Source organism: Acomys russatus, chromosome 15 (assembly GCF_903995435.1).
Source record: "Acomys russatus chromosome 15, mAcoRus1.1, whole genome shotgun sequence".
Classification (NCBI taxonomy): Eukaryota; Metazoa; Chordata; class Mammalia; order Rodentia; family Muridae; genus Acomys; species Acomys russatus.
Window position 1 is genome coordinate 45,965,848 of NC_067151.1, and position 288,358 is coordinate 46,254,205.

Sequence of the window (288,358 nt, forward strand, 5' to 3'; positions counted from 1 at the left end):
TCCCCTATTCAGATTTAGCCAATGGGCATCAGCTTGTTTTATAGGCTCTGTCTGGTTCCACCCCACTGCTGCTGCTGATGTTCTTGGTGATCACACCATAGTACTGGCAATGAGAGCGGGGACTACAATCTGGGATGTAAAGTGAACCTATTAAAACCAAACCAAACCAAACAACCCTGTTCCAATTCCCAGCTTCCACATCAGGTGCCTCACAACTGCCTCTAACATCAATTTCAAGGGATCCAATGTCTTCTGCATACATAGGGTGCACATAAAGTCACAAGGTACATTTGAATAAAATATGTTTGAATTAAAGTAAATAAACATTAAAAATAAATCAGATAATGTAATATATTCAAAGTGCAAAATGAATCCCTTAAATTGTTGTTAATAACCAGCTATAATATGATTTAATGTTTTAATGATAAAGCTAAGCACATATGTTCCAAGAAAAAAACAAAAGCTTGATAGAGTTTTTGGTAATAAGATTAAAATGTATGTCATCAGCTTTGCCTCATCTACTTGTGCAGAGTCGAACATAATGAAGGATATTTAACCAGATAGAAAATACATATAAAATAAGATCATTCAGTTGTATCGTGTTTGTGTATTTAAGAGTTTTAGTTAACTATCTTCTCTCAAAAGTGGTATCCAATTGTGAACACTGATATAGCTAAGGCTTTTAGTTCTTAATAAACAGTTCAATCTGTGTAATATTATGCAACTGATTTGCATAAGTTTATCATTTTCTGTTGAGAGGGCTCAGCCTCATTTTCTAATGTTTGAACAAGTTTATATTATAATGAGTAAACATTAAAAAATTTAATCCACTGGCAATAGATTTCCCAAAGAAACACATTTCAGCTCTAATCACAGGATATTATAGATATCCTGCCATTTCTATTGTCTGAATTTGAGTCTAATTTTGTAAAGCTTATTACTGAAATGTGGATGGTTTACTAATTTGCACTATCAAGAGTTTTCTTAATTAGAGAGATATCTTATCTCACAGTCAGGGTATATAATTTTCAGTAATAAACTAATCAAAGAAGGGTGACATTTTAATTACTACAAATAAACTTTTAGTCATTCTAAAACATGAGAATTATTATGGTATCATTCTAATAACTAGCAGATACGGATAATTTAAAGAGTTATTTGGATAATTTGCTAAGCAATAAGCTGAGTAAAAGTAAATCAAAAATTTTGGAATAATTTCAATGACTAAATTTGAATTTGTCAAGATAATGAAGACAGAGTGAAACCATCTATCCATCTCCCTCTCTCCCTACCTTCCCTCTTTTCTCCTTCCTTAACCCTCTCATGTTTCGTTTCTCCTTCCTTCTTTTGCTCATTAATTCTCTGCATATACACATATATTTGTACATTCTAGATTCTTCAAATAATAAAATACCCGATTCCATATAAGTTAGCTTGCCTTGTTTCCCTTGACAGGAACGTAAGCAGCCCGACCTTCACACTGCACATCACGTAAATGGGGTTGGGCAGCTAACTAAACCTTCACCTTATAAATATTCTATATCTTTTCTTGACTACTTGTTTTTTAATGGACATCTAAACTGATTTCATATCTTATTTTTGGTAAATGTGATTTCGTAGTAAAGGTTAGAAATTACTTTTCTTCAACGATGCATTGTTTACTTCATTGGCTTTATTATGGCCTTTCACTAATTTGTGTCATATAACTCCCCCTCTCAGTGCTAGCTACTACTGTAAGCCTTTACTAAATAGGAAAAATATAGAATGTATCATCTGAGAAAGTTTTGAAAGTGTATTGCCATGATTTCTAGACATAATAATCGGGAATACTATCACTCATTTCAAAAATTCCAAGTATGACAAGAACTACAATGTAAACTCATGACAGAAGCGAAACCTCCATGAGAATTAGATTATTAAAAATTAGAGATGGTATTTCACTAGCCTTTGTTCATTGCTCATAGATTTTAACTATCATGCATACTCCTTGCCGTCATGTGCACTTGTATTGTTTATGGTAGGAATCTGATATAGGGGCATCATGTGGTTAAGGGTAGCTTTAGTTACACGAAAAATTCTGATTCACAAAAAAAAAAAAAAAAAAAAAAAAAAAAAAAAAAAATCTGAGAAGGAATAACAGCAACAAGGAGAATTTTTAAAGTATATATTTTTGTTTAAAATAATGTCCCTGCACTGCTGTTAGATGTTTTTCATAAGCTTCAAGTTCTTGAGATTAAAATACATTGATAAACTACACAATAACGTTGAGTTCTATATAATTCTGTTTCAACTTTTAAATTTATCAACTCAAAGTGAGGCCTAAGTAAATATTATCAATTACTTATATTATGCATATCACAGGGATGATTAACTCTCCTGATTAAAAATGACAGTGAAGTACAGGGGAAACAATGCAAGAAAGACACTTGAGACCATAATGCAGTGAGACTCCTGTGTGTTACTAACATCAGCTGGTGCACATGTTCCTCCAATCACCGTCCTCAAACACAAAGAAAATCTTAAGTAATAAGTGTCCTTTGACGTTACTAAACATTGTTTGTTTCATAAATTTGTTCATCAGAAGAGGGCAGTAGAATCTCATGATCTCACAAGGCTGTGTACTTTTTCCAGTAATAGTGCCAAACTGTTTAGAATATTTATAAAAGTCTATTTTTATTTTATGTAAGCTGCTAATCTGTTGGATGTTGCCTGGTAGGAATGCTGTAGTGTTATCACACTGATCTGTAAAGGCAGTAGGGAGAGAAACACATTATAACTTGACAACTCCCCATCACAATACAAGGTTTAGTTGATCCTTAATTTGGTGGAAGTGCTTGCCTAACACAACTTGATATTTTTCAAAAGAAATACTTGAAAAATTACTACAATGAAGTTTACAAGAGATTCTTTCAAAGACAAGTTCAGTTGGAATATACGTAAACATGTTTCCACACAAAATTTTACCCTGAAATTACTAAAAGTTTTGTAGAATTACTAAGAAAATAATACATACTTGATTTCTTGAATTAAAGTAATATTAAAACAATCCTTCTCTGGAAAATACAAATTTAAATGTCTAAGCTATTTGAAGGAGCTATTATGTACAATATAAACTATATTATCAAATTATTAAAGAAATAATATACATATTTCTATTTTGTAATACACGTATATATAATGAAGAAAACATTACAAATCCTATATGGGGGATCAGAGGATATGGATCAGTGGTTAAAACTGCTTGCTCTTCAAGCATTAGGGCCTGAGTTTGACGGGACCGTTGCCAAGGACCACAGACTCCGGAAAGACCCCAGTTTGCTTGAACAGACCAACTCCAAGACAGGCTTCTGGTTTTCACTCAGCAATTCCTGAAAAACCCACAACTCATGGACAGCTCATGGGAAGCCAATCAGCTTACAGGTCAAAATGAACAGATATTAAATTTTTGTTAATACATGACCTTGGTAAAAACAAAACAAAACAAAACAAAACAAAGAGCTGATCCTATCCAATAAAATTAAAGGCCAACTTCTGAGTAAGAGCCAAATCTTAATGACTCAAAAGTCTTAAGTATCAGTAACCAAACAAACAGCCTATCCTGAATCCCCTCTTATACGCTGACTCAGTTCTGACCAATCAATTAAAGTTTCTGACAAATCGCTCCAACTCTCTATAAACTGAGCCTGTGTGCTCATTTCAAGGTCACCATCTGGAAGAGAGAGACAATTTTTGTTTTTGCATACTGCTTTAGAGTTCTTCTCCAGCAGATCACCTGGACCTTAACAAGTTCAAATCCTCCTCACACACGTCAAAAAATAAATATGGCTTTAAATGAATGAGCAGTTCTAATATTGAGTGCCGTAAAAGTGAGATCCTGAAAACTTCCTGCTTAGCCAACTTACTGGGAAGAAATTAATTTTGGTTCCATATGACATTCTGTCTCAAAGCAGTGCATCAGACAGTATTGGAGGATAATACTCAATGTCCTTCCTTGGCTTCTACATACATGTCCCTGGGTGTGCACACCATCAACTTGTATATGTACACAATATCACACACACACACACACACACGCACACACACGCACGCACACGCCCACACGTTCACGCAAGCACCACAAACCTCAGAACCGGCACTCTGTATCGCTTAGCGATACTTAATTGAAGATGTCTAACCTTGGGAAGCAAGACATTTCTTCTATTAGTTGCTTCTATTGCTGAAAACTGTTTCAGCCAAACCAGAAAGCATACCTTCACAAGACAAGCTAAAGTAGTCTTTACGAAAGGCATAGCTTAAGTAAATACACGCCAAACACGGGAAGAATAGCCCTCCACATAGTACGCAAATTCGCTGGCCTAGTCATTTATTTGGTTTTCCTGACAGTAACGAGCCCATGCCACCAGGCAACCTTTGCTGGCTGTTTAAGATTGCTGGCAGATTAAACCATTAAATATTTGATGGTGTCTGAAATTCTTCCTTCTTGCAAACTAGACCAAAGGGAAAGTATCTCGGACACAGCACACATGCTCCTTAGCATTTTCCCAGCTCCAGGGATTCAAGCTGTCTTCTTATATTATCAATCTGGAGCTCAGTCCACTTAACTTGTCAGTTCTTTGATCTACTACTATCTATGTAATTAATTCTTCCTATTAAATTCTGTTTTAGAAATATATAGTGTATTTTGGGGTACAAAGCTATTACCTGATAGGAAATATAATTAAAATACATCAAATCTTTATTTTGAAAATATAAAGAAATTTTCTCAATTTTATTGTCTTGTTTAATTGATATTTGGTTGATAGTTATAAAAAATATTCGATTTAGTTTATACTGAAAGGAGAAGTGGATTGGAGAAGGGAAAGTAGCATTACAAAGGAAATGATCAGCTATTGGAATTTTGACTTGTATAATGAGCTCACAATAAATGCACTAAATTTACAAGACTACATGATATATAATTTCAGCTGTTTAGAATCTTAGTTTTGAAGAGAACAAGTCATTTTTCTTTATATTCTTTGAATTTCATATATGTGTATGCGTAGTTCAGGGATCAGCATATCTTGAGATCTGAATTGACTTTGTTCAATTATTTTCTCAAGATAAAATCAAAATGCATTTGGCTGAGAGTTCAAATATTATAATTTATGTTCTCAAAAAAAAAAAAAAAAAAAAAAAAAAAAAAAGAAAAGAAAAGAAAAGAAAGAAAGAAACATGTCCTGCCAGAAAATCCATGAAATTAAGTAGGATTTACAACTATGGAAAATGTTAAAAACTAAGAGATGGTTTTGTTTGTTTTTTATTGTATATGTGCAATTATTAGGTAAAATTAGGAGATGATGCTTGTGTCTCAAAGACTGTTTCAGTATTTAAAACATCAATAGACTCTTACTTTACAAGCCAGGATGTTTAGAACTCAGATAGCAAGGAATTTGCAGAAAGGGAACATGTACAGTGGCATCAAAACTTTGAATACAGGGTTGATATCCAATAACAAGTTGCAAATTTTCCTAAGAAGAACTTCAGAACAAGTAGCCAACTCTAGAAAAAAAATGACAGCCTGTTTCTCTTGCAGCTGTGAAAAGCTGCTGCTGACAAACATAAATGAATGAGCAAAATAAGGTGAAGGTGCGTATAACAGTTGCTCCTAAAAAGATTGAGAGACATGGTTTCCCAGAGTACACCTAGAGACTTCATGTTAAGAAACTCAGGAATGAAAAGACTTATTTGTCCAACCTTTCAGAAGAATGAAACATTTATGTCTTTAAAAAAACCAAACTAAATGGTAAGGAAACCCTGAGAAAATTTTAAGATATAGGATAACTTTTAAAATTCTTTATTTCTTTCAGTTTTTGTGCACACATGTGGTGATGACTTCATCCTAATCCTCTATAGTGCCATGTTTCCTTACTACTCCTACTGACATCCTTTTTACTCCCAACCTCCAGCCTCTGACTTTTCTACCTTTATTTCATGCACATCCTAAGCGGATATCTTTTCTGTGAGATGATTATTGTCACAGCCATGTCACAGGCAGCAACTGCAGCATTTCAGACAAGACCTTCCTCTTCCCACTTTTAAAATCTTTGTATTCCCCTTTCTGTGGGGTTTTCTAGGAGAGGGACAAGGGCTATAGTTGTGATGAATTCTCATCACTACTCTTTATTCAATTCATAAACCTAAGAAATAAGCTTTCTTTTTTGAATTTCCATTAAACTAAGTCTTGTAATAATAGTTCATTGGTTGAAGTATCCTTATGAATATTTGCCTATTTTAAAGTATGGCTGATTGCTTCTTTTTAGAGTAGATAACAAAAAAATTAATATTTGGTATAATTTAATATTTGCTCAACTTCAAAATCATTTAAATTACTGTTAAATAAGCATCATATCAGTAGAATTTTCCTTCTCTTTTCTGGTAGCATTTGAAGTTTTATTTTAATACACATTAAATCAAAAGGAATAACTTTGGCCCATATATTGGAGTGAATCAAACAACTTGTAGAACATGAGTGATTAAAATGCTAATTATATTTTGACAGCTTTATGCTTTTTAAAACTTCATATATGAGAGTTAGATTTGGCCATAACAAATTGAATATTGTTTACTCATTTTATGCGTACCATACCTGATATTTGTCTTGGCCTAAACAGCTCTCACTATATTTTTAAAAGTGTATATAATCTCTAATGTGAAAAAAACACCACAACCTTTTCAAGAGATAAGACTGCAATATTTTCAGAATTAATAAATTATTTAATATAAAATTATTTAACTGCTATTTTAAGTGTGCATGCTATTTCAATCCCCATAGACATAGAAAATGTACAAAAAAATTTAAGTAAATCATTATTTGACATATATATTACCTGACATAAAAACAACACTTTAAGTCATTTTAACTGCTTTGTTGGGGAGGTCAGTGGGGCAGAGATGAGTTCGAAAAACGGTTTCATTCTTTTTATCGTTCGTTTGCCACAGCACCGTGCTTGACGTCACAGATGGCAGAGTCTGAATCTCAGTGTACACATCCCTGAGAAACTGACAATGCATTCCTGTGGCTAACATAGAACCCCCAGCACTGGAGAGGCTGAGGCAGACCTGCAGCATCCACAGCAAACCTGAACTACAAAGTGAGTCAGACAACCTGGGTTACTGAGAGAGATTCTGTCTCAAAACCAATTACTACCAATAAAGAAGCTAAGTTAAAGAAGCTACTCAGATGGCCTTACTGTTTACAAAGAGGTAGTTTAGAACAACATGCAGGTATGACGAAAGATGCCAGGGAGCCTCATCTAAAATCATGCTTCCTATAAACAAGAGGGTGGCTGGAGTGAAAAGAAGCACTGTGTACTTGCATTACTCTTTCTTAGCCTCAATCACTCCAAAAAACCATATATATATAAATATATATGTGTGTGTGTATATATATATATATATATATATATATATATATATATATATATATATATAAATTTTTTTAAATGATACTATACTTTGAAAATATTTTTGGATCAACATCTGAACCCTTTATCATCAAGCATTGTTAATGAGGAAAATCTTCTGCTCATAGGTCGTATCTTAGCAAAGCCACAGGGATCTATTAAGCAACAAAAATGATGGATCACATCTTAGGTGAGAATGGGCAAAGGAGAGCTGAGGGACCATGTGGGACAGGTTACATACTGAGGTAGCCTAGTGAGGCTTGAGGCCTCTGAACTCCTGCTCTTCAACAAGGCACAGCTGTCACAGGGAGCTTCTTTACTTCACATTCTTGCATCCATGCCATGGTGTTGCTTTTTCTTAGCATAGATTGATTGATTGACTGATTGATTTCTTTTTCTATCTTTTTTTTGTGGAATGAACACTGCATTAAAAACAATTTGGTGTTTTAGAAAATATATATGCAATTAGTATGTTTCATTAATTAAACTTGGATACGCATAAAATTCTGTGTTCAGAAGTTTTTTTTTTTTTTTTTTATGTCATCTCATGTCCTTAACCAAACTTAGCCGACATTCTCTTGAGAGGTAAATGCATTTTGCTTTCCTATAGCATCCTCAGATCGTTACCATGGGCTTGTTTATTTAATTCTCCCATTGAGCATGTTCTTGGTCCTCAAGGTAAAATGCATCAGCATGGCCAGGTTGCTTTGAACCCAAGTTAGTAATAATATAAATAATCATTATACATGCATAACTAACTGTAATTTTCTTTGTTATGCAAAATCTTTTATTTGTTACTCTATTCCTATGTATTTTGTACGCTTCAAAACCTTGTTCAGACAGTGAGAGAGAAGCACCCCTCATCAGAGGTCTAGGGGAGGGGGAAAGAGCCAGAGAGAGAGAGAGGGAGGGTGGGAATGGGAAGATAGGAGCAAGAGGATAACAACCAGGATGTAATATGAATAAATTATGAAACAAAACCTTATGCAGCCAGGCACAATGGCACATCCTTGTAATCCCATCACTTAGGCAGGCAGATCTCTGTGAGTTCATGGCCAGCCTAGTCTACAAAGTGAGTTCAGGACCCAAGGCTACACAGAGAAACCCTCTCTCAAAAAAACCAAAGCAGATAAACAAGCAACCCCCTCAAAACAAAACAAAACAAAGAAGCCCCTATGCTTTTTCTTTTGTAACTGTGGTAGATGATGGGATAGAGTTCTGTGTTTTGAATTAGGCTTACATTTGGCCGGAGCATTTGGCTTGTAGTTGTACTATTTTAAACACTATGCCCAGCCTTTGCCTCTTCTCTTCCCCTCTTTTCTGGATTCATTGCTCTAGAGAAGCTTTCTATGTGTAGAATATGAGGCCAAGGAGCTCGCCATGCATGTGTTTTTGTTTTCTCATCTTTCCCTTTCTCTTGAATATGTCCTTCACAATCCATCAGTGGTCTGCCCGTTTGCTGCATTTTAATGCTTTCATTAACTAGGAAATTATCTGCACAAATATTTGTGGAAAGGATAAATTAATCAATGGTTATTAATTGAGAATCATTCATCCTGCAGGAATACATGGGTCTGTGAAGTAAAAACACCCAGAGCAAGCCTCTGCTATCTAGAAGTATATTGTGTTACAATTGAGAAGATCAGACAAAGCAAATGATTTTTGCCTGGAAGTAAATTCCATGCATGGGTAGACAGGATGTCAGGCGGCAAAGCTAATCTGTAGACATTCCCCAGAGGAGGACCTTAGCAGTTTCTTGTCCCACATTCTTAAAAGACCAAATGTACTTGCTGAGCTCTGATTTGTAGTCACTTCGGCTCTCTGCAGAAAGATCAGTTCTCTTGAGTGCTTCGTGTGTCCTCTGAGCCTGTGTGTGTATCTGTTTGTTACTGTAGTCAAAACCTACCAGCTTCTCAGTTTTGCCCATCCCTTTCCTCATATTTTTCTTTCTTTTTTTTTTTTTTTTTTTGTTTTTTTGTTTTTTTGTTTTGTTTTGTTTTTCGAGACAGGGTTTCTCTGTGTAGCCTTGGCCATCCTGGACTCACTTTGTAGACCTGGCTGGCCTCGAACTCACAGCGATCCACCTGCCTTTTGCTCATATTTTTCAAGTTGATTTATTTTTCTCCTTAGTTCTTAAAGGTGGATGAAACTGAACAATAGCTGTGTATGCAGTTTAAGCTTGAAGCCCTCAGCCTGTTTGCTCATACATGTTGGAGTTTCAGTCATTCAAAGTAGCCTAAGGTAGAAAATTATACACACAAGCATAAAGCATTACTTCTTTAGTATGCTAATACAGATTAAGAAAGAATAAAAGGTCTTGCCAAATCATTAAGAGATTTTTCTATCAACATGTGCTTTTCCTGACATTAGTTGGCTAGAGCATTTCAATACTAGAGGGTATGTATAGCTCCTTGGCTACATTCAAAAGCAGATAATCCAGAAATTAATATTTCTAATTTATAGGCATCACACAACTTTGTAAAAGAGAATACCACAAGGCTGAGAAATGGAGGGCTGGGTGTTGTAACCTAGATCCCAGGAGATTTACATTAGTATGGAATAACAAACTCTGTATGAGAGTAATGCAAAGCACTATTTTACAAATACCAGCCTGGTTTCAAAATACCTGAGATAATTTTAAATTCTGTTCAATTAGAAGTAAAAATGTGTAGAAAAAGAAACCTTTATTCTAACATTTATTCTCAGGTTTTAAGTTCACCACATGGACTGTTTAATGAAAAAGAAAACCAAGGTGTGGTTTTCATATCCTCCAGATACTGCTCAGAGGATAACATAAAGCAAATCATTATTCAAGTTAAAAAACGTCAGGCCTACTGATTTGACTCTTTCAAGTTGAGACCTCTAAAGGACACATTTCTCTTTAAATAACACCCTGATTTTTTTTCTGGGGATATTCTAACAAGGAAGTTTAAAGGCAATAGTGTTGTCTAGTGATGGGTCTTGTTCTCTAGTGTTTAATATTTTTCTTATTCGGTGGTTGCAATTTTCACTCTGCAGGAGGCACGGGTCATCCCAGGACTGGATCTAGGCTACTCTCTCAGCTTTCTTATCGATACCAAGGAGAAACGTTGAAATTGATGCTGGTTAAAATCAAGAGAGACTTTTTTGTAGCAATTTTAATTTTTATTAATCATGGTAATTGCTACATTCTCCTAATTATAAATGCTAGTGACTGTTGTACATACAGAAGCAAGGAGGGCACGAGTGTTGGAACATTGCATCATTTTGAAGTGCTACATAGTTTAGAGGATGAGAACCTGTAACTCAAAAGCTTCTACCTCAGATACTAGCTAGAGCACTCCACACCATGAATGCTCAGTACTTCACTAGACTTGTCACCAATTCAGTGTATAAGAAGTTGTTTTTCAACATCTGAAAGATTTCTCCAGAGATAGATAGAATAATACTATATGAGAAAGAATCCAACCCTTCCATTGTATCTCTTGATAGTAGGCATAAGTATGATACTGAAGAAAAGGTCTTTTTACATGCTGCTATTCTATCAGCATTGAGAGAATGTCTGTGTGAAAAAATAATTTTATTCATATTACTATATTGACTAATCATTTTGCTGATTATTATCCACAGCTCTTGCAATGGATCTCTTAACTAAAATAGAAGTCCTGGCATTTCATATTCAGACCTTTACATAATGGTTCATAATTTTCATGTATAATATTATGTTGATTGGTTATTGATCAGTCAACAGCATTTTCATTATTAAAGGGTATTTGTGGCACATCAGAGTTTTAGAAAACAAAAAGAAATAGAAAGCTCAAGAGGAAAGCCTGATATCTAAGGCTAGATTCAGACACTTTTTAGTAAACTATTTAAAATTTTGTCAAAATTAGTGTTGGCCTAATATGGAGAAAACATCATATACATGATGCTTTTCTATTGATTAAATGTGCCTAATATCAGCCATTCCAAGTGTTTTATATGCTTATCAGATAACAAAAAACAAAAAATATTTCCCTTAAGTCTAGACCAGGACTTAACATGTAGAAAGAATTATTTAATGTAAATTATAATCTGCTAATTTCTTACATCCAGTTCCATTCCAATTCAGCTTCTGTTTACAATGCAGCACTAAAACTAAAACTAATTAAGACTTTACTACTGCCTTAGAGCTTCTAAAATCCAATTATAATTTTGTATAACACCCAACACTTGAACAATCTTCTGTAATTCTTCTTGTGCCCTGGATTTCATTCTACAATGAAGCATATGCATATTACATATGCACTTACCCCTTAACAACAAGTGTTACGGTTATTAGAGAAGGAACTTTAGTTGGGTAATAATTATTACACAACATCATGACTATGGGCTCACCTGATGGGATTATGGGCTTTATAGGAAAAAGATACCATATTTCCAACTATTTCAACACTATGGTGTGACACATGAAGAAGAGAGTACTTTGAGATGTCAGGAAGAGAGTTTTCACTAGTGTGACAATCTGTCGACAAATTCCTGGATATTCAGAATGGTTAGAAAATTGATTTATAACATTCAAGTCATATAACTTATGACACTTGTTTCAGAATCTCATGACTAATATGTACCTTGAGAGACAATATCTGAATTATAGTTAAGAAAGCAAAATAGATACCAAAACTTGCCTTCTTAAGGATAAGCTCTTTAGATGGTCTTGACCACCCTTGACTCTCCCACTCTGCTTGTAGTGCTTGCTATAAATATTGATAATGAGACAACCTTAGTAAGTAGGACATGTTCAGAATGACTTGACTTGATTCCTCATTCCTCTAAAAACAGTGTGCCATAACTCTCAGTCTCAGCAAGCTTGATGGTTTGTTGGGTGTATAAATATAAGAAAAAGACTTTAGGGTCTTCCCTTTGGTTATAAGTGATGCATATGTAGATAAAACTCTGATATGTATCTGACATGGTCAGTAAGATAATATCCTAGGTTTCTGATCTTTCTTAATATTTGTGAGTGGGAAACTTGACTTTCTTGATGTGTGTGATGATTTCTTCTCTATGGACTCATATAAGTGGTATTCTTAGCACATGCAATACCAAGAACCTTCTCTGGGCTGTGTTCTTGTCAGTATTGTTTTTTCAGCAAGAAACTTGGAAGGAAGGGATATTTTTTCCTAGAAATAAAATATTGATGTAATGGAGGTACATTGGTACCCTTGCTGTCAGCTGAAATGGAAAAAAGCTGTCTGTCTGGCGTCCTTCTAAGCTTGATGACATTAATACTGTGCACTTGGTGCCATAGGGCACATTTAAATAGCTTTGTGATGCATTAGTGCTTTGTGTTACAATACCTGTAAGAGATTCACTTCCCATATACTTTTAATTACAAACTGCACATTCTATTTCTCAATGATAAAAGTACCCAGGATCTAATTCTCTTGGTGATCTTCAGGCAACTGTTGAAATGTTTGTAAGGTCTATCACCTATTCTCAATACGTAACCCGGTTTTTATCCCCACAAGAGTAACATAATATCTAAAAATTCTATAGAACCACTACAAAAAGTAATTAGAGAAGTTGAAAATATAATGGATGCCTTAGTAAAGCTGTTGTTGCTATAATAAAATGCCATGACCAAATGCAACTTGGAAAAAAGGACTTATTTCAGCTTACAACTCCACATCACAGTCCCTCATTAAGGGTGTTCAATATGGGACCTAAGTCAGGACAGAAACCTGGATGCAGTATCTGAAGTCAAAGCCAAGTAGGAGGGCCCTGTTATTCATATCGTGCTCATCCGGCTTTCCATTCATAGCATCCAGGACCATCAGGCCTGGCATGGTACTACACACACTCATAGCAATTATAAGTCATGAATACATGTATACACTTATATATAATATACTGTTATATCCACAGATACACATATGCACACAATATATTGACATATATTGTGCAACTTGTGGACTTTCAGTGTACTTTATAATGTATAAATAATCTCTTTAATATGAAATTATTAAATACCAAGATCATTCCTTCTTCATATCTACTAGACATTTTTACTTGACCCCATATATTTTATCAGGTATTTTCAACTATTTCCATTTTATATTTACTATTTTCCTACATACATTAATTTGCTATATAATTTACATATTGTAATTCTATTTTCTGTTCTTAATATCATATCATGGGTTTGTATTCTGTGTATTTATAAATTTCCCTCTACATTTTTTCCTTATTATTTAGTCATCTAGATTGTTCTGGCCTGTTCCCTTTATTTACCTTCTCTACAATAATGAGATATCTTGTGACACAACATGCTGGTGAGGATGTGGAGAGAGAGGAACACTCCTTCATTGCTGGTGGGAATGCAAACTTGTACAACCACTTTGGAAATCTATCTGGCACTTTCTCAGAAAACTGGGACTAGGGATTCCTCAAAACCCAGCTATTCCACTCCTTGTAATATACCCAGAGAGTGTTTCACCACATAACAAGGACATATGCTCAACCATGTTGTTATGAGCCTTATTCATAATAGCCAGAACCTGGAAACAGCCCAAATGTCCCTCCACTGAAGAACGGATAAAGAAACTATGGTATATTTACACCATGGAATACTACTCAACTATTAAAAACAAGGAAATCCCAAAATTTGTTGACAAAAGGATAGAACTAGAAATGATCATACCGAGTGAGTTAACCCAGAAGCAGAACGACTCACATGGTATATGCTCACTTATAACTGGACACTAACCCAAAAGGCATGTCCCATGAAAGTCTTCACTTACAAGGAGATTGGGATAGATGTGAGGACATCCTCCTGGGATGGGGAAATAGAAGGATCTAGAGGGTCTTAGAAACCTACAAGAAGAACATCTTGATGTGTGGATCAGGGTACAGGGGGGTCTGCTCAAACTGTCACACTGACCAAGACAATACATGTAGTAAACATAGAACCCCTACTCTGATCTACCCAATGGACAGGACACTTTCCACAATTATAGTGGGGAATGATTCTGACATTAACTCTGGTGCCTCATATTTGACCACCTCCTAAGAGGAGGTGTCCAAGATGAGACTTGATAGCCTATGCCCATATCGTGGGGGAGGAGGTCCCCCTCCATCTTAGACCTAAGGGAGGAGAATAGGGTGAAAGTGGAAGGGAGGAAGGAATGGGAGGATACAAGTGATAGGATAATAGTTGAGTTGTAACCTGAATAAATTAATTAAATAAGAAAGAAATATCTTGGAGCAATTATTTTTAAAGGAGAGTTAATTATAATTTTATATATGTTCTGATTTTCACCAGTTTTTATTGAAAATATTTTTTATAACATTTTTTCCTGATTATCGTTTCCCGTCCCTCTACTCATCCCAGGATATTTCCATGCCCCCTCCATCTGGATTAACCATCTGTTTCTCATTAGAAATAAACAGGCTTCTAAGTGGTAATATATTTAATACAAAATAAAAAACCCAAAATTTAACACATTATAATTGGACAAAATAAATATAATGAAAGAAAAGAAGCTAAGACTAGGCACACACACACACACACACACACATTTATATATTAGTTTTTTGTAAATTTAAGAAATAAAGTCATTGTTAAAATGCACGTGCTATCACTGTAGTGGTTACAACACTTGATGTGTTCCAGATTTCAAATAGTTTTTAGTTCAGAAATCTTCTTTTATCTGCTCCAGTCTAAAGACCTAAGGTTGTATTTATATGTCCTCTGAAATGTTATCTGCCCTTTGTGAGTGCACCAGTGTGCTACACACTCATTTCTCAGTGTCATCGCTGAATGAAGCAGATGTTTAATTACCAGGAAAAAGATGTAATGTCTTTCTTTATGTGAAGAACTAGTCTCTGATTTAATATAGTAAAATGAGGTTCATATCAATAAACATAAATATGGCAAAATGGTTATTTTAACTGCATTGTATTGATGAAAAATGAAATAGATTACATATTTTTTAATTCAACTTTTAATTTGAAAAATTTGAGATTACCATACAGGTGTAAGAAATAAAAATTTTTAAGAAAGAAAAGAAAAACACCATGCCTACTATCTGTTTCAGCCAACATCAATGATTTCCCCAGGATATAGTATGGCTAATGTAAAGTGACATTGATTCAGTCTGCCAAATGTATTCGTTTTCTTTTCTCCTATTAATCAATTATGTGTGAACTTAGTCAATTTTCTCAGATGTGTTGGTACCCATATGCACCACGCAGATGTACTATAGAATAGGGCCTCCATTGTGAACTTCAGTGTTGCTCTTACTGACTACACCTGCCTCTTTCAGCCCAGATGGGCAATACTGTCTTCTTTATTTCTGCTTCTCTCATCTTAATTATAAATTATAATATATTTTGATGGTGTGTTCTGTGATTTTTGTGAAACTTTGTATTGAGAAATTGGCAAGCTTTGCTGTTGTTTTAGTTTTGTTTGTCTGTCTGATTGATTTGTTGTTGTTTTGGATTGTTCGTTTTGGTTTTGGTTTTTTCTTCTACCTATGGTGTGTACTATAATTTATTACACTTCTTTCTTAGTGGTTTATGGTGTGTGTAGAACACTAACTATTTAAGCATTTGGACTAGCATGCATGTTTGAACTTTTTCTAGAGTTAGAAAGCCATAAACAATGTTCTATGAACATTCAGATGGAGAATTTTTGGTTAAATATGAATTTGTATTTTTCTGAGACAAATGACAAAAATATAGTTCTGTGTAGTGTGGCATCACTTATAGTTTTTAAATATGAAACAAAACTATTGTGTCCTATGTATTTGTATCAATATAAATGCTGATCCCCAGTAAATTACAGATTTATTTGTTCTTTATGCCACTCATCATTTTATTGTTTGCATTCTTATAGCCCTGTTTTGTATGTAGTACTATGTGGAGGAATGCTGTGTGAATGTATCAACCATTACTAAAGCGCTGTTTAACCAATCAGCTGGGCAGAAGGACAGGAAGTGGAAGGGGGGACTTCCTGGAAGAGGGAGAAGGTTTGATGTTTGGGAGAGGATGGAGGAACATCTAGGACAGGGAGAGAAATGACCCTAGGATTACCATAGCGGCAAGCACTTGGGGTATAAGTATGTTATGGGGTTTAGAGTAGTTTGTTTAGTATATGAGTGATTTGCATCAGTTTAGATTTCTGCCCAGTTTAGAGCTGACAGACTAAATATACGCTTCAGTCTCACGGTGTCAGTTATTGTGTAGACCAAATGATAAAAAATTAATGTAGCTACTATTTTATTATAGTTTTGTTTTAATGATGTTCAATGATGTCAGATATCTTTTCATGCAGTTTTTTGTCACATTTGAATACTCTTAGAGGAAATATTAGGCTTTGCTATCTGTCTGTTCTTAATGAGAATTTTCCTTTTAATGGTGAATTTTAAGTGCTTACATCTGTTTTTTATCTCACCTTTTGTCATGTCTATAGTTTACAGATATTCTCTCCCAGGCCACAATTATTTTTCATACCCACTAATTAGATAGCATTTTTATATCTCTGTAGACTCTGCCTAAATATAAGTCTTCATCATATTTCTGTTCTTTTAGTTTTGCATTCAATCTTTAAACTTATAGTCCAATGTTTGAATTAATTTTTGAAAACATGTTAGTTAGGCTTTGTTTGTATTCCACTTCTGTGGCATTTACTCATTTTTTAAGTGTTGAAATGACTCTCCTTCCTCGAAGTAATTGATTCTCTCCTTTAGAACAGTTCAATTGGATATACAGTCATCATTACACAGACACATCTGTAATCTGTTTAACTGACATATGCATTAATCGCAATGTCCATATGTGTTATATTGGTTACTATGGCTAGATGATAAGCTTTTGCCTTTCACAGAATTATCCCTTCCTTTTACTGAATAATTGTTTTAGAAAGTTATAACCTATGCTTTTATTTTTTAATCTAAATTAGAGTTGGTTTCTAACTTGCAAACACTTTCTAAGCCTTTGGTAAGACTTGCATTAACTATGAAAGTTAGACTATGGCTTAGCATTATTTTAATACATGAAACATATCTTTATATCCATTTAAATATTTTATTTCTTTGAAAGGAACTTAATATTAGTACACATAACCTACACAGTTTGTTAAAATTTACTCACCTTTTCTTCGGAATACTTACAAGCATTATTACACCCACTTTTAAATTTCTCTCTCTCTCTCTCTCTCTCTCTCTCTCTCTCTCTCTCTCTCTCTCTCTCTCTCTCTCTCTCTCTCTCTCTTTGTGACCTGTATACCAATATCAAGAAGATAACTGATGAGGCTTAATTATCTTCTTCTACCATGTGGGACCCAGGGATGGAAGTCAGATGTTCAAGCTTGGTAATAGATATCTTTGTCCACTGAGCTAGCTCTCTGGCCCTGAGTTTATATGGTCATTTGTATCTTCATATGTTAAATGTTCGCTACTTCCAAAAGCAATGATTATTTTCAATATATTATAGAATAAAATTTAATACTGTGGAGATTATTAAATTGCACTAAAGCTTCTAGTTTTTCTTTTAATGATATATAAGCCAACAAATGATAATATAGTCAATATTAGGTAAGCCAAATATTAAAATAAACTCACACAATATTCTGAAATGAAATTAAGTACATGCTGTAATACACTTTAAATACAATGTGTATTTGAACTTGAGAGCAGCTTCCAATAATAAGAATTGCTGGTTAAACCTGGCCAATGAGGTAAGAAATCATATGATTTAATTTAAACTGTATTTAATATGAGTAATGCAAATAGAGTAAACCAATTTTAATATGAGCACTGCAAATATAGCTGTTTTTGTAAAAAGATTAAATAATTTTCTTTGATTACTTGGCTAATTGAATTATTTAGAGAAACTAAGGCATTACTTCATCACTATTGGAAGCCTGCAGCTATATACCATGCTGAAGTGGGTACTTTGGGCCATCTGACACTAATTTGTTGAAGGCTGATCATTTTTCAGAAAAGAGTCCTCTTTATATGTGTTCAGAATGAAAAGTGAACTTTATAAGGCTGCTGTGTTCTTTCTTCCTGCCATCACTCACTGCATGAAAACATATATGCAGTAAAATGTATCTTTTAGATCAGTTCCTCACCAGGCAAAATATTTATATATGTGTATATGCTGTTGCGATACATCTCAGATTACTAGGTATCAGAAATAACGTATTTCTTTAGTAATAGCTGCAATAATCTCTGTAATTTCTGTCATATAGCTGATGATGTGAACTTTCAAATATATAGCCAGATTTAACTCTGGACTCCAATCTAAACAATATTTATTTTTGAAAACCTTACTAACACAAATAATTAAATTCTCCTCTCCTTTTTGAACTGTAACTTTATGTAGAATTGATTGAAGAATGTTTGCAGTAACATACTAAAGATATTTAATTGCTGTTTTTTAATTTATACTTCCTTCCAGACATATGTGGCCTTACATCGACCCTTAAAGGCATACCTTTAATTGATCTTGCTTTTTATTTGCCAGCTGAAATAATTTGGATTGTCCATAGCATGTATGGTTGCATTCTATTATGTATATAATATTCTGTCTGCATGGGTGACTGCCCACCAGATCTCATTATAGGTGGTTCCTGGGAATTGAACTCAGGACCACTGGAAAAGTGGACAAGTGCTCTTAACCTCTGAGCCATCTCTCCAGCCCCCATACGGTTGCATTCTAAACTGAACTCCTTAGAGATGACCGTCTCTAAGAAACCAGTGCACCCCAGAATTACTTTCATTACCTGGATCTCCAAAGAAGTGCTGTATATCAAAGCCTTCAGGTTTGAGACACACTGGGAGGTTCTTTATCTTGGGTAATGAAGCATGTTTTTTTTTTTTTTTTTTTTTTTTTTTTTTGAACACTGCACATTCATGAATAGGAGTCTAGGGGAAATTAAAGTGTTGATGGTTTTAATATCTAATCTAGAAAGAAGTGAGTCACCTAAGTAAGCTTAAGTGAATAAAAACATAGTCCAGATATTTAAGAAGAGGGTGGAGTCGATTTTATGAGATAAAATGTCAAACAATATAATTAACAAAAGTAGGGTCAGATGATCTCATTTCACCGAATAATAGCTTGTTGGCCAAAGGCTATTTCTTAAATTGTTTTCTTAGTGCAATCAACACCAAGCTTATTAAGCACTGGAGAGGTAACTGAAGATGAGGAAGATTATATATTAGAGTTGATATTTACTTTACTTCTCTCTAAAACCTTTTCTGGCAGTAATATATGCAAATATGCCTAGAGTTTCATTTGTCTCTAGAATGTGGACTAGGAAAGCAAACAGAGATTCTTATTTAAAACACCCCAGTGCTTCTGTGCACAGTTACTAATAGCTTTGTTGTCTTAATATAATTCTCTGGGTGCTCCTCTTTCCCTTTGTAATCTACCTTTCATTAATTGAAACACGTAGTTTTATTATTTGAATTCAGAGGTATATGAGGTGTGAAAATAGATTCACATATATTTGTTAATGAGACCGTTTTCATAGCAAACACATCAGGGCTTATATGTTTATTTTTGTATGTGTTTATGTCAGAACAGTCATTTCAGTGGACTTATGCAAAATATATTCAGTCTTTTTTTTTTTCGTGATTATATTATCCCCTTAACATTTTGATTTGGAGTTTGTGGACAAGGTTTTAAAACATGAATACAGTGTTTTTTTTTTTTTTTAAAATTAGCAATTATCTTTTATAAATAGTTGGACAGTATTAAAAGTAGGAGCTAGCATATAATGTAGATAGAATAGTGAATGAGGGACATTCCTTTCCCGAACTTACTGGTTTCTAACTCTCTTTCTCAGAACAAGAGAGGCTGGATTGGATAACAAATGTCATAACTACCTGAATTCTAGTGGGCCCTAAGAATACTAACAGTAACTCACACCTCAGCAATTCCACAGGTTGTTTTCTGTTATTTGGTTGCTTTTCTGTTGTTTTATTTCATGCAGTGATCCCAGCAGGTAGGCCAATCATGGCTTAGTATTGCTCTTCTACACTGTGACAGCAAAACAACCACCTTAGTGTTTACATGGTTCGTGAGCCTTTTACATAGCATGCAAATGTCCCTGCTCAATGTTACCACATTTTGTTCAATTTTCCCCTTCTTTCTTTGGTTTCAGGATGTCAAAATAATGCTCTGCCGTTATCAGTATGTCTGTGAATTTTACTCACCAAAATGTTATTCTTGCTTTCTAGATTATGTTCAAATATTGACATCAGTCTTACATTCTTTAAGAAAGTCCAAAACTTTCATAACTCACTGTTATATAAATCTCTAAGTCCTTCTTAAGTATTTATTAATGAGTTTAGTAATGGTGTGTTATTACAATATATTCTGTTCTTGAAGCAATGCATCCTATTATCTTACAGGTCATAAAATCATAAGGATATATAATGAATTATTATCACCGACCCAGTGCCTGCTGAGCTAGACCAGATTGCAGTGTGCAGCTGAATACATAAAACTAACACATTAAAACCACCCACTTCTCTTCTTAGCAACACTTAAAATGAAGGGATATACATGGAATACCATGATATTACCATTTTCACCTAGTTTCACTGCTGGTTACGCTCATAGCATGTGAAGGCAAATAAGTTCATTTTCTCTAGCATCTTTCTTAACATGCATAGCATCAAAGTGCTAGGGTGTTTGTATAACCAATTCCTCTAATTCTTCCATTTTAATTTCTTATCCATTTTACAATTATTCATGTTTAAGGCTCCGGTGTTTCTATAACATTTTAAAAAACCATATGTTAACATGAAAATTTTTACAGTTACAGAAAATCCTTATAGTTCACCTAAAGCTTTTGTTCGTAACATTCATGAAATTGGAACATCACCTACCCATCCAAATACACTGTTTGAAAACTAGTTAAGAATCACTTTTTATGATGAAGAAATGTTTGTTTATATCACCCTAGAAGAATTCTTTCTTCTGTCACTCTATTATTTTGGCACAAATTTACATTTTATGCTGGATATTCAGATAAAAACAAAAACTGTGGGGATTTAAATGAGAATTGGCCCCATAAGACTCAGGAATTTGAAGACTTGGTTCCAAATTGGTTTTTGAGATATTTTAGGAGATGTGGCCTACCTTGAGGAAGTATGCCATTTGGGACGGACTTTGAGAGCTTAAGGCTTCTCTTTACTTGCAATTGATCTGCTTTCTCTGTGCTTGTAGTTCACGCTGCCAACACCATAGCTTCTGACCCACCTCTGGAACCATAATGCCGTATAAACTCCCTCTTCCATTTCTTGCCTTGTTCATGGTGTTTGATTATTGCTACAGAAAATTAACTTAAAAATGTAGCTTGCTTTTATCTTATGTATAATTTTTCATGTATTCTCAAGTCTACTTTTTTTTTTCAGTAGTGGAAAAATACACCAAATCCACCAAAGAACAAATACATGACCAAAATTCCAATTACAGGTAAAGTTTTGTAGGATTACCTGTAACTTGCCTCCTTCAGCTTAACGTAGCTCATATCACCGTGACTTACAAGCAGCATCTTTTTCTCACTTCTTGTTTTCTTCCTTTGAGAACTGAAAATAACAAACATTTCAAAATAAATAAAAATAAAATCTGTGTCATAAGAACTTACACCCTGAATCTGATGGAGGACAAAGCTGGAGATACAGCTGACCTCACTGGTACAGATAAAGATTTTCTGAACAGGACTCTGGTAGCTCAGGAACTAAGACCAACAATTAATAAATGGGACCCCATTACACTGAAAAGCTTTTGTATAGCAAAGAGAGGTGGGGAAAATATCTACCAATTATATATCTGAAAAAGAGTTGTTTTGCAGAATACACAAAAAAAAAATTAAAAACCAATACATCAAGAAAACAAACAACCTAATTTTAAAAAAATAGAAAACATAACTAAATGGATACTTCTGAAAAGTTGAAAAACAAATTGGAGATTTTTAAAAAAAAAGTTTAGCAAATTTTCTTGTTGTGTGCTGGAGCATCTTCTGGGTATATTCCAAGGAGTGGAACATAGGGGAGGGGAATAAGGGGAAAATGGGAAGGAGGGAAGAATGGGAGGATACAAGGGATGGGATAACCATTGAGATGTAACAAGAATAAATTCAAAAAAAAATAAATTAAAAAAATTCATTTTCATTCAAAAAAAAAGTTTAGCTTCCTTAGCTTTTTGGAAAGTGCAAATTAAATTTATTATGATATTAATCTTACCCCAGGCTGAATGGCTAAGATTAGGAAAAACAACCAATAACAACAACAAAAGCAAAACAAACAAACAAAACAAAAACTGCCAAGAAGTGCTGGCGTGAGTGTGTGGAAAAAAATACATTTATTCATTGGTGGTAGGAAAACAAAATAATTTGACTATTAAGAAATACACTTTGTTGAGCTGGAGAGATAGCTCAGAGGATAAGAGCACTGACTCTTCATCCAAAGGTTCTGAGTTCAATTCCCAGCCACCACATGGTGGTTCACAGCCTTCTATAATGAAATCTGGTGCCCACTTTTGTCATTCAGGCAAACATGTGTGCAGAATACTGTATAAATAATAAATAAATCTTCAAAATTAAAGATTCATTATTTTAAAAATGAGGAGCAGGGTGTGGTGGCACATCTCTTTAATCCCAGCACTCAGTAGGCAGAGGCACGAGGATTGATGTGAGTTCAAGTCCAGCCTGATCTACAAAGAGACTCCAGGACAGCCAAGGCTGCACAGAGAAACCCTGTCTTGAAAACAAAACAAAGCAAAGCAAAGCAAAACAAAACAAAACAAAACAAAAGAAGAAATACATTTTGCTGTCCATCAGCTCCACAAGTGTAGCGGACTTAAGTCCCGTCCATGCATGCACTCAGGTGGGAGGTTCAGTCTTTGTGAACCCCCATGAATCTAGGTTAGTTGACTCTGTTGGTCTTCTTGTGGAGTGCTTGTCCGCTTCAGGTCCCTCTATCCTTGCCCCAGCTCTTCCATATGATTCCCAGATCTCCATTTAATGATTGGGTGTGGGTCTCAGCGTCTGTTTTGATCAGCTGCTAGGTGGAGTTTCTCAGAGGACTGACAGTTCGGCCTTCACATGAGTCCCTTAGCAAGCTCTTCAAAGAGCTGGGAATAAATCTATTAAGTGATCCAGTTATGCCAATCTTGGGAATATACCCTAAATTGTGTATATCCTATTAAAAAGATACCTATTTATCCATGTTTGCTGCTGCTGAATTTATAGTGGTCAGGAAATGAAAACAGATTAGATGTCCATCAACTGATAAAAGAAGGGGGAATTTCCCTGGGACCCAGCAACAGATAAAGAGCTAAGCTACATACAAGTCAACAAAGGAATGCTGAGAAATGGAGAAAACCCCAGCTTCTTCCAGGTTATTTAATACCTCATGGTGATACGTCCTTAAATCACACACACACACACACACACACACACACACACATACACACTAAACTGAATGAGCAGGCTTTATATATGTAAGTGTGTGTATGCTTGTGTGTATGTAACAATTATACTTAAAGAAAAGGAGACAATAATTCCAAGAAGAGTAAGTGTGGGTACTTGGGAGAAGTTGGGGAAGCAAGAAATTTTGTAGTTTTACTTTAATTTTAAAAGGTATTTTTTAAACAGCTTGAAAGGAATCACCTTATAACAAGGCAACAAGGCCCTTACTAGATCCCAGAGCTTAAAATATAAGGATTACAATGTCAGGAACCTATGTCTCTCGGAGAAGTTGGCCAGTGAGATTCATAAGAGTCCTCCAAAATACAGGGTATTACCAATGCTTTTGTCTGCCCTCTCCAACTTGACTTCCCTATTGCTGGAAACAGGATATACTTAAGTTTTAGAAAAGGGAGAAATTAAACGTGTAATATTCTGGATGCTTCAACCCTACCAGCTACCTTTCATTCTCTTTATTTTTATTGTATTATTTTTCTTTTATTCAAAATAGGGTTTTTAATACAATATATTCTAATTATGGTTCTGCTTCCCTCTATTCCCAGTACTACTCCCATCTATATTCACACCCTTTCTTTTTCTTCTAAGAATGCAAACAAGCATTTATGGAATAAAGTTAATAATAATAATATTATAAAATAATATAACACAAAAATTAAAAAATCACAATAGAATACAATATCTAAGACAAGAAAAGGAGCCAAAGAAGCACAAAGAATACACATAGATGCAGAGACACACATGTTCAAGCAAACAGAATTCCATAGAAATATAAAACCAGAAACTATATATACATACACACAATATTTATTCATATGTGTGTGTTTTCTAAGGACCTGTAAGATTAGAAAACATCACCTCAATTGACTATTATGAGACGAAGAATCTCCAAAGATCAAAGATACTGAATTTTTTGTGTTTGTCATTAGTTTCTGGGCATGATTTGTTTCCCCAGAGACTCTGTTGGAGAATATTCATTTTTTTATTTGCATGTAGATATCAATTGCAGATGGATTCTAAGAGAGGGTTGGAAGCATTTGTCCACTTTGTTTTTTCAACTCTAGGACCCCATCTGGTGAAGACCCATGTAGGTCCTATGTATATTGCCACAGTTTCTCTGTGAATATCATATGTGGGCCAGCCTACTTTGTTCTAGAAGGTTTTGATTCTTTAGAGTCCTCCAATCTCTCTGGCTCTCACATTCTTTCTTCCTCCTGTTTCAAATTGCTGGAAGGTGCTATGCATGCTATCAGAGGCATCGGTCTTCCACAGTTATTACTATGACCCCACAACATAACCAGTCACTTACTGATTTGCAGTAAGGCCTGCTCCACAAGATGAAACACATACTTGGCATGTATATTATGCCAAGAACCTATGGTTAGACAATTCATAGGCCACAGATCTACTACTATGATTTTGTTAAGTGAGAATAGACTTAAACCAACTCCTAATACATTATTATCATCTGCAAGTTAATGCATCTCTGAGCCTTAATCAGAGAATCTGCTTTTTACAATAGATGGAGAATAACCCAGAAAACTACAAAATGTCAAGGTTGAGAGAACAAGAGACAATGTGTGAGATCTCTAACCTCTTTCTCCTCTTCTTCCTCCCTCCTCCTCCTTTTCCTCCTCCTCTTTCTCCTCTTTTTCCTCCTTTTTCCAACGATTAAAGGATCATTGTGAAACAGGAACAGAAAAATTGTGACAGCCAGCGGAAGTAGAAGACTATAAAAAACTGCACTTTCCGGTACCACAGGGTGCTTACACATATAAACACACAACAATTATGAGAATATGCTCAAATTTTGTGCAAGCTCAAACCAGAAAAACCTCTAATATAGAGATGAGGGACAGGAATAAACCAAAAGGAGAACAGCAAAATCTAACTAACCACAAATTTTCTCTGTGACCAAAGATGTAATAGCAAATATTTGTAATACATATTTTTTAGCCAGTTGTATATGTATGTGTGTGTGTATGTGTTACATTTTCTCTTATATTTCAGACCCTATATATTTTAGTCCTCAATACCTAACTCTTTTTGTGCTTTCTCAATTTCACCTTCTTTTCCACCTTTTCTCATTGGGAAAAGAGGAGCTTATAGGGCTGTCAGAAATAGGATTTTCATTACCAATAGTATAGAATGTCATTTCTAAAATGAATATGTGTTTGTCTTATTTGATCAAAACTATTGTCAGGCATGGAGCTGGTATCCATTCTTCTGGAGTAAGCCTTCCCATCTTCTCAAGGCTAGATTTGGGTTCCATGAGGTTATATTTAGGAGTTAAGTGGGCAGAGGTGAAAAAGATGTAATTTCTGATGGAGTGAGTGACAATGCACATATAATGCATCCATCTATCTCTGTTTCTCCAAATAGACAGAGACAATCAGGAGAAATCTAGAATTTAACGATAACCAAAATACTAACCATCAAAAATATTGTCCAAGTTATATGGACCATAATATGCATGTGGTCCACGTTATTTAGCTGTCTTGCTGTGCCTGACACTTTGTATATGACCTGGATCAGTGAAGTCAAATATTTCAGACCATTCTAATTTGGGGTGAGAATAAAAACAAAGACTGGCTCACACTATTTCCTGTCATCATAGACTGATCTCTGCACTTTGTAGAGGAAAAGTAAATAGCTAGGTTGGTCAAAAACATTTGAAAATTTCTCCTCATTTCAAAAAATGAATTTAGTTCATTTGAGGACCTTTGATTCTCAAGGTATAAAAAACATGATATATTGATCCTTAATTTCAATCCTTATATCACATTTATTTCCTGATGACTTAGTATGAACTTAAATTTTGCTGATGCCTGAGTATTTTATCAAATGAGAATGTACCTTTTTAGGAAGCAAAACTTGGAAGAGACCAGAATAAGGAGAACTACATGATGAAGTTGTCAGGAAATAAAAATCATTGTGATTTTATTGCCAAAATATTATTTAAGGGTCTTATATGACATTGGTATGTGCTCTGCATGATCCTGGGAACCATGAGGCTGTGAATTACACTATTAACATCAGTATTGTGACAAAAATAACACCACAGCATGATATGTTTGTCACTGTTGATATAAATAAGAATCTATGAGAAGCACATTTCACATTTCTGTTGTGCCTGCTTCCAGGAGTGAACATGAGATGTGGAAATTCCAAGGCTTCAGGAGTGCAGCAATGCAGTTTATCAGAGTGGGACATGGGAGTGTGTTCTTTTCACACTCACCCACCGAATGAAAATGGGACTACTACAGTGGCACAGGCCTTTGTACTTTCTAGGTAACTTATATCCCATCTAAATTCAACTCAGTATGGTGTGTACAAATCTCAAGTAGAACATCCTAGTCTATCTCAAGAGTACACACTCAGAAAGTATGACCATCCAAGGTAACACTAATTGTCACCAAGTAGAAACAGTGACTATAGAGGTCTTCCTTACTTCAGATAAGTGGAATCTAATCACTGACAAGTTGGGTAGCTGTGCTGTCACCATTCTTTTACCTGAGAGCCACACAGACATCTTATAAATCCAAGTCCAACATTCTAGCATACCATGTTGCACCCCAATTACTTAACATTCATCATATTCTCATAAGAGCATTTTAGCCTGGAAAAGGGCAACAGTATTTAGTAATGATTTGAGCACATTGTGGGACAAAGAACAAGATGTCCAGTGAATGTCTGTGTAAGATAGTTGTAAACAATACCATGTTATGCAAGAAGCAGTGACTGAGTGTAAGCTAGGAAACATTGAATCAATCATTAAACTTTTAGTTTAGACTTACACTAGGCCATAGTTAAACAATCCTGCCTATGATGCCAATCATCTAAAGTGCCTGCATTTATCAAATCAGTTAAGGAAATATCCTTGCCCTTGGATGAGAGGAATGACATAGAAGACCAGAAGGCATAGTCACAAATATTCACAGTCTGAGAGAATAAAGAGTTCCCCTTCAGGGTCATATTCAGAACACAATGAAAATCCACAGAGAATATAAAACCCTTCTGATAGTGTCAAGAGGATAATGTGTACCTCTGGTTTTCACTTAAAGATTGGCTATTCGAACAAAAACTCATGGCTCAGAGATAATTAAGAGCAACACTTAGTCCCCTGGTGAGGAGGGTTATCTGGCTAAGGGAACAAATCCAGGTGAGTCAAGTGGGAAGAGAAATTTGTACTTTCTCCTGAGCTTCTACATGTCAGTTGACCAGAGGTGTAACAGCAGATATTATTTACCTTTAGGCCTTCTCTTTCTTTCTCCATCCTTTCCTATGCCGTTATTCTCTTCCTCTACCCTTCTATTTCTTCTGCCCTTTTTTCTTTCCTTATTCTTCTCTCCCTTCATTCATCTCCCTCTCTTTGATTTACTTTTCTACCATTAATTTATTTGTAACAAACACAAATAAATGTGTTCCATATTTATCAATATGCACTACTGTTCAAAGATCTCATCTATTCTATTCAGTTCACACTCATCATTACCTCATGTATCTGCATGGTCCATATCAGTAACAAAGATGAATGAGGAAATGTATGTGTAGAACACACTTCTTGACGCTCTATTTCTTATAGGTTGTGCTATTCTATTTCAATTTTTATGTTCAAGTTCTAAGTTCCATTACCTTAGAATGTGAGCTGATCCAATTTGATAAATGAGTCAAATGAAGTTCTTAGGGTGAGTGTCTGCCAAATATGACCATTTTGCTACTTTGCTAATTAGTTTTTATTGTATGTGTGGGTGTGGGCTCAATTATTATCTGTGGAGGTCATAGGTTAACCTTCAGGAATTTTTTTTTCTAATATGTGAGCTTCAGTCTCTAAGATCAGCAGTGATTGCCTTTACTCTCTACTCTCTAAACTATCTCACTGGCTGGTGTAATTTTAAGGACAGAAGGTGATCTCACAGAGGTGTTGTGCCTAACACCATCATCACCAATCAAGTTTACCATGGTTCAACATTGTACAACTTGAGCAAGTCTGTTTTGGATCATTAGGAATCCCATTGAATCCTTTGCTTCTTCACTAACAGAGATCATCCTTATACATATCAGGCCATGTCTATTCTATATGCTACCTAAAGGACTGAATTCAGCCAGCAATCTCAAAATTATCTTGAGCAATAATCTGGTTACACATGGGGATGAACGGCACATGCTATTGCTAAGGTACAGGAACAATATCCAATGTAATACCTTCAAGGGTAAGGCAGGTCAGATTTGGAGGGCCATAGATGTGTCCCTTAGAATTCACATCTTGCCCATTCATGAGTTACATTGAAGATTTTCTTCAGCTTTCAAGTCTATTCAGGCATAAAAGCCACAGTACTGTATACATGTAATTTAAAAATTTATGGTCTCTAAGAGCATATATAGGGGGAGGAGATCTCCCTCAATCACAGACATAGGGGAGGGAAGAAGGGGGAAGTGGGAGGGAGAAAAGAATGGGAGGAAACAGGGGAAGGGCTAACAATCGAGATGTAATATGAATAAATTAATAAAAAAAAAAGGAAAAAAAATTTTGGTCTCTTAGGACCCCAATTATTCTTCTTGAGGCATTTCCAAAACCAATGCACTCCCATTAAAACCTAAACTATGAGCTCATTTCATGTAACCTAGAAGAGAGAATAAAGAGAAATGGGTACATAATCTAGCCCCAGGGTTATGAAAGACAGGTTTGATCTGTACAGAAACAGAGGTATGCCCATATGTTCTGACAGGCCAGAAAGTAAAACTTATTACAGGGAGGTAAACCTTAAATGATGAAGTCCAAAAAGACACACACAGTAATGTTGGATGTGAAGGGCTGAGAAGGGGAACTTGGAGTGCCACATTGCTAACCATAATTCACAAGGTTACCTGGTTCCTGAATAGGGATCAATGTTCTATAATTTGTGAAAGTCATCTGAATATCTTCTCCAAAACTTGATAGTTGCGTGATAGCTACCTGCTCCTTTCTGCTTGGGGATCTAGACAATTCATTTGCATTTATTATGTAGTAATATTTTAAGCAGCTTATGATTTAATCTTATTTTTTTTTTATTTTTATAAATCTATTGTAAAAAGTGCTAACTCTCAAGGATGTCGGCATGTCTATAAGAATCTGAACTTTTTACTGGAACAAAGTAAATACGAACAGAGTTACAGAAAGGTGAGGACAATAAGAAGACATGGAGGAATGTCATGGAAAGGTGATAGAGATCCTGCCCAGACCCATGCCTACTAAAAATGTCAAAATAATACCTTAGTTGGAGACTTCCAGTCTTCAAATAGGTGAAATAAAGAACCCACCAAGTTTATGTAACCCTGTGATAGGAGCCCTAGAAATGAGTACAATAGATTGGAAACATAAATGTAGAGAGAGTTACTAATAGCTAAGCAAGTGTGAATTAAGTATTATGTATCCAAATTTCGTAGAGGCTTTTAGAAGTTTAGTGCTATTTGTGCATTACTCCTAAAATTATAAATAAATGAGCTTGGGATGATCTTGTACATGCTGTCACAACCTCAATCAGCTCCTTGCTAACATCCTGTTTGGCCATAAACACCTCCCTCGTCGTCATCCACCACGAATGCTTCTTATAATCTTTATCACTCTATTCCAATGATTCCCGGAGACTTGAGAGGACAGGGTGCATTACAGATACCTCATTCATCTCTCCGTACTTTATTCTGTACATCTTAAGGGCTGTGGGTCTCTGATAATCATCAATTACTGTGAAGAATATCTCCTCTTTGGAGGTTAAAGAGTTGCACACATCTAGAGGTAGAGAACATAAGCCAAGAAGAGCAAGCAGATTGTTTAGCAACTCCCATCTAACTGAGGAGTTATTGGTAATTGATAGATGCCTGAGTCAGCAGAGTTTTATTTAGTGTGGTAGGTGGAACATATTTTATAAATGGTCACAACACAAGGGCACATGACAAAAACTAGTTGAAGTTGATGGGTTGAAAAAAAAAGAGTACCCAAATTTGAGTGGGTATGGGATATAGGGTAGACCTGAGAGGAATTGATAGAAAGAAGAACATGATCAAAGTACAATGTATTCCATAGTGTATATGTACCACAGTTTCTTTATCCATTCTTCTACTGAGGGACAATTAGGCTGTTTTCATGTTCTGGCTATTATTAATAAGGCTGCTATGAACATGGTTGAGCAAATTTTCTTGTTGTGTGCTGGAGCATCTTCTGGGTATGTTCCAAGGAGTGGAATACCTGGGTCTTAAGGAAGCCCTATTCCCAGTTTTCTGAGATAGCACCAGATAGATTTCCAAAGTGGCTGGACTAGTTTGCATTCCCACCAGCAATGAAGGAGTGTTTCTCTCTCCCCACATCCTCGCCAGCATGTGGTGCCTCACATTTGACCATGCCCCGGAGGGGGAGACCTGGTGGCACTCAGAGGAAGGATAGCAGGTTACCAAGAAGAGACTTGATACCCTATGAGCATATACAGGGGGAGGTAATCCCCCTCAGGAACAGTCATAGGAGAGGGGAATAAGGGGAAATGGGGAGGGAGGGAAGAATGGGAGGACACATGGAATGGGATAACCATTGAGATGTAACAAGAATAAATTAATAATAATAAAAAACAAAGTACAATGTATAAAGTTATCAATTAATTAAAAAACATACATTAAACTTATAAATAATCACTGGAAGTTGGAAGCATTACTGGAAGTGTCTATTTTCAGTTTGTCACATTACATGTTTTCAGAACTTAAAGATGATCTTGTCTTTATATTTGGTGGAAGTGACATATAACTGTCCCTATAGTTTTACATACTTATAGAGAATTTTTTGGAACTTTCTACATATCCTGTCATAAATACTCCTAACACAAAATATGACAGCCAAAATATGTAAAAAGCTTCCCCTGAGTCATTTTTTTCATCTATAACAATCAAATTTGGTAAGTTGCTAGAAATTCTTACAAATGTGGTTTTCTTTATGGTGCTATGCAAAAAACAGGGCTTTTGGGATGTCACTTATTGGCTAGAAGCTCTGCCAATTAGAAAGCATCTCAAAAGTCTCTTATGCATCCCGTTTAGAATTGGAAATTGGAACTGTATCCCCACATTCAAGTTACCCCAGTGCAGGCATTTCTAGTGAAGTCTGCCATGTGAGATGCTCATTGCCAAAGAATCACTCTCAGCTAAGAGAGGTCACCATTGCCTTTTGTGAGGAGTGACTGGGAGGGACTTGATTTTTTCTGTCTTCCTAGGATCTCCCCTGAATAATCTCTGAATGTCCAAACTTTTTAAAAATTCATTGTCAGAAGTACTTCAAAAAGAACATTCTCCACAGTTGAGTGGAGAGTGGGGTATGACTTTCACACAGACTCTGGTGCCTCATATTTGACCATGTCCCCTGGAGGGGGAGACCTGGTGGCACTCAGAGGAAGGACAGCAGGTTACCAAGAAGAGATTTGATACCCTATAAGCATATACAGGGGGAGGTAATCCCCCTCAGTCACAGTTAGGGGAGGGGAATAAGGGGAATATGGGAGGGAGGGAAGAATGGAAAGATACAAGGGATGGGATAACCATTGAGATGTAACAAGAATAAATTAGTAAAAAAAAAAAAACACAAGTTTTATCACTCTGATGTCATTCTTTTCTCAAAGGCCTTATATTTGCGTAAATCATTTTAACTGAGCAAATCATCTTCTAGGTATAAAAACAAAGCTAAAACAAATACAACCACAGAAAAAGTTATGGGTGAAGTTTGCCTAACATATTCTCAAGTAATAAATTGTCAAATGTCTCTATATATAGCACACCCAAGTAACTGTTCAATTCAGCACCCTTTACATTCTTTTAAATCGAATCAATTTCTGTAAACAGCTACTATTTGCTATGGATGTTTTCTGCTTTGTGATGGCAAGTTGTGTAAGGGACTTATTTTATTTATTGGACAAAGACTCACCTTAGTGTCCAATCTGGAAGATTCTTCCTTTCTGACATTCTATTTTATTATTGTGGAACATCTTATAGACACAGGATATAGGTTTCCTCCACTCTCTGTTTCCTAATCTCTATTCAGGTTTCCTTGCAATTGCTCAATGTGGGAGCTGCCAAATAATTGTATTTGTTTTAAAATTTCATCTTCACATTCATTATATACAAGAAACCTTACTGTTATATTGATTCAGTTAAGGTGTATGCACGTACAACATGTAGAACTTCTATGAAAATCAACTTTTCGCCAGGTGTGGTGGCGCACGCCTTTAATCCCAGCACTTGGGAGGTAGAGGCAGGAGGATCGCTGTGAGTTCGAGGCCAGCCTGGTCTACAAAGCGAGTCCAGGACAGCCTAGGCTAGACAGAGAAATCTTGTCTGAAAAGAAAAAAAAGAAAGAAAGAAAAGCAACTTTTCACGGAGAAAACAATCTGTGCACATGTCACAGGCTTCCCACCCACCTTGTTCTTTTCTGTGTGCCCTCCTTATAGGCGCAAGATAATCTTATTTCTGACATTCACATTTGTTATTTGTACAGCTTCTGGAAATGTGTTCAATAGATTTCTGATTTCTGTTATTTAACATACAGGTTTACATATGTAATTATTTTCAGGGAACCAACTCATTTTTATCAAGAAATGGTTTCATCATACACTTTATATTCATGATATATATGAATGTTATCTATTTTTACTGCTAAGCATTTGCAATCATTTCACTTTATGAACTTTACAGAGAATTCTGCTGTGAATATTCTTTTTGGTGATTGTTTGGTTTTTGATACAGATTTCACAAACTTAGCCTTGGCTTGTCTGGAACCACTTTGTAGATGAGACTAGCTTGGAATTCACAGAGATTCCTGCCTCTGCCTCCAGAATTATGGGAATACGGGTGTGGGCTAATACTGCTTTGATAAGCATTCTGTATTTTCAGGACAACAAAAACAAAATAAACAAATAAACTTATGGTGATTTAGTATTTTCTTAATTAGATACCCAGGAGTCACTTTTCAGAATGTTTTTGTCCATATAGTCTTAGCAAAAAGTTCATCTCAAGAGATGTATACATAACATTAAGAAGAACATAAGAAATACATATTTCAGTATACTGTTGGGAATAGTTGAAGCTGATTTTCAGCTTCTGCTATTTGGAATTCTAGACTGTGTTTGTGAATATTGGGGGACTGGCAATGAGCTCTTCCTCCACTCCACACTTAGTACTGAGATTGCTTTGATTAACATTACACACTTAAAATTTTATGTATACTTGATGTTCTCTGTGTTTGCTTTTAAGGCTTGGGGACTTTTGTTTTTGCTTTTGGCAATTTCATTTTTCACTCTAACACAAAAATACTTATTGTTGATGGCTGGCAGTCTAACCCCAGGCCTAACAGCAGCCACATTAAGAAAGACAGAATTATTCATTTTATATTTTTATGCTTACTTTTTTATATACGTATGCATTCATTCTTGTGTGTATGTGTGCATGTGTGTGTGTTGCATGTATGTGTGTGTGTCTTTTTGCACTTGAGAAGGCTTGGATGTGACAGTCAATCCTATAATTTGTAGAATTTGGTTATCTCTTTATAGAGTGTGGATCCTGACAATCAAGATCAGGCTGTCAGACTTGGCAGCAGGTAGCTTCACTACTGAGAGATTGTGCCAGCCCTACATAGATTTTTTTATGAGGCCTCCTAAGGGAAAATGGACAATCTTAACAATTAATGATTCCTTTAGAACAGCCGTACATTACCTCTTCTTTCATCAAATTCAGAAGGGTACATCTATATACCTAGAGTTAGAAAAATAAATAAGTAAAACTCATGTTTAAAGTTATCAGGTAATGCCGAATCTCAAAGAACCATTTCTTAATTATCTTCCTTTTCCTTTTTCAGGTGGCCTAATTGTGCTACTTTTCTTTATTAGTTTTTTTTTTTAAGCTCAAAAGACAAGAGTCCTTTATTAGTTATATTTGGTAAATAATATTAACCAGGAAGTGATATATATTTTATATTTACTGTCAAATATTATTAATAAGAAAAGCAGAAATCATTGAAAATTTTAGTTATTTAAAATTAATAAACTCTATGCTAAATTTTATATATACAGTTTTGAAAATAGTATTCACTATAACTCTCACAAAGATGTTTGTTCATTTGGAATTGTGTCTGATTTTGACTTTTTTCTCTCTGTATTGCATAGGTGTGATGCAGAGAGAAGACTGAGTTTTTTGAATAAATGTATTACTTAGGAGCTGTTCCCTTTTTACCATCTGTGATGACGTTTCATTATAATCTGAGTTACACAATATTATTGTTTGCTTATGGAATGTGTATTCTGTTATACTTCATCTAGTCTTTTCATAACACACAGTATAATTGCTGTGGCTTCATACCTATTATTAATATATCATATTTTCAGTGTTATTCTGCTGTTATTGGCAAACATGAGTAATTGTCAGCTGACTCTTTGCTAGTAATTTCAACCTCATTTCCACTGGCGACAGGGAGCACATTCTATGATAATTCAGACTCCTGTCATTTGTCATTTGTCACAGCTTAATTTACGCTCTGAGAAATTTCAAATTTGGTTAAATATTGAGCGTGATCATCCATGTGTATTTTGTATCTTGAGTATATGTTAGCAACTTTGCTGAGCTTTTGAGCCATCTAATTCAAATCTTCAAACTTGTGGTAGTGTGCATACGTTTTGGATTGTAAGAAGTGGTTAATTTATCTATGATCATGGATTACTTTCTTCTTCTTCTTCTTCTTTTCTCTCTCTCTCTCTCTCTCTCTCTCTCTCTCTCTCTCTCTCTCTCTCTCTCTCTCTCTCTCCCTCTGCTTCTCCCTCCCTTCCTCCCTCCCTCCCTCCATCGCTCCATCCATCCCACCCTCTCTTACTTTAGCAGGTAACACACAGCATTGCCTTTCCCAGTCATGTACATCAGACACTGTGTATGAGGCTGGAAAACAGGATTAAATGACTGACATGGCCTACATCTAATTTCTCTTCACATGCCACTTCGCTCTGAGCTGACTACCTGAAAACAGTTGCTTCAGCTGACATGTAGTGGATACTAACTCGTAAAATCAACAAACCAACAAGGGCCAGATCTGATTAAACTTTGTTCATTTTCTCAAAATCTCAGCAGATTTTGAGATTTTGTCTCAAAATCTCATTGAGATTGTCTATGAATCATATAGTTACTCTCTTGTTTTTATGATTGAGATGTTATAATTGCAAGTAAATTGTTTTATTTTAAAAAATACAGGGTGTTTCATGATGATCTACATGGATTTTTAGGTAATTTCACAGGTGCTCCTTTAACTGAAGATGAGATTCTAATTTTGCCTTTTTCTTTGTGTTCAATTTGTTGGTGTATCCTATCCCTTAGTGTTGAAGTTAATTCACCCAAACATGTTTTAGTTTGTTTTCATATTGAGTATTTCTGAAATAAGCTTTTCTAGTTTCCATTGTTTGCTAATCAGTTAAAAATGTGAACATGTGTATTTTATAATTTTATATAATTGTTTTTATTTTTATATTTGTGGAAGAATTGACTCACTTATCTTCAATTTTTTAACTTCGTTTAAAAGTGTTTTATCTTTGGACATGTTTTGTTGTATTTTAACTTTGTCCTTTTCAAGTTAATCTTTTGTTTGTTTTCTTTCTTCTGATGCAGTTCATGTACCTCCTACTGTGACTGCATCTGGAAGTGGCATGTACCTTTGGCCTTTATTAGAAACCATTTTGGGGGAGAACAGGTGTCTGAAATTTGTGCACTTTACATTATATTAGTATATTATGTCTCGGAAAGGAATTTCTGTGTTCTTACATTGACTTATTGCAGTACTTTTGCTTGATATACAATAACTCTAGGTTCAGATTCAAGACACTAAAAATATGTTTTGTGATAAACTCTGGTTTTAATTTATTCAATATCCAGTTTTCGGTTCTGAGTAAGGAGTTGGAGATGAGGAAACTTTCACTGTGAGAGTACAGATTCTCTCTAGTACTCTTAAGAAGAAAAAAATAAAGGCTTGGATTTATTTTAAATTTGATTGGCAGAAGCATAATCTCTTGGCGTTACCCTGATTTTAAAATATTCTATACCAACTAGATGATCTCATCACTTCTCCCTGATCTGATTTATTTGGATTAACTCCAGGCTGGTTGAACAGATCATATATATTTTGGAAGATTCATTTTATTAGAGTCACATGTCCCTTAGTCTACACATCTCTCCCTCTGTTTTTGCACATGCACACAGGTGTCTTAGTGTTTTTTGACAAATGCGTGTGTATGTGTGAAAATATGTGTGTTTACATGAGTGCAGAGGTGTGAGGTTGTCATGGTGTGTCTAACTATGTTACTCTCTACGTTGCGCTTTGAATACAGTCACTTCTAAGCCTGGAACTCAATGTTCAGGCTGTTCCTGCTAGTCAGTGTGCTCCAGAAAACCCGTCTCTGCCTTCTGTGGGCTGTAATTTCACATGGGCTTTTACATATACCAGGCTTTTCCCATGTGTTCTAATGATTTAAACTCTGGTCCTCACACTTGCTGGCCAATGTTTTTCTCACTGATACATCCTATTAGCCACCCATTCCTTAATGTATTATGTTTCCTTATTTATTCCTTTTCTTCGATAAACTATCACCTCTTAAGTTACTCTTGGTAACACAAATTGTGATTTTTACCTTTCTCACAACACTTCATAAAATTTATTTGAAGACAAAAACAATCATTTGAAGACAATATTTACAGAACTTTTGGAAACTATGCATTTACCTAGGTGTAGTAATTACAGACATGAGCAAAGTTATCCACACTAAAAATATTCAATCTGTTGAAATAAACAGAAATATTTGCAACTAAGGATCAAGCATGTAACAGATGGAAATGTGCAATGTGCTCTTGAGGCTAAGGGAACGAAGCAATTCACTCTGATGTGGGAAGCTCAGAAATGCTTCAGTGAACAGGAGATAGCAGGGCTCTGTAATTATTGTCTTGAAGATCTTTTTTTCAGTGCTTGAAATTCCCAGACTGCTGCCGTCGTGAAGGTTTCAAGGAACCTTCCAGTCCCAACTCTAAACTTTCGTCATCTCAGCGTGTTCAAGCACTTCTGTTGGGGCATATTACCAATGAATCTGCAGCCTCCGGGTAATTGACAAACACTGAGAAGCGTGTCACCTCAGTGCAGAGACCTATAAACTCTAAAATGAACCTGGAAAGCATACGGAGCATCGCCTTCAATCAGGATCGCCCCAGCTCTCTCTCCCACCTCCGTGGGAAGGTAAGAACAGATTTCAGAAGGCTGAAATAATCCTCAAAGCTTCTTAACAATAACACGCAGCCAGCAATTCTGAGTTACCACAGTCTCAATATGAGACAAATTTATATCATATGTCAAACCTCTAGAACTAATTCTGTAGCACAAATAAATCTAGTGCAAAGTCTGGCTGTTGTCTGAAATCCGCTGTCTTTCCCTTCATGTCCACTGTGTCGTACCATCCTTCAGCCTGCTTCCCTTCTCCTTAGGATGTTCTTCTGCAGTTTAAAAACATACACAGGTTTTTTTAATAAGTAAAACATTCTGTTGTGATATTGAGCAATAAAATTCATAGGTAATTTTACTTTTTTGATTGATAAAAGGTTGCAGCTAGGTTTTTATCCAAATTTTGATTAACACAAAAGTCATAAAATGTATTTATTATTAAGTTAATCGTCTATCCTCTCTAATGTTTATTATGTCTTTATAGTTAAATATTTCTACAACATTCTTCCAGCATTTTAAACGCATAATATGCCGTTGTTATTTTAGTCAAACGAAACTAGAAAGCACACATTATTTAAAGATTTCAATCCCTTACCTTTATTTATTGTAAATAAGAGTATTTCTATGATAATGCATAGCTTGTTTTTCATTCTGAAAAGGTCGAAACTCTGCTCTCCTCTTCTAGGTGTATGATTTTTTAATTTTTATTGAAATTACTTTTCTTTTTTCTCCTTCATTAATTTTATTAATTTATTCAGATTAAAACTCAATTGTTATCCCATCACTTGTATCCTCCAGTTCCTCCCTCCCTCCTATTTTCAACCTATTCCCCTCCCCTAGGTCTATGACTGAGGGGGACCTCCTCCTCCTCTATATTCCATGAAAATCTTCACTTACCAGGAGATTGGGACAGATGTGAGGATATCCCACTGGGACTCTAGGTAGGACAAATGAAGGAGATGGGGAAATAGAAGGACCCAGAGGGTCCTACAAGAAGAACATCATGATGCGTGGATCAGGGCCCAGGAGGGTCTGCTCAAACTATTGCACTAACCAAGGACAATACAAGTAGTAAACATCGAACCCCTACTCTGATCTAGCCAATGGTCAGGACATTTTCCACAGTAATGTGGAGAGAGTGGACTCACTCTGACATGAACTCTTGTGTCCCACATTTCACCATGTCCTCTGGGTGAGGAGGCCTGAGGACACTCAAAGAAAGAATAAGCAAGCTACCAGGATGAGACTTGAAATTATTTTTCATACAGAGTAATACGGTAATTTAATTTCTCCCTCCCCACCTCAGTCCTTTTTCCATACCATTCTCTGGCACCTGAGATTTGATCACTGCATCTTGGCAGAGAGGCCCTGTTGGAACACAGAAGAAGTGGATGCAGGCTATCCAGATGAGACCTATTAGGCTGTGGTCAGACGGAGGAGGAGGACCCCACCTGTCAGAGGTCTACGGGAAGGTGGTAAAAGGAAGATAAAATGAGGGGATTATAATCTGGATGTAATGTGAATAAATTACAATAAAACATTGAAAAAAAGGAAAAGAAATGGCAGAATTGCTGGGCAGTGGTGGTGTATGCTTTAAATCCCAGCACACAAGAGGTGCAGGAAGGTGGATCTCTGTTAACTCAAGGCCAGCAACTCAAGGTCTATGGAGCTAGATGGATAGCCAGGGTTACACAAAGAAAACCCCATCTCAAAATAGAGCAAAACAACAACAACAACAACAACAAAACCATTAAAGAAACGAAAGAAAGAAAATAAAAAATCTGTACTAATTTTTTGAACTTATTTTCTAAAGATTCTCTTACAGAAAATATTTTTAAAATTTTTAAAAATATATTTATTGATGTCTTCTACCATTTTATAAACAATTATTTAATTTGATTTCCAGGGTTGAATACTTGTAAATATTATATATAAATATTTCCCATATCACATGCTGAATTATTTATTTGTTGCAAATATCATTTATAATATTTTGTCCCACCTTTAGTTACAAGAATAATATTTTTATCATAAAAATTATACATATGTCTAGTACTAAAAATATGGAAGTACCCTTCCTCGTAGTTCACAATAAGATATTATGGTAATTTTAACAGCTTTTTTTTTTCTAATAATCTCTGTCAATATACAGGGACTGCATTTACCCTCCCAGTAGAAAAATAATAATCAAACCTAAAATGTTATCTATCAATTAAAATGTATTTGTTCGTTGATACAATTCTTCATATACTTTTATATTAAGAAAAACATATAAAAACATATTTATTATTCATCAGGCATAAAGTGAGATAAAAAAGAATGCTTAGTATTAATCACACTGGTCTCTGTGGTCTCTAGTTCAGCTGAAACTCCATCTAGCTATATCAGTGTCCAAGGTCTCCACTCAGTCTCTTCCTGAAAACATTAAAGACAAGAAGAACAAAAACAAAGACAGACGGGTTGTAGATAAAATGGCTTCCAGAGAATGTGTGGGATGGGAAATTTTGGGCAGAAAGGGGGGCATTTGAGAAATAGAGGTCTGTAGAAGAGTCCTGGCTGTGCTGGGAAGATCTGAGACAGAAAGGGAAGGAAAGCAGGGACAGGCACAAGAAATGAGAGGATATGGTATTAGGGGAAAGTCTGGGTGGAGCTCTGCCAATCTTCTGTTGCTTCTCGGTAATTAGCAGCCAAGGACAGCAGAAGTCTTTGCAGTTGTAATTCATACAGGTTCCCACTCATCCATACTGTCTGCTGTTTTCTCCATTTTTCTAATGGAGAAATCTTAGTTTTTATCTTGGTATTTAATCATTCTGTGACTCTAAAATGTATTAATAAAATTTCAATTTTACCTAGAGTGATTATACTAAATAGACTTTAAAGTAATTGTATTGTATTTATTAGATGAAAAAATATCATTGCCCACATCATCGCTATTAAGTACAATAAATGATGAGCAAACTGAAGAATTATTACTGCACAAAATATGACTGTTAAACCTGAAAGAAAAGTGTGAAAAATTTTAAGAGGATTTGAACATGGTTAAGTGTGTCCAATAGTCCCAAATCCATGGAAGCCTTTGGAGAATTGCATAAGCCTTTGGAGGGATGCTGATCTCTCCTAGCTTTTTCTAGTGGGAGTGAAAACAGTTTATCCTTTGATGTTTGAACTCTGAATGTTAATGGCTTTTGATATAATGGATAAGTAAATGCTCTGGGTGATGACATTTTATAAATGATTTTGAACTTCAATATTTCAACTTGGGTTCACTCCTCTCATCTATTAACATTAAGAACCAAAATACTGTTTAAGCATACCACTAGATTGAACATGATTTAAGGGTCTGAGCCTGCTGGGGAGTATTCTCTGAGGGCTCTAAGAGATGATTTAGAGGGTTTCACAAGAAGATTGTGACCTAATACATAAAAAGAGAATTAGGTGCTTGCTTTAAAATTGCCATGCTTACAATTAAATTCAATTACTTATGGCTATCATGCTTTGTTTTGAAGACTATGAATTTAAATAGTTGTTACAATTCCATTGAATTTCAAGAATAAAACACCTGGTAAGAAACACATTTTTTTTTCCTTTTTTAAATTATAATTTATTCAGATTACATCTAGATTGTTATTCCATCACTTGTATGTCCTGCCTTCTCACTCTTTCATCCTGTTCTCCTCCCCTAGACCTCTGACAGAAGGGGACCTCCTATCCTACCATGCGACTACAGCCTATCATCATATTTTCTCTTCCTCTGTATGTTGTCAGGCCATCCACCAAGGGGAAGTGATGAAGTCAGGGTCACCAGAGTTTATGTCAGAGGCAGTCCATGCTCTCCCTACAACTGTGGAACATGAGCTGTCTATTGGCTAGATCTGAACAGGGCGGAGGGCGGTCTAGGTTTACTGCATGCATTGTCCTTGGTAGGTACATCAGTTCATGGAGGTCCATCTTGGGCACAGGAACTGCCAGTCTTTACGGTCCTACTTATGTGGCTCTTGGACCCTCTGGTCCTTCTATTCCTCCATTCTTCCATACCACTCTTACCTGGAGGCCAGCAGCTAGTTCCAGAATCTGTCCTCATGCTCTTCTGAGTGGAGTCTCTCAGAGGACATCTATGTTGGGATATCCACTAAGAAACACAATTTAAAAAGTTTAACTTTGAATTGTTAACTATGAGCATTATTACGACTCATGCTTCCTAACTAACAATTAAAGGGCAATGATTATGGCATATGTGACTTTGTTAGGAAAACAATGATCAAGACATTCATACATCAGCATATATTATGAAAATACCAATGTTTATGTTTAGAACTCTAATTTATTAAAACTGGTTTCTTATATCACCCATATCTCCCCCTTTAAAAATTTGTTGAATATTTAACATATAATTGACTTTTTTTGGACTTCTGCTTCATTAAAAATAGAATAGTGAGGGCCCTATTTTGTCCAGAACATGCTGGTATCAGCATTTCACATGACTATAAATAGAAGGAAATCCAGACTTTTTGGTTCAACATGATTGAAAACATTGAAGCAAGTGAATCTTGTGTGTGTATGAAACTGAAGTAAGAGAGACATTTGATGGCCAAGATAAATGCAAACACCCCTGTGAGCTCTCTAGTGGATAAGCTGTTGAAACTGTGTTCACCAGGGTAAATGTGGTTTTACTCTCAATGCAGTAAAATTATCAAAGCTATAAGTGCTGAAAAGTGCTACTGATTTAAAATTCATTATATAGTTTTACTTTAGTTGTGTTTGTTCTCTGGGTCTTGCTGACCAGAGTGGCCTCAGTTTCCTGAATGTTGTATTTTCAGTTACTTACCACAAACCTGGCTTGGATTTGTTTTTGATATCACAATTTAGGCAACATCATTCAAAGATACTATAGAAATTCATTTATTTTTGATAAACTAAAGCTATGCCTATATTATGATTTCAGTTATGTAAACTATTTCTCATAGAAAAAAGATTTTGTACAGGAGATAAGTAAGCGATTGGAAAATCATTGTAAAGCAACATTTTGTGACAAGGTAATGTGTCAAAGTGTTATTTGCCATTGATAACTGTTAGGAGAGAAGAAAATCAGGGTTTTGTTTGTTTTTGTTTGCTGCCCATTGTAATGGCACAGAATGGGTCAGCCACATGCAAGTGCAGGTCTTAAGCCCAGGAATAATCACTAGCACAAACTGGACTCCATAGTTTTTGTTTTGTTTTTGATGCTATGTGTGTGTGTCTTTTTCTACTTAAGAGAGAAGGGAGAACATAAAAGTGGGTAACAGAGAGGCAGGAGAGGATCCAGGAGGAGTGGAAGATGGAAAAAGAGTCAGTGGAATTTTTTTTTAAAAATTAATCACTTATTTTTAAAATTCACTGTACAAGTTGATATCAGCCGCACTTACCCCTTACCTCCTGGTCTCATCCTCTCACCCCTCTCCTCATTCTGCAGTTCCTTTATCTCAGAGAAGGGGAGATCCCCCGAGGTGTACCAACCCACCCTCTTATATCAAATCTCAGGACAACTATGCTTATCTATCCCACTGAGGCCAGACAAGGCAGCCCAGCTAGGGGAAAACAATACAAAGGCAGGCAACAGAGTCAGAGACAGTCACCACTCTGCTTAGGGGACCTACATGAGGAACATGTTGCACATTTTCCTACATATGTGTGGGAGGCCTAGGCCTAGCCCATGCATGCTCTTTGATTGGTGGATCAGTCTCTGTGAGCCCCTATGGGCCCAGGTTAGTTTACTATCTTGTGTTCTTGACCACTTTGGCTCCCTCAGTCCTTCCTCCGCATTCTCCACAGTTTTGTGGAGAGCAGGGACTGCCTCTGATATGAACTCAGGTGCTCCCACCACTTCCTCTTGGTGGGGAGGCCTGGTGGCACTCAGAGGAAGGGGAAGCAGGCTATCTAGATGAAACCTGATAGGGTGTGATCATAACGTGGAGGAGAAGGTCCCTTTCAGTCCCAGGTCTAGTAGAGGGGAATAGGCTGAAGAAGGGAGGGAGAGGGTGATGAGAAGATACAAGTAAGGGGATAAAAGTCTGGATGTAATCTAAATAAATTTTTTTAAAAAAAGATTCCCTGAGTTCCATTTATTGTTTGGCTCTCTGCATCTGTTTCCATCAGCTGCTGGATGAAGCCTCTCAGAAGACAATAATGCTAATATCCTCTGCAATCACAGCAGAGTAACATTAATAGTGTCAAGGATCGACACTGTCTTCGTTGGGGTAAGACAATTATTTATTGGCCACTCAGTCAATCTCTGCTCCATCTTTATCTATTCACTACTTGTAGGCAGAACAAATTTTGGTTCGAAGGTTTTGTGCATGAGTTGATGTCCCCCTCCTTCCTCTGGAAGTCCTGCCTGGCTACAGGAGGTGGCCTCATCAGTCCTTATATCTCCTACTGGTAGAAGTCTTAGCTAGGATCACACTCCATAGACTTCAGTAAGCCTTCCCTGTCCCAGAGATGCCACCACTGATTTCCATTCTCTTTTCGAGCACACCCCATCTTGATTCTCACCTGTGTTCCCCTCCCTTCCTATTCCTCTCCCAAACATGTCCTTCCCTCCTTCTATTTCAGATGTCTGTTTTATTTCCCCTTCTGAGTGAGAGTCAAGAAACCTCCCTTGGGGCTTCTTTGCTTAGCGTACTTGATTCTGTAGATTGTAGCCTGGTTATTTTGAAATTTATGAGTAATATCCACTTATAAGTGAATACATACCATGTGTATCTTTCTGGGTCTCAGTTTTCTCACTCAGGATGACATTTTTTAGTTCAATCCATCAGCCTGCCAATTTCATGATAGACCAACAAACCAAATAACCCAATTAAAAATGGAGTACAAAGCTAAACAGAGAATTTTCAACAGAGGAATCGTAAATGGCCGAAAGCACTTAAAGAAACGTCCTAGGTCTTTAGTTATCAGAGAAATGCAAATCAAAATGATTCTAGGATTCCATTTTACACCTGTTAGAATGGCTAAGATTAAAAAAAGCCTCAAGAGACAGCACATGCTGGCAGAGATGTGGAGCAAGACACTGCTCCATTGCTGGTGGGAGTGCAAAGTTGTATAACCCCTGTGGAAATCATTCTGGCAGGTTCTCTGAAAATTGGGCATAGTTCTATCTCAAGACCCAGACTCATCATTCTTGGGCATAAACCCAAAAGATGCTCCAAAATATCACAAGGACACTAGTTCAACTATGTTCATAGCAGCTTTATTTGTCATACCCAGAAACTGGAAACACCTGGATATACCTGAAACAAAGAATATATCAATAAAACGTGGTAAATTTACACAATGGAAGAGTCAGTGATATTATATGATTTTTATGAGATCAGTAAATCTCATATCTCTTAAAATTAGTTTGCTACATTTATACCCTACTTTATAATGCATGAAAATCTTTCCTTAAATTATAAATGATATCAACAGTGAGTGGAAGGTGAAAATTTTGTGCTGACTCCCTTAGTCTCTTATTTTATACACAACTTCTTGTATCACTACGGTATCAGTCATGATAACCTCTGTGTTTGGCTGCGGAGCAAAATGTGGAGGATCAGCTACCTGTGCAATCTACCCCAACCAGAGATGAAAGCTATTACGTCCAGGTCTGTGCTGAGGAATAAAGATATTTCTAACCAAAGCAGTTCTTGAACTCTCATCCTTAACGAATCAGGGGACCAACGGCCCCAGAAGACTAATGCTAAAGGGTATGCAAACAGTGGAAAATAGGTTTTGAGATAAATTGACTCAATACCACAGTTTGGGTCTGGTAATTACTCTCATGATTTATTGTTAGGCCTCAGTTAATAAGTGTCTAGAGACCTCCAGGCACAGAGACATATTAATCTGACAAAGATTGACTTTTCATAATATAATTTCTTATTCATTGCATAATCCTCATTCATCGAAAAGATGTAAGGCATTAACATGACTATTTTACCAAATTTTATGTTTTGCAGTTAAACTAAAATGTCTGCAGCCTTTTAAATATATTAATTCCATTTCTGAAACCAAAGAATTAATAATTATTAAATGCAGCAAAAATGATTCTATTGGATTAATATATCTAGGAAACATTTTTAGTACATACTAATTTTATAACTTAGGTACTGGTAGATGTCCAAATAATATTATGATACCTTATTCTACAATATTTATACTGCTTTTTTTTGTCCCTTTGCCTGTAATTTGGGAACTTTTAATTATCTTGGTATATATTTTAGTATCTGACATGAAGATGATTCTGAAAAATTATTATGAGAAGAAGGTTGATATCATTGCATGACCTAGTTACCTAATTAGTATTGGCCACCTATTATTTAGGAAATAGAGTGAAATCAAGTTAAATTTCCTTCAGGGTCATAAGTTATATGTCATAAAATGGAGACACTATTATGGTAGGTTCACCATATAAGTAAATTTTATAAATGAGAAAGGAAACCAAACACAAAGACGCAAGGAAGAATTAAGGCACATCTAATATGAATTGTTTAGCATTTGCATAATTTAGTTTCCAAACTATTAGTATCCAAGGTGACACCTTTCCCCCTCTGCTCTTTTGAGTAATAATTATGTTGTTTTAAAAAAGATTTGGAACTTTTAAAGATGTAATTACAAAATTCGCCATAAAATTTTTTTAAATTTTATTTTATTAATTTATTCATATTACATCTCAATGGTTATCCCCTCCCTTGTATCCTCCCATTCCTCCCTCCCTCCTATTTTCTCCTTACTCCTCTTCCCTATGACTGTGACTGAGGGGGACTTCCTCCCCCTGTATATGCTCATAGGGTATCAAGTCTCTTCTTGGTAGCCTGCTATCCTTCCTCTGAGTGCCATAAAATTTTTTATCAGTGACTTAGGAGAGTTAGCTGATATATGTTTTATTATAAGGGAAAAATGAAGTCCAAATGTCTCAGGTGCATTATTGGTAATTGAGAAATCGAGTTACCTGATTATAATACCATTCTCAAGATTTTGTTTCTTTTTATCATTTTACTTTTCAAAGAAATTCTTCTTATATGTGCCTGTGTGTTTGCTTGTGAGTCTCTGAACATGTGAGCTGGTGTTAATGGAACCCTGAGGAAAGAATCTATGCCCTGGAGCTAGATTTACACGTAACTGTGAGCTACCCATGCATGCTAGGAACAGAACCCTGGATTTTTGGGAAGAGGTACATGAGCTTGTACCTGATGAATCATTTCTCCATCAAAAAGATTACTATTTTTAATTATTGTAAATAATTTAAATAATGGGATATCCACATTATCACCAGCAGATATAGTTTTTTTAATAATTTGCTTTAGGTTATCTCTTTGTCACACACATAAAGTATAATTTATTTGAACAAGCATTATATTTTTCCTTGAGCAATGATATTATCATGCAAAAGAAATGATCTTGATGAAAAATAATTGCAAGAGCTTTCTGGAATTGTTTTGACTTGAATGTCTTTCCCGAACTTCATTTTGAAATGTAATGAATATTAGAATGGGAGACTTTTCAGATATGATAAGGTCATAATAACACTGCCCTCATTACTATCTTAATGCTCTTATTGTAAGGTATGTGTTAGAAATGAAAAAGGGAGTTCAACTCCCACCCTTTCGCCATCTTGTCACTCACTCACCTTTCAATACTTATGCACTATGGAGGTCCTCGGTGGATTTGGCCCCTTTGGTATGAGATGTCGCAGATTTCAGAGTCATGAAGCATATCAACATCTCTTCTTCACCCTTGCTCTCTTTGTGTTATCATAACAATAGAAGTAGACTAGAATGATAAGTTGGTACCAAAACATGTAACTATTACTGTACACATAATGGTATGAGATGGGGGACTGACTATGGATCTAAATAATGGTAGAACTCACATCAGTTTGGAAGTGATTACTGAATTAATTGTGCTTCCGTTTGTTATTAAAGGGATGCTACAGGCAATTCAGTTGATGGCACTGAAGATAATAAGGCTAGAGAGTTCATATCTTCAAGATTTTATAAGTGTTCATGACCAGAGTGCCAGTTAAGGTCATTTTAATGAGAGCTCAGACATATCTCAAGGATGGGAACAGAGTAGTGAGTGAAGGCCATCCTTGTCTTGTAATTATAAAGATTATATATTCACACATGCCCCAGGATTTTGGAAATTAAGTTTCCTCAATTAGAGTAACTGAAAGAATAAATATCATATGAGTCCTGTATCTGCCTGTTGCCTGAATACTTTTTACCAAATAGAACCAGACACAAGAGCAAAGAAATGACTTAAAGGGATGAAACACAGAAGAGATCAAATGGAGAGTTCAGCCTTGCTATATAACCAGAAAAAAAACGTTCTTAGTGAAGAATATTAATGGTGTAGCCCTGTGAGTAAATCAGTGTATGAGGATTGAATGGACCCAGGTGTGACTTTCTTAATTAGACAGCATGAGACTGTGTCTTAATGTATTTCAGAGTTATTTGTTTGTTTGTTTGTTTTTTCATTGTGATACTTGAATCATTGTACAGAGTCATTTTAACACAACATGAGATTTTCGTTTGTTAGTTTGTGTTCTAATATCATGGGATCAGAAGTTTCACCCTCTCATGAAAGAGAACAACACAGAGCACTTAATAGCATTGCCAAGAGAGTGATGAATGAGACAGGAAGTATCAGAGATCATGTATGCTTAAGAACCTGTTCATGAGAAAATACTGACTTACATTCTAACTTTAATTCTAAAGCCTAAGGTTTCACTGCCACCCCAGTATCTACTCCTCACTTTTGGGTACAATGCATTCTACCATCCCAAACAAAGCTCAGGCATGCCTAGGTGTGTCTTTCCCTGTGCCTCTGAATGTGCAATTTCAGGATACGGTGGTGTCCATAAGCTTCTAATGCTTTATCATAAAAGTTCAATATCTAAGAGCCATGGCCAGTCTCCACCTAAATTTCAAGAAATGATAGACTAGTTTCATAGAGGAATACTCAGAAATTTGTTTCAGTGACCCGGCCTTACAGAGAGATGTTATTGAATAAAAAAAAAATGCCAAGTAGGATTGTAAGTACAGACACAGATTTGCCATAGACTTTCCATTAGAGCCAGTCCACAGTTACAGCTCTGAAAATAGGCAAATCTACAAGATTTCCAGTGGGCATACATGAGATGAAGTTCCCAAAAATAAGGTGCAAAATGTATCTGATATTTGACAAAGAAGCCAAAAATTCCCATTGGAGAAAATACAGTGGCTTCCAAATGTGTTGCTACTCAGACTGTACAGCTTCATGCAAAAGAATGAAAATAGATCTCTACCTATTGCCCTGGACACACCTCAACTTGGAGTTTATCATAAACCTCAGCATAAGACTTGATACCCTGAATCTGAAAGCATAGAACACCCTTGAACTAATTGACATAGGGAATACATATAGGATTATGACCCAGTTTCACAGAAATTATATTCAGCAATTACTATGAAAGAGATAATATAATTTCTGCATATGATTTTGTATTAGAGTTATGTAAAACAACTGCCTTGTTTTCAGATTGATAGATCATAAATTATTTTGAGGTAAACTGATATGTTATCAGAAAATAATTGGATAATTGATTTTGAGGTATAGTTTTACTTTTTAAATATTTTTTAAATTATTTCATTTATTTTTGAGATTATAATATATTTGCATTGTTTTCCCCTTCCCTATTTTCCCTCTAAGCCCTCCCATATAGGCCTCCTGGCTCTGTTTCACCTTTATAGTCTCTTTTTTCATTTTGTGTGTGTGTGTGTGTGTGTGTGTGTGTGTGTGTGTGTGTGTGTGTGTGCGCGCATATGTTCAATCTTCTCAGACTGTATAATGCTATTTGTATGTATGATTTTATGGCTGGCCTATGATGTTATATAAACAATTGGAAGACTATTTTTCTTACTCTCCATATTCCTTGGGTTCTGGTGGGTAGAGTTCACGGTGTATGGTTGCTTTCAAGGTCCAAACCTATGTGTCTGTTTTTGTCCTTGTATACTCATGTTTAAGCTGTCAAGATAGTGGTGCTTTATGGATTTAGCTTCTAACATCTTTAGGAGATACAATCTCATAACAAACTCAGGTATGTAATAATTGATATGACAGTGCGTGGGTTAACTAACAATTAACTTGTATCACCTGCTTATCCTAAACAACCTGCAATAGCACCTTCAAAGTATTGGAAGTAAACCTTGTGCTATAATTGAGTTTTTTGGGTACCAAAATATATTTAATGTGTGTGTAGAACAGTCTTGAATTTGAATTCTATACCAATTACTAGTCTATTTTCATCACAAGAATATACATCCTGAGTTTAACAGATAGATATGATTCTATAGATAAATAAGGTAAAATAGTTACATAAGGTTTACAAAATCCTCAGATACCTACAGAATATGGCATTTAAAGATGTTTGTATGATCTTAAGGATCCTTTGACAATAAGAGAGCTTAACTCCTGGCAACACCCAGCCTACCTCAAAGAAGAAGATGAGCATCAATGAACCTCCTTATAGAGATGGCTACAAATGTGGCAAACAGGCCACTGGTAAAAATGTCCTCATTTCAGCCACAGACAGAATTGGGTCTAAAAGTGGGCAAGCTTGGATACAGGCTGAGTTGATGGACAAAGTCTGCCAAGACAGGGTAAGTAAGACCTCAATAGTTCATGCTTCCCAAATATGTCTGTGAGGTATATTGAGCCAGAAAGCTGGAGATGATGTTCCAAAGTTATAGAGAGTTTTGGGTGACTGTTCAGGCAGCAAACTGTCTCTGTCATTTTCTTATTTTGCTAACTTGTACTCCTTGTTTACTCAAATAATCGATTTTATTCCTCTTTAAGTCTCTGATGGGATTGAAGACCAGATAGTTTAATTTTACAATTCAAAGCTTAGTTTTTTAGGGGTTAAGAAGATTTTAGATCAAGATAGATATTTTAAATTAATAGATATGAGATATGGTAGATATTGATTTCCATTCAGAAATTTAGACCCAGCAAGATAGGAGAGATGTTTACTTCAAGTTTGCCAAAGAAATAGCCAAATCACTATCAACGTAACATTTATGTAACTCCTGATTGTCTCGTGTTTCCTCCTGTTGTATGTAGCTTATTTTATTAATGTGTAATAATATAAATGTATATGTTTAAAGAGAAACATAATTTACAAATGGGGAAAAAGCAACTGGATTACAGGGTTAGGAGAGATGCTCACTGTTTAGGTCAGTATCTCACTACAAAGAGAATCCAAGCCAGCATGGAAATCCATTGCAAACCCAGAAGCAATAATTAGCAACATCAAAATTGAGGTTCATCTCTGGGGGAAGATAATTTTCCTTTGCCAAGCAGCCTTGAGTTCCTTGTCTAGGGCTGGGGCCTTGCAAATTTTCCACATTCCACATTAATGTGCCCATTGATTTTGCCATTTTTCCTGTCTTGTTTGAGCAGCCATTTCTAGATGATGTTTTTATAGTATCAGTTCATGGCAACCAATCATTAGATTGATCTTCAGTAAACCTATGCTGGCAATCTCAGAAGTGTTCAAGCCCTGTAGTGTCAAATACACATCATGAAAAGAGATTACAGGGTTTGAAGTGAAATTAACGCAGGCTTGGTATTTGTTCTTACATGCTAAATTCCTAGTCTTCTACTTGTTGATACATTTTGTAATTATATAAACAAATAATATGATATTTATAATATGACATTTATAATAATTTGAGATGGTGTATGTTTAAGAACGTATTATTCATATTTTAAAATATGTTGTAGTTGAAATACAGTTATATTATTTCCTTCCTCCCTTCCTTCCCTGTAGCTTCTCATAGGCACTCTTTCTTAACCCTTTCTCTTGTTCAACCACACTCTCATGTTTCTAGACTCTTTGTTGATTATTATTACTATTGTAGCACTATGTGTTCACAAATAAATACAGCTTGTCGAGTCTAAGTTTATTTGTCTGTATGTACAATTTTAGGACTGACCACTGTAATTTGGACAACCATTAAGAGGGCTCATCTCTGGAGGGGTTAATTCCCCTTTTCCTAGTAGTAATTAGAGGCCTGTAATTCTTCGCCTAGTGACAGAACCTTGCAAAAATTTCACCTTTCATGTCAACATGTACAATGGATTTTGCCATTTTCCCTGTTTAGTTTATATAGCCACTTCTTTTTTTTTCACTTTTTTTTTTACTAATTCATTCATATTACATCTCAATAGTTATCCCATCGCTTGTATCCTCCCATTCCTCCGTCACTCTTGCTTTCCCCCTACTCCCCTCCTCTATGACTGTGACTGAGGGCGCCTCCTCCCCCTGTATATGCTCATAGGGTACCAAGAGTCTTGTTGGTAACCTGTTATCCTTCCTTTGAGTGCCACCGGGCCCCTCTTCAAGGGGATGTGGTCAAATATGGGGCACCAGAGTTCATGTGAAAGTCAGACCCCAGCTGTGGAGAATGTCCTGTTCATTGGCTAGATCATGGTCGAGGTTCAATGTTTACTACATGTATAGTCCTTGGCTGGTGCCATAGTTTGGGCAGGACCCCTGGGCCCAGAACTGCAAGCCATAATGTTCTTCTTGTAGGCGTCTATGACCCTCTGGATCCTTCTATTTCCCCATTCTCCCATGCTTCTCTCACCTAAAGTCCCAATAGGATGTTCTCCCCTCTGTTCCACTTTTCCTGATAAGTGAAGACTTTCATTGGACATGCCCCTTGGGCTAGTGTCCAGATATAAGTGAGTATATACCATGTGAGTCTTCCTGCTTCTGGGTTAACTCACTCATTATGATCATTTCAAGTTCAAACCATTTGTCCAAGAATTTCAGAAATTCCTTGTTTTTAATAGCTGAGTAGTATTCCATAGTATAAATGTATCACAGTTTCTTTATCCATTCTTGTACTGATGGACATTTAGGCTGTTTCCATGTTCTGGATATTATGAATAAGGCAGCTATGAACGTGGTTGAGCATATGTCCCTGTTGGGTGGTGGAGCATTTTCTGGGTATATTCCAAGGAGTGGAATACATTCCACCACAATTTACTATCCATCCACTCCTTCCATCTCCCTGACTTTTCTTCTAGATTTACTCCTTTTCTGTTTTGCTTTACAGACAAGCAGGTTTCCAAGAGACAACATCCAAATATGACAAATCAAGTTACAATAAAATAATGCAAAATACTCATATTGAGGCTGAAAAAGGCAGCCCAGTAGGAGGAAAAGAGTCCCATGAGCAGGAAAAAATAGTCAGAGGTATTTGTTTACAGTGATAGGATTCTCACAAAAACACCAAGCTAATAGCCATGACATATACAGGGGAACTTGTGCAGATCAATGCAGGGCCCATGCTTGCCACCTGAGTACCTGTAAGCCAAATGAGCCCAGTTTGTATGAGTCAAAGGGCCATATTCTCTTAGTTCCTATATCTATTTTGTCTCCTATGATTTAAAAATATGTTCTACTATTGAGAAAATCAAGGATAAAAATTAAATAATTTAAAATGTGAATATAAGAAGTAAAAATACCTCCTGTGTACACCATTCCTAGTTGAGCGCCCCATCAGTGGAGTCCACGGGTAGTCCCCTGAGAAAACAGTTGGGATCTCTAAGTGACAGCCCCTCCTTGCATAGGGTGCTGGGCAAAAAGCCCTCCATCTACTGGACCACAACCCCACATGCATTCCTCAAGGCCTACTGCTCTCACAGTCGGCCAGGCAATACTAAAGAAAATCAGATGGCTAAGGGTCAATACAAGAGCACAAATAACAAGAGCGTGGGCAATATCGCAATACCCGAACCCATGTATCGTACTACAGCAAGTCCTGGGTATCTTAACACAGCTGAGGAACAAGAAAATTACTTTAAATCCAGTCTCCTGAAGATGCTGGAGGCTTTAATTAAAGAATGAATAAATCCCATAAAGAATAAAGGAAAATACAACCAAGCAGGTAGAGGCCTTTAAAGAAGAAATCAATAAATCACTTAAAAATACAGAGTCAATTGGGCATAATAGTTATCTATAGATCATTGTATCCAAGCACAAAAGAATATACTTTCTTCTCAGCACCTCAGGAACATTCTCCGAATTTTACCATCTACATCCTCAACAAATACAAGAAAGTTGAAATTAACATCCTGTATCCTATCAGACCATCATGGATTAAGGCTGGATTTCAGCAACAACAGAAACAACAGAATGTCTAGAAACTCATGGAAACTGAACAACTCTGTACTCAAAGACCACTGAGTCTGGGAGGAAAAAAGAAAGAAATTAAAGGATTTCTAGAATTCAATGAAAATGAAAGGCAACATACACAAACTTATGAGACACAATGAAAGCAGTGCTAAGGGGAAAGTTCATAGCACTAATTGCCTTCATAAAGACATTGGAGAGATTTCATACTAACATTAAAAGCACATCTGAAATCCCAAGAAAAAAATAAGCAAAAAAAAAAAAAAAAAAAACCAGGAAGAGTAGATGGAAGGAAAGAGTCAAACTCAGGGCTGAAATGAATAAAGTAGAAATAAAAAAGAAAATACAAAGAAAGAACAAAACCAGAAGCTGGTTCTTTGAGAAAAGAAAAAAAAATCTGGAAAAACCATTAGCTATATCAACTAAAAGGCAGAGCAACAGTATCCAAATTAATAAAATTAGAAATGTAATGGGGGAGGGGCCTGTAGGCATAAGGTTACTGTGTAATTCAAATGCTGATTTCTATACCCACTCCCCATATCTGGTTGTGAGAGTCTCTTGTCTCAACGTTGTGTGTTGTGTAAACAATACTCCTCAATTGTCCCCTTGTATGCCAATAAAACAGCTTCAGGCAATCCCTGAGCAGGGAGAGAATAGAGACAGACTTCCTGTCTGCCAGGAGAGGAAGAGTTAGAGGAGTAAGTTGGAGATTCAGCCAGGACATTGAACTATGGAAGAGGTTAAAGAGACATCAGGAAGGAGCTAGAACAGGGAGAGCTACAAAATGAAAGTATATCTATGATGTATACTGGGAGGAAACCAGGTTAGTTTAGAGAGTTAAGAATAGAGTAAAAACTGCTCTGTTGTAGTGTTGTGTAGCTTATTATTACAGAGTCTCAATTGTTTGTGTGATAGCTGGATAAAGAGGGATATTGAGGGACAAACATGGTTTTATAAAACTAATCGTCACATTTTGGTGCCCTACTTGGGTGCACCTGTAGGCTTTGACATTTTTTAAATCTACTGTATTGGGGGTTCTTTAATGCATATCCATCCCTTCCAACCCACTGGCCCTAGGTAGGAGGAAAGAAGATTAATAGAGACAGGAGAGGTAGAATATTTTAGATTCAGTCCCTTGGAGGAAATTCCACTCTTCATCCTCAGAATTCCTGCAGACCCATCCATTTGTTAAACAGCAAACATGCATCCAGCAAAATCGAAAGCAACTACAGCAGCAGGAATCTCAGAGTGTTCTCTGAAGTGTTTCTCTCTAGGAGTGTCTTCAAGCAAATATATGTGAAGTGAAGAAGCCAAGAGATGAAAAGTGATGCAAAAAGTGATCTCTCATCAACTTTCTTGTGTTATTTATACCCCCATAGACTATATAGGATGTTTTCCAAATGGCAAAGCCCATGCCCCAACAAGTGGACAAACATCACTCTGAGAAGCAATTAAAATAATGCTCAATGTCATTAGCCACCAGGGAAATGCAAATTAAAATGACACTGATTCTATCTTACACCCACCAGAATGGCTAAGTTAAAAAACTGAAGTGGCAGTACATACTGCCAATGACGTGAAGGAAGGAGAGTACTCCTCCATTGCTGATGGGAGTGAGATCTTGTACAACATCTTTTGCAATCAATCTGGAGGTTTCTTAGAAAAAAATGGGAATAACTCTTGTACAAGACCCAGATATACCACTTCTAAGCATATACCCAAAAGATGCTTTACCATACAACAAGAACATTTGCTCAACTATATTCATGGCAGCTTTATTCATAATAGGTAGAAATTGGAAACAACCCAGATGTCGCTCAAGTGAAGAATGGATAAAGAAACTGTGGTCCTATTGCACAATGGAATAATACTCAGCTATTAAAAACAAAGGCATATTGAAATTTTTAGGAAAACAGAGATAGACATGATCATCCTGAGTGAGATAATCCAGACCCAGAAATACACACCTGGTCTGCAATCATTAATAAGCATACATTAGTCATATAGCACAAGATAACAATACTAGAATTCACAGACCAAAAGAAGCTAAGCAACAGGGATGGTCTAAGAGAGGACTCTTGGAACTCACTGAAAAAGGGAAATAGAATAGACAGAGGAAGTGCTCGAAGACAGAGAATAGGATAGGTGAGGCAGTGCTGAGGGAAATGAGGATGGGGATCAAATGTGGGGGTGGAGAGGAGGGCAGAAGAGAAATCCTAGGCAGTAGCATCTCTGAGACAAGTTTGAGATCTACTACTGGGTCAGATCCAGGGAAGATATGGGAGTTACTCTAGCTGAGACCTCTAGTATTTATGGGGACTGAAGAGGCCCCCTCTAATGAAACAAAATTCTTAGTGTAGGCAGGGGAACATCAACTCATCCATTAAAAACTACGACCCCAAATGTATCTTACCTAATAGATGTGCAGGGATAAAAATACAGCAGAGACTAAAGGAATGCCCAACTAATGTCCGACCACACCATGGGAGAGTGCCAACCACGACACTATTAATAATACTCTGCTATGCCTGCAGTCTGGAGCCTAGCATAGCTGTCTTCTGAGAGTCTGCAACCAGAAATGGATTGAAACAGATGCAGAGACTCAGAGACAAACATTGAGAGGGAGTTTTGTGGAAGAGTGGGTGGGGGTGGAATGTGGAGTGGGGTGGGATAGAAGGGCTTGGAGGGGATCGGAACGCCACAAGAAGACCAACAGAGCCAACTAATCTCGGCCCAGTGGAGCTGGCAGAGACTCACACATCAATGAGCATATATGGACTGGACCTAGCTACTCTATAGGCAGCTTGGCCTTCATGTAGGTCTCCTAGGAAGGAGAGTGTAGTCTGTCTCTGAATAGAACTTTGTTGCATCCTTTTCTATCATTTCCTCCTGGAGAGGCTGCCTCGCCTGGCCACTGTTGAAGAGGAAGCACTCAGTCCTGATCAAACTTGATGTTCTGGGATGGGTAGGTGGAGGAGTTCCCCTTTTCTGAGGTATAGATGACGGGGGATGGGGGAAATGGGAGGGCAGGACTGGTATGAGAGGAAGGAGTGACTATGTACAGTTGGGATGTAAAGCAAATAAATAAATTAATTTTAAAAAGAAATAAAATACATAAGCTTTTAAAATAATTAAGATAAATGCTCTGTGGTGCAACACACAGGGCATTGGACTTCTGAAAAAATTTTAAAAGTTGAAAAACTAATAGGGCAGTATAACAATAAAACAAGAGGAACAATGGCATTAAAATTAACTGCAGGAGAGAAAAGAAACATATTACTAAGTTATAAAATGCATAAAACTTCAAAATTATATTAAAAATTAAATTCATAAATGTTCTTTTTAAGTATAATTAAAATCTAACTTAAAGTATAGTATTAAGAATAAAATGGAAATACAAGAGTGAAACAAAAACATAGATAAAAATAATTTAAGTGCCATGGTGGCTTCTTCCTGGATTGGGACTGCTGACCACAGGCTTGGAGCTGTCTCGCTCTACACTACTACTCCTGTGAGGATCCAGGCTGTCTCTAAGCTATTACTCAGCAGATGACCTCTGCCTGTCTCTTGATTAAGAGCCATTAATCTGCTGAAGATCCAAGGTATCAAGGTTACCATAATCTTTCCAAAAAATCTTCACTGCCTACTGCCAAGACTCCCTCAGGCAGAACTATCAGGTCCACTTCCTCACGGGACTCTCTCACAGGACTCTCTGGCTCTCACTCCAGAGCAATTGTAGGTTGAAACAGGCCTCCTGCCTTGTGACTGTTTTGAGTTCTCAGTTTTCCAGGACCACAACTTATTTGAGTAGTTGATTTGGATCGTCTATTTTTAGCTTTGGACTGTTGCTAAGCTCTTTATTCCTAAGAAGTACATACTTGATTATATGTGTAAATAGTGCTCATATGTGCAGTTTCTTATCAAAAAATAATTCCACCACTGAGACCTATGCATGTGTATGACTATTCTACCCTACTTCACGACAGGCACACATACTCATGTTATTCTTTCAGGCAGGCAGGCAGGCAGGCGTACACACACACACACACACACACACACACACACACACACATACACACACACACACATACACACACACACACATACACACACACACACATACACACACACACATACACACACATACACACACGCACACATACACACACACACACACATACACACACACATACACACACACACACACACACACACACACACAGAGAGAGAGAGACACACACACACACACACACACAGAGAGAGAGAGAGAGAGAGAGAGAGAGAGAGAGAGAGATGAATGTACACACACATGCACACATGTGCTATATTTAAGTAATTTAAAAACTCTGTTTAAAAATTTCTCTATTGTAGGAAACTTAGTAGCTATGAAGTAAAAGTGAAAAAATAAATAAATCCATGAAGAGCAAAATATAGTTATATATATTATACACATACCCACTGAAGAAATAAAACATATAATTTGAAACACAGTAAGTATATCAATTCACTGAGATTAATAAAAAAATTCTCAGCACTTCCCATTCCAGTTTCCTTTAATGACATGCTTTGTACTTTTCGCTCCTGTCTCCTACCTGGATCATAAGAGAGAGAACTGTAATATCAATTCAATAAACCACTTGATATACATATATTCTGTGCTTTGAAAACTTATATGTGAGTATACAACTTACAAATCCACAAAAAGAACTTATTGTTGGAAAACTCAGGAAATATCAACAAAATGTTGCTGGGCAACATCCTATGTTCATAAATGGGTACTCTTGCCACACCGTGAAGAAATGTACAGTTTTCTTCAGTTTTTCCTACATTTAAGAATAAAATACAAATATGCTATCTTTTCCCTGGGAAAGTTTTGGCATAATCAGAGGATTGATGATAATTTATTTATTTTGTTGTTAGTATACTTTGCTATCACACATTATATACTTCAGGCACAGTAATGTGGTTTTATTCTAGCTTTGTGACAAGTGACAAACAGAAGAAGAGTCAGAAACTGATGTGTCAGCACCAGTGCTTTGTCTAGGACTAAACTTTTACAACAACGGCAGAATGCTGGGTATTAGGACCACATAAGCCATGCTTTTTCCGCCCTGTTTTGTGCTATTTCCCTGAGTTCATTTTGCTCTTTTATGTGTCTATGTATTTTTGCATTTTACTTTTACTTCCTAGATACTGACTTTCATACAGGAGAGATATTCTGATAGAGTTTTCAAATGACTTAAATAATGTCAGTGGTCTCTTATGTTTTCCAGTTTGTGCCTACTAGGTTTCAGTTTATCACTGTCTGAGCTTGAGCTGAGTGAACTTCATTTACGAGTAAAAAACTCAGTAATTCAGAAGGTTGTATTGCAGTTGGAAAAGAAAAGTGGGTAGAAAAGGCAGTCCCTATAGACTCAGTGATCTAGCAGAATGCTGAGGATGGAAATTAGGAAGGCTGCAAATCTACAGAGCCGTAGCCTTTCCAAGAAGTGAGATATGAAAGAGAAATAAAGGTTGGAGGAAAGAATGCAGGTTAAAGATACCCAGGAGAAATCACTGTGGAGTTTTGAGTGATGATTCTTTCAGAGATGACAGGTTGTTGAGTAATGAACCTCCCTTTCCTATCCTAACCATCATCACTAACCTACCTATATTTTATGTTCTAAAAATATTTCTTCCTCCCTCTCCTTCTCTCTCTCTCTCTCTCCCTCTCTCTCTCTCTCTCTCTCTCTCTCTCTCTCTCTCTCTCTCTCTCTCTCTCTCTCTCTCTCTCTGCCGTCCCTTTTTGGTAATGTTTTGTGACATTAAACTTCAGACCTCATGCATCAGATTCCTGTTGCAGGAACTGCACGGTTGTGCCCCAAAACTCAGTTTTTAATTTATTTTTTATTTTAGGTCTATTTTAAATTGTAAGGAAATCAAAGAGATTCTATACTAGTGATTCTTTCTGCACTCAGATAGGATAAATGCATTCAGTAGTGAGTGAATTACGTAAGATATGGGCATTTGATACATTTTATTATAATTAGCAAGAGACAGTGACATACCTCATCATGTGTGGGTAACATACAAACATTAAGAAAGACTAATTCTTCAGGTATTATGACTGATTTGTAGCAGATAAAATAAAAAGAACCATATTGCTTGAAGATTAAAAGGTTTTACCATTGTTAGTAGAAAGAAAAAGGAATGAGAGAGCAGAGAGAATGGGGGACATGTAGAACTAAGAAGATGAGGATCTGCAGAAACATCATGAAGCATAAAAGGATAAGGAGCTCATGAAACTGAGTTAAGCTATTTAACAGTATTCTATAATTATGTTTAAATTATTTTATGAAATGCTTTATTTATACATCTAGTGGTCACATACTTCTGAAACTTCTATGACATGCATAAATTTTGTGAAAAAATGATGACTATTAACATTTTTACAATTTTAATTTTATATGTAATTAAGTAATACACACATATGTATAATTAGAATGAGTAGCTTCATTAAACTTCTGGCATGAGATTAAGTATATAAATGGTTCCATTTTATATCAATTATAAAGAATGCATTTATATTAAATTAATAATCACAATTGTTGTGCTTCATCTTTATAGACCTCTTACTTACTGACTTATTGAAATGTTTGCTAATTCCATGATACATTTTTATTTAAAAAAGTGTATTTTCATGAATACAAGCCAACTTGAACTTATAAAGAATAATTTGAGAAAATGACACATGATTTTATCTTATTTTCACACAAAAGAATAATAGTAAATAGTTTAAAATAAAAAGTCATTGAGCGAGGTCAACGTGATGATGTTCCATATCCTTAGCCAACAGGGCAATGCAAATTAAGACTATTTTGAGACTCTACCTCACCCCCACCATAATGGCTATCATCAAGAAATCAAATGACAGCACTCACAGTAAGTGTTGGTGAGGATGTGGGAAAGAGGAGCCCTTATTCACCATCAGTTGGAGTGGGAGTTAATTAAATACTAAAATGCTATAATTTGAAATGCCATGTGAGCCAGGTATACCTTTCTTGGGCATATATTGAATGGACTTAATACCCCACTACAGACCTATTTGGTCACCCATGCTTACTATTCAGTTTCTACTATCCGTAGGAGGAAATATAAAGAGCTTGAACACATAGCAAATGAAAATTGAAATTTAAAATGCAGCTCATATACCCAATGGAATTTTATTTAGCTATAAAAATCTAATTGAGAAATCTGCCCACCAATGGCTGAAACTCATAGGAAATTAGCTGACTGAAGGTAACCAATAGAAGTAAAAATAAACATGTGTGTTTTCCTTCATCTGTACACCCTAATGTTGAATAACTCATCTTAATGTGTTCAGTTAGGAATTCTTGTGGGGGCCAGAAAATTAGACAGAGGCCATTGGGAGTGAGATGCTGTAAAGAAGGGAGAAGAGCAAAACATAATATAAAAATGAAGCTAGGTAATACCCAATTTCAAGAGGTCTAATCTGAAAAGGAGGTGTTGTGATAGGGAGAGATTAGTATGTTCAGAACTGCACTAGCAAAACCATACATAATATAAAAAGAAAATACAAATCTGGTCCAGAATAAGCCTATCTCAAAAACAAAACCAGCAAACAAACAAACAAACAAAAAACAAAAAACAAAAACAAAAACAAAAAACCCAAAATCCTTCTATCTGGTAAATAAATTAAAATTATATCTCACAAAGAAAAAGTTGGAAGGAAGGTAGCCTGAACGTAAGTTACTGGTAAATGGGAGGGCTTATTAGTCTACCAAACACTACAGGTTCTTGACACCAATCTTAGTTGCTCCTAAAACTCTGGTGATCAGACACTAGCAGTAGAAGAGAAATATACATAGAACTGGAAAATTCCTTCATGCCACCTAGCTTTCATAGAGCTATAAGGCTCTATGTCAGCTGCTGGGAGAATTAATGACCTCACTCTTAACAGTCTTGGGCTTTGTGATGATGCAGCTGCCTTTGAGTCATCAATGCTTCTGCAAGTAATCCAAATAAAATAATGTTTTCTTGAACTTTTTCAACACCTTAATCCTTTGATATTTTCATACATTAATACAATTCATTCTGATTATATTCAAACCGTGCTTCTATCTAAAGCTTTGCCAAGATCTAGGCCCTTGCTTTAAAAAAATAATAAACAAAAATTATTGTGATATAAAGTAATATAATAGTAGTAAATAATAGCCTATTTGATTTTTAGAATTATTTTTACTCTTATTTTTTAATTTTTATATTTTTGACATGATAATATAATTACATGATCTTCTATATTTTTCTTCCCTTCACACCCTCCCACATACTTCTTCTGAACATGTTTTAAATTCATGGTCTTTTTTATCATTTGTGTGTGTGTGTGTGTGTGTGTGTGTGTAGTTCTTTGTATAGGGTTTTAGTGTCCTGGGTTTGCTGGGTCAATGCTAACATGTATACTTCTGCTATCATTTTTCCTCTCATGTTTAGACAGTAACGTGATGAGCCCTTTAGGTAAGGAGACAAAAAAGATTCATAGCAAATTCACATATGTAGGTATGTATATAGGTATGTATGCATGTATCTGTCTATGTATTTATGTGTGTTTATATGTACGTGTACATGAATATGGATAGCCACTGGCAAAAAGATGATATCAAACCTCATGAAGTTGGAGGTAAAGATTGGAATGCCCTTGATGGAGGTGCTTAGAATCAAACTCCAGTCCTTTAATAGAACAATATTATTATAAATACTGAGCTGTCTATTTAGACACTGTAGATGCTTCCTGAAGGATGTACATGCAACAGATGTAGAAAAAGACAACTATACTTATGACAAGTGTTCTTTTAGTTTTTATACAATTGTCAAAAATATTAACAAAGTAAAAAGGTTGCTTTTGTAGATTCTATTGCATGCTTTCTTTCACAACTTCTATTTTGTGACATTTCAGAGAATGAGATTTAGTCCATTTTCTACACTGTCTTTTCATTGAAAATGCTTCCATAAGATAGATGCTTTTAATAATTTTATGAGTGCCTACTAAGTATCAGAATAAAATAATCATCACTTATTAAACCTCAACATGAAACTATAAACTATGTTGCCAACATGTGGGGAAAAATGTGACCACTGATACAATTGTGGCATGGGTTAACCAACTGAATTTTGTTGGACTTGAGGCCTATTCCACAATAGGAAATCTAGACCTGGTATCATAAAGTATTTAAAAACCCATTACGGATGAAGTCATGGTCACAAGAACAAAACTTAATTCTTTTGTTTTCCCAAATTGGAGTAGCACTGAACAGCCTTCTGAATACACCTATTTATGGATATGAGCAATTATGACTTCCAGCCCCCCAGCCCCAATCATGGGGTGGGGCTTATCTTTCCAGTGAACACTGTGAATGCAAAAGTGCATGCCCACACAATATTGTGAGAAATAGTACCAAATGAGTACTCGGTACTAAATATGACATGTACTTCTAGTGGCCAGGTGCCATTGCAGACTAGAAGAGAGAGAAGGAACAAAAACCATGAAGATATGGGAAACATCTTCAGAAATGCCAGTCTGTGAATTACAAATATTGTGATAATTAACTTTCAACAAGTAAAGATGAGTTAATTGTAGATAATTAGTCTCATAATTCTTCTCAGAATGAGAAGAATTGTGTCACAGTATTCATGAAAATAAGATCCTGAGGATGGATTGACCCAAAAATCAGATAATAAAGATTGCACTGACATTGATTATAATAGTATTACAGACAAACCCTGGTATAAAGAAGCATATCTTTTAATAAGAATTAGTTTCTTTTATTTTCTTAATGTTATATAAAAGCATAAATATATTCATTGATATTTCAGAGGGCAGGAGCCAAATGATATCAGAGTTCCTCTACTTGCTAGAGAGGGTCAGATCCACCTTTCTTTTAGTGTCTCGTATATTCCAAACTTTTTATCTGCCTGTCTTGTAGTTATCATCTTTCTTTGACATTCTTTTTTTATTCATACTTTCCTATATGTATCTTTGTTGTAAAGAACTTTGACCAGTGTCTTGTAAGAACCCATGTGACTGTTTTTAATTATTACCCAGATATTCCAGGTTAAAAATTTCAAAGTCCTTAACTCAATCACACCTGGTACAATACAAATAAATATTCCTTGTTGCATGGAATTGAAATAATGAAATATATTTCAGGAACATTTCAGCACACTTTATGGTAAAGGAAAAAAATACTGTGAACATTGAAAAAATTGCACTTGAATATTATGGGGCCAGTAGGAATTCTAAGGACTAGAGGTAAATGGCTTAATATTCATCTTAGAAGCATTGAAAAAAAAAAAACCCCGACAGGTTCATATTAGCAAGACCTCAGTGAAAACCACAGTATGGATGTCAGAATAATCTGTCTCACCAACAGCTGTTTGGTAACCTGGGCTGAATGTCAAGCAGAAATCTAAATAGAATACCTGCAGACTTACAAAGATATCAACCATGAATTTTTATCTTTATGCCAAATATAGATATGTAAAGGGTGGTAGGAAGGGTATCTAGGATAATTCATATAAACAGTACTTAATACTTTCAATTATCCAACATTACACAGGAAAGAGAAATAAGTGAATTCCTTTGATTGTAAAGTCACAACCTTTCTAGTATGGACACAATGGAAAGACCTAACAAAAGATGTTGATTGTCCACTGAGAATTTATGACTCTGATTCTACATTAATTTTTTCATATGAACAATATGTATGATTAAGTTGTTGTAACATTACTAACTTTTGGACACTGGACAATCTCTATGTTCCCAGAGGGAAAATAATATTAGCTATTTAATAAATGTGGTAATAAATTTACTTCTAAGAATGGGTAGCATTTTAAGGAACTCAACAACAGCAATCATATAAACCAATGAAAATAAAAACATCTATACCCAACAATTTTTGACAGTATTATTGAGAGTATACATCAAAAAAAGATACTTTTTTCAATAGATGGTAATTGGAAAACTGAAAGTTCACATGCAGAAAGCAAAAAGATGACCAAGTCAATTGCACATTAACTTAAAGTGAGCAACAAATACTGTTTTCTCCATGGCGATTTTCCTGATAGGGTATCTAATCCCAACCGGTTAGCTTATACCCAAATACATATGAACAACACCAAATGAACTTACCATGTTTTCTTTACATATACTCATATACACATACAAATATGTGTTATAGTCTCAAATACATTATCTATAGCTGCACAAGTATATAATAAACAAAGAAGAGCTGTTTCAATTTATTTGACCTCAATGTAATCCATGAGATTGTTAACTGTAGAAACCTGGCTTTGATCCCATAGTGATCCCTGAGATTGAACTGTAAATCCCTGTTTCTTCTGGTTGAGACCTAACACACCTTTAACCCAATAATTTTCTGTTTATTGTAAACAGGTGATTAGGGTGTGATTGAGCCAGCCCTAACACACACCTTTAATCCAAGAGCAATATGTACACAGGATTAATAAAGTTAACCCTAGGTCAACAGGCAAAGCAAGAAACCAGGTGATAGGGATAAAAGTGTAGGAGGGACTTTGAGTTGAGGAGTATTTAAGACAGCGTGTAGAAATAGTAGGACTCTTTAGTGCTTTAGTTCTTGGAATTTTAGCTTTAGCTATCTAGCTCTTGAGCTCCTCAGCTCCTTGAACTTTGGCTTTTTGGGCTTTGAGCTAGCAAGCCTTTGGTCATGGGATTTTTGGTCTTTTCTTTCTGGGCTAGTCAGCTGAACTAGTTGAGCCTTTTGGGGCTTTACCATTGGGAAGAATGCTGAGTAGGAAGGTCAGCTGGGTGCTTTCTCTGCCTCTCTGAGCTAGCAGGTTTTCCACCACAATATCTGGCTTGTAAGTCTTTATTGGTAAAATAGAAAGACCTGGTATTTTCGATTAAAACAACAAAGAGGTCACGTATTTGAATGGAAGAGCTGTAAAGGAGAGAGAGAGAGATGGAGAATCTATGCAAATACAGTACTCAATATTAATTTCTCGAAGAAATAAAACTTAAAAATGAAGAAGGTTAAATGAAACAAAAATACAGAATTATTTATTTAAACGTTGCCTTTGTCAGCGTTTATATTATTAAGGCCAATCTGATATTAAAGAATCACTTCCAATATTGAAATAAAAGGAGTGCTTGTGTGGAAGTTGACTGTAAAATTATAGTTACCAGAATTTGGAGATTGCAATGAAGAGAATGAGGGGTGATGTAAGTTTTACAAATAGATGTTATGTTATAGAACAGCAAGATGAATAGAGAACCTGGTAATATTCTGTATCTCTTTAAAGTTAGATGAAAGACTTTGAAACATTTTACAATGAAGAAATGTAATTATTTGAAAGATAAATATAATTAACCTAATATAAATATTAAGCTGGTATATATTTACAAACACAAGTGTTGAACATTGTATGGTTGCTACCTATGGGAATGCTCTTTGGTGTTTTATTTTCCTTTCTATTGAGACAGTGTTTGACTATATAGCATTGTATTGGTTAGTTTTTAATCATAATAATACAAACTAGAATCACCTGGAATGTAAGAACTTATATTTGGCAAATGGCTCCATCAATAAGGCCTGGGAACACTTCTATGGGCCCTTTTATTTGACTGAAAATTGATATGAGAGGTTCTGGTACATTGTAGGTGGTGTCATATCTGGCCAGATAGGTGTGGGTTTTATAAGAAAGTGAGTTAAACAGGCCACAGGGAGCAATTTTGTAAGCAGACTTCCTCCACTGTTTCTCCTTCAACTCCTGGCCCATTCTGCTGCCAGGTCCCTTACTTGAGCTTCTGCCCTGTAGAAGTATAAGCCAAAAAATCATTCAAAAAAAAAAAAAAGCAAAATGAAGAAACAGATAACAACAACAACAGTGAAAATGCCATTATCCCTCTATATTGCTTTTTGGTCATTTAACTTTATATTTTTAACCAAAGCAACAATAAATCCTCTTTATAATCATGGGTTTGCCTTTCCTGTGTTGGAATGAGAGACTATACCTTCATATTCAGCCATAAATACGACTTTTGAATTTGCCTAGGTTTAAAACTAAAATAAATGAACAAAAATAAATCAATGTACTGCTCTGTTATGCGAAACTCCAGTGAGTCCCTTATTTCAGTTGATGCACAATTAAAAATAAAATGAAGATAGTGTAAAAAAAAAAAAAGGAGATGGCAATTTGATATTACAGTTGAAACTCAATTACTGCCTTCAAGTATATTTTTCATTCTGAAGTGAAGAGGGATGAGAAAACTTTGCAGAGCTACTCCCACAGCCAAATAGGTAACGCTCTTCATGAGACTGTATGATTTAGATTTGGTTCAGTTGTGAAGACCAGACTGATTTACTCCCTATCTCTTCTGCAGAACCCCAAGGTGTGAGCTGACATCTAGAATGATGACTCTGTAAATCTTCCATGAATTTAGCTACTGACTGTTCGAGTAAAAAAATGCTGATAAAGGAATTTATTTTCCTAAAATTTGCAAGTAAAGAAGTGAAAGTGTCATGAAATGAGCCCAGGAAGTGGATAAGGCCACTGCTGTGGGGCAGTGGGCACTGTTGTGTCCTCTGGCAGCCCAGGAGCTTTACTAATAAGTCTCCTTGACAGATTTCCTCCACTGTGGGTGGCCTGGGCTCTGGACTTGTTCCAGTCTTCTTCATCTCACAAAGATGCCTCACCAGCTCTACAGCTATACATTTCCTTGACGTGCAGAAAATGCTCAGGATTAGTTTGGATCAGTGTTCTCAACCTGTGGGTCATGCCCCTTTGGGCTTGAATGACCCTTTCACAGTGGCTGCCTAAGACCATCAGAAAACATAGATAGTTACATTAAGATTCATAACAGTAGCAAAATTACAGTTATTAAGTATCAGTGAAATGATTTTGTGGTTGGGGGTGGGTGTCCCCACAACATGAGATACTAGATTAAAGGGTTGCAAAATTAGGGAGGTTGAGAGCCACTGCCCTTGATTTTCAGATGATATTCCAAAGTGCTGAACAGCCCTATAAGAATCCACCTCATTGCTGATGCCATACTTAAGAAAAAAATATGGATAAAATGTCCATGAGGAATTGGTCCCTCCTGGGCTAAAGGAGAATGAAAGATAGAGTGCGAAGATTTCAATGAAATTTTTTCTACAGTACAAAACAAGGAGGCTAATGGTGCCATCAAGCAATGGTGGTATAAGCTAATCAAAGAGAGAAAAGACCTTTTTTTAGCTCACTGTGAAGGCAAGAAGAAATTCAGTCCCTAAGCTGAGTATTAGAAGCTGCTTTTCAGGCCCTGTTTTCTAATGGAAAGGATCATTAGTGAAAGTTTCTTCATGCAGTCTGTAAAAAAAAAAAAAAAAACTACTACATTTTTCAAAAAACGAAACTTCCTTGCTTTTAATAGTTGAGTAGTATTCCATAGTGTATATGTACCACAGTTTCTTTATCCATTCTTCTACTGATGGACAGTTAGGCTGTTTCCATGATCTGGCTATTATGAATAAGGCTGCTATGAACATGGTTGAGCAAATTTTCTTATTGTGTGTTGGAGCATCTTCTGGGTATATTCCAAGGAGTGGAATAGCTGGGTCTTGAGGAAGCCCTATTCCCAGTTTTCATTCCCGAAATTTGTGGATAAATGGATTGAGCTAGAAATGATCATAATGAGTGAGTTAACCCAGAAGCAGAAAGACTTAAATGGCATATACTCACTTATATCTGCATACTAGCCCAAGGGGCATGTACCACGAAAGCCTTCACTTACCAGGAAACTGGGACAGAGGGGAGGACATCCTATTGGGACTCTAGATAAGAGAAGCATGGGAGAATAGCAAAGTAGAAGGATCCAGAGGGTCCTAGAAACCTACAAGTAGAACATTGTGATAGGCAGATTTGGGCCCAGGGGTCCCACTCAAACTAAGGCACCAGACAAGGACAAAACAGGCGGTAAACTTTAAACCCCTACAGAACTAGCCAATGGTCAGAACAGTCTCCACACTTGAGTGGAGAGTGGGATATGACTTTCTCACGTACTCTGGTGCCTCACATTTGACTATGTCCCCTGGAGGGGGAGACCTAGTGGCACTCAGAGGAAGGACAGCAGGTTACCAAGAAGAGACTTGATACCCTATGAGCATATACAGGGGAAGGTAATCCCCCTCAGGAACAGTCATAGGGGAGGGGAATAAGGGGAAAGGGGGAGGGAGGGAAGAATGGGAGGACACAAGGGATGGGATAACCACTGAGATGTAATAAGAATAAATTAATAATAAAAAATTAAAAAACAACAACGAAACTTCCTAGACTTTAACTTGATGACTTTATAGGATGATTATTGCTAGTAAATTTTTGTTTTCTTTTTCTAAGGTTATAAAGCACCTTAATCAAAATTCCTACTTTTCTTGAGAATCACCTTAAGTAAATTGAAATAAAGTTATAAGGAATCTAAGATTGTCATTAGGAAATTATCATCAAAAACTGTAATCATGCATATAAATAGAAATTACCTAGCGTTCCAGCAAGGACTGATATTTTCACATCTGAAAACAATCTATTTTACCCGGTATTTTAATTTCCAACATTAATGGGGGAACATTATGCTCTAATTTAAATTTGTAATTGAAGAAATGGCAGTTAAATGTCAAATAATCTAAAAATAAAAATGTAGATTCAAAATAGAATGTATGATTATAATGAGAATCATCTACATTAATATGAGTGAACATGGATTTTGTAATGGTTATTTAAAGTAAATATTTACTTTCTTTGATGGAAAACAATATCTTCCGATATGAAAACAAACTGATTCTGAAAAGTAAATGATCATAGCATCACACTTTGATGGGAACAGCAATAAATTCATGATTTTCACTCCTAGCCTCAGTAGGAAGATATGACTTTGTGGTGCAGCATTGAGAAAAAAATGAATATATGTAATTGTATATCTACAAATTCACACATATAGCAAGAATAACGTTAAATGTTTGTGTGAAAAAAAAGTTGTATATCTACAAATTCACACATATAGCAAGAATAACGTTAAATGTTTGTGTGAAAAAAAAAAGTTGTGACATTCTCTACAGTTGAGTGGAGAGTGGGACATGACTTTCTCACGTATTCTGGTGCCTCACATTTGACCATGTCCCCTGGAGGGGGAGACCTGGTGGCCTCGGAGGAAGGACAGCAGGTAGCCAAGAAGAGACTTGATACCCTATGAGCATATACAGGGGGAGGAAATCCCCCTCAGGAACAGTCATAGGGGAGGGGAATAATGGGAAAATGGGAGGGAGGGAAGAATGGGAGGATACAAGGGATGGGATAACCATTGAGATGTAACAAGAATAAATTAATTTAAAAAGAAACATGAAAAAAAAGGGTAAAGAAGTTGTGATTCTGCATTCTTTGTATTCTCCATTCTTTCAAAAGAATATTCCTTTATAGGGAAGAGTATCTCTGTCTTCACCTTTAGTGAGCACGGAAGACTCACTGGAAAGCTTATAGTATGTGTAGGGTATTTAGGTCTGCTTGCCCTCTCTTATACTCTTATGTGGGAACACAAATTTACTAAAGAAACAGACAATGCTTTTAGAGCTGTAAATGAAAGAGCCATCACTACTCTATTCTGAAATGCCACATCAGTCACTCTTCTTTCTTAATTGCAGTTTACTTTGAAAATCCTTGTATTATATAACTCTGTAAGAATTTCATAGGTTGTACTTTCATTAAATCCAACCCCTCCCTCGATTCCTGAATTCCTACCTCCATCTCTGTTCCCACCCTGATAGTCTTTCATCTTTTCTTTCTTTAATAACTTACTAAGTCCAATTTGTACTTATGGGCATGGGGTTAACCCATGGACCTTTTTTGAGCAGCCAGGGATCTAAACCCTCAAAGAAAACTGGCTGCTTCCCACAAGCTTAAAAGTCCCATAGCTTCTGTTATGTGTGGATGCCCCTAAGTCCATTCTGTTCCATGCTAAAATTTTGATTTGCTTGATTTTGGCCAGTGAGTTGATGAATATAGCTATCCTGTCATGTCCTGAAGACACCACTTTGTTTCTGGTCCTCACCAATGTCTGGATTCTCTTAAGGGAAATTGATCTCCTCTTTTGAAATGTTTTCTTAAACATCGGGGAGATGATATCTGTGGCTGAGTGCTCCATTGACAGTTTGCCTGCTAACTTTGCTGAGATGAGAGTTCCTATATTGACCACTCTCCACTTGAAAAAGACTCAGCTTTAAAGAGATATGAGAGGTTCACCAATCTATGGACTTACAGACACAGATATAAATGGCAGTTTGATATCGTATCCATTTGCTAGAATAATAAAAAGCAGGTATATCCCTGTGGCTTATTAGCTCCCCAACCATACATTCATGGCCTCTACCAGTATGAAAGTCAAACATCAGAGAGGAAGCTTCCTCTTAGTACCAACTTGTTTCTCTATGTCCTGGAGTATCTTTAGCAGTAGAATTTCAACATGTCCTGGTAAGCCATTTTACTTTAGAGTCTCTAGGGCTGATTCATATGTAGCGTTGGGGTTTTTATTTGGCAAAATATGCCTTCTTAAAGTAGAATTATATGCTGTGCAGGGTGAATCCAATCAAACTTTTTCATATGTATATACATACATAAACTGAGCTTATAAAATAATGTGTTTCTATGTGTCTCTTACAAATACAGTTAGAGTTTTTTCTCTCTTTACTTTTCTTTCCTTGACCTCCTACTCTTCTTCTAAATTTAGTATCTATTCTCCTTTCTTCTTAGTTCCTTCATATTATTTGTATTTGACCTTACCTTAAGACCTTTATTCTCCCTCATCAGCTATGGTATTTTTCTAGTTTATGATATTCTACAGTTATTAAAAGTCACATATGGAGTTTGTTGTTTAACTGTGAATTTTAAATATAATCCATCAGTTTTGCTTTTCATAATCAGGAAAAATAGAAAAAGCAAATTGTTAGATAAACAAAACAGATAGCCTTTTAATAGTTCATGTTTCATCTTATTTTAATGTAGCATGTCATATAAAATTATAATTAAAAGACCTTGATATCTATTTTAAGGATATGTTTTGCAATAGGACTCAGGATAGACAAAATACTTTGTTTTTAGGAAATTGTAAGCATAATTTAAAAAGTTTATTCCAATATATTAAAACCATAGTTATTAAAAATGGTGACATTAGAGGTGGTAGGACTCATTGAGTCAATGTGCTTGTTGTGGAAGCTGATAACCTGGGTTACATCTACAGAAGCCAATGTTGGCATGAGGGAACCAAGTCCCTGAGGCCTCCTCTGTCTTATACAGGTGTTCTGTGCCTCATAAATATCTTCCTTTATGCAAAAGAAAAATGTGAATAATTACTTAAATTCAGAATAATGATACAATGTTAAGAAATAGTGTTATAGTAACTTGAAACATGACTTCATGGATGTGTTTTTAAGAATTATTTATTCACGTATTGTATAGGTGTATTCTGTCTTTCGTGCACATCAAAAGAGGGCATCAGATCCCATTACAGATGTTTGGGATCCATCATATGGTAGCTGGTAATTAAACTCAGGACATCTGGAAGAGTAGTCAGGTGCTCTTAGCTGCTTAACAATCTCTTTAGCCCTGATTGTATGTATGCTTTTTTAGGTGTCTATATACAAAGAGAATAAAATGTAGGGTGAACACATGTTCATATGGTACTTTGGGTTTGAATCCTAAGTCATTTGAATTTCCTCATATAATTTCTAAGTGAAAAAAATTTGTTTAGAGTCCCAATAGGATGCCTTCCCCTCTGTCCCAGTTTCCTGGTAAGTGAAGGCTTTCGTGGTACATGCCCCTTGGGCTAGTATGCAGATATAAGTGAGTATATGCCATTTGATTCTTTCTGCTTCTGGGTTAACTCACTCATTATGAGAGGGGAAGGCATCCTATTGGGACTCTAAATGAGAGACGCATGGGAGAATAGCAAAATAAAAGGATACAGAGGGCCCTAGAAATCTACAGGTAGAACAATATGATAGGCAGATTTGGGCCCAGGGGTCCCGCTCAAACTAAGGCACCAGACAAGGACAATACAGGAGGTAAACTTTAAACCCCTTTCCAGATCTAGCCAATGGTCAGAATATTCTCCACAGTTGAGTGGAGAGTGGGATATGACTTTCTCACGTACTATGGTGCCTCACATTTGACCATGTCCCCTGGAGAGGGAGACCTGGTGGCACTCAGAGGAAGGACAGCAGGTAGCCAAGAAGAGACTTGATACCCTATGAGAATATATAGGGGGAGGTAATCCCCCTCAGGAACAGTCATAGGGGAGGGGAATAATGGGAAAATGGGGGGGGGAGGAATGAGAGGATACAAGGGATGGGATAAACATTGAGATGTAACAAGAATAAATTAATAATAATAATAATAAAAAAATTTGTTAAGAGAATTTTCTACACATTTCAGATATTAAGGCAAAACATGCAAAAATATCATATTTTTGGCATATAGGTAAAATATGGGGGAGCTATGAATGCTCATAAATGTATATATTCAAATTAACAGAAACAAGGAGCCTTTGAGTATAGACTATAATTTTTGTTAGTATAGCTAAATAAGGTCAGAATAGCATTGAATACTGATTTAGTTCTGTTTCTTTTTGTCCTTTATGATTTATTTTCTACATCTATGAGTGTTTTACTTACATTTATGTATGTGTATCACATGAGTAACTGGTGACATTGGGTGTCCAAAGAGAGCATTAGAACCTTGGAATTTTAGCTCCAAATGATTGTGAGTCATCATGTGGATGCTCCTACAGGAGCCACAAGGGCTCTTAACTACTAAGCTACCTTTTAATCCTTATAATTGTTTTTTTTACCTAGATAGATAGATAGACAGACAGACAGACAGACAGACAGACAGATAGTGATTGGAACTTGGCTCATGTAATCCTAGAGCCTATGATCTGGATGATATTCATTGGTATGCCTTATTTTAGTTTGATTTCAGTAGCCTCCAAACAAGGAAACACAGTGATATCACATAGATTAATGTTTAGCTTTGTCATCAAGTGAAAGAAAGAATTATTCCTACTGTCCTTTCTTCTATTTACCCTACCAAGTAAACTGATGAAAAAGAAATTCAGTTTGACTGAGTCTACCTGTTAAATGTTAATAATATCTAGAAAATCCTTGACAGTTACACTTGAAAATAATGTTTAATGTGGCCATCTAATAATAAACAAAACATGTAAAAGTAACTCTTAAAGATAGTATGTTTCAAAGAGACAGTTCATTTACATAGTACTGTCCATAGAATGACATTATTTTCTTTTGATTTCCTGGTATAAGAAGCAATACGCATCTTCCATTTTAGATATTAATTAGGTTTTTCATTACATGTTAGATATATTTTCTCTGTTAATTCTAGTAGAGATTTTATTGATTTTTGAAAGATTGGGTCTTCTTTTTTTCCTTTTGAATTTAGTATATACTTTACTTTCTTGGTTCTCATATGAATGAAACACATTGCTTTAAGAAAGTTTTTGGATTCTTTACCCTAACTGCTGTAAATTTTTCTAGCAGTGTAATTATTGACACACTCCCCACATTCTGATAAGTATTGTCATTTAAGTCTGAAATATTTTACTATATTTTGACACATAAGATCCATGATTTACAGTGAGCTGTTTTGATTTCATAATAAATATTTTAAATTTTTCTTGCTATCATTTTGTCATAGTATCCTTGTCTAATTATTTTGAGGACTGAAAACATACCGTCTATAGTTTTCATTATTTTATTTTGTGTTAAGCTTTGAGACCTACTAATTGTTCTATCTATGCTGCTCCTGGTCCTGATTTTTCACACACGATGGTATGACTACCCACAATCACACCTGTTGGATCCTGGGAAGGGGAGCAAGGCCGATTTGGCCAGGTGATGGAGATCGCAAGTGTTGAGTCATAGTGGAGAACAGACAGGCTACAGGGAGACTGTACATCATTGGCTGGCACGAGAGCACAGAGGATGCCTCATGTTCATACTGAGGAATTTCGGATACTGCTAGACATAACCCTATAAGGAAAGGAAGTACACCATGGTTGCCAGCCTTTGTGACCTACTCTGAGGGGCAAAGGTGGAGGCACAGGGCAACTCCTGTTGCTCCTTCTGAGATACCCAGGTCGAGGCCAACAAGCTGGAACATTCCTAACACAGACAGTAGCTGGGTAATGACTTCTGGACAAGCTTAACTGGGCCATGGCCTCCACCTCAGACAACTTCAATTCCTTCCAGTGGCAGATAATCTCCCCAGCAGGGGTTGCTTTACAAAATAGGAGAGCTCTCAACTTGCTGATAGGTAAACAGTGAGGGACTTGAATTGTTCTAAGGATTCTCTAAAAAAAGCAATCTTCAGTGATGAGTAACAGGAATGCTGGGCTTTAGGCAAATTAAAATGGAGAATAATAAAGGCAGTCATAAGAATTTAGGAGAGAGAAGCCTATGGGAGGGGGTACATGGCTTGCACACACAGTGCCACCAGGTCATGGATCAAGTAGGTCAGTTGCAAGAGAGTGCAGAAATATCTTTTACAGGTTTTATATGTGTCTTAGTTGTTTTTTTGTTGTGCAGAACAACTCATGGTTTATTTGGGATCAGGGTCCATGGTACAGTTCCTTTTGGTAGAGAAGCTAAGGCTGCCGGAGCTGTAAGCAGCTGGTCACAATCCATTTTGAACAGGAGGTGATGGATATGGTGCTCAGCTAGCCTTCTCCTTTTTAAACAGCGCAGGATCCTAGCCCTGAGACTGGTGCCATCCAATTTTAGAATGAGTCTTCAAACTAATCAATGTAATTCCTTTACACAGATCCCCAGAGGCTAAATAATATCTCACAGGTGTGGACTTGCATCCTAGGTGAGCCCAGATTTACTATCTATACACATTCTTCCCGCATGTCAGAAGATGGCACCAGAGATCATTGTAGATGGTTGTGAGCCACGATGTGGTTGCTAGAACTTGAACTCAGGACCTTTGGAAGAACAGACAGTGCTTTTAACATCTGAGTCATCTCTCCATCCCCATGCATGATTTTCTTAAATGTCCTTAAATATTATAGCAGTCTCCATCTGCTTGACCTCTTTTTTTTATAGTGAACAGAGTAGTGTTTCACGGACTGTGTGAAGGGCAAATATGCTCAAGTTCAAGTTCTTTTTTTTTTTTTTTTTTTGGTTGTTTTTTTGTTTTGGTTGTTTTTTTTGTTTTTCGAGACAGGGTTTCTCTGTGTAGCCTTGGCTGTCTTGCACTCGCTTTGTAGACCAGGCTGGCCTCGAACTCACAGCGATCCGCGTGCCTCTGCCTCCTGAGTGCTGGGATTAAAGGTGTGCGCCACCACGCCCGGCTCAAGTTTTTTTACTAATTGTGAGTGCTGTAAGATTCTCCCTTGATACAGGCCATTGTTCAACCCAGATATGTTCATTAGAGAGGTAGTCAAGGCATGAAGTGGTATATTTAACATTGGCCCTTAGAATTGGCAGTAACTTGGGGAAGGATTTGTAAGATTTTATGAGTATAAAATTATTAAGGGTATAATCATTTATTCTAAGGTAATTTTCTCCTCTCTCTCTCTCTCTCTCTCTCTCTCTGTCTCTCTCTCTCTCTTTCTTTCTTGGCTTTGTCTAGTTTGTTTTATTGACAACACAGAGGACAAATAGTGACATGTTTATACAAATTTGAAACTAGAAATACTAGAATAAATATTACAATGCAATGTCTAGATTGACACAGAGAGTAGGATGGAGAAATTAACATTAATACATTAATTTTCTTTTGGTTGACTAGTGAGTATCCTCAGAGGCTCCAGGATATTTCTTCATAGAAGATTGTTTGTGTTATTGGCCACAAAAGGGCTTTTAATAACAGTAAGCCTACCAGGTTCCTTCCATTTGTAGGCTTCTTTGGTTGTAAAAACATGGGAATAACCTCCTGTACCTAGATGATAGAACCTGGGAATTGATTTCTAGTCTTGTGAGACCTCTTGCTTTAAAATTGTTTTGTCTGCTTCAGTATCATTTAAGCATTTTGACACCTATATTTATGGTTATTTGGGGGTGAGACCCTTCTGAGATGCCATAAACCCATAATACCTCTATGGGAGCAATTTTCCTTCTCATTGCTGGTTCCGAAAGCTGTCCTGTTTTAAGTTTGAAGGCTCTAGTGAGTGGTCATCTTTGTTATAATGGGTGTGACAACTCTCTCCAGTGGAAGCACTTGCAGTGGAAGACAGTATTTTGGGGATGGTGACATTTTTGATGGAGAGGATCCCCTTATGGCATTCTTCTCTCCAGTGTCCCATTTCGCCATACTTAAAGCAAGCCCCTTCTGTCTTTATGGCAGCTGCAAAGACGTGAGCAAAGAAGGCAGCCCAATGTGGTGCTGTCCCAATAATGAGAGTAAACACAATCCATCTGCCATAGTGCTCATTTTTGAGGCCTTGGCAAGGGAGCCTGTATTCAGAAGTCATATCTCCCCAAATGATGTTTTTAAGGAGGTCTCTGGCTGACAAGGCAGGACTTTTTTCCTAAGCTCATTTTAGTTCGAAGACCAAAGTCAGAGAGAGCCTCTTTTGGATTTTGGCAGCGGATAAACAGGGAGTAAATGGGATCTTGTGATCTGGAGGGCAGGGTGAGTATATCCCAGGCTTAAAGCATGTAGAAGTATACCAGGTCATAAAACCCTGCTGCCTGGGATGCTTGTTGTCTTTGATGAATACATTTGTTTTCTTGTCTCCTCAGAAAAATTCATGCAACACAGTTGAATAAAATTTTAGATAAAGACCAGTATTTGCATGACTCCTGTGAGAAGACATTTGAGGAAAGAATGTTTGTTGGGTAGTCCAAATGTGATCATGTTTTTCTTTGTGCTACTGAGTACATACATGAGAAAAGACTTTTAAACACAAAATGATGGATTGTCTCGTCTCAAAACCTTGATCATGTGACTGTGTGGCACCAGGACGCAGGGACATACTGTGAATGTGGGGAAGCAATTAAACTGAACAATAGAAATCACGATTCTTGGTTCAGAGGTTGCATAACTTATGCATATGGGTGTATTAATTACCCTACGCCGTGCTATAACTAAATATGTCACAAAAAGCAACTCATGAAGGGTTTACTCAGGTTGATAGTTAATGAGGAAATGCTTTATCCAGTGGCTGGAAAGGCATAGGGCTAGATATGGAAGGCATTTTGTCATATTTCATGCATCTTAATTCAGGAAACAAAGAGTGTTTGGTCTTGGTGCTTAGCTTACTTTCTTTTATTTTGTTCAGTTTGAGACCTCAGCATTAGACAGCACTGTAGAGGGTGTTCCAACCTCAGTTAATTCCACTCAAACATTATCTTCTACACATGTCTACAAGTTTGGTATAGAAATGATTCTAGGTCCTCCTAAGTTGACAATCAAAACTAAACATTACCGTGAGTGAAATCAAGCCCTGAATGTCTAGCTCATATGATTCTTTAGTAAAGTTTCTTAAGCATTGCTTCGGTACAGATAACCATAAATTTTTGCAAGGCAGTGAGGGAAGAGAGACATTAGCTAAAGAATTGGGTTTGAAAAAAGTGTTATTTGTTGCTTAGTTTGTAGAGCCTAATGGGCCTGTTCACCGGAGAGTTTAACAGGGGCTTCGAGAGTGGTATGACTTTTTGTAGCTTGTAAGGTCTCAGGGTTGGGCACAATTTTTATAAAGTAAGAGAGCCCCTAACAAATCTGAATTACTTAAATAAACATGTAAGACAGGGTCCTAAAGTGTTAAAGAATCCAAGAAATGACAAATGAAGGCCAAAACAATACAGAGTCTGCCCACATTATCTGAGGCATACGTGACAAAAACATAAGTCAAGCAGAATTCCAAAGAATATTTTACAAGAATTAGAATGTGTCCAATGAGCTTCTGAAGAACTGACTGTTCACTGTAAGTATAAAACAGGGCAAATGATCTCCCTAAACTATGATTTGCACATTTCTCTCTTGCAAGCATGTATACTAACATCTGGCATTTCTTGTTCAGCCTGGGAACCTTTCATGAGACAGATGTAGCCATGTGAAAGACAATGACCACAGTTCTCACCCATAACCTGTTAGAATTAATAAGCCCACTGCTGTAGCAAGTGACAATATGTCCCAATCAGAGCAAAGCAGCAGAAGTGAGTCTCTTCAACTCTTTGAGCAGGTGAAGAGATGTGTGACAGTCTTACAGCATCCTCTCAGGGTGAAAAAAACTGGAGAGCTCATGGAAATGAAGAGGCATTTTCAAGAGCTGATAGGTGAGTGTCCCGATTCATGTTGCTGTACTGAACATAACTCCGCTATGAAGAAAAATGTTATAACTAATCTTACTTTCCCTTGTTATAGTGGATGACATTAGTATTTCTGTTTAGTTGCCTCTTAGGCATCCAAGATCAATTTATACTTGTTGGAACGTATGACAGTAGACCTGCAGAGATTCTAGCCACCATTCTTTATAGAATTCCAACTTTCACATATTTTCACATTCAAAAAAAAAACATCTAGAAACACAGTAAAAAGAACAGTCGTAAAGTCTGAATGAGGGCATCTTGCATAGATGGAAAGAAAATTTCTAGAATTCCAGAATACCCAGGGTGGCTACTGACTTCTGAGTTAGTTGTTAGCCAGCGTAACTGCTGAAAACCTAAAAATTATATGTTGTCACTACTATTGATTACATGCCAAATAGTAAGACCAATTTGTGAAGACCTATGGACATTGCAAACCGTGTAGAAACCATAGGGATACTGAGTAGAAACTACCCTCTTTACTGGGTAGAAGTTATATTGCTAGAATGCACTATGTGGGAAGTGGGCTGATACTTGTCATCAGTAGTTCTCCATTTTATAATCTAAAGTTTATGGCAAAATGTGCCCACTAGTACAGAAGTGTCGTGTCTATTATGGATGCAATCAGCTGCTTTATAGTTGAGTTTTAGGCCTGTTTTATAGGGTTCACAACAGGGAAATCTTGTTTGATATTGTAAGCCAAGGCAAAAGCCCCATGGATAGAAGATCATAGGCCAATATGGTTAAGCAGCTGGCACAGTTTTGCAAATTGGACATAATATGGATACCAAATCGCCTCTACCCACTTGTGTTTATGCCCACAGAATAAAACACTTGTCAGAGTCATTCATGGTGTGGGCAGTGGTGATATAATTGGTCACACAGGCAAAAGTAAGTACCATTCCTGACACACGATGGCCCAGTGCCCAGCTTTAACTGGAAGAAAACTATCAAATATTTCTATCATCCACTTGTAGGCTCATGTAAGATTATAGTAGAACTGGTAGAAATAATGCAAGAGCATGGATTGTGACATTTTTATTTCTTTTGAAGTAAGTGGCATTCCATTGAGAGGAGGAAATATATTTTGGAAGATTAGGAAATTTATAAACTTCAAAAACCCTGGAGGTTTATCAGATGCAGATACATATCCCCAAATGTAGGTGGATAGCAAACAGTTCGTAGCAGAGGACAGACTTTTCCTTAGTGGAGCTACGTTCAGTTTTGGCACTGAATTCCCAGGATGGGGCTTCCTGATAATGCAGCTGCCTTTGAGTCACCAGTGCTTCTGTGAGTAATCCCAAAAAGCCATGATTTCAACAAGCTAGATTTGGGTAGAACTATGTCCGTTTTTGCTCACTTGTTTGTGCCATGTACTGTTTGAATAGATATTTATGTCATGTAAATGATCTGTTGAAGATTGTTATATAATCTAGATTTAAGTTTTGTACATTATATAACTTTTTTTTGAGGATTTTTAGAACATGTTTCAAAATATTATTTAATGATGCTTAGCATTTCATTTGAGTCTGTTGTAACATCTTTCACATTGTCACCTCTTTATTTGAAATATTTAATTAAATTTATTAATACTTACTTATTTATTATTTGAGAGCTTTATATGATATATGTTCATCCCAATTCCTCCCTTGGTAATTTTTCAATTTTCACATTCTCTCTCTTTAAAAATATATACAAACATAATCCACTGAGTCCAGTTTATGTTAGCTTACTACTCTTCTGGCATTTTTGTCTAGCTTTAGCTTGTACAGGTCTTGTATATGCTGTGTTCAGACACATATGTACCATCAATGACACACAGCCTGCTTTATGGTTGTACAAAAAAGAAATGGATCAGGAAGATTACATCAATCTGAGTTTAGGAAGAACCAGAGTGAAACAAACAAACAATCAAACAGCATTGATGGGGTGGTTTTACTGACAATTTTACAATGTTTTTGTTTCTCTTGATTAATTTAGCTAGGAGTTGTCAGTTAGCTTATTTATTTATTTTTTTAAGACCCAACTCATTGATTGATCAATCATTATTTTATGTCGTTTGTGGCAATTTTCATTTGAATTGTAGTTGTTTTTTCCTTGTTGTTTACTTTAATTTACTTACTTTATATTTCAATTGTAGCCTCCTCCCTCATCACTTCCCAGTTTCAGTATCAACCTCCCTCCCTCATCCCCTTTCCCTGTCACTTAGTCTTCAGAAACAGGGATCCCTCCTCCTCTATCATCTGACCGTAGCTTATAAAGTCTCATCTAGACTGCCTGCCTCCTCTTCCTCTGTGGTCTGGCAAGGCCACCCTACCAGGAGGAAGCTGACAATGAGTGGGAAGTAGAGTACATGTCAGAGGTAGCCATTATTCCCCATATTATAGGACCCATACCCCTTGGACACTTGAATTTTGACAAATAAGCCAAATCCATAATATGTCAAAAAAGGTAGGATCTACAACAACTGGTACTAGTCTAACTGGATGTCTATATGTAGAAAAATGCAAATAAACCCTTATTTATCACCCTGTACAAAGCTAAAGTCCAAATGTATTAAAGACCTCAACTTAAAACCAGACACACTAAATTTATTAGAAGAAAAAGTAATAAAGAGCCTTGAACTCATTGGCACAGGAGACAACTTCCTGAACAGAGCACCAACAACTCAGGCTCTAAGCTGAACAATTAATAAATGGGACTTCATGAATCTGAGAAGCTTCTGTAAGGTAAAGGACACTTTTAACAGAAAAAAAAAAAAAAAAAAAAAAAAGACAACCTACAGACTGGGAAAATATCTTAATCAACCCTACATTCAACAACTGGGTAACATCCAAAAGATATTAGAAATTCAAGAAAGTACACACCAACAAACCAAATAATCCAATTAAGAAATGGGGTACAAACCTAAACAGAAAATTCTCAATAGAGAAATATCAAATGGCTGAGAAACACTTAAAGAAATGCTCAATGTCCTTGGTTATCTGGGAAGTGCAAATCAAAACAACTCCTAAATTCCATTTTGATTTTTTAAAAAGATTTTTAGGTACCTCATAAGGCATTGAGGAAACTCAGATTTCATTTAATTAAATGTTCATAAATGTTACACTTATTTACCTGTCTTTTCTGTATCTTGTAGGTTCTCATAAAATGCAACCACTGTTTCATTTAGTGTTAAAATTAGTTAATTTTTTTATTCATTGGTGTATTATCTATTCAAAAGTTATTTTTCTCAAATATTTATATAGCACTTACTTCTATTTTTATACTTTTATGATTGATGAAATATGAGCAAATGTATTGATTTTGCATATTTAAGGCTTTCTGTCTGGATTACAATGTTAGAGAAGCTTCCATCAGCTGATGAAAAGATGTACTTCACATTATTGGATATATTGGATATATTTTGCTTACAAAAAGGTATATATATATATATTTTCACAACTATTAAAGCTTTGTCACTGGGCCCCCGGCTTGCAACCCTTAGGGGCAGGAGTGATCTGGGACAGAGTCAATGACATAGACTCTAGGTGGGAGTCAGACATGAGGTGGAAGCAGACTAGTTTATTGTTGAAATAGAGCATGTTTTTATACACCCCTCTCAGTGTCCCATTGGCTCCCAAACTGAAGCCTGCTGCTGTGGCTCTTCCTCTTTGGTTCCCATTGTGACTTCAGCAGACTCTGGGCAGTCAATCTCTGGGCATGTTCAGGCATGTCCAGATAGTTCTCCTAGATTCTACATGAAGGCCCCGTTCTGGGCATGCCAGTTGCCAGGCTGGCCTTGTTTCTGCTCAAGGCAGGTCTCATATTATACAACGCTTCTCGGTGATTCATTCCTTTTCATTTACTTTATAAAATATGAGAATAACAACGTATTCCATAATAAATAATGAGTTATATGCTTTGTTAGAAAGTTTATGCAAGCTCCAATACATCCCTAATATAGCTACTAGTCAACTATTGATATTTGGGAGTCACATAATAATTTCACTGGAAATTAATTGGAGAGAAATAATATGTCCTTTGTTTGATCTCTGTAGAGAAATTTTAATTCAGAAACATTGCTATTCTGACAAGGGATCACATCCTAAAAATTAGGCCTGTGTGATCTGGCTGGAATACGGACATGCCCTTAGTACACACCTTTAATTCCTCTATCTCCAATGCAAACACACCTTTAGTAGACCCCTTTATTCCCCAAAAATGATGTGTAGTTGTGGGACAAAGTGATGAACCAGAGAAAGATCTGACAGGGTGAGTCACAAGAACAGACAAGAAAAAGAATTTACTTAAGAGCAGGACAGAGAGAGAGAGAGAGAGAGAGAGAGAGAGAGAGAGAGAGAGAGAGAGAGAGAGAGAGAGAGAGAGAGGGAAATTTGAGGAGAAAGTACAGTAGAGTTTGGGAGTAGTCTACAGTTCCCTGCACTTCAGTTGAGAGCAGTTGAGTTTGCACAGTTCAGTTCATGGAATTCAGAGGCAATTTTTCTAAGCAGAGCAATTCAGTGAGAAATGGAGAGAAGTCAGAATGATTCAGTCTGATAGGGGAAGAGTTTGTGTCAGAACAGCTGAGTCGAATGAGCCAGACAGTTCAGAAAGAACTAGAGAGGGTTAGTTTATTCAGCACTACGTCTTGGAGGCTGAATACATTCTAGGTCTTTGTTATCAGACAAAGGCTTGAAGCTGAGGCCTTCAAGGTCTTGGCTAGCAGAAGATTAAATTGTATGAAGGCTAGATGCTTTTGGGCCTAGGTCTAGGGATATTTAAATATAAATGCTCTGGTCTCAGCTCAAGCCATGTATTAGTAAAACTTGGGTACAGCTCTTATCCCCCCCCCCCCGCCCCATATGAGTAAATGAAAACACTTCTAGACCTCTATGCCTATGGCAATTCTACGCACTTTTCAACATAAACTTAAGTGGTGGTGAGTATGTCTGTAAATTAACTCATTTCTGTAGCTACTAAAAATATTTCCATGACCCTAAAATGAGATAGTAAAATATAGAACTATTGTAATATTAATATAACTATTTACTGAGTTACTAGTAGATTTAACATTTGAACAAATTCCCTTGTTCTTAAAAAAATATAAACAAAGAGACTTGAAACATATGCACGCTAATTAATTCCCTGTATTTTGTGTGTTACTGAAATCTGACACCTGACAAATTTTGGAAGGGCTTTAAAGTGATAAGTGATGATCAACTAAAACATTTGCCTCCAAATATCTCAGCTTTGAATATTGTAGACAAAAAGAGTCATAAGTTTTAGAATCATAGCCTCCAACTTCAGTTATGAAATAAAGTGTTTTACAATGAAACACATTGGAAATAGAAACTTATAAGAAATCTCTAGCAGTCTTTAAATGCCCGTGTAAGACTTTCCCTTCACCGAGTCAGAAAAGTATGTGGGCATGCTTGCAAGCAAAATTCAGCTGAATCGTAAGTTGTGAAAGTTGAAGTCATTGAAACGAGACAGCTCTATTGTTTTTTTTTTTTTTTTACAGAGACACTAATAAATTTAATAGCAGCTTCAAAGATTAGCCGCAATTAAGCCTTATGTATCTTCAGTATATAATAAACATATTACTTATTCAGTTGTTTTCCTGGAATAATGAAAGATCTAAGTTCAGCTTATATTTCATTGATTTTTAGGTTTGATAAATACTTTTTATTAAAATATTGAATCATTTTAAAAGAACTGAAATCATGGAAAGGGTTATTTATAAGTAAACTGATGAGATTCATTTGGAATACTATGGACTGCTATGAAGCAAATGCTGTAAATATTAAAAGCTTAGCTGTGGATGGATTTCACGGCACAGGTTTCTAGATAGCTACTCCAGAGAATGAGGCTAGATTGTCAAAACTTGAAGACCAATGTAGAAACTTAGTAAGGCCTTTTCTCAAAACAGAAAGAAAATCCAACATTTAGTTCAAAGGTATAATGCTTGTCTACCATGTTGAAACCCATGGATTCAAACCACAGGAACACTTTACTTGAAAAATAAAAGGATAAGAATAACTCCTAAAGAAAAAAATGAATGGCTTGACAGAAAATATCTATAAAAGTTTTCTTTTCTTTTTGCTCCCTTTACCATTTCTCTCCCATGATTTTTGGATGAAACCCAATGCCTTCTCGGTGTCATCACAGCCGGAATCAATATCCACAGTTACTCTACCATTACCCTGTGTGATCTGTAGTCTTCAAGTAGGAAGAGAATGTGAAGTAGTAAAGAGAGGACATTATTTTTGTCTAGGCACTATGTTCATTTAACAACATAAGCATACAGAAGGAAATTTCCTAAGGAGTTTATATTTTCTATGTATATTTTCTATGTATATTTTCTATGTATATTTACTTTTATACCAGAACAAATTTACTTCTGCTATCAAAAACTTTTACTTTTCTTGATATAACATAGTTTCATATCATGTTATTGAGTCAGCATTTGATTTAAAATTAAAAAACTAGAAGAAAAATAAGGAAATATACCTATACTAAAGGAAGATTCACCTACGTAAGACTATTGTTATTCCATATTGACCCCAGGGTTGACATCTGTGACAGAAATATATACTGGATTCAGGAAAACTCAATGTTACTGTGCACTTTAAAAGCAATAGCAAATTGACGAGGCAAAACAGCAATAAAAATAAGCAGGAATTGTGCTGAGAATAATCCTATTTGCTTTATCCTTAAACAAATTAGCCAGAATTTGAACACAACCTAGATGTCTATCAACCAAAGAATAGATAAAGAAAACTGTGGTATATTTTACACAATGGAATACTACTCAGCTACCCAAAACAAGGGAATCTTGAAATTTGCAGGCAAGTAGATGGGACCAGAAAAGATCGTCTTGAGTGAGGTACCCCAGACACAGAAACACGGGCATGGTATACATTCACTTATAAGTGGATATTAGCCCAACATAGAAATACTCTGAAAAACTCCACCCAGCAGGGGTTTGGGACAGATACTGGGACTTGCAGCTGGACTTGAGAGGAGATCAGAGACTTGTATGGAGTGGGCCAGGGCAAGGGAATGGAAAGATTCTGAGGGATAAGGAGCTCCACAGGGAGACCACCAAGGCCAGTGGATCTGGACCCAAGGGTCTTGCACAAACTGATGCACCAACCAACGACATTGTATGCAGAGTATTTAGACCCCCTGTTCAGATGTAGCTGATGGACAGCTCATTCTCCAATTGTATGGAGTTGGGGGCGGAGAAAAGGGACTGACTCTGACTGCAATTAGATCACAAGCCCTTGGTAGGGTGGCCATGGGGGCAAACAGAGGAAGGGGAGGCAAGCTCCCCTGATGAGACCTGATAGACTGTGATCAAACGGTGAGGGACAAGGCTCTTTCAAAAGACTCTAGGCGAGGGGAAGAGAATAGAATGGAAGAGGGAGGGAGAGTGAGAACTGGAAGACAAGAGGGAGGGGATAATAATCAGGAATGTGAATAAATTATAAGAAAAACATAGAAATATATACATAAAATTATTATGACTTAGAGATGCTCTTTGATGTATGGACTTGTACCCACAAATGGCTAATCTGTCTCTCAACTTTCATAATTATGAAACTGCATTTGATGTCAGCTGGGTATATACTCATGTCCATAGGACATGCCTGGCTTGACATTTATTTTTGACTTAAAAAAGAAGAATTAAAGTACTTCATTTCAAAATACAGAATCATATATTGTGCTTTAACTTTTAACATGTTTTTATAGTTTACTGAAATAGATATTCTTGCACTGTTTAAAGGAATAGAATATTAAGGCATGTTTTAAATTATATAGCTAATCACAATTACTTACAAAGAAGATAAAGATTGTTATTATATTTAATGAAAATTAACTTAAATTGTGGTACTATAACTACCTCAAGTATATATTTGACAGTATTCTAAAAAGACTGTGAATTCTAACAATGTGTATTGTTATCTGAGAATGTAAATGAAATCCACTCAGCAAGAAGCCATTATGAATTATTGAAAATGATTTAGTGAATAAAAATCAAACAAATAATTTAAAAGGAGGCTTAATGAGCCATTCAAAAGTATATAGGGTGCACTGCATATATAAATCTCACTAAAAAGTAGCTCCATACCTAGCAGCAAAAGACCAACTCAAGACAAATTAATCCTCTTTTTTGAGGAATTTTTTATCCAACAGTGCCTTTCTTTTGTTTTTATAGTATGTTTTCCAATTTTGTGCTCTTATGGATTTCAGTAGTGTGTGTGTGTGTTTGTGTGTGTGTGTGTGTGTGTGTGTGTGTGTGTGTGTGTGTGTGTGTGTGTGTGTGTGTGTTTGGATCTCATGATTTAAAAAAGTCTTTGATTTTTTTATTTTGATTTTTTTTTCCTACAAAGAGAGAGAAATAAAGTATGGAGTTGGGAGGGTGCAGATGTGAAAATGACATAGGAATGGATGAAGGAAGGGAAGCACAATATATTTTATGATGCTATGAATGGCATATATTATATGAATAATTATTTTCAGTAAAATTGAAACAAAGTAATTATATTGTTTATTTGACAGTTTATGACAACTTCAACTTCCAACAGAATTCACAGAATTCTATTTTCTTGATAACCCAAATAGCTAGGCTGTTCTACAACACAAAAAGCAAGTAACTTAAAATTACTCAGAACTGTTTACTTGTAGACTGCGATCTGGCCAGCATCAGTATGTTTTCTGGGAGTCATTTAGAAACCATGTTTTGAAGTAAATTGCGATAAAAAATTCAGTTTGTATGCAATTTTCTCATATACTTGTATTAAGATATATCAGGTACTACAAAATTATATGATGAATAATATGTAGCACTGAATTCTTTTACAGCCAATTAGTACTGCATTGTGGAGTTTAGAGAGATTTGTAATGACACATTTCAAACATCTCATTCAATGTTATATAGCAAGTAGGTGGTTTCATGTACTAATTTCAACATAAATACATTTTCATGTACTTTATTTAAAAATTTTCACTTTCCCAATTTTCTACTACCACTTATTTCAACTCATAGATAACTCCAGAAAATGAAAGAGTATGCTGTATATTTTATCTATGTAAACTCTGGCATGTTTTTTATGAACAGAATTAGATTATCTGAGAAGGCAGAATCTTCTGCAATCTCTGCATTGCAAATTATTACTATTCTAATCTCATAGAAGAAGAAACATGCATGTAAATTATCATTTTACTGGATGATTCAGAATGTAGATTAGTCTGTGGAAAGATTTTGTAACAACATATTTGAAATGGAGCAATTTATAGAGCGAAGAACATTATGACTCACCTAATAGAAGCTTAGAAGGCTACAAGCATTAAACTTCAGGATGCTACACATTTGTTAAAGTCTTGTTGGTATGTCATTACATGGTAGAATGTGTACATGATAAGATACTGCAGGTGTCCAAACACAAGGGTAGGCTCTTCTTCTTCTGAAAGCAATTAGTCTCTATTACTTTGACCTAATTAACTCCAATTATCATCCATGATCTTACCTTCAAATACCACTCTCCCTTAAATTGAGGATTAATTTCCCAAACATGAAATTTGGGGGTGCATTCAAATTCTAGAAGTGTGTTAATAAGGAAGCTATCCCAACAACTTCACTTCTTCTTTACATCATTTATCATATTGTCTATTGTTGAAGTGATGTCATGGTGGTTAAGTAGGGGGGGATGAAGATGGACATTGTCACAATGCTTTGCATGAGTTTTTCAGAGAATTAAAAATGATATTTTCAAAATACTGATACTTAAGTAATTTCAACTCGAACATTGAAAAATTTTAGTGTCTTTTCATTTGGATTACAAAGCAGAGTTACAGTTTAGTTAAAGGAGAGACAATGCTTAGTATCAAAGCAGATTTGGAAGAATTTTATCTAAATCAGAGAAAAACAGTGATGTATTAGCTGAGAGATTTGAAGTACTTAAGACATTAATTTTTAAATAATAGAATTTCCAGAAAGATGCTGTATTTTTTAAATAGGGTAAATAATTTTGGGTAGTAAATAAAGAGTAAGAAATATAGAGACTTTTCCAAATGAGTCTACTCACTAAAACATTAGTTGCCTGAAAATGACAGCACGTAATACAAAGTTAATCATGCTGGGAACACTAATAATGTTTTAAATATGGTTTCAGAGAATTTAGCATGTGCCTAAAACTGATCTACATATTTTGTTATAGTTATTCATGTAGCAATATGATTATTGGATTGAATAACCATTTTATGCTTGGAAAATCATTGATATAGACATAAATAATTTGTTCAGATGGCAGAATCATGGGTAATTTCATAAGATACTGGCACTTAGAAAAACTGCTGTTCATATTTGGGAAAGATACTTTAAACTTAAGAGTCTAAATTTGAGGCTGAAAGAGCATTCAAAAAGTAATTCAGGTGAACATCATGTTATAATTCAAAACTCTGTCAGGTAAAAGTTAGTACATGAAGTTCTGCTCATTCTGAGTAATTTCATAAAAATAGTTGAGGATGTACCAGCACTAACAATGGTTGATTATCTAAGGCATATGATAAAGAAAAGTTTATACATAGATGCAAGTAACCTTGCAGGGATCTAACAGGTGGACTTGGTGCTCAAGAAGGCCATTAGACTATGTACATTCACCTGGATATGGGGTAATAAAAGATTATGAATGGTTGTATGCGAGGTGATAACCTAATCTAGTTTTCTGATACAGCAGAATTTTCTCTTAACTTCTCCAATATCTCTCTAGTTATTGAGGATACTTATGCTTTGTGTGTGTGTGTGTGTGTGTGTGTGTGTGTGTGTGTGTGTATGTGTGTGTGTGTGTGTGTGTGCGTGCCTGCATGTGTGTTGATTAAAATGAATCTCTTTTCCCACATGAAGGAAATAATACATGATACATTTATCAAAAGCATAATAATGTCTATTAGTGAAATAGCAAGTATTTAAATGTATTAGAATTCTTATCACTGCCATGGTTAATAACTTTCTAATCATCAAAAGTAATAAAATGAGACAATATATGCATCATTGTTCTGAGGGCTGTTGTCATAGCTGAAGAGGAAAATCGGCTATATCAGATAGTAGAATAGCCTATGTAGACATAAGTATTAAGCACTAATGTGATAACTGATGATGAATTTAAGGGAAAAGAGTACTGCACAAGTATATCTTAGAGTATTGAAGATGATTATTCATAGCTACAAGGACAGATTAATTACTAATGTTGTAATTTTAACCAGCTGGACATACAAAAAAAATCAATGTGAGTAAATCAAATCTCTGGGTGAATTCAATATTTGAAATAATCAAATTTAGTGTGTCATTATTCAAGACTCTGCTCAAAAATGGAAACAACAAGATACGTATACATAAAGAGAGTGTTGTTCCATTTGAGTTTTCAAAGACTGTATTTGACCCATTCACAATATGATGGGCCATGATTCTGCTAAGATTTGACATAATTAAAAGTGATTTAATCCTGAAACACTCTCTAAGTAAGCACATTAAAACTAAATATCCTGGGTATGTATGTATATTAATAAAATATTAACAACAAAATATTTGAAGCATTAAGTTACAAGTCTTATCTTGCTATAAAGATAATATTGAGAAGATCTAAAAAACAAGTGACATCTTTGGCCAAGTTTAACTAACTAATTAATTAATTAATTAATTTTGCATGTCATGTGGTGAGTATATTCAAAGGCCAGAAAAAAATTTGGTGTCCTGTTCTATAGCTCTCTGCTTTATTTCTTAAAATAGTCTTTTACTAAATTGGGAGCTATACTGAGGACCAACAACTCCAGCAATCTTCCTGTCTCCTTTTACTTTCTCAACCTTTCTCTATAGATGATGAAGATATGAACTCAGGTATCAATGATAGCACAGTAAGTGCTTTTAACCACTGAGCTATCTTATATATATATTAGAATACATATATTCATGAAAAGGGGTTTGTACAGTTTATTTCCTTTCCTATGTCTAAAATTTCTTACATAAAGTTGACTTGGTTTCAATATTCATCAAACACAGCATAAAAATCATCTGAAATATCATATGTGTCCTTAATATATTTTTGTCATGTTTTATAGAGTAATAGATTCAAGGTTGGTCAACCAATAAATTTTAATTAACTAAATAATTGATAAGAAAGGCATTATATAAAAAATTAAAATAGAAATGGGAATATAGTCCTTCATAATTTTTAGGAGGCAAGACTACAATTTAAAATCCCTTCAAATTCCAAAATATTATTGGAGATAATAGTCATGCTACAATCCATATAACCACATTGTTTGGGTATAGATTATGGCACCAATGTGGGGGAGGCTTTCCCTTGAAAGAAGAAATAGGATATATAGTTATGGTAAGACTTGGTGGGGTGATATAATAGGAAAATTAAATAGAGGAGAGATTGTGGGTTGGGGGATAGCTAACACTAAGGGGCATTTGAAGGTTTGTATGGAAACCTACTGTAGAAAAGCTTATTAAAATACATATATGAGAGAAATCTAAATGAAATCACAAAATAACAGGAAGACAAAGCACAAACAAGCTATCTCTTGCCACTGAGTGATATTTCCCTTGCCAGAAATGGGTTACATCTAATTAAGTTGTTGTCCAAAGGATCTTTATAGAAAACCACAAACAACATGATTTTGTTCCCAGAATGTGGCTCCCCAAATTTATGGTAAGGACTTATGCTGAAGACAATACTCACATGTATTACTGAACATGAAGAAGTCGTGCTGGTACCTAAATTGATCTTTCAACCCTTACTTATTTGTGTTTCTGGTACTAGAAAATATTGTGCACACCGTGGAGAATGGTAACCACAAAATCAACTGGAAACCCTTCAATCTACATTGGTGATTGTAATGCAATAGTAGCACAAAAAATTTTAGGAGTGAATGAAGTACAGCCCATGCCTGACATTGCTCAAGTACTTAAGAACTAGATAAGTCATCTGTCAAGGGGAAACCAAATGTCATTGCTCTCCTAAAGGGATGTATAAATATGACAAAATTACTCTTAATGACATCCTGTTATACCCATAGGTCAGTGTCTCAGCCATCACGGGAGAATCTTCGTCTTGTAATTAATGTGGAAAACAAAGAGATTCACAACTGAACAATGTGCAGGCAGTGTGAGGTCTTGTGATATTAAGTCCTAAATATGATGTTTTTTATAAAAGCAACCCCACAGTATTCCGAGAAATAGACAGAGGAGGAAGCCGAAAGATTATAACAGCCAGAGGAGTAGAAAGAGTACCTTCCAGACACAATAGGACTGGCATACGTATGAAATCACAAAGACAATGGCTGCATGCACAGAGCCTTCACAGATCCAGGACAGATGGGTCTCAGCAGTGAGGTGGGGGATTGCACATTAGCCCCTATCCTTGGCCAAGAATATATATAAAATTACCAACAACTTGCAAAGGGAACATAGTTCTTTCCAAATCCCATGCTCAGCAGTAGGTGGCCATCACACACACATACACAAACTCAATGGTATTTTTTGAGGGTTTTTGTCTTATTTTTCTTTGAGGGGGATTTTTTTTTAATCTCATCAATCTTTGCTTATATATAATATATTCCAATTTTGTATCTGTGTGTGTACACATATGTGTAAATGAGTATATGCATGTGTTTGTGTTTTATCTGTGCTTTTTATATTTGTTTACTTTTATTCTAATCTATTATTATTTTGTCTTTTCCCCTTTATAGCTAATCAAATCTCAGACAACACATGCTTATTTGAACTGACACTGTATATTAACACCACATGTAATATGGCCTGATTGTTTCTTTGTTAAGTGGGTGAGAAGCCCAGCTTGCTGGCGTGGAGCTTGGCATGGAATGTGAATGCCTGCTTGTAGATGCCTAAAGATCTCATTGTACCTGGATGAGCAGAACTGGGGAATAACATTAGCTGATAGGCACTAGATGTTAGAAAAAAAAATACTGCAAAATTTTATCAACCTGTATTCTTTAAAGATCTTTTAACATCAGAATGGAAGTAAAGGAATGTGTTATACTTGGGAACAGGAGTTGCCTATATTTACAACTCTGAAGAAATAGTATGGGTTCCATAAAAAAAGATCTGGTCTGCTATATTTTTAAAATTTTTTTATTAATTTACTCATATTACATCTCAATAGTTATCCCATCCCTTGTATCCTCCCATTCCTCCCTCCCTCCCATTTCCACCTTACTCCCCTCCCCTATGACTGTGACTGAGGGGGACTTCCTCCCCCTGTATTGCTCATAGGGTATCAAGTCTCTTCTTGGTAACCTGCTGTCCTTCCTCTGAGTGCCACCAGGTCTCCCCATCCAGAGAACATGGTCAGATATGGGGCACCAGAGTTCATGTGAAAGTCAGTCCCCACTCTCCACTCAAGCGTAGAGAATGCCCTGTCCATTGGCTAGATCTGAGTCGGGGCTCAATGTTTGCTGCATGTATAGTCCTTGGCTGGTGCCATAGTTTGAGCAGGACCCCTGGGCCCAGATCCTCCCTTCATAGTGTTCTTCTTGTAGGTTTCTAGGGCCCTCTGGGAAAAATGTACGTACTGTGATATTAAAAATATATCAGATATCAGATCAGTCTGATATATTTTTAATATCACAGTACATACATTTTTCTAAAAGATAGCAAGTACCATTGATTAAAGCAGATTACTGTTACCAGAAATAATAACTAGCATTCTAGACTCATGTTTTTCTCTGAAGAGAAATATAATATGCAGATATACGAAGGCAAAAAGGACTTAAACATTATTAATGTTAAAATTTTGTGGATTACAATATAATATACCTGCTCCTTTACTCATACAGAGACTATGTTCTATCTATTAAAATGCTACCAGTCAGTTCTGCCAACAGCATATTAGCAAGATACAGTGGTAACATTCAATTTTCCTTACTCAGTATGCCCTGACTATAAAAGAAATATTCATAGCCCACCCATTTCAATTTCATCACACAACAGTGATACAGGGATATGCACACTTTGGAATGAATAAAATTACAGAGAAAAATAAAGCAAAACACAGAACATTTTTATTAATTAATGTTCTTAGATATGAGCAGAAGAAACTGTTACATGCTGGTAACAGAACAAAATGATCATAAGTAATTTGAAAAACACTTTGGCATATGAAACAAAGACATAATAATTTTCTAAACTCCCAATGGAAAATATGGATATGTACTTACCATTAACCTGTGGTAGAACACTCATAGTAGCATTGCTTATTGTAGCAAAGAAAAAAAATCTCAATACTTATAACTCAGATTTCAGCAACTAAAATAATATAACAATTTATTTGTGAATAATTAAACTTGTTATATAAAGGAAGGGCTCTAATGTAGAAGAAATCTTAAACCTTAGCCTTCCATAAATAGGCATATGGCTAATGGCAAATGGTTGACCAATTGATTAACCAAAGTTTTAAAACAAAGGACTATAATAGACTTAGTACAGCAGGTCTTGAGAAAAGGCATATGAAAACCATCAAGTATGAAGTCATTTCTATTTCCTATTGTTGCATAACTTTTCCTGGAGACACATGGACATATTTCTACTCACCCATTAGACTACCATGACAGTTTAGTGAACCAAGGAGTTTACTGGTTGTATTGAAAAGGTTTGAGTGAGAGGCTAGTTACATAAACATAGGTTACAGGGGCTTGTGAAGTGTTAAAAAGCCCAACACAGCATGGGTAAATCTCACAAAAGTGCTAAGCCTGGAGCTCCCTGTCCAACTTCCAGGTAACTTTGTTTTGTCATCTCTTGGAGTCTGGATCTTTTCTGAAGAGAAATATAGGTGGATTGGACATGGGAGAGAGGAGAGGTAGGGGAAGACGGGAAGACAGGCAGGAGAGGATACTGTGGTTGAGTAATATATGAGAGGAGACTCTATTTTCAATCTTTAAAAAAGGGGGAACATCTGATAAAATATAGAGACTTCTTGGCATTTGTATCATTTGTTTCAACCAAAGAACAATGTTAACATCGATGAGTCTAGCTCTTCCTACTCCACAGCTGTTCTCGTGAGTCATAGTACTTCCTTTTCTTGGGGGTATATAGTAGGGATTGTACTGATTCTGCAAAATACTAAATATTTTTCTAAACATTTACATTGTCAGAAGACTCCTTCATGGAAGCCACGGATTCCAGAAAATGATGGACAATTCCTTCTAAATGTTTGTGGACAGTGATGTTCACAGTGAAAAGCTTTGCTCTGACCATATTTTCTAAGAATATTGAAAAAAGTGAAAATGCTTTAGAAAGCAAGTATATTTATATACTCTAAGTAGGAAAGGATTTGGTATGCAGAAAGATAAAGGACCTTTTGTATATAATATATACATGTAGTATATGTACATATTTCATATATATATATATTTCATATATGTATAATGTTCTGGCAAGGTTTATGTCAACTTGACACAAGCTAGAGTCATCAGAAAGAAGGAAGCCTCACTTGATTAAATGCCTATATAAGACTGGACTATAGGCAAGTCTATAGAACATTTTCTTAATAGTGATTTCCTAGAGAGGGTTCAGCCCATTGTGGCAGTGACATCCTTGGGTTGGGGGTTCTGGGTTCTATAAGAAAACAGGTTGAAGAAGCTATAAGAAGGGAACCAGGAAGCAGCATTCCTCCCTGACTATTGAATCATCTCCTGCCTCTGTATTTGTTCTTGTCCTGAGTTCCTTCAATGATGGTCTACAACATGGAAGTGTAAGCCAATAAATCCTTTTCTCCCTAACTTGCTTTTGGTCATAGTGTTTCATCACAGTAATAGAAAATCTAACTAAGACAGAGGCATAGATCATTTTCCTATTTCTGATATGTTTGATGTGCCTTACTTGCAGCTTAACCTAAGGCCTGATGGATTCTAGGCCTGTGCACTAGCTACCTATAAGTATCATCATGCCTGCCTTACTGGTTATGGGGAGGCTCCAGGCCAGCACCCAAACCCTTGTCTTCCACTGCAGCATCCTGCTAGTGAAAAGGGTAAGGAAAAACAATCTTCAGTTCAAACTTACTTCATGTAGAGGAGGGGTTGTTGAGCTCCCTCTCTAGAATAACCTTAATATTTCTCTTTTGTCATGTTTTAATGGCCTCCCAAAACTTACTATCATGGCATTAGGCTTTTAGTTGAGTTTTCCAGCCCAGGAACACATGCTCATCAACGTTACCTTGACGTGACTTAGCCAGTCCTCTTTGCTTTCTTTTCTTCTGAATCATGAATTTTCTCTTCTTCTGTTTTAAGGGTCAGATTTAAGAAATAACTTCTATTATATGTACTTTATTCTTCCCTCCTCCCTGTTTGTTTATTTATATATATTTCATGTTTTGGGTTCTGAGTAACAATTGTACTATTATTAACTGACCCTGCCAGTTATAAGAAGTGGCAAAAAGAACCTTCATCTCATCCTGCACTATTACTGTGTTTGATGTTCAGTCAGAGGCTAACACAATGTGAACATCAAATCATTTTCACATTGTATTTAGCTCCTTACTTCCTTATAGTGTAAAAAGGAACACACCACTTCAGAATTCTTGCTAAAGATGCTCCACCTTCAGAAGGCTCAGTCTTGGTGCATCTTATCCCCCAGCACATGAGGTATGAAAATAAAAAAATAACAACTAGGCAGATTTTTCTCTACCAAAAGGAATGCATAGGCATGCCGGGATTATTATCCACAAGGCAGCTTCACAAGCTGAGCACATTTCATCACTCATCCCAGAAACCATGAACTCAGTCCTCCCCACTAACATTTCATTATTGGGTAGAATTCTTATTCACGATTTTCTAGGGAAAACATGAATAAAATTATCTTCACTTCAAGTAGGATATTGATGACAAGCCAATGAAATGAAACTATCTACATCTATTATGTTGAACAACTCAATGTTTTTTTTATTGCAATTACTTATGGAAACAGAACAGGTTCATATTATAAGAAGAAGAATAACAAGTGTATGCACTATAGTGATATTTTAACAGTTTTTGAGTTCTTCTTTGCTGAATACCAAAGTTGTTGGCTCAAAAGAAGTCTATTTACTAGGTATATTCTACCAGTCATATGTTTGTGCATTTGTAGCTAGTGTGTGTCTCATAGAAATGTGATCTGGTTAGATGTTGCTCTTGCTGTGTTTCTCATTTAAAGCTATAGATCTCCTCAAATCACTGTTAACTCCTTACCTATATGTGGTAACACTAATGTAAGATGTAGTATTTTTCTGCTTCTATGACACTCGTCCAGGGATAAAGTGAACACATATCTACTGACTACAAATGGGGAATGAGTAACAAGCGAAAGTAAAGACTTTTCTGACAATGTTTAACTTAATGAATCAAATATTTTATTCTCTGTCATATATTATATATAGGAAGTCTAAGTATGTATAAAATATGATTATACTTTATTTAAATTTGGTAGATTATTCATTAGGATAATGGATAAAGTTCACTTTCAAGAATATATATGATGCGTTACTTACAGAAACAGAAATAACCCAAAGATACAATATCGAAGTCTAAGCAGCATAGGTGACATCTCAAGGAATCTAGAAACTTGAGAGTTACTGTATTTCACATACCTTCGCAGTTTCCAGAGCATCTCTGCCAAGACGCTTTGTTGGTCTGAATGTTTTCTAGGAAACTCAGCTTGCCTAAAGATCCCCTAAGGATCCTGATGCTTTGAAAGCATCTTTTAATAGTTCTTGCTGTTTGGGTAAGTTGGTTGATGAAGCGGTGGCTAGTGAAACTGGCCCTACTCAGGGACTTCCTGAAGCTACAGATATGTTTACTTCTTGAGTTTTAGGTAGGCCACTTTAATTTAGAGCATCTCAAATCTCAAAGAACTTCCATGAAGATAGGAGAGTACATCACCCTTTCGAAAATTTTGTCTTAACAATCTGTCCTCTAATATGGAATGTGTTACATAGGAGGAAACTTCCCCACAGAACTGAATGAATTCATGAATGCTTTGTGAAAAGTTAGTTTCCTCCTATATTTTATTTAGCTCTTCAGTAAGTAATGGGAAAATGTCCCTCACATTAAATCTATCTCATGCTTAAAATCTCTTGTAGTCATCTCCCGGAAGAGATGAGGTACTTTTAACCTGGTTAAGTAGAGTTCAACAAGGGTAATATTCCAAACTTAAGGTCAACTAACTGGGAACTTTGATAAAATCTGAAAGTTTCCATCATGGGTGTTCCTAAAGTGCTGTTTAATGGAATAACTGTCAGTAGTTCCTGTGTGATGGAAATCAGAGGTGACATCTTAGAGTTTTGTCTAACATAAGCAGTGAACAAGTTGTTCACAGTCTTTTCTTGCTTAATATATGCAATTAAGTTTGGTGGAAAAATTAATGCCCAAACAATGACTTAGATGCATTTTGACAGTGTTAAATAGAAGTGCAGGTTGCTATCAGCACATTTAACCATGGTAATCTTAAGGGGAATCAAATTGACCTGACTAATACATTGTCACTGAGTATGTTATAGTGGAAGAGATGTCTCTAACAGACTTCCATGCTTTCTTTGGATACGACTGTGGGGTATCCATTCCTACTCTCCCCTCCAAGACACTTCTTCTTTTCTGTTTCTAGCCATCCACCCACCTTAATATTGTCTGTAGATATTCATATCATTGTATTGATGTGAGAGATAGGTTTGACTTTTTTATTGTTAATATATGTGATTGAATATGGTAGCAAAAGCGATGCCCAAATATTGGATTAATCAATGGTACACTGTGAAGAGTGATTGTAGGGCATCGATACTTCTTCTGTTGGTCTGCATGTTCTTAGGGCTTCTATTCAGAAGGCACTTTCTTCAGTTACTGTTCTGTTTCTCTGGAGAATAACTGTTTTTTGTTTTTTTGTTTTGTTTGTCTTATAATTTGCTAATGGAAACAATTCCTTTTCATTTTATGATATTTCTTCATTTTCCCTTGTCTAAATGATTATAAATGTTCCTTCCACAATTGTTTTATCTTTGTGTGGAGTTTGCTTCCTGATATAATGACTAGCAGAGTATTTTGCCACTACTTTGTGTTTTTCTTGCCCATAGACACTCAAATTTATATATAATCACAGGTGAATATAAAATATTTGATGCTATTAAATGAAACTATAAACAAAGGAATATAGTTTGAAAGGAATTTTAGTGATAGGAGCTTATTTTCATAGCATAGCCATTTTTTTATGATCCCATACTTTTTCTTTTCTTTTTTTTTTTTCTGTAGTTGGGAAGAATAGCCATATGGCACCAAGTCCCAAATAGTGTGGTAAGATATTAAACTCTGAAGGGTGAGTGAGCAAAAGGCAGAAATAGACTGATTTCCTGATGATAACTTTGAGCCACCATTCTATTTGTGAGCTTCATGTTATGAATACCTCCTGTTGTCTGTAGTATGTTTTATTTCCCCCAGGAAGAGGCATGTATTCTGAACCAATATATCCATCCCCATTCTCTTCCCATCATGCTCCTTCCCACAGGACAGTGTGTTTGGTGGGTTATTAAGGAAATATGTGTTCCTGGAGTTATAGTGCTTATTTCTTCTGAGGATAGCTGGAAGCAGAGGCAAACAAACCTTGTCTGTGGTTCCCCATGATGTTCTTCTTCTCAAGCTCAAGTAATTTTGACTAAACACACATCTCTCAAGTGCTTTACATCAATAGAAAACTATAAGAATTTATCTCCAGGTTTTCTAACACTTTGCAAGAGTTCATATTCCCCAGTCTCTAGTTTCTAATTCATTTTTATGTTCATTTTTATTCCTTAATCAGGAAGTGAAAAGTGCTTTCCGTGCATTTTATTAGGTAAGTATAACATTCTTTATTTATAGGATATAGTTTAATTTTCTTAACACTTTTCTTCTGGCCTGCCTCATGCTTCGAAATCTAATGGTAATAAAACAAAACCTCACATTTTCCTGTTTAGAATTCTCCTCATCAACTTGATGATCTAAATCAAGTTTGTTGCATAACACATTCTATTTCTACCAAATGTGCATTTCCCTGATACTTGATTGATACTCCCCCCAGAAGACTACTGCTCCCTTTACATTTTCTCTTCGTAAAATAATAGTTGTCTTCTTCAGTGACATGTAAAAATGGATGATCAGATGTCAACTTTTATTTCATGACAATTCTTATTTCTTTACAACATTTAGGACCCCAAGGCAGCCAGAGGTTCTGATTTGAAATCTCCTTGTACATAGGTTTGTGGACATTAAACCTGAGGAGAAATATAAACTGATAGGAGAAGACATAGGCTTGAGAACCAGCAAGAAAGTACACTCAGCTTGATAGAGAACTGCATATTATATAACATAGTAGGTAAGGAATTTCATGCTACTTGACTGTTGGTGTTAGGTCAGAGAAGAATTCATTATGATTAAGCAGATGTTAGCTTGAAATGAGAACATTAGGTAATCGATCTGACCTGAGGCTTTCTGTTGTACATATTCTTTCACATGAAACTCATACTTCTGATTTGAGAGGATGATTTTGCTGCACTCCATTAAGATTTGACAACATGTTACTAAGATGAGACACTGACAACATAAGACAACAGTGAACATATTCCGAGTGAGAAGTCAGAATGACCTGATTATTAAATCAGCTTACTTTTACTAACACAAAGGGAAATCTGACCAGTATCTGATGTGGAAAATCAATGGTAAGTGGTGTTTAATGTAATATTCATTTTTTGCTTCCTATTTACTGTAATCACTATTAAATTTGAGATTCCATTACCTAGAATTATTGTCATTACAGTTATGTTTCTTAGGGACTATTTAGTGCTTTGATTCCTAGACATTAGAGTGATAAAGTAAAGCAGTAGACATTTTCTTCTGTTTTATAGTAAAGGCATTTCATGCTGTTTTGTAAAATTTGAGATTATTCTCATTAACAGAATTAAATAAAAGAAATGACTTGGGGAATTCTTTGTGACTTCTCTTTCTGGTTTACTTGCAAATATTGAAATTTTTATGTTAATATAGTAATAAAGTACACAGCTTAATTTCCTTTTTCTTTCCAGTTGCTAGTAAATGTCCTTTGTCATGTTTCTAGGTTTGTTTTATTGGATTGAAAATAACATCTAAATGGCTTTCATTTGTGGCTGCTGATTTTTGCAGGGAAAATGCATTTAGAATTTCAAATACATAAATAAATTAAAATATACATAGAGATGATATGGAAGTGATGCCAGGGTGGCCCAAAAGAAATCAGGCAAGATTTGATATTAAGAATATGGAGTCCTATCCATAACTATGTCTTGACATCAAATCTAAACAAGACTTAAACAGGAACCGAGCTTCACAAACAAACTACAGCCTTCTCCCTGAAGGACCTGCAATATGTGGTACCCAGGTAGAGTATAGTTAATATTAAAATCCAAATGTATTGTAAAGAAACTATTGGGAGACTGGAACTCTTTACTTCTGCCTTTATAAATTTTATTGATAGTAAAAAAACTTACATAAGAGTTTAGGGCAGGTTCAGATAGCTTGTATGTCTCTTGAATCCTATCCTATTAAAACTCTTGTAACTAGTGTGTGATCTTGCATACCACTGAAATACATTATATACATGAATTAAAATATAATAGAATCTATCATTATGTATAATTATGACATGTCCGTAAAACATATTTAAAGTGAAATCAAAATCAAAGACACATAGATTTGCTTTACTCATAATCGTTTTACTAATAATGTTCTTTCCAGAGGACAATATTTTATTAGATTAATGGTAGTTCACATATCTAGGAGAAATCTTCTCCTAAATATTTAGCCCACTTATGGGAACATTTGTATACATATATACAAATGTATATTTCTATTTTTAATATATCAATGATTAATTGTTGTTGTAGTGTTATTTATTATATCATACTATATTTATCATATTGTATTATATTGTATTATATTATACTGTACTGTATTATAGTGTACCATATTTTTAATTGATCAGTGATGATTCTGTTAAGAATCATTATTTTGCATAGATACACTTTATTTCTCACTTCACATAAGCATAAGAAATCCATTCTCAAAAAATGGCAAATCTGGTTCTTGTATTTCAGAGAACTGAAAATCAACACCACATTTGATCGCCTTCATTCTAAGGCAAACTATGACCTCTGTTTTGAACTATTCACATTCTACTATTAATTTCCATACATCTCATATTTTATGTTAATATTGATGATGGTTTCATAAGTGTTTATTCTTATGTTTCGTCAAAGGGAGTTTATATATCAACAATAACACTGTCTAAATATATATTGTAATTTCCTGAGCACCCAATAAATATTACCTAATTCAAAATGGTGCCATAATGAGGAAATTAACCTTCATTCACATATTTGACATTTTTAATTGACCTCAACCTTTTAAAATGCATCATATATTTAATAATTATTATTAACCATAAAACAATGTTCTTTTTAGTCTTTTATTTATTTATGATACTCAGATATAGTCATACATTAAGAAGGTAACTTCACTAAACCTGAAGTTATACTGCTGTATACTAAATAAAATTTGAAAGATATGTTTCATTAAATAAGTTAGTGCACACTCAAGAAGTGAAAAATCTTTTTAATTGCTGATCCTGTTCTTAGTAAGAATATCTTCAGTTTACCCTTGCAAAAAATACCAATGACCCATGGACAAGTTAATAAATTTGATTCATACTCTGAATGTGTCCTGAATTTCCAATAACAATGTTGATATTCCAAGTGAATAACTTGAATATGGATATCTGAAATCAAATTTTAATCAATTTTTAAAATTTATTTTTATTTTTTTTTATTAATTTATTCTTGTTACATCTCAATGTTTATCCCATCCCTTGTATCCTCCCATTCCTCCCCCCCCCCCCATTTTCCCATTATTCCCCTCCCCTATGACTGTTCCTGAGGGGGATTACGTCCCCCTATATATTCTCATAGGGTATCAAGTCTCTTCTTGGCTACTTGCTGTCCTTCCTCTGAGTGCCACCAGGTCTCCCCCTCCAGGGGACATGGTCAAATGTGAGGCACCAGAGTACATGAGAAAGTCGTATCACACTCTCCACTCAACTGTGGAGAATATTAGCCAGAGCAATAAGACAACAAAAGGAGATCAAGGGTATCCAAATGGGAAAGGAGGAAGTCAAATTATCCCTCTTTGCAGATGATATGATAATGTACATAAGTGACCCTCAAAACTCCACCAGAGAACTCCTAAAGCTGATAAACACCTTCAGCAAATTGGCTGGATACAAAATTAACTCAAAAAAGTCTGTAGCCTTCCTATACACAAATGACAAGCTTGCAGAGGAAGAAATTAGGAAAACCACACCCTTCACATTAGCCACAAGCAATATAAAATATCTAGGAGTTACCCTAGCAAGTGAAGGACTTGTATGAAAAAAATTTCAAAACTTTGAAGAAAGAGATTGAAGATGACCTGAGAAGATGGCATGATCTTCCTTGCTCATGGATCGGGAGAATTAACATAGTAAAAATGGCCATCCTACCAAAAGCAATCTACAGATTCAATGCAATCCCTATCAAAATAATTTTTAAAAATTTTTAATTAATTTATTCTTGTTACATCTCAATGGTTATCCCATCCCTTGTATCCTCCCATTCTTCTTTCCCTCCCATTTTCCCCTTATTTCCCTTCCCTATGACTGTTCCTGAGGGGGATCTCCTCCCCCTGTATATGCTCATAGGGTATCAAGTCTCTTCTTGGTAACCTGCTATCCTTCCTCTGAGTGCCACCAGGTCTCCCCCTCCAGGGGACACAGTCAAATATGAAGCACCAGAATTAATGTGACCTACAAGTAGAACATTATGATAGGTAGGGTTGGGCCCAGGGGCCCCGCTTAAACTAAGGCACCAGCCAAGGGCAGTACAGGCGGTAAACTTTAAACCCCTACACAGATCTAGCCAATGGACAGAACATTCTCCACAGTTGAGTGGAGAGTGGGGGTATGACTATCAATTTTTTACCATGCTTATTTTGGTGTATCAATAGAGATTCAGCAGTTGAGATGTCAGCACTGTGCAAGCATTTTGTTGGTGGTTCTCCATGAGAGTCACTGGCTGCACCTGTTGAACAATCTCATTTGCTCTTGATTATTTCTTACTTTTAACTTTATCAATGAAGTGCTGAGGCAGCTGAGTAAGAAGAGAAGCAATTCTTGAGTACTAATCCTCAGCAGTCTCTGCCATATCTAATAAGTTCATATTGAAAAAGAAAATAGAAGCTTCCGAAACAAACTTAATTTAGATTCCACCCTATTTTCTTATGAGATGTAAATTCTGCTACATGACTAGGATAAATGTCATTTGATAGACTTCTGGGCTGCTATAGGGAAAAAAAGTACAAAAAAAAAACCCTTTTTCCTTTAAACATATACCACTACACTTTGAAGCTGAGCTGTGGAGTGGTTATTATATCTGACATTTATGATAGAACCTAGTGCAAACTAAGCCCAAAGATTGCTAACTTCCATGAATATATGACACAGAAGAAAGGAACAGTGACTGAAATATGTTTTAAGAATATTTTCAAGGAATCAAATTTTTGTTGAATAACCAAGAAAATAAATGTCTAAATTGAACTACATATATATGTATATATATATAATGTATAAAATATAAAACCACCAGCAAAAATGGCTGTTCATGTTACATTATTAGTAATTAATTACTAATTACATAATTAGTAATAATTAACTTTAACTTCTGCCTGATTTAAATATTTATCTCTACTGAAGCACAAGGAAAAACTTGAACTACCTTCTAAGTGGCAAAATAAAGTTATGATTTTATTCTGCAGTTTATTGAATCTAAGAACATATTACTGTAGTAAGTCCTAAAGAATTAAAATACCAATCTAATGTCCTGTTATAGTAATTAAAGGTGATTTCCTTATATGTAAATATAACAGTCTTTTGCCTACTGTTCAGATGTGTATGAATTTTCTTTTTTATTTAATTTTAATTAATTGTAATTTATTCAGATTACATTCCAATTGTTATTCTCTCATTTATGTCCTCCCATTCCCAGCCTTCATCCCTCTTTCACCCTATTCTTCTTCCCTGGAACTCTGACAGAAGGGGACCTCCTCCTCCACCATATGATCACAGCATATGAGGTCTCACCCAGATAGCCTGCTTCCACTTCCTCTGTCTGTCTGTCTTCCAAGCCTCCCCACCAAAGGGAAATGATCAAATTGGAAACACCAGAGTTCATATCAGCAGTACCCACTCCCTAACCACTGTGGAGATTGAGCTGTCCATTGGCTAGATCTGAATTCTGGGTCTAGGTTTACTGAATGCATTGACCTTGGTTGGTGTAAGATTTTGTGGAGCCCCTGCTCCCCTCATTCAGATCCACCAGTCTTGATGGTCCCTTTGTGGAGCTCCTGAACTTTTTGGGTCCTTCCATCCACCTGTTCTTCCATAACACTCTTAGTGCTCCCCAGAGGCCAGCATCTGTCTTGATCCCCTGCTGGGTGGAGTCTTTCAGAGGACATCTACGTTGGCCTAATATCCACTTATGCATGAGTATATACCATGTGTGTCTTTCTGGATCTGCTCTACCTCACTCAGGATGATCTTTCCTAGGTCCGTTCATTTGCCTACAATTTCCAAGATTTCCTGCTACATAATAGAATTCTGTTATGTAAATGTAATTCAGTTTCTTTATCCATTCTTCAGTTGAAAAACATTAGGCTGTTTCCAAGGTCCACTAAAATGCAGGATTCTCCAAGGATTAGAATATTGTTTGCTCAAATTGAATATATATACATATATTCATATATATATATAATTATATGATTCATATACATGAATATAATATATATTTAACATGTATAATATTATAACATATATAACATTCTGTACTCAAATAGATTCTCTCTCTCTACATATATATATATATATATGCACCCATATATATCATACATATCATATATAAACATATATATTATCTGGCCTGCAGCATACACACACACACACACACACACACACACACACAAATACACACACACAAATACACACACATGTATGCTGGTGTTGTCATAAGTTTCAGACATAAGAATTACTTTACAGGACAGCTAAAAACTGAAGTGGTATGTTTAAAAGAGCAGTTATTTGTTTTCATATATATATATATATACATATATATATGCTGCAGAGTAGCATAAAAGGTCATAGAGATCGTGCAAATTTAATTGTTTTTCTCAGTTTTACATATCATTGAAGGATAAATCTGTTATTAGGATAAGTAAATGATATAACTTCTGTCTGGCATGTTACTTGCCTTGCATAGTCAAACTTTGGGCTGTGTCATCTTTTCTTTCTCTTGCATATTCTTTTTCAGATAATTTCTTAAACGTATAATTTTTCCACTAGTAAAATGCCTTTTATTATATTAGTGCTTTTATTTTTTTTTTAAATTCTAGGTGTTATAACAAAGTGCTCACATGTTTTTACCACAAGTACAAAGCAGAGGAAGCCAACTAGAAAGGACACAACTTTAACTCTCAGAATTCATCCAGGAACAGACTTCTTCCTGCAAACCACACCTTCCCGTCTTTTCAAACAATGCAACCACCTGGAACCAAGTATTAAATGTTTATAAATGCAGATATAAAAATACCCGTCACACAGACACATATTCTTTGCTTATATATTTAAATATTTAAGCTTTCAAGTTTTATGAGTGAAGCCACATTATCTTTGTCTCAATGTTTATTTAATGTTACCCAACTAATACCATTAAGTTCATTAGTCTTAAAAATTCATTACCTTTAGAAAGCCAAAGCTACATGCTATTTAATAATTATAAGCATAAATTATTTGAGTGCTTATTGTCATGACATTTGTTGGTTTTGGTATTTATTATCTTGTTCATGATTCGGATGATATTCCCCTCCCCACAGCAGACAGAGATTACTAACTGTGGAGCTACACAGCGAAGAGACGTACGTCTAACTGTGTGCTGCTTGCTCTTTTGCGGTTTGATGCTTTATTTTAAAGTGATTGTAGAGTTAAAAGCATATTTCAACTCCAATGTGTCTTTCATCCAAGTTCATAATGTCTCAAAGTAGAATCTGTGTGTATCACTAGAGAGACTCACAGAGCAAGTCTCTGTCTCTAAACCAGCCATTCCCTGTGTTTCATCTCATAGCAAGGCCAATGCTGCAGAACTTAGCTGTGTTGTCTCATTTATAGTTTTGAAAAGAAATCCTTTGATAGAGTTAGCTTTGCTTAGCTCCCTTTGGGGTATCTTATATGAGTTAAATTATTACTTTTAAATATAAATATAAACAGTAAAGCTAAATGAATCTCTTGTTATATGTTATAATTTTGGTGACACTATTAATTATAGAATGACGGTAATTTCTTCCCCATCATTCACATTTTTGTTTAACTATTTGTACAGTTGTATTTAATAAACCTTGAGATATAGTTAACTTCGTTCATTAGATCATCTTTTCTATTTTTGTATATTTCTTTAGCATAAATTTGATATACTTTGGACATTTTTAATCACATAGAGAAGCAGGTTTACAAATAATTCAGTGGGCTCATAAGTATCATTTTGATTTATAAGAGTTTATTTAGATAATATTATACTCATTAAATCATGAATTCTAAAGTGGTTAATTTTATCCTTGTAACTCTCCTTTCTACACCACCTCTTTATCACAGAACACTTCATACAATATTTTACTTACACGTAACTCTTATCCCTCCTCAATTCTTTCTCATTTATAAGCTTGTGTTTTTTCCTTAGTTTGTATTGATTAATCCACTCTACAAAATACTTCTCACTTTACTATCAGTTAAAATATTCCCTATTCTGTTCTCTGACATTCCTTTGGACACATTGCACAAAGAGCATTTATCAAATTATAGTAAAGTTAGCCCAATTATATTCCTTTTTCTGTAGATAATTAACCAGAGAGAGTGAGAGGGAGGGAGATATTTAGGCATTTTCCTATTATTAGAGCATGACATTATTTTTGGAATAAGTCAAGACACTCTATATTTTGGGTGTTTTCACTTAAAACTGATTAAGTAGTGAATGGAAAATGCAAAAATGGTTGTTCATGTATAGCTTTTGGGCAATAGAACAGTTAAAACTTAAACATATTTAATGTTAGCTATGTGCATAAAAGATAATTAGACAGAATATTGTAAAATGTAGAGGTCACACAATGAAGGACAATAGTTTTCTTGTATTACTTAATATTGCTTTTGTTGAAGCATTAAGTAATGCTTCATAATTTATATAATACAAATGTAACAGTGGGCTTATTTGTCAATTTCTAACAAGAACAAACTATGGTTAATGTTGGCGAAAGGCTTACTGTAGACAGTTTTGAAGTTATTTAGCGTGAATGTGATTTATGTTGTTAATGCACAAATGTGGTATTATGTAAAATAACATGAATTTTATTCTCCAGTTCCATAATTTTCTCTCATTTGGAAATTAAGGACAACTAAACTGAGTTCAGCTTGGGGTTCTTTGAAGAAACACAAGGGACCTGTTATTTTGTGTGCATGCAGGAGTATCTTCTGATTGGTGACCAGAATGCTTTATTCTAGCTTCCAGTCAGTTATGTTTTTCTATGCACTAATTTAATGGCCAGCTTCTGATTTTTAAACTTAATTTCTTTGCTTAATGTTGGTATCCCTAGAAATCAGACCAATAAAGTTGAATTCATGTATATATACACTCTAAGGACAGTTGTGGACACTTTGAGGTCCTAATTGAGTTTGTATGCAGCATCCATATTCTATAATGTACACACAAGTTTAAATGGTAAAAGGCCGTGGCTGATTGAGATCCAGTAACTAGTCAAATGACTGCCTTGTAGGGGCCGATCACAGCCCGGGTCTTAGACTCCTTCTGTTCCTTCCACAAGTCCCTCTGGTGGAACCTATTTGGAGAAGAATTAGGTAAAGAAAATATTGCACCCGAAACACCCGTGCAATACTAATTATTGAGCTGTTAAGAAACTGATGTAATATTATACAGTTTTTAGAATATTCACTTTATCTTGAAATTTCTCAATATTTCACAATTGTGGCTCATTTTTTCCCTTGTCACTCTTACTATTGGCAAGATAATTCATTAGAAGTTAAATCAGTATCTCGCTGAGTTGAAGATTTCTGGCATCAGTGCTATGGATTTGGTGTTAAGAAAATGTGAGTTAGACAGTTATAAGTGACAGCAACATTTCACATTTGCTTTCTCATAGCTGACTATCACGCTGGGTCTTTTTTTCCCAATGACTGTAGGTTATTTCAGCTCTATGTAGATCTCCTGCAAAAAATGCTAATTTTCGTAGCATCTGAAGAACAGAACATCTGTTTTTAGTGATCTTGTAGTTAGAAAACAAGAAAACTTTTCCGTTCCTTTTTCTACTGATAATGTGATTGCAATGCCCTCCTGCATATTAATGAGTCTTGAGATACATGCTTGTGTGAATCTGTATGGTCAGAAATAAAATGAAGAAATATCTAGTTATAAAACAGAATCAACCATATTTGCCAAATACTTTTTTTCACTAAATGAAAACATATACATGTGGCATAAAAGTAAAATGAAGGAGACATTTTAAAGGGAAGTTCTTGTTTATAGTCTTCTCTCCCTAGTAACATGAAAGCTAATGAAGTATTCATGGTCAAATTTAACTTCTGAGAGCATCTGCTCTATCTGAGATATCATGGAAATAAAAGCTGTTTTGAAATGAAAAGAGAACAACATCTTATTCAGAGGACACCTCCCAGCTGTGTTAGAAGTTACTGGGTAATCATCTTTCATTATGCATGCTATGTGGGGGACAGAGTGTGATTAGGATGCAAACCTAATTCAGAATTTTCATATCAGCGAGGAATTCAGTTTTTAGATTTCAATTGAATTCTATAAAATGTTTTTCTCAGTCATTCAGTGTTAAAGTAGGTCTTTCTAATGATCCATATGGACCCATCAAGTCAGAATAAGTTCTTAAATTCGTAGAAAAGTGGGTACTAAGTGGTGTATGAGGTAGAGAGGTCAGGAGTATTCACTACTCACCTTTATTGTCTGTTTCCCTTCTCAGAGGTCTGATGTTACAGAATGTTCCGCGGGACATATGTAACATGTTTCCTGCAGGACATATGTAACATGTTTCCCACAGTACATATGTAATATGTTTCCCGCAGGACATATGTAACATGTTTCCCACAGTACATATGTAATATGTTTCCCGTAGTACATATGTAACGTTTCCCGTAGTACATATGTAACATGTTTCCCGCAGTACATATGTAATATGCTTCCCGCAGTACATATGTAATATGCTTCCCGCAGTACATATGTAACATGTTTCCCGCAGGACATATGTAATATGTTTCCCACCATAGCTGTTTAGGATGTCTCATCTCTTCCACCAGAAATTGAGATCTATAATCAGCTTTATTCAGGCTTTTCCTGGTGCTTTGTAACATAGCTCTCATATCTAGTTAGGTGATATATGTATTTAAATATTAAACGGGAACATGATATAGGTAAATTTTTGTACATCACTTTCTCCAAACCATTTAATAACAAAGATGAATAGTTATACCTCATTTATCTAAGATATATCCCAGTCTAGCTAGTGAATGCTGATTTAATGTAAAGGCATGTGACTCAGAGATAGTTTTTGCCCAACGTTAGGATGTGAGTTCCACCTCTAGAATGTAGAACTAAGATGACTCATTTTCATAGTTAAATTTTCTTGTAATATTAATACAGACACAGTCTTATCAGTTTACAGTATCGATATTATGATAGCCTATGCAGTAGTCTTGCTTATAATTCTTTCAGTGCAATTAGAAAAAGCTGGGTCTTTCACTTGAATTTCTTCATTTGATTTTTTCTTTTCAATATGTCCCATGTTGTATTCTAATTATTTTCCTTCCTTCTCCAGAAAAACTGTGTTTATATACTACCAAATATTCTCGCTGAACACAAGCAACAGCAGTTCCTTGCTGTATCTATCAATTTCAAATTAAAATGTATACTTTCACTTTTAGATTGATTGCAAGACACTTATACAAAGGAAAATGGAGCAAGTATTTTATAAGATATATGATTTTTAAAAATATAAAACCATATATTTGCTTGATAATTTCATACATGCATACAACATTTTTGGATCAAATCCACTCCCTAAGATCTCCACTCGAATCCCTTTGCTAAATGCTCCAGGACCCTTTCCCTCCTAAATTCAGTGCTTGTTTTGTAAACCAACTGTAGTCCACTTAATACAGTTTTCTGTGTGTCCAGGACTGTCGGATGTCTACTGTGATAGAGGTAGCCTCTCAGTGAACAAGTGTCTGAATAAAGCTAGTTATGTTATCCTTCTCCAATAGCCATCACTTGCCTATAGCACTTCCACTAGTGGTAGGACTTCCCGAGATCCTTCCTCATCCACGCTGGAGTTTTCCTAGCTTGGTATTGTGTGGCCCTTGTGAATTTAATCACAGCCTCTGCATGTTCACATATGCAAGATCTTGTTACAATGGTCGGGCCAATACTGTTTGGTATAGATATCCACCACTTATGGCTTTTACGCCATTCGAACCTTGCTTCCATAAACGAACATTATTAGTAAACTGCTTCCTAAGTTCTTTTCATTATATCCATAGATTGGGACAACTCTCAATCCTTACCAGAAAAGCCTCTTTTTAATAGGGAGATAAGCAACTGGCAAGTGTGCAGAGAATTGGAAAATGTGGAGTGTTAAGCTTGAAATGGGTTAACTATACCGTAGGCCTTCAGCAATCAACACTGACAGTGACAATGTGTTCACTGGTGATTCCTCAAAATCAGAGCTCATTGGCTGGACATTTTTTCATGGTTGTGAATGGAATTTTCAATTGCATTCTCCATTAAACTAGTTAGATATTTTTGTTTAAAAAGGATATAATACTAGATTAAAAATGACAGGATATATAGAATTTAAATGTCTTTATATAGAATATCTTTAGGACATAAGAAAATATATCTTCAATTATTTTCATTCAAGTCGGTTGATTGAGACCTAGACAAAGTAAGTGTCTTAATTATGTTAATTTATCTTCTGCAATGGAGGCAGAAACCTCCTTCTCTTTCACTCACTCAGCAAACTCTATCCTGTTTTGTGCTTTTGTGTTAGTACAAAGACTCTGTTTAGACAAAGGAAGGCTTTTTTTTTTTGGTGTAGGAAAAGTAAAATTTACATGAAAAGGATTATTAATGTTCAAGTGATAAAAATTGTAATCAGAATTAATAACATATATATTTTATGTCGATCTAGTGTGTGCTGAACAGAAAGCAGTAAGTTATAATTTTCACTAATTTATTCACTTCACATTTTTAATCTGATGCACAAAAACTGAATAGGACTTAATCTGATGTACAAAGCAGATTCACGGAAGATAGGAAACATAGGTTAGTGCCTAACGAATGATATCTTCATAGCAGAACAAGTCACATTTCATAAACTGAAACAAGGATTGTTGCCTGGTTCACAGACACACTGAAAGGGCTTGCTCATTTTCTTTCTTCTTCTCTTTCTCCTCTGCCTCTACCCCCTGTGCCCCCTTCTCTCTCCCCCTTCCTCTCTTCTCCCTCCAGTCCACTCTCCCCTTTCTTCCTTCTGCCCCCACCTCTCTGACTTTCTCCCCTCCCAACTGGCATTCTCCAGTAGATGTTCTGCTAGATCATGTACTTGAGTAATTTAGAGGGTAAATATAGTCATACAAACAGTTCCAGTACACAGTTTTGAATACAGATTAAAAATCTTTTCTATAATATCCACTCATAAGCACTGCTGGGTTTCGATGTGTGCGTTATCAGACAAATTGTAAAACCTACAATATACATTATCACAAGAAAAGTATCAACATAACTGATATTTTTGAAGGGGTTTTATTAGTGTATTTTGGACATAAACTTCCATATCTCTAAATTTTTGTCTATTATATAATGACTATCAATGTAATATAAAAGAGGTTTGCTACTATAAATGTTCTAAAAAGTGTATTATTACACGAATATGAATTGAAGTCACTCAATAAAACTGGTGATTAATTTAAAAATGATTAGAAGCTTATAAAGTACAGAGAAAACAAATTTTAATCTTTGATTACCTTCTCTTTAGAGTTAACAGATGCCAAAAATTATAATAACACACACACACACACACACATGAATAAAACTTATTCATATGAAAGTTGGAATGTTACAAGTCAGTGCTTTCAAATGAGTAAAATAATATGAAAAAATCCACAACTTGAAATGTTATAAATAAAGATTATTTCATAGCTTGAACATTAACACAAATTAAATATGATAAAAAGTTCAGAAGAAAACCAGAAAAATCACTAGACAGTTAAGAGCTAACTTGTTGATAGATGAACAGCCTATAAAAAAAAAACAATAAGAAAATTTCTGAAACTCTGTGGACTAAGCCGTGAATCTCCTGAACAGGCAATTTACAGTATGGTTGAATTTCAAGTGGATTAAAACCCAAAAAATCTCATGACCCTGAAATTCTTGCTCTGCTCATGGAACAGGGCAATTATTTAAATATACAAAAAACCAACCAAACAAACAAACAAAACAAAAACAAATTCTTCTACTCTTCTGTGTAGTAATTGCTTTTCATTCAACGGAAGTACTGTTGTGAGATTTTGTTTGTTTATAGCTCCTGTGTGGCCATGCCCATCATCTTGTTTGATCCAGCATCTGTGAGTGGATAAAGGCCCTTCTTATCAACCATGGCTGCTTCTTGATCACTGTCTTTCTCCTTTACAAAATCACATTTTACTGAGAGGAAGTCCATGTCATTATGCAGTCATCCCCGGGCTTCCTTCATGCCTGTGGTACCTGAGGACTGAGTGATGGCAATATACACAAAAGTCACCCATCCCTACTCATTCTTCTTTTATCCTTTCTTCCTCCATGATTATTTTTGGAGAAAGTTATTTTCTATTGCCTCTTAGATAGTAATGTCACCCTTAGCTGAAAGACTTCTGCAATCTATAGTTATCATGTCACACTGCAATCATTATTCTGGTATCCTAACTCTGAAATTTTTTAAACCAACCACATCAATACTCAATTATGTATATCTTCTTTCAACCTATTACAACCACATTCTTTATACATCAGACTTTATACATTTAGACTTGAAGCTAACTATTATATTCACATCTGCACACATCCTTCCCCTGAAGAAACCTTTATCGTTTCCTACTCCTGGCTAACTTCCTGATGACCCGAGTTCAATCCCCAGAGCTGACATAACAGAGAAAAACTGCATGTTGTCCTGGGGCTTCCATATGTAACATGTTCAAATAAGAACACATTTGAAATCACAGGTGTGTTTTGCATTAGCAAAGGAGCATGTGATAACCTTGGTCGGTTTGCTGGACAATGTGTTGTTGTGATTCACCAGCGGACCCATTTGCAATCATACAATATGGTACTCCTGTTCTGTTTCTATCATTTATCCAGGTACCCTGAACATGAATTATTGGGAATATCACGCAGTGACTTCCTTTTTTTAATCAATCAAATCCCTAAATCTCTAGGGTAAATCTTTCTTTTTCTAGGGATTTAACCTTGCTTATCTCTATTTAATTTATTTTATAAAAACAAATCTGTCTTCATTTATACAGAAAAAACTATATATATATATATATACATATACACACATATATATATATTTGTGTGCGTGTAAATTGAAAGTACGCAGTGTTTTAATATGAGTATACATTATGAAATTCTGTCTGTAGGCATATCATCATATATAAATAAATCTCATTTATTTATGGTGAAAAAAAACTTTACAAGTTTCTCATTTGTCTAGTGCTGAAACATTGTGCAGTAGAAATAGAGCAAATCTTGATCCCTAGAATAAGTGTCCATCAATCACCCTTCAGCATACTTGTCTCCTTCCAGCTTTTGAAAACCATATTATACCTTCAGCTTCCAAGAAATCAGCATTTTCTGTGATCCACATATTAGTAAGAATTTGAAACACATGTCTGTCTATTCCTAGCTGTATATAATCGTCCCTTAGCTAAGTCCCTGCCGTTGCAAGTGACTATAATTTACTCATTCTGTGTCCAAACAGTACTCTTTTGTATTCAGTCATACTGCTTACTTGATCATCAGTTAATGAACTTTTCAATTATTTCGATTTATTGAATGCCCTGAATAACATTGCACTTATGAGGAAGGGCAGGTGTTTCCCCAACATACTTATTTCCTTGTATATATATCCAGCAAAGAGGTTGCTAGATAATACAGAAGTTACACTTCTCATTTTTGAGAAACCTCCATATGGTTGTCTGTAATGAGTGTACTAAATAACCTTCTCTCTAACAGTACACAGGGGGTTCCCATATCCCCACTTCCTTATCTATACTTTTTTTCATTTTTCATTTCCTTTTGAAATTATTATTTTATGTGTATACGATGTCTCATTATGTGGCCACTACTGCCACACACACCTGATCCTTTATCTCAGTGCCTTAATCACTGAGAGAGCAGGTGTGCTGTGCTATGTGCAGATGCCTTTCCCTTTTGGTAATAGCATTCTTAGGTTATTTCTGAGAGAAAAGTGATATCTCATGGCTGTTACTTGATTCCTAGTTATCACTAGTAATACTGAATTACTTTCCATGTACCTGCTACATATGTGAATGCCATATGAAACAGCATTAAATAAAAATATATTTGAAAGAGAGCAAGAAGTGTATATGGGAGGATGTGGAAGGAAGAAAGGGAAGGGGAAAATTATGTGTTGATATTGTAATTTCAAAAATAAAATAATTTAAATATTTTAAAGGGTATATTATCAATAAATAGAAAAATATCTGTGTACATCTACTGTCAATTTAAAATTACGGTTCCTATTTTTAATTTTTATTTATCATTTAGAATTTCTTTTTAGTCCTGTATACAAACAAATCTCTTGTTTAAAGGAAGCATGCATCTGTATGGTCACATTCTATACGCTGTCTTTTTCCTTCTGTGCTCATCTCCTTTTGTGTACAGGGTATTTTATTTTTTTAGCCAGATATAATTCTATAACACCTTTTATTTTATTTTTTATGTTTATTGTTTTTGCTTTTAATTTGTTCACTTTACATACCAATTGTAGCCCCCTTCCTTTTTGCCTATTGGCCCCACCCTCTCTCCCCCATTTTCTCTCCTTCTCTTCCCATCAACTGACTCCAGCCTGTAAAGTCACATCTGGATTGCCTGTGTCCTCTTCCTCTGTGGTCTGGCAAGGCCACCCCACTAGGGGGAAGTGATCAATGAGTGGGCACCAGAGTCCATGTCGGAGGTAGCCCCTACTCCTACATTATGGGACCCACAGGAGACTGTGCTCCCTATGGACTTAATCTGAGCAGAGGATCTAGATTCTCCCCATGCATAGTCCTTGGTTGGTGCATCAATCACTGTTGTACCCCCTCTTCCTCCTGGATTCTCTGGTTCTTTTGGTCTCCGTGTGGAGCTGCTGTCCTCTCAGGTCTTTCTATACCCCAACTCCTCCATAATTCCCTGTGTTCCACCATGAAGATTGGATGTGGGTCACAGCATCTGATTCAATGTAACACTGGGTGGAGTCTTTCAGAGGACCTCAATGGTAGGTTCCAGTCTGTTCCTTCTCTTCAATAGATTCTGGTGTCTATTTTATTTGCCTTTCTGAATGAGAGAATTAAGCATTCTCCTTAGGATCCTCCTTGTTATGTAGATTCTTTATATCTGTGTATTGTAGCGTGTTACATTTACACAATGAAACGCTACTACAAGGAAATCTTGAAATATTCAGGCAAATGGTTAGATAATCATCATGAGTGAGGGAACCCAGACCCAGAAAGACAGGCATGATATATACTAATTTATGAGCAGATTTTTGCCACATAATACAGGATGACCACACTACATAGCACCTTTTAAAATTGGTTCCTCTGCTTTTGATTTTTTCTTCCCACTTCTTTTAAGTATTCCTTACAACAGATACAGATGATAAACCAGGCTTATTTCTCTTCCATCAAGTACCCATTTTTTTTTTACCAGAACATTTAATTGGAAAGGGTACCATATCTTTAATGCTTGTTCCTAGCAAAGTGTTGAAGTAATTTGACAAGAGATATTTGGCTTTCCTCTTAGTTTCCCCAGGCTCTTTTATTGTGTAAATACCTTGGTTTTTTAAAAAAATCTAAGTAGCATGCTGTTTGAATTAGTACAGCATATAATTATACTTTAAGATTGGGTATGATAGTGCATCTCCCTTTATATATTTTGCTTGCTTGTTTGATGATGTTTTTGCCTTATTTCTGTTGTTCCATATATGTGTGTTGTGATTTTGTCGATTTCTGTGAAGAAAGTCATTGACAAGGCACTGGTAAGTTTGTGTTGAATCTATAGACTACTTTGTAAATTATGACCATTTAATAATACTGGATATTCCATTCTATGACTACAGATACATTTCTATTTTTAGTGTTGACTTATCTCATCAACAGGTCAGTTTTCATTGTAGGTTTTTTTCAGTATTTTGGTCAGATCTGGTCCCTGCAACTTATAATTATGCCAATTGTTCATTAAATTCTTTTCTCATATAATAATTATTGGCATAAAACTGTGCTAACTTGTTTTTGTTGTTCACTTTTGATATCTTATGAGCCAAATATGTTTTAGTTTTTCTTCAATTTATTAGTTTTCTAGGGGAATCTTTGGGTAATATATAACATAAATCTGTGTATTATCATTGCTGTTATATGAACATATTTTTACTATTATTTATGACTATCATATATATAGTCATGTGCACCATCTGAAACAAATTATAATTCAATGTTCTTCATTCAATTTGCATGAATTCCTTTTTTCGTTTTTGGAATTTCATCATGGAATAACTAGAAATCTGATCAACTTAAGTTCTGAAAGTGAACAGCCTGCTTTCTTGTAGAAGTGAGAGTGAAAACTTTCACACTTGTTCACATGTTGATGTTGAACCATCTTTGTAGTCGTTGGTGGTATGTTGATTCATTGCAGTGAGGAATATTTTTTAAGGCACTGTTGTGTTTGGTGTCCTGATGTTTTTAAAGAGGTTACATTAGCTATTATCTACACGGACAAGAACATGTGTGTAATTGTCTCACTAGTTGCCCACTTACAAGAATTTTATATCAAATTAATTGCGACTTTGTAGAATATATTTGGTCATGGGTATATTTTTATAATTCTTCTTGAATATACAAGCATCTGGATGTTAATTACTATATAAATATATTATTATCATCATGAAACTGTGTCCTGGCATACTTTCCTAGGTCTATTAGTGGCAGCCATCACCTTTTACTGAAGCCATATTGTTAATGATTCACAAAGACCTGACCTATGAAATATTTCTACATTTTATTACCTTCAAGTAGCCATTCTATCCACTTAAGATTTTTACAGTGATATATCCGACATAATATTTTATTAATTATTTGAGAATTTCACATTATGTACTCTGAGCACAGTTGCTTCCCTGTCCTCCCAGATCTGCACTCCCACCTCAAATCTTTTTGATTTCCCTCCTAAGAATGAATGAAAGAAAGAACGAAAGGAAGGAAGGAAGAATCAACAAGTCCAATTTGTATTGCCCATATACTCACTAGGGCATGGTCAAACTCCCAGTGGCCAGTCCCTTAATGAAAAGGGAGTCTTTCTCTACTTGCCCCTTCCCAAAACAATCAATTGTGAGGAACTACATTTCAGCATCCTTATATACTTTTTTAATTTTTAAATTTCAATTTATTATAAATTATTCTGATTACATAAAGAATGTTATCCTCTGGCTTGTATAATCTCATTCCCACTGTCTCCCATTTCTGCTCTATTACCCTACCCTAGACCTCTGACAGAAGAGGACCTCCTCCCCCACAACATGACCATAGCCTATCAGGTCTCATCTAGATAGCTTGTTTATTACTCCTCCATGTGCCTGCCAGGCCTCCCTAACAAGGGGAAGTGGCCCCAGAGTTCATATCAGAAGCAGTCCCCACCCCCCCCCACAACTTTGGAGAATGAGCAGACCATTGGGTAGAGCTGAATAGGGAGTTTAGATTCATTGCGTGCATTTTCCTTGGTAGGTACAACAGTTTGTATGGATCCCTTGAGTCCAGATTGGCTGCCCTTGATGGTCTCCTTGTGGAGATGCTGAACCCTCTGGGTCCTTCCATCCACTTATTCTTCTATACCACTCTCAGTGCTCCACCAGGAGTCCAGCAGGAAGTCCCATCATCGGTCCTGATCCTTTGCTGGGTAGAGTCTCTCAGAGGACATTTATGTTGGACTAATATCTACTTCTAAGTAAGTATATACAATGTGTGTCTTTTTGGGTCTGGGTTACTTCACTCAGGGTGATTACTTCTAGTTCATCCATTTGCTTAAATTTTTTCAAGATTTCTTTGTCTTTAAAAGTTGAGTAGTATTCCATTGTGGAAATGTACCACAGTTTCTTTATCCATTTTTCAATTGAGGGCTATCTAGGTTGTTTCCAGACTCTGGCTATTAATAAAGCTGCTATGAATACAGTTGAGCAAATTTCCTTGTTGTATGGTAGAACATCTTTTGGGTATAGGTTCAGGAGTGTTATGGCTAAGTCTTGAGTTAGCACTATTCCAGATTTTCTGAGAAAGCTACAGATTGGTTTCCAAAGTGGTTGTGTGTATGTTCTTTTGGCGGGGAGGCTGGCTGAGGAAGGCTTTGTCCTGAGAATCAGTCATGCAGAGGGCTGAGAATCCAATGAAAGGGGGTGGGTGACCACCTGCACATGTGTTCTCAGGCAGGGCATAGGGAGCCCAGGATCTCACACTCTTCTAAAGGGATGGATTTCTTTGCTCTCCTTCTCTCATGGCTCCAAAACCCCAGGATTGAGAAAGTGAAGGGTAGCTGTCACTTAGCCAAAATAAAGCACTAGGAAACTCCTCTTCCAGAGGAGGAAGAAAGTCCTGGAAATCCAAATATCTGGGAATTTGTACTCAAAATAAAAACAGCTGGGACACAAGAGCTAGGTTTTAATTCACTACACTAAAGTTCAAGCCAAACTCCAAGGTAAATGAGGAGAAAGGACAATGGGCTAGGTTAAAAAAAAAAAATGGAAGAGCTTCACCCATGCTGATACCTCTGTGTTTTAAGCCAAGGTATGTAAATTGCAGGAGGCACACCAAGGACACCTCCGGGGGTTTTCTACCAAAATGGATTCAGGGCAGTTTTGAAATATAAGGAGCCAGCCTTTTGACACCTTTAGTCCCAAAGTCTTTGTGGTTTGCTTTGAAATGTGCCTCTGAAAGGAACCAGCCTTTTGACACATTTTCATTAAGACTTGTCAACCACTTCCAGGAAGGCACCCTCCTGCTTTGAGCTCAGGAATCTGACTTAAGGAAGGGGGTGAAAGCTTGCTAGCTATGGTCCACAATTGTACAAGTTTGCACTCCTACCAGCAATGAAGGAGTGTTCCCCTATCTCCACATCCTTGCCAGAATGTGCTGTCACTTGAGTTTTTGATCTTAGCCATTCTGGTGGGTGGTGTAAGATGGAACCTTAAAGTCTTTTCAATTTGCATTTCCCTGATGACTAAGGACTATAAGCATTTCTTTAACTGTTTCTAGGCCATTCCATATTCCTCTGTTGAGGATTCTCTGTTTAGCTCTGTATCCCATTTTTCATTGGGTTATTTGGTTTGGTGGTGTTTAGTTTCTTGAGTTCTTTATATATTTTGGATATTAGCTCATTGTCGAATGTAGGGTTAGTGAAGATCTTTTCCCAGTCTGTAGACTGACATTTTGTTCTGTTGACAGTGTTCTATGCCTTACAGAAGCTTTTCACTTTAATGAGGCCCCATTTTAATTGTTGCCATTAGAGCCTGAGCTATTCGTGTTCTGTCCAGGAAGTTAAGTTCTCCTGTGCCAATGAGCTCAAGGCTCTTCCCCACTTTTTCTTCAAACAAATTTAATGTGTCTGGTTATATGTTGAGGTTTTTAATCCACTTGGACTTTAGTTTTGTGCAGGGTGATAAATATGGATCTATTTGCATTTTCTACAATTAGACATCCAGTTATACCACCACCATTTGTTGAAGATGCTATCTTTTTTTTATAGTAAGGCTTTGGTTTCTTCGTCAAAATCAAATGTCTAAAGATGTATGGGTTGTTTTCTGAGTCTTCAATTCAATTCCATTGATCAACCAGCCTATTTCTATGCTAGTACCACGTATTTTTATTACTGTTGCTTTATAGTATAGCTTGAGATCAGGAATGGAGAGTCATCTGAAAGATATTTAATTGTACAGAATTGTTTTTAGCTATTCTGGCTTTTCTGTTTTCTATATGAAGCTGAGAATAGATCTTTCTAGGTCTGTAAAGAATTGTGTAGGTATTTTGATAGCGATTTCATTGAGTCTTTCAATTGCTTTTGGTAAGATGGCCATTTTTACTATGTTGATCTTCCCAATCCATGAGCATGGGAGATCTTCCCATTGTCTGTTATCTTCTTCAATTTTTTCCTTTAGAGACTTGATTTTTTTCATACAAATATTTCACTTGCTTAGAATTTGTAAGAATTCTCTTTGATGGTGTTCTGTTTAGGTTGTTACTTATTTTGTGGTTGAAGGGGGTAGGGATAGCTCTTGTCATAAAAGGAATTTATGTCCCTCTTCTCAACTTTGAGTTTTAATAAGTCTTCCATTATTCATTATTCAAAATCTACTTATATGTAACAACTTTTTGATAAGCATTATCATCTCAAAACCCTTTGGGGGATTCTATTCTCATTATGACATTAAGGTAAATAAACTTTCAAAGTCCTGAAAATCTCTACATGCCTGTCCTTAAAGAATTATCACTCTGTTTATTCTTGTTCCGCTATGCCTCCTACACTGTGCTGCTGTCTCTCCTTCAACAGGCTAAGCGCTCATGAAAGTTACATCTACTTTTATGCTATTGCTAAGTATGAAACATCAAGGAAATGGAAAAATGCATTTTTCTGATATATTATTTATATTCTTTTTAATGAAATGTAATTAACATAATGTTAACTGTTAGAGATGTATAATTCATTTTAACATATATACAAAGTTTGATTACTTTCACGGTCACTTGCCATTATAGAACACTTGCTTAATATCAAAGTTACACATGTTTCCATTAGTCATCATTATTTCTGTACCTGCAACAGTGTTTAACAAATATTAATTTATTCATTCCCTTGATAGATTAACAGGTTGTCTATATTTCATCATAAATTATGGCTATCATTTATCTTAATGTTGGCAAGCTTTTTATACATTCTTTATATAGCTGAATATTATTTTATGATATGGATTTGCTATATTTGTTCATCTATTGGTCAAGCAAGAGACATTAGAAATGTTCCTAATTTGTATTTAATGGAAAACAATATTTCTATAAATATTTGAGTCAAGAAATTTTGTAGACACATTTTTATTTTCTTTTATATGTACACAAGAGTAAAATTTGGAGGTCAGTTTTCACTCTCTATGTTTCTACTGAGGAAATACAAGGTTGTGGAATAATAGACATAGAATTTTACATTTCCACAAGTTCATTAGACACATATAAAGAACATTTGCAATACCAGTAATTTAAATATGGTTTATTTATCAAAGCAAAGTAAAACAAAGTACAATAAAATGAAATTGGATAGAGTTCTCACCAAGGCTTAGCAGCATAGTGTGTTCTATTTGTGTAATTTAAAGATGCTTATTTGGATATTTACTTGGTAAGTAGTATATTTATATGATAAGTTGATGCAGGTTTCCTCTCAGTTAATCACAGGTGAAATCACCCATCTTGTTTGATTTTTCCCATGACCCTTTAGAGATGCCCACAAGAAGTTTCAAAACTACAGTGTAAATAATGGCATATCTAACTTGTATCCTTGCTGTTTAAGACACATTTTTACCCTAGAGTTAAAAAGTTCTGGTATTTTTTTAACTGACGCTTTATCTGCAACGTTTTATTCTAGATTTTACAACAGTAGGTCAGGCTGTCCAACAGGTGAAACCTAGGCTGTTTGTAGACTTTCTTTTCCAGTTTACCTTCTCATACTTACCATCCTCCGGCAGACTCACTGACAAGGCCTTGACAAAACTCCGTGAAAAAGTTTAAGATTTCTCAAAGATATGGAGAATTGTGAATATTTTCTAACTTTTATTTATTTTTAGTGTATATGTTCTTTTGATGACGACAATGATGATGATATTGAAAGGTGTGTGTGTGTGATGCATATGTACATGTTTATTTGAGGTATTTGTGTGGTGTCCAGAGGACAATTCTATGGATCCAATTCTTTTCTTTTTTGAGTTGCAGGGACAGAATTAAAACTTTTATAGATTTACTCACTGAACCATCTCTAGCCCTTTCACCAAGCACAAAACTTGTTAGTTTCTTTTGTTAGCTTCATGTTATAGTTATTACTTTAATCTTAGCCCTATAAGCTAATTTGGCTTCCTCCCAGTGTGCATCCAAGCAATACTTGCATTTTGTAGTTCTCCTGCTCCAACTCCCTCTGATGTCTCTTGGACCTCCTCCAAGGCTGAATCCTCTACTTCCACTTCTAACTACTTTTCCTCTGCCTGGCAGGAAGTCCAGCCCTACTCTCTCCCCTGATTACCCATTGGCTGTAAACTGTTTTATTGGTATACCAGGGAATAATCGATGAGCAGTGCTAACACAACATTAAGACAGGAGAGTCCCCAAATAAGGACTGCAACCAGATATGGGGGTAGGGTATAGGAATCATGATTGAATTATGCAATAACCTTATATCTGCAGTTTCATTTTCTTCCTTTACTAAATAGCTACCAGTATTTTTATTAGTACTGGCTCTCCATTTGAAGACACAAGTGAAAATAGAATGAGAAAGAAAGAAAGAGAGTGAGAGTGTGTGTGAGAGAGAGACAGAGAGACAGAGACAGAGACAGAGAGAGAAAGAGAAAGAGAGAGAAATAGACAGAAGGTAGAGTGGACCTAGAGAGATCTAAGGTATGGCATGATATTATAGTAAATATAATATTATATTTCCTATTATTGTAGCTAAAACTGCACATGAGATTAACATTGACAACAGACTTTTCAGTCTTAATATATTGGTATTGCAACAAAAATGTTACCAAACACAGTTTGTACATGCTAGGCATTAAATATTTTAATGAAAAATTAGGTAAAATCAAATGATATTTTCCTCAGTTGAATTTAATAATTTATTATCTGATACTAGCTAAATAGGCAAGAAAACAATGATGTCAGTATGCTTCCGATACCAGAATGCTTTCAAACACACTCAAAAAATAATTTTAGACATATTGAATCAAGTTTTCCAATAATGATGTGATTTTTAATCTTCTAAAAGACGAGATGAATTATTATAAAATAATATTTGTTTCTATTTTGATCCAGGAAAGTGTGATGATGAAAACAAAACAAATTTTAAACAGATTATTACGATTTAATACTTATACCAGTATATGTTATTGCACTGAAATCACAGAGCGCTGATTTACTTTGGAAAGTGTAGACATGTAAGCATGTGCTGTGAAACACACCATATTGTCTGTCCTACATGGGAGAACAGACTGAGAACCCTGTAGGATGATTTAGTATCAGTGTTCATGACAAAGCACTGGCCACATATATTCATAGCATTATCCTCCCAGCAGGCAACTCATATCTGACTCAAACCAAACAGTATCTGGAAAACCTGAGGACTCGATGTCTATTCAAGGGACAGGTTAACAGCTCTCTGAGTGTTGAGAAAGCATCACTTGGCTTCACTGAAAAGTTAGAAGACAATGTTTTGTTATTGCTGTTGGAAATCATCCTACTTAGTCATATAGTCAAATGAAATGTAGTCCAGTTGAAGTTAATATTTAATGTTTGTCCTGTAACCACATTAGGTGTCGGGGTGGCCCCGTGGGGGGGAAACAGAGAGAAAAAGAGAGAGAGAGAGAGAGAGAGAAAGGGAGGGAGAGGGAGGGAGGGAGACAGAGAAAGAATAAGAAAGACAAAGAGAGGGAGGGAGGGAGACACACACACACCACACACACACACACACACACACACACAAAGAGAGAGAGAGGGAGGGAGGGAGGGAGGAGAGAGAGAGAGAGAGAGAGAGAGAGAGAGAGAGAGAGAGAGAGAGAGAATGAGAGAGTCATTTCCTTAATTGGAATTCAGAGCGGAAACAGCTGCTGGCTTCACCTGCATGTAGGAATCCTCCAGCTTGTACTTTATTGTTAACAAGGCTGAACACTTTGAAACATACTTCTCTAGTCACCCAAGCTGTAAATTAAATACATCAGCAATGCAATTACTGCTCTATGCTTCTGTCACAGGTGCAAGTCACATATAAAGGAGTTGCAATGTGGAGCACTGGAACACTGTATTTTATGTTTTACTGTTAGTGCCTGAAACTTCACAGTGTGAATGAACCCTGGCTGTTGAAAATGGAAATAGTTTCCAATGTTGCTGTGAGAAGAGTACAGGACAGGAAAGAGAATAATGCAAATAGTGATAGCACTTTGGGTGAACAGGCTTTTTCATAGTCTGTTTCTCACTTTGGGAATATAAACATCTTATTAGAATAGTCATACCATTCTGAATGACTTAATTTTTTCTTAATTTATAAAAAAGTAAAACAAAACAAAACAATAAAGGCTTATTACTAAAATGCTGATATAGTCACTTTTTCTGTACATAATGATACAATTTGTTGTATCACCTGATACATTCAAGTAAGTATGTAAAAGACAAAATATTGAAGTTAAATAACAAGCATCTCTCTAACAACTAATAAAGACTGAAATCCCAAGATTCATCACCAACTATCCTAAAGGGTTTCTGTGGAAGTCATTCTTTGTGAATTCATTAGAACTCATTAAGTAGCATGCTACTGAATAGAGGAGTATGGTGAATATATGCACATATATTTCATATATTCATATTTATATATTTTATATATACATGTATAAATATTTACACACATGGAGATATGTAGAAATATAAACTAAATGATAAGTCACAGGTGAATACATATTCAAATTTATATATCACTATATTTATATATCTGCAAACATATCCAGATACATAGGAATACAAACTAATAACAAGCATGTTCCCGAATTTAAGAGCATTTTGGAGACTGACTTGAAACTTCCACTATTTTGTGTGCTGCAACTTATCAGCAAGTCTCAATTGATCAGCAATAAATGACTTAATTCCCACTGGCTTGATACCATATATTGTGGACTAAACTGATGTTTTAGAAATAACATCTTATATTCTGTCACAAACAAAACAACAAATCACTCAGACACTTTTTATTTCCAGAGGAAACTACTCCTGATAGGCATATTCTAGGTCAAAGTGAGAGGGAAAAAAAGATACCTCATTCAGAACAGCAATATTAATTAAAAATTAACCATATAAATAAGAAGCTGCACAGAAAGTTAAGGAAACTGTTATTTTCTCAAACACCAGGCTAGTAACTGAATAGTTCCATTTGTCAAGTATGCTAAAGAGACTGAAGTGTGAAACCATTGTAGGCTAGTTTTTCTAGGAAGAAACTGCATGCTGTGACTTCAGGGAGCAACATCGGACTTGAAGAGCAGTGGCAGAGCTTGGAGACTATGCTCATAAACCTCAAATGAAAGAAAAGTCAGAAATGTTGTATTAAATTTGTGACATCTATTGCTAATTAAAGTTCTATATGAGAACCTTTATAGAAGAATAAAATACTTCATAGAATTGTCTCTCCCAGAATCTAGAAAGGGGACGTTTATTCACTAGTTTCTACCCTCCAACTTTTAAGACTTTCTTGTGTGAATGTGATTGTCCCGAAATAACCTTGTATCCTGTGAGATTCCCATGCACCAGTCATTAGAAACACACAAAGGAATAGAAGGGAAAGATGATTGACAGCTTGTAGAGAGGTGCCATTCTTAACTGTGAACTGCACCATGGCTATTTGTGATGATGTCACAAGGCAAAGTTCAGAATTTAAAGGCAGGGCACATCAAACATATATATACTGAAAAAACATTGTATGATTACATACAAAAATGAGTGATTTATAGAAAATTTATTAAAATTTTAGTAGAAATTGAATGATAATGACATGGAATAAGAAATATACTAATTTTCTTATGCCGCAGTGGTAAATAACGGAGGCATACTGGACCGCCAGGAATGACAGAAATATTTTGTCAGACTCCTACTTGACAAAAATGATGATGGTGATGATGATGATGATGCAGTGATGATGGTAATATATATTAAGGGTATCTTGCTCTCCAAATTATCCACTAACAATATTTAGCATACTTTGACTTCTGGCCTTGCAGTGTTAGTCTTGCCTTCAACATATTTTTTTTAATAACAGAAATTTATTATTCATATCTGGAGGGGTTTTTCCCATTTTTTCATTTTTATTTTTAAATGATTTATTCAGATTACATTCCTATTTTTATCCCCTCACTTGTATATTCATGTTACCCTTTCCCTCCTTTTTTGCCATATTCCCCTCTAGACCTGTGAAAGAAGGAGACCTCCTTCTCCACCATATGATCACAGCTTATCCGGTCTCACCCAGAAAGCCTATTCTCCTTCCTCTGAGTGCCACCAGCGCTACCCACCAAGGGGAAATGGTCAAGAGAAATCAGAAATCATGTCAGAGGCAGTCCCATCTCTCTATACAACTGTGGAGAATCAGCTGTCCATTGGCTAGATCTGAATAGTGGGTCTAAGTTTACTGCATGCAGTGTCCTTGGTTGGTACAGCAGTTTGTGCAGGCCTCTCTGGGTCCAGATCTGCCAGCCTTGATGGTCTTCTCGTAGGGTTTCTGTACATTCTGAGTCCTTCTATCTCCCCATTCACATGTACCACTCTCGCCTGGAATCCCACTAGCCAGTCCAGTTCCCCTGGTGAGTAAAGACTCTCAGAGGACATCCATGTCTTTGTGGGTCTGTGTTAGCTCACACAGGATGATCATTTCTAGTTCCACGCATTTCTTAAGAGTTCTATAATCCTATGAACATCACTCTCTGCAGCTCTATTCTCCTCAGGGTGCTCATGATATAGACAAAGGGCCTCTCCTCTGAAGGAAATCCTGCTTAGCTTAAATAAATAATGTCTGCACAGATGCTATTTCCTAATAATTTCACATTCTAAAGTAGGAAAGTATAGGACTTGTTTGTTTGTGTGTGTGTGTGTGTGTGTGTGTGTGTGTACACATACGTGTATCCCCCTCATGCAGGTCTACTTAAGAGTAAATCTTTAAGGGTAAATCTGTATTAGTGCATCTATAATAACAATTTTTAAATACTGTTTTTATTTTTCCCAGATGAGGGCATGAGATGAAAGTAATTCCTCAGTTTTGTAACTATTGTTAAACTCTTGCTGGCTCATTCAACTCAGCTGTTCTGGCCTAAACTCCACTGCAAGCTGACTTATTCAAACCGTCGTCTCTTAGCTTCTCAATGAATTGCTCTGCTTGGTCTCAAACTAATTCTGTCAATATGTTTTCATCATCTGGCTCCTTCTCATTCTCTGGCTCAGTCCGTCTTCACTTGTCTCTAGAATGTTCTCTCTACAATCTGTCTCGGTAAAACTGTTCCACTAAAAACCTTGCAGCAGAAAATCTTCTCTCTCCCTGTGCTGCTATTAAGTAATCTCCCTTTCTTGTCCTTTTCTTTTGAGAGTCAGGTGTATCCTATCTTTAAATTTTTTATTTTCATAGATTGTTTTTATTATATTTCTTTTTAAATGTATACATTTATATTACTACACATGAGTAAATTAAACTACATACAGCAGAAAGAACCACCAGTCAGGAATTACATAAATATTACATTCATAGTGAGTTGGCTATTTGTACTTGGAAAACTTAAACCATCTTTCCTATCTTGTTGGGTCTAAATTCCTGAATGAAGATCAATATCTATCATATCTCATATCTATTAACTTTAAACATCTATCTTGATCTAAAAACATCTTAACTCCTAACCTACTACACTTAATTGAAAGCCTAAACTATCTGGTCTTCAATCCCATCAGAGATTTGAGAAGGGATAAAACTTAAATACCTTAGTGAACCAGAAGTGCAGGTTAGCAGCTTCCAAAATGAAAATGTGACTGAGACAGTTTACTGCCTGAACAGTCACCCAAATCTCTCTATACTTTTGGAGCATCATCTTCAGCCTTCTGGACCAATATATCTGACAGACATATTTGCTAGTTAGGAAATGTTGAGGATTTGCTTACCCTGTCTTGGAGGAGTTCGTCTCTCAACTCTGCCTAAACTTGCCTATTGTTAGGCAGAATTCTGTTTGTGGCAGAAAGGAGGACATTTTCCCCAGTGGCCTGTTTGCCACATTTTAAGCCAACTCCATAAGGAGGTTCCTTGATGCTCATCATCTTCTTTGAGGCAAACAACATCTTTCTCTGATCTCTCTCTCTCTCTCTCTCTCTCTCTCTCTCTCTCTCTCTCTCTCTCTCTCTCTCTCTCCTCCTCTCTCTCTCTCTCTCTCTCTCTCTCTCTCTCTCTCTCTCTCTCTCTCTCTCTCTCTCTCTCCTGTATGCTTAAATGTTTAATTGAGAATAATAACAATATTTACAAATATTTACCAAAGGACGAGTGTATGGGTACTGATAACTTAATTATGAGAAATCTAATACTATGGATCCATGCATAAAAACACATACATATATAGTTTTCTACTAGTCACAGGGTCAGTCATATATGGAAGGTGCTAGAATCTATCTTCTGTTATTAACTGTAACCAGTCCGTATTTTCTTTGCTTCTGGGCATTGCCCTGTAACAGTCCAGTGTAATACATATAATTCTATTGTGCTGATAATTATTTTCTCTTCTTTTGATATTTAAGAGAAGACTATATTTATAAAAACAGGCAAATTTATTTTAAAATATTGTAAAAGCAACAATGTCTTTCCTTGCAGAAAGCAACATTAAGTCAGCTATATTATTCTCTAGTATCTTGGACTTCTCATTATATGTGAAATAAATGAGGCAACTTAAAAGTCATTGTTTGCATTTAATATTCTTTATAAATAGAATCATGCTTGAGGTATATGCATTCACAGTGAGTATTGTCATTTTAAAATATGTATTCTGTAACAAAAAAAGCCCATCTTCATTATAATGCAATGTGAAAATTGATAAAGCTTACTATCTTCTAGCTTAACATTGATACTGTTTATGCAATTAGAAATGCACCGACTAAATCTGAAAATTTGATGTTCAAAACAAAATTCAAAAAGTAAAGTTCTTTAAAATAAAAGGTATTTAATCGTTGCTGTACTTCCTAGACAGTAGTGGTTGCATTCTAACTTTTAATTTATTATTTTTTTTTTACCTTTTTAAAAATTAATTTATTCTTGTTACATCTCAATGTTTATCTAACTTTTAATTTAAATGCTACACATTGACTTGTGATTCTTTTGCTGCTGTTTGTTTTAAATATATAATGATTGAATGCCTAATTTAAATTTGTTTGAGATGCTATGTTTGATTTCATGATTCTGTGCCTTAAAGCTCTCACCCCATCACACAGTATTACTCAAAGCATACTGGAAATTGAAGAGTAATATGTGTAAGTTAAGCTTTGTTGTTGTATTTTAAAACATAAGTACTGTTCAAATGTTTGTTTTAAGGTACATTTGTGGCATTGATTTACAAAGAGCAACTGAGTGGTTCAATTTTCCTTTTATACCTTGAGGTTGATATACCTCCATGAGGCACATTGGCTAAACATTGCACTCACTGAACATCTGGACAAGTGTTAGGAACTTATTTTCTCTATACTAAACTAGCTGATACTTAGGAATATAAAAGTTCATGTTTTCTTTCATTATTGAAAAATACGTTAATGGAAATGTGAACAAACCTTAAATCAAGATTGAAATAATTTCAATATCTCCAAAAGAAATAAATTTTTCTTGAAGAAATAATGTTTATTTATCTTTTACAGATGCATTCATTCAATAAGTAAACAATTATTTATTTTGGAATTAGCCTACAGCTTAGTAAACTCATTCAGAAAATACTTCAAAATATGATAAGGTTTCCATAAATTAATTTGGTTACGTTATTTAATTTTATCTTAACTCATTCCTGTGTTACTCTCTTAGTTAATTTCAGCCTTTTACTCTTTTCACTTGATACATAGATAAATATAAAAACATTTATTATGAACAAAATTAATGTTTATGAACCCTGCTCTAGAAAGAGAACAATAATACCACAAAAATACAATTTTTCATAGCATATTTAATTGTATAATATTATTTTATATATTTTTAATTAAGATTGTTTTTATTAAAATTTTATTTTATATTATAGTGGATTGAGTTTTATGTTATTGAATATATTTGGAGATTTGTAAGATGAACTTTTCTTGTTGCTCATGGATAACTTCATATAAGAAGATTGACTGATGGTAACAGAAACAATAAATACTATGGTTAGCACATATGTTTAAGAGCTAAGCAGCCTATGGTTAGCACATATGTTTAAGAGCTAAGCAGCCTGTCAGATCTAATCTTTTTCAAACACACACTATGCATATCTGAAACTGTGAGCAGGATATTCTCTAAATTTTAAATCTTTGAAAAATCCCATCTTCTTTTGTAACTATGCCTTCTCATTGCTGATGTCCACTGTCATCAACTGCTGATATCTGCGTGCCTTCATCATTTAGCCACTGGAAGCTATTGGCGCCATGCTAGTATTAGATGTAACTAAGATGCTGCTGTTGTGAAAGTGCAGCACCACTGAATGCCCGAGAGTGAACATATGTTCCACAGAAATGCAGGGCTGTTTCTGTCCAGGGGAAGAATGAACCAGTCAGCAACTAGGAAGCAGACAGCAGCTCTCATCAAACACAGGACTTAGCAGTCTGTGCCTTTAGCTCAGACTTCACATACTCCAGAAATATGAGAGGTAGCTTTCTTCTATTTGTAATTACCAGTCAACAACATTTTGTTACACCAATAAAAATCAGCTAACTGACCATATAAGGGGAATTGCTTTCTCACTAATACACAGATTAGAGAAAACTATGAACTAATTGCTTATATTGCCTATTACGTTTCTTTTCTTGCAGTTTGAAAGCAATTGGAAAAACTCAAACCAACTAAAATAAGACATTCTGTAGTCTGGCAAGGCTGCCTGGCCGGGGGAAGTGATCAAAGTTCTGTGGCCAGAGTCAATGTCTGAAGTAGTCTCCACTCTCCACATTGTGATATTCACAAGCGTACTGTGCTACTACACATGTGGAGAGGGTCTACGTGCTCCTTGATTGATGTTTCAGACTCTTTATTATAGTGTAGTTATCCTGTATTATGTAGCTAATAATTGCTTATGAGTGAGTATATACAATGGGTATCTTTCTGGGTCTGGGTTACCTCACTCAGAATGATCTTTTTGAGTTCCATCCATTGGCCTGCAAATTTCAAGATTTTCTTGTTTTTAATAGTTGAATAGTAGTCTACTGTGTAAATGTACTACAGTTTCATTGTCCATTCTTCAGTTGAGGGACATCTAGGATGTTTCCAGATTCTGGCTATTACAAATAAAGCTGCTATGAACATAGTTGAGCAAATGTCCTTGTTGTATGGTGAAACATCTTTGGGTATATTCCCAGGAGTGGCATGGCTTGGTCTTGCAGTAGAGTCATTCCCAATTTCCTGAGAAAGCACCAGATTGATTTCCATACTGGCTGTACAAGTTTGCACGCCCACCAGCAATGGCAGAGTGTTCCACTTTCTCCACATCCTCGCCAGCATGTGCTGTCACCTAAGTTTTTTAATTAGTCATTTAGATAGTTGTAAGATGGAATCCCTGAGTCGTTTTGAGTTGCAATACCCTGATAACTAAGGATGTTGAACATTTCTTTAAGTGTTTCTCAGCCATTTTGAGAAATCTCTGTTTAGTTCTGTACCCCATTTCTTTATATATTTTGGATATTAGCCCTTTGTCCAATGTATGCTTGGTAAAGATCTTTTCCTAGTTTGTAGGCTGCCATTTAGTTCTGTTTACAGTGACCTTTGCCTTACAGAAGCTCCAACATTATAGAGAGTTTTGGGTGGCTGCTCAGGTAGCAAACTGTCTCTATCATCTTCTCATTTGGGAAGCTACTAACCTACACTTCCTATATACTCAGGTAATCAACAATTTTATTCCTTTTCATGTCTCTGATGGGATTGAAGACCAGATAGTCTGGTTTACAATTAAGCTTAGTTGTTTAGAGGTTAAGATATTTTTAGATCTAGATAGATGTGTTGGGTTGATAGTGGTGAGATATGATAGATATTGATTTACATTCAGAATTTTTGGTGCACCAGGGTAAGAAAGATGTTTTCTTTAAGGCTGCCAAGTACAGATGGACAAGACACTGGGAATGTGACATTTATATAATTAATGATTGTTTCATGGTTCTTCTTGCTGCAGGTAGTTTGTTGTATGTATGTGTGATAGTATGGATGTATACGTAAAAAATACTTAGTAAAAAACAAAAGACATTTTGTACAGATTTCATTCCTCTCGATGATCAGTTCAAAAGTGAAAAGCTGCTGAACTGAACTTAAATTTCTAGAAATTACCATGTTAACAAACCAGAAAGCCTTTCCTTCCCCTATTTAGTTACCATTTAAATTATGTCAAATCAAGCTTATTAAAGTTTGTTCTTTAGTAGTCAGTGTTTGTAATTTACATATTGAATGTACAAATCTTTGAAAGCTCTGCATATCACAATCAAAATGATATTTTGCCAATTCACTAGTCTACCAGAGTTCAGTGACTTACTTAAAGCACTTTAAGATAAAATCTTGAATGGTACAGAGCATTTGGTTTCTCAATCATGATATGCTGATTTCTTTATATACAGTATATTTTCCTGTTTTTCAAAATTTGAGTTTTAGTACATTGAAAGGAAATTAACTCAATACTTACATAATAAATATTTGTTATTGTTTGACATTGAAGTTTTGATGCTTATCAAGGTAAAGATTTTGTTTGAGGAAAAACATGTAGAGATTCTAAATCAGTGGATACTGGAGTTTTAATGTTGTTACCTAATTTTGGAGTACAAAACAGAATATTACAAAACATACACTTAATGACAAGCTTTCTATGTCATAATGGTATTATTTCTTCTTTGTTTTGCTTAAATTGAAGGGAGTTATGAGACAGAGAGTAAAGATATCAAATCATATAAATAGGTTTAATGAAGAAAATCAGATAGATACAGAACATAATCCAGCATGCTTTTATGGGAAAAAAATCCCAGAGGGAGTAGGACTGGAGAGAATTTCTCCACATAATGAATGCTATACATTAGAAACTGACAGCTGACATAATCAGATTGAGAAAACCTCAAATAATTCCCAATGAAGTAGGAACAATACAGAATTTTCTACTATCTTTATTCCTTTTCAGTATCCTGTTGGGAGGACCAGCTGGAGACATAAAGCAAGAAAGAAAGATATTAAATGGCTACAAATAAGAGAAGACAAAGTCATATTATCCCCACTGAAAATGATATTATAAATACAAAATCCCCAATAGCCAAACACTCAACTTCTAGAAAATATTAACAGTCTCAGCCAAATGGAACATACAATTTTAACATTAAAAAACAGTGGCATTTATTACACCAACCATACTGAGAAATAAGGGCATACAAAAGGAGAACCAACCTTAACGTCAAGATGTTAACATCACACATGCATTTGCTGCATCTCTTAGCAACTACCAGAAATTCAAATAAAAGTTTCTAACACATTTTGATGTCTTGACAGCAGGAATATTTTTAATGGGGAAAAAGTATAGTAAGAGGCGAGGCATTTTGAGCACACAGTGATTTGCCTTTTACAAAAATGATAGAAATTGGAAGGGATATAAGCTTCCCAGTTTTCATACAGGTCAGTCTGGCCTATTTAGCTATATCATCTTAAATAGGACCTTTGTTTTATTTTCAGTATAATTGCTTAGTGATCTGCAAATGTAGTATTTTCACTTGATTAATTAAAATATTCCATTACTGTTAAAAGATTTTAGAGATAGATGACTTTGCAAAGCCTTGAAATTTTAAGTTAATTTGAAAGTTTAATTTCTTTTTGATTGTTTATATGTGAGTATCTTTTGTTGGGAGTGTGGGTGTCTGTGGAGTTCAGAAGTTGTCCTAGAAGTCACACACGGTGTGTGTGGATGAGGGCTACTCCAGTGGCTCCTATGGTACCCAGTGTGACAGCAAGACCCAGTCTGTTGAGCAGAGGGGTGAGAACTTCTCTTTTCTTTTGGCTTCCTCCCAGATGTAAGGCTCATAGACATAAGCCTGGGAAACAATCATTATGGGGTATAGAAACATTGAAAGGGGAGTTAACTCAGGAACTGGTAGTGTTATTGCACCAAAAAGCAGAGTGGTCGGCACATACTGCCTTGGTGACAGTAATGTTATAGGAACATGTAGAATGGGACCTTGAGGAGGGCCCTGCAAGTTAGAATGGGAGTGGTAGATTGAAGAGAGGAGGGTCATGTGACTTTTGTATGTGCAAGGGTCTATGGTGTTCATGAAACAAGATATTATTGGGAACCGCTGCCGAGAGCAGTCTGGAGATAGAAACACAGAAGCATAAAAGAGGAGTTGCGGTGGCTGGTTAGGGAAGGAATTCAGATCTGTGTTACATGTAGCCAGGACAGGGTGGCTTGGGACTCCTTCTGAGATTTATTCTCCTGTTGAAGAATGTTTACATGGGTAAAGACAGTAGGAGCAAGCTGGTAAGAGGTAGATAGGTTGACTATGGGGTATTTAGCCTAGCTATTAGGATTACAGCTTACCCATGGAAAGCTTAAACTTGGTTTTAATGTTATCCCCCAAGTCTGCAACCTTCATACATGGAGACCTGCTGGAAGCAGTCATTTGTGTTCCACGAGGAAAGCAGAGGAAAGGGCTAGGGATAGTGGTGATAATATCAGGATGTAGAGGAATACCATCCTGGTCTGACATCCTTTAAGTGTCCTGAGTTTCTTACTTCATGTCTACACCTGATTTTCAAGAGGTCTTTTCTGGTCAAATCTAATTTTTATTAAGTGAAAGAATCCATAGTCTTTTGCTTTCTGTTGAAATAAGAGAAAAACCGCTTTCCCAGCACAACATCCTTAGGGTATATAATCAAATTTAATTCAGCCGTCCTTTATAAAATGTAGTGCTTTTTAGCAGCTGTGCTACTTGCCTTATTTAAAATTATGTGAAGTCAATAAAGTATTATTTATCCTACCTGCTTAGAATAACTAAGAAAGGAAATGCCTTACTAACTTTTGTGATCTGTGAAAAATAAACTGGCTTAAGTAAATGGTCTTACCTCTACTAAAATAATAAAAATAAAATAAGAGGAGGCAAAACATATCTCACAATTAATTTTTATATTGATTTTCTATTGAAGTAACACATCAGATATAACCTATTTCAATTAAGCAGCATTGTTTAAGAATACAGACCTTTAATTTGGTTGAGTGATACCAGAAGAAAGCTTATTTATGACAGCATGCCTATAGGTAATTTTTAAACTAGATTGGAATCTTGGAAGCCTTTATCAATCACAATTCTGTTGTTTTGTAATATTAAAATGAAGTATCATTTTTAAGGAGTAAAGACATAAAGCATAACCATAATTTTTAGAAAGCAAAACAACCAAAATACAATTGAGTTTGGTTCCAAATAAGCCATCTGAGTCTCTTGTAACTTCTTTTCCATCAGAAATCTTCTTTTAGCGTCAGATGATTATATGTGTGTGTGTGTGGGGGGGGCGGGGTTGGCTCTTTAAATCAGAATTACCTTGTAAGGGTTGAGATAAATTACTTAACTTTTAAGTGGCTATTTCTGCTGTTAGAACAAAACAAAGAACTTTTAAAAAAATTTTTTAAAAGAAGGAAGAAAATTCTAAGAATTAAGTCTGCTACATCGCAGTTGCTGGGGCAAAACTCCACCCATAATTCTTGGATAGCAGGTTTTGTAGTTGCGTTCACTGGGCTAACAATTTTCTAATTTGAAGGATTAAAATCAACTGTGATGAACTGTTTCCCATGATAGTTAAAGGAGGAAAAGACTGACCGCCTGGCCTCAGAGTGGGGAGGATTGAGGCCCCTTGGGTTGATGGAAAAGGCTGACTGGGGTGGGGGGGAACACTTTAAGTTGGTTGGGGAGTAGTGGGCAAGAGCTTTCACAGGGGTGGGGGAGTGGGGGTGGGACAGTGTGTAATCTTACATTGAGTCACTACTGCAAGCAGGCAGAGTTGTGGGGCAGAAATAGGACAAAGGATATGGGGTGCAGTTTAATGGCGTTAGAGGTGCTTTCAGGGGAGTTGGTGGGCAGGGGCTTGGAAGAGTGAGGGGATTACCTGGCATCCCTGGGTTTGACAGGCCTCTGGGAAAGCAGGCAGCATTGTGGGGTTGAAGATGGGCACTAGGTGCAAGGTTTGAAATTACTTTTTAAAACATAGATATATTCTGTAAACTCTAAAAATATAGTTGTATAACTCCTGATATCAATTAATTTATTAAATATTCACAGTAGAAACAGCAAATACTATTATTGTCACCATTATTTTTGTGTCTTTGTAGTGAATGTGCAAACCTTGATAAGATATCTGAAAAGTCTCAGGAATTCTTAAATATTTTAAAATATGTTGATATGCGTATGTAATTTTTAAATGCTTATTATGATCTCACCATATTGAAATGAATAATGAAAAATAAAATTTCCCCCTACTTACTGGATAGGATGTGACCACTATAGTTCCATGTTCCCACCTGCTAGGAGGATCAGTTAGAGTCATGCCCTTATTATGCTCACAAGAGCATACCCAGCAACAGGTCTCAAGCTTGTTCCAGAATGCCCTCCCCTCTCAGTTTTCCTTCTCTCCCAGCTTCCTCACTGCCCATGCCAGCTCTCCCCATATATGTACCCCCTACTAATTTTCCTCCCCCACCTCCTCTCCCTTCCAACTCCCTCCATTCATCCACTTCAGGTGTCTATTCTATTTCCCCTTCTGAGTGGGTTTCAAGGATTTCCCCTTAGGCCCTCCTTACGACTTGTCTTCTTTGGGTCTGTGGATTATAATATGGTTATCCTGTACTGTATGGCTAATATCCATATATTCACTTATAAGTGAGTACAGGCCATATGTGTCTTCCTAAGTCTGGGTTACCTCATTCAGGTTTATCATTTCTAGTCCCATCCATTGGCCTGCTAATTTTAAGATTTCCTTGTTTTTAATAGCTGAGTAGTATCCCATAGTGTAAATGTATCACAGTTTCTTTATCCATTCTTCGACAGAAGGACATCTAGGTTGTTTCCAGATTCCGGCTATTACAAATTATTCTGTTAAGAACACAGGCAAGCAAGTGTCCTTGTGGTATGGTGGAGCATACATTTCAGCAAAATGGATGAAACTGTAGTCAAAATACATAAGCTACTGAGAGAAGTCACAATCTCTCTATAAAGTACACCACTCAGCGATACACCATACATGAAATTATGATAACATATACACATATGGTATTCATATACTTACTTAGCTGAATATTAATCAAGGGTATGAATTGAATAGATCTGCCAGAATAATTTTAGGAGAGGTGAGGAAGTAAACAGGAGACTCAGAGCTACCAAGCAATGCACAATACAGCAAGGTACTACAGAAAGATCAATCTGAGAACAACCTGTGGATACAGCTGTAGACACCGCATAACTTTAAAAGAAAACCCTCAGCGTATAGTGATATTTTTGCTCATATATAACAATACAACAAAAATCTTTGTAAATATATTTAGCAAATAATTGGCAAGGGTATTTATGTTTACTATAGTATATTTCTACAAGAAAAAAATTAAGTATAACTGAATTATTAGTAACTATTTCTCAATTTCTGAGTCCATTTCCAGAAACAAGTATTTCTCTGCCCATGTTTAAAAAATATTTTGTTAATACATTATGGATTATGTTGGAAGAATAAGGACCATAATCACATATACAAGTGTTTTAAATTTTTATACTAATTTCATTGTTTTTCTTAAGTTCTACATAAAATAAACTGGTCTTTTGTATATTCTATAACAATATTTTAAAAGTTTTTAAATAGAGGTAATAAATTAAGATTGCTTTTCTAAACTCAAGTATTTTCATATAAGTTTATGTAAACAAATTTTTAAACAATAATCTATCAAAGTTTCCACTAAACACTTGCCACTTTATCATGTCTTGGCACATATTTTTCATATATGGTGGTAGAAACATAATACATTGCTGTGTTCCAGAGGATTTATATTTTCATCCAACCATTGAAGAATGTCTTTGGTGATAAGTTACAAAGTTACTGTTTTAGGTTTTCTTCCCTCATTTAAGAATTTCATGAGATTAGGCCTTTACTAAAACCTTGAGATATATATATGTATATATGATTTTTATTTATATTATACATTTTTACTTGTTTTTGAGAATTACATACATGTATAAAATGCAATGTGATCACATTTTCTTCAACTTTCCTGCTCCAACTTTGTTCTCATCACTGAAACATGTCAGTCTTTCAAAATTATGTCTTTGGTTTTAATTTTTTTTATTGCTTCTTTTATGTTCTGGATATTCTAATGTGAGTACATAATTTCTTCTATTTTTTTTATTCCATCCAAAGTCCTCCATATACCTCTCCTTATACTCTTACAAATTCATGGCCTTCTTTTTCATAATTGTTATGTACATATGTGTATATGGATATACATATATATTCCTAAATACACAAATACAGCTTGGATGGCAGTAGTACATCTGGGCCATATGTAGGATTACAGAAAGAGTTCAAGTATACTTATAATGAAATGAATGGTAAATACATCTTCCAGAAAACATGAATTACTAAATGAAAATCACAATACAAAGTGTGTGTTACTTTTTAGTACTTATGCGCCATGGAGTTTTAGGGGTCTCAAAAATAACATAGGGTGATGCCATTGCCTTTGGTCATCTGTCATGACTTATTGGTAAGACTCTTACTGAAAACAGCACATATTTTGGTTGTAGGACATAGATAAATCAATCTCACACTATGCAGACATCTTCTTGCTTGATGACCAGATTTCATTGTGTCTGAAGATGCTACACCAGCTTCTGTAGAGGAAAAGTCTCAGTCTTACCATGTCCTGGACCCACATGCTACAATCCTGACATGCTTGTGCCCATGTCAGGATTCTTCCAACCTCCTGTTACACCAGGACCAGGAGATAAAAACAGCCACACCTGGCTTCCATGGGCATCAGTTTTCTTATGTACCTACACATGAGCACATCATATATACATAATTAAAATAATAAAATAAGTCTCTAGAAATAATAGGTGGAATTGGATGTAGAAAGAATAAAAATATCATTAGAGATGAAAAACTACTGATAACTGTTGAAGGATTATTAATACTTATTATTGAATTATCTTAGTAAAATCAGTAGTACTCCTTAATCAGCTTTATACCCAAATAGCTACACAGAGAGACCAGGATCTATTTAATTAGAATATAGCACAATGCTGTGCACTAATGAATCTGTCCTAAACATCCATGCTAGTATAGTTTCCTCCCATTCTGATTTCCCACTTTATACTTGCTTTTAAATCATTTTCAGGCCCAGTTCATTTCTCCTCATGTTTCCTGGTCTTCTCCTCCTGGATCCATCTCTTCGTTCTTCCTGCTCTTTCTCCTCTCCTTACTGTATCAGGATGTCCCATCTTATTCTCTGTTATTGCTCAGCGTTGCCTAGTTTGTTTTATTGGCAAAATAGAGAACAAATAATGATATGTTTACACAAATTTGAAACAGGAGATACTTAGAATAAACATCACAATGCAATGCCCAGGTTGATCCAGATGGTGGGGTAGAGAAGCCAGCATTTGAATGAAGAAGGGTAAACTGAACAAAGTCTACAAGAACATTATGTCAACAGATAACTCTTTATGACATTTTATTATTGTATAATAATTTTTATATGTGTGAGTATAAGTATTTGTTATTTTATATATCTGCATATAAAAACTTACTTATCTCTATAACTTCTCATACGTATCATATACATACATGATATATCATATCTAACACATTAAAAAATTGGTATGCTGGGCATGGTGGAGCACACCTTCAATCCCAGTACTCAGGGAGGCAGAGGCAGGCCGATCTCAGTGAGTTCAAGTCCAGCCTGATCTACAGAGTGAGCCCAGGACACCCAAGGCTACACAGAGAAACCCTGTCTCAAAAACAAACAAACAAACAAAAAAACCCACATTGGTCTTTCTCTCTTTCTTTAGTTGCTTAAAGAAACTGAGATGAAGACATATATTTTTAAATTCAATATAGTAAATTTACTTACTTTTCTTTCACCAAATATACCATTTATGATCGGTAGGACTATAAATTCTAAATCATTACCTCACCTACGGTCTCCCAAATATGTATGGGTAAGAAATTTGGCAAATATTAACACAAAATTATCATCATTATGGAAGAAGATAATCACAAGTAAATTATTTAGTTTTTATTATAATTATTTGCATTTTAATAGGTGTACTTCTGTAGCACATGTAAATTTTAAGTGCTTTTGAGGGAAAATTCTAAGAACTAGAGGCAAACTAATTATCAGTGTGGTAACTCCACTCTTCCCATTATTAATGCCAACTTTGTCCAATACCATAATGCATTTAATTCATCTGAGTGGCTCATTTTCACCGACTTACAAAGTCACAGACTATCCTCTGTAGTTAATATGTTCTTTGGTATATTCACTTACACTGTAGCTGCTCATCACAAAATTGACTTGAGAATTCTACAGCAGCACCAATTATAGAATTCATACATGCTAACTTATAAATTGTATCCATAGTGAAATAGAAAATGGCATGTTCAGAAGTTCATAAAGTGAAACTTTCATACACTGGGATCTAAAGCATTTGAAATCAAGAATCAAAAATGTTTCTAATTTATATTATAATTCATTTCATGAAGAAATTACATCATGGTTATAGTTAAGAAATATTTCATAGAGTCAGACAGTTTCAAAATTAGAATATATCATTCACATCTCAGGTTTTAAAAAGTCATTAAGTTCTCTACACTTTAATATTATTTTCTTATTTTATGTTTTATAATTTATCTTATTTTACATTCCAACTACAGTTTCCCAACCCTTGTCTTCTCTGGTCACTTCCCCTTCTCTTCTCTCTTCCCTCATACCTCCTCTTTCTGCCCCCACATAATCCAGTCCCCCTCCATTTCTATTCAGAAAATGGCAGGCTTGAAATGGATATTAAACAGTCAGGGCATATCAAGTTACAGTAAGACTAGGCGAGTCCTTTATTATTAAGGCTAACCCAAGCAACACAGTGGAAGCAAAGGGCCAAAAAGTTAGGCAACAGAGTCAGACAGATGCTGTTCCCACTGTTAGGAGTCCCACAAGAAGACCAAGATACACAAAATGTTAATGTTATTTTCTAAATAATGAGAAAATAGTATTTATGTACTAATTAGAAATCTACATATTATATCACCATATACATTTAAATTCCTGCCTTATACCAAATTTCAATATTTTTTATTAGTGTCATTTACTTTATAAATTTTGTCTTCAGCTACAAAATGAAATCTTGAAATTAAAGCACCATGAATCGGGGGATCCAAGATGGCGGCGAGCAGTGTGGATCGTGTTTGGAAACTCCAGTGAACAATTCAGGGAATTGCGCAGATTTCTGAGCCAGGAACACCAAGGTCCCCACACCGCAGCAACAGGAGTGCTCCACGGTCCGGAGGAACCATGGTGCGGAGGACCTGCGTGTCCCTGCACACAGGAGGAGTGGCAGAGGCAGAGGCAGCAGCAGTGGCTCCAGCGGCACCAGTGTCAGCAGCAGCAGTGGCTGAGGTTTGCAGCTCAGAGCCTTCCGGTCGAGGCAATTGGTGTGGTGGCTGGTGGGACTTGCTGCGGGAAGAGGGGACTCTGGGCAGGATTTGGGTCGCGTGGTGCCTTGAGACACAAACTGGACTCGGTGAACAGTTCAGCCCCAGAGTCCCGGGTTCAGCTCAGTGCACAGTACCATGGAGACACTGGCTCAGCTCAGCAAGCAATTCTGCCTGAGGCACCAGCTCAGAGCAGCCACAGCTCCCCTGCTGTGACGCAGGCTGGGCGGAGTGCTCAGTTCCACCGGAGGCGCTAGCTCAGCGCAGCCGCAGTTCTCCTGCTGTGATGCAGGCTGGGTGGAACACTCAGTTCCACCCTAGGCACCAGCTCAGCTCAGGGCAGCTCCTCTGCTGTGATGCAGGCAGGGCGGAACGCTCAGTTCCACTGGAGGTGGGAGCTCAGCGGGCAGTTCTGGGGCACTGATGAAGGCTGAGGTCAGCACGCAGATACAGCCCAGAGGCCCTACCTGGGCTTGCCAGGCAGATTGGGCCCAGAGATTTAGTTGAGCTGTGTGTACAGGCTCAGTGGCCCTAAGACTCTGGCTGCACTATACATGCAGTTTAGGCCCAGAGTCCTGGGCTGAACTCAGCACTCAGTGTGAGTCCAGAGTCCCTGGCTAAGCTTGGTGCACTATTCCGCCACGGAGACTTGGTGGAGCTCAGCGTGCAGTTTGGGGCCAAAGTCCCAAACTGTGCTTGGCATACAGTTTGGGCCCAGAGACTCTAGCTGAGCTTTTGGCACAGTCCTGACTCTAAGACTCTGGTTGGACACAGTGTGCAGTTTGAATCCAGAATTCATGACTGAGCTTGGTGGACATTTAGGGCCCAGTACAATAATAGACCAAAACACGCACTTTGGGCCACAAGCCCTGAGCTGAGATTGGTGCGCAGTCCCAGGCCAAAAATTCTGGCTGGACCCTGTGTGCATTTTGGGTCCAGAATCCCTAGCTGAGCTTGACAGATGGTTCAGGCCCTGAGATTCTAGCTGAGCTCGACACATGGTTCAGGCCCAGTGTCCCTGGCTGGGCTTGGCAGGGCTGTGGGTACCTTGGCCTGACCCAACACTCATTCAGGACCCACAGCACAGGGGAGCTGAGGATCACTGGCTGTGAGAGTCCAAAACGAGAGGGCTAACGTCCTGCCATCCACACCAGTAAAGCATCAGAGCTTCCAGCCTACGGAAATCATGAGAAAACAAGTGAATCTATCATCAGACTCCCTCCATCCAAGTCTGGAAGCTACCCAACAAAAACAAAGATGGCAAGACATCTAAAGCACAGCGTAAAATCATACACAAAAAGCACCAAAACAACGTAGTATCTCCAGTTTCCAGCTATCCCAAAGAAAACAACTCAGGGAACTCAAATACAACGGAAAAACAAGAAAATGACCTCAAATCCTCAGTAATGAGGATGATAATGGAGGAAACAAATAAAATTCGTAATCAAATGCAGGAAGATGCAGCCAAACAGGTAAGGGACATAAAAGAAGCACATAGAGTGGAAATGGAAAATTTTCAGGAAAATGCAAACAACCAGATGAAAGAAATAAATAAGATGGTTCAAGCTCTGAAGATCTATAAAGAGGCAATTGAAGAAACGCAGGAATATACAAACAATCAGATGAAAGAAATCAAAAAATCAGTTCAAGATCTGAAGATGAAAATGGATTCAATGATAAACACACAGACAGAAGAAAAACAAGAACGTGAGACCTCAGAGAAGAAGGCGAACAACACAGAGGTGAGCTTTTCTAACAGAATCCAAGAGATGGAAGAATGAATTTCAGGTCTAGAAGATACAATCACAGATCTTGAAGCAACCATTAAAGAAAATGCCAAATCTGGAAAACTCCTGACACAAAACATCCAAGAAATTAAGGACACCATGAAAAGAAGAAATCTGCAGATAATAGGCTTTGAAGAAAGAGAAGATATCAGACTCCAAGGCCCAGAAACTATTCTCAACAAAATCATAGAAGAAAATTTCCCCAATCTAAAGAAAGAGATGCCTATAAACATACAAGAGGCCTACAGAACACCAAATAGAATGGACCAGAAAAGAAAAACTGCCCGTAACATAATAATCAAAACACAAAACATACATACAGAACAAAGAAAAAATATTAAAAGCAGCAAGAGAAAAGGGCCAAATAACATTTAATGGAAACCTACAGAATTACACCCGACTTCTCAGCAGAGACCATACTAGCCAGAAGGGCCTGGACAGAGATCCTGCAAACCCTCGGAGACCGTAGATGCCAGGCCAGACTACTTTACCCAGAAAACTACCAATAACCATTGATGGAGAAAACAAAATAGTCCATGACAAAAACAATTTCAAACAGTACCTATCCACAAATCCAGCTTTACAGAAGGTACTAGAAGGAAAACTCCATCCCAAAGGCTCAAGCTACAACCAAAACTACTCAGGAAATAGATAACTATCCCATGGCAAAAACACAACAACACAAACGCTCGACTGGAAACAACATCAAAATTAAGACTCTTAACAGTCACTGGTCATTAATATCTCTCAACATCAACGGTCTCAATTCACCAATAAAATGAAACAGACTAACTGAATGGGAGCATAAACAAGATCCAACATTCTTCTGCATTCAAGAAACACATCTCACCCATAAAAATAGGCATTACCTCAGGGTAAAAGGTTGGAAAAAAATATTCCAAGCAAATGGCCACAGGAAGCAAGAGGGCATAGCCATTTTAATATCGAACAAAATAGACTTTCAACCAAAATTAATCAAAAGGGAAGAGGAAGGACACTTCATACTCATCAAAGGTAACGTCAACCAAAATGACATCACAATTCTGAACATCTATGCTCCCAATACAAGGGCACCCACATTTGTAAAAGATCTGCTAAAAAAGCTTAAACCACACATCGATCCCCACACAATAATAGTGGGAGACTTCAACACCCCACTCTCACTGAAGGATAAGTCATTGAAACAGAAACTAAGCCGAGAAATAACATCATTAACCAATGCCACGGGTCAAATGGATCTAACAGATATCTATAGAACCTTTCACCCAAACAAGAAAGAATATACCTTCTTCTCTGCACCCCATGGAACCTTCTCCAAAATTGATCACATCGTAGGTCACAAAGCAAGCCTCAACAGACACAAGAGGATTGAAATAATACCTTGTATCCTATCAGATCACCATGCTCTTAGGCTGCAACTCAACAACAACAGAAATAACAAAAAGCCTACACGGACGTGGAAACTAAACAACTCTCTGCTAAATGACACCTGGCTCAGGGAAGAAATAAAGAAAAAAATCAAGGAGTTTCTGAAATTCAATGAAAATGAAGGAACAACGTACCCAAATTTGTGGGATACATTGAAAGCAGTGCTAAGAGGAAAATTCATAGCACTAAGTGCCTTTAAAAAGAAATTGGAAACATTGCGCATAAGCATCTTAACAACACAACTGGAAGCCCTAGAAAATAAAGAAGCAGAAACACCCAAAAGGAGTAGATATCTGGAAATAATCAAACTCAGGGCTGAAATTAACAAATTAGAAACTAAGAAAACAGTCCAAAGAATCAACAAAACCAAGAGCTGGTTCTTTGAGAAAATCAGCAAGATAGACAGACAATTAGTCAAACTAACTAAAAGGCAGAGAGACAGTATTGAAATCAACAAAATCAGAAATGAAAAGGGAGACATAACAACAGACACTGAAGAAATACAAAGAATCATACTTTGAAGGCATATAAGCCACACAATTTGAAAATCTAAGGGAAATGGATGGTTTTCTTGATCAATTTCACTTGCCAAAGTTGATTGAAGAACAGATAAACAAGCTAAATAGTCCCATTTCCCCTACAGAAATAGAAGCAATCATTGATAGTCTCCCAAGCAAAAAAAGCCCAGGACCAGATGGTTTCAGTGCAGAATTCTACCAGGCCTTCAAGGGCGAGCTAATACCGATACTCTTCAAGCTACTCCAAATGATAGAAATAGATGGAATATTACCAAATTCATTCTATGAGGCCATAGTTACATTGATACCTAAACCTCACAAAGACTCAACAAAGAAAGAGAATTTCAGACCAATTTCTCTTATGAACATCGATGCAAAAATACTAAATAAAATACTGGCAAAACGAATACAAGAACAAATGAAAAATATCATTCATCATCACCAGCTAGGCTTCATTCCAGGCATGCAGGGATGGTTTCATATACGGAAATCCATCAATGAAATCCACCATATAAACAAACTGAAGAGAAAAAAAACACATGATCAACTCTTTAGATGCAGAGAAAACATTAGTAAAATCCAACAGCCATTCATGTTTAAAGTTTTAGAGAGATCGGGGATACAAGGCACTTTCCTCAACATAATAAAGGCTATATACAGCAAGCCAAGAGCCAAAATCAAAGTAAATGGTGAGATACTCAAGGAAATTCCTCTAAAATAGGGAACAAAGTGAGGCTGCCCACTGCCTCCATATCTGTTCAACATAGTACTTGAAGTTCTAGCCAGAGCAATAGACAACAAAAGGAGATCAAGGGTATCCAAATGGGAAAGGAAGAAGTCAAATTATCCCTATTTGCAGATGATATGATAGTGTACATAAGTGACCCTCAAAATTCCACCAGAGAACTTCTACAGCTGATAAACACATTCAGCAAATTGGTTGAATACAAAAATAACTCCAAAAAGTCTGTATCCTTCCTATACACAAATGAAAAGCTTGCAGAGGAAGAAATTAGGAAAACCACACCATTCACATTAGCCACAAGCGACATAAAATATTTAGGACTTACCGTAACTAAGCAAGTGAAGGACTTGTATGAAAAAATTTTCAAAACTCTGAAGAAAGAGATTGAAGATGACCTGAGAAGATGGAATGATCTTCCTTGCTCATGGATCAGGAGAATTAACATAGTGAAAATGGCCATCCTACCAAAAGCAAGCTATAGATTCAATGCAATCCTTATCAAAATACCTACACAATTTTTTAAAGACATTGAAAGTTCAATTCTGAACTTCATATGGAAAAGCAAAAAACCCAGAATAGCTAAAACAATCTTGTACAATATAAGGTGCTCTGGAGGAATCTCCATACCTGATCTCAAACTGTACTATAAAGCAATAGTACTTAAAACAGCATGGTACTGGCACAGCAACAGGCTGTATGATCAGTGGAATCGAATCAAAGACCCAGATATGAATCCACACACATATGGTCACTTGATTTTTGACAAAGAAGCCAAATCCATTCAATGGAAAAAAGGATAGCATCTTCAACAAATGGTGCTGGTCTATCTGGATGTCTATGTGTAAAAAAATGCAACTGGACCCATATTTGTCACTTGCACAAAACTCAAATCCAAGTGGATTAAAGACCTCAACATAAAACCAGAGATACTAAGTCACTTAGAAGAAAAAGTGGGGAGGAGCCTGGAACATATTGGCACAGGAGACAACTTCCTGAACAGAACACCAACGGCCTAGGCCTTAATGTCAACAATTAATAAATGGGTCCTCATGAGGGTGAGAAGCTTCTGTAAGGCAGGAGACACTGCCAAGAGAACAAAGCAACAGCCTACAGACTGGGAAAAGATCTTCACCAACCCTACATCTGACAAAGGTCTAATATCCAAAATATATAAAGAACTCAAGAAATTAAACACCACCAAACCAAATAACCCAATAGAGAAATGGGTCTCAAAACTAAACAGAGAATTCTCAAGAGAGGAATATCAAATGGCTGAGAAACACTTAAAGAAATGCCCAACCTCCTTAGTCATCAGGGAAATGCAAATGAAAACAACTCTGAGATTCCATTTTACACCCATCAGAATGGCTAAGATCAAAAACTCAAGTGACACCATATGCTGGCGAGGATGTGGGGAGAGAGGAACACTCCTTCATTGCTGGTGGGAATGCAAACTAGTACAGCCACTTTGGAAATCTATCTGGTGCTATCTCAGAAAAATGGGAAGAGGGCTTCCTCAAGACCCAGCTATACCACTCCTTGTAATATACCCAGAAGATGCTCCAGCACACAAGAAAATTTGCTCAACCATGTTCATAGCAGCCTTATTCATAATAGCCAGAACATGGAAACAGCTTAAGTGTCCCTCAGTAGAAGAATGGACAAAGAAACTGTGGTACATTTACACTATGGAATACTACTCAGCTATTAAAAACAAGGAATTCCCGAAATTTGTGGGTAAATAGATAGAGCTAGAAATGATTATAATGAGCGAGTTAACCCAGAAGCAGAAAGACTTAAATGGTATATACTCACTTATATCTGCATACTAGCCCAAGGGGCATGTCCCACCAAAGCCTTCACTTACCAGGAAACTGGGACAGAGGGGAGGACATCCTACTGGGACTCCAGATGAGAGAAGCATGGGAGAATAGCAAAGTACAAGGATCCAGAGGGTCCTAGAAACCTACAAGTAGAACATTATGATAGGCAGATTTGAGCCCAGGGGTCCCACTCAAACTAAGGCACCAGCAAGGAGAGGACAGCCGGTAAACTTTAAACCCCTACCCAGATCTTGCCAATGGTCAGAACATTCTCCACAGCTGAGTGGAGAGTGGGATATGACTTTCTCACGTACTCTGGTGCCTCACATTTGACCATGTCCCCTGGAGGGGGAGACCTGGTGGCACTCAGAGAAAGGACAGCAGGTAGCCAAGAAGAGACTTGATACCCTATGAGCATATACAGGGGGAGGTAATCTCCCTCAGGAACAGTCATAGGGTAGGGGAATAATGGGAAAATGGGAGGATGGAAAGAATGGGAGGATGCAAGGGATGGGATAGCCATTGAGATATAACAAGAATAAATTAATAAAAATAAAACACCATGAATCAGCAAATTATTCCATTGAATAAGCTATGATGACATATTTTATTCTGAATATTGTACTCTAAGCTAAAATAATTTAATTTGGTCACAATTCACTTGTTTTCCATTTATAACCTAGAGCTTGTTCTTGTACATATTGTCTTTGTAGTGTTTTATTTGTGAAAAATAATTTACTTGTGATTATCATCTTCCATAAAGATGATAATTTTATGTTAATATTTGCCAAATTTCTTACCCATACATATTTGGGAGACGATAGGTGAAGGAATGATTTAGAATTTAAATTCCAACTGATCATAAATGGTATTTGCCAATACAGAAAATTAATTATCAAGTACAACAAAAGAACAGTCCTGTGAGTGATATAGACTCATTCACAGAGAGTATGATGGTGTTTATGAAGAAGCCAGTCACACTGTGATTTTCAGAGTCACGTGTAAATATTATTAGTGTGATTTGGGGAAGGTTATCATTCACATTTAAAGACCACTCCAAGATTATTTGAATTGATATCTATTTACTATATTCTATATATATACTAATATACTATATACATATTAAAGATCTTCTCCATGAATATAAAGTAAAAGTTTTCCTTAAATTTGCATAGTTGAACTACACATTAAGGCCAGGATTCTTTCTCTAATGTGAAAAGCACTTAAATTAGTGTGCTAGAAACAAGTTCAAAATGGAGTGTGGACACATAGAGGGAAATCCTAAAATGTCCAGAGGGCCCTTGAACAGAATTTGAAGATTTCAAGTAAAGTGACCTGAAGCAATGTGATATGATCCTTGTGTCTTGAAACATGAGAACAGAACATCGACCGTGGGGATTAATTAAGGAGCCCAGAATGCATGAAAACATATGGGTAGATGACTTTGAAAATAAAACTTAAAAAAAAAATCTAAGTTTGTCACTTAGAATAACCATACATATATATGAGAAATAAGGCAATACAATAAGTTAAGATGTGAGGGTTCTTTGGGGTATGAGAATATTTGACTCCAGACAAAATAAGACTAACAAACATTTCAGGCCTTTACATGGCTTAATGAAAATTAGTGGCTAATGGATCCAGTGGTTCACTAGTCATGAACTAATAATTTGTCATTGCACAGAGCATTGGAAAAACCAGTCCTGCTTACAGTAGGCCACAAAGGGAAGCAATGCATTTAAGTGCACAGATGTTGAAAGATATTTAACAAGTGTGACATGGAAGAATAGAAGGAGAAGGGTGAATAAACACATAACTGATCAAAAAGAGCACTGAAGGGTATGGCTTTCATCTCATCCCCTCTTCTGAGGAAATAAAAACTACATTTACATATATTATATGTCATTAATTAAATAGAGAAGTGCATTGTCAGTGTTGTCATACAAATTAAGTTTTGGAACTATCAAAAATTTCAAGAACAGAAAAAAGTGAATATATGAGAAAATGGAAAACTAATATAATAAGGCAAAATTCACAATTTTAACAGGAACTATACATCTGAAGCTATAAGAAAAAATTACATAACAACCTACCAAATATAGTAATGGAACGTACAGGAGCTTCAGAAGTACCCGAAACCAGATACAAACATATGTTTAAACTTCTAAGATGCATCAATATTGTTTTTTTTTAAATTGCTTGCAAGTATTAGAATTCTATTGACCTCAAGCTTCTATCTCATACTGATGTTTTACTTCTAACAGCTCTAATGATTTTTAATAATAAAAAGCTATCTACCAAGTAAAAGGGTTAGTATCATATTTTCTGTTTGAAACACTGAAAGAAAGAATCATGTATATAATAATTGCTAAATACTGAGCAAATATTCTAAATAAGATGCCTAGCAACAAAAGTCATTCTCTCCTAGGAAAGATGGATTGCAAACATATAACACCACCGTAAGCTCTATCAGAGGTAGTTGAGTGAAGGAAATATAAACCAAGTAATCATTTCAGCAGAAAACAAAATCCACACTTTAAGACACTTGAAATTTAAAAGCATGGTACAATATGGGAAATATATGTATATACTTTAGAAGGACCCAAAAATCTTAGTATAATAGGAATAGAGGGCAAACGCACCATTGTTAGGAAAAAGTGGGTGAGAGACAGGATACATAATTTCTTCCATTTGATTCATTGATTCAATGTAGAATTTAAAAAATCATTTAGTAAAGACAATATGTATATATTTATTGAAGAAGAATTGCTTTCAAACAGTTGTTTCAAACACACACATGCTGGTGCAATTATAAATTCAGTATGATGTAATACAGAATGAAATTTATACTAACACAAGAATATAGAATATAATGGCAGCTATATAAGTTTGTACAAATGTAAGATGATCGTAGAGTAAGGATTTCATCGAAGAAAATGACATGAAAGGGTTACAATGCCTTTTCTAAGCATATGTAGGATTTATTATGTACTTTATGATGTACTTTAAAAGCATCTATTTAAATAGACACGATGAGAAAATATCTTAAAATCAAAAGTAGAGGATGCCTGGAAATGAAAGAATTGTTAACTAAGTACCTGAGAATAGTAGTATTTGCCTCATGAATGCTGTAAGTGTAAAGGCAAGGAACAAAAATTACTGTGTCTAAAATTGTGAATGTAAATCAATCTCCATCAAATTTTATCATTATCAACCTAAAACATCTATCTATTGTTCTTGGTTAGTGCAATAGTTTGAGTAGACCCCCCTGGGCCCTGATCCACCCATCACTATGTTCTTCTTGTAGATTTCTAGGACCCTCTAGGGCCTTCTATTTCCACATCTCCTATATTTCTCTTACCTGGAGTCTCAGTAGCATGTCCTTACATCTATTCCAATCTCCTGGTAAGTGAAGATTTTTGTGGGACATGCCTTTTGGGCTAGTGCCCAATTATAAGCGAGTATATACCATGTGGGTCTTTCTGCTTCTGGCTTATCTCACTCATTATGATCATTTCTAGGTCCATCCATTTGTCCACTAATTTTGGGATTTCCTTGTTTTTAATAGCTGAGTAGTATTCCATGGTGTAAATGTACCACAATTTCTTTATCCATTCTTCAACTGAGGGACATCTAAGTTGTTTCCTGGTTCTGGCTATTATGAATAAGGCTGCTATGAACATGGTTGTTCATATGTCCTTGTTGTGTGGTGGAGCATCACCTGGGTATATTCCAAGGAGTGGAATAGCTGGGTCTTGAGGAATTCCTATTCCCAGTTTTCTGAGAAAGCGCCAGATGGATTTCCAAAGTAGTTGTACAAATTTGCATTCCCACCAGCAATGAAGGAGTCCTCCTCTTTCTCCACATCCTCATCAGCATATGGTGTCACTTGAATTTTTTATCTTACCCATTCTAATTGGTGTAAGGTGGAATCTCAGAGTTGTTTTGATTTGCATTTCTCTGATGACTAAAGACGTTGAGCATTTCTTTAAGTGTTTCTCAGCCATTCGATATTCCTCTGTTGAGAATTCTCTGTTTAGTTCTGAGCTCCATTTTTTCAATTGGATTATTTGGTTTCGTGATGTTTAATTTCTTGAACCCCTACTCTGATCTACCCAATGGATAAGACATTCTCCACAGGTGTGTGGAGAGAGGGAACTGACTTTCACGAGAACTTTGGTGCTCCATATTTGACCACCTCCCCCTTGGTGGGGAGGCCTGATGGTATTCAAAGAAAGAATAAGCAGGCTACCAAGATGAGACTTGATAGTCTATGACCATACAACGGAGGAGGAGTTCCCTTCAGACTTAGACCTAGGGGAGGGGAATACGGTGAAAGTGGGAGGGAGGGAGGAACGGGAGGATACAAGTAATGGGATAACAGTTGAGTTGTAATCTGAATAAATTAATAAAATTAAAATTAAATTAAAAAATAAAACATCTATCTATACCTAAAAACATCTTAACCCCTAAACAACTAAGGTTAATTGTAAAACTAAACTACCTGCTCTTCAACCCCATCAGAGACTTGAGAATGAATAAACTTGATTAACTGAGTATGCCTAGAGTGCAGGTTAGTAGCTTTCCAAATGAGATGATGACAGAGACAGTGTGCTGCCTGAATAGTCACACAAAACTCTCTGTAATGTTGGAGCATCATCTTCAGCCTTCTGGCCCAATAAATCTTACAGACATATTTGAGAAAGATGTTTTCTTCAAGGTTGCCAAATATAAATAGTCAAAACACTGAAAATGTAACATTTATATAATTTGTGATTGTGTCATGCTTCTTTTTGCTGCAGGTAATTTATTGTTTATATGTGTAATAATATAAATGTCTATGTAAAAATAAAAATATTTAATTAAAAGTAAGGAAAAAAGAAAAATAGAGGTCATAATCATGAAAGATGCAAAATTGGTCCTAGAAGAGTGATCAGAGATTTCTCAATTAAAATTTTTGTTTTCATAATAATCCACGTATTATATAAAAGCTAAATTTGTTTAATGACATAGATTAGAATTACAAAAACTCTTGCCAACATAGCTTTTATATACCCCTTAATTTCTTCATGCAATGTAATGTGAATACGTAAATTTACTTTTCTTTGCAAGATATAATTATTGTCTCGGGTGTTTACTGCTGAATAAACGCACCCTTTCTATCGCTTTCTGAATTGTAAAAAAAAAAAAAAAAAAAAAAAACCTATTGTGTCATGGCAAGAAGTACACTTTTAAAAGATGGTAAAAAAACCTCTAAATGGATTTGAACACAAAACAGTCACAATTTTCTGCCATTTTATATAATAAGTATGGAATCCATTGTACAGAATCACTTTAATGATGACTAAAAGAGAAATGGACAACCAGATGAACAGTGTACCAGCAATGAGCCAGTGAGCCCTCAGAGGCAGAGAATGCTGTCTTGGAACACAGGATCACATGGCCATAGTAAAGATATGTTTGCCTCTTAAAATTAAAATAATCAGAGGGGAAAAAGGTTAAAATGGAATGAATAAGTGACATATCCAGTGTAATTTCACATATTCACACTTTGTTATAAAGTTTTATTATATTACTTTATCAATTTAATCAATTAATTACTATAAATTGATAATTATTAAAATGTTAATTACTAAAATAGATTTTCTTTTACCTTTTAAATAATTTTTTAGGGCTAAGAAAATGGATCAGTATTTAAAAACACTTGATGTTTGTCCAGAGGACCCAAGCTCAGGTCTATTCATCCAGTGGCAAATCACAATTACAGAAAACGTCAGTTACATGAGCCCTGACGACAACCTTTGCCTCTGTAGACACCACATACAAATGGTGTATATATATGCAAATAATGAGAGGCATAAAAATAAATATTTAAAAATAAGTTAAAATCATATTTGATGGTATTTTATTAAGTAGATATTGATGTTTTATATTTGTATACAGCAGAGGTGGTCCAGTAACACTAGAAATTTGGTTGTGTTTTCTAATTTCAAACTGAAAGAAAAATATCCGTATTAGGTAACTTGCTTCAACTAACAAAAATATTGATTGGTTGAATTAATATTCAAATACTTTTATTTATTTCTTTTTCTTTTTTTTATTATTTTTTTTATTAATTTATTCTTGTTACATCTCAATGTTTATCCCATCCCTTGTATCCTCCCATTCCTCTCCCCCCCCCATTTTCCCATTATTCCCCTCCCCTATGACTGTTCCTGTGGGGGATTACGTCCCCCTATATATTCTCATAGGGTATCAAGTCTCTTCTTGGATCCAAAGCAAGTTTCATTGACTACTACATTGCACTATTAAATTTTAGCTGTGATCAGAGCTGGAAGTAATTGTCCTGCCTTATACTCACGAGCTGCTGAGATAATAGGTATGTGCCTGCAGAGGAGGTTCTAGTTTGGCATTTTTCAAAGGGAAGGAACTCTATTATTCCTAAGTACGTAGTTGTTTTGCTTAGAGCCTGGGCTTAGCAGTGCTTAGATGACAGTAGGTGAACGAACAGTGTGAAGAGTTGTATCATATGATAGTTACATCTTTTCCTTCTTATTCTTCCTTTGCATGTTACATCCTGACAGCAGTTTCCCTTCTTTACTCCTTGCAGTACCCACCCTCCCAGATTCACTCCTCCCAGATTTCCCTTTAGCAACCAGAATGTGTTCTAGAGATACCAACTAAATATTGAAGAGCAGCTTTACACACAATTTGCACATATTAGCATATCCCACTAGACAAGACAACCCAGCAGGAGAAAGGGGGTCCTGGAGCAGGGAAAAGAGTCAGAAACACATCCCATATCCACTATCAGGAGATCCACAAGGACACCAAGACACATAATGACAATGTATATGCAGACCCTTACAGACTTCCTGTGAGCCTCCACAAGCACAGCTCTTTTAACCCTGCCTCCTTAAGCTCTCTGGTTCCTACTACCTTCTTCCCTCTCTTCCTTGGGGTTCTCTGAGCTCTGCCTTATGCTTGGCTCTGTGTCTTTTCATCTGCTCCTATCCATTGCTGGATGAAGCCTCTCTGATGACTATTGTACTAGGCTCTAGTCTATAACAAAGGAATATCATTAGGAATCAATTTGTTGACCTTTCATTTCATTTCTTTAATATTTCTTGAAAGTCATGCTTGTTTAAGTCCTAAGTCTTTGGGTTATTCTGCATCTGATTCCTGGCCAGCCAGGCCAGGTTCCCTCTCACGGCATGGGCCTCAAATTGAACCAGTCATTGGTTGGCCACTCTTACAAGTTTGGCTCCACCATTAGCACAGACAATCTTGCAGGCAGGAAAAATTATAAGACAAAGGTTTTGTAGCTGGTTTGAATCCTAGTCCTAGCACTGAGAGCCTTGCCTGGTTACAGAAAATGCCCAGCTCAGGACCAGTATACTAGCAGTCTTCTGTAGAGACACCTTGTGGATTCCAGGGAGTTTCCATTGCACTAGATTTCTATGTCACCCTCAAATTGTTCCTCTAATTTCAGTAGTCTCTTCCAGTACTCTCTCTACCTCTGAATCACCTCCACTCATCTGATCCCTCTTGTTTCTATCAGTACCCACCAGCAACCCACCAGTGAAATATATTTTACTTTTCCTTCACTAGGGAGATACATGAGTCCTCCTTGACCTCTTCCTCTTACTTAGCAGTCACGAGTCTGTGAACTGTACTGATTATTTTCTACTTAATAGCTCACTATACACTTATAAATGAGTATGTATCTTATTTGTTTTTCTGGGACTGGGTTACATGTTGATCAATGGAATAGAACCAAAGACCCAAGAATATACACACAAACAACACAGAGAGAGAGAGAGAGAGAGAGAGAGAGAGAGAGAGAGAGAGAGAGAGAGAGAGAGAGAGAGAGAGAGAGAGAGCTGATTTTGAATGAAAACTCCAGAATATACAATTGATAAAGGATAACATGTTTAGTAAGTGGTGCTTTTAAACTTGGTGGATATCTGGATATAGAAGAAAACAAACATATTCATATCTATCACCCTGCACAAAATGCTAGTTCTTGGACCAAAGACCTCAACAGAAAACCATGTACACTGAAAATGATAAAATGCAGAGCAGGGAATGCCCTTGAATGCAATGCATAGCACAGGAGACAACTTTCTGAACAAAACAATGATAGGGCAGGTTAACAATTAACAAAAGGAATTTCATGAAACTGGAAAGCTTTAGCAAGGCAAAGAACACTCAGTAGTACAAATTGGCAGCCTACAGACTGGGAAAAGGCAGTTATGTAGAGAGCAGGTCTGACTCTGACGTGAACTCTGGTATCCAATATTTCACCATTTCGCTTGGTGGCACTCAGAGAAAGAATAAACAGACTTCCAAGATGAGACGTCATAGCCTATGACCATATAGTCGGGGAGGAGGTCTCCCTTAGTCATAGACCCAGGGGAGAGGAATAGGGTGAAAGTGGGAAAGAGGGAGGAATGGGAGGATACAAGTGGTGGGATAACAATTGAGATGTAATCTGAATAAATTAATAAAATAAGATTAAAACAAATACACAAACAACAATAACAAAAAAGATTTTCACCAACTCCACATCTGACAAGGGGCTAATTTATAAAATAAATAAGTAATTCAGAAACTAGACATCAACAAACCAAATAATCCAATTTAAAACTGAGTATAGATCTAAAAAGGGAACTCTTTTTTTTTTAATGTTATTTATTTGTTTTTTTAACTATTTAATTTTTAAAAATTTGTTCACTTTACATACCTATTGTAGGCCCCTCCCATTTCACCTCCCAATCCCACCCTTCCTCCTTCAGTCCCTCTCCCTTCCTCCCTTAGTCCTCAGAAAGGGAAGCCCACCTTCCTTAATGTCTGCCCTCAGCCTATCAAGTCTCATATGGACTGCCAGTCTCCTCTTATCTGTGGCCTGCCAAGGCCACTCCACCAGAGGGAAGTGATCAATTTGTGGGGCCAGAATCCATGTCAGAAATAGTCCCTACTCCCCCATATTATGAGATCCACAAGGAGATTTTGCTGCTTTTCTACTACATCTGAGCGTAGGGTCTAGGTCCACACCAAGCATACTCCTTGGTTGGTCTAAACAGAGAACTCTCAACAGGGGAACTTGAAGTGGCTGAGAAAAGCTTAAAGAAATGTTCAACATCCTTAGGCATCAGGGAAATGCAAATTAAAACAACTTTGAAATTCCATCTTATGTCTATCAGAATAGCTAAGATTAAAAACAAGTGACAACTAATGCTGGTGAGGTTATGGGACAAGGGGACTCCCCTACATTGCTATTGCCAGTACAAACTGTATAGACACGTTGGAAATCAATTTAGAATCAATCTACCTCAAGAAGCATCTATACCACTCCTGTACATTGCATTCTAGCACAAGGATACTTGTTTAACTATGTTCATAGTAGTTTTATTCATAATAGCCAGAAACTTGAAACAACCTAGCTGCTCTTCACCTTAAGAACTGATAAAGAAAATGTGGTTCATTTGCACAATGGATTACTACTCAGCTGTTTAAAAATCGACATCTTGAAACTTGCAAGCAAGTGGATGTAACTTGAAATAATCCTGTTTAATACAATTCCAGTACTAATACACGACATTACCTATGTGCCCAGCAGAAATACTAAGATTCTAAGTCCCTCACTGTAGCCCTTAGAGAGATAAAATTTAGAGGCGAAGAAGAATGCTTGGCCTGAGAGAGTGGCACTATTAGGTGCACCCTTGTAGGAGTAGGCGTGGGCTTGTAGAAGGAAGTCACAAGAAAATATTTAAAAGGTCGTAAATACTCCTGAAGATACTCATCTTTCAAAAAAAGTCAATATCAATCAAAAACAAAATAGCCAAAATGCTGAGTAAAGCCACTTCCCCAGAAACTGAAAGTGAGGTCTAACTTTTTTCCTCCTATTTTTAACATTAAAGGATACACTTGCTGTTTTTGCATCTTCTGTAAAAGAGCCGTCAAATGTACTTCAAACAACCTTGTTTCTCTGTGGCTTTGTTGTTAGTGACACTGACAGCAGCTGCTATGTAAACTGGATAAATACCTTGGACCTGAGACAGAAGCTGGAAGAACACATCCCTGGGGTTTCTTTATTTACTGACTGCCTCACTGATTATCTGCTATGCTGAAGACATTTCTTAAATAATTGATACTCATTCAAGGAGTGTGCTCTCTAGTTGTATCATAAATGAAAATAGAACTGAAAATCAAATATTTGTACATCCACTTATGTGGATCACAATGCCCAGTAGAATATTAGATAGTTAATGAAATCGGTATTTTATAGATCCTTGAATAATGTATTCTTTAAAATTTGTGTACATATGCCAAAACACAATAACATTGAACTTTTAGGAACTATTTTACTAGACTCAAATTACTACATAAATAGAACTTTCACAGTACACATGTGCCCAAATCATAAAAAGTTTATTTTAATTGTACAAGATGGGAATGTTTTCGAAAACTAGTGCACTTTCCCAAAATTGTAAAAAAGAATTACTAGCATGTTTTAAAATGCTGATTTAAAATAGAAATATTAATGTAAATCAGTGCACAGCAATGTAAACTTTTATAAAATATATTGGTTTTGCAATGCATGTCATAAAGCAACTTTATTTCCTTTCACATTTTTTCTACACTTGCTTGTTTGATTGCTTTGGAGATAAATTCGCACATAATTCTTCAGATATTTCTGAACCTCAAATAGTTCCATTTATGGAGATGAAATCCTGAGTCAGTATGCAATCAGAAAATTGAACTCCAATTAAATACAGTGCCTCATCTCTGCTCAGTGAATGACACACTAAGATATGAAATCTTTATTGGTGAGAAAATGTCCATTATCCTCCTTAATATTTCAACTCCTCTACTCTCTGCCTGCCTCTTCACTTTCCAGACTCCATCCTAATCTATAACTCAACCGAATGAGAGATGATTTAGAGTCCTACATGAAGTATACTTCTGTTGGCCTTCTTTTATGAATTGGGGTTGGTGGGGGATTCGACAATGATTTTTATACATGTGTTTCTGACAAAAATCCCTGTCTATATTCAGAAATCTATAATTGTGGCTTCCTGGGTATTAGTGTCTTTCTGTGGCTGACCCGTTATGCCCTCTGTCTGTCTAATTAGAATTTCCATTGCTGTGAAGAGATACCATAACCAAGGCAACTCTTGTAAAGAAAAACATTTAATTGGGGCTGGATTACAAGTCAGAGGTTCAGTCTACTATCATCAGGTGGGAAGCATGGCAGTATGCAGGCAGACATGGTGCGGGAGGAATTGAAAATTGATCTGCTCTTGATCTGCAGGCAGCAGAATGGATATTTATCTCACTGAGGGCAGTTTGAGCATACATAATATCAAAGCCCACCCCCACAATGACAGATTTTCCTTCCACAACCCCACGCCTACTCCAACAAGGGTATACCTAATAGTGTCACTCCCTCAGGCCAAGCATTCAAACACATGAAGTTTAGGGGCCATACCTATTCAAATACCACACTCTCCTGTCTTTCTTCAACTCAGCTTGGGCTTTTATGGGATACTGCTATGTCCTCCTCAAGTCTGTTCCATTGGATGAGGTGCATTCCAAATGAAAAAAGGTGTGGTTCAATGGAAAAATTTTACCATGTTTCAGTTCTCTGTTCTATTCCTTCATGTAAGTAATAATATTCTTTTAATTTCATGATTCTCAGATACATTTCAGACTCACTTTTGTCCCCCTTTACTTTCTTAAACAATGTTTTAATGGCAGTTTTCATGAAAGTGTTAAATTTAGATTAAGGTAAATACATTACTAAATTCCAATTGTTGCTAATAACATAATCTGTACCTCTGTATTTTCCCTTTATACAATAGCCACTCTGTACATGCTTTGTAAACAGATGATGAGTCAATAATTTAAATACATTTTATACTTCTCATGAATGTCATTGGCTATAGACCCTCATGTAATAAGAGTGAATTAATTTCTATAAGTGCATTATCCTCAGATGGTATGGACACAGATTGTAAGAATGATAGTGACACTACTCCAGCCTTTGTTGTCACTACCTCCAAATCTGATGGGATCCATGATTCACACACACAAGCAAGGTCACTGGATGACATGGATTCACTGACTGCACTCTCCTACAGTCATCTCTTGAAGTTGTAACCTTCAGTGACACTTTAAAATAAATTTATGAAAGTCAGTCCCCACTTTCCACTCAACTGTGGAGAGTGTCCTGTCCATTGGCTGGATCTGAGTAGGGATTTGATGCTTACTGCACGTATTGCTCTTGACTGAGGCCATAGCTTGAGCAGAACCCCTGGGCCCAGATTCACCTGTCATAGTGCTCTTCTTGTAGGTTTCTAGGACCCTCTGGATCCTTCTATTTCCCCAATCTCCCATACTTCTCTCACCTAGATTCCCGATATGATGTCGTCACCTCTATCCCACTTTTCTGGTAAGTGAAGACTTTCATGGGACATGCCCTTTGGGCTAGTGTCCATATATAAGTGAGTATAGGTGCCCCATATTTGACCATGTCCCCTTGATGGGGAGGCCTGGTGGCACTCAGAGGAAGGATAGCAGGCTACCAAGAAGAGACTTGATACACTAGGATTATATACAGGGGGAGGAGGTAATATGAATATTATTAATAAAAAAAAGAAGGAAAAAAAGAAAGTAAATGTAAGCCCCACCTGATGAGATTGGCATTCTCTGAAGGAACACTAAGAAAGAGGAGATTGGAGTCCTTATAAGAGAATGATTCCCTCTCTTTCTCTCCCTCCCTTCCCCTTCTCTCTCCTCCATCACTCCCTCATTTTCACTTTCCTCTTCTCTCCCTCCATTTCTCTCTCCCTCTCATTTCCATGTCCCTACCCTGTTACATCCCTCCCTCCCCTTTTCTCTCCATACTTAGGAAAGGATATTTAATGAAGTATCATAGAGATGACTATCTACCGTGCTTGAAGAGAACCTATGGTAGGAAATGATTGATTGTGGCTTAATTTTTGACTTCCATTCCCCAGAATTGTTGCCTCAGAGCAGATGCATTTGGATTACACATCTAATTATTGTATTTTATTTGGATGAATAAATTCCAAAACCCAGAACTAAGCAGCTGTGTCTTGATATGATCCTGAGACTGTCTGAACCCAATGGGTATCCTTTGAGTAGAGCCTTGTTTCTATTTCTGATAACTATTTAATCTCTTAGACATAATAATGTCTATTTTTTATTTTCATATTTGTATTTATCCTTTCATAAGTTTACCAGCAGAACTATCTTGGTTGAGATTTCTCACCTGTGACAGCCATGCTGTACTCCTATTGACTTGACTTTGGGCAGTTATAATCTTCATTGATGGGAAATATGTACATATATGCTCTGTTTATTATGTGGACATGTGTGCTTTTTGTATTTTTATTTATCTTATTTTAAATTGTATATTATGTTATCTTGATGTCACCTATTCTTTTATGCACAACGTAAACATTCAGAAAGACTTCTGTCAGTAACTTTAATGGTTCTGATTATATGGTTTGAATATGACCTAATATAGGCCAGTTGTAGTGGCACACACCATTAATTCCAACATGTGGATGCAGAGTCAGTCAGATCTCTGTGAATTTGATGCAAGCCTGTTCTACTGAGCTAGTTCTGGAACAGATAAGGCTACATATATGCATACAAAAACACCTTTCTCAAAAACTACCACCCTAAAACCCCTAACATAAATTGAAAGGGGCATCAAGTCTCTTCCTGGTAGCCTGCTATCCCTCCTCTGAGTGCCACCAGGCCTCCCCATCCAGGGGAACATGGTCAAATATATGGCACCAGAGTTCTTGTGAAAGGTAGTCCTCACTCTCCAGCCAACTGTGGAGAGTGTCCTGTCCATTGGCTAGATCTGGGTAGGGGTTTGAAGTTTACTGCACGTATTATCCTTGGCTGGTGTCATAGTTTGAGCAGGACCCCTGGGCCCAGATCCGCCCATCATAATGTTCTTCTTGTTGATACCCTATGAACACATACAGGGGGAGGAGGTCCCGTTCAGTCACAGTCATAGGGGAGGGGAATAGGGAAAAGCAGGAAGGAAGGAGAAATGGGAGGATACAAGGGATGGGATAACAATTGAGATGTAATATGAATAAAATAATAAAATATAAAAAAATTAATTGAAAGGCATCTTCAGAGATTACGGTACTTGGGAATAATTTGTGTTAAATAATCACAACTGAACTATTCAAAGCATGCATTTTTGGAAAATATATCACAGAGACATAGCAGAACCCAGATGATATGTAATATAAACTGTACTTTTATAGCTTCTTCCCTGTCTTGTCAACCGGTTTCTGAATTGATGAGATTTCCTGGTAAAAGAGTGAAAGACGTGTTATAGAAAGAATGCACTGGGAATATTGTAGCCTACCAGCCCACCAGCCCTTCAGAGAAAACATATTCATATTCCCTAGATCCAATTAGGCTGTTGACATACTTCCTTATCTGATTATAAACAACCTAAATTGCTTTTCAATGATTTAAATAATATGCATATCAGAAATCAGTCAACTATTTACATATTTATGTCCTTTAACGATGATATTTACTTGGCATTCAATCAAGTGTGTAAAGAATAGCAGCAGAAATGTTGAAAGGACTCAGATATGGTGTTCGCAAACTTATTACAATTAAAATATTCCAGTGAAGATCTTTCTGGAATGTTAAACATCAGAATATGTAATGTATTTGAGTATCCTTTGATCATGCTTGTGTTTAACTGACTAAATATAAGAAAATGCTGTTTCTAGACTCTTCAGATCACTTGAAAATACAATAAATTCAGATTTCCAACTTCATAAAACCATATTTGAAAATAAGGTAAAAAAAAACTTATATCAAGCTCAAAATATTTCTAGGTATAACTTTTAAGAATAAGATGTCCAAATAAATTAGACTATTTTTTAAAGAAGAAGACTAACATGACGGTTTAACAAACCTAAATCATACATAACACTATGAGGAGAGAACATTAATTTGCTGCACTAGTATTTTTCAAAAGACACCCAGAATTCAAATACAGAATGCTCTATATTTTTCTTCATTTCTAAGAAGAACTTGAAACTGTATTTTCAGACTATACACATTATCTGACAAAACTTAGACAACACTGACTGTAGATGATGATGATAGAATTAAAATTAAGTTGAAGAGAAAATTTTCAATGGCAACAGTAGAAACAGCAGATCAAAATCCTGGTCCAGTGCATGAAAGATGCCCTCCTGCATGTGAAAATGAGCATTGGTGTTTATTGCTCCAAGAAGCATGAGGCCCGGAGGTCCTGCTGTTGCTTTCCATAATTACATCCCATTAGCAATTGACATTATTTAAGCCTCACTTTTGGTTCCAAATGAATCAACACTTCAAAACTAAACTTTATGTCACTATAGGTTATTTGAGTGAGTTCCTACAGTGAATTGAACTTGGTGAGACAACTTTAGAAAAGAACAAAACCAGAGAAGAGTCTTGAGTTTTGTGATTTGGTGGTAAAATCTGACATGCCATTTTTAATACTTGACCAAACTATTTTCACATGCTATCTCTGCTTTCAGGGATATCTACTTTGTTTTGGCTAAAATTAAATTTAAGATATGGGTTGTACACACACACACACACAAAAAAAAAAAAAAAAAAAAAAAAAAAAAAAAAAAAAAAAAAAAAAAAAAAACCCACACACATTATAGCTCCACTCTGCAACCTTAGAGGTTGCCAAGCTTGACTGCCCAAGAAGGAAAATAAGGAACAATGAAAATATTTCCATCAACTACACACTGTTTCAGGCCCTTGGTGTTTGGATTGATGATTTGGAGGCCACTCATATAAAAGAAAAATTAATGTCTCAAAATATAAATATAAAGATTTCTTTATTAACATTCAATGTAGAATTAAACTTAAATTGGGCAATAAAATCTACCCAAACTATGTTGTTTCAACATTATGATAAAATGGGTAACCAGATTATGAGGTTTGGCTTTGAATAACTTCCATAGGCAAAATATTTGAATTCTTAGTGCCTAGTTGGTGGAGCTCAGCTTTGGGGTGGTTAAACGGTCTTGCCTCGTTGGAGGAACATGCGACTGGGGTAGAGTGTGAGGTTTCAAATGTCCACTCCAGGCATATTTTCACATTCACTCTCTGCCTCCTGCCTAGAGATCAGATTGTAAGCTCTCAGCTGCTGTGGCTATGACTTCCTGCCTTCTCGCCTGCTACCAAGCTCCATGCAGTGGTGATCACGGACTAATCCTCTGAAACGTTAAGCTAGCCAAATGCTTCCTTCCATACGTTGCTTTGGCCATAGTATCCCTTCAAATGAATGGAACAGAAACTAAGACACAGATCAAAAGTAAAATAAACATATAAATGAATGAACGGCCATATACACGGAGTATAAGAAGGTGTAATGAGTTATTTAAGAAAGGAAGCAGAACAGTGAAAAGGAGACAGAAATGGAAGTCATTCATATTGATTAGGGAGAATAGTAGGGAAATATTAAGAAGCACGTGTTGTGAAAAAACCGTTCACTAAAGAGAACATTTAAGAAGATCATGTTGGACAAAGGGCAGAGAAAACAACCAGAATATGTGGGCCTAAAGCAATATAACTACATTCTCATGTGTGTAATGTTTGGTACAAGGTCCAAGATCATTGTAGAAGAGCAAAACAAAAACACAGAAACTATGTCTAAAATTATGCATTATACAATGATAATAATATATAAAAATAATAGATCAGACATGCTATGGTAAGAGAAGGCATCATGCAAACAATTTAAAATGGCATTAGATGTTCTTACTTATAAAATAATTGACATTATAATGACATTATCTATTACTGTGTATCCTGGTTTTATATTAGCATACCAGAGGGAAAATATACAAATAAAAAAAATCTACTTAGTTACTTGTTTCCTAGACTTGTCCAATAACAAGAATTCATACATGCTTAACTTTAGGATAGGATCATGGATGACACTATGGATGTCAGAAAAATGAAAGGGACAAAAACAGGGTTTAGGGATAGAACAAGGAGAAGCCACACTGTCAAAATAGGTAAAAAGTTTAAGCAAACAAACAAAAATTTAAAAACTCAAACTCCCACATGGAAATATGTCCTCAATCCCTCACTTCCAACATTACTAAGTAGAGCAATTAAGCCGCAGCATGAGTTTTGATAGAGATAACCCATAATCAGACTCCACATACAGTAAATCTGACTGTACTTTGTTGTTTTCATTTGTAGGTGGGAAAATAGTAGCTGCACCCTTTTTTAATCTATTCATTCTCTTATTCTGGACCACATAAAATGCATATCTTTGCATTGATGATGGAAAAGTCTTTTGCTTTTGCACTTATCTATCTGATATAACAAATCATACTTGAACCAAAAAAAAAAAAAAAAAAAAAAAAAAGTCAACTATTTTCTGCTTCTCCCCTCAGGGTATTTGGTCTATTGTGCAGAGGGTTAGATTGGAGGGAGTGAAGCTTGGCCAGGGTAGGGGGTTGTAGGAATGATCTTGATTAGTGTGATGTGTGAACAAGGAAAGAACACAAGTTGGAGAACAGCTTCAGAGAAGTGAATCATTTATTGGGCAGAGTGGTGGTGGTGGTGGTGGTGGTGGTGGTGGTGGTGGTGGTAGTGTATTTATGGCCCTAGGGAGGTGGCCAGGATTTCTGGAAGAAGGGCTTTGTGCCTCTGTATAATTAATCCACACAGTGGTGTTGGAAGATGCTTCACTTGCATACTCAAATGCTGAAGAGTCTGGGAGGGGGTGCTTATAATGTCCATCAAAAAATGAAGTCTGATAGCTGTCAAGGTAATAACTTCTTACTAGGGTTGATCATGGGGTAACTGATTTTATGGTACCAGTTTGGGAGTTGGAAGGTAGACAATTCCTACCAACCTCATCTGAGGTATCTAGGGTCGAAGCTCTGCTTTACCCTTCCTCCATAATCCTCGGCCATTAAAGCCTTACAACTTCTCCCCCCCTCCTCTTTTTTTTTTTTTTTTTTTTTAATAAAGAGTGAGTATTGTCATAGTCAATGCCTAAGTTAGGAATGTGGTATTTTGAACAAGAACTTGGTTGGTAGTGACTTTAGCAATGTTGCTTATACGTTTCTTTAGGAATTGGATGAAACAATGATCCAGGAAGAGGGTGCTCCCAATGGCCTGTATGGTGTCATGAGGGGGAAGCCAAGCCACAAGGGATGTTGAGTACCAGGGTGTGGATATACCCTGGGTATCACGAGCTCAGAAGTCTCATTGGGCATCCTTAAACACATGTGTTTTGTTCTACTAGCCCATATTAATTGATAAAGAAAGAGCATTTCTCCCACAGTGCAACAGAATTCCCTCCTTCTTCAGTAGTCAGTAAGTCTAGACATCTTACTGGACTTTTTGCAGAGCAACTCATGCTAGGAAGATGGTCTATCATTGAAGGGACTCAACACTGTCCATGGGGGAAGCCATGGCTTTGTCAAGCTTGTCCTAGAGGTTGCTGGCCAGATGATGGACTAAGATTGCTCCACCGGCTCCTGGGGTGCCCAAAGAAGCAATGAGATGCAGTCTGATGACCATATGCCTGAAGCTTCCCTTGGTCCTTCCTCCACATTTGTGGGTAATTAGTGTCCCACAAAAAATGACATCTTCTATCTGATTATGCATATTCCTAACCAGCCTTCTACTAATGTAGCCATAATTGTCAGTTCTGTGTTCAGCACTTCTCTAACATTTGAAGATTAAATTTGAATCACATTTGTTTTATCTTTTATTGTTTGTTTTGATTAGGAATTTATATTTAGGACCCTCTGTATCCTTTTATTTTGCTATTCTCCCATGCGTCTCTCATTTAGAGTCCCAATAGGATGCCTTCCCAAACTATCCCAAGATTTATACAATATCAGAATGGTTATTCATTTGATTTCATAGTAGGGTCTCTTCAGTGTGTTTGAAAAAAGGACTGTTCATTATTTCACAGGTATATTATTTTATTTTATTATAGTTCAGGCTTCCATTAATTTGTATATGTGTTTGTTTCATGGTATTTTTATTATTTTAAAATATATAATAGTGACTTGATGTACTTGTCTATCACACTGTATCTGATTTTGCAACAGAATTCTGAAGTCCAATATATATACAAAACAAAAGGTGTGCTTAGTACACTGTTCTGTGGTGTACAAGTCTAAATATAAATAAAGTCATATAAATATTTAGTATTTTATATTTTTCTGTGTGTATGCAAGCCTTTATCAGTATTCATCTGATTGTTTTTCTTATGATGCAGTTGCTAAGTTTTATTTTCTATTTAATGTAAATTTAGAGTTTTTGGAGAGGAACATACATATATGTGTATAGTATATACAATTGGGGGGTTCACATGCATATGAGTTTGTGTTGGGGTCTGTGCAAGAGGCACAGCAAAACATCTCTAGAACTCATGGAATGCAGCCCACTGGTTAGCAAACCCATTATGGGTATGTCTCAGAGAGGCATAACCCCGAAAACTGCATGTCCTGAGGACTTCATGCTGTTACGGAGCATAGCTCTGCTTGTTATCTTTGAGGTCCTTATAATCCCCTTAGTATGTGAATTGTGTGAGTACTATAAAAGGGGCTCCCAGGCCCTCATTGGGCAGTATCATTGGCACATGCAGAAATAATGCTTGATCTCTTTCAGGCATTGCTGCTGGAGCAGATTAATCACTCAACCACAATCTCTGAAAACAACCTGCAGATGTAGATTGCTAACAATGATCATTACCCTTAGAAAGAATTTGCAAAAGCAGATTGTCCAACAAGGTTAGGTAGAGATGTTTTTGCGAGTGGCTCTGACATAGAAAGTCTTAGGTAAGAATAGATTGTGTAGCAAAGTAAGGTAAAGATGTTTTTGCTATTGGCCCTGATGCAGGAAATCTTAAGGGACAATTGAAGTTAAGAGAAAGCACACTCTTATTATAAAAGCTAGAGACTTTTTGACGTTGGCAAAGCAAGAACAATGGCCCATAGCACCACTGGCTGACGTGACTCCTTCAAGCTGGGCTGATGACTGAGATGACGGTTGGTTTCCTTATTCTCTATTTCTGCCCTCAGCTTCCTGATCTGATTTAATAAAACATATTAATGAGCAGATGAGCACCTTTAGGATTTAAAAATAAACATGGCTGATTATTTTTATAAAGGAGTTTAGATTTGTGATTCCTTTAAGAACTTCATAAGATTACTTCTTAAGATAATTGATTCTTTCTTTGTAACTGCACATTGCAAGCCTGCCAATAAATAACAGCTGTCTGAGAAATTCCCTTTGTTTGTTGCTTATACTTCGTTAATATGTAACAAGTTGCTTATGTACAAATGTATGTAGGTTTTCAGAAATAACTTATTACTTACGTTTGTTCTGCACCCATAATATGTAAAACACTTGGTCATGTGAAGGTATTGTGGGACATGATTTTCTTACCTATACCCATTGTAATCATTTATTTATGGAGAAATAGAATGTAAACACGTTGTGATTTTTGTACAGCTTGAAGGATTTTGTTGGGGTATATAAACTGTGAAAGGAAAAGGACAAAAGACAGAAACAGAAGAAGGAGAAGAAGAAGAGGAAGAGGAAGAGGAAGAAGACAGATAAGAATAGGGATAAGGATGAAAATAAGATAATAACAAAAGGAAGAAGAAACAGCTTGTTGAAACATACCAGCTGGAGTCATAGTCTCCTTTTCCTTTCTTTTTTGATGCTTGTCACTATCAATGGAAGCCCCCAGTAGCTCTAGTTCCCTCTAGGAGTCATTAGCCCTCGTCCCAGCTTGGCACCATCAGCGGAAGCTATTGCTGGTAACTATCACTTCCGGCTTGGAAGGTTGCCTTCAGGAAAGTCTACAGGGTCACCAGCCAAGCAGTTAAACGATTCACGCCCCACCTCAGTTTTCCCCAGTAGGTGTCGAAGGAGGATTTCGATAAGTTTGCCCTTGTGCATTTGCAAGAAATTGACATCAGATATTGATTTTCATCATATTCCACATTACATGCAGATTCAGGGTCTTTGCTAAACTCAGAGTTGGATGTTTAGGAGACTCTGGGTGGCCTGCTTACTTCAAGGGTTCTCTGGCTCTAGCTCAGTTATTCTGGAAGTAAAAGAGGGCTGCCATGATCGGATGGCTTCTGTGGAGGTTTTGGGGGTCTAAATTCTAAACTCTTGCTCATGTAGAAAGCATTTAACCTGCTGAGATACCACTGCAGATCTGCTTTGTCATGGAATCTTACATAACTCAGGCATCCTTTCAGTTTACTATATATTGGAGAATGGAACTTGTGAAATTCCTGCCTCTGTCACCTAACCATTGAGTTTACAGGCATATCCCACTGCTCCTAGCAGTTGTTATGTTGTAAAACATTTAAATATTTTTCTTAATGACTTTGAATGTTTTTTTCATAATATACTCAACCAATTTACACTTCTACCAACAACACCCAAGGAGCTGATTTTCACCCCAGCACTTGTTAGACAGTGTTTCTATTTGAGAAATCTCCTGAGAATAGACAAGTGAACAGTCTGAGGATATTTAATGCTCTAGTAAATGTTTATATGACCTGATTTGCATTCAGACTCATACAGAAATGATCTTTTAGAGCAGTTTTAATGCAAAAATACATACTCCCATCTCTGTCAAACATTAGCACCCTGACCACATGAAATAAATGTGCTATAGAAAATAACAGTTTATAATTTTATTTCATGTAACTCAGGGATTGTGTAAACCTGCAGCAACTGTTATTCTTTCAACATTCTGAGGTGATTGCACCAACAGTGGCCATACATTCAGCTCTTATAAACTCTAAAATGAACTGATCATTATTTTTTTATGTTTGTATGAAACTATTATATATAGAGAGAAGCAGAGCCGCAAGTGCTTTATGCTGTTTTGGAGCATCATTCTGTTTGTTGAGCTTGCAGTTCTCATTTTCTTATTAATGTATGAATTATATGAAAACTCTCAAGTCTCTGATGGGACTGAAGACCAGATAGTCTAATTTTACAGTTAAGCTTAGTTGTTTAGGGGTTAAGATGTTATTAGGTCTAGATAGATGTTTTAAGTTGATGATGATGAGATATGATAGATATTGATTTACATTAATAATTCTAGACCCACCAAGATAGAAATTATGTTTTCTTTAAGGCTTCCAAATACAAATAGCCAAAACACTAAGAATGTAGCATTTGTATAATTCCTGGCTTTTTCATAGTTCTTCTTGCTGTAGGTAATTTATTGTTTATATGTGTTATAATAGAAATGTATATGTAAAAAAAAAGTTGTTTAAGAAAAGAAAACTCTGAGGGGGCCTCTGGCCACTCACTGGGCAGTATCTTTGGCACTTAAAATAATAGTGCATAATATATTTCAGGCAATGCTGCCAGAGCAGATTAATGATTTCAACTGTCACCCTTGGAAAAAATTTGGAGACGTAGCTTGGTTCCAATAACCACCACCCTTAGAAATAACTTAGAAAATAAATTGATAGTAAGGTTAGGTTAAGATGTTTTTGTTTGTGCCCCTGATGTATAAAATCTTAGGGAATGATTTGTAGTTCAGAAAAGTTCACTTTTAGCAGTTGCGTTAGGGACAGTTTGAGGTTTTTGAACAAGAACAACAGATTAACACTGTTTATGTGACTCTCTCACTGAAGCTGTGCTTGTGATCAAGATGATTATTAACTTCTTTTTACCCATTTTTGCCTTCATCTTCCTAATAATATTATCTAAAGATTGTCCATGAGTATATGTACCCCTTGATGATTTAAAGTAGAAATGGCTAGGTTTTTTTTTCCTTTAAAAGTTCAGGTTTGTGATTCTTTTAAGATTTTTATGAGTGCTTTTAAAGATAAATAATAAAATAATTTATTTTTACTTGTATCTGCAAAGTGCAGCTTGCCAATAAGAGAAACTAGCTGAAAAAGTTACCTTGCTTGCTTATACACTTTTTAAATCTATAACAAGTTGCTGAATTACAAATGTACGTGGGTTCTTGGGAATAATTTGTTTTCCACCAATTATACATAAATCATTTCATCATGTGTGGGTATTGTGGAACATGTTTTTCTATATATATCCAATGTAATAATTTCCTTAAGAAAAAAACTAAATATAATCACATTATAATTTAAGTACAGCTCGAAAGATATTTCTGGGATATATAAGCTATGGGAGGAAAATAAAATTGGTGAAGCTTGATGGTTGGAGCTTATCTTGCTTCATCCATGAAGTAAGGGCCACGTGTGTGTGTGTGTGTGTGTGTGTGTGTGTGTGTGTGTGTGTATGTGTGTATGTTACTTTATCTCCTTCTCTCCCCTCTTTCCTTCACATGCCAAATCAGCACTTGCCTTCAGTCCCTGATGCTATGCCCACTGCTTCTGTCCAACCTCACCTGTCAGTACTCCAGGAGCTTATACCACCTGAGTGTTGTACAATGCAGCTATTCAATGTGAAAGCTTTGAAAGCCAATAACACACCAATGCATGGATGGCAGAACAGTTTTCATTTCTTTTAAATATGGACTTCTGAAGACATCCATCTCATTTTATCCATAATCCAAAGCTTTAGTTGCAAACCATCTTAGTTTCTTGTATTCATATGTCAGGTCACAAATTTTTTCTTGTACTATTGTCACTGTCTCCAGCCTTTGAAGAAATAATGAATAAAAATATTACTTATTTTTCAATGCAAATGGTGTCTTCATAAAGAAGAAAATAATTTAGTCTGAGATAGACACAGTAAGGTTGAATTTTTACTGTGTAATGAGACCCTGAGGTAAGACAGAAAATTTGAGAAATGCTAAATTCTGCTTATAAATAATGTAACTTAGAATATACTGAATATTTTGCTCAAATAATCATCTTCATTGCTTTAATTAATGTATCATTTTTTAGTTCACCTAACCATTCAGGAAACATGCTCTCTTATCAAACATTGCCCAGTTTCCAACCTCAAGGAGCTTAGACTGTACCTTAAGGGAGATAAACAACTGTAAAATGTGACTGACAGTCAAACTGGCATTCTGTTTAGGAGGAGTGGTTTGTGATGCTTCTTCCGACAAAGCTTCTTAAATAAGATGTAACACTTTAAATATTTCTGAAGGCTTTCTTTAATTATTATTGTTTTGAAAATCACTTTATGTTATTATTTTGGGGGGTTGTTGTTTTGTTTTGAGTCAGAAACTTTTTTTTATAACATAGACTAGCCTCAATTCCCTGTGGGACCAAGGCTTGATGTGATTCATGGAATGAGAGGAATAGACAGCTGATCAGAAGTCAGATTATAAGAAAAGACAATGACTAAAACGCTTCCTATATTATGAAAACAGTTTATGTAATATACTATAATATTTGAATATGACTCAGATAAATGAGAAGAAATTCATAAGAAAACTTAAAAGAAATTGTAGAAACCATGAGTAAATAGTGAGTCTTCAAGGAAACCCAAAGAAACAAAAAGTCCCTTCAAACATCACAAACATGCTTACAGAGAGCTTTTTAACAGATGTGATTAAAATAAGATTACACTGTTAGATTTGTTAAGATTCTGAAAGAAAACCTGTACATTATAATAGGGTGGAAATAGTAAAACACACACACACACACACACACACACACACACACACTTGCGCGAGCGCGCATACAGGAGGTGCTTTGAAAGGAAAAATGAAATATATATGATTTTTTTAGGTAGACTTTAGAAGCAAGAAGATTTATTTTTGCACATCTTCTAAAAAACATTATGAAAATAAATATAGAATCGCTTATTGTATTAGAAACGAAATCGGATAAAAGTTTGGAGATTAATTAATAAATAAAAAAAGAGTGAAAATAGCATATTGTGGGAAATTATGAAGGATTATTGGTGATATAAAAGATTATTCTTTAAGATTTAGCATAGTCCAAAAATACTTATGGAAAATAATATCTTGGCATACAGGGATAGGCATGTAAAATAATATTGAATGATATACATGCAACGGATGTGCAATAATATTGAAAGTTTTGCCTTAGGTGAAACCATTAAAGAAAGACAGAAGAATTTGTTGTGAGACAAGATTTTTTCCTGGAGAAAAACAGCATACATATTTATTCATGACAGATAGGGAGCCCATGGCAGAAAAAAGTATGAATTGTTCAAAGTCAATTTTGTAAACGAAATTTTTGGGTGGCCTACTTATAGCACCATAAATGACTCAAGAACAACTGTATCACCAAAGTCTATCTCAGCATGGGTAGCACCAAAAAAAAAAAAAAAAAAAAAAAAAAAAAAAAAAACTGGGAACCTGGAACACACTGAGCAGCCTGCAGGAAGATTAATGGTTTGGAGAGTGTTCCTACAAGTGACTCAGTTAGTCTAATCCTGTTCCGGGCAGCTCAGGTAATGTCTCCTTCTTCCAGACATCTTCTCAAGTTTCAGAGTCTTCTTTTCAGTTTGTCTTGTCTGAGAGTGACTCTTGGGAGCTTAATTGGCTACTCAGTAAGGGAGAGAGATCAGTGACTCCAGTCAGCTTCAGGGATTTCATGAAAATATTTTGAGTTACTTTTCCATCTGTTTAAGGAGCTTCTTCAGTAAGATGGAATGTTTCAGTTAAAGATAACAGTTAGAAAGCAGAACTTCATAGAAAACTGTCTAAATACAGAAAGTACAAAAAGAATACATATTATTTTGTTTTAAATATATTATATATGTGTGTATGTGTGTGTACTAGCTTAAAAATTTAAAAAGGGTATAGAAAATTTTGACTATTTTAGAATCATTGAATGAGTGTTTAGGGCATCCATTGTACAATTACACACAGTGAAGTTGGAGGGTTACAGTGAATGTAAGGCACTCTGCCGTATAATGATATCCAGGTCAGCCATGGCTCTTCAGTGAGATTGCATCAAATGCACAACCTATACAGTGTGTGTGTATATGTGTGTGTGTGTGTGTGTGTTAGGTTTTGTTGTGTTTTCCTCTCTTTCTTAGATAAGTATAAGGCAATATTCAATAGAAAACTAACACTTTATATTAACACAAATAAATGTTGCCATATGGACATCCTAGAACATGCTGAAACTACAACACTCTAAGCAGGACATGAAAATGTTTAAAATGTTTATGCGTTCAGCAACTGTGTTATCAATGAATTCCTTAGAGCATATTCCCAGCTGCAATATAATTTTGCTGAAAATAAATAAATATGTTCATCACACATATACACAGAGATGGATGCAGCATTTATAGATGTGCAAATAAACAAAAAAATGTACTATAAAATGTATATATATGAGACAGAACTATACATAAGTATATATGATTACATATGTATATAATCATGTGTAGATGGTAGAAAATTTAATTTTGAAATATTAGAAAATCCTCATGTAAATATAGATATGAATGAAAATACATTGATATTAATGTACAAAATTTGAGTACTTCTTTTCATTTACTATGAAGTAAGAAAATATGTGAATTAACGAAGAAACAAAAACTTCCCACTTAGAAACACATTAAAGAATTCATATATTAAAATATTTTTTAATTGGAGCAGAAGGCTGAAGATAATACTCCAATATCATAGAGAGTGTTGGGTGACTATTCAGGTAGTAAACAGTCTTAGTCATTTTTTCATTTTGGAGGCTGATAAACTGCACTTCTGTTTAAGTCAAGTATATAAGTCTTATTCTTTTTCTAATCTCTGATGGGGTTGAAGACCAGATAGTTTAGTCTTTCAACTAAGCTTAGTAGGTTAGGGGTTAAGATGGTTTTAGATCAAGATAGATGTTTTAAGTTAATAGAGAAGAGATATAATAGATATTGATCTTCATTCAGAAATTTAGACCCAACAAGATAGGAAACATGTTTACTTCAAGTTTCCCAAATACAAATAGTCAAATCACTATGAATGTAACATTTATGTAAAACCTGATTTTGTCAGGGTTCTTCCTGCTGTATGTAGTTTAATTTATTCAAGGTGAATAATATAAATGTATGCATTAAAAATGAAACATGATAAACAAAGTTAATCCTTGATATCTTTTTGAAAGAATAATACTATTTTGTATATTTAAAAATAACTAAAATAAGAAAATAATCGAAAATACTTCAACACATTTCTCACTTACCTGATACCAAAATCACAAGGGATATTTTAACATAAGAATATTACATAAAAAAGAATATTACATAAAACAAAAATCTTTTTTTTCTTTTTTTTTCATTTATTTATTTTATTTATTTTTTATTAATTTATTCTTGTTACATCTCAATGTTTATCCCATCCCTTGTATCCTCCCATTCCTCCCCCTCCCCCCATTTTCCCATTATTCCCCTCCCCTATGACTGTTCCTGAGGGGGATTACCTCCCCCTATATATTCTCATAGGGTATCAAGTCTCTTCTTGGCTACCTGCTGTCCTTCCTCTGAGTGCCACCAGGTCTCCCCCCTCCAGGGGACATGGTCAAATGTGAGGCACCATAGTACGTGAGAAAGTCATATCCCACTCTCCACTCAACTGTGGAGAATATTCTGACCATTGGCTAGATCTGGGAAGGGGTTTAGGGTTACCTCCTGTATTGTCCTTGGCTGGTGCCTTAGTTTGAGCGGGACCCCTGGGCCCAAATCTGCCTATCATATTGTTCTACTTGCAGATTTCTAGGACCCTCTGTATCCTTTTATTTTGCTATTCTCCCATGCGTCTCTCATTTAGAGTCCCAATAGGATGCCTTCCTCTCTGTCCCAGTTTCCTGGTAAGTGAAGGCTTTTGTGGGACATGCCCCTTGGGCTAATATGCAGATATAAGTGAGTATATGCCATTTGATTCTTTCTGCTTCTGGGTTAACTCACTCATTATGATCATTTCTAGCTCAATGCATTTATCCACAAATTTCGGGAATTCCTTGTTTTTAATAGCTGAGTAGTATTCCATAGTGTATATGTACCACAGTTTCTTTATCCACTCTTCTACTGAGGGACACTTAGGCTGTTTCCATGTTCTGGCTATTATGAATAAGGCTGCTATGAACATGGTTGAGCAAATTTTCTTGTTGTGTGCTGGAGCATCTTCTGGGTATATTCCAAGGAGTGAAATAGCTGGGTCTTGAGGAAGCCCTATTTCCATTTTTCTGAGATAGCACCAGATAGATTTCCAAAGTGGCTGTACTAGTTTGCATCGAATCGAAGACCCAGATATAAATCCACACACATATGGTCACTTGATTTTTGACAAAGAAGCCAAATCCATTCAATGGAAAAAGGATAGCATCTTCAACAAATGGTGCTGGTCTAACTGGAGGTCTATGTGTAAAAAAATAAAACTGGACCCATATTTGTCACCTTGCACAAAACTCAAATCCAAGTGGATTAAAGACCTCAACATAAAACCAGAGACACTAAGCCACTTAGAGGAAAAAGTGGGAAAGAGCCTGGAACATATTGGCACAGGAGACAAAAATCTTTGAATACAGAAGGAAAAGTTCTTTTGCTAAATACCAGTAGAACCATTTAAACATACATGTTAAAGTAATATAATGAAAAAAATTATTTTTCCATTAATATAAACTGGAAAAATAAACAGACTGAAAATCTGTTTATAGCATTAGTCACAATAACAAAATAAAAGGGAACATTATATGGAGATGTGTGCAATGAAATCTAATATTTAATTATGAATTAATGTAACAACCCATAGCAAAATAGGAAAAGACATTAATATACACTGCCGAAACAAATGTCTTAACAGTGATGAAACTTTCCTTTAAACTGAAAAATGTTCATTAGCACGCTAGCATCATTCTTTGTATTATGCTTGAAGGTTGGGATTGTACAATAAGGAAGACAGTTAAGTTCAATGACTGAGCAATCACAGGATGGAGGACACCATGCTTATGAGGAATCTAATGAATTTTCTCCTGTGGCCAGGATGGTGAGCTAAGAAAGGGATTGTTACTTGTTTAGGGAAACAAGAAAATGTTAATGTCAGATCCTGGATGATCTTGCCTTCACTGTGACCCTAGATTTCTGGAATTCTGGGATGGAAGCATGCATTATCTCATTAAAAGACTGGTAGTTCTTTTTTATTGTTTTTGCAGAGCTTAAGAGGAATTTTTCCTAGGGGTCATCCTGCTGTACTGAAAGATACTTTCTCTTTTGGATGATTTACCGACCCAACTGAATATTTTTTATTAAACATTTTTATTTTTTACATATACATTTATATTATTAAACATATATAATAAACTACCTATAGCAAGAAGAACCATGACACAATCAGGAATAACATGAATATTACATTCTTAGTGTTTTGCCTATTTATATTTGACACTCTTGAAGAAAACATCTTTCCTATCTTGGTACATCTAAAATTCTGAATGTAAATCAGTCTCCATCACATCTTATCATTATCAACTTAAAACATCCATCTAGACCTAAAAAAGCTTAACACCTAAACAACTAAGCTTCACTGTAAAACTAAGCTACCTGGTCTTTAACTCCATCAGAGACTTAAGAAGGAATAAACTTGATTACCTGAGTATGTTGGGAGTGCAGATTAGAAGCTTTCCAAATAAGATGATGACAGAGACACTTTGCTACCTGAATAGTCATACAAAACTCTATAACGCTGGAGCATCATCTTCAGCCTTCTGGCCCAATATACCTGACAGACGTATTTGTGAGGCAGGAACCATTGAGGACTTGCTTATCCTGTCTTGGCAGAGTTTGGCAGTCCACAGAATTTTGTCTGTGTTAGAAGAGAGGACATTTTGCCCAGTGGCTTCCTTGCCACATTTGAAGCTATCTCCATCAGGAGGCTCCTCGATGCTCATCATCTTCTTTGAGGTAGGCTGAGTGTTGCTAGGAGTTAACATGTCTCATTGTCAGTGAATCTTTAAAATAATAAAAACATTTTTAAATACCATATTCTGCATGTCTATGAGGTTTCTGAAGACCTTATCTAACTAACCTCCCTTACCTTTGTATAGAATTGTATATATCTTCCCCACCTAAAATGTATATTCTTGTTATAAAAGTAATCTAGTAATTGACATGACAATGATTTGATCAACTAACAACTAACGTGTATAACTTACTTATCCTAAACAGCCTGCAATAACACTTTCAAAGCATTGAAAGTAAACGTTGTATTATTATTGAGTTATATGATACAATATCTCATATTAGAATACAAATATATATGTATATATATATATACATATATAATATATGTAAAGAATAAACTTACATTTCTATACTACTCTATGTAGAATTAACTTATTTTGCATCTATATACACAAATTTATACTAGTGACTTAAAAGTAACCTTGTGAGTGACAATTGAGGCATTAAGTTGAGTAGATTCACTAATCTACTTTTTTGTTATATCTTCCCTATATATTTCTATATTTCCCTTCTTTCTTTTTAACCCCTATCTCTAAACTTATGAATGTAAGATAAGGGAAAAGAGAGACATCACTGAGTCTAACCTTGTTTTCTCTCTAATTAAGACCAATAACAACTTGTAACCAACTCCTATTAAAAATAACCCTCTCTAGCCCAAGAAACCAACCAAAAACCTAATTGAATGTTTACGTTTGAGAGGTTTGATACTAGGCCTCCAATTAGGCTAGAGAAAATGCTTTCCCTAAAGGACCTTCATAGAGTTCAGGTGAAGGCTATTACATCTTTAGCATAGTTGAGGGTTTTTTCTTCCTTATTTTCCTCCTCCTCCTCCTTCTTCTTCTTCTTCCTCTTCTTCTTCTTTTTCTTTTTCTTCTTTTTCTTCTTCTTCTTCTTCTTCTTCTTCTTCTTCTTCTTCTTCTTCTTCTTCTTCTTCTTCTTCTTCTTTGATTTTTCAATACTGTTTCTCTGTGTAGCCTTTGCTGTCCTGAGCTCACTTTGTAGACCAGGCTGGCCTTGAACTCACAAAGATGCACCTGCCTTCGCTTCCCCAGTGCAGGGATAAAGGCATGCACTACCATTCCTGGCTGGATTGTTGGTTTTCAATGTCTCAAGTGTTATAAATAAATTCTGCTGTAAGGAAAATCTAATAAATTGAATTATTAGTGAAAGAGAAACCATTGCAGATCAAACACACAATTTCTTGCTTGATGGTTTGGTGTTTTTATTAGGTTTATCACTATGAGTCACCCATAAAGCTTTTTCTTGTTTTCTCAACTGTTCTTGGTTCTGTTTGTTGGTGGAAAACACTGTGATAATGACTTGAAAATAAGTGCATTGTGTTAAGAAGTAGTACTGATGCACTTGTTATGGACCTAATGATGTGAGAAAAATCATATAAATAAATGGTTTTGGATCTTGGGAGATGTTCCATCAGTGGAAGCCCCCGCTAGGAGTCATCAGCCTTAGCCTCAATTGTTGCCATCAGTGGAATCCCCCGCTAGGAGCCCTCAGCCCTAGCCCCAGCTTGCCACCATCAGTGGAAGCCCCCAGTAGCTCTAGTTCCCTCTAGGAGCCATCAGCATTAGCCCGAGCTTGCCACCATCAGTGGAATCTATTGCCGGTAACTATCAGTTCTGGCTTGGAAGGTTGCCCTCAGACAAAGTTTACAGGATCACTAGTCAGCCAGTCACAGGATTCACGTCCCACCTCAGTTTTTCCCAATTGATGTCAAAGTTGGGTTTTGATAGGTTTTTCTGTAAAATCAAACGAAGATTTTCACTATAGTGAAACTTAGATATAATTAGATGGGTGTTACACTACTGTGTAAGTAATGTCCTCAATCTTCTCACTTCTCTGCCATGTGTCACTGAAATGTTTTATGGCTCACAACTCAAACCATAATTGAAGATACCAATTGCAGCAATCGAGCATAGGGAAATGTCGCATTCTTTTCTTAATTTGGACTTTTTCAAATTTTTATCTATTTGTTAGAGGTTTAATCTATTTCCATTTAAGAGTTTAACAGAAAGTCAAATTGAATTGAAATTAATTGATAAAATTCTGTGCCTTCTATTAAGTTCTTGGCATAATTGCTCACACTTTAGTTTGATCTCACTTAACCTGTATTTATCATTAACATTAGATTGTATGGTAATTAGGTTAATAGCAAGGATGTCTAGATGATTTAGGATACTCCCTCACTGCAGGTTTTCTACCTGAGTCCCACTGCGTGAGACCCAATTCATTATTCTTTTTGATTAAAGAAAATATATCAAGCTACTGACCCATAGATTTCTTTTATCTAAAGTCTTAGCTGCATCCAAGCCTCCTGATGTTTAAAATAAATATTTTATTAGGTGTTATATTAACCAGCATAATTTATTAACCACTGACAAATGTTTGCAAAGGTTTTTCATACTTGGGGATTCACCAGAATATCATCCTGCTGGAAGGCTAGAAACTCTGAGGACTAGTAATGAGCTAGAGGTTCACTTTGCCATCCCTAGAGAGAAGCTATGACCACACGGTGGTTGTACGACCATATTTGTATATGTGAGGCTGGGAGAACAGTAAGTAACAAGTTTTCTATGTCTAACTGTAGTTTTGAAATAACCTTTTCTTGAACTGAACTTTTGAAAAGGCATTAAGTCTGAAGTTTCCACATTAAGAATTAAATTTCAAGTCTGAACAGATTTATTCCATTTGAGTTCAGTGTATATATTCTTGTTTTCCTTTTCCATCAGGACTATGATGTAATTTACTCTGCAATAGTATTCCAAGTAATTAAAACCTAGTGAGAGATGGAAGGGGGCAGAGGCAGAGAGATACAAGAAGATGAATAATTTTAGTGTTTTAGTTTCTATCTGAAAAATCCTTATATTTAGTGAGGAGAATTCAATTTACTCATTATTTTTATTACTATAAGAAGAATATATGTCAAATGACATACTGGAATAGTCATTGGTTATTATTGAGTAGATGGGTGTAATATTCACTTTTTTTTTTTTTTGAGACAAAAAAGAAGTTGATTACCACACCGAACTGGAAAAGGTATACCTAAGAGATACCCTCCTAGAAAAACCCAGTACCAAGTTACTGGACGTGTAAGTGAGCAACAAAACATTGGGGCACTTATAGCTTATTCCTTATTTATTCTTTCCTATATACTTTTAAAATAACTTGTGGAGCTAAATAAAACTAATTTCATAAGTGGTTTTCATTTTATTAATCAGTTTTATATGTGTGTGTTCTAAAATATCACTAGACTAACGACACAATAAAAACAACGCCACTATGTGATTGCATTGTAGTATGGTAGCTACATTTTAGACAACTGAGGTATTATCATGTCTAGTTATTTTGACAAATTGTTTATTGTAGTATTTGACTATTATCCTAGTAGTTGGACAGCCATTGTATAATTTGCTGATAAAAATCATAACTTATTTTACAAAGACCAGTTATTATTTCATACTGAATTTATAATAAGCTAAATATTTACTAAATTTAAATAGACATTAAGAAAGAGCAACATATTTATTGTTAAATTCCTGGCAGAATATTTTTGAAAGAATAAAAATTTTGGTGAATTCTAAGTATGCAAATTAAAATCCTACATAAGAAAGATGATAGAATTTGCTTCTTTTTTAAGTTTTAGCATCATTATTCACTATTTTGCACATATGTATTAATTAGTCAGGTTGCTGATGGTCCCATAGCTCCTACTTGGCAGAATTCTGCCTAGATAATAAAAATATTAATACTTGTTTAAGAATTCATATTTTAGCTATAACTCTATCACTTTTCTGTTGATAATAATTATTTTAAATATACTTATGCAGCTCAATTGGAATTCAACATGAACACATTGAAATAAAGGAAGCACAGAATGAAAAGAGACCAAAAGAGTCTATGATATTGCATTTCTTAATTGAAAATTTTCCTAACCAGAAAGTCAGTTTATGCTCTGTCCCTTTTGTGCATGATGTCGCAAGTTGAGTCGAACTACTACAAACTGGAGATATATGCAAGCACACACATGAATACATACGTACACACATACACTATACTCAAAACATTGAAGATTCTATAAACAAGTACAATGAATGAAAGAATCATAATCTAGCATTAATAGACGTATAACATATCTAGATTTGCCTTGTTTTATAATTATTTCTTCCAAATTGAAACATTGTATCCTTGAAGCTGTAGATAGGCTCTTAAGAAACAGTTAACCAAGGAAATGTAAAGAACCAAAAAAACAAAAACAACAACAACAAAACAACAACAACAACAACAACAACAACAACAACAAACCCAGAAAAACTTCAAGTATCTTATAAGACAACAGGAGGCAAGAAAGTTGCAAGAACTAAGGTCTATCCCCAAGATCCCATAAGCAGTAAGCAATTGCCAGCAAGAAGAGCATGTTTTGTGGAGCAGGCTGCATCCAGGGAGCTCTGGGGATACAGGATTTATAAGTCATCCCAGTGCTAGATCAATGCTGACAAAAAAATGCAGCTGCACAGAAGTCATCCAGACTCTATAAATAGCCCCTCACTCAGGTTCCTGTGGACCCGATTAAATCACCAAGGTAGAGTGACTTCTTTGCTCTTGTTCTCCTGACTGTTTAAATAGCTGTTTCTTCACAAAAAATGTTACCCAGTAACTGTGTAAACTGTTATTCCCAATAATTTGGTCACTCAAACTATTCCAATCTTTCCATGATACTTCCCCAGAAATTTTCACAAGTTCATTTATAATTGCTATAATTTTCTACACTTTAAATTTATTCACTAAAAATTTTCATTTTTATTTCCCTTTCATCACCTGATTATGCCTTACTAAAATGCTAGTATTCATTTCTTGCCACTTCTATGAATTGTAGCTAACAGTACTTCTTTGACATGTAGCTATTTTCATTTTATTCCTAGATCATATAGAGTTATTAGTAATTTTATATACTCCACAAATATGCTGTGAAGTTATGACTCTTCCCCTACATTCCTCTGACTTTCTTCCAGGTGCATTCTTGCTCTAAATCATATGCACATCTTCAATCCAGGAATCATTCTAAGATTCCACATGACATTGCCAACACATAGTGCATTTTAGAACGTCAGAATATAATTTTTTTTCAAATACATTTATTTTCATTACACATGTATAAAACAAACTATATATAGAAAGGAAAACCATATGACAATCATGAGTTCTATAAATGTCACATTGATAGTGGTTTGGCTATTTGTATTTGTCAAGCTTGAAATAAACATCTTTCCTGTCTCATTGGGTCTAAATATCTGATAGAAGTTCAATATCTATCCTATCTCAACCCTAGTAACTTAACTCCTTTACCTTGATCTAAAAAGATCTTATCCTCTAACAAACTAAATTTGATTTTAAAACTATACTATCTGGCTTTCAATGCCCCTCAGAGACTTGAGAAGAATTAAAACTTAAATTCCTGAGTGAACCAGCAGTGCAGGTTAGCAGCTTCCAAAATGAACAAATTGACTGAGACAGTTTACTGCCTGAGTGACTAGTCACCCAATACTCTCTATAATGTTGGAGCCTTATCTTTGGCCTTCTGGCCCTATATCTCTGCCAGACTTACTCATGAGGCAGGGACTACTTAGGACTTGCTTACCCTGTCTTGGCAGAGTACGGCCTTTAAGTCTGCCTGCATCTAGGCTGCCCACTTTTAGGCGGAATTCTGTTTGTGGCAGGAATGAGGACATTTTGCCCAGTGGCTTGTTTTCCACATTTGAAGCCATCTCAAAAAGGATGTTTTTTGATGCTCTTCATCTTCTTTGAGGTCGGCTGGGTGTTTTCAGGAGTTAACTTGTCTTATTGACAAAGAAACTTTAGGATTATAAACCATCTTTAAATGCCATATTCTGTGTGCCTCTGATGCTTTTGAAGACCTTATTTAACTATTTTACCTCATATATCGATAAGGTCATATCTATCTGTTAGACTTAGGCTATATATTCTTTTGCTAGAATCTGACAAGTATTTGACATGGCCATGTTTTGTTTCAATATACTATATTCTATACCAATGTCTTAGACATAACCTTCATTATGAGTAAGAATTAAGGCCTTGAATGAAGGAGTAGGTTCAATCAGGTAGCTTTTGTTCTATCCTCACCTCTGTGTTCCTATGTCTCCTTTTCTTTCTTTTCAGCTCCTATCTCCTTACCTACAGGTGAAAGACAAAGGAAAAGAGAGATGTCCCTGAGTTGCACCTAGTTTTTTCTCTGTATAAGACCAAAAATGACTTATGACCACTTCCTGATGAGAATAAGCATTTGTAGACCCAAAGAGCAAACAGAAACCTACACTACCCCCCAAATTTCTAATATTTAGTTATAGAATATTGATATTAGAATTTAATATTAGAAGTATTAGGCCACTAATTCCTTTTCAGAAGTATTATGTGAGAGATAGAGATTCTTTTTAATCTCCTCTGGTAATGATATATCTTTGTTTTGATAATAAATCACCTTCAATAAAGTAGTCTTTATACCACCTGATTTGTAACTAAATCAAATATAAACTATTTTTTCTTTTAAAATTTATTTTACTTCATTCTTTATACAGCATCTGTTTAAAAATATCCTAATATATATTTAGAATGACTCAATAAACTGCCTTATAAAATACCACAATTTCATTAATATCCCTTCTGAAAATGTTTCCTATACTTTCCTACTAAACTGAGGAAACTTTGAAACTTCTAGTTTCGAAATATCACGTTTTCTTGAGTCAGAACATATATTCGTCTATACAAGCTAACACCAACACTTTATTAATAGCTTCAAAATAATGATTTTTTTTGTCTAGGGGCTTGTTTCTTATAATAGTGCTTTGCTATATTCATCCTTGGATTGTACAGTATCCATTACAGTATGACTTTGCCTTCTACCATGTCCATTTCATCACTATGTGACTATTCCTGAGGAGACCTATAGGAACATGTGTTCACCCCAGAGAAAGCATTAACAACAGGTCAAATACATTTTTCTACCCGTTTAACTTGGTGAATCAATGAGGTTTTTGTAGTTACTTATAGGAGCATGGATGATAGATTATTTAAAGAAACAAGTATGACTCCAATTGAGAGGTAGTGAGAGACTAGGCGTTCAGCAGACTCCTTGGTAGGCACACAACAGGGGATCATGGCTAGTTAATGAAAGTGGAGAATCTCCAAGGTGAGCAACTTCTTTTGTCAAACTTCTGATTTGACACACAAAAAAACCCTGCACCTTTTATCTTCCACTTGCAGGCCCCTGGCTGACAGACATGCTCAAGAGTGCAAGACTGGATGAAGCTTTGTCTTACTGCAGTTCAGGCCAATCAGGTATCTTATGTACCTTCAAACTGACTATCCCTACAGTAGAGGAGGAAAGCTCCTCAGAGACTGTAATATGACCTGGTCTGTAGAAGAGACTGGAGTTTTGGCTTTCTGAGTCGGCTTCATAGAGAGTCTTTTACTGTATGTGCCCACTAAATGTTGTTTCCTCACCTACAGTAAATGCCTATAGATTCAGTATGAGGTGCATGGGATTTCTCTGATGCTACCTGTGCTTAAGATTTTATCTGGCAAGCTGGGCGGTGGTGGCACACGCCTTTAATCCCAGCACTCAGGAGGCAGAGGCAGGCAGATCACTGTGAGTTCAAGGCCAGCATGGTCTACAAGCGAGTCCAGGACAGTTAAGGCCACACAGAGAAACCCTGTCTCGAAAAACCAAAAAAAGAAAGAAAGAAAAAAGATTTTATCTGCATTTAGTTCTTTACTTGGCAGAGAGAACAAATCTGATCAAGACCCCTATACTGTATCGTTTCAATACCCAGGACCATGCACCATTCCAAAATCTCTAAACTGAACCATTTTAAGGAACCTAGGCTGTACCATTTCAAGACCCTTAAAAATCTATTTAAATGATTCTACGTCACCTTAACGACCATGATAATGAATTACAGAGGCTGATTTCCTGGAGCTTCTTGTCCAGGCTTCAGGCAGCTCCACTGAAGAATTCCCGTCTCCTGCCATAGCTTTATAGTCCTATGTATGGTACTTAAGATTCTTGTAATTCTCTGAGCTTACTGTCCTTGTTAAATGTTATGTCCTTTTCCTGAGGTTTGCAGGTATTATTAATTTCCTGATCCTAAGTGGTCCTTAAAATTATTTTAATTATATTTTTAATTGAAATATAATTATAACACTCTCTCCTGTCCCATTCATCCTCTCAGATCTTCCTAGGTAGTCTCTCAAACCCTCCTATGACAACCAACTACTCTCAAATCGATAGTCTTTTGGGGGGTATTTTTGTTACATATATCTGTGCTCACATGCGTGTGTGTTTGTGTGTATGTATATGTTTGTGTGTGTGTACACAAATATACAAATATTAGCAATTGACTTGTTTTCTACGCATTCGGCAAGCAATACAGAGATCATTGCTAGAGGAGGCTAAGTTATTCTTAATCCTTCTTACACCTTTGAACCCTATAGGTGCTTTCAAATAACCAAACATACACATCAAATCCTAGAATTTTTTAAGGGTGAAATACAGACTCTAAGACTTTAAATATGTCATAAGAATGTGGTATTTAAAGTGTTTGAGGAATTTTTATGCCATTTATACACTGAGTATTTCTTTGTAATTATCACAATTACTATATTTAAACCACCTTATTAATATCTACAACTAAACTTTAACTTTCATTTGTGTTCTAATATGATCTTCTTTTTAATAATATGACATCCATAGCTCAAAGCATAAAGTTAAACTTAAAATTGAATTTTCAGTTATTAATTTATATTCTAATGTAAGAACCCTTGTATAAGATATTTTTAGACCAAATGCTATTCTTTTTTGTTTTCTTACCCCACATGTATACAAAAATCACAAGAGTGGGATTTTTAGTCTTTTCTTTTTTGTCCTTGTAATTTGGTGATGAGAACAATACATGACAAAGCACAGGGGAAAATTGCTAGTTATGGAAAAATGTAGAAAATAGAAATAGTTTAGATTTTTAAACATATTTGTATAATTTTGTGATTCTTATTAAGTTGGAGTACTATTCTTTGTAGTTTTAATTTTAGGAAAATTAATATTTTTCAGAATCTCACAAACAAATATACACACATACTATGTAATTTTATACTGCTTATTAAACCAAAAATTGCTTAATTAATTGTGGAGGATGCTAAACTACCCAAATGCTATGAACCTTTTGAAAAGACTATAGTTGAGAAAGCTGTGAGGTAAAGGTAATGTGGAATCACACATAAATTAACATTTTTCTATTGTCCTGATTATGGTTTTAATGCTTTCTAATTTTTTATACATTTTATGAGATTATATTGCAATACAGAATTAAATTATTGTTTTCTTGAAATGTTATTATCTTCAATATACTTTATTGTTACTTTACCTTTTATTATGAAAGTGTACGACTGTCAGAGTTGTAATGAAGTTTTTTAAGTAGTGTAGAAATGGATCTGCAATATAACTCTATTTTTAATCACTGATAGAAACCATATATATTAGCAGATGCACAGAAAAAAACAGCAAAACTTTTAGTTAAAGTTCTGCATGTTTTGAAAAAAATGTTTTAAAGTATCATACTTTGTGGGATTCACAAACTAATGGATTTTTATTCATTTTCATGAAAAACAGTAAAAATATATATTAAGCATGAAACAGCAAGAAGTGCCCTTATCTCCCCTAATAAAATCTTTTATCACCTGCTTCCCTCAGGTAAGATATATAATGATGAACTTTTGAGAATATTTATAGCCTCATTCTCACTGCTCTCCAGAGTTAATGCTTAGGGGTAGACTTGCGAAGTCAAATGCCTATGGGGGAAGACAAGAATTGTGAATGTTAGAAATATGTCAGGTTAAAAAATAATCTTTGCTTGGAGGACACAATAGGACTCCTTATCTTTTCTTGAGATATGTAGCTCTCTGGATCGATATTTTTCTTTCCCCATTTTGGAATAGATAAGACGAGGAGTTTACTTTCTTCTTAACACTAAGATAAAATAAAATTAGGAGGATATTGTGACATTCCTGCCACTTGTCCTAAGCACTATTAGGACACAGAGTGCTGGGAAATAGAAAATAAGCATGTTAGTTTCTTGACAGTCCATAGCTACCTGGTTCAGGAAACTGGGGCATACTGTCAGGATCAGTTTTCTGAAGCATCAAGCAAGAATTCCTAGCTCACTTAAATTTACAAGGAAGAACCTAATTTCTACAAAAGCAGCAATGAAACTTTTGTTTCTAAGCTTCAGCATGAACAATAATGTAAAAGTAAGGACAATAATTGTCAATATCTAGTCTTCACATATAGGAATATTATATTCTTTTTAAGGTATTAAAATTTTATAAATAAAATCAACCTCTTTAAAAAGTATTTTACTATTTTAGAATTCTTTGTGCTAAATAATCAGTTTAATATGGGAAATACCCTCAGAATTGCTAATCACTTTCTCTCTTTTGAGACTTTTAAAAACCTAATGTATATATGATTGATATATTTTGAAAAATAAACGAAAGAGTAGACATTATGGTCAGGCCTAGAGAGTTTATCACAAGTCCTGGGACTGAAACATGTATAATATTATACAGACATAAGAAAAATTCTGGGTTTTGAGTTTGCTTTTAGGGTTTCATATAATTTAGCAAATTTTAAAGAAATTTCTGTTTACTGCATTTCTAGGTTTAACACACACACAAAACAAACAAACAAACAAAAAAAAAAAACCAAAAAAACAAAGGAAAGAAGATGAATCAAACAAATAAGAAAAATGTCCAGTAGCATTTACAGAAAATACAATGATTTCTACAGTTCTCTAATCGCTTATAATCATTTCCACATAGCCTGAGTGTTCAGAGCAGGTCTACTGATCCAGATGATAACACCTGCTGGTTTTCTAAACAGGAGGCACCATGTGACATATTGTACTCATGAATTTGTAAATACACTTTTTGGGAAAAGAAGACTAAATGGCTTCAGGCAAATTATTTATTGGTTTCTGGATACAGTGAGCTTACACACACATAGGCACATAGACACATCCACAAGCTGTGTGTCTGGGGACAGGGGAATCTCTGAAAAGACCAGGGCCAGCAAAGTGTCAGTCTATGTGAGGCAAGAAAGAAATCTGGTTCAACATGACTCAGTAGCCAGTGTTGGTTTAAACTTCTAGACTCTGACACTGGGAAGTTTATTTTTACCAAATTTTAGCACAGTACAATTTGGGAAACATGATTCATGCTGATAATAACTCAATCATGTGTGTAAACCAAAGCTTTAAGACATACTTTAAAGAAAATACATAGCCCGTATGTATGTATGTATGTCTTCTTCTATGAATGTGGGTTCTATTGATTAAGAAACAATGCTCAAGATGAGTATAGGGAGAATAACTGAGATAAGCACAGAAGTTTGGGGGAGTCAGGAGTGGCCTGGCCCTGCAGAAAGGGCAGAAGTCAAAGTACATGTGATATCTTTCATAAGGATGGGACCTATTGACTGAATCAATGTTCAAGATAAAGGTCTAGGGAGGAAGAGCCTGGGGTATGCACAATAGGATGGAGAGTCAGGTGTGGCCTGGTCCTAAAGACATCAAAGACCAAGTTATTATCAACATCTATTTTCAGCTTGCTGGATGGAAAACAAGTATACATCTCTTCCATTGAAGAGAAAACTCTATGTGTTTAATATTTGTGGTTTCACTAGTGCTTTTCTATAAGCACAGGAGCATAGTGCCCTCAACGTTTTATATCTCCTCACTGATATCTTGTCATACTGCCATATGCTAAGTGTAAAAAATTGCAAAAAGAAATAAAGCCACTAGAAATGTTAAATTGATCCTCCTGTTTGGCAGATATCCATAGACAAACAGTAGGCAGCCATTTGAGAATCCTATGGAGGAGGGGGACAAAGGATGGTAGGAATCAGGGGAGTCAAGGATACCAAAAGAACATGGTCTACAGAATCAACTAACAAGGCTCCCAGAGTCTCAGAGAGACAGAACCAACAATCAGGAACCCCCTGTGTGTCTGACCTAGGTCTATTGCACATATGTTATGGTTGTGTAGCTTGGTATTCTCGTGGGACTGCTAACAGTGGGAGCATGGGCTATTTCTGGGTTCGTACTAAGGGGTAGGGTGGGGAAAGGTGAGGGGAAAGTGGTATGGGGAAGTGGGTACGAGGATGGCACTGGGAGGAGAGGAGGTTTGGCGATTAGGATGAAAACTGAACAAATAGTTAATGAAGAAAAAAAGGATTTGAAGTGTTTTAAATTATTTTTTTACTTCGAGCTTAATTTTTTCTTCCATATGATAAAACGACGTAAAGTAATGTTGCACAGCTTGTGTAATCCCCCCTCAATAACTAAGTGCATACATTTTATTCATTTTTTTTTCGAGGACAATTTGGGACAGAGGAGATGGTTCAGTAGGCAGAGGGTTTCCATGCAAAAATTGCCACCCGAGTTCAGATTCATGACACCTTCAGAAGATAACAAAGTAAGCAAAGTGTGATCGGAATTTGAGGGCAGAACATGAAGGAATCCAGAGGCTGGCTGGTCTGGCAGGATGATGTCACGTGTGCTTAATAAAACAACATGCCTTCTAAAATTAGGGCTCAGAGAAATTAAGGAAAATCCATATATAATCACGTCTTGCCTAGATCAACTCAGTAACATGTATCTATATGATATCTGTATTTACGTGTACATCGGAAGACACAGACAGAGATACATATTCTCTCTCTTTTTTTCCCTCTTTCACACACACACACACACACACACACACACACACGTAATTGTAATATTACCAAAATAGTGTTTGATAGCTCAATTTATATATTTTTTCAATTCTGTGCTTGTAATCCTATACATGTACGAAACATGTGAATATAAATGTATACTTATGATTGTGTGTATATATAAGGAATAAGATACTGATAATTAAGGGAAATATAAAACATTAAACCTGACTTCTTGCCAATAAGAGACAGTCACGTTCAGGTAGTTGTGAGCCTTTGTTACCATACTAGAAACTTCAATATTAAATGCAGAAAATTAAAATTTTTGTTTAAGATTACTTGTCAAATATAAAACTTTATTAATAATTATAATATTAGGCAAATAAAATGTAGCAGAAACATCTACTTTCCGCAGGAACCTGTAGTTATTCATGTGTTAAGAGTTGCTGCATATATGCAAGATAGTAAACTGTACTTCAGCATTACTAAGGGTGAGCATTTAGACATTTGAAGAAAGGTAAAAAGCACAGGCTCCATTCCTGAGTTTTCACAATTATGCAGTGACGGACTGTTGCCTAGTGATATGAAACGTTTCAAATGATTCATCATAGCTAAGTAGAGACAGGACATTTACACAGATTTATTTTAATAATCAAAGCAAATCTATAAATACCATTCAGTTTTAACATCAGACATGTTGCCTTCATTTATTTGTATTAAATAATCTCTAGCATAGTTCACTATAATAAATTGGTGAGCATAGTCATCTAAGACAAATAATTATTCCAAAGGCAATTTATTGATTTTGCATTTAAGTTAAAATAAACATGATGAAACTTTTATCCATTGCAAATTATGCTGTGTACTTTTTCATCTGGTGCCTGAAAGATTACGTGGAATCTTATATAAATTAAATTATGTAGTTTTCCATAATCAAAGACAGAATAGCTCTATCACATTTTCCCACATTGTATAAATGCTTTTGATTTATTATTATGCATCTTCAGTTATTTGGGCTAATTTTTTCATGCTTAAAGTTTCCTAGGAACTATGTGCCATTTTAATTCATAAATGATTTGTAAGAAGAGATGACTGAACGAGAACCCCAGTTTCCCTTTTCACATCTAGTTTGGGTTTTATGAAGTAAATGATATATCGTACCCCCTCCTCATGCCCTGAAAAATGACTCGACTTGCAACACTTAAGCAAACTTCATTAAGATTAGAGAAAGTTTAAAAATTAAATAAAAGTGAGGGGTTAAGAAAACAGTGAGCAATTCCTTAAAAAAATGGATTAAAGCGCCGGTGCACTTTGAGAGCCTGGGGGCCGGGCTGAAGAATTTGACCAAGATCTATTATTTACTTGTGATTGTTCAGAGTTGGCAGCTTAGATTGTTTGCACAGATTAGAAATGGAAGCTCGGCATGAGACTCTTTCAGGAGTCTAACCCCCCGGTTCACCATTAGTTACAATCATAAACATAATAGAATCTCTTATTGGAGACGGTTATGACATTTTGCAAACATCACATGACACTGGGAGAAAAATGTTTCCTGCAACTTTGCAGCTGGCTTTATATTGATCTCTTAACTGTCTAGCTGCAAGATATCCTGCTTCTGTTTCTGGCTAGTGTAACCTTTAAGTCTTTGAAACCCAGTTCACTGTGTTACTTTATGAAACGTATGTAAGAGCCTTAAGATTGTAAGAGGGAAGGTAGGTGAGAATGGGAAGATACAAGCAAGGGGTTACCAATCAGGTTGTAATCTGAATAAATTATAACAAATTATACATATACCAAAAATATGTAATTATAAAAATGTATTTGTAACCTTCAGTTTCAGCAAACACACACACGCACACACACACACACACACACACACACACACACACACACACACTGAACAACTAAATATTTTTAATGCTGATAAAATGTCTGCCTTCATGTCAGAGATTCCAGATATAATCGATTACAGAACCCACACATGCATGGACTGGACCTAGGCCAGACTCTGTTGCCAGCTTTCTGATCCCTTCCCACCTGCAGAGCTGCCTTGCCAGGCCACAGGGGAAGAGGACTTGGTGAGCTGGGGTGGATAGGGGTGGGGTATGGGGGAGAAGGAAGGACTGTGGGCACAGGGTGGAGAGGAGGGATGGGGCTGTGACCAGGATGTAAAGTGAATAAATGAAACAAATTGAACTAAAAACAAGTTGTGTGTTACGGTGAAGACGTTGAGATAGGCAGACCTCTGTGGCTCCTTGGCCAACCATCCTGATTTCCTTGGTGAGTTTCAGCTTAATGAGAGTTTGCCTTAGAAAACAAGGTTAAAGGCATCAAGCAACCACAGCAACTCTTGTCTTCTCTCACCCACATGGTCATATGTGCACCACCACCACATATGGGATGTCCTTGGAAATGAACACCAACGACAGATAGAAAGACAGACAGTAAGACAGACACGAATGCATGCACATACACACACCAATGCATGTTATAGGAGCAACATTCTCTTCAGCAGAAATAACATTTTGGAGTTCTCAGAGGTTCCACTTCAGCAGAAGTCTGCTTAATGTTCGGAGTGCTCACTGATTCCTGGATACCAAAGAGAATCTTTGTTTTTTAACGTTCACTGTAGCAACTTACATTGTTCTCTGTATCCTTTTCTTCCCCTTGCTGAACTGAGGAATATTTACAGTAGTTATCACATTAACTGAATTTTAATCTAGGAGGCTAACATAATGTACAGATTATGCTGCTTTTTAATGTTATCAATTCTGAGTCCTAGTAATCAACTTAAACATCCAAAAAGCTCCCAATTTCCTTTCATACTTTTGACTCTTGCAATATTATTTATTCCAGGTTGTTATTACTAAATAAATAAAATCTTAATTTGCACATTCTTGGACCTTGCTTCCTATCTAGAATATTCCATTCTTGTAACAAAAATATAAAATATTCTGAGAAACCAGTTTAACTCCTCCATTATCTTTATATCATACTAAAATGGATAGATGTTTTAAGATAATAATGATGAGATATGATAGATATTGTTTTACATTCGGAATTTTAGACTCACCAAGATAGAAAAGATGTTTTCTGCATGGCTGCCAAATACAAATAGCCAAAGCAGTATGAATGTAGCATATATATATACATATATATATATGTGTGTGTGTGTGTGTATAATTACTGATTGTTTCATGGTTCTTCTTGCTGTAGGTAGTTTATTCTACATATGTGTAATAATATAAATGCATATGTAAAGATATTTAATAATTTTTTAAAAGTGAAAATAAAAAAGCATAGAAAAACATATTTTATATGTTATATAAAACACATTTTGAAGCTTTACATAGATCACAATATTTTTTAACTTTGAATTTTACTGTTAATTTCTCATTTATAATGGCATATCATTTGCAATTTAGAGACTCCAATCTGAGCTGGAGGGATTGATTAGCTTTAAGGTTAAGAACACTGGCTGCTTTTCCAGAGGACTACCATTGATTTCACAGCTCCCACAAGTTGTCACACAATTATCTGCATCTCAGGTCCCAAAATATCTGATACATTATTCTGGTTTTCTTGAGCAACAAGCTACAAGTGGTGAAGAGACAACTGGGCTGGTTAAACACACACACACACACACACACACACACACACACACACACACACATATATATATACACACATATATGTGTGAAATAAACACACATATATGTAAGTATACATGATTATATATACAAACAGTCTATAGTTTTTAATAAACAATTTCAGACGATAGAAGGTACTCACAATTAGATGCTATCAAAATTCATATTATATGTACTCATATTAACTTATATTGTAACTTCCTATGAACAAACTTAATTTAAATGAAGTTGTGACTGTGGTTTAAATTTGTATTATAATCTTCAAATATTTTAAACCAAAGTTTCTAAGAGGCAAGCTTGCTTCATTCTGTTATTTATGAAAACTCTCTTGTAATCCAACTAAAATGTGATTAGCTGCCATGAACAGGTTAATTTTCATCTCTTATTGGAATCCTCCTCAGATGTAACTAAGCATTAAAGTGCCTCCAGAGTAGAAATACTTTCAAATAATTATTCCTCTGAAAAGAATAAAATATGAATTATGCTCAAATACCAGATGGTTGTTGCAAATAATAGGATACTAAGCCAAAAGGAGAACATTTTATTGACTTTTAAAAAATGGTAGCATAAATCTCCCACTTGTAATATAATTTAATTTGGGAACATTTATTATTATATAATCATTCCTCTTGAGTTTCTAAAAAATTTGCTTTTCTCTTGTGTGTTGTAACCTATAGCAATATGTTTCCAAAATCCTGTAATAATGCTATGGTGTTCACTGCCTAGTTTATATAGTTTATTAATCTCCAGGTATATGATTCATATTATTAAAAAGGAAAATATAATCCTAAATCATTTAAAAATTATACAGCTATCTTCTGGTTGGCTGAAAACTCTCATTGCATGATATACAAGGGACAGAAGAAAAAAGTGAATGGTGATATATTTATTTTTTTTTTATTTATACATGTATATATTTATACATGTATTTATATATGTATATATAAATATAGATATATGGTTAAAACCTTTGAACTCGGTGGTCTGTTTCTTCCACCCAGTTGTTACCTCATAGTTTTTAAGCATTTCCCAAAATTGTCATGAAATCATGAGTTCATCACTGTATAATCTAACTGGTTAGAGTTCTAATGATCCAACAAAATATACAATCTAATAATAATAATGCCTATGACATAATAAGGTTTTGGAGTCAGACTCAACCAACCCCATAATGAAAGCTAGGTATTGTATAAACTCACTGTACTGTAGAAATAGGAATATAAGAAAGAGTAATTGTAAGGAAGAATTACTTATAGCATAAGGGAATGGAGAACCCGGCTTTATGAAGGGGCAAGTGATATAATGGGAAAAAAGTTAAGTGGGGGATGATAGGATGGTAGGGGAAAGTTAGCTAAATCAAGCGGCATGTGAATGTGATCAAAGTTCATTGTATAGATGTATGAAAGTCTTAATATTGAGAAAAATATATTAAAATCAAATGAACTGTCAAGGACTAGCCAGTTAATATTGTGGCATGAGTGGTGTGGAGAATAGGAAGGTTCAACTCTCACTGAGGAACTACTGGCAGATGATTGCTAATAGGGAGAGGGAATAATTTTTCTTCAGGAATGTGGCTCTAGGTAGATTGGCCATGTTCCCATATCCCATTCCCATGGGACCAAAATAAATTGTCTCACTATGTTAACAAAAACGTGCATGAAATTGGCAAGGTGACTTCTCAGGGAGAAAGGCCATATTTGGTAGGTAACCAGGGAGTGAAAATGAACAAAATATATACTGTGTATATCTATGAAATTATTATAATATTGCTTTTAATCTCTAGACTAAAACAAAACAAAATGGAACAAAAATGCACAGAAAGCATCATATCTGGTGATAACAATTTGAAAGCCTTTCTTCTATAATGACAGGCTGGGTATGAAAAGTTGTTTTCATAATTCCCAATCAACACAGTACTGACATTCTTAGAACCATCAGGCTAAAAGGATTTATAAAAAGATTTTTAAAATGTAAAATAAAAATAATGACAAGATGTGATGGAGATTGATTTACATTCAGAATTTTAGACACACCAAGATAGGAAAGATGTTTTCTTCAAATACAAATAGCCAAAACACTAAGAATGTAACATTTATATAATTCCTGATTCTGTAATGGTTCTTTTTGCTATAAGTAGTTTATTGTGTGTATGTGTAATAATATAAGTGTATATGTAAATATAAAATATGCTCAGTTTTTAAAAACATAAATATTTAAAATAAATATATAATTCTTCATAGCTTGTAGATGATAAAATCCTTTATATTGAAAATACTAAAGATTATATATACAATTACATGATAAGAATGCTTTGAACAAATACATTTATTAAAATATCAGGCATAATATTAAGAAATATTAATCAATTACACTGTTATAACTTGATAATAACTCTAAAAAATAATTTTTCTTGCTATAACACAGGCAACACGACAATTATAAATTATGTTAATATAAAAGTAAAAAAAATACTGATGAGTCATTTACATACAAATCACTTAAAGTTACAAATAAACACAACTGTAACTTATTTTAATGGGAAATTCAATATCAGTAAGAAACAATATCAAAGCAATCTTCAGATCTGGTATAATCCTTAAACAAATTCTAATGAAAATATTTGAGTAAATATAAATACACTAAGAATACCACCAGAGTATTTCAGTACAATAATCATCTAGAAAGTAAAAATTATGAAAATGATCAATTTCTGATTTCACAGTCCACTATGATGCTATTATAATCAAATTACTGTGGCACTGACATAAGAATAACAGAATAGAACAGAATATCTGAATATAGAATATTATATTTGGGCTCAAATTATTTCCAATGCAAACTTAAGGTGATCAAACACATGCCCACCCACCCTCCCACACCTTCCCACCCACACAGAGATACTCACAAACATATGAATCCATAAACACACACACATTCACACACATATATAAACATTAACAATTAAACACACACACACACACACATACCTTCTCAACTGTCTGTTCTGGGAAAACTGAACAACCATATGCAAATGTATGAAGCTAATCCTCATCTGATACATAGGAAAATGGAAGAAAATGGATCCATGACATAAATATTATACAAATTTGAAACTCTCTGAAACATCATGAGTCAAGGGTTGATTTTTCATATTTTTTTCTGTGCATCAAAACAAGTTCCCCCAAACAAAAGACAATCAAGGAATACTTAATGTGAAAAATATTTGCAAATCTCTTCTACAACAAGCAGTTAATATTACAGTATGAAGAAAAAGCATAACACAGTTATGTTTCTGATTATAAAATTGATAACAATGGTGACCATGATAATGAGGATGGTGTTGGTGATGGTCAGTTTCAAGTAAATTCATATCCAACTGATGAAGTGTCAGGAGTTTGATCTCACAGAAATATCTCTGGTTTGTAGAGATGCCTCAGCAGCTAATTAAAACACTAACCATACAAACACAAATCTCTGAGTTCTGATCCCAGAGTCCAAGTGGGTGTGGTAGCCATCTGTAATTCCAGCCTCAAAAGGAAATGATGGAGAATCCCCGGGTAAAATGGCTAGGAAGAATAGCCTTAATGAAATCTCAGCGTTTAAGTGAGAGAACTTACATCTGTAAGAACGTACAAAAGCAATTAAAGATGATGCTTTTTTCTGCTCTGAATCTCCATGTACATGTGTACACACTTACACTCATGCATACACACATATGTCCCCCAACACATGCATAAACAGATCATGAATACACATGCATGCACAAACATATGTTTATACGTAGAGTCATGCATACCACACAGAAGAATAGGGGAAAGTTCATTATTCTCAGCAACATTAATTTACACATCTATTAAACAAAAATTGTAAAATCTATTTAATTATAACAGCTGAGGACAAGTGCAATCTCCAGGGAACTAGAAAAAATTAATTCATGTGTCATAAGTACTCTTTTTTTTTTGTATGGATACATAAAATTCTACGATTTTGAGCTAAATCAATGATATTAAGTTCTTAGAAAATTGTTTAATTTCTATTCATGTTTTAGCTTTTTGGTCCTTTTTAAGCTTAATTTTCTCTCAAACAATATTAGTTTTCATGCATGCATACAAAAATACATACATACATATATATATATATATATATACATACATAATACATACATTCATACATACATAACACCCCACACAAATAAAATAAATAAACCTTACATTTTTTAAAATATATCACTATAATATGGAATATCACAATTATCTTTGGCAACAGGGTTCTGATACAGAACCTGGGGCTTCCCACTTTCAGACAAATGCATTGAAGTGTGTCTACAATATATTTTCATCCATCACTAGTGGTCTGTTTCATCCACTAGTAAAAGATGTCTCTGCCTGAATTGCAAGGTGTGCTTCTTCTCACCGCTTTCCCACTGACCTCCAGGTTTATCTTTTTCTTTTTTTTTTTTTTTCTTTTGCCCATAATGCTCTTGAAATACATTTGGCTGTCATCTCTAATTTAACATGGTTTCTACTCAAAAGTCACTAAGTTGAAGAGTACCTTGGAATCTCAGTAAAAAGTAATAACCCTGTCCTCATTATAGTTTGGTTTACCTTCTATGCATGAATCCAAATTTACACACAGCACATCTATTGGTGAAAATATTTTCATATTATATAATTATAATTCACTTGAAATAATACAAAAATCAAATATGGGAACCAACACTATTTGATACCAAAATTTTCTAGAGTATCCCGCATTACATAAGAACTGGGGAACCTCCACACTGCATCAGAGTCATCTTTTAAAATATAACTCCTCATATAATTGAAGACACTGGGTTTTATATGCTTGCTGTATTATACTGCCTTGCTGTCCTCTTTTAATAGCTGCCCCATTTCAGTGATAAGTTATTGCTTCATTATTGCCTTAATAGCCTATTGTTGATCGTATATATGATGTAAAAATTGACAGGATATCATTATTAGTTTGCTGGGTGGCTTAGACATACTATTCAGTCACGCCAACTGACTGCATTGTCATTGATGGTGCTATTGCTGCCATCTGTAGTGGGCATAAGATGCTCATCAATCATATGGGAAAATTGCTCAGATATTTGTGACAAACAATGTGAAGGCAATACGTAAAGGTTAATGCAGCTAGCCATGAGAAAATTTTGTTATGGATGAACTGTTCATGAAATGACAACTGCTTTTATAACCAGCTATATCTAAATGATGGAATATTCACAAAATCAATACCAACATTGAACATTCGAAGGGATATTGACTCATAATATTATAAACATATATAAAAGCTTCGAGCTAAACTTATGTCTTGGGTGCTTTTAAATTGCTATAACAAAACAGCATGAACAAAAGAAACTTACAAAAGAAAGCATTTTATTAAGCGCTCATGTTTCCAGAACTTTAGAGTCCATGATTACTATAGTGGGGATCACAGTGGTAAGGCAGCAGGTAAGCGTAGATCTGGAGCATACATACATGGTTAGGAGCTCAAATCTGGTTCCACAAGCAGGAGCCAGGGAGATTTATTTGGGAATGGCATGGGTTTTAGAAACCTCAAAGGCTGACCCCAGTATACACCTCTTTTTAAAATTTTTTTATTTAATCTTATTTTGTTTTTGGCTTGATGTCAAGTATTTACTTACCTTTAGTTGTTCCCCTCTTTAATTTAAAAAACTTTTTACTTTTTAATTTGTTCACTTTACATCCCTATTGTAGCCCCTTCCCAATCCCTCCCTCTCTGCCTCATACTTTCTCCCTCTCTCTCCTCAGGGGAGCCCTACTCCCCTTACACTGACCTCAGCCTATCAAGTCTCAAGTGGACTGCCTGTGTCCTCTTCTTCTGTGGCTTGGTAAGGCTGCTCCACCAGGGTAATGTGATCAGTGAATAGACACCAGAGTCCATGTCAGAAGTAGTTCCTTGTCCCCATATAATGGGACCCAAATGGAAACTGTGCAGTTTGTCTACTACACCTGAGCAGAGGGTCTAGGTCCACACCATGCATGGTGCTTGGTTGGAGAATAGGTCTTCAGCACCCCCTTTTCTGCCCAGACTTATCGGCTCCATTGGTCTCCTTGTGGAACTCCACACACCCTCCAAGTCCCTCTATCCTTCAACTCTTCCATAAGACTCCCTGCTCCACCGCTGAATTTGTCCATGTGTCTCAGCATCTTCTTGGATATGCTGCTGCATGGAGCTTTTCAGAGGACCTCTATGGTGGGTTCCTTTCCTGTTCCTTCTCTTCAACTTCTTCTGGGGTCTATCCCATTTGTCCTTCTAAATGAGAATTAAGCATCCTCCCTAGGGTCTTCCTTGTTATTGGTTTCTTTAGGTCTGAATGTTGTAGTGTACCTATCATTTATTATTTGGCTAATATCCACTTATATGTAAGAATATATGATGCATGCCTTTCTGGGTCTGGATTATCTCACTCAGGATGATCTTTTCTAGTTCCATTCATTTGACTGCCAATTTCAAGATTTCCTTATTTTTAATAGCAGAGTAGTATTCCATTGTGCAAATGTACCACAGTTTCTTTATACATTCTTCGGTCGAGAGACATCTAGGTTGATTTTGGCTATTTTGAATAAACCTGTTATTAACATAATTGAACAAATTTCCTTGTGATATGGTGGAGCATCTTTTGGCTGTGTGCCCAGGAGTGGTGTAGCTAGCTGGGTCATGAGGCAGCGCTATTCCCTATTTTCCGAGTAAGTGCCATATTGATTTCCAAAGTGGTTGTACAAGTTTGTACTCCCACAAGCAATGAAGGAATGTGTCCCTTTTTCCACATCCTCACCAGTTTGTGCTGTCTTGAGGTTTTTGATCTGAGCCATTCTGATAGGTATAAATGGAATCTCAGAGTTGTTTTGATATGCGTTTCCCTGCTGACTAGGGACACTGAGAATTTCTTGGCCATTCTATGTAAGTGGGGAAGAGCCTTGAGCTCATTGGCACAGGAAACCACTTCCTGAACAGAAAGCCAATAGGTCAGACTCTAAAATCAACAATTAATAAATGGGACCTCATCAAAGTGAAAAGCTTCTATTAGGGAAAGGACACTGCCATGATAGTGAAACAACAGCCTACATACTGTGAAAAGACCTTTACCAACCTTAGATCTGACTGAGGGCTAATATCCAAAATATATAAGGAAATCAAGGAATAAAATACCATTAATCCAAATAATCCAATTAAATATGGGGTGTAGAACTAAATCTCTTTTTTATTATTATAACTTATTGATATTACATCCCAATTGCTTTCCCCTCACTTGTATCTTCCTGTTTTAACAAGTCCATATCACCTATTTCTTTTCCCTGGAAGTTCAGTGGAGGCCATGCAGTGGGGCTATTCTCATGTAAACATCCTTAACATATATAGCTATATTCACACATGCATGTATAATATGCATACACATTTTTAAAATTTAACCAAACATAATAATTTTTAAAAATGTTTTTTAATGATACTAAATTAAAACTGCATACCGATGAGTAAATTCACCTGTATCAGATATAATTTTCTTCTTTTTCTATGTAAAATTATTTTTACTGTAGCCTGACATGGAGGCAGATGCATTAATACCAGAACTAAGAGAGGCAGAGGCAAGTGTATTGCTATGAATTTGAGGGCAGCCTGGATTACAAAGTGAGTCAAGGACTGCCAAAGCTGCACAGGGAAACCTTGTCTCAAAAACAAAAAACAAACAAATAAAAAAATTATTTATACATTGATAATATTTTGCAGATTTTTTCTAGGCCAGAATGTAAAATACTAGCAAGTAATTTACAGAAAATAAAAAATTTCTCAATAAGAAGTTTATATTTTCATTCAAAATTCAATCTATTTTGCTTAAATATATAACTTAATTTAAACACAAAGTGATGCATGCATAAATAACTTCTCATTCAGCACAAATACAATTCCTTTATAGTGTTATATATTTAATAAATGAGTTTAAATGGTGTGTGTGTATATATGTCATATCAAAATTATGTTGTGTTTAGTAACAGGATTTTTTGGGGCATCCTTTATAAGCTTTTATAATCTTTTATGTATTTAGAATAAGTGCATTTTAAATATTTCATAGGAATATTTTTAAATACCATATCTTCTTAACATGTATTTCACTGAATAATAAGTTTATATATGATATGAACTTTGATTATGTTTTGAAATAATTTAAAACTTCTTTTTGTCTTTTTTGTTATAGGGTGATGAATTATGAAATCTAAACTGCACTATAATCAGCAGGAGACCACATTATAGCAATGATACTGTTTCACTCCTAGACATGCAATCTAGGTGGTTTAGTTCTCAACCCAGTAAATTGCAATCTACCTACTTCGCAGGTTCACTGACTTTGCTGAATGGCGAACAAGAACTGAGCCATTGACTAACAATACTTTCTTTGGCTTGCAAGTAAATTCTTGTTGGTTTTAATTTGAACCTTGTCTATTATTATTGATTGTTTAATGTATATGTTTTCCAGCACAACATTGAGCTCACTCAAAGCAATGTGGGGCCATGAGAGACAAAGAACACAGCAACAGTACAAGTGACTTCCTCTGAAATAGGCCCATCCCTGAGAATAGAAGACCTATACTTTTCTTTATATTGGCTAAATAATGAGTGCACTGCTAACGAATTCTATTACTGAAGAATTAGTGTCTCCCGTTTGTCAGCTATAGAATGGGATTTTATCTAACCACCATGAAATTCACAATCAGAGTTGAGTAGTTGTTATGAGTAAAGTTTTGAGAACAAGCATGCACAGTCATGAAGAAATTCCTAATATCATGACCCTTGACTTATTCTAGCATTAAATTACAGCATTTATGTGTCTGTTAGATTTAAAATTTGTATTTTAAGCATTGAATTATTAAAACATTAACATGTTTTTTTTGTTGTTTTGTTTTATTTTTCAAGTGCCAAAGCAATGCGTGCAGTTTGGAAGACAAGCAGTTTCTTTTTATTTATATTGAACCATCTGTTTCTGGTCAGTTTGAACCTTATCTCTAAATGCTAAACATCTATGGAAAAAAAAGAATTTCAGTAGCTGATCTTGAGAGCATCATCAATTAGTTTTAACTTCATAAAATGAATGACACACTGATGAGTGCCATAACAGAGTATATCATTACTTGAAAATTTGGCAGTAATAAAAGCATTCACAAAAGCAGTAATTAAAATTAGCAGAAAAAGTCAAACTGATTTAACATAGTGTCTCCAGTAAGACCATAGTCTTATATGCTAATGATTGATTTCAGTGATATCTCCAGTAACTCTTTCACATTGAATGGAAATTCAGTGCTTTTACTTTCCAACTAGGTTCTTCTGCAATCAAGGAAAATTTAATTTATACCATGTTAACTTTTGGGAAACAGTGAGGTCCCCTCCATATTATTGTTGTCCATTTCTCTTTTAGTATAAAACAGTGTATATGTTGTAGACATGGGATAAGTTCATGTTTTCCTGCTACATTTTAAATAGTAAATTATAACATCGAAAAATGTGTTCTAATGAGTATCAAAAAGAAGCAACTTCAAGTTAAGCCATAGTTCCAATACTTTCCAAACTATTAAGTGAATATAGATAAAGGTAAACTTACAGAAAAATTCATTTTATAAAGACCTAGAGAAAACAGATAATGTATTAAAATATGGACAGCTATTGAAAATAAAAGATATTTGTCTATTTTATTTTCTAGATAATTATTGACATATGTGGAAAATAATTTTAGGAAAATCAAGATAAAATGGTGGACTAAAAGCTGACTCCGTGACAAATAGGAGGATAAGAGTCTATACAAAAAAACAACGGACTAATCCTATAAGAGAGGAGTTGAAAACAAAGGCCGTCAGCTGACGTGTGATAGACAAGAACTGGTATTGGATAAAAATTAGGGGTGGTTGGTATTCAGGCATAATTTGCTCCAGTGCCACAGCCAGTTGTGAGGTGTGGTGAGACAGATCGGGAAGCTAGGAAGATGTGAAGAGAAATGGGCTATACCACGTGTGTGAGGTAGTCAGAGCAGCCATGCTTGTAGATATGGCAACATGGTGTGGTACAGGGGAACTCAGACTCCAAGACAGACATCTGTGTTGGAGTAAGTACATCTCTGCATGGGTGTGCAAATAAACAAGCTCAAATTACATTTTATATACTTGAAATAAAAATCAGTTATTGCTGTCCATGTTAACAATTTATAGTTGATATATAATTTTTACTCACTTATGATTTTGCCTATTTTATTTTCTTTAGTACAAAACATCTTCACACAAACTGAATTTTAACTTATTATTACAAACAGATAATATCAACTTATAAACAATGACTGTTTCATTAATACAGTCATAATGTTTGAAAATATTGAGGGAGATTAATATAAATACATATTTTATAAAGAGACTATATCATTTAAAACTTTAAATTTAGTATTTAAAAATATATGCAAGCTTGGTATATTGATGTCAAGACATTAGTATGAACCACAGCAATAAAGCATGTATAAAATATTTTGTCAAGTTGTTCTGTAACCAGAATTAATGGCCTGCTAAATTCATTGATCCAAGAACTATGAATTGAATGCCAACTATGTTCTAGGTATTAAGTTAGAAGTGAGAAAGTGACCTTAATTTCAACTGTAGTTGAAATTAACTTTGTATGGAATAGATAATAAAGAGACTGAATATAAATAGGTAAGTATCTAAATTTTAAATGTATGTCTAACTAGATATTTACATAATATTTGTGTAGACAGAACAGAACTGCTACCGGGAATGGCTCATGAGTTCCCTAGTATATTGGAACTGCTATTTTTTTAAAGATGGTCTCTAGGAGGAACTGGAGGATGAAAACAACAAGTTCAAGTTGCTTATATAATTATGAAAATTAGAAAATAAATAAAAGTTTAAGCAAATTTAAATTTGAGATTAGATAAGAGAAGATATTGTAAGAGTTGTTGTTATTTCTTAGTTTGGATTAACATAATTTATTCCAGTCCTTGAATGCTTTTTCTTTTTTTTTTTAATTTATTTTTTTATTGAAAAATAAAATCATTCATATTACATTTCAATTGCTATCCCATCCCATGCATCCTCCCATTCCTCCCTCCCTCCCGCTTTCATCCCATTCCCTTTCCCTATGACTGTGACTGATGGGACCTCCTCCCCTTGAATATGATGCTAGGGCATCAAGTTTCTTCTTGGTAGTCTGGTATCCTTCCTCTGAGTGCCATTGGCCTCCCTATCACGGAGACATGGCCAGATAAGGGGTTGAATGCTTTTTCTTCTCAATAATTTCTTTCTTATAATGTATATAGGTTGGTGTGTGTTGTTTCAGGGAGGGATGTTGGCTTTAGTAACTGAAACAAATTTAGTTAATATGCCCTTCCTGCTGAGAGGATAATGTGCTTGATGTCCACTCTGTAAAAATTTCTATTTTGAGACATCCCCTCTACCTATTTTATGACTGTCACATTCTTCCAGGTTGGGGTGGAGGTGGGGGGGGGTAGGCAATGCTGATTCAGATTCACAAGCATTCACAGTATACTCCTAAATGTTTCTTACGTCACCTAGAATGCAATTTCTCAGAAAGTGTGGCTGTACCTACAAAAGATGTTTAACGACATATGAAGACATTTTCTCACAGAACTCAGAGTCCAGCAAAGTTGCTAAAGATGTTATAGTGCACAGGATTAAATCCAATAACAAAAAATTGTATAATGAAAATAGTCAATTGCTATGAGACTGAAGACTTCTTATTTAGAAAAAGACTGTTTGCACTTCACTTCATTTGTGGCATACAACTCTAAAATCAAAATTATAAAATTATAAAAGTCCAGTGGAATAGGGAAAGACAACCTGATTTTAAGCCCTTGTCCTTTAATTAATTATATTATTTAGAATGTGTTGCTATACTTCTATTCTGACATTTAAAGTTGTGAATAAATAGCTTCATTCAGTTTCAACTTGATATAACTATTAATTCTGTAACCTCCTTTGATAGGTGCTCTGTCTCCATTCATGGTACCTGGTCTAATTAATGAGAATGCCTAGATGTAGTTCATCTATATATTAGGAACACTAGGTGTTCTATGTGCTGTGAAATCTTTTGATGATTTATTACACAGTGTTGTTATCGTTATACAGTTCTGGGTACCAAATGTTTCTTTCTTAATCAAAGATAGTAGTGTGGCTTCTTTGAGGTTTATTGTTATTAAACAGAGAACAACGTTCTTGAACAGATGTTTCATTATAATGTGTTATCCTATATGTGTGAGTGAAAAAAGAAATAAAGAAAGGATTTGACTGATACTAGGTGTGGCAGAGGAGAAATTTTATTATAGGTAAAAGAGAGAGAACAGTTCCTCTATTCATTGTTTCTTCTTTGTTTAGATTAGTGTGATTTACCCCAGGTCCTGATTTTTTTCTTTTGAATGCTGTTCTCTTTTTCCTTTCTGTGTAGGTAGGTGGGTAAGGTGCTTTAGAGAGAGCTAGTAGGAGACAAATGGGAGTGTCCAAAGTGGACATTACCATGAGCCATGTAATGAGAAGAGGGGTTTTAAGGAAAGAAGAAAGGAGGAATCTGGTAGAGGAGCCCAAAATGGTTATATTCTATAGGAAAGAGCAGCTCAGCCTCCTTGGAGGGAGATTTTAGGGTAGAGAGGCATATGCAAGACAGGAGGACCTTGTAACAGATAGGGGCTGAGAGAGTTTAATATGTTAATTAGGCACCTTGGCGATAAATGTTTGTAAACTGTGAAATTTCAAAAAAAAATAGAAATAAGAAAAAATATCAACCATAGATCTTCATAACTGTTTATTGCTGGAAGGAAAGTGCATAAGAAAGGACAGAACATCATCAGCAAATTCGGGTCATTGGATCCTAACTCAAATTTCAGGAATTGGGCATGGCAACAAATTGAGTGAAGTCTTGAATTCTTTTCTACCTCCTTTTTGACTTCATCAAAAACAGCAGAGTACAACCTATATTACTGCTGTTTCACAGAAATAAAGGCCTGGGACTAAAAAATGAAAGCAAATATAATATTTAATATGTTTTATGTTAATATTTAATATCAACTTATATGAAGCAAAATGAAATAGAAAATCAATGTAACAAATCAAAGGGAAAGACACCCTTTGCATTCAGGAACTTTTACATCTGTTTCTATAAATGTTTTTTATCAATATAGTTAGAAATGCTCTGTTCAAAGAGCTTCCTGCTCATCAATAACTGTTGTGCATACTGTCTCTCTTTACACAGAATGAATGTGGAATCAGAGGTAACCCTTTCCTCATGGTATCTGCAAATAATTTGGAATTTGCAACTCTCAGAGTCAGCAGTTATATTTGGATAATATGTGGATTTGATGGAAAATGGAATTACCTATGAAATTTTAGTATTGAGGTAACTGATCAAGTAAACAACACAAAAGTTGATGTAGGAAACCCTGCTAAATTCTGCCACGTCAGAAATTCCTGCATGCTGTGACTTCCAGCTGCCGAGCTCTGCCAGAGGAGGTCTTTCTGTTCCAGGCCATCCTTAGGCTAATTACCTTTGAAAGAAGGAGGGAAATCCCTACTGAGAAACACCTGGAGGCTATTGTGTTCTTCTTGCCTTGGGAGCTAGGGAAAGAGGGATCAGAATAGGTCCTATTGATCTTACTGTATAAAGTCTTACTCCTCTGCATTAAAGAGGAATCTTGATCAGAAATTTCCTGACTTGATTTGTTATTTCTCCCATCTCTGTATCCTACTTTCAATCCCCACTCCCTCTTTCAGGTGAACCCTGATTTGATTTTTCCCGAGGGCCTGGACACGACAAGTTGTTATAAACCATAAAGTAGGTATACAAAGAATGGAAATAGAAACCTCCAATGTCTATTGTTTGTCATTCAGGTCAGAGTCAATTTAATTATCATTAGATAATAAAGCCTTGAGTGCAAAGAAATTACTTTTTTAGATATCACCATATTTAAGAGAGATGATTTTTTAGATGAATTCAAAATTTTTCATGTATTGTACAATTTTCTCTTTTAATTTAAACGAAAGTAGGAGTTTAGTTTTCATTTCCACAAATTATATTCATAACATATTAGTATATTCTTTAATATTAAGCCCAGGGATTTAATGTATGAGACCAATGAATTAATTATTACTCCCATCATTTAGTCCAATAAACATCTTTTAATAATGAAATTTCAATCAGAAAATATCTTTAAATAATGGACACACTGTAATTTTATGCATGTGTGTTTTATCAACTTTTGTACTAACAGAGCTGAGAAGAACTTTAAAAATGAAAAAATCATTATTAAACCAGGTGAGGTGGCCAATACTTTTATACCAGCACTTGGGAAGCAGAGGCAAGCAGATCTCTGTGAGTTCGAGGCCAGCCTGGTCTACAAACTGAGTATAGGACAGGCAAGGTTACACAGAGAGACCCTGTCTCACCTTTCTGATTAAAGACCTTGTTCTGTGGCTACATATGTTTAATGTTCATATGAGATAATTACATCTATTATTTACCACAGACTTGACATGCACAAATATGTCTGTATCATGAATTGAAGCCTTTATTTGTTTGTTTTAAGGAATGTTTTTTGGGGGTGGGTACATAAATCAAAGTGAGATTAAAATTTTCAGGGGTTGGTTTTATTTTCTAATTTGTAGGTCCAGGCTATTGAACTGAGGTCATCAGACTTCGTGGAAAGCAACTTTACCCCAGAGACATTTCATTGGCATTTAACTGGAGTTTTACATTTTATTTCAATGTACTATTCATCTCACTGATAGATGTTAATTTCATTAAAATGATTTACTGCTATGTATTAGTTGTGCAAAGTAACGAGCATTAATCTCTTTATCTGATGTTGGCTCTGTAGCTTTGTCACAGTCCTCCATAAGTTGTTTTGGTGTATGCAATGATTGGTAAATACATTTTCCTAAATGTACAGCACCTTTAATTGCATGCATACATGACAAGAGTATTGGTGATAAGGCAGCAACTTGGTAAAACGCAAGTTGTCGACTCAAGGGTATTCTTCCAAGTTCTTGACACTCCTGTTCAAGTTTGAAAGCTAGGCAGTACCAATTCCTCTGTTCCATTGAATATTAAGGGGTGAAACTGCACATGAGCTGCGAACTTGACTGCTAATAAGTTAAGAACAGGAGATCTTGTCAGGAGAATAAATCATGCTTCTCCATGGTGCTGAAGAAGCTGGCATCCTCTTTTCTCTAGTTGTGCTATTTGGTACTTGATAGCTTACCCTGTTGTAAACAATTTGGAAGCAAAAGTTACCACATCTTTTTATACTTCTGGGATATTTTATTTCCATAAAACCTTACAGCATTATTTCTCAAAATGTGCGTGAGTTTGAAAGGCCTTATTACAGTGAAAGTTTTGCTTTACTGTTGCTGTGATGGAGAGTTGAGGAGTGAGGATTCCCCAGGTTTGTGCATACATCAGATAATGCTGGCAACTGAGAAACAAGCAGCAGATATCTACAAGGTTTGGCTCTTACTTTGTAACTGAAAATGTATTTATAGTGAGGCCACACTGGTGTGATATATGCACCCACTGTAAACACAGTAAACTGAATTTTCAAAAAACAAATTGAAAAACACTGAGACAATTTGTAAGTCACCATGTTGTTGTTTGTATAATGGATGCATAAACTGTAAAGGTATAAAGGAATTAATCTGGTTTCAAGAGATTTTTTCTTTTTCTTTTTTTTAACTCATGAATAAGACAAATGTCTCACAAATGTGTTCACATTTTTCTTTTTTTTTTTTAAATAATTTTTTTTATTAATTTATTCTTGTTACATCTCAATGTTTATCCCATCCCTTGTATCCTCCCATTCCTCCCCCCCCCCCATTTTCCCATTATTCCCCTCCCCTATGACTGTTCCTGAGGGGGATTACCTCCCCTTATATATTCTCATAGGGTATCAAGTCTCTTCTTGGCTACTTGCTGTCCTTCCTCTGAGTGCCACCAGGTCTCCCCCTCCAGGGGACATGGTCAAATGTGAGGCACCAGAGTACGTGAGAAAGTCGTATCACACTCTCCACTCAACTGTGGAGAATATTCTGACCATTGGCTAGATCTGGGAAGGGGTTTAAAGTTTACCTCCTGTATTGTCCTTGGCTGGTGCCTTAGTTTGAGCGGGACCCCTGGGCCCAAATCTGCCTATCATATTGTTCTACTTGTAGATTTCTAGGACCATCTGTATCCTTCCATGCATCTCTCATTTAGAGTCCCAATAGGATGCCTTCCCCTCTGTCCCAGGTTCCTGGTAAGTGAAGGCTTTCGTGGGACATGCCCCTTGGGCTAGTATGCAGATATAGGTGAGTATATACCATTTGATTCTTTCTGCTTCTGGGTTAACTCACTCATTATGATCATTTCTAGCTCAATCCATTCATCCACAAATTTCGGGAATTCCTTGTTTTTAATAGCTGAATAGTATTCCATAGTGTATATGTACCACAGTTTCTTTATCCACTCTTCTACTGAGGGACACTTAGGCTGTTTCCATGTTCTGGCTATTATGAATAAGGCTGCTATGAACATGGTTGAGCAAATTTTCTTGTTGTGTGCTGGAGCATCTTTTTCATAAGTTCCTTGACATAAAACACACAGTGACAGCTCAAGTCCAAGCCCTCCAAAACCATATGTGTTCTGCTTCTAGTTTTCCTACAGGGAAAGTCCAAAGTTTTGTCAAGGGAGTGTTTGATTTGGTGCAGTTAACAAATTAACCAAGGTTTGCTTTAAAATGGGCTGTCTGGGGATAATTCTTCAAGTGTTTTAAACTTTTTAATATATTACCTTACTCTTTAGGAAGGTACTTCAAATGGCAATTAAAAACAACATATGCTATTCTAGTGATGCAAATACCTATTTTAATAATTTCAATATGAAAGGGAATGATTATATTTGCACAGGTATAGTTACCAGCATCTGAAACTATAGGTGTCAGAAGCTCCATTTGAAAGATACTTGGGAGAAATCAATACTGCTAAAAATGAATTGTTGAAGGTAAACATCTGGTGATGGCTACAATTGCGTTATTCACAACACAGTGTGAGATAGCACACACTAAATTAAGACTAGTGAGAAACATAATGCTGTGAAATACTAAAGGTTCAGAATATGATTTTCTAAATAATTTTAGAGTACAGTAAAAATGGAAATGTGATAAGCCTTTTTCAAAATTTAACAATTTCTGATGCATCAGACTCTCAGAACTTTAAATTATGTAGTCTATCTAAGATTAGAGTTAGTGTGCCTATGATGGTCGCATTCCTGGGAACATATCCTGTATACTGGAAGCTTAGGATTCTCATTGCTTTTTGGTGGCATTTTTATTAATATAATAAAGCTCCAAAAGTGGTAGCAAGACTACCTGTAACAATTCTAATTTCCAGTCTTGGAATTTTTATGGCATTGAGTTAAAATATGTATACTGAACTTAATTCAATAATCTGTAATGTCAGAAATAATATATAGGTGTTAATGGTTTTTAAAATTTACATAGTAGTACCTAAATGGGGCAGAAGCTAGAAAAAGAAAAGACACAACTTCTTCTGTTCATTGAGCATTGAGTTAGCTCAGGATGTCCTGTCATTAATATCAGTGGTTTTTCCATACAGATTGAGCACTTGAGTTCTTTGTTGATTATTTGGGGGCCAGGAATTCTCTACCATTCCATAATAAATGAGAGTTGACTCTTTAGTTATGTTTAATTGTATCAGTCTTCACTGGCATACCTGTGTTTGTTATCAGATTGTGGGAATTTATACCTACCTTGTCAGATAGATCATCCATTCTCTGCCTTTCTGCTTGTCCATGTATTTATCTCTGTCTCCTTGTTTGCCACTAATAGGAATGAATATCATTGTGTTTAGAATCCTTACAGGTAATGCAAGGAAAACATGTCTCACCAAGTATAATTTTCTTTATGAATAGATTGATATTTACTTCATATAGTGGTAGGTTTCATAAGGATGTTTGTCTTTGCTTGAACCAAGATCAAACCACACACTCTACTTTGCCCATACTGTCTCAGTCTCACTAGCACTGTTATTTTTTTTGTAGCTTATTAAAGAAAAATATGTGGTTTAAAGTGGGAGATAAGATTTCTCAGCTTTTACTGATTCTATGTGTCAAAAGCAAGGCAGATCCAACTGAAAGAAGAGGGGGATTTGGAAGTACTGGTAGAAGGGTTGCTTTTGGTTTTGGTTTGGTTTGTTGTTGTTGCTTTATTTTGTTTTTTGTTTGTTTGTTTGTTTTTTGCTTTGGTTTGCTTGTTTGTTTGTTTTTCACATAGTGTTTTTTGATGTGGTTGACCAGAGACCAAAATTAAAATTAAATTGTAATGGTATTGAAATTGAAGTTTTGGTGGACACAGAAGTCAATGTAACTGTAATTTCATGAGGATCTTGTAATCCATATTGGCCCCTTCACAGGTTATACACATAGCTTATAGAGATTATCTCAAGTAAAAGAAAATATAAGACAAATGAAATGTGTGAGATCAGAGGGTCAGATAAGAGGATTAAAGCCTCATTTGGCAGATATAGCCATAAATGTTTGTGGAAGAAATCTACTATAACAATGGGGACCTCATATTAATATTCCTTTAATTTCAGATAACACATAACTATTTTGACTGACACTGTATTGTAGGGTTTTTTCCTGTGGTTAAATGTGAATGCCTAAGTGTCTAGTTTAAAGCATAAAAATGCTCACTCTTGATGTGTGTAGATTTATAAAAATCTCACTGTACCTTGATAAACAGAAAGGGAAAGTAAGATTAGCTGAAGGACATGGCTTATAGGAAAAAAATTACCTAATTAGGTCAACCTGTATGTTTTAATGATGTTTTAATAGCACAATGGGCATCAGGGAATGTGTTAATTGGAGAAGAAATTTTGCCTATATTTGCACAGGTGATGAAACCCAATGCATTCTATCAAAATTGAAAAGGATCCAATCTGACTAAGAGAAGCTTCCACATGAAAGGCATGACTCATAGAAGGAAGAAACACAGAAAGACAGCAGTATAGATGTTGTAGAAAACTGCTTCCCCCCATCCCTGTCACACACACATGGGGACAGCTCAACAAACTGGCTGAGAAAGGAGAGATCAGAGTGGCCAACTGGAAAACCTCGATGTTGGAGTGCAGATTTTATGAAAGACAGACAATGATGCTTGAGGTTATAAAGAATCCTCTCATCAATGGATCTTCATAAACACAAACACACTGTTGTTGATGGATTGGTAACTGTTACTATTCTAGTAGTTAAATTGTGGACAATGTTTAGTTTAAACAGAAAGGGGCAACATAGAGGAACTTTAATAGAGCAATATGGCTGTTCTGGCAAAGGATCACATCTAAACAATTTCTAAGTTTATGTCATTTGGCTGGAATGCAGTTATGCCCTGGGTTACAGTATGATCTGACTGGAATACAGACACACTCTTAGTACACATGTTTAATCCAGAATAATGAAAGTAAGATTAGTTTTTAGAAAGAAGCAGGAGTGTTTGAAAGTGACATCTAACTGAGGAGCAGACAAGTAGTGAATCAGATAAAATTTTGACAGCATGAGTCAGAGATAGATTTTGCCCAACTCTTATTAGAATAGACAGGAAAGCAGTCCAATAGACAGTGCAGAGAATTTTTGGAGACATTAAAGCAGAGTTTGGGAATTGAACTCAGTGCTGTTCAGTTGGATGCAGTTGAGTTCTGTTGAGTCTTTGCAGTTCCATTCAGTACATGAAGTTAATGCAGTTATCTGGAGTACAGAGGCAGTTTTTCCAAGCATAGCGATTCAATGAGAAGTGCAGAAAAATCAGTCTGAATCTATCTGCTTGGAGAGAAGTTTTGAGGTAGAACAGCTGAGTTGAACAAGCAAGTCAGAGTCCAGAAAGAACTACAGAGGATGAGGTTATTTTGCAGTAAGTCTAGGAAGCTATAAACATTCTAGGCCTAGGTTAGCAAACAGAGGCTGAAGCTGCAGCCTTTAAGGTCCAGGTGTGCAGAAGACTAGATTGTACGGAGGCTAGAAGCTTCCAGGTGTAGGCCTAGGGATAGTTAGATAGAAACGCTTTGGGCTCAGCCCAAGCCATGTATTCATAAATCTTTGGTAAAGATTCAATCTCATTCCATCATCTGAGAAAATAAAAACAATATGCACTTGTTGTATTATATGGTATATTTTATCTCCGTGATTTTTTTCTGTTTGTGTGATATAATAACCTGACAAAAGCAACAAAAGTCAGAAAAGACTTTTGTTCACCTTAGTCATCATAATATATTGAAGGATTAAATAAATGAAGTAATTAAATTATTATATTTTGTACACTACTCTTTCTGTTTGCTGCAGATGTCAAAATTCAGAACATCATTAATTTTGTAGGAAAGAAAACACAGCAGAAGTAATTAAGTTGGATTAATTTGAGTACAATTATCAGGAATATGTATATGAGGTATACATATGTTTTCCCAAAATGGGCAAAAATATTTTTTGTTTAGTAATTGTAATGTCATGTTTCCAAGGTTGTTCTTGAATTTTTAACGTCACACATTCCATCTGTATCATCCTTCTCAGGTACTTGCATCTTTTCATCACTCTTATAGGTTCTAAATCGTTTTTATTTTTCTATTCTTTTCTTTTTCTGTATTTTGTAATGCTTTTTATGTTTTACATTTTCATTTATATTATTACACAAGTCTCTAATCCTTTCATTATGAGGTCACAAAGACAAGATAAAACATGTTTCCATCAAAGTTCACTCGCATAACCAAGCAGTTTACTAGTTTCATTTACAGTGTGTGTTGGAGATTATTAACAGGGGCATGGCAAACCTAAATGCCTCCATTCTACATATATGACTACTTGACTGAGCCACTTTAAAGTAACCTCATATAAGTAAGCCTATTATCTCCAGCACCACTGCAGAGCAGGAGGTCACTGTGCCATTAGGGTAGACTTTCACACAAAAGTTGGGGAGCTGGAACTAGAATGTCTGGTGAAAGCCAGTAAACCCTTCCAACTCCCTTCTCTGAGGAAATGTCAATGGCCTATGATACCCCTACTGATGGCTTGCTTTTAATAAGTTTTTACAATAAAATAGCAAAGAGGCCAACATTCTCAGGATTACCTGAAGGGCCCCAGGAACATTCAGGCCTGCATGGCTCCAGGAACATCCAAGTTGGATACCTTATTCCACTTAGCCAATTACCCTCCCCACTGCATCCCCTGCCCCCCTGCTCTCCCCGGGGGCACAGTAAGCAGAGATGAGCTGCAGGTTATCTCCAGGAGTCTCGTTGCCTGCATTCTTTAGGAAACAGACCTGCAGAGCCTCAGGAACATCCAGTCCCATTGGCATGCCACTACACCAGGCCTAATCCACCAGGATAACCAGCCCAAGGCACCCTACTAAAGACCTGCTGGACCAGGAACATCTGGGATGACCAGATGGCTAAAGGCTAGCATAAAAACACAAACAACAAACAAGAGCCAGGCCAATATGGCATCTTCAGAGCACAAGTATCCGACTACAACAAGCTCCAGCTATCGTAACACAACCAAAGCACAAGAAAATTACCTTAAATCCAGTCTTCTATGGAAAATAGAGACCTATAAAGAGGAAATGAGTAAATCCCTTAAAGAACTACAGGAAAACACAGTTAAACATGTAAAGAAAAGTACTTAAACTGTCCAAGTCCTGAAAATAGAAGTAGAAGCAAAAGAGATAACACAAACTGAGGGAAACCAGGAGATTAAAACTCTAGGGAAGAGAACAGGAACAACAGATTCTGACCAAAAATGTAGAGGACATAGAAGAGAGAATATTAGAGATAAAAAATACAAGATAAGAAAATTACTCATCAGTCAAAGGAAATGTTAAGTCTAAAAGATTCATCAACAAAACATCCAAGAGATCCAGTATACTATGAAAATACCCAGCCTTAGAGTAATAGAAATAGAAGGTAAAGAGTCCTGTGCCTCACATTTGACCATGTCCCCTGGAGGGGGAGACCTGGTGGCACTCAGAGGAAGGACAGCTGGTAGCCAAGAAGAGACTTGATACCCTATGAGAATATACAGGGGGAGGTAATCCCCCTCAAGAACAGTCATAGGGGAGGGGAATAATGGGAAAATGGGGGGGGGAATGGGAGGATACAAGGGATGGGATAAACATTGAGATGTAACAAGAATAAATTAATAAAAACAAAAACAAAAACAAAACAAAAAAAGAGTCCCAGATTCAAGGAACAGAAAATATCTTCAACAAATTCACAGAAGAAAATTCATCCAACTTAAAGAAAGAGATCTCTATAAGCATACAAGTTTACAGAATACCAATTTGATTGAACCAAAAAAGAAAATCCTACCACTACATAGTAATCAAAATACTAAATCCACAGGACAAAGGAGGAGTGTTGAAAGCTACAAGGGAGGAAGCCCAAGTAACTTACAAAGGCAGACCTATCAGAATCATCCCAGACTTCTCAAAAAAGAGTCTAAAAGCTAGACAGGCCTGGACACAAGAGACAACAGATGGCGACCTAGAAGTGATTACCCTACAAAACTCTCAATCACCATAGATGGAGAAACAAGCATCAACATTTGCCCACTGTGGTGCACATACATAAGCAACCACTGAGTACCATAATGTCCAAAGTAGCTTAGCAGGGCCATGCTTGTCATCTTATGTAAGTGAGACTAAGCAATAAGCAGAGCAGCAGGTCTAGAGAAAGGGAGAGTTATTAGAGACAGTTAATGAAATTTTTGAGTTATATGAAGCTGTTACTTATAATAACATAGACCTGATGATTTAAAATTTTATCATCTCTATCAAACATAACAATCATATGACATATGATATGAATATTACACAATTGTATTTAAGGCTGAAATAGTTAATTTAATAACACTGTTACTGGCTTAAAAGAATGAATGTGATAGAAGGAAACTTACATTTTAAACTACCAAGATTTATATTATTGTAATTATCATCATTATTATTTTTCTTTCTAGACTGATTGACTATGTTTTTCTGTATCTATGGTTCCTTGTGCTCTGTGGACTATCTTATTAATATTGGTCTTGTACCATATGATGGTAAATATGAATGGAAAGCCACATTACAGAAGAATTTAAAAAAACAATATAGTATTATTTAAAGTATCTTTTAAATTTATATTAAAGATAGTTTCAATTGAGAATGAAAAAATCAATAATATTATCTCAGGGCTTTAGTTTATGCAAATACTATAATTCTATGCATTCATATGATCCCCATGTTCACGTGAGACTTTTATGGTTAATATATTAGATCACAATCTAAATTTACTTACAGCTATCATGCCCTTCTTTTAGCTTCCATACTTTTATAGGAGATGCAAGTGTAGTGCCACATTCTGTGCCTATTCCACATGAGACTGGCATGATCACAACACTAATCTATTAAAATTGTATTATTAAAGAAATAAGACTTCCCACGTATTACTAGAATATGCAAACACATGGATATTATAAATGACTCATAATCTTTTATAAAACATGAAAAATAGAAATGTTGACTTGGAAAACAATAACATTATTTGAGAGAAAAAATATAGTCCAGAGAATGATTTTAATGTCAGCTAATTTTTTGGTTCTCTCATCTGAATGACACTGTATTATAAAAGGCCAGATGTTTATTGCTTTCAGCATGTTTTTAGAACAGAATATAATAAACAGAGAGAAATGTGAAAGAAGCAAACAATTACTAAAACAAAGGAAAAGGATTTTGCCTCCATAAGCTTATTAACAGCTCACTGAAGAAGGATAATTAATCTTTACATTGGGAAAGGAAAAAACATAACAGCCAGGAATGTTTTTTCTCTTAACACATTTCAATTAAAAATAAAATGAAAATTGATAGTTTTTGTGAATTCTCTAGCTAATTTTGATTACTAACATTATATTGTTATTACATATTTGCTATTGTTATAAAAATCATATTTGTTTATTATTACATAAATCTTACATGTATTTTGATATCCTTAATTTTTATCTATATATTTCTGTCCCATTTTCTACTCAGGAAACCACATTACATTTGCTTGTGTCATCTGACGTGTCTAGTAGCAGCATTTTTTTCAGACATTCTTTCTTTATAAAAAAGTTGAGAAATTTGAGAATCGTCAGTCAATTGATTTGTTTGTATTCTTGTGTTGAAATTTGGAACCTGTATCTTTAAATCAGTGTGTATTTGGGGTGGAAAAGGTGGGTGAATAGCTGTTTTCTTTATGCCTTTGGGAATGCACACCACCAATAAGACTAACATTCTGGAACTTAAACTATAGCTAGAGCATTGGGGGTTGTGCTTGTCTATTTTTTCCTCCTTGTGTAATCTGACTTTGCTCACTTCTGCATTTTCATATTTTGAAGAGTTATTTGGGATCAAGTCATTGTGCACTTATAAGGAATGGAAAGTTAAGCTTAATTATTATTATATTTTTTAGATTATATGATGTTTATTAAATGAGCATGGAGGAGAATGAAAGGGGGAGGGGTACCCCAGAGAGAGACAGAGACAGAGGAAGAGGAAGAGGGAAAGTAGAAAGAGGAGAGAGGGGAAAGGAGCAAGCGTAATTAATTTTGAAGAAATAAAACTTTCATGAATTATTTAGAACTGTGGCAGGACATTTTTCCCTTCGTATTTTTCATTTGGTGCCTCATTTATATCACTCATGATTAGAATTGTTTTACACTCTGAGTGTAATCTTAATAACTTTGTTGGTAATCACCAGTTTTTTTTCTCAGTTGGGTTTTATTGTGAGTTACCTGGTCTTTGAATAACTCTAAAACAGTAAAATGTATGTATATGCATGTGTGTGTATGCTTGTGTGTGTATGCTTGTGTGTATATTTATATTTCTTCATATTTTTTCAAAACAAGCTCTCAATTTGTGGTAGGTAATATCATATGTTCCAGCTCATCCCATATGCCTTTGCCACACTCCTAGAATTAGCCATATCTGCCATATCTGAATAGTTTTTTTTCTTTATTGGAGAACTATATTAGAAATACCAACAGCCATTGGACAGTTCATTCTCCACGTGTGGTTGCGGGGAGAGCAAAGACTGCCTCTGACATGAACTCTGGTATTCAAGATTTGATTATTGTCCCTTGTTGGGGCAGCCTTGTCCGCACACACAGGAAGGGGATGCAGTCTATCCTGATGAGATCTGATAGGCTGAGGACAGACAGCCTATCAGACCTGTCTAAGGTCTAGAGGAGGGGTATAGGGCACAAGAGACAGAGAGGGTAGGAACATGATGATAGGAGCAAAAGAATAACAATTGGGATGTAACATGAATAAATTATAATGAAAATTTTTTTAAAAAGAAATACCATCAGAGGGCTCTTTACTTCCCTACTTGTACATTTAAGATTTTTGGGAGCCTCTGTATTAGCAAAGCAAAGAAAGGTATGGCTTTAAACCATGCAAACATGCACATGCATGCAAATATCTATATATAAAATTAAAATAATATTGAAATTAACATGAGAAAATAATCTATATGAACACAAAAAGCCTACATAGTTCCAGAAGATTTATATAAAATGCAATAGTCTGCAAACAGAAATTATGATACCAATGACAAAAAAGCAAATGAAAGAATCATAACATACATATTGGAATTATAATTATACAACACAGAGTTATAATGTAATATTAGGCAATTATGTGAAGCAAAAATGAGAAGAAGATTCAATCACTCTGGAATCTGGAAAATTATTTAGACTACAGAAGTTGTCCCCATCCTTAATCACAAAGGTGTGTAATATGACCCCAATCTCAAAAGCATACATACATAGTTGTACATTGTTACTCATAGCAAATACATAAACTACCAAAACACTAAGTAATTACAAATAAACTAACCAAAATAAAAATATATCTCAATTATATTATTATTTATTATATTATACTGTTAATTATAATTTTGTAAACACAAGAAATCCAAAAAAACATATCAATACTGCACTGAAAGTATATAAAATAAGATCATGTCATCTAATTAATTCAGGTAGTTAACATTACTTTCTTACTGATCATTAAATTTGAATTGAAATTATAATAAATTTAAACACATCTAAATGTTTAATCCTATAAAAAATTTTGGGATTCTCAAATCACAGGATAAAAGTTACATAGGAGACTTCAATGACTAACAAATGTGGGAGTAATTATAAATAAAGTTTAATCAGTTTTGATATACTATATATGAATGTATATATATATATATATATAAAATTTTGTACATAAACATATTTAAAAATAAACAAGGAAATATTTCGGGTCAGATAAACAATTATTGAAATAATTAATGTGTATCTAGAGTTATATACCAGTAAGACAAAAAATGGACACCTCAAAAATTAGCAGTTGATAATCACCAACATTTTATAAAAGACATAATGATGACAAAGAAATTATAATATGACACATTGGAAACTGGAAATTTTGATGGAATATTTTTCTTTTAGAGGATAAAACACTTTTAAACACTAATTCAAAATGAATATGTACAAATATATGTATGCTCATATGGATACATGTTAACATAAAAATCTATTAATCAGTCTTTCTATAAATTAAGTCATTTCCAATATCTGTGTTGGTTGAGATACACTGTCACATTTTCGGTTAAAATCCAATGTTGTCAATATAACAGCATATCAATGTTATGCTATTGAGGTTTTTATTAATGTAACAAACACAGCTACTGTCACAGCTTCTTTGCAGCTGAAATCTAAGTGTTCAAAACTCAGCAGGAATTTCAACAATTTTAGTACTATTAACCATTGTTATCAATTTTTTTAATCAGAGTGATCAAGATGAAAAGCGTGCATTAAAGAGTATATGAAAGAAGTCATTAAAACTGCATTATTAAAAATAAAATACCACTTTAGAATAAATATGTAATCAAGCTGATATTTTATTTCTTTTTAAGTAGAAGAAATTAAAGCATACTTGATAAGAAATGAGAAAATCCTGTTAAAAGATAAAAACTGATTCAGTGGAGAGGAGGAGGAAAAAATGGTGAGAGAAAAATCTGCAGGTGCTAGATTGACTTAGGATTATATAGCAATCACGTCCAATAAGATGTAGGAACGGAAAATGTCTAATTATAATTAGAGTAAATGTTGGGATATTTTGTTGTATGTATGTTCATATCTTTCTTATCATCGTTTCCTATTTACCAGGAAGAAGGAATATCTTTAAACAAAAGAGATGTACAATACAGGCCGTAAAGTTCAAACCCTTACCCAGATCTAGCCAATGAACAGGATATACTCCACAGTTGAGTGGAGAGTGGGGTCTGACTTTCACATGTACTCTGGTGCCTCATATTTGACCACGTCCCCTGGATGGAGAGACCTAGTGGCACTCAGAGGAAGGACAGCAGGTTGCCAAGAAGAGACTTGATACCCTATGAGCATATACAGGGGGAGGAAATCCCCCTCAGTCACAGTCATAGGGGAGGGGAGTAAGGGAAAAATGGGAGGGAGGGAGGAATGGGTGGATGCAAGAGAGGGGATAACCAGTGAGATGTAACAAGAATAAATTAATAAAAAAAATAAAGAGATGTAGTCTTCTACAAATGTGGTTTTTACAGTATTTGCTTTCAAGTATATTTATTTTGAACCATAGGAAAGAAGGACTAGATTAAACTGTTCTTATACTTTCTTACCTATTTTATGAATATTACTATAAAATTTTATGAATATTATCTTGTGGCAAATTTCCTTTACTAGCAACATAAGAACATATAGAAGATTACTCCATGAAATTTTGATTCCAAAGTTTAAAAAATAATGTGGCTATCTCTCAGAAGATTGCCTTTAAATCCTTCCAGCACAAAACGGTTTGACTCGTTCAAGGGAGACTATTGCCATTTAGTTGCAATTAATCAGATTTAGTAAAATTTTAAATTGAACCAAACATTCTCTCTTGATTAATTCAGAGTTCAGTTATTTCTATTCACCTCTAACTGCCGATTTTCAGGAAACAAAAGAAGTCAAGATGTTTATTACACATCTGAGTTTCGGGAGTACATAGCTGGGATGATAAAGAACTCAAAAGTCCACAGTTTGGAATGCTTTCTGGTAGAAAGTAACCCTACTTAGGACTAAAAACCACGATGAAATTGAAAATAAAGAATCTCTGAGAGTTCAAGTTGTTCGCCAAGGTAAAGTCAGATACTCTTAGAAATGGTATAGCTCTTAGTGATTGATGATGAAAATAGGAGAAAACATTCGACATCATATGACTGAGTTTATGCAATTTTAACATAAACATATAATAAATATGTAACAAGTAAAATGTATTAGGACACTTTATCACTGATTGACATATTTTCACATATTTAGCACAGATTATTAGAAATGATACTTGTTTCAATTTCCTGGAAATCTAAAACTGGTTATATTTTAAATAAAAACAATTATTCTTTATACTTGTGAGATACAATAATATCAGTCTTTCAAACTTCTGACATTGTGTTCAATATATTGCATGAGCATATACATGTATACAGAGATTAAAGAGTGGCAATATGGCACACATTAATATCACAGATGTGCATACATTTAACGACGTGGATTTCTTATTTAAATATATTTTAATTGTGTGTGTGTGTGTGTGTGTGTGTGTGTGTGTGTGTGTGTGTGTGTGATGTACATCGTTAAAGAGGTCAGAGATGTAGGATTTCCTGGAGTTGGAGTTACAGGTAGTTGTGAGCTGCATGATAAGGATGTTGGATATTTAACTCAGGCTCTGTTTAAGAATATTCCTGCTGATAACTATGTATAACTACTCATAACTCCAATCAGATTGACCAGGAGACTTCCAGTTAAATGCAATAAACACTATATGTCGCGACCCTTCCGACCAGCGGAAAATAAGGACACAACCTGAGCTTTCTTCTCCAGGCAGTTTATTCAGGAACCTTTTCAGCAAGCTTCTTCTTTTCCTTCCTCTTCCCCAACACTCCAGCGCCCCTTTTATATCCTCTGCCTCACCCAATCAGCAGCTCTTACGTTGTTAGCTCCAATTGGTTCCCGACAAGGCGGGGTGCATACATTAGAGCTAAGCATGGCCCATAACCCAAATAAGGACTTGTTTACCAGCCAGGAGCAGAATTGCAAGTCATCCTGCCTGGCAGGTTGCCAGGAGCTTCAGCTTCCCACAGTTCCCCCTTCTTTATTTTAAAACGCAACAGGCGGGAGTAGAGGTCTGATCTCCAGTTGTCAAAATGGGAGATTGTAATGGCCTAGCCAAACCCCACTCAGGGAGTCTTGCTTGGCCATACCCAACCCAGTGCCTTTTTCCTGGAGACGATGTCTGGGACACTAACCTGTATACAATCAGACATGCTCCTTAAGATGACGCTGGTCTTCATGCAGCACCATCCCTGCAGTGCTAAGCCTCTCATCCTAAGCATGACGATCTGGGGGACTGCTCATAGATCCTTCATATAATCAAGCCAAATCTGTGGAGATTGGCCATCCTCTAGGGCTGCAAAGCTTGGACAACCATGGCATTTGCTCTTTGTTGTTGAATGTGCAATCGGCACAAAAACCAGAACGCTAATCAGCTGATAAGAATGAGGCACAGGCCCAATGCCCCCATGTCCGCCCATTTCCAGAGAAGGCCCATGGCTTGAGCAATCCAATGTGAAAGATCGGTAGCCATGGTGAGGTCAACCCGCGTGGAACCGGGTGCAAACAACTGAAGTCCCCAATTCCTTTAGTAGGATTTCAAATTCTCCCATCCAATTACCTGTAAGATACTTAGACAATTGTCTGGACAAGTTAGCAGAATGGGATATGTTATTAAAGAGGATAGATGTTACACAGAGACCCGAATGCTTCCATTGACTTCCAAGCTGGGCTATCTCAGATGCTGATCTCAAAGTGAAATCATTGGATGTGTCACCATTAGCAATTGGAACAGATCCAGAAGGAACTAAACGTTCTGGAAGAGGACACCAAAAGAGTGGAAGCACAGTGCCTCAATTTGAAGCTCCTAACCCAGATGATCCATTAGCAAATGATGTAGCCGAGCAATGGAAGACCAACAAAGCCCAAGCCATAGAAACAGCGAGAGCATGGACTAGGCTATATGCCATGAATAATATTTAAATGGATCAGATCATCAAGTGTACATCACTTTTCCTGTTTTGCCAAGACTTCTTTTTTTGTTTGTTTGTTTGCATTTAATGGACACAGTCTTAGAAACATTACAGAATAAAGTCTCAGGCATCTTTATCTTTGGTGATTACATGCACATTAGCAAACCTATGTCTTGTCCTGATTCACTGTTGAAAAGCATGATCAAAGGCCAGGGGTTCTAGGCCACTCTTCAGGTCCTTTCTGTATAGGGCATTGTTTTTTCATGTGCCCCATCTGCCCACATTTAAAGCAAGCACCTCCAGATCTGGGTTTCCGCATCGCTGTCATCTGCATGACCACGGCAGCAAGCCCTGCATTGGTAAGGGGGCTGCCGATCTCCCTACAAACTTTCATCCAGACTTCTAACCCTCTGCTCTTATATGGGTTGATGGGCTTGGTGACATTCCTTAGTACACTGTTCAAAGAGGAGCTGTTTTATCATGGGCATGGCAGTGTCAGCATCTCCAAATATTCACCCCGCTGCTTCTACCATTCAGGCCACAAAGTCAGCAAAAGGTTCCATGGGGCCCTGCACTGTCTTGGTGAGATTTCCTGTAACTTCACCTCTATTAGGCAAAGCTTTCCACGCTTTGGCAGCTGCCAAGTTAATTTGTTCATAAACCTGTTGAGGATATATTGTTTGCCGATTGGCAAAGCGGCCCTGCCCTAGGAGCACATCCTGATCCCAGGCAGCCTGTCCTGCTGCTGCATTGGCAGCTGCTTGTTCACTTGCATACTCTATGTAAAAGGCCTTCCAATCCAGATACTGTCCAGGGGATAGGCATGCCTTTACTAGGCTCATCCAATCCGATGGGGTCATGCACTACCTATGTAGACTTTCCAATTGGGCGGTAACAAAGGCAGCTGTCACTCCACAGGTACGCACAGATTCTGCCAATCTTTGGACAATTTTAAAGTCCAGGGGCTCATGATATGTATTGCCCTGCACATCCTGAAAAACAGGAAAGCACTGTTGGGTCCGTGTCTCTCTCCACCCTCTGGGCAAAAGGTAAGTTCTGTCCCCGAGCCGTTCTCTGGAACGTAATAGGAGGCCGAGGCAACTCAGATAGAGGCAGCCCAGGAGCCGAAGGCTCCACCCTGGATTCTAGCTTCTCCATTTTCTGGATCAGATTTTCTACTTCCTCTTCTGAGTCCTCCCCCTCTGAATCTGATGATGTTACAGATTTTGCAGGTTTTGCTCTCAACAAGTCTTTAAGTGCGATAAACACAGGGCTGAATGGTAAGTTTCCCATTTTACTTTCTGTTTCACTTCGTCCTCTACCGGGAACCTTATTGCTCTTACTGAGTCTTTATCGTCCTAACTGGAACCTTATAGTCTCTATATCCGAGAACTTTATTCGTCCCTTGCTTACCAGGGAACCTTATAGTCTCTGTATCCGAGAACTTAGCTTGTCCCTCCCTTACCAGGGAACTTACCAATCGACTGCCCTGACCACCAGGAGTTCTGAGCGCTCATAAATGACAAGGATCCCCTACGGGCCACCACTTGTCGCGACCCTTCTGACCAGCGGAAAATAAGGACATGACCCGAGCGTTCTTCTCCAGGCAGTTTATTCAGGAACTTTTTCAGCAAGCTTCTTCTTTCCCTTCTTCTTCCCCAACACTCCAGCGCCCCTTTTATATCCTCTGCCTCACCCAATCAGCAGCTCTTAAGTCGGTAGCTCCAATTGGTTCCCGACAAGGCGGGGTGCATACATTAGAGCAAAGCAGGGCCCACAGCCCAAATAAGGACTTGTTTACCTGCCAGGAGCAGAATTGCAAGTCATCCTGCCTGGCAGGTTGCCAGGAGCTTCAGCTTCCCACAACTATATTCCACACAATACTTTCTCATGAAATCATTGAACTGAAATAGCACTTATTTTGTAAATATAGCATCCTTGTAAAATAGCAAGAAAAATAACAGATATATACATAATTGATCTGTAATATTGCAGAAATTATATCGTGGAAAAGTGTTGTATTGAAAGCACCATGAAAATCCACCTTTTCAAAATTTTGTTTGTCTGACATATTGTTAAAATTAAAGGTTTTCAGTCATTTTGTGGAAGTCATCTACTCACCCATATTTTAGAGATCAATGCCATTATTTGTATTTCCATATGTAACATGATAACCACTTAAGTAATCTACTTAATCCATGCATATACTTGTTCTCAAATTCTGATGCTGTGTAGAATACTTGATTTTGGCCGTGAATATAATTTGAATATAGTTTTGTGGCTGTTTGTGCATGTGTTTATGTTGTGTATATGCATGTTAAATATACACAGGTGCATATAGATTGAGAAGGGTGTTAGTGTATGTGCGTGCATATGGTGGCCAGATATCATCTTCAAAAAGGATGTCCACACATTCTGAGACAAGATCTCTCACACAGTTGGATTTTACCAAGTACGCTGGACAAGGCTAATCAGCAAGCTACAAGGATTTCCCTATGTCTTCCTCCCTATCAATGGGACTACAAGTGCTGGTCTCAAAGCCCAGGAATTTTACTTGCATCTGGGCATAGAATTAAAGTTCTCATGCTTACAAGGAAAATGATTTACCAGTTGAGCTTTCCTCTTAGCTCAATTAAATCTATTTTAAAGTTGACAGGTGTTAACCGTGTCTAAATACTTGGATTTTTATAAATAGTAAGTAAATTAACTATCTTCTGAATTCTAATACAACTGAAAATTAGGAAATTTTATATATTAAAATATTTTAAACAGAAAATCACCCATTTTGTTCATGATGGCAATTCAGGAACAGAGAGAAACATTGATGTTTTTCCAAACACTAAAGAAGTGTTGAGACTTAGCAGAGATATTGGTTCAGCCTTGGATCTGCATTGGTCTTCAGCTTCAGAATGTCTCCCAAAGAATATCTAGGAATGTAAGCATGTGCCTCCTGCATGTGGGACCTGAGGCAGATGAAAGAATAGCTTCTTCTAACATCTCGTTACCATTCTATCTGCTCTCTGTGTGTGGTGGAGACTTGTCTTCCACTCTCTACCCACTGCCAAAATCCCTCCGTAGCCATTGTGTTCTTCTATAAGTTGCCTTCGGTCATAATATTTAGTAACAGAAACTGAGAAGTAACTAATATACCACATACATCTCTATATATTAAATATATTTAATATTAAATATACATATATAAAATATAGGTATATATTTAATACATATTTAAACATGTATATATAATATATATACATAATATGCATATGTATCTTTTATTGCCAAGTTCTTTGATAAGCATCTAGTACTATGCATCAATATCTGAATTTGGGGTGACATGAATTGATGTTGTTTTCTCCAAGATAACCTCATTTGACTGTAATAAAATCTATTCTCAGTATAAGAAACTTGATCTTTACTATCCAGAAACCATATATATAAATTGTTCAGTTCTGGGATAATATGCAGATATTCTTATAGAAATCTTGTCCTATGCTTTTACAGGGGATACAATTGTGAATTTCAACAACTTTTTATTCACAAATGTTTATGCACAACCCAGTTTATTCCCTTTTTAATAAATTCGTTCTTTCCTCATTTTCTCCAGTTAATTATCTTAATACAATAAATGTTTATTGTGTTGATGGAAAGACATGTCTCTCACTTCAAAGTAATAAAATAATTTTTTTCTGGATATAAATATTGATTCTGTCTACCTCAAATGCTAACATCCACGTAGTAACGCTGTCATGAAGCTAATGCAGGAAAAGCACAACTTGACTCACAAATCAAGACACTTTATTGAACAAACTTGGTAGAAATATCAGGTGTGCGGGTTATAGTAGCGTGGAGTAAGCTTTTTTTTATAGACTTCAGATATTAAATGATGAAAATATTAGCTGTTATGTTGGTAACAGAAAGTGGTCTAATTGTACATTCCAGAAGGATTTTGATACTATACACACAGATAATAGCTCTCATATATAAGGAATTGGTAATGATTATTAGGATGTCAGATAGCTCAGCATTATCTGGTTCTGGGCCTGTTTCATGCTGCTCTCTCCACTCATTCTAGCTCCAACGTTCTTGTGAAACAGCGTAGTAGAATGTTTAACACATCTGGTTTTGTTTATTTGTTTTTAAATATTTATTTTTATGTATATGAGTGCTCTATCTGCATGGACAGCTTCATGCCAGAAGAGGGCATCAGATCACATTATAGATGGTTGGTGTTCTGCTTGTGAATTTGTCTCCTGTGCCAATGAGCTCAACGTTACTCCCCAAGTAATACTAAACTAAACTGAAGGATTCATAACATCATCATCAACAATCTGTGTAACTATATACACAGACTTAATCTTTGTGCAATGTATTTAACTTGAAATCTCATAAACACTGAATAAGGAGAGAGAGTGAGAACAGGAGAACCATAATAGATAGAAACAAAGAAAACAAAACAAACAAACAAACAAAAACTCTCATGAACTGAGCCATTTTCAGTCGCAAGTATATTTTATAAACTCTACTAAGTGAAATGTTATCTAATAAATTATAGTGTGAAAGATTTTATGCAAGTTCCACCTAAATTCATAAAACTTAATTTTAGTTATTAGTTTCACTTTACTTTGATAAAATGTCAAGTATATATTTGTAGATATTAATATCCTCCCATTTTAAAAAAATTAAAAATAACTTCATCAGGTTTCCTTAAAAAGTTTAATATCCACAAAATCTATTGTGTGGTGGGAGCAGGAGTGAGGAGGGAAGGTGAGAATGAAGAGAGTATGAGGAACTACAGCTGGAATTGGGGGGGGGGCATTTGGTGAGCAGTTGAAAATCTGGTGCAGTGGAAACTTCCTGAAATCTATGAGGATGACCTTAGGGTCACCTAAGAGGACTCCTAGTAGTGAAGGATGCAGAGTCTAAAAGTGGCTATTTATTTTTCTTCCCAGGCAATGCTTCCAATTTTGGACTGGACTTTATTTGGTTGAGATGTTGGACAAGAGGCTCCCGTGGAGAACTCCAAACAATGAGGGCTGATGCTAGGACTGAGGGTCACTCATTGAAAAATGAGAATGACAGCACAGTCCACTTGCAGAGGACAGCAGCCACACAGCTCATTACCAGAGAGTGGCTGCATTGATGCCTGAATGGAGCTTTAAGCCCCATCTTCTAATCTTCTGGGTGTGGGAAGATACTCTTCAGGCTACCAAAAGAGAAACCTTGACAGCAACCCATCCCCAAGTCTTTCCACCTACACTCTGTCAGGCCTGCAAGATGTACTGGGGCAAATGTGGCACAGAACTTGTGGGAGTTGCCAACTAATGTCTGGTGTAACTTAAGGCACATGCCAGGAGAGGCAGACCATGATCTATAGGTCCTGGATAGACAGGAATAGGATACAGGATAGCACAGATACTTAAGGTAGAACCAAATACAACCTACCTCTCAAATAAAAATTATAATAAAGGTATAAAATTCATACTGAACCCACAGCTTTTGATATTGCACACTGAATCGTGTTTAAACTAACTGAGGTATGTGTTATTTAAGAAAACCTTCACGTTGAAGATTAAAAGCATCATTTCAAAAACCATCAACAGAGACAAGCATTTAAAGATGTTTTGTTAAAAGGCTGATGAAGATATAGTGTGTATGTGTGTGTTTGTGTGTGTGTGTGTGTGTAAAATGAGATAGTATAGCTTTTTCTATAAGGTTTACTCAAATTCAGCTAACTAGTTTTCTAGTTATTATTATGACTTTATTTTGATAAAATGCCAAAACACTATTTGTCTAGTGCTTTGGGTTTCATAATGGAATAGAACTGACTTTATTGCTCAGATTAACATAAGGCAACTGAGAATTGAAACAATTTGCTTTAACTATGCAAGTGAAGATAGTCCAGTCATTAGCAATCACTGACCCTTTCCCCCTCAAAGGATTCTACAGCCACAGGATGCAGCATCTTCCTTCATCCACCATCACAAAGTATCTGAAAGATGCCAGACTCAAGCTGTATAAAGCAATTTAAGTTTCAGTTGGATTTCATAGTATATCATGGTGATACCACATAGATTATTCAAGAAAATCCATTCCAATGAAACATTCTTTTAGAGGACAACTTTGACACACATTTGAATAAATTACCCAGCTGGCATCCGTTTACAAGCTTTATTTTATGCTCGGTTCATACTTTTGCATCACATTATATCATACACTTTACTTTTTAACTCTCTCAACTGCCAAATAAGCAAAGTTAAAAAAAAAAAAAAAAAAAAAAAAGACAGGTTTGGAACGTAGTTTCAATCTGCCTACTCTGGACAATTGCTCACGCCTCTGAGGGCAGATAAATGTGATTTGATTGCTAACCTCATTATTTAATCCTCTGATGGAATGCAGAGATCATTACTAATTCTGCTTTTACAGCACAGGGTGAAGTCTGGGACTATTTTTGCTATCATCCAATTAAATATATTCTTGACATAGAGTACCTACAGAATTCCATAGTGCACTTTGAATCATTTTAAACAAGTGATGAATACGTAATTTAAGAACATCTTCATGTTGAAGATCTTAATCTTCATTTCACAAACCTTTACCAGAGATGAAAATTTGAAGATATTTTGTTAAAAGTCTGATGTCAGAAAGCCAGAGTAAACCTTTCTATGTAAGGTCCTCTTAAATTCATCTAGTTTATTTTAATAGTTGCTATCACTTTAGCTTCTGACAAAATGACAAGATATGACTTGTCTATATAATATTAGACTTTAATTTTTTCAATATAAAACATTTAAAATTAATTTCAAAAAGTTCTTTTAAAATGTGAAATATTCTTATTTTGCTTGAAAGTAAAGGGTAACTTACTCCTTATTAAAAAAATAACAAGGTATTAAATAGATGATTGATGGGAAAGAAAACCAAGAGGATAATGAACATTTTAAAATATATCTCTGCAGAAGGTATAGAATAATATTTCATATGCAATTTTATTAATAAAAATGACAAAATTATACCTATTATTTATTATATGTGCTCAACTAATAGTAGTGAAGAAAGGGAGAAAAATTCCATAGAATGGGGAAAAATAATCTTTAAAGCTATATACTGGAAAATGTCTCATATTACCAACAAATATCAAGAAAATTTCCATCATGTGTCCTTTAGAGTATCTTCTACATCAGTGAAAATTGGTACCATTACACATGCCTCACAGTATGATTTCTGATAAACAGTAAAGAGACATTGAGTTACAATGTTGTATAGAAAGTAAAATGTAGGACCAACAGATTGATGATGAAAAGCTGTGTTAAAATACCAATGAGATATATGATATAATAATACACTCAACGTTCTCATAACTTTTCAACTGTGTAACTATTTTAAATAAAATTCTAAAAACATTTGTCAAAACATGAATGTTGGTTCTGTCTTTGATGCATGCATATGTCACAATGTATCTGACTTCTTTATGAATACTTGGTATAATATATATGTTGCTATTATATTGCCTGTATGGCCTAGTAATATTTATTATCAAGCCTATATTTATTATTAGAGCAATATTTTCTAACCTTCTAGCGATCAATCAAGGCACAGAAACCTGTTATATTTTAAAATAGGCTTAGTTAACCTGTGTCAAGTCAGATATTAATCCCCTAAACTACTTCCCATAGTGGGACAGGTATGGAATACCCAATCCCTACCATCTGATTCTAATAATTTCTATCAAGCTACTTCCCATCCATAATCTCATATACTTGCTAATATTCTTCATCTGGGGCAAATTCTCCATCCATACTGTACATGTGCTTCTCCTCCAACTCACCCATGACTCAGCTTCTTCTCCTCTCCTCTCCTCTCCTCTCCTCTCCTCTCCTCAGATCTCTCTTCCTCCCTAGATTCTCTCTCTGCCCCACTCCTGGAACCTTAGTCATACCTATAGCATTTGCCCTTTATTGGTCTAACAGGTTAGGCTCTTAGGCAAGGTGCAGGTGGGTCACAGAGATAGCAAGCAGTAATTAGTGTCAAAACATCAGACCAACCTTCAACAATTCCCATTTTCTGTCTAAATAAGAAGGCCACTCTTTTTATGTACATTAAGAACAATTATAAAAGATTATAAATACCAATAGGTAAGATTTAAATACATAATGTCTAATCAAAAGGTATTTGGCAACCTTGAAGAAAATATTACTTGTTTTATCTTCATGAGTCTGAAGTTTTGAACATAAATAAATATCTATCAAAGTTCCTACGTATCAACCTAAAAATATCTATTTAGACCTAAAAGTATCTTCTTAACTCCTAAGAACTAAGCTTAATTTTAAAACTAGCTATCTGGTCTTCAACTCTATCAGGGACTTGAGAAAGTATAAATTTAATTACCTGAGTAAACAGGAACAGTAGGTTAGCATCTTACTAAATGAAAAAATAACAGAGACAGTTTGCTGCCTGAAGAGTTTCCCAAAACTATCTCTAATATTGGAGCATCATCTTCAGCCTTCCTGGCCCTGTATATCTGACAGACATATTTGTGAAGCAGGAACTATTTAGGACTTGTTTACCCTGTCTTGGCAGAGTCTGGCCTTCGACTCTGTCTGCATCCAAGCTTTCTCATTCTACGTAGGATTTTGTCTGTGGCAGATAAAAGGACATTTTTTTGTCCACTGGCTTGTTTGCCACATTTGAAGCCATCTCCATAAAGAGGTTCTTCGATGCTCATCATCTTCTTTGAGGTAGGCTGGGTAGTGCCACAAGTTGATTTGTCTTATTTTCAAAGAATCCTTAAAATAATAACAAGATCTTTAACTGCCATATTCTGTAGGTCTCTGAGGATTTTGAGGACCATATCTAACTATTTTACTTTATCTATCTATAGAATCATACCTATATGTTAAACATAGGATATATATTCCAGTAACAAACTAGACCAGCACTTGATGTGACCAAGAGTTGATCAACCAACAAATAACTTGTATTACTTAATTATCCTAAACAGCGTGCAATAGCACTATCAGGGTATTGGAAGTAAACCATGTATTAATTGAGTTGCATGTGTACAATAACTCATATTAGAGTAGAAATATAATGTGTGAAAAATAATACTAAATTTGAATTCTATTTCAGTGTATCAAAATTAAACTTATTTTGCAACAGTATACAAAATTCTTTATCAATGGATTAAAATTAACTTTATTTGTGAGTAACAGTTAAGGGTTTAAGCTGAGGCATAGATTCAATGATCTACTTTTTGTCCTATCATCCCTATATATTACTATATACCCCCTTGTTTTTATTTTCAACCCCTATCTCCAAACCTAAGATAAAAAAAAGATAAAGGAAAAGAGAGAAATCCCTGAGTCTAACCTTGTTTTCTCTCTGAATAAGATCAATAATAACTTCTAACCAACACCCAACGTCAATAAACATCTTTAGCCAACAAAGCAACCTAAAACCTATCCAACCTCCTTTAAGGAAAATGGGGTATCTTTCTCTTATGGTTTCTTCTGGCTGAATTTAGAGAGAATAAGACCTAAGTAGGGGCCCAAATAAAATTGGGAAAAATGATTAAACAAGCTAGGAATAGTATTTGTGGTACAGTCTTCAAATGTTAAGAAATTTGAGGCTTATATAAAATTCTGGACCAATTGGAATCAGGAGTTTTCTTAAAAGCCATCGTTTTTTATGAGGAACAGCAGCTGAAACACTTTGGGCTGTAACATGAAGGATGTTGGATGTCAGTGACTCAGCATGCTGGAGGAATGAATCCTGTCAGGTCTCCAGTATCAGTGTCTGGATCTTTTATTCTGAAAAATATAATTTCTCACAAGCACTATGTAGTCCTAATACTATAAATGTATGAGGTGTGCAGGATGCACAGAACAATTAGGATGGTTCTCTGCTCTTTGTATGAGAAGAAAGACATCTGTAAATCTTCATTCATGCCATACAAGGAATGACATCTCATAATTAATCATGGGTATTCTGTAACCAATAAGAAGATTTGCCTATGCATTCACAGTCATGTCTCAGCCAGTCTCAGAGATATTCCCTTGCCGTGGGATTAGCTATATAAGTTAACTGCTTGTTCTGCAGTTTGAATTCATGTAAGTATAGACTGACTTAAACTACCAGTCTCTCTTTTATCCATGTCTGTTTCATTTTAAACTCTTTCAAAGAGGAAATTTAACATCGCCATTAACAATGAACATACAATTATTATCATTTTGAAGTCAAAATGAATTTTGTATAGTTCTAAATGTCCTTCTCTAGGCTCTATGGTGTCTGATGTATAGGCCAGGCCACTACTTGTTTCTTGAGAGAACGCTTCCCATTTTAGAGACAAGCTGGTTGCTCTGAGCAAAGGAAAAGGCATTAAGCTTTAATAAACATTATATAAACTCCCATTTTATTTTAGAGTTTATATATACCCTAGGCATCTTGTACCTGGGTTTTCACATTTGGTGCGGGAGATTTTTGTCTCACCCCTTCTTTCCAAGAGCATAGACACTTTCACCTTTCAGTTCTAAATGTCCTTCTCTAGGCCCTAAAGTGCCTGATGTATAGGCTAGGCCGCTACCTGTTTCCTGAGAAAGTGTATCCTGCTTTAGAGACAAGCCAGTTTCACTGAACAAAAGAAAAGGCATTAAGCTTACCATTTTAAGGATATGAATTGTAGCCTTTGAGTTTCTGGGACCATAGGCTACCATGTAGTTTGTCACCTGTAAATTATCTGTGTCTTTTTGCATCTGGTGTGACTGCCACCAGTCCCCTGTGAAATTAGCTTACATTTAGAGGGAAAATCCAGCTGTCAGAACAGTGACACCTCAACTCAGCATACAAAGGCTTTTCAGCGTAAGAGGCATGCAGCTTGTATCTCTGTCTCCTTGCCCAACCTTGGTCCTTATATTGACCAACAGGACATCTCTCTTAGGCCAATTACCCTTTGGCACTAGTTCTCCTGTGGACGTTCCACTTTTAAAGAGATTGCCTGGCCATTTAAAGAGCAAGGATATCATTTTACCTTACATAAACCTAAGATTAATGTGTATCCCAGTCCAGTTTAGAACACTGCCAGGCTCCTAATTCTGCCTCTCCAACTGGCCACATGTCTGAAAACATCTCTATTCTGTAAGATTTGAGCCTGCAGGCAGCCTGGGGGCAGCCTCTGTGAAAAGTTCTGGTCCCATGGTGGGGAAGGCCGAACAAATTGATGCACCCACCAAGGACATTGCAAACAGAGAACCTAGAACCTCTATTCAGATGTAGCCAATTGACAGCTCATTCTTCATGTGTTGAAGGGGGTAGGAGAGAGGGGAGATGCCTCTGACAGGAAATGTGTTACCTGCAATTTGGTCATTGCCTCTTGGCATAGAAGCCCTGGGGGAACACAGAGAAAGGAGATGCAGGCTATCCTATGAGACATGATAGGCTGTAGGGAGATGGTGGGGGAGGAGGTCCCCTCCTTTCAGAGGTCTAGAGGAGGGAAATAAGAAAAGGGAAAGTGAAATCAGGACTGTAAGTGTGAGGGGATACTAATTGGGATGTAATGTGAATAAAGCATGATGAAATAAAGTATTTTAAAAACTAGATGATTAATTAAAAAAAAACTTGCTTGTATGGGAGACTTTTGGTGACCGCTTTTTATTTCCTTACCCACTTATTTCCTTAGGGAATATAGGACAATTTATTTTGCTTGCCTTTGGTAAGTGGAGTTTATCAAGAAAACTGTCCATGTTATTTAGATTTTCAGATTTTCAATTTTTGTGGCATATTGGTTTTTGAAGTAAGACCTAAGGATTATTTGGATTTCCTTGGTATCTGTCATTATGTCTCCCATTTCCTTTCTGACTTTATTGATTTGAATACTCTTCTCTTGAGATTCCACCCAGCATGGGATCAGGACAGATCCTGGGACTGGAAGCCAGACTCTGCGCAGAGTACAGAGATTTATAGGGGACAGTGGGAGGATAGAAGGACCTAGAGGCCTCAGAAGCTCCACAGTTAGACCATCAAGGCTGGCAGATCTGGACACATGGTGGCCTGCACACACGGATGCACCAAGGGCAATGCATGCAGAGAAGGAAAGCCCCTGTTCAGACGTAGCCAATGTACAGTTCATTCTCCAAGTCAGGTGGGGGAGGGAGAGGCTGCTACTGAACCTCTGACATGCACTCTGGTGCCCAGGACTTGATCAATGCCACTTGGCAGGAAGGCCTTGTGGGAACACGGAGGGAGCGGATGCAGGCTATCCTGATGAGAACTGATAGTCTGTGGCCAGATAGAGGGTAGGAGGGCATCCCCTTTTTGAGGTCTTGGGTAGCAGAATAAGAAAAAGAGGGAAGGAGGGTAGGAACTGGTAGATAAGAGTGAAGGAATAATAATTGGTATGTAATGTGTGAATAAATTTTTAAATTGTTTGAATCCAAGGTGATACTCTCTTGGAGAAAACTAATTTTTCATTTGTGAACTGGAGATTGCATCTGTGTTAGGAATGGGGGTTTATATGTTCAATTCTTTTTCTCCCAATAAGTGCTAGAACAGAAGTCTGGCACAGGGCCACACAGGCCCTGTGCATGCTGGGACAGTAACTGTGAGTTCATATGTACACTGGGCCTGTTGTGTTTAGAGAGCTTTGTTTCTTAGCTGTCCTCCATGCCCTCTGGTTCCTACAGACCTTCTGCCTCCTCTTATGCAGCCTTCAAGCCCATAAGTTCAGAACTCAGAACAGTGAAAATAAATAAATGAACAAATACATAAATGAACGAGTAATCTGTTTACTCTAGTTTATCTGTTTCCAATATGTTGATTGAGAGTTATTCCTTAGTGATTAGAAAGATTTAACTCACAATCTCTTTGGAATGGAGTCCTTTCTTTCCTGGACTGTCATTGTTTTATAAGATTTTATATGAATTCTGATTCCTATTTCATGTCAATGTTTTGTTGTTACTAAACCAAAAAAAGTAAATAATTTATCTTTATTAAAAACAATTAAAATATCCTCAATCCTCCTTTTAATGGTTTTGATTAATGGCTGATGTGATTCTGTTGAGTCTACCATTTATCTCTCCTAGCCAGTTTCTCATTTTGTAGTATTTCAAGGAGATGATGTCATACACACTAATCAATATGTGTAGCAAAAGGAAAACAATTCAAATGTCATTTTAATAGAAATTTCCATGTTTTTATTTCTTAATATTTATCACAGGAAGTCAAAGCATCAGAGTCTATGTTCATAGTGATAAAAGTGATGTTTAGATAAAGATATAAGTTTAATATGTTTTTCTACATGAATAACTTATATTAGTGAGTGCCTTATTGAAATTGTGATGGTATCTATCCTTAAAAACCGTCTTATTTCCATCTCAAGGCACACTATTTTGTCAGACATACTTTTGTGTGTTCAAGCTTAATGTTTGTCATGTTAATCCTTCATGAATAGTAATCTATGATATTTTAAACATTTTATTTTTCTTCATAATTAACATATTAAGAGAATTTTCATAAGGCTCAAAAATCTCTTAACTTATGTTAAAAATGTTTAAGAATGTGAACATGTGATGGCATACTGCAAATCTATTGAACAAAATTATCTTTGCTACTAGTAATTCAGAATAAAAGTCAAAGAGTTTCAATAAGCCTGCCATATGTTTAAGGAAAATTTTCCATATTGTACATGCAAATGAATTCTTTATATAAATAGATGTTCATATTAATTTATGAATTATTTAGATCTAGATGTAACTATAAAGATGTATAGTTGTTTATATGGAAATAAGTGCAATATAATGAAGACTGATCAATATATTATAATTTTATTTATGTCATAGATTGTATATATTGCAAATGAGTGTATACATAGGTGACACATATAGATTTCCTTCAGTGCACACTCTTTAAATTTGGGTACATTGCAGGACACAGTGACATATATCTTGAATGCTAGCACTTGTGAGACAATGACAGCCAGAGTTTTTTTAGTTTGAATTTACTGGTGGACTACATAGTGAGTTGAAGGACAACCAAGCTACATACTGAGAATCTGTATAAGAAAATTAAAAACTGAGAGAGCAAAAGAGAGACAGAGAGAGAGAAACAGAGAGAGAGAGAGAGAGAGAGAGAGAGACAGACAGACAGACAGACAGACAGACAGACAGACAGACAGACAGAGCACCTAAGATTATGTATATGCTTGAAGACATGTCATTTGAATGGCCATACATAGACATTGACATACATTATGGTATCACAGTTCATCTTTTAAAATAGAAGAGTATAGTAAGCTCCATTATGGAATTGTCATTTCTATCACTGACGTCATAGGTTAAATTATGTTATGTTATGTGCAGATAGTAACTGAGGCAGCAGAATAAATGAAGAGGCATAATAATAATATGTACTTACAGCAAATCATTCCATAATATACTTCATAATATTTCTGTATATAATTTTTAATCGCCAGTCAAATATTGTTTTAACTTGATAGTAAAATATTAAGGATCTTAAAACATACCTATAACAAAGAGAAAGTACAAAACATACATTACATTACAACTATCAGCTGATAATCAAGTTACAATCTATATGGCCGCAGAAGAAAGGTATAGAGTAAATAGGTAGGTATAGAGGAAATGAATACATATCATTAAGAAAAGGAAATAAAATAGACAGCTATAGATGGATTGAGATGGGGAATCTGGAATTTGAGGATTAAGTGGGGATGGTAACAGATAGGGTAATGAGGGAGAAAATACATGGAGAAATGTAAAATTAAGGGCTATTTGATGGGTAATGTGGAACTTAATGCAATAGAAATTTCCTAATATAAATGCATATATAAAAGCATCTAAATGGGGTTGTGAAATAACGGGGAAGATGGAATCCTAACTGACCATCTCTGATCACCGAATAAAGCTTTTATTACTAGGATTAGGTCTCATATAATTGAGTTGTTGGCCAAAGGTGTCTCATGAGAATTCTACCGCCAAACTACAGGCTGTTGCCAAGACAATAATTTGTGCTCTACAAACTGACAGTAGGCCCCATTGTGGAAAACAGTACCTATAAAACTCAGTGAACATACAGTAGTTGACCTAGTGCCTTCACAAATACATTCCAGCATCTTTATTACAGGAAAGTACTCCACACACTAACAAAGACGAAATGTAAACACCAAGCTAGCTACAAATCCTTTGGTCTATACTGGTATCCCATCTGCAAAATATGCTAGAGCAGGGTGACACAAAGCTAGTGGGAGTAACCAACCAATATCTCATTTGACTTAAGACTTATTACAGAAGACAGAAATCATACAAGACATTGCTTGAGTGACAGAGACTAATAGCCCAAGTACCTATGTTAAAACCAATTAGTATTGGTCTAAAATCTGTAGCATTGAAATGCCTCCTAATGACATTCTGTTATACTCAAAAAGCTGTGTCTTGTTAAGCCATCATCAGGGAAGTTTCTCCATAAATAAAAAAACTAATTTATAAATTAAAAAATATGTATTTTCTGTTAGAGTCTCAGAGTCCCCACTAGGATGTTTATCAGTTGGCAAAGACCATGTCCCCACAAGAGGCAGTTCCTCTTCTAGTAGAAAACCACCAAGTTTCTTCTCACAAGTCTCTTTCCAGTGGACAAAGACTGCACACCTTCACAGAAGTCTCTTTCACATCCCACTCTTGAGGAAAAAACAAACACAAGTTTATATACACTGCAATCCTTAACTAAGGGGAAGTTTCATGCAACTTGCTCATTTCTGTGCATTCCTACAGAAAATTGATTAACAGAGTGAAAAACCCATGAACTCCTATGTTTAGTTTCCAAGGTTATATTCAGTTGTAACCCTAGACATGAAACACTCGTTGGCTGTGACATAAATAGATTGTCTTTCATGTGACTTCCCATCATGAGATTTAATCCATGTAGAGGCAGAATACTAGGGTTACTTTTCACCAAGTATTCCAAAGAAATGAAAGTCACATCTGCAACATAATTAAAGATTAAGAAAAAGTACTAATTAACATTTAAGTATTGACCTACTTGAAGTACTGCATGTGGACTGTTTCTGTGTGTTCATACTGTCCTTTACATTTGTTTATTCCACCTGTCCAGGAAAGTGCTGTAAATTTTTTTTTTGTTACTATGGCTGTCCCAATGGACTGTGGAACTTTTAATATACATGTTGGTTTTCACTTCCCATTGTTTACTCACTTAAAAATATCTAATTTATTGGAAGATGTTGCAAATAAATATAATTACAAATGTTAATTAAAAATTTCACATTAGGAGGTAAAGATATAAGCCATGTGTAGATACTAGGTTACAAGAGTTAAGAAGAATAATGAAAGACTTCTACCAAACAGTAAACCTTTTAAAAACACTTTTTATTAATTTTAAAATAAAAAACAGAAAATCATAATTCCATTTACTCATTTACATCGTTTTTGTGTATATTTTAATGAATTATGCTTCATTATATTTATTGTTACTAAAAACATATGTTGGTCAAAATATTTCAAGTGTAATTGCTCTTGTTGCTGCCTTAGAAAGAAAATTTGTAAAGAGAAAGAATCTCTTACAATATATAGAATTCAATATAGAAAATCTCCAAAGATGCACACAAAAATGTTTATTCATATATACAGGAGCATACATGTATGATTGAATATTGGTAATTTAAGTAAAGGCATTTTCTTTTATTAAAATATTAATTTATTTTCATGTATAACTGTTCATGTGCATACATGAACACGCACAGCTTGAGAGCTTGAGGCCAGCAGAGTCCAGAAGTGCCTGTCCTAGTCTCTGGGAGTGTGTGAAACATCTTGGGGTCCAAGGAACCCAACCACAGTATTTTTTAATATAAGCCAGAATGCTTAAAGTCTGAGTAATCTGCTTATTACTATAAATTCTTATTTTAGATCCATGTTTCACACATGTATTTTTAGTATGCCTTAATGTCAAAGAAATTAATTTTAACAGTGTTTCAATGTTTTTAGCCTCAATTGATTTGCTTTAGAATTTATTTTTCTTTTCATTGTTGGGCATTAAATCCAGGGCCTCCCACATACTAGGTAAGCATTTTACTACAGTGCTCTGATTCCAACCAGGTTTGAATTCAGTTCCTGGGAGTGATTCCCCTGGCATAGTTGCCAGGATTTCAGCAGAGTAGAAAATCCACTAAAGTTGCTGCTGGAACCTGGGATGGCAGCAGGAATCCAGAGCCCCAAAGCATTCTCTGGAGAAGTCTCTCTAGGAGCATCTCGAAGAGGAGCTATGAACAGCCAAACAATACTAAGACACAAAAAACTCCACCCTTCTCTCTCTCTCTCTCTCTCTCTCTCTCTCTCTCTCTCTCTCTCTCTCTCTCTGTGTGTGTGTGTGTGTGTGTGTGTGTATACACATATATAATCTCCTCTCAGAGTCTGTACTAGGATGTGTTTCAGCTGGCAAAAACCAAGCCACTCCATGAGGTGGTTTAAGTTCTAAGTGGATAAACATCACCTGTTCTCTCACAAGTCTGTTTCTCATCCCACACTTGGGATCAAAACAAAAACATATTTACATCCAATACCTATCCCATACTTGGGATCAAGACAAAAACATGTTTACATCCACTACACTCTGGTATTTGTAAAAGACTGTTAATCTAGCAACATGGCTACTCTGGCAAGAGATCGTATCCAAAGTGTTATGAGTAATGCAGCTAGAATACATACACATCCTTAGTACACCCCTTTGATCTCTCTGGCCAATAAGGGGGTTCATATTAAGGAGGTGTGTGTGTGTGTGTGTGTGTGTGTGTGTGTGTGTGTGTGTTTTAATATGTGTAAAGACAACCTGCTGAGTCTATCTTTCATATATATAGTTTCAATGCTGACTACACTGCAGTAAATGGCCAATATGGGGGTTCATATATGGGGTAGTGCTAATTTTCTTTTTTCCATAATCAATAGTTGCTTGTAGTTCTTTGTTTAAGTTTGGGGTGCTCAAATTTCTCCTCTTCCATATTAGCATGCTCTTTTGCCATTGTTCTTGTCTTGTTTATGCAGACAATTCTACGAGGAAATGTTTGACAGTAGAATTCCTGAAATTCTGGCACTAACATTTTTTTTATCCTATTCTTCCAGGGTATTCCCTGAGAGATAGATGCAGGAGTAATGATATAGATGTATCAATTGGACCTTGACTAACACCTATCCATTGACTTCTGCATTGAGACCATTTGTTTTTAGTGGTGATCTTCATTTATTATAAAGAGAAGCTTTGATAAGGGAAGGGAACTACACTTATCAGTGGGTATTGGCATATTTGTAAAAGGTTTTTTTTTTTTTTTTACTCTGATGATGGGATAAGATGAGAGACTAACCTAAGCTCTAAGTATACATGACTTTGGCTGAGCACAGAGCACTTCTGTCTCTGTTTTAACTATCCCTAGGCCTAGGCCTGGACGTTTCTAGCCCCAGTACAATATAGTCTTCTATAATCCTGGACGTTAAAGGCTTCAGCTCCTAGCCACTGTCTGCTAACTTCAGCTTAGAATGTTTTTAGTTTCTGAAACTTACTGTTGAATAAGCTTCCCCTTTCTAATTCTTCTTGAATTCTTGCAGTTTCCACCAAACTGGGTTTTCTCCACTTCTCACTGAATTTCTCCACTTGGAAAAATTCCCTCTGAACTCCACTAACTAAACTGCATGTACTCAATTGTACTCAAGTGAATGGCCAAACTGAACTCACCTTCTTTCTCCCAGCCCTGCTCCAAAGTAGCTACTCTTTCCTGCCTATTCTTGTAAGATTTCGGCATATCCTATCTGTGACTCAGTCTGTCGAATCTTTCTCTTATTCATCACTTTGTCAGTCCCTCAATTAGACATTGTTGTTTGAGAATCAAGCTGTATACTAAGATCATGTCTTATTCCAGCCAGGGGTATTAAAGATGTTAGTATTCCAGCCAGAAGGATTAAAGGTGGGTGGCATGTCTGTTTTCCTGGAAGGTCATTAGATGTGACGCCTTGCCAGAGCAGCCAGATTGCATGATTAAAATTCCACTACATGATATGATTTAGAATGTTTTAAGAAATTATTCTGGTCTAGCCAAATGACAATAAATTGTTTTCTAAGGAAGATGACCTCATTTTCCTGGGAAACTGTCTAGGTTTCTGGTTCTGAGCATGGTTTTCTTCCTGATGTGTGGATTTTAAGTCAGACTGATAGCTGTCAATTAGCAGTAACAAGTGGTGCCATTTACTGCAATTTTATACATATCTTGCAATGTTGGTCATTTTTGTGTTTCAAATGTGTTTCATCTGGGTATAACTATTTGTTTCTTGTCCTTTGCTTCTTCCACAGTATTTTCTGGAATCATTAAAGCTAGACTTTAAGAAAGGTTTTCAGGTCAGTTCCAGCTTGAATTATCCCAGGCATGTGCCCAAAGTGTTTATTCTACAGTCTTTGGCTGGATTTTCTGTTCTGTACTAGATCACTTAGAATAGAGTGTTTGAGAGATGTTTAAAAGCTAAATAGATCAGTGATAGTTTCAAGGGAGTGGAAAAATATGACAATTCACTCTTCTTCAATGTCCTGAGTTCTTACCTCATGTTCAACTTTAGATTTCAAAGAGAAACTGCTTAAGATTGAATAAGAACAGTAAGGAACCCTCCAATGGAAAAGATGACATATGAATGTATATTTAACTTTAGTTTATTCAAGAAGTATAACTATGTACAGGCCTGCTATATTCAAAAGTAGCCTTTCTCTACAGGAAAATATACTGTCTGAAGTTTTATGTGAGTATATAAATTCATGTATTTGAAATGTTTGTGTATATATGTGTGAATAGATATCCTTGTATGTGTGCACAAAGGTACTTGTGGAGGCCAAAGGTCATCCAGAGCCATCCACCATTTTTAAAATATTTATTTATTTATTTACTTATTGTGCTTGTTATGTGTGTGCCTAGTACCTGTGGAAGCCCGAAGAAGTCACTGGCTTAGCTAGAACTACAGTTAAGCATATTTATGAACTGCCATGTGGTATAAGAAACTGGCCTTGACCTCTGCAGTAGCAGCAAGTGCTTTTTCTTTAATTCACTGAGACATCTTTATAGTTCTCCACATTTATTTTTAAACATCTCTCACTGAGCTTCAGAGTTGGTGAGGTATAAGGGATTTTTCCTATCTCTACCTATCCAGTACTGATGTTTCAAGAAAGAGCCACCATTACATGCTTACTTAGATGCTCAATCTCAGGTTTCCAAATTAAAATAGAAATTTATCATCAGCACTTGCATTTTTAGCTCAAATATTGAGAAATAGGATTCTATCTGTGTGTGTGTGTCTCTCTCTCTGTCTCTCTCTCTCCCTTCCTCCATTCCCTGTCCATCTCCCCTCTCTCTATGTTATGATGACTCAATTTTCCCAGAAAGTTTTACAATGAATACTGCATGTGAAAATCTAAAACCAGGTGAAAAAAAATCAAATATATTAAGTTTCTAAAACGCTAACACAGATCCAAAACTGCATAGCTACAGTTAATATCAGATTATGTATAGGTAAATAATAGACTCATTAAGTGAAAGTAAAAGAAATAAAGCAAATTAACATATTATTTGGGGACAATATATGTACTGAATATATGTGTGACTGTGTGTGATTTGAAACTATAAATATATGTATTTTTCATGGCCCTTAAACTGTATATTTTATAAGTGAATAGCAGTGAAATACTTGTGTACCTAGAATCTCAGAATATAATAAGAAATCTGGAAAAATCACTTTTGTAAAGACAAGAATTGAGAACTTCTAGAATCATCAACAAAAGTAAGAATCTAGTACCTTAAATCATTAGAGTCTAAATACAAAATAATGAAAGCTATAAATAGCAAATTTTATTAAAAATAAAACTAAAAATTTTTTATTATTCAAGAAAAGGAAAGTAATAAATTCATACTTCATGACAAAAACAAAAGGCAGTATAGAAAAGCCATATTAACACTAAATTGATTGGAATCTATCATTACTTGAGATTGAACATAATAACGAAGCAAGTGCTAACACCTCAGGAGTATCCAATAATAACATTAATTCTGTCTTCTTTTAAAAGCATAGCTCAAAAATTACAAAATAAAAATTGAGATAAATTAAAGAAGAAAAAATCTTCATATTTTAGGTTCAGAAATGTAACATAGCTGTTAGAAATTCTTCTAGGCCAGCAATTGTGGTGATTAATAAGGGTCACATGTTCACGTAGATAAATTGAATGAAATATGACATGTTTAACATTTACTAAGTTGGAAATCATGTGAGGAATGAAATAAGTATCAGAAACAATTAAACGCATGCAGATTGTTTTATATAAACAAAATTAACTATGTAAAAATTCTACCATTAATTTTAAAGTACTCTCAAGATTTTTTTCTAGTAGATATTCCTGTTTATCTATTGAAAGGAGGATAAGAATGAAAAATTTAAATACAAGATCACTTAAGCATCCAAATGTTTCCTTCAGATTCTCTGTCTTAAATTCCCTTCATTTAGGTCTTAGTATGACTTCCTCTTCTTCCTCTACTAGATCTATACTCAAATGTCATCTTCTTAGTGGACCAGCCATAGAAGACCACTTTCTGTATCTCACTGTGTCAGGAGCCGACATTCGCCATTGCAAGATGGCGCCAGTTTCCGGGTTCTTCTTGAACTCAGCAGTGGTAAACAACTCTTATGCGCATGCGTGAAGCCCGCCAAAAGCCATGCTAATGAAGCTTTGAGACGCGAACCAATCAAATCTACACACGCCTCCCTTTGCTCTATATAAGCGGCGCCAGTTCTGTGCTCTGGGTCTTCCGTTCTTAGCTGTCAGCTGTGCAGCCAGGCATCATGATGTATCCCCAATAAAGCATGCTTCAGAAGGATCCTGTTGTGGCGTCTTCCTTGCTGGCAAGGCGGGCGTGACAAGTGGTGCCGAAACCCGGGAACTGAATTAACACCAACGAGGCACCAGCGGAGACTCCTCTTTGAGGAGGATTCAGAACTGACACGTGGGAAGGATCGGATCCGACTTTCTACTGAAAGGTATGCTCGTTCCAGGTGTGCATCCTCTCCTTTACGCTTTCATTTTTGTTTGTCTGGTCATCGTTGTTCTTATAATTTGCCTTTGTCTGAATTGTCATTGTCCAGGGCACGAGTGTGTCTGTGGGGAGCCATAGAATTGCTGTAAGTCACGGGTAGATAACCGTGCTGGCCGCCCGCTCTTGTAGATAAAAAAAAAACATGGGAAACTCCTCATCAAAGACATTGGTGCAAGCTTTGAAGGAGCTCCTCAAAGAGAGGAAGTTAGCGATTCCAGAACAGACCTTAAAGGGGTTTATAAAAGAAGCCGATCGAGCGGCTCCTTGGTTTATAGTTTCGGGATCGTTGACTATACCATGTTGGGATAAACTGGGACGAGACTTAGCATGAGAAAAGGAACAAGGTACCTTGGGCCCAGGTGCCTATCCTACATGGAAACTGATAAAGGCATGTTTAGAAGACAAAAGATGTGGAGAAAGAATAAAGAAAGGACAGAAACTATTAATAGAGTATCAAAAGAGCATGTCAGAATCCGATAGAAAGGGAGAAAAGTCTAGACATAAAAAGATAAAAAAGGGTAAATTAGAAAAGGAAGAAAAAGATCAGGTGATTCCAGAAAAAGGGAAGAGGAAAGAAAAGAGTCTGTATCCTTTATTAACAGAATTCACAGATCTTCAGGTGACAGAATCTGAGTCCAGTTCTTCTGAGTCAGAAAGAACCAATATGTCAGGGCCAGGGATGCTGGATACTTCAGACGAGGAGGAGCTGGAGGAGGAAGCAGCTAAGTATGAGGAAGAAAGGTATAGACTGCCTCCATATGCTCCATCAGCCCCTCCAGCATCTGAGGCAAGGCCTAAAACAACCACAGGGGCAAAAACATCTTTTATAAACTCCAAGGATAGGAGAAAAATATTGCAGACATTCCCAGTTTTTGAAGATGAGAATCAAGCAAGGTTCCACAGACCATTGGAACATAAACAGTTAAATGAACTTGCTGAATCAGCCAGAGCATATGGTGCTAATGCATCCTATACTCAGATACAGATTGAGAGACTGGCAGCCACAGTCATGACGCCCGATGATTGGCATTCTACTGTAAGGGCTTGCCTTACTATGGGCCAATATTTGGACTGGAAATCAATTTTCTATGATCTTTGTCAGAATCAAGCTAAGGCCAATGTTGCCGCAGGCCAGCCACACTGGACTTTTGACATGCTTACAAGACAGGGGCAATGGACAGCAAATCAGACGGCCTTACCTGTGGAAGTATACACACAAATAAATAATAATGCCATTAGAGCTTGGAAACGTCTCCCTAACAAGGGAGAGGTGGCTGGAAATTTAACAAAGATCATTCAGGGTGCTAACGAGCCTTTCTCTGATTTTGTAGCTAGGATGGTAGAAACAGCGGGAAAGATCTTTAGTGATCCTGATGCAGCTATGCCTTTAGTGGAACAATTGATATTTGAACAATGTACTAAGAAGTGTAGAAATGCTATCACATCCTGGAAAGGAAAAGGATTAAATGCATGGATGAAAGCCTGTAGGGAACTTGGAGGCCCTCTGTCTAACTCCGGAATTGCGGCCGCCGTTCTTGCGGCTCAGAGGTCCAATAACATGACATGTTTTTTTTTTTTTTTGTTTTGTTTTTTTTTAATTTTTATTTTTTTATTAATTTATTCTTGTTACATCTCAATGTTTATCCCATCCCTTGTATCCTCCCATTCCTCCCCCCCCCATTTTCCCATTATTCCCCTCCCCTATGACTGTTCCTGAGGGGGATTATGTCCCCTTATATATTCTCATAGGGTATCAAGTCTCTTCTTGGCTACTTGCTGTCCTTCCTCTGAGTGCCACCGGGTCTCCCCCTCCAGGGGACATGGTCAAATGTGAGGCACCAGAGGGTCCTAGAAATCTACAAGTAGAACAATATGATAGGCAGATTTGGGCCCAGGGGTCCCGCTCAAACTAAGGCACCAGCCAAGGACAATACAGGAGGTAAACTTTAAACCCCTTCCCAGATCGAGCCAATGGTCAGAATATTCTCCACAGTTGAGTGGAGAGTGTGATACGACTTTCTAACATGACATGTTTTAATTGTGGAAAGAAAGGACACCTAAAAAGACAGTGTAGACAACAAAAGAAACCACCCAAAAATAAAAAGATACCAGGAATTTGTCCCAAATGTAAGAAGGGTAAACATTGGGCAAATGAATGTAGGTCTATAAAGGACATAGAAGACAGACCAATTGAAACCAGACCTGAATGACTGCCAAAAAACGGGCAGCGGGGCCCACGTCCCCAGGGCCCTCAAATGTATGGGGCCATCCAGCCGAACCTGCCAAAGGTGTCATTCAGACCCCCGGGCCCAGGTTCGGCAGGACTGGACCTCTGTTCCACCACCACAGCAGTACTAACACCACAGATGGGGTGCCAGCCTATACCCTCTGATTTCTTTGGACCTTTACCTAAAGATACGGTAGGGTTGATGCTAGGAGGATCCTCATCTACACTTAAAGGATTAATCATTCATCCTGGAGTCATTGACTAAGACTATGAGGGACGGGTTAAAATATTATGTTCTTCCCAACGAGGAATTACATCTATCTCTCCGGGAGATCGCATTGCCCAATTGCTAGTTCTTCCCAGCTTGCACAAACTGTTTACTGCTCATGATGTTCAAAGAAAAGATAAAGGATTTGGCTCCTCGGGAGGAGGTCATATGTATGTCTCTCTGGCTTATCGCTGTCTCAACACCACCTGCTCTCGTCTCCCCCTGATAAGTTGTTGATGCATTTCCTCTCTGCTCTCATGGCCTTTGCACTCTGAGGGTTTGTCCCATTGCACCAGAGAAGGCATGGAAACATCTTGGGATGTCAGCCTTTGCACGTCTCTGAGTCTTATCTCATTACACGAGACAAGGTGACTCCCCCACTTTCCTAAGGGCGTTTGATCGCTGAGCTGTAGAAGACAAGGCTTGATCGACACCCATTTCCTCTTTCGGTGTCTTGATCGCTACGCTGTAGAAAGCAAAGCTTGATCGTCACCCATCTCTTGTCATGCATCTTAATAAATATTTAAGGGGGAGATGTCAGGAGCCGACATTCGCCATTGCAAGATGGCGCCAGTTTCCGGGTTCTTCTTGAACTCAGCGGTGGTAAACAACTCTTATGCGCATGTGTGAAGCCCGCCAAAAGCCATGCTAATGAAGCTTTGAGACACGAACCAATCGAATCTACACCCGCCTCCCTTTGCTCTGTATAAGCGGCGCCAGTTCTGTGCTCTGGGTCTTCCGTTCTTAGCTGTCAGCTGCGCAGCCAGGCATCATGATGTATCCCCAATAAAGCGTGCTTCAGAAGGATCCTGTTGTGGCGTCTTCCTTGCTGGCGAGGCGGGCGCGACATCACTGGATTTATTTTACTATTTGCTTATATAAATAATAATTTATCATTATTTTCTGTCTTTCTTATAAATTAAGTACGTTAAATGCAAAATATATTTGCCTATATTACCCTCTTCTTGATAACTAAGCTGCTTCATATATACAAGTCTCTAAAAGTAATCATAAAATTCTTATTTGTTATTTTATTTAGATAGCATAATGAAACAAATAGGAAAAAAATCTCATAAGTATCATTCTTTAATTCATTTATTTTATCATGTTTTATTATTGATAATAAACACAAAGAAAGTGATCTACATGTACATTAATTCTTAAAATGTTTTTGATAATTGAAAAACATTTTTACAGAACTGTCATACATAAGGAATATAACTATCTAGGAAAATCTTGGCAATGTAATGGTTCTGCTGAGATCCCTCAACTGGTCTCATCTCTTAATGGCCTTTGGCCTCAGGTGAGCCTCTACCCTATAAAATTCTGAACCTTTCATAAAAGTATCTCTGTCTTGGAACCAAATGCTCAGATTCACAGACATGTATGGTACATTTTGTAAATAACAATGACAGTATTCAAATCTAAATTGACCAAACTATGAGTACAAATTTAATAATTAGGATATCCTTGCTTGTAATATGGATTTGTATTCTACTGAAAATCTAACATATTTTAAATTGATTTGAAAGTAGTGTTAATAGTATCAGCTATATCATGTTAAGAAACTCAGCAAAAGACTTTGATCTAAAGGCAGTCCTTTCTACTTTGAAAGGTAGAATTACTTGGAGTAACACAAAATCTATGCTATAAGGAAAAAATAGCCAAATTAATACATTGTTTTCAAATTATTTGAAACAATGTATTAGGTATGAAATAGCATTCTCCTTTGGCTAGTTAAGGAAAACAGAATGCACTATAGATGCAATATATTATTTTGTTTAGTAAATATACATTGAAGTAAATATGCATATATAGTACATAATGTTTTTATTTAAAATAAATAGTCTATTAAGAGTTTGATCTTTTTACTCTCCAATTCTTTTTGATCCTCTTTACCTCTTTACCCACCCAATATATTATGAGGCTTCTCTTCCATCTCTCTCTCTCAAAAAAAAAAAAAAAAGATAAAACAAAGAACCAATAAAATAAAAAGTAGCATGAGAAAACAAACAGACAAATAAACAAGCAAAATCAGAAGGAACACACATACAAAAAACCAAAAACATGGAGTTCATTTTGTTTGGGAAGCTATCCTTGGTCATAGGGCTTGCCCTAGAATATTATTGATTTACCCATGACATTCTGACTCTTAAATCTTTGAGCATCTTCTTCTGCATAGTTCCTTGAGTCTAGAGAGAGCAACTTAATAGTATATTCAATATAAGGTGTATTCTTCAGTTGCTCACTCTGCACATGCTAAGTTGCATGTCTCTAACTTAAAGGCTATCTACTGAAAGAATGGTCTTGAATTAAAGTTTGAGCAATGTCTTAATATAAAACAGTATTCTATTATTAAAAATAACTTTATTGCAGTGTTCTATTAGCACAATAATAATAATAGTTAGTTTCCCTAAGGACCAAGAATTTTCTAGTCTTAGATTCTTGTTCAATGTCATTTAAGAAGACCATCTCACAGATTGGGTGGTGAAATCAATTTAAAAGTTAGTTTGGTGCTTCCTTAAGATTTGTGCCACTCTTGTACAAGTATATTTTGCAGGCAGATAGATCGCGGCTGCAGGTCACAATATTTCTAGCTAGGAAATTTTGATAGTTACTTTGCTCCTTTAATAATGTGCAGTCTTGCATGGCTAGGGAGCTGGAGAGGATCTGTAGGGACAAGGGTGAGGAAAGGATATGTTCAAAATGTCATTGAATTTGAATATATTTTGAAATAATAAAAATATAATAATAAAAATCACAAAACAGCTGAATATTATTCTATTATGTGGCACATTTCCTTATCCATTCTACAGTTGATGGAAGTTTTGGCTGCTTCATATTTCTGACTATTATGAATACAGAAGCAGTGAATCTGGATGAGCATGTGTCTATGCAGTACAATTAGAGATGTGAGTATTTGCCCAAGAATGGGGTAACGAGATCAATTTTTGTCCTTTTGAACAACACTCAAGCTGATTTTCACAGTGGCTCTAATACTCGCACTGATGTTGGTATTAGTTTTAATTTGTGTTTCAATGATGGCCAACAATATCGAACATTGTTTTAAAGCTTTATAGAATATTATGGTCCATCATTTGTTTAGTTCTATAACCCATTTCATAATTAATTTCATTGTTTTCCTGACTTTTAGGGAGTTGGGGGTTTTGCTTGTTTTTTATATATTCTAGATCTTAATATTTTATCAGGTATAAATGGGAAAGGATTTTCCCATTCTTTAGACTGCTGCTTTGCTCTTTTATACTAGCCTAATAATTAGAAAACCTAACATGTGTTTATGTGTGGTTTTAAAATGTTCAGAGCCACATTTATAAATTTCTAAGCAGAATAAGGCAATCTATAAATATATTTTTGTTTCTCCAACCTACAAATGATCCTGCAAGATTTGCAAAGTACCATGCCAAAGTAATGGTGGCAGGAAAGTTGTGGGAGTGACTAGGATAGGAGCGTATGGCAAAAGAGTGAGCCGACACCTGACACTACCTGGGTCAAACCAGACTGAAGTTAGCCCAGAGACCTAAATAGAACTGAACATGACTGGAAACAAAAATAAACAAACAAACAAAAAACAAAATAAAACAAAACAAAAATAGGAAACGATACAATGCTCACCAGAAACTGGAGCAGATGCAAAGATTCATATTCAAAAATTAGGTGGAGCTTGAGAAAACCTGTGAGAGAAAGGGTGAAAGGATTGTGCGAGTAGAAGGGATTGAGAAAAGCAGGAGCATATGACCCACAGAATCAACTAAGCAGGGCTAATAGAGGCTTACAGAGACTGAAACAGCAATCATGGAACCTGCCAAGTCCTTCACTGGGTCTTCTGCATATATGTTGTGGTGATTTGGCTTGGGAGTTTTATGGAACTTCTAACTGTGGAACTAGGGCTTGTGTCTGGCTCATTCACCTGATCTTGGGTTCCTTCTCGTTCTACTGGGTTGCCTCCTCCAGCCTTGATATAAGGATTTGTTCATAGTCTTATTGTATCTTGTTTATGCCCTATTCAGTTGATATCCTGGGAGGCCTGCTCTTTTCTGAAGGAAGACAGAGGAGGACTGCATATGGCTGACAGAGGAGATGGTGGAGGTAGCTAGGGGGAATGGAGAGAGAGGGAAGCGAGGTCAAGATATAATGTGTGAGAGAAGAATAGATAAAACCATGTGTTTTGGATGACATCCGGAAGGTATGAAGATGGCAGTAGCAGTGCAGGTCTTCTTGCTGTTGCTGTGGGGACCATGACTCAGCACAGGATAATACAAGATTTACTTCTAAACTTTGAAAGTGCAATTGCAGGCTGTCTAGGATCAGTAAGTTATACAAGTTAATTGTTAGTTGACCAAATCATGGCCATATCAATTACTAGTCTATTTTTAATCACAGGTACACATGATTATATAGAAATATAAGGTAATATAGTTAGTTAAGGTCTTCAAAAACCTCAGAGACATGCAAAACATGGCATTTAAAATGTTTTTAATATTCTAAAGAGTCATTGACAATGAGACTAGTTAACTTTTGGTAACACCCAGCTTACCTCAAAGAGTTTGATGAGCATCAAAGACCCTCCTTATGGAGATGACTTCTAATGTGCCCAACAAGCCACAGGGCAAAATGGCCACATATTTACCCCAGACAGAAATGTGCCAAAAAAAAAAAAAAAGGGATGGCAAGTTTGATGCAGGCAGAGTTGATGACCGAACTCTTCCAAGACAGAGTAAGAAAAGAAAGTCTTCAATAGAATCTGCCTCACAAATATCTTTGTCAACTACACTGGCTAGAAAGCTGAAGATAATACTCCAATGTTAGAGAGAGTTTTGAGTGACTGCTCAGGTAGCAAACTATCTCTGTCATCTTCTCATTTGGGAAGCTGCTAACCTGCACCACCTGTATATCCAGGTAATTAATTTTATTCCTCTCAAGTCTCTGATGGAATTGAAGACTAGATAGTTTAGTTTTAGACTTAAGCTTGGTAGTTGTTTAGGGGTTAAGTTGTCTTTAGGTCTAGATAGATGTTTTAAGTTGATGATGACTAGATATGATAGAAATTGATTTACATTCAGAATTTTAAATGCACCACAATAAGATATGTAGTTTCTTCAAGGCCTAAACACTAAGAATGTAACATTTATATAATTCTTGGTTATTTCATGGTTCTTCCTGCTATAGGTAGTTCATTGTGTGTATATATATATATATATATATATATATATATGTATATATGTGTGTAATAATATAAATGTACATGTAAATAATTGAAATATATTTAATTAAAAACCACAAACACATTTGGAGCAAGAGGAGTGGGTTACATGGAAGCTGATTTGGCTGGAGCCATTCTGCTACCTGGTATCAACTGATAAATTTATTTTGCCCACTGGTAATAAAGCTGGAGACAGATTTGAACTATCTTTCTTTACCATTGGACGATTTTGCCTGACAGGGGATGTATTTGGAGCAATGAATGGTCTTCATCTAGGATGAAGGAAATTCAGAGCATGGCCTAGTCCAAACCAAGAAATGTATAAATTTTGAATATGGTGATTAGGCAAGGTGGAATTTAAGCTAATATTCCAGGTTCTCTGGCATTGCTCTATAGTGAAGTTGGTGTTATCATTGAGAAAACATGGCAATAGAAGATGACCTCAACACAATAGCAACCGGAAACATGATGAGAATCTCATATAAATGCAGTTGGTCTTTGGGTAATTGCACATACTGCCCTGGCCCTATTCACTGTATTAACAGTTGAGAGTACAGGAAAGGCTGCCTGCTCTGAAGATTTTTGTCTCGTCAGGAAAGGGGGTCGTCTCATAGTCATACAGATTAAATAATAAGTCAGTCTGGAGCTGCTTCTTCTCTTCTACGTACAATTACTTCGAATATTTGGAGACTATGATGCTATGACAAAGATCGTGGATGTTTAACCTGGACTGTACTGAATGGAAGCCACGCCCACGGTGGCTCACTGCGCATGTGTTTCATTCTCCTGTTGAGATGATCTTGCAGCTGTTTTCTCTCCTACCCCCCCCCCCAAAAAAAAATCTGGTGAACCGCTTACTTTCCAAATTCAGGCTATTTTTATTTTCAACGGTTTTATCACCATGTTGATTCATTTAAAAATCTAAAGTTTATGCTGTCCTTATTTCAAATAGTGAAAATAGAAAATTTTGCGACATGAGGAAGATGTGTGATGTAGAAACATATTTGGCTATAGTTTCATGTCCATGGAGATAATGAAAGGATTTGAAATTACAGATTTAATATAGATAAGATGAAAGGAAAAGGAGGTGAAAAGAGGAAAGAAAAGAAGAGGGAACTAGACGATGGGATTAGGGGTAAAAGGAAGGGGAGAAAGAGGGAGAGAGAGAGCGAGTGAGGGAAAATAGAGTGGAGAGAGAGAGATGAACACAGAAAAAATAAAATGTATAAAAGTTTAAAAACAAAGACAGAAAAATTGATCATATTCACAGAGTACAGCCATTAGCAAAAAATAAAAAAGTCTGTTCTGTGTAGGGTAACATGACATTGGGTTATAAGTCAGGAATTTTAGAAGACATACTGTCACAAGAACACATTCAGCTGCAGGTATCAGTGCTTGATGTCTTTAGATCCACTTCAAATAATTGCCAGACATAAAAATCATCTTACAGAAATTCTTTTTATATTAAATTATCACACCTTAAAACAACTATCATTTTATTACTTTTAATTTTACCTCATTCTTACAATTTTAAAATTGGATTCAGAAATTTTATTTTATTTTCTTAAGTAGAAACTTCAGAGAAAAGTGTTCAGTAATTAGCTCAGGGCCATCACTGCTGCTGGAATGATTCCCAGGAATGATCTTCTGTCCTTTGGGAAATTTAGATTGTAAAATTCAAAGACTGACCTTGCTTCTGATTTTATAAGGAATATTATATTCAGTCTGTCCTTCAAGGTCTCGATGGAAGGAAGATGAAAGGATTAGTTGAAATTGAATACTCTGCCCACAGTCCAAGGAAGAAAGAAGAAGAAGATACATTTTCAGAGTCATAAATTATACATGAGAAGACATATGATAATAACATAATCTGAAGTAACCAGCCTTCCCACATTGAGTAAAAGAGTAAGTGTTAGGCTAGTTAGATAGTAAGAGTGACTTCATTTGAAAAATATACATGGTTTAAAAAAATTTAATACCACATTTTGCAAAACACTTGTAAATAAAATGCTTTTCTATAAATGATAGTTCAACTTACCCATATAGAGCTCATATAAATCATGCTTATTCATGTATACAGGTACTTCATAAATAAATTGTATAAGATTAAATAAAAGCTGACATTTTATATAACCATTTTAAAAATGTTTGATTTTATTAAATATTCCATTAATTTATTTTAAAGTACTATTTTTAGATTAGTAATTTTTAGCATTGCTTAAGTAGTAGTCCTAAAGCCCTGGGTTCAATCATTTATACTCATTATCTATTGTATATGTGTATTTATTTGCTGGTAGATTGCCAGATGAATATTCATTCTAATGTTTTTAATTAAGATTTCTAAAATAGTCTATAGTAATACTAATTCTTCTTTTAAATTTTTAAATTTATTTTATTAATTTATTCTTATTACATCTCAATGGTTATCCCATCCTTTGTATCTTCCCATTCCTCCCTCCCTCCAATTTTCCCCTTACTCCCCTCCCCTATGACTGTGACTGAGGGGGACCTCCTTCCCCTTTATATGCTCATAGGGTCTCAAGTCTCTTCTTGGTAGCCTGCTATCCTTCCTCTGAGTGCCACCACGTCTCCCCATCCAGGGGACGTGGTCAAATATGAGGCACCAGAGTACATGTGAAAGTCAGACACCACTCTCCACTCAACTGTGGAGAATGGACTGTCCATTTTATGAAATAACAAAAACAACAAATAACAGAATTAATTATGGCTATGAAACTTGATTTTTATTCATTCAGAATAAGTAATTTGCTCTCTGTTGAGGAGAGGAAGCATTTGGTTAGCCTTTGGTGTCATTACAGGTAACTCCTGTGCTGGCTGCCTCTTTATTACTGATTATTAGTTTTAAAAAGTATTATTTTCCATGCCAAAATGAAGAAGTGTTGGAAGGTGTCAGCTGGGTACTGTGGCCTGCCTGTCCCATCTTCCAAATATGTGCTACTCTGTCCAAATAAAGGTTCCATAGTGCCAACAATTGACATTGAAACATTAAAATCATGACTTACTAGTTATCACCAATTCTATTTTCAAAATTAAAATAAATCATCCAATTTTGTTTTTGAACTTGAAAATCTGCCCTGCTTTATTGTGACTAGAAAGCAGAACCCTGCAGGTACCATCATGAACACTCAGTGTCTAGACAGAAATATAGTCGGAAGCAAGAAAGAAAATTCTGAGAATCCAAATAAACAATGTAAAAGTCAACTTTGGAAAGAATGATGAATGAGACTTGGCTTATTAGACTATGTGTCAATGTGGTCTCTAAGTTATTCATCATATTAACAGATGTTTTAGGTAAAAACAACCTAAGTTCTGTTTATCAGCACTAGTTATTTTCCTTAAGATTATGGTTTATAAAAAGATAAGTTGTGATCCAGCCTCAGGGTCCCCCGTAAGTCATATTTGAAGGTCAAAGTAAGAAAAGTTCTCTTATTGTCAATCTTTATCTGAATATATACTATTGGATTCTGATGGGTAGTTTATAATACAGATATCTTATACAAAGAATATATGCAAGAAAATTTAGGAGGATAAAGAAGAGAGATTTTTCATATTAAACCCACATTTTATTTTACATAAAAATGTCATAAACAATCGCTGACACTATGTAATTTGACTATATGTTGCATATATAACATATTGCAGATTACCTATTTAATGTTCTTAATCACATACAACTAGAAGTCAAAATTTAAGTAATTTAAATTTTATTTTAGGTCTCATCAAAATCAGCGTGAATCACTGAGCTTATTTCTTTGTATAATCATGACTCAATAGAGCATTGTGCAGAGGGTGAAAATCAATGTTATTACAACAGTAAAATGGTACTGCTAATCAAATACTGTGATCTTAAAGCAGAATGTAAGAGGGAAAAGTCATGAAATTGAAATACAACAATAATCCTAGGGGGAGTTTAATTATTTTTCCTCACAGTCATACTAGGGCAACAAGAATATGAGATATAACATATATAGGACATCTGTAACACAGACATCAAATAAAGTACCTACTATCTCTTTCATACAAAAGCACAGGTATTGTTGTTAAGGACCAAACACTTGGAAATGGTCATTAGAGGCACCTGTAAGAAAGAGTGTTATCACAGGGAGCTGATCCTATCTATTTGGAGAAACCCCTGAAAGATGATCCTTGATAATGTCATAACTTAAAATTTCCCTTTAAAATTAAGAAAATGTGACATATGTTGTTGTGAAGCGATGTTGTGAATCAATCACGTTTCGTAGAGGCACTTTTATTTTTAAGTGACTGGTTACAGCTGTAATGTGGTAAATGTTTTTCAACAGAATAGCAAATAGCCAATGACAATTTTGGGCGGCAGACAGTTTATGTGAAAAAGTACTTGCTATATTACGGTGTTTAGCGAATAGTGGTTTGCTCGGTATTGGAAGGGAATCGCTGTACTTACTGCCTAGCTCCACTAAGCCTTAGTGAGCATAAGATGCTCTGCTCACACATAACAGGATGGGAAGGGAGAAACCAATGTTTGGATCCTTCTGATCAAAGGGAGTTTGTGATATCTTTGTCAAGAATGGAGGTGGGGAGACAGTGAATTTTACATCATTTTTGACAGTCTTAAGAAAAATCAGACAAAAAATATATCTTTCAGGAGAGTGACACCTCTTAACGCTATGCCTTCCAATTGCCTAGAAAAAATCCTTGATGTTTCCTCAGTAAGAATTGGCACCCAAGTTTATAAAAGATACAGCACTGTACCTAAAGTCACCCAATACCCCTCTGATGAAAATCATAGCTGAATTTAATATCCCACTCTTACCTATACAGTTTATTCAGACAAAATGTAAACAGAAAATGCTGGAGTTAAATTGCATCATAAAGCAAATAGACCTAGAAGATTCTTTCAGAAACCAGGAAACAACAATCCATCCAAACACAAAAGACCAGAGCATACCTTTTTAACACCTCATGAGACTTCCTCCTATATTGACTACATATGTGGACACAAAGTAAATACAAGAAAATATAATTTAAAGCTGTCACCATAAACAAGAGAAAACTTTCAAACTCATGAAAACTATACAATGTACTACTGAGTAAAATATGTATCAAGATATAAGTTAGGAAAGAATAAAAATTTTCAGAATTGAATGCAAATGAAAACACCATATATTTGAACCTATGGAACATAAAGCAGTTCTAAGGACAGTTCATAGCAATAAGTACCTACCTGCACTCAGGTACTTAAGTTTTATTCCTTCTCAATCTCTGATGGGATTGAAGACTATATAGTTTAGTATTGCAATAGAGCTTAGTTGGTTAAAAGTTAAGATGTTTTTAGATCAAGTTAGATGTTAAGTTAATAGAGATGAGATATGATATATACTGATTTTTCATACAGAATTTTGGACCTGATCAGATAGGAGCTTTCTTCAAATTTGACGAATATAAACAGCGAAATTACTATGAATGTAACATTTATATAACTCCTGATTGTCTCATGGTTCTTCCTTGTGTATGTAGTTTATTATATTCATTTGTAATAATATAAATGTATATGTTAATATTAATTTTAAAAAGGAAAAAAAGACATAAGTTAGACATACCACATACTAATATCTAAGTGCCACACCAAAAGATCTATAACAAAAGAGAAGAAATAGAATCTACAAGTAATAGACCCAGCTGAGAAATAAAAAAACTTAGGACCAAAATAAATAAAACAGAAACAAACAAGGGAAAAAAACTCCAAATCAATGAAACTTAGAGTTTGTTCTTTGAGAGTATCAGTAAGACTGACAAATCCTTAGTGAAATGAGCTAAAGTAAGATTAAAGAAAATAAAAAATTAATAATATTAAAGATAAAAGCAAGAGCATAGCTAGAGAGAGAGAGAGAGAGAGAGAGAGAGAGAGAGAGAGAGAGAGAGAGAGAGAGACTTACAATGGCATACTTTAAATATCTGTTACTAAATTGAATAACCTAGGAGACATGAAATAATTTATTTACATATCATACATACCAAAGTTAAATCAAGATCACATAATCTGTTTAAATAGATCTATAAATCCTAGTAAAATAGAAGCAGTAATCAAAAGCCTCCAGAACACAAACAAACAAATAACAACAACAACGAAACACATAAAAGCTCAGTGACAGATGGTTTTATTATAGAGTTCTATCAGAACTTCAAAAAAGAGTTAATGCCAATTCTTTCCAAAAGATTCCACAAAAAGTATACAAAAGAAATATTTTCTTATTCTTTTCATAATGGACTGGTAAGGGAAAAAAAAAGCCCATACTATGCATTATAAGACAAAAATCCTTCAAAAATACCACCGAGGAGACTTTTTAAATAACTTTATTTTAATTTGTGTATGCCAAACTAATTCAAAAACATTTGTTGTTATAAATAAATCTTTACAAAATTAGTAACAGATATTCACTGAACATTGCATATTAATTTTTAATTTTTTTTCAAAAGGAAATAATCTGGCATAAATGGGAGACAGAAACATACTATCAACATATTTGTAGCATTAAGTAGTTAAAGCTAAAGAAGACTCCTATAAGATGGATGGTAGTGCAATACTTAGTTGATCCCCACTGTTAAGCTTAAGTATATTTATATTCTTTGTTTTTTTTTTATGAGTTAAAATTGGAAGTTAAAATATGTATTGTTCTGAGTGTGTGTATCTTTATGTACCTTTGCAGGTATTTTATATTTTACATCATTATATTTAGAACTCTATATTAGTCACCTTTCATTACTACAACAAAAGACCCAAGGCAAAATTTAGTTTATAACGGAAAAAAATGTTTTATTTCCTGCCTAGTTCTGAAAGCTCTATTTCAAAATGAGTAGATTCAGTGCTACCTGCTAGTAACAAGAAGAGTACAGTGTTTCTCTAGGAAATAGAAATGTTCCAGCTCTCAGTGATGAATGATCACCCATAAGAAATACTTCCAAGGCTTCATCCTCATCTTATGTTCTACCTCTATTTTCCTGAATTGCATAAATGTTTTAACTTCTGAGTAATATATCATCATGTAAATCTTATTGTTATATCCATTGATTCACTGATAATGCCAACTGAGACAATGTTGATTTCCTTGTCCTTTGCTGCTTCCAAGGACTATAATGTTGTTCATGCCCATGTGTAGAGCTGTGTTGATGGCCGAGGTCTACACTGCAACTAGAGATAATGCTGAGGTCTGTAACACATTCTGATACTGGAGATTATGTAAATATCTGTGGTCCATGTTGCTGGAAACCATGGAGAAGTCCATGTTCCATTGTTTTGTTGACTTTAAAGGGCAAAGAAGCTACTTTTGTCCTGGTGTTGATGACTGCAGGCTTGTAGTTGATGAAGAAAGACGTAGAAGGCTTCTCTGACAACTCTACCCCCACTACCACTCACCCCTCCAAAAGTAACAGCTTAGACAGAATGCCATCAGAAGGAACTCTTAAATATTGTAATGGGAATTCTGAATGTATGTCTACATAATTGATGGCTTCTGGAAGGGTATGGGTGAGGGAGTAGTCAGTTTTCTTTAAGGGCCTGGCCACCAGGAGTTTAACCATGTTCCATCGAGTATACGGGCAGCACAAATTGAACTTTTTTCCTTCTTCTTTTATTTGGGTTGGAAGAGACTTGAGTAGACTACGAATTGAATGTGATTGGGGTTTCTGATGTGAAATGCCCCAAAAAATAAAAATATAAAGCAAAAAAATCTCTGATATTAATCAATGAACATGGATAAGTAAGTTGGTCTGTAATTGGCTGTGAAGTCCTTTGGTGTACATCAAAAAAGTGGATCTTGAGATAGATCTCGTTGCAGCTTTCTGTGGACTTGCAGCACAAATTTTCATATTGGCTGTACAAGTTTAAAATTCTCGCCAGGAATTAATAAGTGTTTCCATTACTCCATATCTTTAGCAACACGCGTTGCAACTGACCTTAATGATCTTGTCTATCATGACTGGTGCAGGATGAAATCTCACAAGAGTTTTGATTTGTATTTCCCCAATGACAAAGGGTGTTGGACATTCTCTGAGAGTATTTTCCTGCCATTTGTGTTTCATATTATGAGAGTTCTCTGTTTAGCACCAAAATTTTAAACTGGGTTGTTTCCTTGATGTCCAGATTTTTATTGCTTTATATATTTGTGGTTATTAGCCTTCTCTATGATGTGGAGGTGGGAATAGCCATTTCCTATTCTGTAGCCTGCCACTTTGCTCAAATTAAGGTTTCTTCTGCAATACAGAACATTTTCAGTTTCATAAGGTCTCATTTATTGTTTTTCTCAGTGTTTATGCTGAAGGTATTGTATTCAGAATGTCTGTTCCTGTACCAGTTTGTCTAACATTATTCCCCACTTTTTTTTTTATCAGAAAGTCTAGATGCACTCACACCTACTGTATCTAGTCTTATGTTTTAATCTTGATTGATTTGGAGTCGAGTTTTGTGCAGGATGACGATTATGAATCAATTTGCAATCTTCTAAATGCAGCCATACAGTTTTACCAGTACAAATTGTTAATGATAATGTCATTTTTCAGAGTGTATCTCTAGTTTGTCAAAGATCAGATATTCATAGGTGTGTGGATTTATTCCTGGTCCTTCAGTTTGATCCCATTGAACAATGTGAATTGTTTTGCACCAATACCACGCTGTGTTACTAGTGTAAGTCTTTAGTTAACTTGAGAGAGAAGGTGATACTTCCATAAATTCTTTATTATTGACTGTGGTACCGATGCTGATTTTTGTGTTTCCATATGAAGAAAATTTTCTTTCAGTTTCTGTTATGAACTATATTACAACTATTATGAGATTTTCATTGAATCTGTAGATTGCTTTTGGTAAAATAGTCATTATTACTATATTAATCCTCGTTGTTCCTGAGCATCGGAGAGCTTTCTGTCTTCTGATGTCTTCTTTAGCTTCTTTCTTCGTTGTGTTAATGTTTTATTGAACAGATCTTTCATTTGCTTTGTTAGAGTTACCTCAAGATTTTAGTTAGGCTATTGTCAGGTGTGTTCTCTCCCTGTTTTTTCCTTCAGTTTATCATTCATATATAGAAAAGCTACTGATCTTTTGTCTGTTAACTTACCATTTGCAAATGAAGATAACCTAACTTTTGCCTTTACTACTTGTATCCCTTTCATTTCCCCCAGTTGTCTTATTAATATAGCGAAGACTTTAAATACTTTATTTACTACGTATAGAGAGAAGGAGAAACCTTGTCTTGTTTCTGAATTTAATAAAACTGCTTTGGGTTTCTCTGTTTATAATGATACTGTCTATGAGATTGCTGAAATGACTCTTATTATATTTAGGTTTGCCCTTTTTTATCTCTACACTCTCCAGGGCCTATTCTGAAAAGGTGTTGGAATTTGTCATGTCTTTTATGTATCCAAGAAGATGATTATTTGTTTCTAACTTTTAGTCTATTTAATGGTGGATTATATCTATCAGTTTATGGATGTTGAACCATCCCTACTTCTCTTGGAAGACGTCTACCTGATCATTTTGCATGAGTTAATAAGTGTTCTTCTATTCAGTTTGCAGGTATTTTACTTAAACCTTCTTTATTGGTCTTGAATTTTCTTTCTTTCCTATGTTGTATGGTTTAGGTATGAGGGTAAATTGTTCCATTGTTTATTTTTGAAGCTTTTCAATTTTGTTTTCATTATATTTCTGCCTGCGTGAACATCTCTGTCTTTATATATTTCTTGTACTTTTTCTTTGGCTGTTTTCTTCTGTTTGTTTTGTCGTATCCTGTTTATTTTTATTTTTCTTGTTGTTTTCTCTTTTCTAAAGAGAGAATAAAGGGCATAGATTTTGGAGGGTAGGGAAGTGGTAAGGATCTGGGAGGACTTCGTGGAGGGAAAACCATGCTCAGAATATATTGTATGAAAATAAATATTTTTTAGAGGGGGACAAATGCTATTGAAGACAGAAACTCACAGTTTTGAAAAATTGGAAAGCCATTTAACATAATACTAGATGTCAGAAATTTTGGGTGCTTTTTCCAAGATATAGTTAATTTATTTGTAAACTTGCTGTTTATTCCTTTTCCATGATGTTTTATTTATAGTCTGAGATACTAAGCAACCTCCAAACAGCAGAATTTAATCTCCTATCATATTAGCAACACTTTTTTAGTAGTAGGACACAGGTGGTAATTTTATTCATTGCTCATCTTTCAATTTATTTGGAACAACAAGTAACCCACCAAAAAACAGTGACAAAAATCATAAGATTAATATTTGAAAATGTACATGGTTTGGTTTCCCTGCACATGTACATCTGTGTGAGGGTATCAGATCCTCAGGAACTGGAGTTAAAGATCGTTGTGAGCTACCATGCTGGTCTTGTGGAAGAACAGTCAGTGCTCTTAACCACTGTGCTTCATATTATGTCTACATCAAACCCCTTCTCTCAGCATTCGTGGAAAACCCTGGAAGAGGAGAGAGAAAAAACTGTAATGGCCTGAAAGGATGGAGGACACCAGAAGAGTAGGGCCCTCTAATAAACTGAGCAGTGCTCACATGAACTCAGAGAAATTGAAGCAGTTTCATAGGCCTTGCACAGGTTTTCAGCAGGTCCTCTGTATTTAATCAGTGTGCACGACTCTGCCATAATGCCTTTGGAGCAATAATGAACTTTATGTCTTAAATCTGTGAATCAAAATACATTTTCTCTTAATGAAAAAAATTGATGGGCTAGAAATCTAGGGAAAACCTAGGTAAATTTTTCATTGTGTTTCAAGAAACTGAGCACATTAGGCCAAGAAACATGAACTTCATATATAACAAGAATGTCTTGAAAAAATACTGACCTTATCATTTTACTACAAAAGTTAATATAAATAGTTTATATTTAGAAATAAACATATGCATATAGAAGAATGCCTACAGTAATGATAGCATGAATTTGAAGAAGAGCAGTTAAGGTATAGAGAGAAGAAAAAGTAAGGAGAAATTTTGTATTACAATTATAATCTCAAAAATAAAAATTGTGGAAAAAATAAAAAATAAAATAAATAGAGAGCACATCTTTGAATAATTAGGCCTTGCTCATTTCAGAGACCATCAGAGACCATACCAGAAATGTCAGTACAAATAAAGGCATTGTGTAGATTGTAAACTTTTGAGGAAATTGTAACTGAGCAGAAAGTCATTTTTATTGGACTGTTTTTAGCCTGTTAGTATAAAAAGATATTTATTTTCCTACTAATCTAGATCATACAAAGAAACATATTTGGAACTATGCAACTTTAGCAATGTTCTTATTTTAATTTTGTCATGTTTTATACTTAAAAATTCTCAGAAACTTAATTATTTATTTATACAACTATTTCCTTTGCAGTTTGTTTTGTACTTTCAAAATGTGATATTTTCCCCCCTTACCTGTTTGCTTCTTTCTTTTTTTTTTTTTTAACCATATGAATCCTTCTTCTTCTAATATATTCTACCAGTGGTTACCCCTTCAGAAACTATTACATCATTGTCTGCTAAGGAAGAGCTGTAGACTTGTGGATATTTCCTCCAACCTAAAAGAAAAGCAGGAGCCTAATCTTTGTACCTGTTTGTAGCCAGGGAGTCTTTTTAAGTTTCTGTGGGCCTTATTTTTTTTCAAGATTTCTATTACAGTATATATCCCTTCTGCATTTTAACATTCATTTACTCAGCTCATATGGCAACTTTAGTACAGATACATTTTGTTCTTTGAAGCACAATTATTTTTGAGTCTGAGATTTCAAGATAGGACTTGGTATTACAGGAAAATATCATTTGACACAAACAAACAAATGGACAAAAATCTTCTGAAGTGGGAGGAGACTGGGAAAAATTAATTAATGAGTAGAAAGCTAAATGTAGGATGGGTTGAAAAGATGTAGGATATGATGGCACAGTCCAGTAACCACAGATAATGGTTGGTAATACAGCACATATTTCAGAAGGTACAAAGAGAGGATGTGAATATTTTCACCAAATAGGAACAAGACATGATTATAGAGATAAATCTGCCAACCCAGATTTGAAGGCTGGGCAATGAAAATATGAATCAAAACTTGACAACCTGACTCCATTAGTTGCAATAGGATTCTATTTTATGGTTTTATGCATCAGTTGTAGAATAAATCGTGAGGCAAAATTTAAAGCATGTTGAATTTTTTTATCATAAACACTTTTGAAACTATTGGCTTGTACTACAAGTCTTAAAATAGTTTAAACTTAAATTTAGAACTCACATCAGAATGGTTGAGTTTTCAGGCATAACAATCTACTGCTTCCTGAACAAAACTTAAGAAGCCCTGTCCATAAGGAGGTTCTTTGAAACTCATCATCATCTTTGAGGTGGGCTGTGTATTGCATGGAGTTAACCTGTCTCATTGTCAATGAATCTTTAAAATAATAAAAACATCTTTAAATATCATATTCTGTAGGTCTTTGATGTTTTTGAAGACTTTATCTAACTATTTTACCATATCTATCTATAAAATCATATATATCTTTTATACCTAGAATGTATACTCTTGTGATAAGAATTGACTAGTAGTTGATATGACCATGATTTGATCAATTAACCATTAACTATATAATTTACCTATCCTCAACACCCTAAAGCAGCCACTGGACAAAACGTCCTCATTTCTATTACAGACGGAATTGGATTTCTGCCTAACAAAGGGCAAGCTTGGGTGCAGGTAGGGTTGATGGACAAACTCTACCAAAATAGTGTAAGTAGTCCTCAATTATTCCTGCCTCACTAATATGTCTGTCAGATATACTGGGCCAGAAGGCAGAAGATAATGCATCAACATTACAGAGAGTTTTGGGTGACTGTTAAGGCAGCAAACTGTCTTTGTCATCTTATTTTGGAGGCTGCTAACATGCACTCCCTGTATACCCACATAATTTATTTAATTCCTTCTCAAGTCTTTGATGGAGTTGAAGACCAGATAGTTTAGTTTTATAATTAAGATTAATTGTTTAGTGGCTAAGAATTTTTTAGGTCTAGATGGATGTTTTAAGTTGATAATTCTGAGATAGGATAGATATTGATTTACATTCAGAAGTTTAGAATCACCAGGATAAGAAGGATGTTTTCTTCAAGGCTGCCAAATACATAGAGCCAAAACATTATAAATGTAACATTTAATATGATTCCTGATTGTGTTGTGGCTCTTTCTGCTGTTACATTTATAACATCTATCATATCTCACCACTATCCACTTAAAACATCTAACTAGACCTAAAAACTTCTTCACTGGAAAGAGAAACATTGTGGTCTCAAAACTCTATCAATAGACCTGGCTGAGTAAAGTTCCTGTGCAGCAACATGAATAGCTGTGTGTTCATTTTTTATTTTATTAATTTTACTTTTCAAATTAACATACAAATCATTAGTCCTTCCCTCACTTTGGAACACATATATCCTCCCCACCACTGTTTCTCCTTGTGACCTCACCCACAAGCCTTTTCTCTTTTATGACTCATTTATTGTTTTGTGCACTGTGCTCCGTCTTCCCCACCATCTATTTTTATCCTCCTTTGATCCCTTTCTAGTTTTATGATTTATTCACATTAATATCTACCTGCATCTCAAAGGAAGAGCTGCTTTTCAATACGCAGGAAAAAAGAGGGAGAGAGAGCACTGAATTTAATTGGATTCATATAGAGGCTTAGTGCCAGACACTCAAACATGGAATGCTCCTACAAAATAATAATCAAGAATTATTCTTCTTGCACAATAAAGACAAAAACACAATATCAGAACACTGGAAAATTTTGTATGTGGAGGATATTTTCTTAACATTCCGTATAATTTATCTTAAATTTTTTTAATGTTAGGCTGGATATATTGCTTAGTGGTTAGGAGCAATATGTGTTCTTCCGGAGGACCTTATTTTGATTGCAAGGACACACATGGTGGCTCACACCATTGGAAACTCTAGTCCTATGGGATCCTACACCCTATTCTGCATACTTGTAGTGCATAGTAGACATGTATGTAGGCAAAACACTGATACCCATAAGCTAAAATGAGAAAACATACAGCTCATGTGTAGTGGAGCTATGGTTTCTTTAAAAACTCAGTTATGCTATATGAACTGATTTTTATATTATTCCAATGTGTGGAATAGGGAGATGTTCTTAGTTAGTTCCCAGCTCATAACAGCCTTGTGCTGCTCAGAAAGGGGCATGGTCTTTGGCAGCTGGTGTTAGTTTAAGTCTGCTGGATATTCTGTCACTGAGAATGGGATTGCAACAAAGAAACCAATGACCTTACCAGCCAGAACTGAGATTAAAGAGACCTATGTAGCCTGTCCCTTCTAACCTCTTTCTCTCCTTCCTAGGGTATTTGGTGGGAGGTAAAGACATTAAGTAAACCCCCAAAATAAAATAGAGTTAAAATGGCATATATTCAGCCATTCAAAGTATGTTCTTATTACCTAAATGACCTGAATAAGGTTCCTAGAATCGATGTTGAAAAGCTAACAAATGCTCCTAATATGACTCTTGACAGTCCAGTCTCTGTGGTCTCCAAGGGAATTCACAAACATGTACATATACCCACAGACAGATATACACACTTACATAAGTAAAAATGATAGAAAAATTTAACAATTAATGAAAATGTAGAATTTGTTAACATCTAGCTTCTTACCAAGATGTGACACATACGATTTCTTGTAAAAGTTGTTATTAATAACATAGTAACCCAGAAAGAGATGATGACATCGTTAAAAATCAATTCTGGGTTGAAAGAAATATCAAGAGCCATATCTCAAGAAAACTAGGCATGTTTTTAGGAATCATGTTTGTGATGGTTCAAATAACTTTATCAGGCACATTATTTGATTATCACAGAACATTAGAAACATGTGTTAAGAATACTAGAATAACTTGACGACCTTGTGGGCAGGCCAGGTGCTGCTCTTACATAGACAGCTCTTCGGTTATAATTCATTATATACTTGTGCTTAGCACTGCATTATTTGCCCTTCACTCTGCTAGCTATTGAGTACCATCTACAAATAGTTTTAACTGCATAGAAGCAGAGCTGAAGATGACAGTGCACTCATATAATAAATATTTGTGATGAGGCATAACACGCCCAAGGAAACTCAGAGAAGATAGTGACAGACTCACACAGGAGTACAAGATAGGTCCTTTCTGTAAAGATGGCACGTATATTTTAACAACTCACAATAAATGAAAAACAAATCACCAAACATTTAATCACCTATTGATAATTGTACATATTCTATTCATTATTTCCTTGTGAGTGAACTATGCTGGATAATCCCTGCATTACAAGAAGATTGTTTTTACTTGTCCATTAAACATTCTATGTAGCCCAGTGTGGTGGCATACCCCTTTATTTCCCTCACTTCAGGGGCAGAAGATCTCTGTGAGTCTAAGACCAGCCTGTTCTACAAAGTGAGTCTAGGACAGCCAGGGCTATTACAGAGAGAATCCCTGTCTTGAAAAACCTAAAGAAAAAAAAATTCAATGTGTCTTATAAAATAGACCTATACATAAAGGGATTTAGGGAAGAAAGCTGATTTATTGTTAAAATATGTACACAAGTTAAGAAGTTTGGCTGGTAGTATCCAGACTTCATAAAACTATTTTCTGACACCAGCAATTGAGTAGCTGACAGTGACATGTTTTTACAGTGAGGCAGAAAAAAAGTATTTTTGAATTAAAAGCTTCAGAGCTGTAAAGTTATTTTTAAAACATTTCCTAAAGAACTCATTGAAAAAACACAAAGGCAACCAGGCCACGGAGTAAGGAACCTTGAAAGCTCAGTGAGAGTCGTAAGGGCGACATGTAACACTGTAAAGCTTCAGCGTGAATAATATGACTGGAGAAAAAGAGGGATGCCACAGGTCAAGACAGAATTCTGGAGACGGCAATATTAGAGGTTGAACTGCAAATAGAGAATAAAAGCCAATTTTGAACATAGATGAGAAGGAAAGCACAGAGACAAAAAAATATAACCAACTCTCATTCTGAAATTATCCTATGTGGATGCAGTACCCTCAGTTTTCCTAGCAAGTTGAGTCTGATATTCATTTAAGGGGATGGAGTTTTAGCCACTGTAGGCAAGGGAATGCAAACTATCTCTGTCTTGTCTCCAGAGATTATTTTTGTTTCTGTGTGCTAGGCACTCGAAGATAACTTGAACAAAAATTCTACAAACTATAATGTCAGTTCAATGAGTTCTACCTTGACATTTAATGCATAATTAACTTGAAACAAATGGGAATGTACAAAAGGTACATATATATATATGTATATGTGTGTGTATCTATATTTTAATCTCATAAAGTCATCATAATATTTGCTTTAATTAGGAAGATTATGCCACATAAATAGTGAATTCTCTAAATGTTCATCATGTGGGAGTCTTGCCCTTGCCAAGTGATTGTTTGCTAGTTTTAGAGCTTTGTGGAGAAGCCTTGTGAAGCTTGTAACTTCCTGAGAATCTTGAGACATTAAATTGTATTTATCTTCTGAGACTTACAAGCATTCTTCCTTCCATCAGGAGAGACCATTCACTTCAGAGGAAATAACACATAATAGTACATAATTGAGGGATTAGAGGACTCTGCCCTCTTTATGTTAATTCCTATGTAAATAATGATTTTATTATAAACTGCAAGCAGAGACAAATTTTCTCAGTAGAAGTGGAATAGTTACTATTAAAATGTGACAATGGCCTAATCTCATACGTACTTAAGATGATTGGCAAAGGTCACGAAAGCCAATATTTAGTTTTAATATTAATAAGCAGAATGTAAAATATATTTCCCCATGCTGTGTCAGATTTATGATGAAATTAAAATCCACAGGTGATTTCTTGAGTCACTTGCTTTTCAAATTTCCTCCCTGCTTGTGGATTTATCATTCTGCAAACCTGCTGTTGCATGAAGAATATTTTGCAGTCTCTTAAACGGCAGCGAATGCCTCTCCTACAGCATAGGATATCTATTTCAGCAGGATTCTCAATAAAGCAAGAATGACATCCACACGGATGTGGAACTCAGCCTGTTCCATCAAATGGATGATACCTTTCCAGCCTCGCAGCCTGAAATATGTCCTCCTGCTGATCCTCATTATTATCACCTTCTGTGATGTCTTTTCAAGCCTGTTGTCATACAGTGTGCAGTATCTCAGTGCTGTCAAGAGCATCATTATCATCTCTGTCAATGAGTACACAAGAATCTGACCCCAGAACATCTGAAAACTCACTACTTCCTGCCCAGAATTTTGAGGTAAGAAAGTAGGGTATCGATATCTAAACAAACATTTTATTATTCATCTTCTTTCCCCTCTCTCTGCAAATTTTCAGAGATATGTAAGTATATATTTTTAGTGCAAAAGTTTTTAATACAGTGATCCAATTTAAACTCAAGCTGAAATACTTATATTTGTATCATATAGGAAAAATAATTGAGAAATTGAAGATAATGGCTAAAAAAATTCTGTGATTTCTTCTCAATTTTTGGGTGTGATACACTGTAACAAATTGCAATTAAGGAAAACCTATTGTTTCTGGCAGACACAATCTCAATTTACTTTAAGATTATAAGTAACATATAAAATATAGGTATCTCAGTGACATTTAAAAAAAATAGTTAAATATTGTTGCTTTAAAAGCCACAGCATAGCTGTTAGCTTTAGGGAGATTTGAAGAAAGAAGAGGATAAATTGTTGTTATGTATGGTTGGTTTTATAGATACAGAAACAACAGGGAATTTAAAATGAGAAAACTTGTTCACATTTATTCTGTTACCAAAGACAAATGCTCCATTAGTTTCTTGACAGCATACTTGAAGAAACACTGCTTTGGTCTTCAGAGTAAAATTTGAACTGAGAATGATAGAAATGCTTAGGATTAAATGGATGCTTGTGAAATTTAAATCTATTAGTTATACATTGTTATAGCAAAATCTCATTTACACAATATTAAATGTATATACATACTGTTAGTAAGATGACATTTCAATAAATCTCTCTATTTTATTCAAAAATTTCTGGCATGGTGATGCATGTATATTATGCATTTTTATTTTTCTACACACCATCCTCCTCTCCTTATCAATTCTCTCTCTTCCTTAATATTTAATTTCCCAGATTCATGGCATTTTCTTTTTTTTTGTTTACTAATCAATTTGAAATAATTTTATAAGATGAATGACATTTAAAGAGATTATTGATATGGAAATCATTAAAGTTAAAGGCGGCATTTATTTAAATACCACATCTTTACTATTTCTTATAGAAATATATATTACATATTTTTCTAAATTGTTCTGTCAGCTGTAAATATCTGGTGAAAATATAGTCTTTCATATTCACAACTAAACTAGAATATAATAAAATAGTTCCTATAATTAATGTACCCTATTCTTTTTTATAAATATCTTTGTCAGAAGATATAGAAGTCTGTTCTTCGACAAGAAATATATCAGCTGTGGTCATCATATTCACAACTATATAATATTCACTTTATTGATATAGTAGCAAAGATGTGAATATTCTATAAATCAATGAATAAAAACACTTTATCAACTGATCATTGAAAAAAAGAACAAATAAGAGTAATGTCCTATCACTCTGTAAAAGAGGACTATGTTTTGCTAAGAGTGTACCTGTTTCCAAGCCAATGAAATGAGAATGCTCTCTAGAGCTTCAGAACCTCCACGGCAGAGGAACCAACTCTTGCATACTGTTGTCTGTCCTGCATATATGCAGGGAAGTATGTGTGATGACTTGGTAGCATACACACAAATACAGACACACATCTATATACACAAAAATAAATAATAAAAATGAGAAAACAGTAAAAGAATGAAAAGTTAGAATCTTATCATTGACTATGGATGCAACTTGGAAAAATCTATATGACATACTGCAATAGAAAAGTCTAGAAATACCATAAAAGAGCAGTAGCCATAAAGTTTGAAACAGAGAGCATAGGAAGAATGGATATACAGAAGATTTTTTTATCACAGTTGAAATCTTCCATTTTGCCTACCATGGTGAATTGTACATATGTCAAAGCCTGTTTAACTTTCAACATCAAAAGTGAAAGTAGAGACCACTATTAAATTTTGCCAATAGCGATGTATATTGTGAAGTCAATCAATGTGCTCAGCGTACTAGCTTGCTGCGAGAAGCTGGTTATGGGAATGCATATGTAGGGAATTTTAATACAGTATTGACAGTTTGCTGAGAAACAAAAAAATCCCAAAAAAATTAGTCTTTAAAAGTTCTAGAGGGATTAAAAGCACAAATTTTCACTAGTCAGATAAGCACAAATATTTGTATTTCCTGTAACTTACTTCACATTCATTTGAGTTTCAAAATAATTTTTGTTTAAAAATGATTATTAACATGAAATTAATTTAAGTGTAATCTATATAAATGTGAAAAGTAAGAGGAATTATAACCAAACAGCAGAAGAATAGACAGTAGCAGCTGCATTGCTGTTATCTATGATATATATTTACTCTGTACTATGTAATAAAATTTAAATCAGATTTATTCATAGTAGCCAAAACTTGAAAGCAACCAAAAGGTTACACAACAGATAAATGGAAGAATAAGTAATTTTATATCCATACAATCTATCAAATATTATTTAGATTTTACAACTAAAACAAAGATTATAAAACCAAAATTTAAAGAACAACACAGAGTTCTTTCTATGTAAACATAGAAAAGAAAAATATCTTTTCTACTTCATTTTTATTATGTGATGTATTAAATACAAAAAATAGACAGAATAAAAATAATAATGTATTCCAGGGGTTTCATGGTTGTACAGAAGGAAAAGGGGCACAAAAATAATATGTATATATAATATACACTACAATAGTTTACATGTAATTATGAAATCTTGAAGCTTTTAGAACTTTATAATAAAAAACAAATATTAGTGAATGTTAAAACATATTTAGAACAAAAAAATTCTAAGAGAGAATGTTTACTGTAGTGAAAGATTCTAATGGTATGGAAGATTTTGTAATCATTTAATTTAAGGGTTGGGAGCTAGAGCGCAGAACATTCCTGAATGATTCTGGTAATGAGTGGTGTACAAAGTTAGTAAAATGAAGTACACTCCCCTGTTGAATACACTCTTGACTAACATACTAGGGTTAAAAATTTTAATATGATATTGGATGATTAAGTAAAATTGAATTGGATAAATATGTAAGTAGTGGTGGTAATGAGTTTTCTTGCTTTATATTGTTGGTGTGAGAGTTTATATACAAGACAGAAGAGAATATAATATAAGAAATGACCAGAGTTAAATACATTAGTATTAAATAATTTCTGGGTCAACATCAATATAGAATGATTTCTAATGCAAAAGAGCAAACTTTATTAAGCAGGTGTAGACAAATACACACATTGATAGCCAGAAAGAAAGGAGAGATAAAGGGGGAGTTGGAAGAACATAAGAGAATAGAACAATGGATCTCAACTTGTAAGTAATGGCCCCTCTTGAAGTTGAACAACCTTTCCACGGGGGGAGGTGGTGTCATTTACGGCCATTAGAAAACATAAATATGTATATGACAATGAGTAAAGTGTCAATATTGCAGTTGTGAAGTAGCAAAGAAAAAAATTATGTTTGGGGTTATCACACATTGATGGACTGTAATAAAGGGTTGCAAAATTAAGAAAGGCATCAGTGACAAAAGATGACGATAGATAGATGATTGGTAGATAGGCATGTAGATGATGACTGATAGAGAGATATATGATGATAGATACATAGGTAGATAGATGATAGATAGATAATAGATAGAGAGATGATAGACAGATAGATGATAGATAAATAGAATATGATAGGACGCTTTAATCTGATGTACCAGCTACATAGCCTTTTAACTCCAATAACAAATTAATCTCTTTGTGTTCTTCGGCCTACCTAGTTCCCTCTCTTCAATCACTGCCTCTGTCTAATCTATTTCCACGTCTGAGTAAGATTTAAGATCCTCCCTTGGTTCCTACTTGTTACTTATCTTCTTTGGGTCTGGGCATTGTAGCGTGTTTATTCTGTCCTATATGGGTATAATCTGCTTATAAGTGAGTATATACCATGTGTGTCTTTCTGGGTCTGGGCTAACTCACTCATGATGGTCTTTTCTAGTTCCATCCATTCCCTGCAGATTGTATAATTTGTTTTTAGTGGCTGAGTAGTATTCCACTGTGTAGATGTACCACAATTTCTTTAGCTATTGTTCAGTTGAGAGACATCTAGGTTGTTTCCAGATTCTGGCTATTACGAATAAAGATGCTATGAACATAGTTGAGCAAGTGTTCTTATTGTATGACAGAGAAACTTTTGGGTATATACCCAGTGAGTCATTGTCAATTCTCTGAGAAAGCATCAGACTGATATCCAAAGTTGTTTTACAAATCTGCACTCACTCCAGCAATGGAGGAGTGTTCCCTTTCTCCATATCCTCACCAGCATGTGCTGTCACTTGAGATTTTTATCTTAGCAATTCTGACAGGTATAAGATGGAAACTCACTTACTTTGATTTGCATTTCCCTGATGCTACGGACATTGAACATTTCTTTAAGTGCTCAGACATTGGCAATTCCTCTGATAAGAACTTTCTGTTTAGTCCTGTACTCCATTTTTAATTGGATTATTTGGTTTGCTGCTATTTAATTTCATGAGTTCTTTATATATTTTAAATATTAGCGCTTTGTCAGATGTAGGGTTGGTGTAAATCTTTTGGCAATCTTTAGGTTATCCTTTTGTCTAATTGACAGTGTTCTTTACCTTACAGAAGCTTTTCAGTGTCAATAGGTCCCACTTATTAATTGTTGATCTTAGAGCCTGACTTGCTACTGTTCTACTCAGCAAGTTGTCTCCTGTGCCAATGAGTTCTAGGCTCTTCCAAATTTTCTCTTCTAATAGATTTATGGTATCTGGTGTTAGGTTGGGGTCTTTGATCCATTTGGACTTGAGTTTGTGCAGGATGATAAAATGGATCTATTTACATTTTTCTATATGTAGACATCTAGTTAGACTAGTACCATTTGTTGAAGATGCTGTCTGTTTTCCACAGTATGATTTTGGCTTCTTTGTCAAAAATCAAGCTTTTGGTTTTCTTTCTTTCTTTCTTTCTTTCTTTCTTTCTTTCTTTTTTTTTTTTTTTTTTGGTCAAAAATCTATATGTGTGTGCATTTATTTCTGGGTCTTTCATTTGATTTCATTGATCAACCAGTCTATTGCTAGGCCAGTGCAATGCAGTAATTAATTAATTAGTTAATTAACCATTACATATTTAAATATATATTGGAATAATACTGAATATCACATTCAATTATCTCAATAAATTAGGTATTTCATACCCAGCTCTTTTCTCTTTTTATTTTATTTTTTCACTGTTATTTGGTTTTATTTATTTATTTTTTGCTTTTTAATTAATTTATTCATATTATATCTAAATTGTTATCCCATCCCTTGTTTCTTCCTGTTCCTCCCTCCCTCCCGCTTTCACCCTATTCCCCTCCCCTATGTGTGTGGCTGAGGGGGACCTTCCCTTCTATATGATCATAAGGTATCAAGTCTCCTCTTGATATCCTGTTATCCTTCTTCTGAGTGCCACCGAGCCTCCCCATCAAGGAGACATGGTTAAATATAGGGCACCAGAATTTGTGTGAAAGTCAGTCCCCAATCTCCACTCATCTGTAGAGAATATGCTGTCCATTGGTTAGATCTGGGTAGGGGTTTATTTTTACTGCATGTATTTTTTCTTGGTTGTTGCCATAGTTTGAGCAGAAGCCCTGGGCCCAGATCCACCTAGAGTCCGAATAGGATGTCCTCACATCTATCTCAATTTCCTGGTAAGTGAAGACTTTCATGGGACATGCCCCTTGGGCTAGTGTCCAATTATGAGTGAGTATATACCAATTGAGTCTTTCTGCTTCTAGCTAACTTACTCATTATGATCCTTCCTAGTTCTACCCACTTGGTACATTTACACTGTAGAATACTTCTCAGTTATTTAAAACATGGAATCCCCAAAATTTGTGGACAAATTGATGGATCTCTTTTTTATTTTTAATTTTCTATTTTTATATATACTTTTATATTATTACACATTATATATACAATATATACAAAATATATACAATAAACTATCCATAGCAAGAAGAACCATGACACAATCAGAACTTATGTAAATGTTATATAAACATTCTTAGTGTTTCGGCTATTTGTATTTGATATCCTTGAAGAAAACATCTTTCCTATCTTGGTACATTTAAAATTCTGAATTTAAATCAATATCTATCATAGTCATTATCAACTTAAAACATCTATCTAGAGCTAACAACATCTTAACCACTAAACAACAAAATTCTGCCTAAAATAGAGCATGCTTGGATGCAAGCAGAATCAAAGGCCAGAATCTGTAAGACAAGTTAAGCAAGTCCCCAATAGTTCCTGCCTCATGGCAATACTGGGACAGAAGGCTGATGATGATGCTCCAATGTTAGAGAAAGTTTTTGGTGAGTATCTGTCTCTCTCATCTTATTTGGGAAGCTGCTAGCCTGCACTCTCAGTATACTTAGGTAATTAATTTTATTCCTTCTCAAGTTTCTGATGGAGTTGAATACCTGATAGCTTAGTTTTACAATTAAACCAGCTCTTTTCTCTTTGCTATGAATTGGTCTGGCTTGTACATGCACACAGTTTGCATCCACTGTTCATTCATATGTTCATTTGCCCTCACTGTTTCATGTAGTAGCCATCAACTCTGGCTCTTATTCTATCCTTGTCTCCTGCTCCAAATGAAAACTGAGGCTTGAGAGCACAGAGTGCACTATATGTGTTTCATTTCGGGCTGAGCATTTGTCAGTGTCTCATTAACTGCCTTTTTGCCAGTTGTGGGTTTCTCTGCTAATCACCATCTACAACAAAAAGAGGATACTGATGAGGATTGAGAGACTCACTACTCTCTGAATATAAGAAAAATTCATTAGGGGTGGCTTTATACAATGCCTATTCAGCATAAATATCATATCTTGTGGCCTATCTAGCAACCCATTCTTTGGCCAACAATGTTGCCAATTTATGTATCTCATCTTGTGTAGTTGCTATTACATCCAGTAAGAAATTGTTTACACTCAGGGATATTCTTGCCATTACTGCAGCAATTATCATAGTTTGACAAGCCAGTCATTGTATTAGCTCAAAGTGTTCACAGTTGAATAAGATTGACACTCTTCTCCTCCTGTAGAGTGCATAACAACTCCAACCTCTTTGGAAGTTCGGCAGTAGGAATGAAGCTTCCAAGTATTAATGTAAGTTCTACTACTTAATAAAAAGACATTGGCAATCGTCTGTAATGTTTCTGGGTCCTTATTATCCAACCCCTAAGAAAGAACTTTGAGCAGGTGGTGAAGAGCTGGTTAATGGAAACCAACCCTTAATTGAACAACTAGCTAGGGGAGCTAGTTGCTGAGGAGAAGTCGAGGAATGGAGGAAAAAGAGATACTTGGAGACTTGGGCATATGCGGTACAAGCTGAAGGTTTTAAAGCCCAGATCTTTATTTTCTGCCTCTCACATGCTTACTGTCTACCTGTTTTTGTATCTGTATTGCTGTCTGTCTGTCTGCCTCTTATTGCTCTTCATTTTCTATCTCTCTTCTTGCTTGTTATTACTCATCTTTCTATCTCTCTTGCTGTTCCATATCACTCTACCTTACTCCCTTACATCTGTTACTTGTTTGCTGTTCTCCTTGCGCCAACCCCAGTATTTTATTTAAAGTGGTTTATTTTTTTTTATTACAGATTACATCATGATTTTCCCTCCTCTTTTACAATCAATAGGGCACTCAAAAATCACCAAAGCAGGAACACAGTCTAAACAAGGAAATACAAAGTGTTCTGTATATCCTACAATAAAGCATACAGCAAAAATCAATCAATTTCCAAGAAATGGTCAGCACAACCTGCTTATTATTTATTAAATAATACTTGGGAAAATTTAATCATAAATTTCCCCAGGCTAAAGCCATTGTATTTCAAAGATTGTCATAGGAACATAGTATGAGCTAAATGTTCTTTAATAAAGAAAAAACTTTACTTAATCACAGTCCAAAACCAACAGGTGTGCTATCCATGCTTAGGCAAACTGCTTAGGGGTCTTTTATTGTAAAATTTTATAAAGTATGATGTTTCAAGCCCACTTTCTTTGCTCTCAAAGCAGATTCTTAAAAAAAAAAATACTTTTCTACAAATAACAGTATCTAGCAGGTACTGTTATGTCAAGGTCTTAACTTTCAAAAAATTCTCTAGCAATGTTTCAAGCCTTTGGCCAGATGCCCTCTTTCAATATTCTCTGTGGGAAAAAGATTTTGCTTAGGGATGAGAAATAAAAAGAAAGGACAGTTTTAGGAGAAACGGCAGATTTTCAGACAAAATAACAGCTCCATACATAACATTTAGGGGCAGTGATGATCAACTAGAGATCTTTTGGAACTTTGTCAAGCAAAGCCTCAACAGCTGTTCTGGATGTCCAGGGATCATGATGGACAATTGGAAGTCTCTAGAACTTTGTCAAGCAAAGCCTCTACAACTTATCCTGCATGCCTCTCTCTGTCTCTGTCTCTGTCTCTGTCTCTGTCTCTGTCTCTGTCTCTGTCTCTGTCTCTGTCTCTGTCTCTGTCTCTGTCTCTCTCTCTCTCTCTCTCTCTCTCTCTCTCTCTCATTTTGTGTATGTATATGTGAGTGTGTGTGTGTTTGTAACATTTACAGTGTCATGTTGTCTTTAGTATCCTTTTCTTCCCCTGATTCTGCTTTTGATTTTGCAGTCTTCTTCTCAATTTCAATGTGTTCCATCATTTCATTTTAACCCTTTTATACCTGTATGTTCTATCATCTGCTTTTACAAGCCCTTTGCCATCATCTTTTAGTAATTTCCTGATCTAGAGGGGCTCCTGAGGCATCTGTGTACATACCTGAGTGCAGATGAGAGAAAACATAGTTTTACTATCTTTCTCTCAAACATCTCACATATAATGATTGTTCCCATCCATATCCATTTAGTTATTTTTTTATTTTTCTTAACAGATGAATCATATTGCATTATGTAAATATAGCACAATTCATTTATTCATTTGTCATCCCATTGACAGGCCTCTAGAATGTCTCAAACCCCTGGATTTTTATTGTTCACAGAACATTAATGCACATGAATGAGCCGGTATCTATATCATAGGAATGGAATACTTTGGATACATTTTCAAGTGGTATTGATAAATTGTTTAATTTATATTATTCTTCCTTTTTGAGGACCATGGAGTCTCACATTGTGGCTATACCAATTTGTACTTCCAACAGAGTTAGTAAATGTTTCATTTTCCATTTTTATCACATCATCAAAAACAGTTGCTGTCACTTGTTCTATTTATCTTGTCCATTCTGGCTGGAGTTAGATGGCATCTTACCTTTTCCTCTCCTCCATCTCCCTGGACACTCTATTCAATCCCACTTGAATTACAATTACTTGTTTTCACTTTTCTTTTGGAAAACAAAATTCACTCAGAAAAATAAAAATAGCCAATCAAAAAGAACAGAATGAAAAAAGAAGAAAACACAAGAAACATAAACACATAAAAATGCAAAATTGGAAAGCAGGACATAAAGGCAAAAGGACAGGAGGAAAAAAAAAGCCCCCCCCCCCAAAAAAAAAACCAGTATTAGACAAAAAGGCTACAAGAATACAATTGAGTTCATCCTGTTTTTAGTATCAACTGATGAGCATGAAGCCTGCTCTTAAGTGTGGTTAACATATTCAGTGAGACTCCATTAGGAAACAATTAACGTTTCCTCTGAAAGCAGATGTCCATTAGAGATAACTTCTTGTTTATGGATGAGTGATATTGCCCACTTCCACATTTCAGTACTGGGACCCTCTCTGGCTTGAATATAAGCAAACTATTATCAATGGAAATAGTAGATCGACAATAAGATATATAAAAGTGTATATATCATAAAATGTGAATATATTTTTATGTGGTACATGAGGTGCATATGCCATTTTTTGTAAAACCCCGTGTTAGGTATTCTGCTGTATGTCACTGTATATGAAAGATACTGCTCAAAAGATTGAATATTTCCTTCTTTAGAAAAGCAATATTTTCTTGGTGATGTATAAAAATGAACAGAAATATTGTTTGGTATTGCTCAAACTTTCCTTACATCTCCCTGAGTTATTTAACGGAAATGACAGTATGTACACTACACTTTCATGAGTAATACAATACATCTTATATGTTTAATTTCTCATGATTATATGCATGCATTTACTGCAAATAAAAACATTTTCACTCATAGAAACTGCACTTTTTGTCCCTGGCAATGAAATTATGGCACATATCACATTTTCTATATGCATAGGTCACTGACTTCAATAATTTTTGTCTGCTGACATCTATGCTTAGAATATTAGTTTTTCTTCTTTTGTGTTTGTTTGTTTGTTTGTTTGTTTTCAAACAGGATTTCTCTGTGTAGCCCTAGCTTTCTTGTACTCATTCCTAAGTGTGTTGCGAATTTGATTGAGGTGCATTATTTGAAATTCCCAAATAACAAAAATATTATGTTGGGGGGAAATGAATACTAGTTTTCTAGTTTTCTCCTATTGAGTGTTTCTTATCAACTTTAAATCAATAAAAGTTTAGTTAATGCACAATGCTTCTAGAAGACATGAAGTTGAAATAAATGAGTTATTTTCTAATATCAGTGAAAAGTTACCTTCTTGTTTTATAAGGATTTAGATATGAGGGGAGATTCTATTGCAATGGCTCTTTTTGTTGGTTGTGACCCATTAGGATATGGAATGACCCTTTCACAGAGTTTGCATATAAAAAATTACATTATTATTCATAACAGGAACAAATTTACAGTTATGAAATAGAAATAAATATTTTCTATGGTTGGGAATTGTATTATGAATTCACAGCATTAGGAAGGCTGAGAACCATTGTTCTTAAAGTAAAAAGGGCCATGCCAGTTTCTAGAGATTTTTCATTTTGGTTCAACAATAACAATTACTGAAACCTTAGTAATTTCGTTTTCAATACCTAATGTTATATTTTATACACATGTGCATTAATGAGCATATGCGCACATGAACACACACACACAAGCACGCACATACACATGATAAAATGTCATGTAATTAGCAGAAAAATACAAGACACTAGATGCTAACAAATAGAAAAGTTCATTAACTAGGTTTGCTTCTTTGTAGTTGTTAGCAAATGAGGTCCAAAGGACCCACAAACACTACAGCCTATTAGTGCCCATGCTATTGATTAAGTTCTAGACCTTTATGCTGAAAATGAAATCTTGTACATTTGCCACATCCATAGAGAAATCTAATCCTGGAGCCCAGAAAGTTTCATGCTTATTGTCCAACTTTCTTAATGCTGAGTGGTGTTATGTACCCACAGGACGAGGAACATGAGCATCCATCTTACCCTATTGTGCACTACTCTGATATTTCCTCTAGTGAGATATGCCCATTGATCCAATATTTGCATTTTGAAATCTCACTTAATAAGATAAAATTCATACCTGGCACTTTATTTGAATCAAGAGTCAATGGTTAGGTGGGCCATAGAACGTAGAGGAGAACCTACTATCGTCACTCTAAGTGGTCATAGTATTAAACCAACTCCTAAGGACTTATCCTTATACCCATAGATTAATGTGTTTTATAGTCATTATCAGAGCTCTTATTATTAATAGATGGCAATTAGCACAGATATCCAAAAATGAGCAAGATACAGAAAATAATAGACATTTGAATGATTATCTCTAAACAAACCACAACCTTGACTTCAGCCTCCATTCCCAAGGTTCAGGAATCGCCATAGAAGAGAGTACCTAAAGGGTGGAAAAGTAAAAGTGCCAGAGGAGTTGGATGGCTACAAGGAAATACATGTTTCGAACACGGAGGAGCAACTGACTATATGAACTAACAGTGGTTATAGCCGCATCCAGAAGACCCATGAAAGGCCCAGAAAGGCAAAACTCAGAATGAAGAGTGTATAGGCAAAGAATTCCACCTGTAACCAATGAATTATTGGCTATGTCTAGCTGACAAGAAACAGAGACTTCATGGACCTAGGGGAGGGGAAGTGGGTGGGCATGGGAGAGAGGAACGAACAGGAGGATACAAGCAATGGGAGAAATTTGAGTTGTAATCTGAATTAATGAAGTAATAAAAAAAAAAAAAGACTTCAAAAGAAAGAAAATAAACAGAGACTTAAGTTATCTTGAGGAGAGTAGCCCTGGTAAATCTACCATGTTCCAATGGAAGGCACCATGTCATAAAATATATGGGCAGCCCACGTTGGACTTAATATATTTTAACAGAAACTTAGATAATATCACAGTACAGTTCTTGGAAATCTCAAGAGATTAGTTATTAATAAGATACATGTTGTTTATGAGGGTGTGTGATCAAGGATAATACAATGAAAATAATGAACAATGAATTATCCTATAACATTAGCAAAATAATTCTAATTAATCTTTCTTCCATTTAAATTTTCCATGTTAAAATTTTCTGCAACATTATTCTGTAACTTTAATTTTTGTATATTAACTTTGCAAATTATTTATGCTAATTTGTATGTCCTTATTTTTCTCTTTATAGTTTATATACACTTTTAATTCTTAAAAATGAATTCATCTTTGGTAATTCATGAAATCATCTTGTAATATTCTGCTAGATAGTTTACATTTTATAATACTCATTAACAATTCTGTGACAAAAATATCTGTGAATATCATCTTGCTAATTTAAATGATTAAATGGGGATTTTTCTTTATATGTAGCTATAGTTTAAAGTTTTGTTTTTATCACATACAATTGAAATTTATGAGACCTTATGAACTTATTTTCTAAGATGGTTAAAACTTAATTTGTCCTTTGAGGGAAAAATACTTTTATGCTCCTATTTTCTACATTCACAAATTTTCTATTAGATTTTATATATATAACATTGCAAAATATAGTCATGTATAGGTTTATGTATTGTTTTGTTTCTTAAAAATGTTATATTATGTATGATGATTTAAATTTAATGTTTTATTTTCTTCTATTTCTTGTTTATTTATAACTTTGTTGAACAATTATTCTACACAGTATTCCACACCATTATTTTAAATATATCCCCTATTTTCTAATGTAGTGTACTACATTTGATTTATTATTATTTCCATTATAATTTCAAATTTTACTTTCCAAGTAAATTGATTTCTAGAAATTGATTGTGAACTTGGGTTTTCATCTTCCCTATCTTTTTTATTTAATTCTTACAAATTTTGTCAAGCATTCGTAATTATCAGCAATTTCATTTTTTTATTTATTTCATAACTTCATTCCTTAACACTGTCCGCAAACATGATTGTTGTTATAATAATAATATCCAAAGCAGAAATTAAAGATTTGTGTATTTCTGTCTTGTAAAGAATTTATGTCCCATTAAGCTCATGGGTTTTAAAACAAAGATAATAAACTTGAATATAAAAGGAGATTTTGGGAGAAAGAGGGTAAAAGTGGTGCGGGGGGCACGAGTAGGTGGGGTTACAGTAACCAGAATCTATTATATGCATATATAACATTAAAAGAATTATTTCAAATTGTTACTAAAAATATTGAGTGTATTTTCAGTGAGCTGTCACTGGTCATTACATATGGTTGATGATATTCCCTTATGCTACCTCATTAAGAATTATTACTCTGTTAGATTTTAGTAATATTATTCATTCTTATTTCTACTTGAATCTTGAAATGTTTAGCCCGTTTTACATTTATGATTTGAATATATTTCTACAGTATATTTGAGATATAAATTTTAAAATATGCTGAGTTTTCAGCATCACACTTTTTCTTTTTTCTTCTAGTAATAATAATATTCATAATAATGAAAAATCACGCCACCCTTATATAGGTATGTAGTGGAGATTAAATGTAATAAATGTAGTAAAGCATTGGTGTCAATTATGATTAGAATGTTTTAAGGTATTCTGCTTTGATAATCAATTATTTTATTTATAATAATGATTTATAGGTGGATAACTTTTTTTTCTAAAAAGGAATACTAAAAGCAAGTACTGTGATACCTACTCTTTCTGGAATCCACAAAGTAAAGCTTGCAGATTCTTGCTGAGGAATTTCCTCACTATTGTTTATCTGTGAAGCTGTTAAATTAGCAAGGTTTACTTATTGGTGCCTAGAGGTTCAGAATGGATGGAGCCTTAATTTCTGTCCTTTTCCCAATACTACTTTGAACAATTATATCATCTAAATTCCTTTTTTTTAAGCTACACTAATTCTCAGGTCTTAATCACATGAAAAAGAAATTAATATCCTACCTGTGTTTTAGAAATTTTAGGTATGTGTCGTATGTCAGTTTTGCAATTGCCATTATTGCATTTGGGAGCTAAGATGACATTGTTTTTAAATTTGTAATTGCTTTTCAAAGCCACTTTTTAATCTCACTTGATACCACTGACCACTCTCTGTCAAGCAGAATTGATCTTCCAGGATCATCTTCAAACTCACGACAAAGTTGCACTTTATTCTTAGCTAATTTATTTTAGCTTCAGT